Source organism: Notolepis coatsorum (genome assembly GCF_963971535.1).
Source record: "Notolepis coatsorum genome assembly, chromosome: 1".
In the NCBI taxonomy this organism is placed as follows: domain Eukaryota; kingdom Metazoa; phylum Chordata; class Actinopteri; order Aulopiformes; family Paralepididae; genus Notolepis; species Notolepis coatsorum.
In genome coordinates, this window is record NC_140165.1 from 298,313,591 (window position 1) to 298,601,948 (window position 288,358).

General features: G+C 43.0%; 7 protein-coding genes across 10 annotated transcripts; 4 read left to right on the forward strand and 3 right to left on the reverse strand.

Moving 5' to 3' along the window:
• Positions 1-5,529: 5,529 nt before the first annotated feature.
• On the reverse strand, positions 5,530-6,465 carry LOC311225351 (olfactory receptor 52B2-like; the record flags this gene model as incomplete). The annotated part of the gene is made up of 1 exon (XM_084310600.1): positions 5,530-6,465. The coding sequence occupies one exon, from the start codon at positions 6,463-6,465 to the stop codon at positions 5,530-5,532; it is 936 nt and encodes a 311-aa protein (XP_084166726.1).
• Positions 6,466-21,881: 15,416 nt separating this feature from the next.
• On the forward strand, positions 21,882-22,817 carry LOC311225359 (olfactory receptor 5B12-like; the record flags this gene model as incomplete). Its single annotated transcript, XM_084310613.1, has 1 exon — positions 21,882-22,817. One exon carries the CDS (start codon positions 21,882-21,884, stop codon positions 22,815-22,817), a length of 936 nt encoding a protein of 311 aa, XP_084166739.1.
• Positions 22,818-35,997: 13,180 nt separating this feature from the next.
• On the reverse strand, positions 35,998-152,651 carry chrna10a (cholinergic receptor, nicotinic, alpha 10a; the record flags this gene model as incomplete). Its single annotated transcript, XM_084334019.1, has 5 exons — positions 35,998-36,716; positions 37,456-37,988; positions 39,502-39,656; positions 41,574-41,719; positions 152,606-152,651. The coding sequence occupies 5 exons, from the start codon at positions 152,649-152,651 to the stop codon at positions 35,998-36,000; spliced, it is 1,599 nt and encodes a 532-aa protein (XP_084190145.1).
• LOC311239582 (post-GPI attachment to proteins factor 2-like) lies at positions 44,298-57,633 on the forward strand (the record flags this gene model as incomplete). The annotated part of the gene is made up of 5 exons (XM_084327946.1): positions 44,298-44,462; positions 44,561-44,810; positions 46,458-46,564; positions 56,035-56,143; positions 57,503-57,633. The coding sequence occupies 5 exons, from the start codon at positions 44,298-44,300 to the stop codon at positions 57,631-57,633; spliced, it is 762 nt and encodes a 253-aa protein (XP_084184072.1).
• Positions 61,111-63,609, reverse strand: LOC311244500 (rho-related GTP-binding protein RhoG-like). Its single transcript, XM_084334043.1, has 2 exons — positions 63,544-63,609; positions 61,111-62,728 (listed from the first exon to the last, which is right to left on the reverse strand). The coding sequence occupies exon 2, from the start codon at positions 62,702-62,704 to the stop codon at positions 62,129-62,131; it is 576 nt and encodes a 191-aa protein (XP_084190169.1). The 5' UTR covers positions 62,705-62,728; positions 63,544-63,609; the 3' UTR covers positions 61,111-62,128.
• stim1a (stromal interaction molecule 1a) lies at positions 66,586-135,910 on the forward strand. 4 transcript variants are annotated; one of them, XM_084333984.1, is made up of 13 exons: positions 66,586-66,780; positions 68,309-68,444; positions 85,571-85,701; positions 94,007-94,121; positions 95,739-95,850; positions 95,942-96,057; positions 111,119-111,296; positions 120,011-120,188; positions 122,614-122,781; positions 125,014-125,114; positions 129,095-129,330; positions 131,458-131,866; positions 132,584-135,910. In XM_084333984.1, the coding sequence occupies exons 2-13, from the start codon at positions 68,321-68,323 to the stop codon at positions 133,104-133,106; spliced, it is 2,391 nt and encodes a 796-aa protein (XP_084190110.1). In that variant the 5' UTR covers positions 66,586-66,780; positions 68,309-68,320; the 3' UTR covers positions 133,107-135,910. The 4 variants fall into 4 exon arrangements, with proteins under 4 accessions (XP_084190110.1, XP_084190112.1, XP_084190113.1 ...); XM_084333986.1 differs by having other exon boundaries at positions 131,458-131,518; XM_084333985.1 differs by lacking the exon at positions 66,586-66,780 and adding an exon at positions 67,471-67,658.
• Positions 142,523-156,932, forward strand: LOC311244454 (protein sel-1 homolog 3). Its single transcript, XM_084333971.1, has 23 exons — positions 142,523-142,637; positions 142,743-143,223; positions 145,113-145,239; positions 146,992-147,113; positions 147,214-147,329; positions 147,696-147,757; positions 147,944-148,076; positions 148,184-148,319; positions 148,486-148,623; positions 148,984-149,189; positions 149,312-149,491; positions 150,080-150,199; positions 150,804-150,944; positions 151,075-151,137; positions 151,255-151,428; positions 153,534-153,661; positions 153,767-153,850; positions 154,165-154,255; positions 154,419-154,506; positions 154,628-154,740; positions 155,889-156,016; positions 156,539-156,641; positions 156,736-156,932. The coding sequence occupies exons 1-23, from the start codon at positions 142,581-142,583 to the stop codon at positions 156,838-156,840; spliced, it is 3,096 nt and encodes a 1,031-aa protein (XP_084190097.1). The 5' UTR covers positions 142,523-142,580; the 3' UTR covers positions 156,841-156,932.
• The last annotated feature ends 131,426 nt before the right edge of the window (positions 156,933-288,358 follow it).

Below are 288,358 nucleotides of genomic sequence, written 5' to 3' on the forward strand. Positions count from 1 at the left end.
TAACTACGTACCTCAAACTATAGTCTACCCATATAACTCTGTATGTTAGCATGTACAATAATGCTATATATATATATACAATTCATATTTACTATATATTTTTTTAAACCACTTTTTCTCCTTATTTTCTATTTTTCTCCCATCCCAATTTCGTGTTTTCCAATTCTCCCCTCCCCTGTCTTGAACTTTGCTCGACTATGCCCCCCACTGGTCGGTTGTAGGGAGGATAGAAGCCTTGCATCACGTGTCCCCTCCGGTACACGAGGAGGCAGCCTGACACATCTTTTCACCTGCCAGCGCGGACTCTCATTGGCAAGGTGTAACGCATGGGAGGCTCACACTCTGCTGTGCAGGCGTCCCCCAACCGACCTGTAGGAGTCGCTGTCCACAACGTCCAAATTACCACCCATCGATTTCCACCCGCTGGCTCTGCCAATTGAGCCAGTATGACGGCCGGTCCAAGCCGAAGGCAATGCTGACACCCGGATTCGAGACCGGAGTCTCTTGCATTGGTGACGAGCGCAATCTCCGCTGCGCCACCCAGCCGCCCATATTTACTATATATATTATAGTTATAGTTTGTATAGATAAAATATATGTTGTGTACTATGTTTACAAAACTACTATTGTATTGCATTTATCTCAGGACTTTAACATGTCTATTTCATCATGTCTATTTTATGTCTATTTTATTATCTTCTACTTATTTGATTTACTATTGTATTATTGCACAATCAAAGCAGGCATGGCCACCCGCATTTCACTGTATGCCCTGGTATGTATGTGACAAATAGACCTCTTGAATCTTGAATCTTGAATCTATGGTTGAGGAGCCGGGAAAAACAAGCATCTCACGTTTTTCTGAATGTATGTACATTTAAAAAAATATATAAACTGTGGCAATAAAATAATCTGAATCTGAATCTGAAATTGGTCTTCAGTTAAATGCAAACTTTACCTTCTTAATTAAAAGCTAAATACTGTGTGATGTTGTAGGTTGGTTAGCTAGTGTTTTTCCAAAATGGCCACTTGGAGTCTCCAAATGGCCATTTGGAGACCCTATGGGCGGGATCCACAAAGAATGGATTGCACGGTACTAATTGCACCCTTACTTACAATTCATTATGAATTGAAAATGGGGGACCCTGATGTAAACAAGACGAAAGTCTTTCTCTGGTCTGCATCCCCTTAACAATTGTGTGTATTGAGCCGGCGCAGGTGATTGATTGATTGAAAATTGTATTAACAGATTGCAGAATGGGTACAATACAGTACGGCTCAATACAAACAATTGTTAAGGAGATGCAGACCAGAGAAAGACTTTCGTCTTGTTTACATCACGGTCCCCCATTTTCAATTCATAATGAATTGTAAGTAAGGGTACAATTAGCACCGTGCAATCCATTATTTGTGGATCCCGCCCTATGCTATAACTCTTGAACGCTTCAATGTACAGTCAAAATCTTGGGCTCTAATGAAAGGTTACACATAGAGCTATCCTCAGATTCTATAAGATTCACTCTCAATATTACTGAAACAGAGTATGAAGCATTAACGCATCCCATTGACAAACAAAGCACAGGCCCCTCCCCCTTCGAGCCCCAAACTAACGAAATAAATATGAAGAATAATCTCAGAACGAAGCATTTGAAATACATGGCTTTCGAGTCATATATCGCCGTTTGCAGAATTTCATTGGCTACAAAAGTGGCCAATCATTTTCACCGGTCAGACGTGATTGGACCGATTACCAGAAACAGGAGGTGGTCACTTTTTCAGAATGACGCTCGTTGGTTGTTTTGTCTTATTCCAGGAGATTGCGAGCACCTATACATTGAGTAGGGTGTCAATTGAACAGTGACAATCTTAGCTTTCAAGCAATGTATTAGTTCATTGGCATAAAAGCATTGGATCGCCTTAAAAACTAGGCCAAAGTGCTGCGAGTGCGAAACTAGTTGTATAAGACCCGGTGCATGTTAAGAGGTTAAGAGGTTGTCCCACAGTCATCAAAACCTTGAGAACTTCTCAGTGAGGGGGACAGTGAGGAGAAATTAATTAATCCTACCAAATGTAAAATGTTTTCCCCTCTGAGTGGGGATTTAAAGTACAAAAGCTAAAAACCCCTCCAGACCCATGACCCACTAGACACTGTGGTGGTTTTCACTAGCCAGCCACTCAGCATTTTCACCATCCTCTGCCCCACAAAAAGTAATAAATAAAGGCAACTAGAGATTGTAACATGGACATAACATTTTATTTAAGGAAGTAGCCATTATTTAAGGCAATAAATAATACACACACAGGTATGGTTTTGTACTTTGGAATGAACTACCTTTGCCTACCAAGCAAAGTCAAACCAAAAGCATTTTTTAACAAAGGTAAAGGCTCAATTATGGGAAGAGCAAATGGCTCAGTAGCCATAGGGCAGAAAATCTGATTCCAGCGCTAGAGTAGACAGGGGGTACTGAACCTCTAGTTCTTCCTAGTAGGCTTATGTGCTGTGTTTTTATGTTTTTATGCTTTTATGTTTTTATGTCTTCCATCGAGGACCACCTTGGAAATAAGTGTTTTAATTAATGCTTTTAGGTGATATCTTCAGGAATACAAATTGGTCATGATCATAATTTATTTTTATGATGTGTTTGTAATTTCCAAATAAAAATCTGATCAAATCAAAAACTGTGTGTGTGTGTGTGTGTGTGTGTGTGTGTGTGTGTGTGTGTGTGTGTGTGTGTGTGTGTGTGTGTGTGTGTGTGTGTGTGTGTGTGTGTGTGTGTGTGTGTGTGTGTGTGTGTGTGTGTGTGTGTGTGTGTGTGTGTGTGTGTGTGTGTGTGTGTGTGTGTGTGTGTGTGTGTGTGTGTGTGTGTGTGTGTGTGTGTGTGTGTGGGTGTCAGGGAGAGACACAGGCCACAGGGCCTCTGTGGAGAACGGGTTCTGGCAGTGCCACACCTCTTTCCAGGTTGATTTTCTCCGCTGCCTGGGATCAAAGAAAGCCGCTCACGTCCAGTTACAGAGCACCCATGGCGGCTTTGCAACTCACACGTGTCACAGAGATATGGAGAGAAAATGCTGAATCGCGTGCCAAAAATGATAAAGAAAATACCTCCGGGGGTCCAAGCGGAGAGGCAGGGGAGTCGAGTCCTGTATAGGTAGTTTTCGACTGCGAACGCGGCATTGGCGAATTCTACCCGCAGGTGGTGGATGTTAATGTCTGGCCCTGGGTGCACCTACGTGTAGGCTTGTATCTACGTGACAAAACGTCCCTCACAAAACGTCCATATATGAGTGAGTGAGTGACCACAATCTGGCCACGTAATAATAATAATAATAACAACAACAACAATAATAATAATAATAATAATAATAATAATAATAATAATAATAATAATAATAATAATAATAATAATAATAATAATAATAATAATAATAATAATAATAATAATAATAATAATAATAATAATAATAATAATAATAATAATAATAATAATAATAATAATAATAATAATAATAATAATAATAATAATAATAATAATAATAATAATAATAATAATAATAATAATAATAATAATAATAATAATATTAATAATACATTTAATTTGTAGTGCACTTTACATTTGGAACCAAATCTCTAAGTGCTACAGGGAAAATCAAAACAAGAAAAAGCATTCCTCAGTCCAGTGTAATCACACATGAGTGTTTTGAATTATTGGCTGCACATATGAAATACACCACAATATCCACACGAATGTACAACATAGATGCTGTATTCCTCGGACATCATACAATTGGTTTTGTTTACTATATGATTCAGGGTAAGGGATAATCATGCATTATGTAGTGAATGTGTGTACTGTGTGCACACACACCCTGTGTATACATGCATGGGAAGGAGAGAGAGAGAGAGAGGGAGCAAACAAGATGAGCAGAAACAGGTAATTTGAATGATCAGCTCATTAAAGGGGAACTCCACTCAAAGTAAGAATCAAAGTCGATGTCATCAAGTATAAAGTCTGGAGCTGGTCCATTGACAACGAATGCAAGATTGTGTGGACCTTTAGGACATGTTTTCAATTTTTATATCCAAATGAGCTTTATTCTATAGTAGTGATCTCAGTTTTTTTTTTATCCACTTTTTCTCCTTCTTTTTCTGTTTTTCTCCCATCCCAATTTAGTCGTGCCAATTCCCCCCTCCCCTGTCTTGATCGTTGCTCGCATGTGCCCCCCACTGGTCGGTCACAGGGAGTGTTGAAGAATCTATCGCATGTCCCCTCCGATACATGTGGAGTCAGCCAGCCACATCTTTTCACCTGCCAGCGTGGACTCTCATTGGCGAGGTGTAACGTGTGGGAGGCTCACACTACCCTCGCCATCTCCTGTCCTTGCTGTGCAGGCGCCCTGACCGACCTGTAGGAGTCGCTGTTTACAACGACCAGATTACCACCCATCGACTTCCCTCCCGCTGACTCTGCCAATTGGTGACAGCCGGTTTCGATACCGGTGTCTCTCACGTGGGTGACGAGCGCTTAGACCGCTGCGCCACCCAGCCGCCATTAGTGATCTCAGTTCTGAAACAGAAAATGTACCTACAGTATGAACCTTCCCAATGCATTCAGACTTTATACTTGAGTTTTAGTTTTTACATTTTTACAAATATTTATACCATCTTAGACCAGAGGAAAGTGTGAATTCTGAAACATTTAAGCTCAAATTGTAGTTCTTTAGTGATTCATTAATTCATTGCAACAGACAAAAAAAATCTTACAGTGGTTAAGTGAATTAAGCAAGCATTTAAAAATTAAATATGATTGACTTATTGACTGTTTTTTCTGTCAATAAGAATAAGAATAATTCTGTCAGTGTTGTAGTTGAGATCACCTAAAGTGAGACAGAGACAAAAACAGAATTCATCAGGTTTGAGTCAAGAAGACCATGACTGTAGTGTTGTTGGTCTGCCATAAAGATTTGGGCTCAAAATGTACAATTTCTCTGTTAATTGGCTATACAAAAAATGTAACGTAACCCATTTTAGCACAATATAATTAGATTGGCTACAAAGTGTGTGTGTGTGTGTGTGTGTGTGTGTGTGTGTGTGTGTGTGTGTGTGTGTGTGTGTGTGTGTGTGTGTGTGTGTGTGTGTGTGTGTGTGTGTGTGTGTGTGTGTGTGCGTGCGCGTGTGTGTCTGTGTGTGTGTGTGTACACCTACTAACCAACCATTAACCACAAACTAACTAAAATATATCCCATATGTCACAAATTGTATGACAGGGGATCCAATCCTGATGACAGGCAGCAGGGTAATAATGATGTCACCTCATTTGTTTACTCGACTGGTCTTGAGATCAAATTCAGAGCCGAGATTGAGTAACAAAATGTGAAACCAGTCTCAAGTCCAACACGGATCTTGCATTTTATTCTGAGACGATGGCTTACAGCCTACAGTGTGGTGATAGTTCTTTATGGTAAAAGAAGTGGTTCTCCTATAATCAAAACCAAGGATCCATTATTTGATGCGAGTACGACGGCAAACATTTAGAATGACACTTTTGTTTTGAAGACTCTCCAGAGAGTGCTTCGTATTTCACTTGAATTCAGCCCATATACGATCGGATTCAGAAGCGGCGGTAGAAGGAATATCAGCATGCCCATTATCTTCTGTAAGTCAGACGAGACATTTTTGAACCTGTGTGACAGGATTGTGAAAGTCCCCACGATCTGAAATATGAGGAATATGACCAGCTGCGCAACACACGTGTTAATAGCTTTGTTCTTTGCCTCAGACTTCCTCGTGGCCAAGCAGGTGATGAGAATCTTAATGTAGGAGAACGCCTGCACGGACAAACTTAGTATTTGTATGACAGCTGTGTTACATAAGCCTATGATGTTATTCAGCGTGGCGTTGCCACATGTGAGCTTCAGAAGAGACGGATTGTCACAAAAGACATTCATGATGTTAGATCTACACCTGGGAAGCCTCTTCTGCAAAGAGAACAGTGACACAATTAAGACAAAATCGAGGCCCCAAACCAGAGAGATAATGGAGGTGACATTCTTGGGCATCATGACTGAATGGTAACGCAGCGGCATACAGATGGCGACATAACGGTCAAAGGCCATCGCCGCCAGAATGAACAGAACTCCGCCGCCGTACATGTGGAGCAAGAACCCTTGTAAAACACAAAGAGGATAATAAACGTTGCTCGTCTCAGTCAGGATGTCAGAAAGCACTTTCGGGAGCATTGCGGTAATGCCTATTAGGTCGTTCAGAGGGAGGCTAAAGAGGATGAAATACATGGGCTTGTGGAGATTTCTCTGGGAGATGATTAAAGCCAGCAATGTCAGGTTGCAGAATACGACAAAGAAATAAATACAAATTCCAAGCAGAAATATGGGATACTTTCCACCAGGCGGGATGAAGAACGGGTCGAGGCTCAACTCAAAGCTGACAGCGACAGATCGGTTTTCCATATGAGCTTAGCTGTTAAGAGTTGGAGACAGGTTCTGAAAAACAACAGAGAATGGTCAATACAATCATAGTACAATATAGCAGATAAATGCGTGCAGTAGATAAGTCTCAGGCTACATCTTCATGTTAAAATGTGAGACTTGATAGTTACTTGATAGGTGTTGCTTGTTTGAAGTGAACTGCTGCAGCCCATCCTGCTGTCTTTAACATCGCCACCAGAGTGGTTTACATCACCTTCTGCATCCCCTGGGATGGTGAAACTTGTCACATTACATAACTGCTGTCATTCAAAATAAAAATAAATGTAACTCCTCCCATGAACTGTCCTTTTCACTTGAGAACTCCGTCCAAATGAAGCCATAACCGTTTTCCACTGCCCCGTTAACCCTTTCACTACAACACTACAGAAGGTTAACCTTTCACTACCACACTACAGAAGGTTAACCTTTCACTACCACACTACAGAAGGTTAACCATTTTACTACAACACTACAGAAGGTTAGCCTTTCACTATCACACTTCAAGTTTCAAGTTTCTTTAATAGTTGTCATACAGAAGTACAGAATACTTTCATACAAAATGCTTCTTACTGTTACGCTCCAGAGACTGTGCTAGACAAGATAGTATCAAATAACATAGTATAGCATGTAAATTAGTAGTAGAAAGTAGAAAATTAGGTCACAGTGTTCAGTATAGACATATGTACAATGTTCAATGCAGAATAGACGTAACTGAGTTACCATATAATATACAATACTATGCAGTGTACTAATGTACAATACTATATAGTGCAAAGCAGAAATGGGATGAGGTACAATTTAGGTACAATTTACAGTAAGGTGTACGAGTTGTAGTGCAATCCTTCATCAATAAATATAAAGTGTGGGGAGTGGGTGCTACAGTGTGTTTGTTTAAAGTGAGTGTGTGCTATAAAGTGTGGGGAGTGGGTGCTACAGTGTGTTTGTTTAAAGTGAGTGTGTGCGTGTGGATGTGTGTGCTATGTGCGTTTGATGGTTGTTGTTGTGTAGTGTTCATTGTTCGTTGAGCAGCCTGATGGCCTGGGGATAGAAGCTTCTTCTGAGTCTTTCTGTGCTCGCCTTGAGACTCCGGTATCGCTTGCCTGACCGCAGCAGTTCAAAGAGGCAGTTGTTCGGGTGACTGGAGTCTTTAATGATTCTCTTAGCCTTGCCCCTGCACCGCTTGTTGTAAATGTTAAATGTAAAAGGTGGGGAGCCCCCCTCCAATTGTGCGTTTGGCTGAACGTGTCACTCTTTGTAGTCTGCTTCGGTCTTGTGCAGTGCTATTCCCAAACCAGGAGGTGATGTTGCCAGTCAGGATGCTCTCTATTGTACATGAGTAGAAGTTCTTAAGGATCTTCTGACTGACTTGGAACTTCCTTAGGCGACTGAGGAAGTAGAGGCGTTGTCGTGCCTTCTTCACAACACTGTCAATGTGTGTGGTCCATGTCAAGTCCTCGGATATGTAGGCTCCGAGGTACTTAAAGCTGTTGACTCTCTCAACCGGTGCCCCGTCGATGCTGAGGGGGCTGTAGTCCTTGACCCCCGACCTCCTGAAGTCCACAATCATCTCCTTTGTTTTGCTGACGTTCAGGGAGAGGCTGTTTTCCTGGCACTATCCCGCCAGGACCTTGACCTCTTCCAGGTAGGCCCTCTCGTCGTTGGCAGAGATCAGGCCCACCACCACTGTGTCGTCAGCAAATTTGATGATTGTGTTGCTACTCCGCTGAGCCACACAGTCGTGTGTGTACAGGGAGTAGAGGAGGGGACTCAGAACACAGCCCTGGGGGGCCCCTATGTTGAGGGTGATGGATGAGGAGGTGCAGTTGCCTGCTCTCACCACCTGGGGTCTGCCCGTCAGGAAGTCCAAGACCCACTGGCAGAGGTCATAGTTCAAGCCCAGGTCCCTGAGCTTGGCTATGAGTTTGGAGGGGACTATGGTATTGAATGCCGAGCTGTAGTCGATGAATAGCATTCTCACATAGTTCCCCTTCCTCTTGTCCAGGTGTGATGCTGCTGTGTGCAGCACATGGGCTATGGCGTCCTCTGTGGACCTGTTGGGGCGGTATGCAAATTGCAGGGGGTCCATGTTGATGGGGAGGGAGGAGCAGATGTAGCCCTTTACTAGCTTCTCAAAGCACTTCATGGCTATGGAGGTGAGAGCTACAGGGCGGTAGTCGTTGAGGCAAGCAGGCTTGGATTTTTTTGGGTACAGGGATAATAGTGGACTTCTTCAGGCACGCACCCATAGATATGGAGATATACATGGAACAACCTGAAGGTTACGAGAAGAAAGGAGAGAAGCTACAGTAGTGTGTAAGCTAGAGAAATCCATTTACGGCCTGAAACAGTCTGGGCGAAATTGGAACGAGATGCTTCATACATGTCTCATTGACGATAACTTCCTACAGAACCCAGTAGACCCCTGTGTTTACTCAAGGGAGTCAAAAGAGTCAGGAAAAGTGATAATTGTCATTTGGGTGGATGATTTGATCATCGCAGCGGACAACACTAGAAACCTAGAGCAGGTGAAAAGTATGCTCTCCACCAGATTCAAAATGAAAGACCTAGGCAGGTTAAAGCATTTTCTAGGCATAGACTTCGAACAGTCTGCCAGTTGTGTAAAAATATCCCAGAAGAGATATGTGGAAAAGATCCTGAAACGTTTTGACATGCAAGAATGTAGAACAAGGGAAACACCATGTGATCAAAAACTAGACTACCAAGAGGATGCTTAGAAATTGACAGATGTAAAAATGTACAGAGAAGCTGTAGGTGGCCTCATTTACATGTACTCGCCCTGACCTATGTTTTGTAGTGAGTAAATTGTCACAGCATTTTGCTGATCCCACAGAGGAGCACTGGATTACAGCAGTTTTTCATTATCTCAAAGGTACAGCAGATAAACAGCTTTGTTTCAGAAAGAGCAGCGAGGGCTTAGGGCTTAAAGCCTACAGTGATGCAGATTCGGCGGCAGACGCCACAGACAGAAGAAGTACCACAGGGTATTGTGTGAGTTTGAACACAAACAGCTCACTGGTTTCGTGGAAAACAAAGAAACAGCCCACAGTGGCACTGTCAACTTGTGCAGCCGAATACATGGCTCTAGCTATGACAATACAGGAATGTATTTATCTAGAACAACTGCTCGAAGGAATGGATACCTATGTATATAAGAAAACTGTTTATGAAGACAACCAGGGAACCATTGCAATTGCGAGAAACCCTGTGTGCCGACAGAGGTGTAAACATGTGGATATAAAATATCATTTCATCAGATCTGTCATCAGGGAAGAAAGGATGACACTTGGTTATTGTCTGACAGACGACATGGTTGCAGACGCTATGACGAAGCCTGTTTCCAAACTGAAATTGAGAAGATTTGCAGAGGTCATGTTTGGTGTGTAAATATTGCATGTTATGTAGTATTGACTGCCATATCCTTTTTGATGCTCTGAACTGTATTATTTTCTTTGAAGATTGTTTTTGAAAAGTTGTACAGTATACAAGACAGCCGTAAGTGGGAGTGTTAAAGTTATGTGATGTATACGATTGCATGTAACTGTCTAACTGTTTCCACAAGAGGGCGCTATAGGCGGAGCTATTGTCGCTGGCGCCAGGTAAGAGGGTATTTAAGGGAATGTTCCCTCCCTCTCTGTCTCTTCCCATCTACCTCTCACAGAGAGAAGGTCTCATGTACTAATGCTCAATGTGATAATAAACCACGCCGATTAAAGGCTGAAGTGAGAGGACCTTGTCGTCATGACCAAGTTATTGTCGCCCCATAAGTGACTCTGTCAACAAATGTCATCAATCTTCAGCCTCTTTTTGAACAATATTTAGTTATTTTTTTGCAGATATCAAAAAGTTAATTATTCCAAATTATACTGGCTCTATAAAGCACTGTTCTTTTCAGGAAGTTCGTTCTTGGTTTGGCTCTCATAATATCACCATTGTCAGCCTTTCTTGTGTGGTTATGAACAGTATTACAAAAAAACTATTTGATCTAGCAATGTGTTCGCAGTGTATTGCTAAGAAATGTCACTGTGCTTGAGGTTTGGGCAGTTACTTATGGATATCAAACGACCATGGAATCTCTCGTCCATCAGTCAGTACAACAACAACCACCTTGTCGCCAGTATTATGTCTGCTCTTCATTAATAAAAATAACAGAATGTTATCTGTTTACTTAACACAGTCATCATGTTCCACACAGCTTGCTTAGTTACAGACCTTGAACACCTGATAAAAACAACCCCATCCCAGGCAGGCCCCAAGCCAATACAATAGAACCCTTGTACTAAGTCTTTGGGCTAAACTCGTACAAGACCAACCACCTCAAACTGCACCTAAGCAAAACAGAATTGCTTCACCTGGCAGCCATATCCTCCCCACTGACCAACCGTTCCATCACAATGGAGAATGTAGTCACAGTTAGGACAGCCAGCCAATCTTTCCCCATCGACTAAAAACACACTTCTTCAATCAATATCTGAAAATATCTATAAAATCACTAACCTTCTAGTTTCATATATGTAGAATATATATCTTCCTACTATACTAATATGTCTTTACTATTAAGTATGCACTCAGCTGCAATCACTGCAGCACCCAAGTTTCAACACTGTTGAATGAACATTGTTACTCAGCTGAAAGAGTTGTACCCTTCCTGCTGACTTGTCGTACAGAACTTGTAAGTCGCTTTGGATAAAAGCGACCAGCTAAATGACTAAATGTAAATAAAAAAAATAAAAAATAAATAGCAATGGCCACGCAAAGGGTCATGTCACTGGCTGGTCCTTTAGGTCCCTCTGAGTTTGCTTGGAACAGGGTAAATCTGCATTTTGCTATGATGCCCCTTTAGCTCATGGAATGAACTCCAACAGTCCTTAAAGCTTGAGCTTCTCCCCTCTGTTGCAGTGTTTAAAACCTTGATCTCCAACCTTTGTCAATTCTTATTATAGAATGCACATGGTTTTTTATTTTCACTTTACATGGAAGATCACCCTCTCTCCCTGATGCTTCTCCCTGCTGACCACCTGCTCCTCACTCTCTTCCCCACTGACATGTGTGCTGCACTGACCAGGAGTAATGCACGTAAGACTGCTGGTCCTGATTGATTGCATCCCCGGCCGTGTGCTGCACTGAGCAGCTGACTGAGGTGCCGAAACACTGCAGCAAGCCTTAAAGGGGAACTCCAACATTTTGGGAAATTAGCTTATTTAACATCTTCCCTGGAGTTAGACAAGAAGATACATACCTTTTTTGTCTCTGTGCGTGCATTTTAGCTTTGGGAATAGACGCTCCGTTAGCATAGCTTAGCTTCATCACTGGAAGTGAGGCAGGACAGTAGCCTTACAGTGCCTTACAGTGTATTGCAAGGTCTGACATTGACCAAACTTGATATGCATGACCTTGGTGGGCTCTAGGTCAACTCCTGAAAAGGGGGTCAATGTCAGACTTTGCAATCAAAAGTTAGGGGGCTAATAACCCTTGCCATAATTTCAGTGCGCCCCCTAACTTTTGATTGCAAGGTCTGACATTGACCCCCTTTTCAGGAGTTGACCTAGAGCCCACCAAGGTCATGCATATCAAATTTGGTCAATGTCAGACCTTGCAATACACTGTAAGGCACTGTAAGGCTACTGTCCTGCCTCACTTCCAGTGATGAAGCTAAGCTATGCTAACGGAGCGTCTATTCCCAAAGCTAAAATGCACGCACAGAGACAAAAAAGGTATGTATCTTCTTGTCTAACTCCAGGGAAGATGTTAAATAAGCTAATTTCCCAAAATAGTGGAGTTCCCCTTTAACCCTTTCATTACCACACTACAGACGGTTAACCGTCTGTAGTGTGGTAGTGAAAGGGTTAACCTTCTGTAGTGTGGTAGTGAAAGGGTTAACCTTATGTGTAGTGTGGTAGTGAAAGGGTTAACCTTCTGTAGTGTGGTAGTGAAAGGTTAACCTTCTGTAGTGTGGTAGTGAAAGGTTAACCTGTGGTAGTGAAAGGTTAACCTAGTGTGGTAGTGAAAGGTTAACCTTCTGTAGTGTGGTGGTGAAAGGGTTAATGACTTACTTTTTACTCCTTAAAAGATACTTTTTACTCCTTACATTTAGAATGCAGACCTACAAAGTACAAAGTACAAATCTTGCAGGTCCAACCATTTTAATTAGTATATTTGTTTCTCTAGCGTTAACGTTATTAATCCTGCGGACGCATTTTATTTAAAAACAGCCAATCAGATCCTCATCAATGGAAAATTAACCCGCCCATACCCATGCTGATTGGTCCTTGTGCAAGACTAGAAAGCGGGGATCTTTGATTAAACACCTGCTATCAGAAGAATAATTTCATATCAAATGAAAACTTGGCCCACGATGGAATTAGTTTGAGACCCCTGGTCTATCCCTTGCAATAAAAAAAAGTTTTTACTTTCACTTTTTAGTACATTTAAAAGTAGAAACTTTTTTACTTTTACTCAAGTGTGTTTTTAGCCAGATACTCTGACTTTTACTTGAGTACGATTTTGAGACGGTACCCATACTTTCACTTAAGTATAATTTCTGGGTACTTTTTACACCCCTGGGTACAGGTAGTAGAATACATGGTACAGGTCATAGAATTATAGTACAGTGGAGCAGTACAAATTTAAATAGAAAAAAAAAAAAAAAAAAAGGCAGTGTAAACAATATAACAATATAATTAACTCTGGACATGCCATATGGGCAACAAGGTGCAAGATGAGGGTATGTGTTTCCCACAGGATTTTCAGAGACTATGGGGGGTGAACCTCTAGGGGGGTCCGGGCGCATTTGCCCTACAATAAATATAGTTACAATATACATAATCTAATAATCCAATAATCTAAATCGAATCTAATATATAATCTAAAAATGCTAAATGTTAAAATGCTACAGTTTTGCTTGTACAGTGTACAGTGTCCCCCCCACCCCCTACCCAACCACCTCCAATGTACAGTCCCCCCCCCCCCACCCACACACACACCCAACCCCACCCCACCTACCCAACCTCCTCCAATGTACAGTTTCTATGTCAAATGTATATACTCTCTTTTCTGGCCTCTTTTTGTATCACAAACAGTACTGTATTTGCAAATCTGGTATGTCATAAATGTATAGATGTAGCAGTACTGTCTATCTGTATGTCGTGTGTGTCATATATGTTATGATGAATTGAAAATGGGGGACCCTGATGTAAACTAGACAAAAGTATTTCTCTGGTCTGCATCCCCTTAACAATTGTATGTATTGAGCTGTACTGTAGTGTACTGTACCCATTCTGCAATCTGTTAATAAAGTTTTCAATCAATCAATCAATCAATCAATCCATATACATGTTATACTACAATGTATACTACAATGCACTTTACTGCTCCTTTGCATTCTGGTTAGATGCCAACTTCATTTAATTTCATCATTGTACTTGCAATGACAATAATTTGACTAAAATCTCTAATTCCTTCAGAAGGACCCCCCCTGTAAAACTAAATGACAAATAGCCTACACTTATTTGGAAGGTTTGTAGTTTTACATGCTATTTTATTTGTATCATATTATTATTATTATTATTATTATTATTATTATTATTATTATTATTATTATTATTATTATTAATAATATTATTATTATTATTATTATTATTATTATTATTATTATTATTATTACTGTTATTATTGAATAGTTACATCCATTTGGGTTAAGGCTTTAGATGAAGCATGAAAACACCTGACAAAATTAGCTGGGTGGACATTGCCTTCCGGAAGTTGTTTGTATGTGCGTGTTAGCTACAAGACTATCAATGATACTTCATAGGTAAGAGTTACATTTCATCAGATTGCATCAGTCAGAAACAGCTATGTTTTTCTGTGAAGAGAAAAAAAACATGTATTAATGAGCTCCTTTGAGGCATAATTAAATGATGTGTTAATAACTGTCTCACATTCTAATTAATCCCTTGACAGTTTGGAAGGTGGTTGTTGACAGTTAGATTCCTCACTGTTTGCTAATGAAGGATGTTGTTTAATACCACCCATGGGAAGGCCCTAACCTATGACATCACCACACTCTGTTGCCGTACATTTCATAATTATCAACCATAATTATGTTTAAGCATGTCATATTTCTCTGTTCTCACTGTCAACAAGTCAACAACACAACCCGCGTCTTAAAAATATCATCCAGGTGATACAGTTCAACAGTATTATCATGTTTTATTTTTTATTTTCAAGTTTTGTCATATTGCTATTACATTTATATTTACATTTTACATTTATTCATTTGGCTGATGCTTTCATCCAAAGCAATTTACAACAGGTCAGCAGGAAGGGTACAACTCTTTCAGCTAAGTAACAATGTTCATCAAACAGTGTTGAACTTGGGTGCTACAGTCTTGAGTGCATAGTAGTAAAGACATACAGTATTTACATTTTACATTTACATTTTGTTATTTAGCTGACGCTTTTATCCAAAGCGACTTACAAGTTCTGTACGACAAGTCAACAGGAAGGGTACAACTCCTACAACAACTGAGTAACAATGTTCATCAAACAGTGCTGAAACTTGGGTGCTGCAGTGTTGAGTGCATAGTAGTAAAGACATAATAGTATAGTAGGAAGAGTGCATGTAGTAAGGTTATTTATTTTATTTAAAATGTTTATATATATATATACATAATTAAAATATATATATATATATTTTCTTTTTTTCTTTTTTGGATATTGATTGAAGAAGTGTGTTTTTAGCCGATGGCGAAAGATTGATCGGGTTTCGGCTGTCCTAACATGTGGTGGGAAGTTCGTTCCACCATTGTAGAGCGAGGACCGAGAATAGGCGGCTTCTCTTTGATGACCCTCCCGGCAGGGACGTGCACAGGACTTTAGAGGGGCAGGTGCTCAAACGCAGAAAAGGGCACTTGTCCTATGTACGTGCGAAGCGAGACACTTTTATCACTGACTTAAAAGGCCCATACATCTCCATAAATGTTCAGGGGGGAGGGAATAAGTGCTTACCCTACAGACCCCAAGAAGTGCTATATATTCTGTGTTTAATATAAATGCATTTTTTATTCCAATCCCGATTTGTATTAGAGATTTCTTCTTCGTGTCCCTCAGTGAGTGTAATACCAGCATTCAACTGTATGCGCCACAGCGCCACACAGATGTTGGAAGCCGATAGGCCTACTGCACTGGGAAGTGATGAGTGCTTCAAATAGTTTTGACTTCATGAGTTGACTGTATTGGTTATTAGCATAATTGTACAAACCAAACCTATTTGTACATATACCGAATACATTTTTTTGCTTGCAGTGGATCTTCAAGTAAAATAAATATATTTTAAAAAACCTTTTTATGAGGCACAAAATGGCAGGTGCTCGAGCACCCTTTGGGCTCTATGTGTGCACGTGCCAGCCTTCCGGAGCTCGGATAGGAGTGGGTCTGAGGCGGCCAGAGGATATAGAGCGGAGGGGTCTTATTTTTTATTTATCCTTTATTTATCCAGGAATGTCCCATTGAGATACAAGATCTCTTCTTCCAGGGAGTCCTGAAGGGTCCTGAAGTCCTGAAGGGTGTGTAGTTAGAGACCATGAAGCGAAGCCGGGACCTTGAAGCGAATTTGTGCGGCGATGGGGGACATATACATAGTAGGTAGTAAAATAGGCAAGGAAGATTACTTAGTAGCAAAGTGCATGAAAAGACAGTACGAAGGTTGTTTATTTTTCTTCATTTCAGATATTGATTGAAGAAGTGTGTTTATTAGAATAGATGGTGAGAAATAGCTCACATTTAGAATGATATACTGCAGCTACTGTACTTAGTTGTGATGCCCAATCCCTTCCTTCTTGTTAGGATGTCCCCTGACATTGAAAAAGAGGGAATAAAGTCAACAATACTAATTGAAACAGTGGAACTGGGGGCGAAACATGAAGCAGTCACACCTGGGCCTTCTGACCAAAGGGATACATAGCAGTTCAAATGGGCAATAGGGACAAACTAATCATCTCACCCATGAGAGGTGGACACGATGGACCGTGAGTTTGTTTGTCTGTTTGTTTGTTTATTGAATTGTATTCACTCTTTGTGAATAAACTGCTAATCAGCAAGGCCAGGATATTGTTGTTAGATATTGTTATAATGATGCATATAATGTTATAGAATCGAGCCAGAATCAGCAGAAACCACACCATTACAAGGTTTTAGGGAGTTTAATGACAGTTGTTTTTTATTTCTTGCATCAGTTCTCAGTTTAGAACTGAATACTAGAGGCTCACTTCCTTCCCCCTTTAGCTTTACCCCTTCCATCTTAAAAAATCCTGTTAGATTATTGTCAGTATATCTGCTCTGTTGCTGTTCTTAGTTTTCTCCATTTGATATTTTTTCCTCAGTTTTTGCATTGTATTTTTCAAAGGTTTTATTGATTGTAAAGGAAATGAAACTCATTATTTGCAGAGCACATACATATACCAATTGATCCTCTGCATTTAACCCATCCTAACTCTAGGAGCAGTGGGCAGCCGCAGGCCAGCGTCCAGGGACCAACTCCAGTTATACCAGTGCTTTGGTCAAGGCCAATGGCAGGAGTCTGTACCTAGCATGTATTTTTCATGGTGTCGGAGGAAACCCGAGTAAACCCACGTGAAGGTGGGGAGAACATGCAAACTCCACACAGAAATCATGGCGGGATTCAAACTCTGTGCTAACCAACTCTGTGTGTGTGTGTGTGTGTGTGTGTGTGTGTGTGTGTGTGTGTGTGTGTGTGTGTGTGTGTGTGTGTGTGTGTGTGTATGTGTGTGTGTGTGTGTGTGTGTGTGTGTGTGTGTGTGTGTGTGTGTGTGTGTAGGTGTGTGTAGGTGTGTGTGTGTGTGTGTGTGTGTCTGTGTGTGTGTGTGTGTGTGCGTGTGTGTGTGTGTGTGTGTGTGTGTGTGTGTGTGTGTGTGTGTGTGTGTGTGTGTGTGTGTGTGTGTGTGTGTGTGTGTGTGTGTGTGTGTGTGTGTGTGTGTGTGTGTGTGTGTGTATGTGTTTTAAATTATGGCTATGTGTCTAATCTGCCCGTCGCTTATCAAAGACTCATTTTCCAGTCAACATTGTCAAAGCAGATTGTATTTTTATCGCTTCATTTCAGTTTGATAGCATTTTGAAAATCACTCGTTTTTGCGGAAAAAACAACACATTCTATGATATGGTCTTTTACTGGAATATTCCAGAACGTTGTCATTTGTCGGCCTATTTATGAATCATTTTCAAATAAACGCTAGATGATCGATAGTATATGTGTGCACACGCACGCTCGTGCCGCGCGCTGATAATCGCTGCTCTTATTTCCTGATGGCTTTTACAGTCAAAACAGCTATATCACATATAGGAGAAACGCTTATATATCCGTGAAAACGAGTCTGATTATCCTAAGACTGATAACATAGATTCCTTTACCTGAGGTCACATGGTATCCAAATGGTTTATTCCAATTTCCGATCGCCATTCGAAAAAATCGATAATTGTATTGATCCACCGTGTGTACAGTAGAACACATATTCGCCGTGGCACCAAGGCTCCAGAATGAACTCTGGTAGACCCCAGTTACATCAGTGAGAAGTAAAATGTGGAGTCAGAAATCCGTTCTCCCATTCACTTTCATTGAGTCCAATCCAAAAGGGTAATTTACCATCTGGGAGACGATAGGGGCGCTTTTTTCACATCTGAGCGCCGGCGGTGCCTGGATCTCCAACAGTAGGCTCGCTTGATGCAATATGATTTCAGAACGCTAATAATAATAAAAAATAATAAAACCGAGAATACTCGTGACGTGGCATTCAACGGTCGGGGGGTAAACCCGAGAAAAGCCATGAGTGGCATACAAAGTGTTAAGGGCGAAGAGAAGCAGTGCTTTGAACTGACGCTGGTAACAGTATTTAGGGGCGCCCCGACTTTTATTATTTTGGGGAAAGCCGGCTATAGATAGGACTTTTATTTTCAACGTGAGCCCACTGTCATTTTGGTTGAATGTGGTAATAATGTGTGTTCTTTTATAAAAATCCCATTGAACAGCTCCTTTATCCCTCTCCCTCTTCCTCCCCTCTCTCCCCACCTACGGAGAAGCGAATCAGTATATAAACCCTTAAAGGGAAGGGGTTATTACTGTGTCTAGCCCAGTGTGGGAAGAACTTTAGTCCGTACTGTAGAGCGAGAGCACTAGGTGCCCAGTGCGGAAATAACTTTCATTCCTGTGTAAATCTTTGTAACGTGAATCAATCAATCAATCAATCAAATGTATTTGTATAGCACGTTTAAACATGACGCTTGTCAACCAAAGTGCTTCACATAGCTAAGCTAAGTACAAAGAAAAGTATAAAATAAACAGAAAAATTTAATAAAATCAACGGATAGACAAAGGAAAAACAGAACAACACGTCAACAAGTACGGCAAGAGTCAAAGTGAGTCAGGGAAGGCCAGGCGAATCAGACTTTCAGTAAAAGAGAGCTCAATGGGACCACTGTGTGCGTGTCTGTTAATGTGCATTCTATCTAATGCTCATTACAATTTAACCCTTTCCCCACCCCCTGCCTATAGTTCATTGGGAAAGGTCTCTACTCATCATTCAGGAAGGGTACTGCTTTGGGGAGCGAATATATCATCCATCCTTACTGCCATCGGGTGTGGGAGGGCCCAGGAAGTATTGGGGGAAGTGTGGGTGTGTGGGGAGCTACTGCTGATCGCACTGGAGGGCAAGAAGGACCAGCGCACCATCCCTAGGTTAGTGAATCCTAGGCCCCATCCACTCCCGCTGCTCGACCTCCACTTCAACATTCATGGCCTACAGTCGGGGACTCAGCCGGACCCAGCTCTGCTGCGTTCTCACTACCAGGTGGCCGTGTACATCCACTCCCATAAAGCAGGGATAATCCACCCTGCTACAGTAGGATTGTCAGTATTCACATGTTACCTACAGTATTCATTTGAAAATCGTAAAGGGATAGTTCAGATTTTTGGAATCCTAGCCCTATATCTTACTTACCAGTGATGATGTTGATGTTGGTCTTTTCTCAGGACTATCCATGCTGTTCTTCATACTAACTCCGGTTAGTTAGCCAACGCAAAGTCAATGGGGTCAAGCTCCTGTCTGTACAAGCTGACCTTTGCATTGGTTTGTGGATAACTAGCTGGTTTGTGCTGAGAAAGGAATCTACTGATCAACATCATCATCAGAACTATCCCTTTAAAAGTATTCAAATGAACACAGGCAGAACACAGGCACAGGAGAATAGAGCGGTTTAGAATGTTTAATTGAAGTATGGGGGGTGGTCCAAGGGTCATGAGAGGAGCTAGAGACAGGGAACAAGGAGTGGAAGAGTGACAGGCCAATGGTGTGTGTAGGTGAGGTCCATGAGGGTGCAGGCTGGTGAGGATCTGTGGTCGAGGGGTAGGCCGAAGAGGTGAGGTCCTGTACATCGGAAAACAAGGGTTAGTATAGAGCAAAGTCACTGAGCACACAAAACATAATTCTAGGAACGCTAAGGTCTAGAAGAGAGTCCTATACCACAGGAGGTGTAAACAACACTTGGACAAGGAGTGCAGGCCTCTTATCCAGGTTCGGTGATTGGATGATAGCCGGCAGGTGTGTAGTCTGGCACAGGTGAGTAGGTTGATGGTGAGACGGGAACAGGAAGGGAACCATGTATGGGCATGGGGACATGCTGATAGACAGGGGAGAGAAAAGCCCTGGCTGTGGCTGTAACAGTTATGACCTCATTATATCCCCAAACAATATCTAACAAGGGTTTTTATCAATCCTTTCAAATTTGCGGTGCACATTTATGACCCATTTGAGGATGAACCCTATTGATTTTGGTGACCCTTTGACCTTTCCTCTAGCGCCACCATCAGGCCAAACGTTCAATTCTCACATTAGTGTATAACAGCTTTCATCTGAATCCTTTCAAATTTGCTGTGCACATTCATGACCCCAAGAGGAAGAATCCTATTGATGTTGGTGACCCTGTGACCTTTCCTCTAGTGCCACCATCAGGCAAAATTTTCAATACTCAAATTAGTGTATTTCCTGATACGATTTCCACCTAAATGTACAAACATATTTGCCTTACCATAGCAAGGAGGCCTTTGAAGATCTGAGTCATCTGGCCTCATGGTGGCGCTATTCTCCTAAAACTAAAAACATGAACTACTCCTCAACAGCTCAAATTAGGGGCATGGTCACAAAAGGTGGCTTGAGAATTTGGGCCGTTCAGGGATACACCTGCTGTTGGCCACCGACAGTCTAGTTATATTTTGCATGATGATGAAAGGTGTCAAGCATTAGGCTGTATAAAAGGAGTTACGTGTAGGTTTAGTCCTTTAGTCTGCATTACCACCGCCACAGACGAGGTAACACTATCACCGGGAACATACATGCTCTGGTAACTACACTGACTGGTGTCATTATGTTTAGTTTGATGTCTTGCTAATCGTTTTTAGTATTATAGGTCATCGTCATTTTGCTGTGGTATGAGGCTGCAGGTGGATATGAGGCTAGACAACAAGTATGCAGCTTTATGATGTTCATTTATTTTACTTTTTTAAATGACACCTGTCGTGACAGAATATAATTGTGCTCAAATGATTCAAGTGTTACTGGTAGCACTTGGAGAAGGACACAGACATACCGATGTTGTTTATACACTATAGGGTGTAGATCAAGAGAACAAAACACATTAACTTACTCCTTATTTGATACACTTGTTAAAATGGTCATCTACTCCCTATAACACCAGAGCTGCTCAACCATTATCTCGCTAGATGTTAACACTTCCTTCGATCAATTCTCCTTCCAATTTTCTGCTCCCAGCTGTTGGAACAAGATGCAAAAGACTTTGAACAATGGACAAATTGACTCCACTCACCACTTTTAAGGACTCTATTGCAGAGTTGTTTACACACACACCTATGCAACTGTCACCGAGCCTTTTAATTGTAATTTGACTGTTCTGCTTCATGTAGTACGTACCTTTTATTTGGTTGTTTGTTTGATGCATGTTTAATTTCCCTTACCTCCGTGATGTATGTACCATCTGCCTCTTTTCTTTTTCTCTTTTTTTGTCCCCTTTCCCTGTTACCCTTCGAGAGAGACCTTTTGTCCTCTCGCCAGGCTGTCATTGTAAATAAGAATTTGTTCTTAATTGACATGCCTGCTTAAATAAATAAACTTAAAATTAAAGTTGTTCTATTTAACTCTATTTCCTCCCCACTCTGCCGTGTTGTTATAAAGGGGTGGCATGGATAAAACAAATAGCTTTTTTATCAACACTTGCTTTTCCCCCTCTGTTACTCTCTGTCGTTACCTTTTGTCTGACATGTTCTTGTCTATTCCAGGTCACCCTCTCATTCAACCAGAATGGACGGCAACGTTACAACTCCAAGCGATGTCCTACAAATGCAGGGCTTTGACGTCTCTCCAGAATTGATTTATCCACTGTTTTTCTTGCTACTGTTTGTCTATTCCACTCTCCTCGTCTCCAACATCGGAGTGCTCGTGCTCATCGTCACCGAGCGGAGTTTGCACCAGCCGATGTACATGCTTTTCTGTAACCTGTCGGTCAACGATCTGATGGGCAACACCGTCTTACTGCCCCGGCTGATGACGGACATAGTTTCGACGGAGAGGTTCATCACGTACCACCAGTGTGTCGCTCAAGCGTTCTACAGCCACACGTTCGGATCAGCCTCTCATATGATACTCATCATCATGGCCGTTGACAGATATGTAGCCATCTGTCACCCGTTGAGATATGGGTCGATCATGACCACCAGAACGGTGATCGCACTCTCCGTATCGGCGTGGGGGGCTTCACTAATACTGGTCTCTATTCTGATAGGGCTCACTGTCAGGTTATCTCGTTGTAGGTCAGTTGTGCAAAACGCCTACTGTGACAACGCGTCATTGTTCAAGCTCTCTTGTGGCGACGTGTCAGTCAACAATATCTACGGACTCTTCTTCACCGTGCTGCTCTTTTCCTCCTCCATGGGAAGCATAGTGGTCACCTATTTTAGGATAGCCATCATCTGCTGGACCAAGAAAAACAAAGAGTTGAATAGCAGAGCAGTGCAAACCTGTGCCAGTCACCTCGTTCTTTATCTCCTCATGCTCTGGTCTGGGTTCTTAACCATCATACTGCATCGCTTCCCCAATTACCCCAATTTAAGAAAGATTGCATACATCTTATTTCACGTCGTTCCTGCAAATTTGAATCCGGTTATCTACGGGATGCAAACAAAGTCGTTACGTGATAAAATTGTGAAACTAATAAACAGAAAGGTTACTCAGTCCTAGTATTTACTGAACGTTTGCTACTCAACGTCCAGGTCATGAGCAAGCGAAGCAACCTACGACCGCCATACTTCGTGTTGATAATGGGTCATTCGTAAGTGCTCATTTGTCAGGATAATTTTAACCCTGCAGATGCTGAATTGGGCCTGTTTTTGTATTGTTCTATTTAATGCTTTACAACTCCAGATGTAAACATTCCAGAACCATGGATAATGGCTTAAATGAAAGAAGACCCTTGTACCATTACAGGTAATAATTATGCATTACATCACATGCAGGAGTGTGTTATGAGAATTAGAGCATGCCTAGGGGTGGTCGTCAGACCCCCCCTAGGCATGCTCTAATTCTCATAACACACGACTACAAGTGGTGTAATGTCTTTTATACAATTGCCGAATTCATCCAACCTTATTGCTATACAATAAACACACATTAATTGAAGATTTATTCACAAAACCATCCGCAGAAAAAGTAGGGCAAAAAAAAAAGCCTTGTGCTTCGAAGTGGTTATGCTTTGGCCCTCTTTTCGAAGGGGGTTATGCTTAGAGTTTGGAATCAGGGCTGGTGGTCTATCGCCCTGCTCTAAAGATAAACTCTAAGCATAACCCACTTCGAAAGAGGGCCAAAGCATAACCACTTCGAAGCAATAGGTTGCTTCAAAGCATGCCGTCTAACAGTGAAGTGAGCGGTTGTTATTGGTTTGATTGATTGATTGATTGAAAATTGTATTAACAGTGAAATGAGAGTGTCCTTTTGAAGGAGAGGGAGGTTCTATAACGAATGGCATCTAACAACACACTTCGCATGATTTATATTTTGTTTCACAATGAGTCATGACCAACCAATTACATAATCCAACATTGTGTAAGAAACTAACACATTCCACGTGACAGAATCGTTTTTGAATGTATCAATACATTCATTCATAAAGATTATTGTCCGCCATCTTGGTTTCATTCCTAAAACCACAAACGGCCGAGTGATTGTAATTCGGTTGTGGGCGGGTTCTGGGATCACGTGGAGTGTGTTATGAGAAATAACAACGTCTAACTTGACTGTTTCAACCAATCAGAATCAAGAAATGTGCATGCCGGCGGCTGGGTGGCACAGTGGACTAAGTGCTCGTCACCACCGCAAGAGACACTGGTATCGAATCCGGCTGTCAGCGGTGCCTCCGGCTTGGCCGGCCGTCATACTGACACAATTGGCGGTGTCAGGGTAGGGTGACGACGGACAGTCCCGCTGCAACAGAACAATGTCCCGCATTTCAAAGATCATGGTAAAAACAATAATAATAATAATTATTATTATTAAAAAATAATTTTAAATGTTGTTCATTTAATGCCTCGCTCCAATTAAGTGTGTCAGTGTCACTCGAGTCAGAAGAAACACGCACCTCTACCCCTGCGGGGCCAGCCGTGTATAGGTGTAACAGAGTGACAGCCAATGAAATGGGTGCATTTGTCACGCTGTCTAAGGTGCTGAACTGCTCTCTCGTGCAGCTCCGTGTTGACGGCTTGAATCCCGCTCGGGGCAAAAGCCTGCTGCCTGTCCGCCGACCCCTCTGCCGGTGAACACGCACCTCTACCCCCAAATTGCCGTATTTACGCGTTGACTTTAATAAACCGCACGGCTCAAATACTTGACATACCGGAAAGACAGTTTTTATTATCTTTTTCCCCCCTCCTTTTTTCCGATTTTTCTCCCATCCCACTGTTAGTCGTTATGCCAATTCCCAACTCCCATCCTGGTTGTTGCGCACTCCCCCCTACTGTTGGTCCGGGAGGCCGGAGACTGTCACATGCTTTCCTCCAACATGTGCAGCCAGCCGGCAGCCAGCCTGGCAGCGCAGATTCTCACCGGGAGAGTGTAACGAGGTCACACTACCTCCCTCCAGATCCTACCCTCGCTGTGCAGGCGCCCCGACCGAACTGTAGGGGTCGCTGTCCACAACGCCCAGGACCCACCCATCAGCTTTCCCACCCCTAACACTGCCAATTGTGTTAGTGTGAAGTGTGAACGACCAGCCAAGCTGATAGCAACGCCGAGAGCTGGATTCGAACCCAGCGTCTCCAGCGTTGATTGAGAGCGCCTTGCCCACTACACCACCTAGCCGCCCGAGTTGCGCTGTCTTTAAACTGCTAATAATACTCCATGACTCCGGCGAGACGCGGACCTTGCACCGAGGGATGATGATGAGCCGCCAAGGCGCCTCCAGCGAGGGACCGAAGCTGTCCAGAAAACCGTGAGAGAAGCTCGCCACCTCGCCCGCCACTAGCCCTCATCACTCACAGACACCAGGTCCGGTAGAGCCGGTATAGGCTACAGAGTGGAGAGAGAGCCTCGCTGAGCCAGCCAGCCAGGGCACGTTAAATAAATCGCAGTTACAAATCCCGGTGCTAGGTGAAGCATCTACAGTTTAATAAGATTAATAACAAAATGTGCTATATATATATATACCGTCGGCGTCGAATATGAAATAAAGGCATTTAAATAATAAATACATTTCTTTAATTTTAATTAGCAATTAAAAATGTTTAATAAGAAAATCATATTTTTTCCCCCTCACCTACGTGTCCCGCATTGTCCCGCAAAAGCAGTGCTGCTGTCCTGCGACTGAACAATTTTGACCTGGTCACCCTAGTCAGCAGGAGGGAAGCCGGTGAGTGGTAGTCTGGTCGTTGTAAACAGCGACTCCTACAGGTCGGTCAGGGCGCCTGCACAGCGAGGGAGGGAGATGGTGAAGGTAGTGTGACCTCCCACCCACGCGTTACACTTCACCAATGAGAGTCCGCGCTGTCAGGTGAAAAGAGGTTGCTGGCTGTCTCCTATGTATCGGAGGAAGCATGTGATAGACTTCAGGGCTCCCTAGACCGACCAGTGGGGGGCACATGCGCGCAACGACCAGGAAGGGGAGGGGGGAATTGGCATAACGACTAAATTGGGATGGGAGTAAAATTTGAGGTTGATATGTAAAACTACCCAACACTCCTAATACACTCCAAATACAACTCCAAAACGTTCCTGTAAATATGTTGTGACCTGTATTTACCACGTGGAGAAATTAAAAGATTTATTTAGACATTTTCTTTTTCTAAGCAGATATATACCCGGAACAATTTTTTGCTGAACCACTGCTGTCTGGGCGCAGTGATTTCTCCACGTGGTAAATACACAGGTCACAACATGTTTACAGGAAAGTTTTGGAGTTGTATTTGGAGTGTATTTGGAGTGACTGTTGGGAACTAGGCTACACTGGCACAACTATTTCCAGTGAATGACACTAAGCTATAGGCTAACAGTGCGGCTAAGCCTAATGCATGCACAGAGAAGAAAAGGGTATGTATCTGCTTGTCTAACTCCAGGGTAGATGGCAAATAAGTTAATTTCCCAAAAAGTTGGCGTGTTCCTTTAAGGCTCTAATTAGTTTCACAAACATTTATTTAGTTGGACATTTGTTATTGAGAGTTAATGAGTTTAAATATCTCCTCCCATGATGTCATCAGAGGACACTGAATCCTTGTGTTGTGTTAATTACAGCTCAATTAAATGATGTAGATGAAAAAGTAGCAATCACTATTTTGATTATGAATATCATTTCATTGAGCTGTAATTAACATAACACAAGGATTCAATGTCCTCTGATGACAACACAAGGAGATATTTAAACTTGTTAACTGTCAAACTAAATTAATGTGTGCAAAACAGTTTAGAACCGTGAGATTATGTGCAAAATAAATTGCCGTTGTTTTTCAGTGAAGCACCCCTTTAATGGGAATTAATTCCAATAGTAATATGATGATTGTTATTTGCAGAGGGTTCACATGCTGTTTACCTTGGACCTCCAAGAGACCAAGCCTTCTCTTGGGTTAGCTTACAATACAACAACTGAGGAGGAATTTGTCACGTCATGTCATTACACACATTGTCATGTCACATTACCATGTGTGGTTAATAAGTCACAAAAGGCAATGACATACTTTACGAATGATTTGTCATCCTACAGTGGGATGGCACTTGCATACAGTACGCAGTATGACTTTACTGCCCTCTTGTGTCTTGGTGCTGGGATAGATGTTTGTCCAGTGCTCTGTTCCTGCTTTATGTTTGATCATCATACAGTAGTTCAAAACACCCAATAGATATTTCACTAAATTGATTTATTTGTATAGAACTTTCTCAAGTACTCAGAGCACTTTGCAGTAAATTAAAAACGAAGTCGATTTAAAAACGAGATAGCATTAAAACAGGACAATTCAATATATACAGTATATGCGGTCAGAAACACAGTGATGCTCATGCAATAGATTAAAGATCATAAGCCAGTTTGAAAGGCTTAAAAAAGGCCAGATTGTCCACTGCTCTGACGCTAGGAGGGAGCTGGGTCCAGACAGAGGCGTGGGACAGCGGAAGAAAAGGCTCTGTCTCTTATAGAAAGGAGCCTATGGTCTTTGGAATAGCTACAAGTCCTGAGCAGGAGAGTTCAATGAGTTGAAAATATGATGGTGTTATAACAATGACAACAACAATAGAATGAAACATTTTCCTGGAACTGACCACAATTTACTGAAACAGTAAAGTTATGCAAGTAATGTAACTGCTTAAAGTGAGTCATTTTTTATTATGTCTGTAATATGAATTTCCTCACTGGGTACCATGAATGAATGAAATCAATTCAAACAACACACTTTTTACACCTTTTTACAATGTCTATTTTGTGCTACTAGGTTGAATATTATAGATATCGTAACACGTCACAATAATCTTGAAACTTTAGGAAGAATAACGTTGAAAGGCTAATTTGTGATGCAATAGGCATGCATCACGTTTGTTTCATTGATGTACTGTATGTATAAAACATACAAAATATTAACATTTCAACAGAGTATAACATTTGCAGTATTTCAAGCGGTCCTGTCACTTTGCTCACTCACCCTCATGCTAACATTGTCTACTTTTCTCCTTGACTTCTATTATAGAAAAATCATATGTTCACCCTCTTAATGCTTTGCTACCCTTTAAAGAAATACTGTCAATATTTATTGTACTATTCCTTTACAAGAAATCAGCTTACTATGAAACACTCCGACATACAAGATCATGTTTTGTCTTAAACCACTCCTAGCCACAGGCAGGTGCAGGCTTATCAGTCATCATAAGACCGTTTTTTCCTGTATGCAAACCTTGCTTTTCTTACTGTATAAAGCTCAGGGTCACCTTGACTCAGGGCTCACTTCTCAGATTGTCTTGTACTCTCTGTATTGAACTGAGACTTCTGTGTGCACAGAATAAAACTATTTTCTTTGCTATCCCTCGATTCAATCTCAATTTCTTTTAAACTCACCGGACTTGGTAAAACTACATTTCCGCAACACTTCCGTAGTAAATTTGGAAAGTGCACTGAAAAAGGACCTTGTGTATTTTTCCATATTGTGGCAGGAGTTGACTGAAGCAAATTACAGTCATCAATGTTTCTTTTGCTTTTGTTTTTCTCAAGTCATCTAATAAGACATAGACTCTCCTCACATGCGTACCAGCATGTATACGGGGTAGAGGTGATACACTGGACATGCTACTACATCCTCTAACTACAATGAAAACATATCAATTCCATCTACACCCTGCTACTCTGCGAATATCAACAGACTAGGGCACATGCTACTTATACAGTACTTGTGACATTATTGTCAGGCTTGGGGGGGGGGGGGGGTCTAGCACACACAGACACACACAAAAGGGGGTAACCACTGGTATCGCAGAGAGCGATGAGATAGGGCGGGGGGAACACAAGAACACTGAAATAAATACAAATAAAAGCTATAGAAAACACAACACACCAGGATAAAGGAAATGGGGGGGAAATGACCACCACTGCACGTCAGAAAGAGAAAAGCCTAGAAACAATACTTGAGACACTCCTCTACTACTGAGGGAAAACGTGAAAAGAAAAAGCATCTGAAAGCACGAAACCAAGCCTACTTATAGACACCAATCAGGTGGCAATCAAGCCCACACACCTGCCATGCGCATGGCAATTAAATTGTCTGGTGATTGACAGCTCACCAGAGAAAACCTCAAATACATCCATACAGTGGCGGCTCGCCACTAGGGGCGCTCGGGCGCCGCCCCCCTCAGGAACTACCCTGGTTATATGAGAGAACAAGAAAAATAAGTTTTTAGTTTTTTGTTTTATAGCCCTATAAATAATATAAACATGTTTAAAATGAATAATATTTACTCATTTTAAGTATGTTTGTATTTCCAATGCACAATATAACGTTATTATCGCAATTAAAAAACACTCGTTTTCCAGAGCAGGAAGTGACATCACGTTTTTTTTTTTTTTTTTTTTTTTTTTTTCGTATTTCTCTGCCCGGGCTATACGCGATAGCGCTCTGAGTGCGCGTCACAGTTTGATCGCTGTATCCGTCACAGCCAATCAGTGCATACGCGTTGTGCGTTGAAATATGACTATTATGTGGAATCCGGGCGCGATTTGAAGCGGTCAAGCCAGTAGCGTCAAGATTATCTGTAGCCGCATTTCGCGGAGACGCTCTCTGATTGGCCGACGCCAGTATTTTTTTCCGTAGCAGAATTTCACAGAGACGATCTCTGATTGGCCGAATCCAATTTCTAATGTTCCAATTCTAGGTTATTCTAGGTTGGTCGGTGGAGATAGTTGTGTTGTTGTGAGAATGATGCAGCAGCTGTTTGTCTTAGACGAGCGTGCCGTGACTGCAAGTTCTTTAGAACTGTTAAGCTTAGGCACTCTTTCAAAGTTGGTTACGGTTAGAGTTTGTCTTAGAGCATGGCGATAGAACGCCAGGTAGTTTGCAGTCTGTTCGAGCGGAAATGGACAAAGGAATGTACATGTGTTGTGCTAACGAGCTAACACTTGGCTAACAAGCTATATGGCGGATGCAGTCTGGAGACAGACTACAGTGGACAGTGGTCTGGAATACATCATCAGTGGATTATACACGTTTATCAAGCTCTCCTGCCCTGGACGTTTCAACTAAACAGTGAGTGTCTCTCTCTCTCTCTCTCTCTCTCTCTCTCTCTCTCTCTCTCTCCTCTCTCTCTCTCTCTCTCTCTCTCTCTCTCTCTCTCTCTCTCTCTCTCTCTTCTCTCTCTCTCTCTCTCTCTCTCTGTGGTTAACGTTAACGTTTGTAAATAGTTTTTTTAGGAGCAGTACTGTAGGCTTACTGCTGGCCATTCATGAAGCGAGACAATGCTGATTGTTTATTTATTTTATAACACAAGACTATGACTACCCAACTGCCTAGCCAGCGTGTATCCAATCTTGGATGCAATAATAACGTTACACCACACTGACTATGTCGATGGCTCATTGATTTAACTACTGCAGCTCTCTCGGATTGAAAATACGTGATATGGCTTGTTCAATATCGTCTATGTTTGAATGAATGAATGAATGAGAACTTTATTAACAGATTGCAGAATGGTACAATACAGTACGGCTCAATACACACAATTGTTAAGGGGATGCAGACCAGAGAAAGACGTTGTCTTGTTTACATCAGGGTCCCAGATTTTCGATATCATATCGATAGTTTAATAGCTAGCCTTGGCTCGTTTAACAATATGCAAAATATGTGTACAGCCCTGTACTCATACTGAAGTTATTCTTGGTATATAATAGGTCTGATTGTGTAACGAATCGATTCCACGTCGCGCTGTGTGAGAGAGGAGAGAAGGAGAGAGGGAGAGATCTGCCTGTGTTTGGAGACGGGCAAGTTTGTTTCTAACTTTTCTATTTATATATTGTGTTTCAAGTTGTGAATTAGAGTCTAGACTATACTTTATTTGACTGGTTGTGTGTTGTTGTAGTAACAGCTGAGCGACTCGTTCATAAGAGCCGATTCATTGCCGTGAGCGTGAGTCGAATCGCTCACGTCTTGCCATGAGTCTGTTGCGTGGTACTGTACTGTACATGTTTGCAAAATGTTTGGTATAGCGCCCCTAGTGGCGAAGTACCCACCGGCCGCCACTGCATCCATAGCACACCGAAATGAACTAAAAACCAAACCCACGTACAGGCCGTAATCCATCACAATCATGGGATTGAGTCCAACTTCTGATTCTCCTGTATTACCTGTCCTGTCTTTTCATTTTACTGCCCCAATAAAGCAGAAATGCTCTAAACGAATCTAAAATGCATCAGTGTTTTTCACCTTGAAATCAGATTGTTCTTTGCTTCTCTAATGCAGACATGCATGCCGGCTTCTTGACCTTAGGGGCCATGAAATACACTTGTATCATTGTCAGTAAGAAAACGAGAATTATTTTCTTGATTCCTGAAAAGTTGACCTTTTGGAGATAAAGTAGGCTATGCTTTAAACAGAATTTGCTGTGTTTTGGGTCTGTAATATGTTTGTTTACATTGGTAATCTTGGAGTGAAACACACATATTTTTTGAATTATGATGGGATAAGAAAGTTCAAATACAATATTTTCCATCAACAGATCAGACTTTCAGGATGTATGGGAACATGACTTTTCAGAGGCCTGATGCACAAAGAGGTAATCACTCCAGCCTAGGAGGTCATCACTCCAGCCCAGGAAGTCATCACTCCAGCCCAGGAAGTCATCACTCCAGCCCAGAAAGTCATCACTCCAGCCCAGGAGGTCGTCACTCCAGCCCAGGAGGTCATCACTCCAGCCCAGGAGGTCGTCACTCCATTCTCTAAGACAAACTCTAACCTTAACCAACTTCGAAAGAGTGCCTAAGCTTAACCATCGAAAGAACTTGCCGTCACGCTCTAAGACAAACTCTAACCTTAACCAACTTCGAAGAGTGCCTAAACTTAACCAGTGTAGAAACAGGCGTCGGCCAATCAGAGAGCGTCTCCGAGAAATGCGGCTGGGTTTGGTATTCACGCCTCCAGCCCAGGAGCGTTATTTCTAAACCTAGCCGCATTTCTGGCAAGACGCTGTCTTGTTTACATCAGGGTCCCCATCATCAGGGTCTGTTGTTGTGAGGGGGAACTAACTAACTAATTAATTTCGCCGCGGGGGGGGGGGGGGCATAATCACCCGGACAATGAATGGTAACTTGTTTAAAATGACAAGATATACATATGTGATTATTATTGGATGGATCTGAGAGAGAGAGAGAGAGAGAGAGAGAGAGAGAGAGAGAGAGAGAGAGAGAGAGGAGAAACCTAGCTGCATGGACTCTGTGATCATATTGATTGATGGCAATGGTGATAGTTGTACTGTAACTGTACCTACTTAAATATCCGTATGCTTGTGGTTTCTCTGACGCACACAGTAGGCTACTCAGTGTGTGGTTTTGCGATGCGTGCGTGTGTTTGTGTGCAGTGTGACATTGTGCTACCTTGGTACATGTTAATTTTTGGTATCGACCCTCCTGGAGAAAAATTCACCAGCCGCCACTGCTGGGATCCTTATGAAAGCCTGAAAGATCATTCTTTCCAGTTCACTTTCCTCACCTACTGATTTGCACATTACTGTATTCATGCCAGTGTTATGTACATTAACACTTTAACTGCCACACACGAGATATCTCGGGTTTCCGATAGTTATGTTGAAAGCCACTCACGAGATTTCTCTGAATTTTTTATTTATTTTTTAGCGATCTGAAATCATATTGCATCACGCGAGCCTACCCGAGTATACCCGAGCACCGCCGGCGATCATATGTGGAAAAAAGCGCCCCCTATCGTCTCCCAGATGACATAAGGGATTTTGGAATGGACTCAATGAAAATGGATGGGGAAAAAAATCCGGTACTCCACATTTTCCAGTCCACTGATCCAGCCGGGGTTACCACAGTTCATTCTGGAGCCTCTCAGCCCCGCGGAATCATGTGTACTACTGTATCACGTTGGATCCATACACTTATCGATTTTTTCGAATGGTGATCAGGAATTGGAATATACCAGTTGGATACCATCTGATGTCAGGTAAGGAATCTATGTTATCAGTGTTAGGATAATCAGACAAATTTTTATGAAGATATAGGCTGTTTTGTGAAATGGGCTCTTTCGGTTTCACTGTAAAAGTCCAAGAGGAAATCAACGCGGCGATTATCCGTGCGCGGCCCGAATGTGCTTGCGTGCACGTATAATATTGATCATCTAGCGTTTATTTGAAAACGATTCATAAATAGGCAGACGAATATCAACGTTGTGGAATATTCCAGTAAAAGACGATTTTCATAAAATGGTCCAGAATGAACAGTTTTTTATCTCAAAACGGGTGCTTTTCTAAATGCTCTGAAACGGAAATGAAGCGATAAAAAACCAATCTGCCTTGACAGCACTGACTGGAAAAGTAGTCTTTGATAAGCGACAGGCAGATTAGACACATAGCCTTAATTTAAAACATAGATTAGGCGATATTAACGTTAACATTGAAGTGGACCGTGGCATCAAGGGGGTAAAAAGGAAAACCCGGCGTGGCACTCAAAGTGTTAACAAGGACACACAATTATGCAAAGCATTCTTCCATAGATTGAACTGGTTTTACACAAAGTGCCATGCCTTGGAGCCACCAATAGGGGCAGAGTGGTTAACCGTGAGCATTAGTGACATTGTTATAGAGGTGCTTCACACATTTCAACCATTTTAATCTTAATAATAACATTAAATTATTATTCTTTAAACATTTGAATTCATTAAACTTAAAAAAAAATTATATAAATTATATGCATTCAATCAGGTTGGTCAGAACTCATTGTCTGGTGCATGTTATACAGTGGCTTGAGGATGTATACAGGATAACAAATATAAAGCAAAGGAAGTCGTGGTAATCTGAGGGATTTAACAGATAATCCATACTGTACATTGATTATGGTAAGATTTTTGATTCCTCGTCGGACTCATTCTTTCTTTTGACCTACAGTGTAGATCACTCTCGTACTCAAGACCTTGGTGTGACCTTTGTGACGGGATCTTCTCCATTATTGGGGTCAAGCATGGTCTCAAAGACGTCTACACAGACATTACAGCCTATCTATTGGTAGCCCATGATAAACATCATCATATTCACTGCAGTGATGACAAGAGCCAATGCTCCACTCCGCCATGTTACACAGCAATCTTACATGTGATAGCAACCAGTGTTTTCCCCAAATTCATATCAGCATATCACACCCCAAATTCATATCAGCACATCACATAGTTACAGTATGTCATACTCAGGGTGGTTCATCCAGATGTACGGTCTTGTGTATTTGTCTTTTCAAATAATTGGAAATCTTGGCTTATTTGTGTGATGGATTACACAGTATGATCCGTTATGTTGCCATCTGTAATCCTCACAAAAAGCATAATAACCGAAAACACATGTACTACAGCGTGGGCGTCAAGAGTCACTCTACATGCGCTCTGCATGGTAATGTCAAATAAATCCTCTTTTGTGGTAATAAAATTATGTTTGGCTTTAATTTCACTGTCCTGTCAGGACACAACATCCTTGCATGTGTGAGATATTTCTCCTTCCCTTCGTTTGATCAAAGTGCCGTCTCTGAGAGCCATACAAAATACTTTTCTACCTGTTACTCACAGGTAAATGTGTCACATTCACTCACACACTGACGGCGGAGGCAACCATGTAAGGTGCCAACCTGTTCATCGGGAGCAGTTAAGCGTCTTGCTCAAGGAGCTGGAATATAACCGGGAACCTTCTGATTACCAGGTGACCACTGTACCTCCTGAGCCACTGTTGCCCCCTGATCATTTGTTGTCAGTTATCCTCACTTTCTATTTTTCACATTACCATGTCTCTATCAATACCAGAGTTGAATATATTTATCATTGTCATACTATTCATTTACATTGCTGTTTATTGACTCCTTTTGTGAATCCCCTCATGTACTTTCAGAAAATGTCAAACAACAGGTACTGTTGTAAATTCCCCATTATTTTGTTATGCAGGGATTTATTATTTCCAGTCAGTGTTTGTGAAGAATAAACCATTCTCATTCCAATACTTTTCATTCATTTATAACTTTTATAAGGATGGAAAATCACCTGTACTGATGCCAGCCTTAATTTGCAAATTTGCAAAGGACTATTCTCTGTGTCTGTGTCCACTCTACCGGAGTTACCGTTCTGGATAAAGTGGTTCCAGCACAAAACATTACAAACGTTATATTTCCAATAGGTACTGTAGCAGTGTATCAGTTTATTGGTATGGTGGAAAACATGTCAGCGGATGGCTAGTATCACTAACTGAGGCTGTACAAGTTTATTCACGTGTCAAGAGATTTACTGTGCCTTGAGTAGAACTAATCAACCCTAACATAGTCAGATGAGTAGGGAATGGAAGTTGCCACAACCAAACTCAGAAGCAGACGATTACAAGAGATACAATTAGATTCTACTCCACTAACCAATACATAGCAAGTCATTTACCATTGTTATCAAACTTCTGAACCTGTAAAGCAGGTCATACTATGTTCTAGGGAACAATGTCTTGCTCTGTATGTCAACTGTTCTACATGACACATCTGACGAATGTACAATACATTTCTGTGAATGAACTGTTACAATTTTACAATATTCAATATTACACTTACTGTACACTTACTGTAGACTTCTGTATATGTTACTGTATATTTTATATTAGAATGTATAAATATAACATAGGAAATGTATATCCCGGAGCTGGGTATTTTTATTCTTAGGCTTATTTTATTCTTCATTCGTGACTTGTTTTGTCTCCCTAAATGTTTACTGTGAGCGATTTGTTGTGCCAAATTTCCCTCGGGATGAATAAAGTATTTCTATTCCATTCTATTCTATTATTATAGTACATTGTGAAAAAATTTAATGTTTATAGAAATAGAAATCTCTTTACAGTGCTATGTGATGGAATTTTACAAATATTGTCTGTGATGTGCTTCAATAAAATGTGATATCATAATAAACAATATGAGCCTATGTGATACCTCAACCAACACTGTAATTTCACAATAGATAAATACAAATTGTACCATTTACATATGGTACGGTACCAAGTGAATCTTTTCCAGGGCTAGCAGCTTGGAAATAAGAGTAAACCATACTTTACAATGTTACTTTTCACTATTCATCTCAAACCCGGCCCTCCAAGGGAAGTAACAATCGTGTGATTGGAGAGCGGGGTTTGAGATAGTTCAATTGGCGTGACTTCCTTTGAAGAGTTTGTGCAGTCAGATGACTTTGCCCATGATGAGGAGGCTCATGAGAAACACCATGATGAAAAAGATCCACATGAAGAAGCGATCCAAGACCTTGGCCACCTTCTTCCACTCCCCAGTTCTTTTCTGTGTGGCCCTTTGATCTCTATAACAGTTGGCAATGTACTCAATATTCCGTAGGAGCTGCTCCTCCTCCTGGCAGCGGGCGTTGGAGGAGACCTCTCTCCCTTTGCTCTCGCCATCACTCACACCGCCCTTCCTGCACCTGCACCTGCCCGGGGCCGCGCCCACTGCGTCCCCGGCGCCGTCCATGCTCATGAAGACGCCGTTCTTCCAGGCGCTGTAACGGTTGGTCGGGTTCCTCCCCATCGAGCCCGTTGGACTCATCATCTGCTCCAGGTCCTCTCTCGCCTCTGGCACCTTGGAGCCCACGCCCTCTTGTCCTCTCTTCAGTACGCAGTCCTCTCTGCCGGGGCCAGCTTGTCCGTTCATGGTGCAGGAGGTGGTGTTGGTCACGGGGGCGGGCTGTTGTCTCTCTGGCTGTTGTGGCGACAGGCAGTTCTCTCCTACTTCGTAAACGAAGCACATGCTCGCCAGATACTGCAGAATGACTTTCTTGGCCCACTTAGGCACAGGCTTGGCATCTGGACCACAGTGGTGAATGTTCATAATGAAGATTGTTAGGGCAGTGGAGGCTGTTATCATCGTCATGGTAGCAATGTAATACTTCCCTGTGGAGCAAAAAGAAGGAAATCAAAATAGAAATCGAGACATTGCAGAGAAACTTTCTCTATATTCATATTTGGAACAAAACGTTTTTGGTAACACTTTATAATAATCAGCGTTAGTAGTAAATCATTTATAAGACATTGGTTAAAGATAAACAAATCATGAACAAAACAAACACGCTGACTGACAAACACAATGATCGCTCTCCAATTATAGTTATTAGCATTAGCATGCTAACGCTAGACAGTAAGAGCAATTTTGCCTGTGCCTCTTCATCTGGGACTCACTTCCTGTTTCCTGTTCATGCATTAGCATATGCATTAGTAACAAGTAAGAGTAATCTGAAAGTGATAGGTTACACATTTATGTGTGATGAACTGTTAGGGGAATGCAAAAATATGTGTAAATGACTTATAAGTGAATCTGTAATACATTTAGGCCTGCACATAATTTATAACAGATGAGGAGCAGGTCTCATTCAAAGTAACATCAACAAATCATTAGGTAAACATTTAATGATAAGTAATAATTTCTTAATGATTTGTTCATGAATATCTCATAGTTAACTAATCATTTATAGATGACAACCTATTTGTGATACGCTAACATAGTATTAACTAATCATTTACAAAGGTATATTAATGTCTCGTTCATGATTAGCTGATAATTTACTAATCTTTTATAAATGACTTACTAACTATCTTTATTATAAAGCATTATCGACACCGTAATGCCACTTACCGATGAGTGGCACATTCTCAGAGGGAGGCATGATCTCCGCCACCAGCAGCTGAAAGACGGTGAGGGCCAGCATCACGGTGACCCCCAGAGACACCTTCTCCCCGGAGTCAGCGGGCAGGTAGAAGCCCAGCGGGGCCAGGAAGGAGATCAACACGCAGGGGATGAGGAGGTTAAAGACGTAGAAGGTGGCCCTCCTCTGTAGCTTCAGGGTGTAGGTCACGTCGGGGTAGGGGTCGGCGCAGCAGCCGTACTGGATGACGTTCTTCTTAGCGGGCATGCCCTGCACCACCCACTCCACGTTATCCACCAGGTCTGCCAGGTCTGCGCTGTCCATGGCGTTCAGGATGTCCAGCTGGTTTCCATTGTAGGTCCAGGAGCCGTAGGTGAACCGACACTGCTGGGCGTCGAAGGGGAAGAAGGACACGTCCACCTTGCAGGAGCTCTTGGTGATAACCGGGGAATCCCACAGGATCTGCCCGTCGTGCCGGACCACCACGTTGGTGTTCATGGAGCCGGTGAAATGGTCATCTGCGCTGAAATACAGAGAGAACACTTCTAGAGAAAGAGAAGGAGATAAATACACCGGTTAGGGATGCACCAGTATGGATACTGGTGTTGAATTATCAGGTGGATACCGGGCTAAGACGGGCTGTTACCAGGCCAAAACCGGGCTAAAACAGGGTATCAGATATCAAGCCAATACCAGGCTAAAACAGGCTGTTACCAGGCCAAAACCGGGCCAAAACAGGGCATCAGATATCAAGCCAATACCAGGCTAAAACAGGGTATCTGTATTAGAGAATTTCCCAATACTAAAGTCTGATACCATGCGCCTATATAACCTCCACTCTAGTGGAGAAAAAATTACATCCCAATCATTTTTGTTCAGTGACCCCAAACTAATGGTCTAAGTCTATACTGATTCAAAGTAATACATGTACCGTATATTGGATCAGTATTTGGTATCAGCCCGTAGGTAATCAGTATCAGTATCACCAGTGAAAGAATGGTATTGGTGCATCCCTAACAGTAATTTTCCACAACCATCCTGTAACACTGATAGAAATGTTGGATATTGTCTCTTTGTTACTTAGCTGTTACTCAGCTGAGGTCTACTCCCATACAGTAGAATAGATCACATAGGGCACTAATGAAACAAGGCAAAAGCATACTAATCTAATTGGAGTAGGAGGAAAATGATTCAATGTGAAAAGGCATGAGGAAGCGAAGGCACAAGTAAAGCCACTGAGGGAGGAGTTGACTCTTGTTGTTGGAGAGTTTGTCCTCGCATCTCAGTGTTGTGTCTGCGTTTTATAACTTGAATGCAACAGCATCAGCATATCCATACTTTGCACCAGTTACCATCAGCCCCAGATAGCAAACTGACATAGAAACTAGGGATCCAACAATACAGTTAGCCCACAGTTCAATACGTACCTCGGTTTTGGGTTTGATTAGGTTTCGATGCGCATTTTGTGCGTAAGGAGAAAGAAATTCAGCTATTTATTTATTCCCAAATCATTTATTTATTTAGCTTATTAGCAACAAAAAAAAACTTTCCATTCAGACACATTCCTGGTGTATTGTATAATGTAAAATAAATAAATGCGTTTCATATTTATGTCAATATGTACAATATTTGTCTGTGTTATCTGTGGTTACTTGGATCAATGTTGAAGCGTCAATGATGAATACAAAATTAATCAGTTGTCAACATGAATTGATTCAAAATAGAATTTTCAATGTCAACCAAAACGATGATTCAGTTCTTTTCAATTTCAACATTGAATCACTGAGCAACTTTGCTATCTGGGAGGTAATCACCACTACCAAAGTATTACAATATTTTAATATCCATTTCATCATCAATATAATATCACTTTACTTCACCGGCAGGATTACTGACGTATATAAAAAGCAGACAGAGGCCTGGACACTCCCAAGAATAATGGCTTCAAGGAATGTTCAGCTTGTGCCCTCACACCAACTAATCAACAGAGTGAGCAGAGAACTCTCTCTGATGAACCCAATACCAGTCCGACCTACTTGTTATATAGGACTATATCAGGTCTCCATACATAACTACTAGGTATACGGATGGTATCGAGTCCGTCATAATCATCTTTGTCCCACGTGAGGTGTGCATCGATCCACACCTGCCGTATCCACAAATATGCTGTCAGAATCTGGTTACGCTCATCCTGTAAGAGAAGGGCGGTCATGAACAATAGCCACGTGTATCAAGCGAGGTATTGAAATAGAACAGGAATATAATTGTGTTAACCCTTTCACTACCACACTACAGAAGGTTAACCCTTTCACTACCACACTACAGACGGTTAACCCACAGGGGGGGTGTATTTATTCAAGGAAATGGGTCAGGTAAGGAGGATGGAAACACAGGAAGAAAACAACAGAAAACTGCCGAACCCGGCGACGTACATTTGCTGCATGTCTTCCCCCCCCCATATCTTCTCCTGACCTTCCTCTCTCTGCTCTCTGTCGGTCATGTCTGACCTGAAAAAGCTGTAAAAATGCAAATAAAATCTATCTTAAGAAAAAATTAAAATACTGACAGCCACGCTGACTATAGACTTGGAACTTGAAATAACAAGAAGAATGGCAGACTCAAAAACAGACGAGGAACCACTATCATAAGCAGACGAACAACAAGATAATGCAGACACACAGAAAGGAACCTTCTTTGCCTCATGGATTTCTGGCAGACTTGGCACAGCTAGTGCATTGCTGCCATCCACCGGTTGATAAAACTTGTAACTCACAATGAAGGGATGTGGATTACATCAAATCTCCGTTGCTACGGTGTCTGATTTTGCCAAATTTACCAGATGTACGTTTTTACCAAAACATACTACTCTTACTCTACACTACTACACAAACTACTTAACACCCACTACATGAACCCCCACCTCATCATATCATCCCCTCAAATCTGTTGAGCCTATCTACTCCCTGCAGCCTGGGAGTGCTGCATCTATTTCTTCTCCTGTGATTCTGTAGTATCCAGAAACGTCTTTGCTGCCTCAACGACTGCTCGAATCCTACCTGACATGGTCTTGTGGCACACAGTTGATCATCATAACAAAGAAAGCCAAAATCTTAACCATGTCCAAACCTAAGTAAAGCCCCCTCCTGCTCCCTTTCAGTGTCCTTTTTGACAGCTGAAATGTTCTTAACTGCCTTGACTTTAATTACAGCAACTTCTCTTTTCTTAAAGGGACATTGCATCGAGTCTGCTTCATGAGCTCCATCACATGACACTTTGCCTCCTCCTCCTTTAAATACCACTCTGAATTGCACCCATCTTCTCCACATCTACTGCGTCTGAACTTCTGAAGTCCTCTCTACTATCTACAGCTGCAATACGACCGAAAGCATGGGGTTGCTTACATTGCAGTGGCCTTGGTCTGCATGCCCTCACTTGATAACTCACATCATCTAAACACACCGTCGGCAGGTTACCCAAATCAAAGCATACCACAACTGACAAACTCATTTGCCTTTCTCTGCCCTGATAGCAAGAAAGCCTCCAGCTAATCAACAACTGTTTTATGAAAAAGCGAAAAGCATGATGCTTTGTGAACCTAAAGTTTCTTTATTTTTCTTGGAGGAGTATATGATTTTGATCATTCCACTGCTAATAGTGAATTTAACAAGTCGAAGCAAGGGCAGCAGAATGTCCCCACGTTCTTTCTTCACCCACTCTGTCACTTTCAGCCCATCTGAAAGAACACCGTCCTCCATCGGTTTCACTCCAATAAAAAAATGTCCTATTACCTTGTGTCTTCGATTTCCTTGATCAAAATGTTGTTTTACCTAACAGGAGAAACCGCGCCTTTTGCTTCAAACATTTCCACATTCCCGTCTACCAGAAAGGAAACTAAACACACAGGAACCAAAAGAACCAGAGCATGGACATAATGAACAGAAACTAGACAGGGAAAAAATAGGGGAAAACACTGGGGTGCAGCCACAACCTAGACAATAATAGAATATTGAAATAATCATCAATGATCAAAGAAGACAAGTATTTGACAGACGACTTGGACAGGTGAATCCTTCAGTTTACTGTGGTTTATTTGTGAAAAGTGTTTTACCATGTCAATGATTTGAGACAGAGTAACCTGCAGGGTGACATTTAGGATGGTGTCTGTGTCCTCAACAGGCCTCAGTGCACTTGTGTAGTTAGTGAACAAGTCATTCAGGAGCTTCTTGGCGTACTTCCCATGGGCACCAGAGCAGGCTATACAGCAGGACAGACAGAGGAGAGAAACATTTCACATTCAAGCTCTCTGTTGGAACCTCTCAGGGAGATGTACATTCATCACGCATGCACTGCAAAAAAGATAATCTGATTAGGTCACAGTCTAATTTCAACCCAGTGGAATTTGTGAGTTCATTTCAAAAGCATTCTGTCTAATCACATTTTGAACTAAATGTGTGATATGGATGCAGCGGATGGCGGAGTGGGAGAGTATAAGAGAACACATGACAGATGGTGCACAGGGGGCGGTGAGGCAGATACCAGGCTAGATTGCCCTTCTAAAGCTCTAAGGATTATTCCTCTGCCATTATGGACCATCAGAGGCTGTGGCTTCCTCTGCTGACCCACGGTAGGCCATGTGTTGATTGAACTCTTATTAATCCATGGGACATATCAATATCAGAGTGAAAATAACGTAAACAACCTTGAGTGGACCAGAGGCCTTACATCTGGAGATCCAACACTGACAGCAGTGGCATTAGATCCCATATCCCTGTTAAACCGAAGGTCATTTCGTTGAAGTTGTGACGTTTCCTGTCATTTCTCCATTCTTTAGAATCAATTGAAGAAATTACAAAGCATGATAATTGCATATTTTATAAAAGATTCATTTGAAATCCTCTGAATATATATAATTGAGTTCACACTGCCACGGCGTCCATGTGGATTTGGCATTTGGGTGAGCCAGATGTTAACATGGTCGTGGTGCTGTTGCAATAAAGCCTTTGGAGAGAGATGCAAGGAAGGGACACAGGATTATAGTGATGCGCAATCCCTAAACAACTGACGAAAGGTCCCAGGATTCTGGGAAACAGCTGCTGGGGAGAATGATGACAATCTATCTGGATAGAAATATACAGTATAGCCCACAGTGTATATTACTTTAGAATAGTTTATGGAAAATAACAATAATAATATAACATAAAAGAATATAATAATACAATAAATAAATTCAATGAGGATTAATCCAACAAAATATCGATCCAACAAAATAATAGGCTATCTGTAATGTATCTAAATATTTCGTCTGGGTCCCCACTTGCATCATTGCAGACCTATATCATTGCAAGACATAATAGGCCTACACTTCCATTAACAATCTTACACTAAAAACTAAACCAATGCACGCACACGTGTTCTTCATTGCTATGATTCCCCCCCCCCCCCCCTTTAACATTTGTACAGAAGTATACAGATAAGGGTTATTTTAAATAAGTTATGCTATACATTCAGGAGGCTGGATAAGAAAGACAAGCAACAACCTACCTGAAAAAATACTGATGCATAGCACTAAACGAAATGAAGTCTGGATTCTCCATAGTTTCATCTTGCCAAAACAGGTTATCCTGACCATTTGAGCCGGTCTATGCGCCAATGAAGTTTCATCAACTTACTGTAGTAAACTAAAGATAAGGCCTGTATAGTAGCATAATGGGGAGGTCCAGTAGGATCCCAAGCGCGCTGTTTATGTTTGATAGCACGTAACGGGAGGCGGGGCAGTGGATGGACACATAGCCCCCACCCCGGCACGCACGTCAAACACATGGCTGTTGTCTATTTAATACATACATACACTATCTACACAATACTTGGCGGAGAAAACTAAACGAACTAATGTGTGTGTGTGTGTGTGGGGGGGGGGGGGTGATATGGAAGAAAAGTAGACATATTTTTGTCTTGCGTACATTAATTTGACAGTGCCCAGATTCAGTACCAAGGAGAGCTCCCGACATTTTGTGCAGGATCCAGTGACGGCGTTACGCCTATATATAGTCAATTGCTTTGTTTGCTTTTGCTGCAATATCTTATCTGCGTGATCGACTATTATTGTGCTTTAGTGTTGTGCGCGATTTGACTACATTAATCACCCATTCAGAGTGACCAATGCAAGCCGAATCACCTTCTCTTCCGGGTGGGCTAAATCAATGATGGTTTGGATCCTCCTCGTCCGCTCCAAACAAATTCCTATAGTCGTCGTCGACGTCGTTAGTCTCACAATACAGTACAGTACTATTATTATCATCATCGGGTTTTATTCCATTGGACGTTTTCTGGAAACTGAACATTTTGTTTAGCATAATACTGTACGCGGAGTGGATTGTGCCGAATGTTCGATGATTCATAGTAGTTTGTGTGTCCCGTTATAGTAGCCTTTCCATATGCATCTCTTGGTTACTGTACCTACTTACCTGCCATCATGCCATGAGTACTTAAGTGTAAACAGCATAATTATTGACTATAGGCAATTGCGTGTGCGAGCAAGGTGTTTACCCGCTATTTACACTACAGAGGTATGGTTCATGTTAATTTCACATTTATTCCATAACTTCACTTAATATTAAGAATTGATCTGCCCAGAATGATTTGCTATTCATAATCATACAAACTGTACACATAATACTAAAGGCGTTATTGCATGGATTTTTTTTCTAGGGACTAGTTCATTTACATGTAATTATAACTGCTCCTTTCAGTTTTGTAAGTAAAAATGCTCAATGAACACTTAATAATGTTGCAAATGATTTAAATAGAAAATATTTCAATCTTCCACTCTAGGATGCTGCAAGCTCCAAATACGTCGGGGCACGAGACCCTAATCCTGAGATTACCTTTCAGCACCTGCATCTTGGGCACAGTCAGCCTACCTCTGCTTGGTTTAACAACTTGTGTCTTCATATCCTCCGTTTTCCATTTGGAAGACTCCACTGGTACACATTGCCAGGTACTGTAACTTGCTTTTGGAAAATGTTAATTTTGAATAAAATGTATTGGTGGCCCAGCTGTCTCTAATCAATACTATATTATGATTTGAATTTATAGGTCCCTAATTATCTGCCGTCTATTAGTGCTTCGATTAGCCAGAGCCCTGAGTGCTACATCTGGAGGATCTGCATTGGACTGCACTCTGCACCACGATTCGTTGTAGCAATGATCTACTTTAACTTCTACAAGGAGCGCTTCGCCTCAAGGTTCCCAGAGAGGCTGCTCGGCTGCTTGAGTCTGATTTTTTCCATTTTTGAAAACCTGGGTCTCTTGCTCCTTACTTACGTGTCGTCCAACGAGACATACTGTGAGTGATCCAAAAATGTATTGTTTGAATCATTCATTATTATTCTTTTTTTCTTTTTAGGAGATTGGGTTAGATGCAAGTGGGTCTAATGTAGGCCTATAATAACAAATTGTGTGGTTCTTTCACAGTGTATAAAAGTGTATCTAAGACTACATTTGTTAAAATGGAGTAGAATAAATCTTTATCATCCCCAAGTGGCAATTTGTCCAGCAGCCAACAGGAGAGTTATAGGATTCAACACAACATACCATATGAGACACAAGAAACAATATATACTGTATAGTGCAGGGGTCAGCAACCTTAACCGATGGCACGCTAGAAAGTGTGTACGAGAGGAACCTTTTTGGAAATGTTGAAGTGTCCTCTCATCCCCATGCCGAGTTACCTCTTTCACAGCCATTGGCAGTTGCACAGCCTGTTATTCGTGGTAGGTTGACTGATATACCAGGGATATTTCAGGGTCAGAGCTAATCAGAAGGGTCAGTCTGTTGTTGTTTGCTGAACATTGAGTATTAAACGCCACTTTGAGACCAAACGTAAGACAACTTTAAAGGATGATGCATCTCATAAAGACGGCAGCATTCTTGTATAGCGCTCTTATATAATTATGAGAGGAAAATGTTCATTAAAATGATTGCTATATGGATGGAATATAATTACAGATCTGTTGGAGATTTACATTTTTATGTGGTGTCCTAATTAAACGTAATGTTAACCTTAACGTTGATATGGCACACTGGTTAACAAGAACATTTAAAAATGGCCCTTTGTATCAAAAAGGTTGCGGTCCCCTGATATAGTGCATCGTCATTAGTAGGCTATAGTAGTACCTGTAACAACCAACACTATTCTATCCATGATCTACCCATGCAGCAACTTTTCGTCTGACACACTGTTCCAAATGGATACATCATGTATCATGTATCATACATGGGATCACAAGTTAGATTTGTAAATTAAGTTAATCACAGGATTAACTGGATAAAATCAGTTCTTGAACCTATTTGTTTTATATACAGGCATTCTGTATGAGTCTATTGGTTTTATATATAGACATTCTGTATCTGAGTCTATTGGTTTTATATATAGACATTCTGTATCTGAGTCTATTGGTTTTATAGGCATTCTGTATCTGAATCTATTGGTTTTATACATGTCTATAGGCATTCTGTATCTGAATCTATTGGTTTTATACATGTCTATAGGCATTCTGTATCTGAATCTATTGGTTTTATACATGTCTATAGGCATTCTGTATCTGAATCTATTGGTTTTATACATTGTGTATAGGCATTCTGTATCTGAATCTATTGGTTTTATACATGTATATAGGCATTCTGTATGAGTAATAATGAGTCTATTTATTTTATATTCAGATGGAAGCTGTACATTTACTCTTACAGATTCAGATATATACTGTGCTAAATTCAAACGACATCAAACTAAATTATGTAATAATCTGTGGAAATGTTTTTATCAAAGTACCCCACACTCATGTGCGTGCAAACACACACACGCACGCACGCACGCACACACACACACACACACACACCATCATCAGTACATTTCAGCTAAATGCATTTACAAAGTCACATCTCTGTCTAAAGTAATGTTTCTGCTTTCTCTTTATGTCCATTTACCCCTTAGTTGTCCATAAGGAAGGTTTTGTCCTGTTCATTATCAGTTCCATTATTTACATGTCCATTACCTGCCGGCTATGGAATGCCATCAAGAAGTACTCGTTAAATCCTGAGGTAAGAAAGTCCCTCTTTCCCCTTTTCACCATTCAGACTGAAATCTCTTAAATCTCGGAAAGGTCATATTGTAGAACTGCTCCATAGAAGGACCTTGATTTGACCAAAAGTATGTACTGCGTTAAGAGCCTGTATCTTTAGTATTAAAACAATTCCCTTTGCTAAGACCAGTTTTTATTATTCTATTTGATGTTACTGTTACTATTTGATGTTCCTCTGTGTACCAGAGGAAAATCATCCATCATACAAAACCTGCCATTCTTTGCCATTCAGAGCCACCTCAAGGTGGCACTGTTGTGCTAAGTAAGTGCAATATTGAACTGGGATGTGTATTGTATCGAAGGTTATCATATAACCCTAGTTATTATGCATTATTCTTCAATAACAAAATAACTTCAATTAGAGCCAGCATTAGTCCTGATACAAACATGGACACCATCAGCAAACCCTGCGAAAAAGTAACCATAGGAAAATTTGCTTGTATTACATCAACTGAGCTTTACAAAACTGTCATGGAATGTAACTCCTCCACTTCCTGTATTGACCCTATACCCACAGCATTTTTAAGCGAATATTCGAGAGTATTGCAAGTCATGTCCTAAATATTATAAATACATCGCTTCTGACAGGTATTTTCCCAGACGCATTCAAAACAGCTGTCGTAAGACCCTTACTAAAGAAACCCAAACTAGACAGTAATGTATTAACCAACTATAGGCCAATATCCAACCTCCCATTCATCAGCAAGATACTTGAAAAAATTGTCTCAATACAAAAAAACTCCTTTCTCAAAGAAAACAACATCATTGTAAGGTTTGGTTCTTTCCCCACCACGGGCTTCTTGAAGTACTGTGATGATTGGTCCGCTGCTCTCCCACTCGCTCTGTTCCTTTAAGTTTTCTGTTAATCATTGCATTCCCCTATTCACACGCTTCTTCCCATAGACGTCGTTGATTGGTGCTCCCCCAACCACACGCTTGTCAATCACATCCCTCAGCTGTCACTGCTTGTCAATTAAGCATTCCCTGATTATTTATACCCCGTTTCCCCATTCAAGTTTTGTTGGATCGTTTTGATATTTCAGTTGCATTCGCCGTTCCTGCTGCCTGCTGTTGTTTCCCTGTGCTTTGCCTCCAGGATATTCAAGAAGCATTCCTCTTGGACACCCTTTCCCCGAGGCGACGCGCTCGCTCCATTCTGTTCCAACGCTCTTTACGCACAACGCCTGGGTGAGTTTTTATGACTGTCTTTGATCCAATTCCGTTTTTCGTGTGTTTATATAACACTGAAGATTTCCAGCTTTTTATCAGACAGTCACTCACCCAGCGTTTAGCCTTTTTTGGATTGTTTCATTGGGATAATATTTTGGCCTAACATCTCCCACTGTGTGTTTACACACCGAAGATATTATCACATTGGATTTGTATTTTGGGACTTCGCTCACAGTGTTTATTTTGCACCGAAGATATCTATCACTTGGGATTGTGTTTGGAACGTTACTCACAGTGTGTATTTACACCGAAGATTCAGTCACTTGGATAACTCTGTTTTCGGGTACAAGTCACCTCTCCTGTTCACCTGCTCTGTTCCACCTGCACTCTGAGTTAACTCGCTCCCTCTCTCTCTCTCGGTCCCGCAACCACCTCGGAGATTCTGCCGAGAGAAGTCTGCAGAGCGGCTCTGACGTCAGCGTCTGCTTCCCCTGACTACCATCCCGGGAGAAGCTGCAGAGCAGCAACATTCATCCTTGCTTGTATTCCAGTCTTTGTTTGAACTCTTCCAAGTCTGTGCTGTTTATTTAGTCTTAATAAACAAGCCCTTGTTTTTGGCAACTCTGAATCCTACTCTCTTGTGTCGTTGCGTTTGGGGTCGGTGTCAAACCATAACATTACGATCCAACCAATATGACGACCCCAGCCGACACCGAGAGAGTCGTCACCTTGGGCATCGAGGGGGTGGTAAGGCGTGCCCTACGCTTCCATCGCGCTCCAGGCAATGTACCGGTTCATCGTCTCTTTGTCCCCAACTCAGTCCGGTCCCGGGTCCTCCAGTGGGGCCATACCAGCCGGTTCGCCTGCCACCCGGGCGTTCATCGCACGTTCTCCTTCCTGGCTCGTCGATTCTGGTGGCCCACCATGAGGAGCGACGTCAAGGAGTTCGTACTGGCCTGCGCGGTCTGCGCCCGCAAGAGAGTCAGCACAGCAGCGGCAGTCCAGTTAGAGTCAGCCAGGGAACACAGCCTACAGCTAGATGCGGCTGCGGCAGCTGTACTGGAACTCAGGGAGCAGGTCCAGCTTATTCAAGGGTCCCTGGCCGCTCTGGCAGGACAACAATCTGGTATTCTCGTTCAGCTTCACACGCTGTGCGACACCGTTAACGCTTTATTTCCCTCACTTCCTTCAGGAGCATTCCCCGCAGCCCCAGCAGTTCCCACGCTTCCCGATCCCGCACCTCGGGGACCCCGTCTCTCCGTCCCACGGCTGTTCGACGGTAATCCCGAGGAGTGTGCCACATTCATCATGCAATGTGAGTTGGTGTTCCGTCATCAACCAAGTCGATTCACTTCTAGAGGGGCCCAAGTGGCCTATATGACAAACTTGCTTTCAGGCCGGGCTGCCCAGTGGGTCACTTCCTCCTGGGCAATGGATGCAGATTTTGTTTTCTCCTATCCAGACTTCGTGGCTGAGCTCCGCAGGGTGTTCCACCATCCAGCCCGTGGTCTGGACCCTGGAGCCCGGTTGGGTACCTTCCGACAGGGGAGCGGCGGGGTAACAGACTACGTCCTGGAGTTTCGACTGGCGGCGGTGGAGAGTGGTTGGAGCGACCCAGCACTTCGCCTAACCTTCATGAGGGGGCTCAGTGACGCAGTCAAGGACCAGCTCGCGACCCGGGAGGAGCCTAAATCCCTCGAGGACCTGTTCAGCCTCGCCATTCGCATCGACGGACGCCTCCAGGAGAGAAGACGTGAGAGAACCCGACGGGAACCCCCAGACGTACCCCCGGAGGACCACGACCTCGAGGAGGATTTCAGTACCCCAGACGTACCCCCCGAGGACCACGACCTCGAGGAGGTTTTCAGTACCCCAGACGTACCCCCCGAGTACCACGACCTCGAGGGGGTTTTCAGGGAGTCCAGGGCTCAGGTCTTTCCGCCTCGCCGGCCTTACGACTGTGCCATCGACCTCCGCTCAGGGGCTTCCTTTCCCGGCGGCCGCCTCTACAGTGCTGACCGCCCTGCCCCCTCCGTGACTGGTGGGTTTGTTCCCTCCCGAGCCGTGACCGAGGAGGAACCCATGCAGCTGGGACGCAACCGCCTTAGCCCGGCCGAACGGGAGTCCAGGCTCTTCTCCGGCCGTTGCCTCTACTGTGGCCGGGATGGACACCGTGTCTCCAATTGCCGTGCCCGGCCAAGAGGACCAGGCTCGCCGGGACCCCGGGAGATCCTGGTGAGCCGTCTTTCCTGTTCCCCCACCCGTGCACCACCCAACCGTCTGGCGGACGTCACCCTAGCCTGGGCGGACCAGCGGGCGACGGTGGGTGCACTCATGGACTCTGGTGCTGATGGGAGTTTCATGGACGTTGGGTTTGCCACCCGGGCCAACATTCCACTTGAGGACCTCGAGAGGCCCTTGGAGGTCTTTGCAATGGGTCATCGCCGCCTGGCTGACGTCACTCAACGCACCTGTCCAGTCCTTCTCACCGTTGCTGGTGACCACGTTGAGAGGCTCCAGTTTTTCGTCACCAGCTCTCCTCTTGTCCCTGTGGTCCTGGGCAGGCCCTGGCTCGCGCTGCACGAGCCCCACATCGCCTGGTCCTCCGGTACCATCAAGGGGTGGAGCCCCTCCTGTCGTGCCCGGTGTCTTCGGGTGCCGTCCAGCCCCCTCACCGGGTCCCAGTCCCCGTCTCCGGCCTCCCTCGCCGGTCCTCTGTCCCCGTGCCCGGCCTCCGCTGTCGGGCCCCAGTCCCCGTCTCCGGCCTCCCTCGCCGGTTCTCTGTCCCTGTGCCCGCCCTCCGCTGTCGGGCCCCAGTCCCCGTGCCCGGCCTCCGCTGTCGGGTCCCAGTCCCCGTGCCCAGCCTCCGCTGTCGGGTCCCAGTCCCCGTCTCCGGCCTCCCTCGCCGGTCCCCTGTCCACGTCTCCGGTCCCCCTCTCCGAGCCTCTGTCTTTGTCCCCCTCTCCAGTGCCCCTGATCGCCGGCTTCCTTGGGTCCCGTCCGGGCAGGCCGGGGCCGAGTGGGTCGCCGGGTGGCTCCCGTGGAGGGGAGGGTACTGTAAGGTTTGGTTCTTTCCCCACCACGGGCTTCTTGAAGTACTGTGATGATTGGTCCGCTGCTCTCCCACTCGCTCTGTTCCTTTAAGTTTTCTGTTAATCATTGCATTCCCCTATTCACACGCTTCTTCCCATAGACGTCGTTGATTGGTGCTCCCCCAACCACACGCTTGTCAATCACATCCCTCAGCTGTCACTGCTTGTCAATTAAGCATTCCCTGATTATTTATACCCCGTTTCCCCATTCAAGTTTTGTTGGATCGTTTTGATATTTCAGTTGCATTCGCCGTTCCTGCTGCCTGCTGTTGTTTCCCTGTGCTTTGCCTCCAGGATATTCAAGAAGCATTCCTCTTGGACACCCTTTCCCCGAGGCGACGCGCTCGCTCCATTCTGTTCCAACGCTCTTTACGCACAACGCCTGGGTGAGTTTTTATGACTGTCTTTGATCCAATTCCGTTTTTCGTGTGTTTATATAACACTGAAGATTTCCAGCTTTTTATCAGACAGTCACTCACCCAGCGTTTAGCCTTTTTTGGATTGTTTCATTGGGATAATATTTTGGCCTAACATCTCCCACTGTGTGTTTACACACCGAAGATATTATCACATTGGATTTGTATTTTGGGACTTCGCTCACAGTGTTTATTTTGCACCGAAGATATCTATCACTTGGGATTGTGTTTGGAACGTTACTCACAGTGTGTATTTACACCGAAGATTCAGTCACTTGGATAACTCTGTTTTCGGGTACAAGTCACCTCTCCTGTTCCCCTGCTCTGTTCCACCTGCACTCTGAGTTAACTCGCTCCCTCTCTCTCTCTCGGTCCCGCAACCACCTCGGAGATTCTGCCGAGAGAAGTCTGCAGAGCGGCTCTGACGTCAGCGTCTGCTTCCCCTGACTACCATCCCGGGAGAAGCTGCAGAGCAGCAACATTCATCCTTGCTTGTATTCCAGTCTTTGTTTGAACTCTTCCAAGTCTGTGCTGTTTATTTAGTCTTAATAAACAAGCCCTTGTTTTTGGCAACTCTGAATCCTACTCTCTTGTGTCGTTGCGTTTGGGGTCGGTGTCAAACCATAACAATCATGGAGGAATTTCAATCAGGCTTCAGAACGCACCATAGCACTGAAACTGCTCTTGCAAAAATAATTAGTGACCTCAGAATAAACTCTGATGCAAACAAAGTCTCAATTCTCGTCCTATTAGATCTAAGGGCAGCGTTTGACACGATCGACCATGATATCCTAATAAATCGTCTAGAAAAGTTAGTTGGTCTTTCTGACTATGTATTAAACTGGTTCAGAACATATCAAAGGGAGAAAATATTACATCAGGCTTGGAGATCATTCTTCTCAGAAACATGACATATACTACGGAGTTCCACAGGGGAGCTGCCTTGGTCCATTATTATTCTCACTATACATGCTGCCACTCGGAGACATCATTAGAAAACACAATGTATGTTTCCATAGTTATGCAGATGACACACAATTGTACTGTACATCTCTGCTGAACCAAATGATCACACAGCTATAAACTCCATTTCCACCTGTCTCTTAGCAATAAACAAATGGATGACGAACAACTTCCTAAAATTAAATGAGGGCAAAACTGAAATCCTAGTCGGTCCTATAACAAAAAGAGAAATGTTACAGAGCAATATGGGGCAACTTACTCCTTGGATCAAACCCAAAGTTACAAGTCTTTAAAATTAAGCATTACATCACACGCAGGAGTGGTTTGTGACCAATAAACCATGCCTAGGGGTGGTTGTTAGGCCCGAGGCGCAGCCGAGGGTCGTTAGACCCCCCTAGGCATGGTTTATTGGTCACAAATCACGACTGCACGTGGTGTAAAGCTTTTATACAACTGCCAGATTCATCCAACCTTATTTCTATACAATAAACACACATTAATCGAAGATTTATTGAAAAAACCATCCGCCAGAAAAAGTAGTTCCCACAACTCCATGTGGAAGCAGCTTGAAGTGCATCCAACCAAACTAACACATCCAACTGTGTATTATTGGAATGATTGAGAGAAGTTGCCTCATGTGGAAGCAGCTTGAAGTGCATCCAACCAACTAACACATCCAACTGTGTATTATTGGAATGATTGATTGAAAATTGTATTACCAGATGCAGAATATAAAGTAGGTAAAACAAATTAAAACGTTTTCTTTGCCCTATAGGAAAAAAACGTTTTCTTTGCCCTATTTTTTTATTTATTTCTTTTAGCCTAAACTTAACCAGTTGGAAACCAGGGGTACAGTAATAAAATTAGCAATCAACCAATCAATCAATTCAATAGACCATGCTCACTTAAAACAGCGCTGCTTCTCTCTCAGTCTGACTCCCCCGCTGTTGCAGACAGGAGTGTGTGTGTGTGTGTGTGTCACAGTGTGTGTGTGCGTGTGTGTGTGTATGTGTGTGTGTGTGTGTGTGTGTGTGTGTGTGTGTGTGTGTGTGTGTGTATGTGTGTGTGTGTGTTTGTGGGTACGCCAGCGTCGGGAGAACGCTGCAGTCAGTAGAAAGTAGGAAGGAAGAAATTTAAATCAATCAATTAATCTATCAATCAATCCGCGATTTTTCTTTTGTTCTAGATTGAGTCAAGACCCATCAATTACATCATCCAACATTGTTTAAAGGACTAACACATTCCCCTTGACAGAATCGCTTCATATTTAGTCGTTATGGTGCTTTCAACATAACCATTTGTTGTCCGCGATCTTGTTTTCTCCCGGAGTGAGCCGGGGAGGATTATGTGATTCGGTTGTGGGCGGGTCCTGAGCCCAGGACCGTGGATTGTTGCCAATAAAGACGTGTGAATGGCCAATCAGAATCGAGAAATTTGCATGCCGTTGTATAAAACTAATCAAACCATAGGTGGCCTGTTGGGATGTTAGATCCTAATGTGAAAAACTGTGCACTTTATGTGCTCATTTTATGCCTGTCTTTTTTCTGTTGTGAAGCACTTTGAGCTGCAGTTTCTGTATGAAAGGTGCTATACAAATAAAGTTTATTATTATTATTATTATTATTATTATTATTATTATTATTATTATTATTATTATTATTATTATTATTATTATTATTATTATTATTATTATTATTATTACTGGCAAGCGTCTTGCTTCGCCTTCTGAACAGCTCGTTCATACCTAAATGTATACATTGAAAGTATTTCTCATGCACCTTACATCTACCCAGCCACGCCCACTCCTGGCGTCGCTGTGCTCCTCCTCCCGACTCTGAACTTCATTCGAAAGACAGTCAGGGGTCCTCAGGGCGCAAAGCAGGACTCTTGCCAGTACTCATATAACTAGGGTTATAGGATAACCTTTGTTATATTTCGATACTGGCTACGTGTCCTGCTTTGCCTTCTGGACAAGTGGGCCGAGCAAGGCCGATAAGTGTACCCGCTGAGGTCCCCTTTATGACCACCAGAACAACGGGGAGGGTCCTGGCCCTCACACTCGTCCTAGTGAGGAGCGGAGGGATAGAACACCGACTATACAAAAAAAGGGTGCAGTACCCAAAAAACGCACAAGGTGAGTAGGCCGTGTAAAAAAGGCCTGCGTCTACCTCACCACGCATTCCGCCCGTTACCTAGGAGCGGGATGCAGAGGAGGTCCCAGCCCCATGGACCGCACGAGCAACAGGGCTCTCTGTCGGGTCCATGAGCTAGAACCCGACCAAAGGGACCTGGTGAGGACAACGAGGCTGTAGCATACGTGTCCTCCCCAGGTGTTGTTTGCGACACCACCTCCCCTTCGTCAGGACCACCAAGTTCCATGTTCTAACGAATCGTTGACTGGTAGGTGGGGGTTCAGGATGAGTCCTGAGTCTGACGCAGCCGCGCCCTCTATAACTGGTGTACCAGGCGTGGGGGGGGGCTTTAAGAGGATTGCTCCTTTAACCCAGTCTGACAGGTTCCTTAGCGAGAGCATGGCTTGACTGTGCCTGGAGGACCATGAACCACACAGGGGCGCTTAGAGGGGCTGCTAAAAAACAGTACCTCTTGGGGCACCCTCGTGGCGCACCGCATAGTGCCTCGCACACCCACGCGGCCGTCCCGGGGTTCGCCTCCTGCTCCCGGGGGATGATTTGTCGCATGTCTTCCCCACCTCTTCTCCCGTTCACCCTCTCCGGTCTCATGTCTGACCATGAAAAAGCTGGAGAAAAAAAAACTACCTCGATGGCCCACCCGTCGGACTGCGTCTCTCTTTCTCCAGTTGCATCTCGTGGCGTCGGGGTCTGTTAGGCCCGACACGCCGGCGAGGAATTGGATGGCTGAACTCCGCGGGGACACCAGGGCCGGTGGTCCTCCTCACATGAGAGGGGCCCGCTACGGCCTCCGGGCGGCTCAAACTCCCCACGGCACGCAGCGAGGCCTCACCTGCCATGGCAGCTGGTCCAGGGAGCCCCTGCGATGAGCGGTGGAAGCCAAGCGATGGAAGCGCTGGTGGCGTTGCCATCTCCAAACAAAAATCACACTAATAACTATCTCTAACTCTCAGACTGCAATGCGCGTATGAGCAACACTTTCGAATGAAAGAATGAGGGAGGAGGAGCACAGCCACGCCACAGGGTTATATACGTAGCCAGGAGTGGCCGTGGCTGGGTAGATGAGAAATACTTTCAATACATTTAGGTATGAACGAGCTGTTCAGAAGGCGAAGCAGGACGCGTAGCCAGTATCGAAATATAACGACTCTACAGCACTAAGTGACTACAACAATCTTCCTCATCCTGGCCCACTGTTTGTTGTGTATTCTCGGAAAGGTTTTCTTGAGACACATATTGCCAAGTCGTGTCTCTTATAAATAGTGGAAGGATGTGGTCGATTGCAAGGCCTACGTCAGACGGTGTACTTCCTCAGTGTTGCTGCCTCGTCATGTTTTATTTTCCATCGTGTTTCTCAGAAATAACTTTTGTTGATGACCCTCCATATAATGTGAGCTATTACTCACAAATGCAATGCATTTTATAATTGCTGAACGAAATTAAACAATGTCAATGAAAAGGAAATTGCTAAGAAATACTCAAATGTACCACTTATTATGTAGATAAGAATAAAAGAGAGAAAAAAAGATTTCCATCTCATTTTTTATACTAACTTCATCAGATTTGAGTGATGAAATGAATACTAATCCAGTCATAATTGATTACCAATAACACCACCCCCCTCCCTCCCTCTCTCAGGACTTTATGTCTTACCGGTGGAAAGTACGTGTCCTACTCCTCAACATATCCTTCTGCGCTTTGGCTGCATATTTTTTTGTGAAACACAACTTGTACTGTGAACCAGGGAGTGAGTATAACATCACTGTATTTTCAATTGTCAATCTCTTTATTGTTAAACAGGGAATATCACTTAATTTAGGAATTCACGTTATTTGTATGGCTTAAAATACTAATAATAATAATTCATGAACATAACCCAATGACTTGGGAAAGCTAGAGGACCAAGCTTATCGGTGATGCTTTATTGACGTGGAGCAACTCCAGAGACCATGAGTGGAGGATTTACCTTGTGGCCGTAATATAATGCTTGTCTGAACCTCTACAGTGCTAAAAGCTAAAGAGCTTAAAAATAGCCACTAAAAGCTTCTTTATCATAATAGTGCTCTTGGTTTTGAAGCAGGAAATGTACCCGTATCCACTGACATCTTTCAGAGTAATGCCAAAGTCACTTTGTCCATCTTTTTTTAGTATCACACTAATCAACAGGGGTGTAAAGTACTTATGTAATTGTACTTCGTTACAATACTTAAGTACTGTTTTGGGGGATTTGTGCTTTACCCAAGTATTATTAGGTTTGTATACTTGTACTTTTACTCAATTACATTTCAGATAAAAAAAAACATACTTTTTACTCCTTACATTTAAAATGCAGACCTACAAAGTACAAAGTACAAATCTCGCAGGTCCAACCATTTTAATTAGTATATTTGTTTCTCTGGCCAAACTAACGTTAACGTTATTAATCCTGCGGCCGCTCTTTATTTAAAAACAGCCAATCAAATCCCCATCAATGGAAAATTAACCCGCCCATACCCATGCTGATTGGTCCTTGTGCAAGACTAGAAAGCGGGGATCTTTGATGCTATCAGAAGAATAGACAGTCAGAAAAAAAGTTTTTACTTTGACTTTTTAGTACTTAGGTACATTTAAAAGTAGAACCTTTTTTACTTTTACTCAAGTGTGTTTTTAGCCAGATACTTTTACTTGAGTACGATTTTGAAACAGTACCCATACTTTCAATTAAGTATAATTTCTGGGTACTTTTTACACCCCTGCTAATCAACAATGGATGCCTTCGATTACTGATTATGAATAATTATGAAAACAGCATTTTTTATGCGATCGTAAACAGGGTCACTTGCCTGGGACAAAATCCCAGTACATCAATGCTCAGTAGAAACCGTCTCCAGTAGAAACCAGAATTAGTTTGGACCAGTTTGTTTCACATTTACTCTTACTAGCTATGCTGCTGGCCTTTAGTAGTCACACTGTCTTTATTTATTATACTACAACTTTGTGCATACGTCTGATTAGCACTACACTCAGTAGTACTAATAGAAAACCTTTAGAAGACACTCAGTAGAAGACGTAGAAAACCTTTGCTGAGGTACTCATTACACTCTTTTCTCTCATTTACCTTCCACAGGTTATACATTTTTTGCCCTGTTTGAATATTTAGTGGTATTTTCCAACATGGCCTTCCACCTAACAGCATTGTGGGACTTTAAGAGCAGAGAGGTCATGGTAATTTCACCCTCTGAGGATAAAGACTTCTGACTGGAGATAAGAAGGGAACAGGAGACGAAAAGGAGAGCAAAGAGTTTGTTTTCTTTGTACTGTATATTTCCATGATGACACCGGGTCTTTGAAAGCACACTCAGGTGTGTATGTATGACAGTCGACAAAAGTGTGAAACGCATGTTTACTTTGATTTTTGTACGTGCACTTGGTGCAATTTTAATTTGATCAAACGGTTAGTTATTAGTGGGAAAATAAACTACATTTTAAGTGAGATGTTTTTCAGCCAAAAGCAGAAAAAGACAGGACATTTGCGTTTCTACCCCAACGTCAAACTTCAGCTCTGTAAGACTTTCCATCAATCATCTTGTGAAATCTGACCGGCCGCCACAGTCTTGTAGCGATGGTCATCTATTGTACTTAAGAATATAATGGTCTGATTTGCCAGTTTCATGGATGTGCTACCATTACAAACTAGAAAGAAAGAGACTTCTTAGTGTATATGGCATGGCAGATTAAGTTTGAAGATTATGCAGCAATACATAAAACTAAAGATATGGTGTGTGTATATATTACATTATAATTGGCCTGCTATAGTCTTAAGTATTCCTGAATGGGTTCACCGCGACCTTGGGGGGGGGGGGGGGGGGGGGGCAGAACGTTTAGAAGCCTGGGGATGTGCATCCTTTGTATTACTATAGGGGAGCTCACAAGAGACCACGCTCTAGGGCAGTAGAGACCACGCTCTAGGGCAGTAGACAATCCGATACTTAGAAATTCTATCAAGATTTGGCAAGGAAATTATAAAATGTAGTAGACATTAGAAAAAATACATTTTCATATTTAACTCCTCTTATCAACAATAGGGACTTCCCTGCAGGCATTACAAGTGCTATTTTTCATTCTTGGCATGATATATGTATCAGAGTGATGAGAGATTTGTTTGATGATAAAGCTTGGTCCTTGGTCAGAATTACAGTTGAAGTTCCACAGAAAGTTTCTTTGCTCGCCATTTTATTAATACAGATACGACGTTGCCTCAGGACAGATTACCACCCACGACTTCCCTCCCCCTAACTCAGCCAAACGGGTTAGTATGACGACCGGCCCAAGCCGCACGGCAATGCTGACTCCGGGAGTCGAGACCGCAGCCTCTTGCGTTGGTGACGAGCGCAATCTCCGCTACGCCACCCAACCGCCCCTTTACGGCCTATTCTGAGCAATAGTGAGCAGAATATAGATAGAGTGGTGGAAGGATGGGAAGAGGATCTTCAAACTGTTTATGAAAATGATATTTGGGAAGACTGTAGCCAAGCCTCTCACTCCCATTTTTATTTTTAATAGATTTAAGGAAATGCAATATTGGATACTACACAGACACACCTCAAATTCTAAACAAATGTTACCCCAGCAGACCCCCTCCCCTCTGTGTATTAAATGTTGTTCAACTGGAACCTATGTGCATTGTTTTTGGGACTATTCTAAATCTATAGACTATTCTAATCTAAATCATATATAAGGAGTTGAGTGCAATTTTGAAATGTAATATCTGTGAAGATCCTGGGCAGTTTTTTACCGGGGCTGCCTTCCAAACCGGGAGTCTTAGACTCTCGAAGATCTAAATAAACTCTTGCTAAATAAACGTTTTTTTCTAGCAAGAAAATGCATACTGGGGCGGCTAAGTGGCGCAGTGGGCAAGGCGCTCGCCACTAACGCAGGAGATGCTGGTATCGAGCCCAGCTCTCTGCGTTGCTACCGGCTTGGCTGGTCGTTCATACTAATACAATTGGCAGTATTAGAGGGTGGGAAAGCCGGTGGGTGGGGATTGGACGTTGTGGACAGCGACTCCTACAGGTCGGTTGGTGCGCCTGTACATTAGAATCAGGAAGTATCGGGGGCAGGGTGAGCCTCCCACGCGTTACTCCTCGCCACTGTTCAGGTGAAAAGATGCGACAGCTGCCTCCTCGTGTACCGGAGGGGACACGTGCTGCAAGGCTTGGTCCTCACTGCAGCCGACCAGTGGGAGGCATAGTCTAGCAACGTTCAAGACAGGGGAGGGGAGAATTGAAGGGAGAATTGGCAAGGCGAAATTGGGATGGGAGAAAAAATTGAAAATAAGGAGAAAAAGTGGATTAAAAAAAGAAAGAAAATGCATACTATTTAATTGGATCCAAGAAGAAATGTATACCGATACCAAAACCAAACCATAACACAATGATATGAAAACTTCCCACGGAAAGACTGCCAAAATAGAAGGAAATGAGAGCAGCTTCATAAAGGTGTGGCAGCTACTGATAACTCACTGGCCCAGTGATCTAATTCAAAGAGGAAGTGGCACAATGGACTGGAAGGCTCCAGAGGCACTTCTACAATTCACTATGAATGATTTGTATGTAAACATAGTGTGTAAGGAACATGCATGCATGAAATGTATCTTTCTATGATGTGGTGTGGTTATGGTGCATTCAATGCATCATTACAATGGACACTGCACTAATATTTTATTTTCTTCTTCCTTTCTTTTCTTTCAATTAAAGGGGAACTATTTTACTACTGTATTTATTTCACTATTTGGGCACTTTTACACAATTCCTGTGAGTCTATGGAACACCTCTGTAATATTTTTTTTTTACAAAAGAATTCATTGTTTTGTATTTCTAATCAAGTACTCAAAAACAGCATTTTTCTACCTTAATATCTTAAGCCGTTTTGAGGCTGGGCTCCACTGTGTGGCCTGGTGGCAACTGCCACATCAACTGCCACATTATTATGCAGCTGAGAAACCTCTGACATCACAGATATGCAAATTTTCAGATGACTCAGTTCAGTGAGGGTGAATATTGTGAGAGGAGAATTGGAAGAATGCGCCAATATGAGAATTAGAGACATAGATCCTATTAATATAAGTCGACATAGCTAGGAAACAATGCTAAACACTGAAAAAGGCCATTTATAAGATAGTTCCCCTTTAAAACAAATTGTTTTGTTTTGTTACTAATTTACTTACAAAAACTAAAATTATAATGTTATATAATGAATGTGAACAAATAATAACATTATAATAACATTGTGTGTGTGGTCTCATCACTGGGTAGATTGTAGCCCCTTTCGTGACTATGTGATGCACGCCAACAAGGTTTAAAGGAATTTCTTAGGTTTTGCTTCCAATAACATTATTGCTAATCTTGTGGTATAGGCCTACTTCATATAATCAAATTAATTAAGATATAAGATGTGACTATTTTTTCTATTTGTATAATTTATATTTACACTAGCCTTGAAGGCCAGGTGAATTGTCATCCAACTTTTAAAAGTGTCAGTATTGCTTGTACCTGAATCTATAGGTAGGCAACTTATCTATAGCAGAAACATGTAAATGTAACTTACTTGTTTGTAAACATGTTCATTTCACTCAGCAAACTCAAGACAGACAGGCACTGGTGCATTATTACTGAAGTTAGCTAAAGTCCTGCATAGGGCAAAGCGATGTGGCTAGTATACTAGAGAGTTCTGAAAGTTAATTTCCATTTATTACCCCACATCATTGTGAAAGTGATACCATGCAGTAATGTGATAAATGCAAATGCAATGTGGGCCTGTTTTTCAGAACCAGTTGGACGATTTTTTACTTCCAAATCAGTGACAGTGTCACATTTGTAGCTACTTTGCTTTTTATGTCTAGGTCTTTATAATTGAATGAAGTTTAGATTTTTTTTTTTTTTTTTTTTTAATGTTTGTACTTTTTTGTGTAACTCTTGTTTGGGAATAAACCGTGACTTAACTTCGGCCTCATACAAATGTGTACGAAGCGGACACAAGCACAGTGGCAACGCATTTTAGTGGCGACTGATTAGTTGAGTCACTGCCCCCGTGTGAGCTTTTGGGAAGCACTGCTTTAAGACCCTCGGTTGCAAAATTACAACATCACTTTTAGCTTTTAGCTATTTAAAAAAAGTCTGTAAATGTTTATTTTACATTTTTTGAGCACATTTACATAGTCAATGGGTCCTGTTGTTCAGACTCACAATGCTATTGGATAGTAAATGTGTTTATAGGTCCCACATTCTGGCCTCTGAAGTTGATCATGTAAATTTAATTTGGGCCTTCGCAACTAAAGAAAGGAAACTTCAAATATTAAGGAAAGCATGAACTTTCAGTGGGACGTCCACAGCAAGCTAACCAAGTCAGTTAGACTGACTCGACTGGCAGCTGCACTTCCCCTTCTGAGTGGAGCACTCAGCACATTAAAGCAGGGCATGGTGCACATCAGTGACGCACTATACCTTAAAAAAAGAAAAGCTCATTTTGATGAGCCCAATTCCTACACTGAAAGGAACATTACACAACAATCTGATTCACTTCTAATAGCATTGTTTTTATGTGACAAATGTTCTATATATATATATATATATATATATATATATTAAGATCATTATATCAGTTAATTGCATAACATATTGTGGAAAAGATTTGTTACAGTCTTAAAGGCACGATCCACTTGACATTATCCATTATTTTGCAGTGTCTGTCACTTTTACAAAAGTACACATGGTCTTTTGGGAGCGGGTGGTGGAGGGTTGAGAATGGCTTGCACAGCCTCATCAAATACCTCGTTTATTCCTTCTTGATTGAGAGCAGAGCATTCAATGTACTTGATGGCCTTTATGTCCCTGGCCAGGGCTGCGCCCTGCTGTTGGCTTATGGTCGTTTGATTCTGCTGCTTCAGTTTGTTCAGGATCGTCGGATCATTGCGCAGGTCTCTCTTGGTTCCCACAAGTAGAATAGGCACATTGGGGCAATGGTGGATGACCTCTGGGTGCCACTTGTGCTTGATGTTATTATAGGACGGCGGGCTGGCGATGGAGAAGCAGACGATGAAGATGTTGGTCTGGGGGTAGGAGAGGGTGCGCAGGCGGTCATACTCCTCCTGACCGGCTGTGTCCCACAGGTTCAGGCTAATAGTCCTGCTGTTTACCTTGACCTGGGCACTGTAGTTGTCGAACACAGTGGGGATATACTCCTTAGGGAAGGAATGTGTGGTGTAGGAAATGAGGAGACAGGTCTTTCCTACTGCGCCATCGCCAATGACCACACACTTGATGATTTGCATTATAATGCCTTATGCCTCAGACACCTGGAACACAATGATAAAGATATGTTTACATTCACTGTTTCGAGATGAAGGGGATCCTATATTCTTGCATTCTCATACGGTATCTATAAAAGACTTTAAAGACTGTATTCATTAATATTACAAATGTTCATACACTTGCAGGAACTATTCCAATGTGGAATCTGATAGAAGTCCCTGTGGTTTTGATTGCATAACTCGTTTCTATTGGTATTCTATTTTTAACCTGTTTTCTCAAACATCCCCAGACGTGACGTTGGCACGGTGCCACTGATCACTTCCTTTCATTCAGCTTCAAATAGTCTGAATAAAAGCATACTTCCAACACACACAAAAGCAAGGAAACTATAGATGACAATAAATACGTCTACAAGGTTAGCCACTTTTTCTTAGTAGCTTTACCTGTTTTGGTTGAAGACAAAGGAAATCACAAAGCACCAAGTGGTGATCTTATGTCAGAGTTTGAGTGTTCATGGAGTCGTGTTGAAGTAAGCATATGGTTTAAAAAGATATTGAACCAAAGTAATATATAGCTTTATGGATTCAGTTTGGTAACAATCACTGTCTACACATATAGTACTTGTAATGCTGCTCTTTCCAGATAGACTCTAACATCCACAAGTATAGCCTGTGGACACATATAATGCTAAAGTGTGGATCAAATGCCTGCCTGCTTACAGTACATCATCATGATGTATTTGATTACACTGCCGACTCTAGTTTCCAAAGAGATTGTCAACTTTTTGGGAGATAATCATATAAGATGCCTAACGACAATTAACCTTAACAGAAAATAAAGACAAAGGAGATCTACTCACCGACAGCCTTCTTGTATTTAGTGGTGACCTGTCATGTAACTGAGAAACTATTAGGCTCCAAAAGAGAAGTGTGGAAGAGGAAGTGGCGTATGTGCGCAAGTAGGAAGCATTTATTCAAAACAGCTACACCTACTATATGGCCAATGTTACAGCTAAATGCATTCATATGGCTTTGTGTCAAATGCCTTCCATGACAACTTCTCAATCTGAAAACACATTCTAGTTGAGGGGGACATACAGCAAATACAGAATGTATGCCTCTATGTATTTGCTGTAAGGTTATGTTGAGATCAGAGGTTCTGTGTAGGATTGTTAGTAACTGTCTAACTGTACATATGGCTGTTTACACTAGTAACTGTTTACCTGCATAATATAACTGTCCCAATCACGTGTTGCTTTTTAACAGCGGAGGAGTGCAAGAATGTGACAATGTGACCATGTGACCGCGGCAGCGCGAGAGAGTGGCAGTGCGGAAATAGGCTGTCTATTGCCATTCTCTAAGACAAACGCTAACCTTAACCAGCTCCTTAACAGCGCCTAAACTTAACCTTTCTAACCTTAACCAACTCCGAAACAATGCCTAACCTTAACCTTAACCATGCCTAACCTTAACCTTAACCATAGAAAGAATATTGCCATTCTCTAAGACAAACTCTAACCTTAACCAGCTCCTTAACAGCGCCTAAACTTAACCTTTCTAACCTTAACCAACTCCGAAACAATGCCTAACCTTAACCTTAACCTTAACCATGCCTAACCTTAACCGGCGAAAGAATACACGTTAAAAAAAAAAAAAAAAATTTATGGGATTCAAACTTGAAACCAACGGACTGCAGGACCGCCGCGCTGCCAGGTGAGCTATAAGCTTCGAATGAGAATCATGGCGGTTTATGGCTAAATAATGCCGCAAGCTCTGCCGCTCCGCTCTGCGGTTGCCGCGCCTGCCGCGGGGCGTGTCGCAGCCAATCAGGGAAAACGCGGAAGCATTCGGCGCACTCCTCCGCTGTTAATAAGCAATAGGCGTCCCAACCAGTGACTGTCTAGTTGCATATATATCTGTTCCCACTAGAGGGCGCTCTAGGCGGAACCACCCAGGTACACCACCTCGGGGCAAGTATAAAAGTGAATGTATCCACCCACTTCCTTCTCTCCCCCATGTCTCTCAGAGAGAGAAGAACTGTAGAACTGCTGCTGAACATGTGAATAAATAAACCACGCCAGTTTGGGCTCAAGATAGAAGAAACATCTTGACCACATTATTGGCACCCTATAGCCGAATTCTGTTAACAGGTTATTATGAGATGACCTGTTATTATGAGATTCCTGTAAAGGAATGTGAATCACTACCCACTTTCAAAAACACTCTCAAAAAACACCTAAGGGAGACTGCAACTCGAAACTGGCCCCTGTAAATGTCCGAACACAACCCCCTCCAATGTACAGTAAATTACCAAGTATGGTCTTGTCAATAATCCAATGTACAGTGTTGTTTGTACAGTTGTACAGTGTCCCCCACCCACCCCTCCTACCCACCCCCCCCCCCCCCCCACCCACCCAACCACCTCCAATGTACAGTCCCCACCCACCCCTCCTACCCAACCCCCCCCCCCCCCCCCCCCCCACTCCTACCCCCCCCCCCCCCCCCCCCCCCAACCACCTCCAATGTACAGTCCCACCCCCACCTACCCAATCCAATGTACAGTTTCTACGCCTAATGTATATACTCTTTTCTTTCTGGACTCTTTTTGTATCACAAATACAGTACTGTAATTGCAAATCTGGTATGTCATAAATGTATAGATGTAGCAGTACTGTCTATCTGTATGTCATGTATGTCATATATGTTACGATGAATTGGAAATGGGGGACCCTGGTGTAAACAAGACGAAAGTCTTTCTCTGGTCTGCATCCCCTTAACAATTGTATGTATTGAGCTGTACTGCACTGTACCCATTCTGCAATCTGTTAATAAAGTTTTCATTCATTCATTCACACCCAGAGTTGCTCCATTGATAAAGCATTGGGTTGATTTTTATCGAAGACCTGTACACCCATATGGCCTTTATTTGATCCCTGAAGTCTCTTGACTGACTCTTGACTTGAAGTCACCTTGTCACAGTGTCTTCAAAGTTGATTAGTATGCAAATATTTAAAGCAGTGAGTTAGGCTATTGGTGATACAAAGCACTAGCAGTGAGTTAGTAGTAGCATACCATTGATTGATTGATTGAAAACTTTATTAACAGATTGCAGAATGGGTACAGTACAGTACAGCTCAATCCAATTGTTAAGGGGATGCAGACCAGAGAAAGACTTTCGTCTTGTTTACATCAGGGTCCCCCATTTTCAATTCATCATAACATATATGACATACATGACATACAGATAGACAGTACTGCTACATCTATACATTTAAGACATACCAGATTTGCAAATACAGTACTGTTTGTGATACGAAAAGAGTCCAGAAAAGAGAGTATATACATTTGACGTAGAAACTGTACATTGGAGGAGGTTGGGTAGGTGGGGGACTCTAAACTTTATTAACAGATTGCAGAATGGGTACAGTACAGCTCAATACATACAATTGTTAAGGGGATGCAGACCAGAGAAAGACTTTCGTCTTGTTTACATCAGGGTCCCCCAAGAAGATGTGTGGCTATTATGATAAGATTTTTTTTTTATCATTATCATGGGGGACCCTGATGTAAACAAGACGAAAGTCTTTCTCTGGTCTGCATCCCCTTAACAATTGTGTGTATTGAGCTGTACTGTATTGTACCCATTCTGCAATCTGTTAATAAAGTTTTCAATCAATCAATCAATCAATCAATCAATGGTGCATTTTCGGTTTGAGGTGGAATCCTCAAGATGGCATACTTAAGCTTTTTTTAAACCGACATTAATGTCTGAACTGGTGACAGTAGTACGCCATCCACGCATTTAGGAGGCAGCACCGGCTCTGACTATAATACCAGAGAAACGCCGCATTCTAGAAGAAGCCATCTCCACATTCTGCGGTTTTATATGGTTCTATGGGCTTTGCACCTTTGCACAGGCAGGAGAGAGAGAGAGCGAGCGAGAGAGGGGGGTAGAGAGAGAGAGATAGAGATACGCTCCACATAATAAGAGGTGGAGTTCGCTGTGCTTTGACTGCGGGGGACCAGATATTATATGCTGCAATGTTAAAACAGAGCTGAAAAGACTGGATCTGTTGGCTCGGTCGGATATATGACAGGTAGTTTGACTTGCTTTTTTTTCTCTATTTGAATTCGTGTCCATTAATACGATATGATGAACACTGGCATCGCTACAGTCATTGCTCAAGAAGCTGCTCAGAGCTCATAATAATAAATGTCACAGCTGTCTGATGTTGTGGCATCCCGTGAGAGATTTGTCTCAAGCTAAAAAAAAAAGAGTAAATTGTTTCTACTTCATAGTTGATCGCTGCACTGTTATTTTACTGTGAATGTTAGTCGACACAATAATATCATGCGAATATTATATTACAACGCCTACGAGTGACACAGTTGTCTCTTCTTCTGATGTTGGCCAACGTCACCCCTCTAGCTAACAACACTTACAACATTATACCAGAGAGCTAACGTTAGCTCACTACTAGCTAACACGCACCTACTGTCTGTATACCAGAGAGCTAGCTAACGTTAGCTCGCTACTAGCTAACACTAGCTACCCAACCCAATAGGGTCCAGCTGCAGCGCACCTCCGAGCTGCTTCTATAGAAAGTAGGTTCGTGGCTGCCACAGGCTTGCCCAGTGAGAGGATTCTCGGCGCTGCAGCTGGACCCTACTCAACACGCACCTACTGTATACCAGAGCGCTGACGTTAGCTCGCTAGCTACTAGCTAACACTAGCTAGCCAACGCGGGTAGTCCGTCTGTCATCATCAGCAGGCACCACAGTGGCCAGGCAGCTGTCACTTTTCCTAATCTTGTTATTTGCGAGCGATCTAGCTACTAGCCTACCTAAGTGTACCGTTAACAGGATTGTAGCTTGCATGTTGCCGACACGATGTGACGTTAAAGAAGCAAGATAACCACCGAAGTCGATAACTAGCTAACCAACCAGATAACGTCTGGTGTTAAAACGCACCCGAGTGAGTGACCTGACTTGACGTCGTTACATATAACAATGTAAATATCTCCCACGTTTCTGTACTTGCTAAGGTTAGCTAGTCTACGTCAAATTATACTCTCTTTTCTAGACTATTTGTATCACAAACAGTACTGTATTTGTAAATCTGGTATGTCATAAATGTATAGATGTACAGTAGCAGTACTGTATCTGCATGTCGTGTGTGTCATATATGTTATGATGAATTGAAAATGGGGGACCCTGATGTAAACAAGACGAAAGTCTTTCTCTGGTCTGCATCCCCGTAACAATTGTATCTATTGAGCTGTACTGTACTGTACCCATTCTGCAATCTGTTAATAAAGTTTTCAATCAATCAGCTGACGTATAGCGACGTATAGGCAAAAGAGCCCCACTTGGCATTGCACTTTTATATTTTTTGTTTTGGTCTGATGTGTTGGAGTGAAGGTTTAGAGACCTGTCTTGGCAGAGAGCCTGAGGTGTGGCCGGCTATAGCATTCCCCAATAATCAGATCAAAACAAAAAATGTGATAAAGTGCAATACCAAGCAGGGCTCTTTTGCCTAGAGGTCGGTGTTTGATGGCATTTACAGATTCTAGTGTTACCTTACCTGATACAAAAAAATGACCTAATTCTGCCTCTTTTCCCCAGCAAACATACGTGATGGAGTTCAGCAAATTGGTGACCTTATGGATTTTATTCTTGTGTCTCCTTGGGGAAAGTCGGACAGAAAAACCAAGTCCAGCACCCACATCGGATTATCAGCATGTTGATAATGGGGTGTCGGGTGAGTCTTCCAGCTTGCTCTTTGGGATGTGTATTTAAGCATGACATCACACGCAGGAGTGTGTTATAGGAATTAGATCATGCCTAGGGGGAGTCGTTAGACCCCCCTAGGCATGATCTAATTCCTATAACACACGACTACAAGTGGTGTAATGTCTTTTATACAATGGCAGAATTCACCCAACCTTATTGCTATAGAATAAACACACAGTAATTGAAGCATAATGGAGATTTATTTACACAACCATCCACAGAGAAAGTAGATCCAATAGTAGATCCACTAGTAGACACCAGAGGGAGCTCCACAAACCATGTTAAACCCAGATAGACATTACTGCTACATTTATGACATACCAGATTTACAAATACAGTACTGTTTTTGTAGGTTGATTATGGTTTATTTACATTGAGGTTCTGGGGTCACGTGGAGTGTCTTATACGAAATACCCCCCTCCCCTCCACCCCACCTACCAATCTCCTACCTACCAACCTCCTCCAATGTACAGTTTCTTTGTCAAATGTATATACTCTCTTCTTTAGACTCTTCTTGTATCACAAACGGTACTGTATTTGTAAATCTGGTATGTCATAAATGTATAGATGTAGCAGTACTGTCTATCTGTATGTCATGTTATGATGCATTGAAAATGGGGCACCCTGATGTAAACAAGACGAAAGTCTTTCTATGGTCTGCATACCCTTAACAATTGTGTGTATTGAGCTGTACTGTATTGTACCCATTCTGCAATCTGGTAATAACATGTTCAATCATAACATGTTCAATCAATCAATCAAATCTGACAAAAAATAAATAAAAAACTTCTGCTATTTTTTTTTTATCTCCGCAATTTTTCTTTTGTTTCACAATGAGTCATGACAAATTAATTACATAATCCATGTGTATGTAACGAACTAACATATTCCAGTTGAGTATCTTTTTTGGAGGATTCGTTCAAAAGCTATTCATACTTCCATTTTTCTATCTATGGCAGATTGATTCAGACAGAAAAAATAAAGTAATTCGGTTGTGGGAGGGATCTGGGGTCACGTGGAGTGTGTTATACTAAATAACAACCGGCAACTTCACTGTTTCAGCCAATCAGAATCAAGACATTTGCATGCCATTGTATAATTTTCATCATTAACCGCTAACACCACCACCGATGTTGTGCTGTATCTAAATGTAGCCATGCTGAGAATAGGCTAGTTGGGGTATGCATCTCCATGAAGCCATGTCCTCTTACTCGCTAGAATAGATCATAGCAGCCAGAATTAAGAAGAATAAGTAGGACTGATTAATCTTGGTTGCTCAGATACTTTATTTATTTTCCAAGCCTAGACGAAATCATGATGAATTGAAAATGGGGGACCCTGATGTAAACAAGACTAAAGTCTTTCTCTGGTCTGCATCCCCTTAACAATTTACTGTGTATTGAGCCGTACTGTATTGTACCCATTCTGCAATCTGTTTATAAAGTTTTCAATCAATCAATAGCATTTTCTGCACTTGAAAACCCATGCCCAGATTTTTGTACCAAACGCAGCCTACAATTAGAAACATTGCTTTTATATACTGTCTGCAAGTTTCCATCATCCCTACTCTATAGATTTGTCTAATCGAGAGCTTGTCAAGTCTGTTTGTGTGAACTTTGTGTTTTTAATGTATACTAGGTTGTAAATGTCAAAAGTTAAACACGTTTTACAGTATGTAATGACTGATACAGCAATTCTTTGATTTACCATACCCATGATGTTAGGCTATTTTGTCATTTCTCTATTGCTGCCAAGAGGCCTGTGGGTAATGAAACCTGAACCTATTGCTGAAATGTACTATGGCAGGGCTCCCCCAGTGTGTGTGTGTGTGTGTGTTTTGGTGGTAACAAAATGTTTTGTGTGTGTGAAACATTTTGTTACCACCAGGCACCAAAACACATCTCGTTTGTGCCAAAAGAAACTGAAAACTCATTCTGAAATCCTGCGAGGCATGAGTTGTTGCTGGAAGTTGGAGACTGTGGAGCATGGATAGTACACTGGACATTACCGTAAAAAGTTTTAGTTTAGCCTTATATAAAAGATACAAACAGCGGCTTGTTTTTGTGCTTTTCCAAATTGTGCCAACAACATGTCGCCCACTTTGCATAGCGTTCATAGACTAGTTTTGACACGGACACAGCTTTCCATGAGCGGAGAGACCTGATGCAGACAGTGGAGGTAATGTAACTATTACAAATGGTAACTGACAATACATATTAAGCATTGGGTATATATTGCTGTGCATTTCTATGTCCGCGGACTCGGAGTGATAATAATAATTCGTAGTGTGTTTTCTTGTCCCATGCACTTTAACATCCGTTCCCTAGATTTCCCTAAATAATTACTCAAACACTAAAGTAATTCATGCAAGTACTCGATCTGAGAAAACATTGTGCCCATCCCTTATATATATATATATATATTGAAGTCGGTGACGGGGAGTCAAAATTACACGCATTACAACTTAGGTCTTTCACCAGGAGGAATCTCAGATGAGTCTGTCTGGTCTCCAAACTGCTTTGTCACAAACACATGCGAGAAGTGACAAGGTTTTTGTCATGGAGTTATTTTGTTTTGGTAGAAACAAGTTGTTTTGGTCAGAGGAATGCATTGGAGAAAGCACAAGGCAATGTCTTAATGGTTTCTGTTTTTCTCTTGAGAATGAGCTGTCCGGGTCTAATTTTCCCCATGCCTGGTCTCCGATATCATTCTCTCTCTCCACTCGTTATTTTCCTTCATATTCTCATTGTGGATATTCAGAATATGAAACTGTTGTCACTAAATTCAGGTGATGAATACAGTGTTGAAGAACAAAGCCAACTTGTCAACTGCACTCTGGTGTGGGCTGTATAGTAGGCTATTTTTAAAATGTCCCCAAAATCATGAATTAATGGATGACAGCTAATAGAGACACTCTAATAAGATGGCTGGGTCACTCTAATAAGATGGCTTGGTCCTCGAACATTGCAATAGGCTGAACAGTTTAATCGCAACAATTCACACATGGCAAACGAGTGCCGCCGTGCACAAGCCGTGTGAACACCGATTTGCCTCTGGTCTGGGGCTTTTTGTCGGCAATCTCCAAAAACTGTCGACAAGTGGAAAATGAAAATCGGGGCTATAATCATGTAGTCTGAACTTGGCTTAACCTAGCTAACGTCAGTCAGCTGTTTTATATAGAAGGCCACATAACCAGCATTTTACTTCGACTCACCCTCGTCCTTAAGTGCCTTACTTGCACAAGACGGGAATAGAAACAAAATGTGAGAGATTAGCTGTTGTTGAGGAGAAATCGGGTAATGTCTGTTACAAGCCTACTGTAGCTAACCAGAGGGTACTGTGGATTCTTTCTCATTTTCCTCTTCTTTAACACGTGTGTGGTGGTTAAACTATGCTGCATTTATCTTAAATTTTTTGGACCTTATGGTATTCTTGTTGTCTTCTTGACTTATTGTTATGTTTTCTTCTTGACTTGTTTAAAGAAGACCTGTACGGCCCATGGGGACATTAACGTGTGTTGCCGGGCCTTATAAATAAATTTGATTTGATTTGCTCTGTCCCTCAGTCTCTTTCTGTCTCGCTCAGGCAATAGCACAAAGTGAAGGGAATGTCGTCCGTCCCCATCAGCTTTGCTATTGGGATGTTTCTTCTTGACTTGTTTAACTCATTGGACGCCACTCACGAATAAAGTCGGTTAACTCGCCGACGCTTGAGTTGAGCGCCAAACCCGAGAAAAGTCGGGGTTTCTATCGTTATTTATTTTATTCGATATTCCCATTCATAATTCATCAAGGGAGCCTGTGTTATCATTGGGAATGAGTCTGAGATCGCAAACATCCAATACCGCCGCCTGCTGCCTTGCGGCGAGTGTTGCACATCCTTTGAAACTCTCTGGCTTGGGCTGTGCGTCGATCTAAAAAGTCCGGGCCGGGTTTTCCTTGTCGAGCAGGACAAGCGTTTATAACGCATGGATGGATCGAGGAGAATCAAGCACTCTCGGTTCATGTTCTTTGGTGGATTATGTTGGCAACATGATCGACATCAATACTTGGAATGGCGATCAGATAATTGGAATATTCTTTTTGGAGTACATCCTAGTCAAGGTAATGGCTATATCTTGCGTTGATCCAAGAATCCATTCACTGCGATCCGAGCGTATGTGTGTGTGTGTGTCAGCGTTTCCGTTAGAACATATTCGTGCCGGTCTGGGTGTCCTGCAAGATTTCTATCACCGGACAAATGAGATTAATTCCGGTCATAGTTTATTGAGCTTTAAAACAATTGATAGGCAGGCTATATAAAGAATGTCATCCTCAAGGCATGTAGATTTATAATATTATTACTTAAAACTAGGCTACTTTTGCGTATACAGTCATTAATATATTCCAAATAAAATAAGTCCCTCGATACTCCGTGCTGCTGCTGACTTGAAATAAAATAGACCGCGTATGTGGGCAGTCGGTCCGACACTAAACAGCAGTCTGTTATAATCACATTTTTATGAGCTAACGAATTCCGTTATATTGGACATTTGTATTAATTATATCAAGGGAAGAACTGAGAAAGCAGAGAGACGGCAACATTATCGTGGTTTGCGTGACGACTCTCTCCACCTCGCAACGACTTATTTGCAAAGAGTATGGCGCTGCAGAGCAGCTGATTCAGTGTTATTGGCTCTTTTCTGGGAACCGCACAACAGCGCCCCCCACCCAACATTGGCTGAAAATGGCTGAATTGGAGTACTGCTGGAATACTGCATTGTGCTGATAGTGCTCTGGCTCTGCAGCTTCACAAAAGTTCGCACACCCAGCACTAAGCTCTCGCTGACAACGTCGTTGTCATTATTAGAAGCAACGAGGAAACAAATGTAATGATCGTTTCGTTCATCGCATAGGCTATTTAATTTTAGCCTATTTTAATACAATTCAAATAATCAAATTGTGCTTAGACTCAGGGAATTATTTTCACCGGACATTAAGACCGGAGAGATGAAATATGTCGGACTTCAACAGATTTTGCCGGTCAAATACCGGTAATTACCGGCTAACGGAAACGCTGGTGTGTGTGTGTAACGTATTCCGTTGGTGACGATCAAAACATAGAAAAACGACCCCCCCACCCTTTCATGCATTCATGATGAAACATAATACCGATAATATAGCGTTGATTTCAGATTGATTGTTGATGCAGGCGAGAAACGCCAAGTTTTTTGTGAAATGCACTAAACTCTGCATAGCATCGTTTTCTGGGATTAGACAGGATTACTCTAAAACTATACTCATATTCACCACGGTATAAAATGGGAATGTATGGATTAAAAAGATTATTTATTTTTCACGAATTGAATGAAATAGTATTATATCCATAGCTATGATATGTAATATAGTTTGAGCCCTGCAAACACCCCCATGTATCCCCATGCTTTAAAGCGGTGGCCTTCTTACCACACGGTACACAGCGCCATCTGGCGCTGATTGAGTTAAAGAAGACGTGTCCGGCCCATGGGGACATTAACGTGTGTTGTCGGGCCTTACAAATAAATTTGATTTGATTTGAGAGAAAGGTTTGACGTTAAATGTCCCTCTCCCACCTGCTCGCGCATACCTTCCTTATTATGGCTACATTTTTAAACCTCTCATATTAGTGTTTTGACAGCTACTAGTCGCACAGTCTCTCTCTCTTTCCTCTCTCCTCTCTTCTCTCCCTCCACAGACCTTACGGTTATGATTGTTAGTTTGAATAAAGCCTTGCTTCTTCTGTATCCCCCGTCCCCCACAACCACACATTCAAACTTGCAATTTCAAAACTATTTGAATGAAATTAAGCTTCCACAACATGAAAGATGAAACACTGTTTCACCTACTCTCTCTTATGCTTTGACATGATGAATGGCACTGGGCCCTCATCTGGCCTTCCGTCAAAGGACACTTGCCACCGGGCAACAATTTATCTGGGGGTAACCCTGCTATGGCTAAGTAATGAACGTCTTACTAACAGAAATACGCCTACTAAAGATGTCCTTGAGTGTTTTACAGTGAGTAGTGTACAATTACATTTGGCTCAAATATACTGTACATTGTGAAAGGTTTGACATGATACAGGATAACAATTGTGTAAATGAAGTGATCAAGGACCTAGAGTAGACCTAGCATTATAGCCTACAGACACAATCGTAATGGTGAGGCCTATAGCTGTGTAAGTTCCACAGGGTATTGTGATAAAACATGGAACCATGTTGAGACTTTGTATACAGTTTGTGCAAAATAGGAACTGGTAACTGCTCCGGCTATGAAGTGGAATGATTTACGCTGGGTGCAAATAATTGGAACGCTCAACTCATCATAATGGATGCAGATTCTTACACGTGCAAACAACATCAAAGAAGAAACGCTGACGAAGGCCAGAGGGCCAGAGGGCTTGTAACTTTTTTCAGTGTATATCCTAGTTTCAACAAGACTGTGCCGTTGTGTTTACAGAAGAAGCTATTCATTTTATATTTTTTTTATCCACTTTTTCTCCCCATTTTTCTATTTTTCTCCCATCCCAATTTCGTATTATCCAATTATTCCCTCCCCTGTCTTGAACGTTGCTAGACTATTCCTCCCACTGGTCGGTTGTAGTGAGGACAAGCCTTGCATCACATGTCCCCTCCGGTACACAAGGAGGCAGCCTGTCGCATCTTTTCACCGCAGCAGCTCGAACTCTCAGTGGCGAGGAGTAACGCGTGGGAGGCTCACGCTGCCCCCGCTACTTCCTGCTTCCGCCGCACCGGCGTCACCAAACCGACCTGTAGGAGTCGCTGTCCACAACGTCCAATCCCCACCCACCGGCTTTCCCACCCTCTTAACACTTGCCAATTGTGTTAGTATGAACGACCGGCCAGCCGGTAGCAACGCAGAGAGCTGGTCTCGAACCCAGCGTCTCCTGCGTTAGTGGCGAGCGCCTTGCCCACTGCGCCAATCAGCCGCCCAGAAAAAGCTATTCATGAAGTTTGATTATGTTTGCCAATTGAAATTGAACTGGGCCCATTACACTGCAAAGTGTATATTTGGTATTCCGACTGCACATATTGCACCATCTAAAGTGTGGCTGTGTGCAGCCTAGTAGGCAATCATGATGATTACTTTCAGACTGCAGGCAAAAGTGGCCCAAATCTTGCGTTTCTTGCTCATAATGTGACTCCGATCTGTCCATTTCATTACAGTGTGAACGGCACAAATAGCATGGAATATGATCTTTTCGATTCTGTTTTGGGCCACTTACATAATGTGTGGTCCTAAATCAGATACAGGTCTGATTTAAAAAAAAAATATATATATATATATTTGCAATACAACCTCAAGTCTGAATGACAATTCTGCGCTGGCGGGAGTCGCTGTGAATACAAACATGGAATACGGATGTGAAGGAGGTGGTCAGTGGAGGTCCTTACTCCTTATAGGTGTTTGGGGTGATAGTGATACTTCTGTACAAGCAAAACGTGTTAAGCATATTGAAAGAAGAAATGTCTCGTTCACCTCCTCCTCGCCCCCATTTATCATCTGCTTACAAATTAGCTTATAACGTCAATTTATAAATTAAACCATGAACTGTGCCTTCATCAGTGTCCTCCATGTTTACTTCCATCTTCGCTTTTGTTCATTTGCGCATGCGGGTCAGTTCAGGAACGTGACCAGTTCACACTGGAATCTGATATTGGCCACATTTATATATTATAAATAAATAAAAATTGAGCATGAAGGCTTGCAGTGTGAATGTAGCCTTTCACATCTTTGACACTTTGTCCTTGTATACAATCACTTGTGTTCTTGCTACTCTGGAATACCTGGACATAGTGGCTGTAGAGGAGGTCTTTAACGACACAGAAGCCCACTATTACATTATTATGCACTCTTCTGATGTTTGACTTGGAGCAGATATGTTGAACTCTCTGCCAAATTTGCATACAGTCAGAAATCCTGAAAATCTGATTTGTAGCCTTCAAGCCAAGGGGGGTAAGGTGCATTATGTTGATCATTCATTTTGGTCCATTAATGTATAAAGTTGATGTGCCACATTCTATTTCAGTTTATTGACCTAGCTTAATGGGAAATTAACTAATACAATAAAGTCTACTCTAGGCCTAGTCATAATGTGGGATGCCAGTAGGCAGGCATCTCTTAAATTGTTCATGCCTGTGGAATCTTTAAGGATATATCCATTGGGGTTCAATTCATTACATACCCACTTGATTCTCATTGTAAAATCTGATTGTTTTGAGGAACACGCATGCTTACACACACTCGTACATGCACGCACATGCAAATCTCTCTAGCTTCGTATCTTTCTCACTCTCACTCTCGGTTCCTGTTCTGCCAAACAAGTTAATGAATAGCCTACACAGTGTTTAGGCCTACAGAGGCCTTGCACGGAATGCCCATTATTCCTCCATGTTGGAAGAGACAACGGTTGATATGTGCAACACTATATCAATGTGTTGAACTTGATAATATAAGAGAAATAATATCAACAAAAATGTAATGCATCAGTGTTTTATTACTGGATCTTGTAAACATGTTGCAGTAATACCATGTTTTTCCAATGTTTTACTCTACCACTGCACATAAATTGGGCAGTTTCTGTCTAAAAGAGATTACCATTGGTTACGGGCAGCCATGTTGGAAGGAAGAGAACTACACAAACACTGACTCTGCAAAGCCCTCATCAGTAGGCACGAGTACTAGCTTTATTACCACTTACACAAATTACTGAATCCATCATCAGAATTTGCATATTGCTTTTCTTTTGTCTTGAGACTAAACGGGAAACATTATTGCACACTAAGGTTAGAGAAATATCTCGCCTCAACCTTGCAGAAAACAATTTGGGCTTCATGTGGCTGCACACCCTTGCTATGCTGTATCTTTTTAGTTGAAAACGTCAAGAGTATATTGGGCTGTATTTAGGGATGGGTACCTTCACATTTGAACCGATACGGTACCTGTGAATCGATACCGGTACCCAACGGTACCTTTTTTCGGTACTTTAGTCTCAAGAAATTTAATTTACCTACCTCAGTCGTGGAAAAAAATATCCAAACTTCAAATAACTACAATTTCGACAGTTTTCGGCTTGCCATTGCTCCGACTGCTTTGTTGTTGAATCAAGTCAAATCCTAGGTAAGCATATATTGTGTGTGTGAACGTTGACATGAAAAGAAATCGATACTCTGTAGTACCGACGTGTTTCGGTTCGGTTCCTCAAAAGTACCGAATTCGGTACCCATCCCTAGCTGTATTATGGTGTAGTTAGTATCTCCTTATGGTCTGTGTTTGATCTGTTAGGGTACTAGACTACTGAATGACTTGAAATGCCCATCCCTACTCATAGTGTTGGTGTAGGCTAACCCTAACCGTACTCATTGTGTTAGGCTAACCCTACTCTTAGTGTTGGTGTAGGCTAACCCTACTCATAGTGTTGGTGTAGGCTCACCCTACTCATAGTGTTGGTGTAGGCTAACCCTACTCATAGTGTTGGTGTAGGCTAACCCTACTCTTAGTGTTGGTGTAGGCTAACCCTACTCATAGTGTTGGTGTAGGCTAACCCTACTCATAGTGTTGGTGTAGGCTGTAGGCTAACCCTACTCATAGTGTTGGTGTAGGCTAACCCTACTCATAGTGTTGGTGTAGGCTAACCCTACTCATAGTGTTGGTGTAGGCTAACCCGTCCCTAACCCTACTCACTGTGTTGGTGGCAGGCAGGCAGACAAAGTGCATTCTATCATTGGGGGCAGTTGAGTTGGGGGAAATACGTTTATAGATGTCTCTTACTTTATCTCTTTTTGAAGAAAATGAAATAATATAACGGGCATTCCTGAGCTACTTTACCATAGTTTACGGCGCTAATGAAATCACTGTTTTGGTTTGTTATCCCTCTGAACTCCTGAGTCAACTGCACAGATGATGATAAGCTTCACAGTTCATAAGGTTCTGTTTGCTTTGGCTTGTTTAGGCTGCAATTCCATTGTTATTTGTTACTCCTGGATCTTGTGAAGGATGAGTTAACTTTTTTTAAACAGTCTGACTCTGGCATGAAGTCGACTAGGACAGGCCATCGTTTGCTTTTAGTATTGAGAAACTTAGCACTGTGCTACGTCCTTTTTCACCAGGCTCTAATCCAATGGTGCAAGCCTAATCGGATGTGTATTCATATGCTCTACTGAGGAAATACTTGCAAACCCTACATCATATCCAAGTTGCATGTTAATAGGTCGAACCTCTCATGGTCCAATATGTGGTAACTTGACACCTTTTTTTTTAGCTTCAGCTACACGGATGAGTAGAAGCTGAGTAGGTTTTGACATGTCTTGAAAGAATACAAGCTGATGACTTGGAACTCCTGGTAAATATCAATGGGGTCTTGTTGCCAATTTGGATATTCATAGATCTTTGCATTCTCAATGAAGGTAAAGGTGTAGAGATTTTCTTTGAATATAATTTGGTGGAAAAAATGTACAGTATACAAATTGTTATGCAATAAACAGTTTTAAGCATATACAATACATGTGGAGTAGCACCATAATCTAGTAATTGTTTTCTGTATGTTTTTTTCGGATCCTATTATAGCTATGAACTACTTTCAAATCTGTCACTAATGTTGTTTACAGTTGGCAGCCAATGAATATGGTCTTCTATCACTTTTCACAATGTCAAACATGGGTGTTTTGACAAGGTGTATCGCAAAAAGAAATCCCAACATCCATCAGAATCAAGTAGGCAATACAACAGAAGCATCAAATAATTATGAATGCTCCGTTCCAGTTTCTGCTGCAGTGCAGTGGCTAATCCTTCATATTCGATTGGGGAATGATTTGTAATTCAGACTAGAACGATTAGGGCTACTGCTTGTGGGTGGGGAAAAAATCTATTCACATAAGAATCACGATTTTCTCTTCTACCAATCTAATCTAATCTAGACCTATTAAACTAGCCGTCTACCACAGTCAATGGGGATAGTAACTCAAAACGGCAATCTAGAATCAAATCTATGCATGTTTTGAATCGATTATGAATCGAATCGTGATTCCAAGAATCTAAATCGAATCAAAATTGAGATCCCTAAGTTACTACTGCTACAGCTTGCTGTCCTTGTCTGTGTTATGTTCTCTTTTTCAAAGGTGGTGCTGGTCTGCATCCCACTTAGTGTCTGGTACTGTAGATGAAGGCAAGCAGACGGACAGACAGACAGACAGACAGACAGACAGACAGACCAATTGACACAGACAACAGGTCTGGAATCTGTAGGGAGGGACTGAACCTATTTGCTAGGTGTACATTTTGTGAGACCTCATTCCTTCCCTTCTCGTAGTTTTGTAGCTCGTGTCTGTGTTTGTCATTTCATTCTATAATACAGCAGGCCTTATTTTAGTGTTACTTCTCTTGATTCTAGAGTTAAGATGATTGTATTCATTGTGTCTTCAGTTTGACAAATCTACTACTAGGGGGAAAATAAAGGGCAACAATAAACTTCATTGTTGTTTTGTGGTAGTCTGTTCCACTCTGGCACACACTCCAGAGTGTCTGTCTGCAGTGCAGGCCAAACGAGGTTTCCTCTCCGAGGGAGTGGCAGCCTTATCTCTGATCTGTGGCAGAGGCTTTCTAATCCCTCAGGAGAGAGGGTGGAAGACTTGAGAGCCAGATAGACCTCGCATATCCCGCCGTTTCATAACCGCAACTGGACCAGCTATTCTGTCTGACTTGTGACAATAAGTTATGTTACTTGTAAAAGAAAAAGGTCAACCTCCTGTCCATAAAAAATCTTTATGATAGCACATGAGTTGTCCTGTGCCTTACTGCCTTTTGGGACTAACGCTAGCCTGTTTTTTTTTAGGATTGGCACATATAATGGCTACTTGGCCCTGACAAATAGCCTAAGTAAAATGTAGCCTATAGCCTCAGTGAACCCAAACAAACAAACAATGACCAAACAAAAGATGGTAAAATGAGAGAGACTTACCGGTAGCTAAAACGAAAACGAGACATCTGAAAACAAGCTGAAATAAAACTTTATTTTAAAAATGAAAATCTTAAACTTAATATAAATTAATTTTAAAAGTGCCAAACTATTAAAGGTTGTGCCTCTTTTAAAGTAGCCAAGGTTAGATCTGTAGCCTTGACCTCACCATGGATAAAACAACCCCACTCTCCGTCATCTGGATTCTCAGTGAAGAACTCTCACTGATGTAGGTCAGTTAATTTCTTTTGGATGTGTGCAGGATGATCATACAGGACTTTGTATAGGCTACTTCATTCTTCCCAGAATACCGGAATACAACACAAAAGGTTAACCACATAGGCCCTTGTTGTGACCACATCACCGATTTGCTCTTGTTAACCTGGCCTATTAAGTTAGTCTTTTGACCTACTGTACTATTGACAAATAACAGTACTTTCCTCTCTGAAAGGAAACAATTTCCTGGCCTTCTTAGCTCAAATGGTGTTTACTATACCATATGGTACCAGTATTTTCAGAACATGGCCATTTAAACTTTTTCTTTTATATTTTCATGTGAATTACTGTAGCTCATTTCATTGGCAGGAACATAGCCTGTGTATGGCTGTCCTTGACTTAAGGAAATTCATAGCTGATCAATAGGATTTAGTCGATATTGTCGCCTCATCTGTAAAATCACGCTTCCCACATTATTAGCCTCCAACAAATCAATTGAGTCACGCCGAATAGAGGGCTACTCATTTGTCTGGAACTTATTGAGCATTAAAGATATAAAACAAACACTACATACTAATGACCCTTTAGTCGACAAGACGATGACCCTAACTAACCAACACATTAATCAACTACCTGACTAACAGCCCCTGTTCACAGGACCTCCATAACATGCAGCATGCTACTTGTTTTTGAGCTGTTGTATCCAAATTATCCTTATTTTGTTATACAATAAGATATTCCTTTATTGATCCCCTTGGGGAAATTCAGGCAGCTGAGCATGGGGGAGGGAAGGTACTGCTATGGGCATGGTAATAGTAGAAGACGGAAGATAAATACAGGCAATACAATTATAGTAGACAATAGGCAGTGTATGAATATATGCATATGAGCAAGTAGGCAGTGTAATCAAAGGTGTCTGTATGCCCTATCAGTTATATTATACTTATTACAATACATATGGTCAATAACACTTAGCATCTGAATTAGGGATGTTTGATAAATCAAATCAAATCAAATTTATTTATAAGGCCCAACAACACATGTTAATGTCCCCATGGGCCGTACAGGTCGTCTTTAAAGTCAAGAAGAAAACATAACAATAAGTCAAGAACAGAACAAGGACACCATAAGGTCCAACAAATTTAAAATAAATGCAAATAAATGAATGAATGCAAGCACTCCCAGACATACCCCACGCGAAGGTAAGGAAAAACTCACTAAAACCTAACAATAGGTAAAAATGCTCCACAGGCAGTGTGGAGGAGAGAAACCTTAGAAGGGCCATTCAAGGGGGGATCTCCCTTCTTAGATGTCGGTAGGGATGGGTACCGAATTCGGTACTTTTGAGGCACCGAACCGAAACACGTCGGTACTACAGAGTATCGAATCAAGTGAGAAACCGATTTTTTTTTTTTTTTTTTTTTTTACTTTTTTCTTTTCATGTCAACGTTCACACGCACAATATATGCTTACCTAGGATTTGACTTGATTCAACAACAAAGCAGTCGGAGCAATGACGAGCCGAAAACTGTCGAAATTGTAGTTATTTGAAGTTTGGATTTTTTTTTTACGACTGAGGTAGGTAAATTACATTTCTTGAGACTAAAGTACCGAAAAAAGGTACCGTATCGGTTCAAATGTGAAAGGTACCCATCCCTAGATGTCGGTGATATTGGCTTTTTTACCGATATCCGATATACCGATATTGTCCAACTCTTAATTTCCGATACCGATACCGATATATGCAGAGTAATTTCAGGTAATTAACATTACTTATTACATGGCGTTTTTTAACATTCGCCGAAATGCTTGATTGTGATTGGTCAATAGCGCTTGGCAGAGGTCCGTTATTACTCGATAACGGACCTCTGCCGAGCAATTTGCAGTTTGCAGCTGTCAATTTGCTGTTTGCAGCTGCAGCAATCAAGCCCACTGACACACACTGCATCAGTGCAATCAGACACACCTGCCGGCTGCCGGCGATAATAATAATGACAGCGGAGCCACACAACAACTGCGTCTGCATTTGATCTCGTCTTGTCGATGGTGTAAAATGAATTAGGTATATTGTTAGTAAGTTAGCCATGTAATAAGTGGGATAATGTATAGCCTATACTCGGTCATTGTCGCAAAATAATTGACCTTCACTACGTTTAGAACACCTCGGCGAGGCGCCTCTGTATTCTAAATTCCGTGTCGGTCAATTATTTTGCGACAATGACCTCGTAGCTATACATTATCCCTTACATATCTCTTGTCGTGGAATTAACACAACATTATGCATACTTTTGACAATAAATAAAATAAGAATTTGTTCTTACTTGCTTGCCTGGGTAAATAAAGGTTAAATAAATGTAAAAAAAAGAAATTAACCAACGCCGATCATTTCCGATATTACCGGTACATTTTAATGCCAATATCGGTAGGCCGATAATATCGGACATCCCTAATCTGAATATATACTATGAGTAAGTAAAGTATACACGGGTGCAGTATACATACATTGTTGTGCTGCTCATAATGAAAGTATCCAGGAGGCTCTCGACCTAGCATACCGTGCGGCAAAGGGAACCGCTCCCGCCTACCTCCGGTAAATGGTCTCTAACTACACACTCTCAAGACCCCTACGCTCTGCATCTTCTGGCCGCCTCAGACCTACTCCTATCCAAGCCCCGGGAGGGTCGTCATCAAAGAGATGCCGCCTATTCTCAGTCCTTGCCCCACAATGGTGGAATGAACTACCCACCCCAGTTAGGACAGCCGAAACCAGTCCAATCTTCCGCCATTGACTTAAGACGCACTTCTTCAACCATTATCATATTCATATTGGGAACCTACTGAGAAAACTTAGACCTAAACTGGGCTTTTTCTTCCGGTTAAAGAAATGTTTCCCGCCTGAAGCCAGGAAGAGAATTGTGCAGAATTCCTTTCTGCCTGTATTAGACTATGGCGATGTGATCTATATGCATGATCCTTCCTCCCTGCTTAAAAAGCTGGATTCTGCGTACCATACTGCCATACGTTTTGTAACGGGTGCAGGCTCTCGCACCCACCACTGTACTTTGTATCAGTCCTTAGGATGGTCCTCTCTGTACCAAAGAAGACAATCACACATGTTGATTTGTATCTTTAAGTCATTGCTATGTAAGCTGCCCTTATATATCTCCAGACTTCTGTCCTTGTATACTTGCTTTTTTAATACCAGACGAGCAGCAAATGGGATGCTTTTAAATGTTCCTTTGATGCAGTCAGAGCTTGGTAAAGCTGCATTCTCCCACTATGCTCCCTTTTTATGGAATATGCTGCAAGTACCGGTAAAACTTTGTCTAGAGGCACTTCCTACTGTGAATGCTTTTAAAGGTATGCTATGATTAGCCCTTTATGAAACATGTAACTGTTTTACCTGATGCTATTGCTGATCTGATTATGCTCCTTTCCACTGCACAAATCGCCTTCTGTATTTATATTTGAATTGTATGTTTTTTTGTTTAATGCCCTGTTTTATGTTGAAACTTGTTGTGTGCCGTGTTGGTCAGGACTCCCTGGAAGAAGAGATCTTGTATCTCAATGGGACATTCCTGGATAAATAAAGGATAAATCAAATAAAAATGATCTGGAAAAAAAAAAAAACTCTAACCCTAACTAACCTTACTGTCATGCACTTAATAAACTTAATAAACTAACAAGCAACACTTTGATGAACATTGTTACTCAGCTGATAGAGTTCTACCCTTCCTGATGACTTGTCGTACAGAACTTCTAAGTCTCTTTGGATAAAAGCGTCAGCTAAATGACTAAATGTAAATGTACTTTCACTATGGCTACAATCACTTTCTCATTCACTGCCAGTTGGCCATTTTGCTATTATGTCATGCTCAGGTTGGGATTCCTTATGGTCAATGGAGCGGCTCCAGCATTTGCTTCTTGCTCAAGAGAGTCTTACTTTGCTTGTTTCTAGCTTTCAGCAAGGCTTGTTCATGTTCATCTCAAGATCATAGTATTGTGGATTCTTTTTAAAGTTGTGATTTACAGTTCAATGTAATGGAGATGTTATGTGTTAAGCTAAGCCATATGAAAATAGAACTATAAGACTACACTTTCACATAGAAACAAAATAGCTAATGCTGCTGACCGGTGCTCTGTTGCAGTATAGAACATCATCCAAAGAAATGCGTTGTTTTTCCAACACTGTCTTGATATTTTATTTTATATTATTTATGCATCTATTTTATTTTATTATTCTATTCTATTGTACTTAGGGATGCACCGATCCGACTTTTTCAGTCCTGATACCGATACCTGGGTTTGGGTATCGGCCAATACTGATACCGATCCGATACCCATTGTCTAATATTTTTTTCCAAAAAAGGAAAAAAAATAAATAAAATTAATCCACGTTTTTATATATTTTTTTATATTAAAATATATTTTGTTTTTAAGAATTGTAAAGGATCACAAGTGTGTTTTTGATTTGTTGTAAACAAAGACAGAAAATAAACTTCATTCAATTAATAAACATATTGCCATATTCTTTTGTGCAAGGCAACATCAGGCTTGACTTAAAACATTACTTTCCTAACTTAGTGAAACTAAATGTAACGAATAGATATAAATGTACTGATGGTTATTTTTATTTATTATAAAAAAAATGTAATCGATACCCGATCCAGCTATTTTACTGATATCGGCGGCCGATATCGGATCGGTGCATCCCTAATTGTACTTTTTTTAATGTAGTTTATATTCCATTTTATTCTACCTTTAATTGTCTGTCCATTAATGTCACACCAAACGACCAAATCAAATGCCTAGTTGTATGTGTAAACTATATATATATTGGCAATAAAGACCTTTCTGATTCTGATAAGAGTTGTGTTTCTCCACCAGAACTCTGTCGCATCGACGAGCCACTATGCCAGGATGACAATGCCGTTCTCAGCTTCGAGGCCATCCGCAGTATCCATAAGCAGATGGACGATGACGCCAACGGCAATGTAGACGTGTCGGAGACTGACGGGGTAAGTACCGACCTGGCATGACGCGTTCTGTGTTTGACACAGAACTGGCATTTTCTTTGCATGCAGTACTAATAGGATATTTTGCCTTGTATAATAACATTTGTTAAAATATCTTGCATCCAGTACATATTTGTCACTATTTGATCAAATCATATTGATATCAGAAATTCTTTACTCCCAAATATCGGCATTTGCCCCCTAAAGCCGGTATCGGTCAGACTCTATTTATATATATATGTTCTGTCATTTATGTTTCTCATGAAGTTCTGCTGCGAGGGTCGCCTCTCCCAGCAGAAATGCCTCTCGCAGCAGCACCAAGTCACCTGGGCGAACGCTACTACAGGCTTTAGCCTACTATATCACTGCTAACCCGAGGCCTTAATAAAAATGAAGAATGTCAGACTGAACGTATTGCTGGCAATATATTTCAAGACGCCTATCCTCCAGTCACTTTCCCCGCAGTAATCTGTTTTTATATAAAAAACAACATGTCCATCTGCCGTCATTGTTATATAATAACTCCATGTTACGTAAAGCACCCAACTCAAATGCTTCTATATAATAATGTTAAATCATAGAACTCTGAAAAGCTTATGAGGCATGAGGCTTAAATTGTAAGGCAAGGTGAACATGAAAGTGAAAGCCTTTCTTTCATAAATTACACTCTGCTGCACAATTAGTAGCACTTTTCAAGTTGAGATCGACAGATAGTTTTGATTTGTTAAGCAACGTGCAAACGTTAATATACGGTAAAAAGGGTTTGTCGATTATTTGTGAACATCCCTAATTTGAACATATCCTTACAGTTTGAATAGTTAACACTTGACCAGGTTAAAATCTTACGTGTGTTAAAGTGACAGCCTTAGTGACACAGCCCTAGTTACTACAGTACAATTTCCATTAATTATGGCAAAGTATCAAAATAAGAGCAACAGGTACTGCAGCAGATGTTGGTATTGAAACCAAGTCAGTGTAAACCCCGGTCTCGCAACCAAAAGTACCGCCTGTCCCCAACTGCTCCAAGACATCGTAGGGGAAACGATACAGTAGATGTTAGGAATTTCCTTTAGGTCCCGAGGTTAAGATGAGAAGAAATGTGTTTAATGTGTTTTGTCTCGGAACACACAATACTGCGTTACAAAAAAGAAGAACATGGGACAACCATGGTCCATGTTACATCATATACAGACGAGACATCAGAGAAACAACCCCTTCCGTCCCTCCCGATTTGATTTGGCACAGTCTCATACGTCCAAGGTCAAGTCCCGTGCAACATTATTCTAGTAGTTGGGTTTGCAGCAGACGGCCAGCAGTGAAGTACAGGTACAGCTTCAGTTCCACATCACATGGCCTTGTACAGGTCTCCCCTGGAGCATCATGCCTCATATGATGAGTAAGGCATTTGTTTTCAGGCCAGACAAAAAAAGCCTCTTCACTGCAGCTCTCTGGGGGTTTTGTACAACAAGGCACCTGGCCTGCAACGATCCCCCGAAGCTGAGAATGAAGTGCAATGCAGGAGTGCGCTGAGCGAGTTGTCCGTAGTGGCTATGAGCCAAGACACACAGCTGAAAACCGAAGAGCCCGTCTAGAAAATGGTCCTGATTCCTACCGCGTTTCAGTGATTGCATGAATAATTAGAACGGAGGATTGCGGTACGACCTGAGGTTAGCTGCATCTGTACCTGGGTCTTATAAGATGAGCTTAGCGTAGGCTATATTTATCAGCTTCTAAGCCAAGTGTCCGGCTGACATGTTTACATGATATTTCCCCCCCTGCAGTGCATTCCTCAGCCCTGTAGTAAAAAACCCACCCACACAAATCTATTCAGAGGGAAAGGCAGCAGCATCATCATCGAGGCCTGTGACTGTTTCACCGCTGCGTGAAGAATGTGTTGTCCGTTGTGGGGGGTGCGTGTCGTACAGAACCCAAGCTCGCCTCCGATGGTCATGAAAAACTGTGGCTGAGCTGGCCTACAAAATGATGAGTAGTGTCAGTCTAGTCATTGGCAGGTTTTTCAACAAACTAACTCTGAAGACATTATTCTTGGACTGTGCGTCCAAGCCTATAGGCTCCAATCTCAGGGTTCGCACAAGGTCCTTGAAGTGCTTAAAGTGCTTGATTCTTTACCCAAAAAAGTCAAGCCCTGGAATTCCTTGAAAAAAAAACGTTTTAACAGGGTGCTTGAAATTCAAATCAATAATTACTATTTTTGTTCATCCATGATAAAATAGTTTGGAATCAATCAATTACATTTTTAAATCTTTTTTTAACTAATTGTCAGAAATTGGTTTTAACACTTTGAGTGCCGTTCACGAGAATTCTCCTTTCTGTGGCCCAACGGTTCAGTGCCAGAAAACGAAGATTCTCGTTTCTGGGTCGTTATTTCTTTTATTCGCTATTGCCATTCATAATCCATCGAGGCAGGCTGTCCTGAATGGGTCTGAGATCGCAAACGTCCAATCCTTGGAATCTCTCTGGCTCCGCCTGTACGTCAATCTTAAAAAGTCCGGTCCTGGTTTTCTTGGTCGGGGAGGAGTTTATAACACAGAAGAACCAAGAAGAACCAAGCACCGCAGATTCATGTGCTTTGGTGGATCATGTTGGCAACACGATCGACATCAATACTTGGAATGGCGATCAGATCAGTGGAATATTCTTTTTGCAGTACATCCTAGTCAAGGTAAGGGCTATATGTTATCAATCTTGCGTTGATCCGTGTCCTGTAACGTTACTCCACAACGTATGCCGTTGGTGATGATTGAAGCATAGAACCCCCCCCCCCTTTCATAATACCGATAATATAGCGTTGATTTCAGATTGATTGTTGATCCAAGCGAGGAATGGCACGATTCCTAGTGAAATGTAGTAAACGCTGCTTAGCGGCGTTTCCTGGAATTACACAGAATTACTATAAAACTACTCATATTCACCACGGTATAAAACGGAAATGTATGGATGAGAAAATTCAGTTTTTTGCATCTTGACCGGAAGAAACTCAATGACAATCGACTATATTATTAGGTCCATAGCTATAATATTTAATATAGTTTTAGCACTGCAAACACCGACATGTATCCCCATTCATTAAAGCGCTGGCACACATGGCCCACAGCGACCTCTCGTGAACGGCACTGGATGTGTTAAGCCATAAATATTGGATCAGATTTTTTTTTCCAATAAAAATAACTGCATTTAAAAGTGAATTGTATCCTTTTAAATGCCCTTTTAAAATTTTAAATAGTGCTTGGGAAAGTACTTAAGTCCTTGAATTTCATTTTGCAATGTTTGTGGGAACCCTGCAATCTTGACTTTCACACACTTTGATATTGTGACTTGTATTTGTCTTCTCAGTGATCAACAGTAGGGTAGTCTGACTGACAGGATGTAGACTGTGGGTGTAAGCATGCCATTGGCAGACTATTTCAGTCCGAATTCTCCTCCCCTTCCCCTATCTGCGACACCATTTTGCAAGGGCACCGTCGCTGCATCCCGGGCTTAGCGCCGCCCAGGATGATTGTGATTGGTTTAAAGAAATACAAGCCAGAGCGTTTCTTCCCCTATAGCGGAATGATAATGGGTTCAGTTCAGCCAGACCTCTCCAGTGCGTGTCTATACTTTCCGTAGCCGCATTTCTGCCAGACGCTCTCTGATTGGCCACTGTTGCCCAATCGCGTGACGAGCTGTGTCTTTGCCCATTTCCGTGTCGAACAGCCTGCAAACTACCTGGCGTTCTATCGCCATGCTCTTAAGACAAACTCTAACCTTAACCAACTTCGAAAGAGTGCCTAAGCTTAACCGTCGAAAGAACTTGCCGTCACGCTCTAAGACAAACTCTAACCTTAACCAACTTCGAAAGAGTGCCTAAGCTTAACCAGTGTAGAAACAAGGCGTTGGCCAATCAGAGAGCGTCTTGCCAGAAATGCGGCTACGGAAAGTATAGACGCCTCCAGTGCAGGCACAGCGCTAATATCATGTAATGTAGTGTGGAGAGAGGTATGGCTACATGAGACTAACAGTAGGGTTGCTGTGGTGATGTGGAATATTTCATGGTTAATAAACTCATGACATTACCGGTGACACCAGACATTTTACAAAATGACGCTCAATATCTGTGGATCGCTTACTTTGATTTTTATCCATTTTTATGTGGCTATGTTGATCCGCTGTGTCTTTTCATTAATTTTCCATTTGTTGGACAGACCTAGTTGATTTGATACTAATTGAAATATAAACCAACAGACAGTAATACCGTCGCATAAATTATCTTTTTATAATATAAAAAGACCAGACACGTTTCAAGTTTCAAGTTTCTTTAATAGTTGTCATACAGAAGTACAGAATACTTTTATACAAAATGCTTCTTACTGTTGCGCTCCAGAGACTGTGCAACACACTGGTCTGATTTCATTGTATACCTGTATGCCGTGACAATTAAAACTCTTGACTTGACTTGATTGATTGATTGAAAACTTTATTAACAGATTGCAGAATGGGTACAATACAGTACAGCTCAATACACACAATTGTTAAGGGGATGCAGACCAGAGAAAGACTTTCGTCTTGTTTACATCAGGGTCCCCCATTTTCAATTTTCAATTCATCAGGACATATATGACATACATGACATACAGATAGTCAGTACTGCTACATCTATACATTTATGACATACCAGATTTGCAAATACAGTACTGTTTGTGATACAGAAGGAGTCAGGAAAAGGGAGTATATACATTTGACGTAGAAACTGTACATTGACTTGACTTGATCTACCCGTTCATTGGCGGATCAATGTAGCTGCAGCCTTCTTTAGTGCACGGCACAAACATACTGTTGCTAGTAGGGCTGTACCGAATGTCATTTTTTAACATTCGAAGCTTCTATTGAAGTATTCGAACGAAGGTTCGAATGTCTATAAAAAAATTTATATTTAAAAGAAAAGAAAAAAATCTTAAACTAAATCCTCAATTTGAATAAAGTGATTAATCTGATTAATTGAGTCTTTTTCTTTTATTAAATCAACTTTCTTTAATGAATATAACTCATCAGTTTCTAGGGCTGTCTTAAATACTTCGAAGCTTCATTCGATGGGCATGGGATTCGAATATGAAAAAAAAAAAACGATTATTAAAATAAAATAAAAATATGATAGATATATATATATTTTTTTAAATCAACTCTGCCTCTCTTTGTTAATTACAACAAGCAATGCTGTTTGTTATTTAAGATGAGGTCGGACTCTGCACTGACAGATTTGTGTTCATTGTGCTGCTTTTATAAAGCCTCAAATGACGGCTTACAATATTTCATGAAAGCAAAGTGTTTTGTTTGTCTAAGATTTTAAAAGGTTTAAACTTTACAGCACTGACAAAGTTGAACAAAGTGCTGTACAAGTCCCACAACATAAAAAAATAAATATTGAAAAAAATATTGTAATTTTTTTTTAATTTGTATTTTTTTATTTTATTTTATTCCGAAGCTTCGAATTAAAATTGAATCTCGGCCCCGAAGCTTCGAATTCCAATTTTTTTTCCGAAGGTCAGCCCTATCAGTTTCGTCAACATAAATAATCCAATAAGGGCACGGTTGGTATGAAAGTGATGGTGATGTCTTATGCAGTGGTTCCCAAACTGTGGTGCGCGAGCGCCCTCTAGGTGGTGCGAGACATGAAAAGGCTAATGGTGGTAAATATTTACAATAAAATTTCATAAAAATCTTAGTCAAACCTTTAGTATTATGGATATTAAACATGCTGGCAGAGTACATGCATCCATGTTGTCATGAACATTTTAATTAAATAAAGAAATTCCCTATCCATAGTCGCCGTGGGAAGAGATCAAATAAAATAAATTCCCTACCTACTCATGGCCTTAACTGACAAACAACAGGAACCAAACAATATTTTTCTTTTTTATGCCGAATAAATATAACTAATATACATTCTTTCAAATGGGGATTTTCACTGTGTAAATCATGAAATTCAAGAAACGTTTTAATAAAAAACGTACGTTTTAATAATAATAATAAACAATAATGTCTCTGGCGTGTCTGACACAGGTGTGCTTCATCTGTGCACGGAGACCAGCAACAATTTTTTCTAACAGAAACCCATTGGGCTAGCTAGGTCGGGCTAGGTCAGCTAGGTCGGGAGGTGACAGGGGGTGCATGGCCAAAAAAGTTTGGGAACCACTGTCTTATAGTATAATATAATATTAGTGTAGCCTAATCTTTATCTGCAACTGTGAAGAAAACCCCCATTGGTTTACTTTAAACCGATTGAATAGACACATAAACAAATATTACATTTAAAAATAAAAAAATTGTTTTATTAAAAATGTAAGTTTCAAATGTTGATTTAGAATTCGAATTTCAACATTATGATCGAACTTCGAAGCATTCGGTACAGCCCTAGTTGCTAGTTGGACTGGTTCTCTGAGCTTCTCTCCATTTGAGCTTTCGCTGCTGCAGGGTTTAAATCTGAAAGATTGCCAAATCCTCCGCCATCGTTGTGTAACCTGTCGTGTGGTCTCTAGAGTCTTCTTTCTCTCCTTCACGTGAAGTTAAAACTAAAGTGAAAGCTACTCTGTACTCCGCTGCAGAGACTTAAAAATAGCTCTGCTGTAGTGTCCACGCAGACCGATGCAGACACTTTCAGTTTATAATGTTGTCTTAAGTATTGATGCCACATGGCATACACCGGTGGGCAAATAATGTGGATGCCTGAAGTCCTGAACACTGAGTATCACTGACTACCGCAGCAAGCCTTATCAGTGTCGATGTGGCCGAACTGATGTTAACATGAGTGTACAGTAGTGGTTAGCAATATGTGTGCGCTGTTCCAGCCCAGTGTATAATACAGATCTTTCTAACTCCCCTTTCATGGTGTGGTACAGGGGTGGGAATCACCAGAGGCCCCATGATGCCATATTATCATGATACTAGAGACTCTCAATACTATAATATCGTGATGTTGCGAGGTATTGTAATTTATTACCTTTTTTCCAACTGCAAAAGTGTATCTAAAACAAAGTCAACATCTGCAATAGAAATATATACAACATCTGTTTTATCTAATAAGTTAACATCTGTTCACCTCACTCCAATAATTTGTATTGCACCAAAATAAAAGAGGTTTATTCATCACATACTGTTACATACACAAGTATATAAATATAGTGAAATGAAGGAAGTGTATCGATAATATCGGCACACAAAAAATCACGATACTATGCTGTATGGATTTATTTTCTACCCTCCCTAGTGTGTGATACAAATGGAGTGAGTCACCAGATGGGCAAAGTGTGTTTGCCCCACCATTAGCCTGCACAGCCTTTCTATACCAGTTCCCTCCCAGACCTCGATGATAAGGCTGAATACACCCATGAAATGCAAGCCAGATAACTAGAGCTCGCTTACAAAATGTATTAAAAGGCATTATGCTCCTGGGTTATCAGCTATTCATATCAGTCAGGTATTCTCCTTTTTGTGATCATTCCACAAAGCAGTGCACTCTTTTCATTACAACGTTGCCCAGTGTAATATATCACAATGTAATTTCACAAAGGTTCACTGTTGTGTGGGTCCCGCCCAACACTTAATTGTGTCAAATGGTAGCTGAAATTCCAACTTCATCTTAGGTTTAGTCACACAAAAGCTATGCCATATAGACCTGTTCGCTGTATACGACAGACTCTGTGTGCGCACGCATCACCGGGACAGAAAGGAACACAATCCTGGTCAGAACAATGGGGCAGACTACAATATATTTGCATTTGATAGCCATGCTAGTAGGGCTGTACCGAATGCTTCGAAGCTTCGATCATAATGTTGACATTCGAATTCTAAATCAACATTCGAATTTTTTATTTTTAATAACTTTTTTGTAAATTCTTTTTCTTATAGACATTCGAAGCTTCGTTCGAATGTTAAAAAATGACATTCGGTACAGCCCTACATGCTAGCGATCTAAACAATCAATCCATGCCAAAGCTAGATATGTAAAAGGTGAAAGACTCACACTCGCAGCCATGCTGATTTGGCAAAATGATATCCAGCCGTTTTCGTTCTAAACAACTTTTTTACGTCAGGAGAGTGCCATGGTTTCTCCATAGAGCCCCCTTGTATTCTTTTAGCACAGCAGCTTGCGCCGGTCCGGGGCAACTTAGTCACGTGACTCAGTTGGTATTGCTGATGGGCTCGAACATGGTATGTTTATACAGTGAACAGGTCTATATGTACATTATATACAATCTAACCAATAACCATAAAAGTACCTTCCCCTCTAATGAGCTCCCCTGTCACGTCACAGTTCCTGAGGGAGGATCTGAACTACCACGATCCCAAGGCCAAGCACAACAGCTTCCACGGGGACGACCAGTTCATCAGCGTGGAGGACCTGTGGAATGCATGGAAGGGCTCTGAAGGTACGGTCTAATGGAGCCTGTTTCTCTGCTCGGGGCCAGATGCAGCTCTGACAATTGAGCCCCCCCGCCAGGCATATTTTGCACTTTGCATATTTTTTTGCATAAATGACTCTCCGTTTCAGACCGAGTCTCACTTTGCACACCATGTTCCACTTTGATATGCGCTTGCCAGCCCTGAACGCCTTTCGTTTGATGTCTCGCCACCACTCATTGTCATCATGTTTCTTTCCTTTCGTGATTTCAGTAGAGCGCTATGTTTTTACAATCCTTAGTTGTGCCTTTCGACTGTCAATTCTGAAAGTGCCGCATTGTTTCCTGTTGCCAAGAATTACAGTACAGCTTTACCTCTCACAAATAAAAGGCAAGGGGGTGGGTCTGATGCCTCTGTAGCCTTCTTACTCACCCGCCAGTGGTACAAGGCTGGCCGTTGGCTGGTATGTCAGAGTTGTTAAGCGACGTGCACGCCACTTAGCAGTTCAAGACTCGTGGCAAAGGAGCATCTGTGAATCTGTCAACACGGCATTCACATACATGCACACGTACACACACCTCCTTTTCCATATCTTTGGCCTTCTGGCCTGCTATCTACAGTATCTACTTTGTAAGAGCAGTTGTCATGGCTCAGCTGTGTCCTAGCACTCTGCAGCGTTTCACACCTTCACACTGTGCAGCCCCAACGTCCCTCTCTGCTTGTGGTCTGTGGTCTGATGATGTACCCCGCATTGCAGCTTCTTGTCGGTGCTTCCTGAGGAGATTATGAGCCAGGAAACTGGGTCTCTGCTCAGGCCGGCACCATGCGGTACATTTTCACAGGCAACCCACACTGTTTGTCTCTCTGCCAAGGGGCTGTTGGGAGCGGGTTTCCCTTACCCTGTTTTCATTGAGGGCCAGCCAGTGTATGTTTAGGTACAGCATGCGCTGACAAGAGGATGCCTCCGTACTGATTTAGGACACGTGCACCATGGCCGGGGCGATATGCTTAAAAATGTCAAATCATATTTTTCTTGAGTTTTGATGGTATTTGACCGACGGTATAGTTTTCCAGTATAAATTACAATGTGAATATGGCATCTTTTTGGGGTCTATTTTTTTTTCTTCTTGTAATACAGTCGTGATGCATTCAAAATGGTATTTTTATTATTTAATTTTACTTTTTAGTATTGCTCCAACACATTTTCTTTTGATGATGATGATGATGAATATAAACAGTATGTAATGTATATATTTTTATTTTACGGCATAGTAGAAATCCATACCTTTGCATGGATCCATGGCGGTATGCCTTCATATTCGGCACACCATTCAGCCCTAATGCACGCTCATTAAAATAGTGAGTAGAATCACATATGTCACTGCTCGTGTGTTGGACCGTCGCCCTTCTCATGTTGCACAAGCTTGTGATGGAGATGACACGGCCCTAGTATAGGTGTCGGAGAGGAATGAGGACCAATAAATAGCTTAGGTGTCTGTTCGTTTATTTATTCTTATAAGTCTATGTATTTATTTATGTACTTTTTTTTTTTTTCTTTTTTTTACATTACCGGTATGTATTTATTATGTATTTTTACATGTCTATGTATTTTGTTTATTTATTTATGTATTTTGCTATTCATTTAGTGTACAACTGGACAGTGGACGAGGTGGTGGAGTGGCTCATCACGTGTGTGGAGCTGCCGCAGTACGTGGACGCCTTCCGCAAGATGCATCTTAACGGCAGCGCCATGCCCAGGTGAGACCGGCCTTCCAGGAGATGCTCCGCTCCCGTTCCTCCTCCCTGCCGTTCCTCGCGAAATCATGGCGTCTCGATGTCTCTTTTCCAGGCTAGCCGTGAAGAACGCCACTCTGACGCTGTCTGTCCTGAAGATGCTGGATCGCAGCCACGTCCAGAAGTTGCAGCTTAAATCCCTGGACACCGTTCTGTTCGGGGCTCCTCTGAGTAAGTCGCGCTCTTCTTTTTCCACCACTAACCCTTATCTACTCTGCGCACCTCCCAAATAAAGTCCCTCAAACTTCTGAGGAGAAGGTAATGGCAAAATGGGGAGTCACAGGGGTGTTGGCCTCTTCGCGCTATTGTAGAGGACCAGTGGCAAGAAGGTGAATGGTAAACGGTGCATTTATATAGCGCTTGTATCCAAATCGCTTTACAATTTTGTTCCTCACATTCACCCATTCACTCACACATTCACACAACGACGGAGGAGGCAACCATGCAAGGTGCCAACCTGCTCATCGGGAGCAATTAGAGGTTAAGTGTCTTGCTCAAGGACACTTCGGCGCGCTGCCCGGGAGGAGCGGGAATCGAACTGGGAACCTTCCGATTACCAGCTGACCGTTCTACCTCCTGAGCCACTGTCGCTCCATTCAAGGTTTCCCCTGAATTTCCCCAAGGGGATTAATAAAGGAATACTTGACTTTTAGCCTATACGACCTATACTATAGCCTATAGGACATTTTAAGATGGTCATGTTGATCTTATTTTACCGGATGGATCAGCATTATGATCCCTGTCCAACAAACGTGTAGCCGTAGCTGAGCCGCCACCTAATGCCAGAGAGCCAAACCACCATGTATTCTAGTTTACCATGTGACTGCAAAACAGGAATACTACTTCTAAGTGCCCCCCTCTGTAGACATGAAGTGCCCAGTACAACTGACCATGACCAGCTCTACCAGCATGAGGGATTGAGGAAGTGAGTAGAGGTGAGAGCGAGCCACTCTGTATTCTAGTCACACCTCTCTGCGTACTGAGACAAGTAAACACCCCTCTCCTCCTCCTCCTCCTCCTCCTCCTCTGAACATCATACCAGACTGCAGCTGTAGAATGCGAGCCGTCAGGTTTTGCTTTCCTGTGTGTGTGTGTGTGTGCGCGTGTGTGTGTGTGTGTCTGTCCCTCTGCACCCTTTTCATGGGAATCTTGTCTCCATGTCGTTACTCTACATCAGCACATCTCAACACTCTGACCGGGGTGTGTCCGAGCAGGCATGCATGCATTCATAGCAGAAAAACTATAGAAACTGGTTTGCCTTTTTGAACTTGCTTCAACAGGCTTATCGCACCGTATTGCCCTCGTTAGAACTCCTGGTTAGCAATAGCGGTGTTTCTCGCTTGATGCATGGTTAATGCACCACAGAACCAGCAGTGAGAAGTTGAAAGACCTTAGTTGTGTCTCTTAAAGGCTAATTCCTGTTATCTTCAACCTGGATCCTATCGTCTGACCTCATACGGATACGATTCTGACCAAAAACCCATCAATTGAACCATGTAAGACACCATAACTCCTCCCGTAACACCTCTGATTAAGATCTCTAGACATCGAAATACATTTTCTAATGCATGGAAAACATCAATTGTCACTCCTATTTTAAAGCTGGAGAGCAGCTGCAAGTCAGTAATTATAGTTATTACTATATAAATAATAGACCTGAGTCATTATAGACCCATCTGCATTCTGCCAGTAATCTCCAAGGTGGCTGAAAAAGTTGTTGTTGAAAACAGCAATTTTCCTTTACACCACATGCAGTTTGGCTTCAGCGCAAATCATTCTACTGAAATGACCTCCTGCGACCTCCTAGAGCTAATCACATCTAAGCTTGATAAAGGTGGGGTGTCAGTCCTGTGTTCTTAGATCTACGTAAAGCATTTGACACCGTTAATCACAATATTGAAATTAAGTAAAAATTTTCCTCTGGTGCACTGAAATGGATAAGCTCATATTTATCAAACCGGACCCAGCGTGTGAAAATCATTAATGTGCTCTCACAATCTGGTAAATGTATAATGGGAGTGCCACAAGGATCAGTCCTGGGTAGAGATGTTCCGATACCATTTTTTCCTTCCCGATCCGATTCCGATACCTAAGCTTTGGGTATCGGCCGATACCGATACTGATCCGATACCAGTGCATACATTAAAAAAAATAAGTAAATTTTTTTTTATACAGCTACTGTTTTATATATATACTGTTTTTTAGTAATAACTATAAAGTAATGGTATTTATTCAACAACAGGTGATTGTATAGATTAGTATTAGTATCAGTAATTGAAAACTATCTCAATGAGTTCACCCACGGAAAGGTTGTTGGCACATTGTTTCCACACGGACATTATACGTTGTTGCGCACTTCCTCCTATCCAGTCGGCTCTGTTTAGGTTAGCTACTGTAGTAGCGGAGGCTCTGCTGTGATTTTTGCACAATAAATATTCAACATTCTCTTTTGAGACTCCGCCTCAGACTCTTATCATTTGGCACTAAAAGCTAAACATTGTCAGCGGTCAGGTGGCGTAGCGGAGATTGTGCTCGTCACCAATGCAAGAGGCTGCGGTCTCGACTCCCGGAGAGTCAGCATTGCCTTGGCTTGGGCTGATCGCTATACTAACTCGTTTGGCTGAGTTAGGGGGAGGGAAGCCATGGGTGGGTCCTGGGCGTTGTGGACAGCGACCCCTACAGTTCGTCGGGGCGCCTGCACAGCGAGGGTAGGATCTGGAGAGAGGTAGTGCGACCTTCCACACGTTACACTCTCCCAATGAGAATCTGCGCTGCCAGGCTGGCTGCCGGCTGGCTGCACATGCGTCGGAGGAAAGCATGCGACAGTCTCCGGCCTCTCGGACCAACAGTAGGGGGGGGTGCGCAACAACCAGGAAGGGGGTTGGGAATTGGCATAACGACTAACAGTGGGATGGGAGAAAAATCGGAAAAAAGGAGGGGGGAAAAGATGATAATAATAAAAAAAAAAATAGCTAAACATTGTCACCGATATGGCTGTCTGCAACATGTCATTAATTGTGTGCGAGAGGTCGATCAGTGACAACGTTAACGTGAGCTAGGTTAGCTAGCATGAGCTACCGGTAGATGGAAAGAATGTGACGTTACTGGTGAAAAAGTGATTTACCTTGGAATACTCCTGTGCCAACTTGCTCTACTTTGCTTGCAGGTTTGTAGCCATTATTGCTGGATTATGAATAGCCCCAACTTTAGCCAAGGTAACGTTAAAGCTAAAACTTTAACGTTAGTTAACGCTAGCTTTCGGTTAGCTGTTCAGCTAATGCTAATAACATCAGAGCTCCCTGTCAACAGCGCTCTGTCGGGACGATGGCGAAAGTATCTGCTGTTAAAATTACAAATGGCATTGACACTTTAATTCACGGTCGATTTAAAAACACGTTTGTTTTATAATGCTCACTCAGCAGACCGCAGTGTTGTTGATAAATTACGTCATATGGTATCGGAGCGCAGAATTAGAGGGTACTCGCCGATACCGATACCAGCATTTTAGGCAGTATTGGCGGCATTTCCGATACTGGTATCGGTATCGGAACAACTCTAGTCCTGGGCCCATTATTATTTAGCATATACATAAATGACCTTGGCTCAGGTATCACAGTGGCTTGATCATTAATGCCTCAGCATGAATGTCGGCAAAACTGGGTAAAATGCCAGTTTCTACTGACATTTTCATTCAAGAGGAAAAGATCAACATAGTAGTTACCGAATTCAAATATGTTGGACTCCAGCCTCCGTTTTAAAAAGCACATAAAACATACAACTTGTCAAACTTGAGCTTAATATGAAACTGTCTTTGCACTGATGCTGCAAAAATCTATATGCATGCTGTGGTTTTATCTCGTATGTCATACTGTCTCAATAGCATCACTGTAATATACTTGAGTAGAGTGTCTGTCTTGTTTACACAGTCTAAACCCTTCCACCTCTATCTGAATTCATTACACCACACAGAACCTGCACTGCCAGATCCAGGACTTCCTCTAGAGGAGGTTGCATAATCCCATTGCGTTGCCATTTGGTCAGTCTGCCTCCTCTCTTAAGGCCACTTACAGTTGTTTTATGTATTCAAGTGTATTGATTGTAACCCGTCAATGGGACGGCAGATGAAATTTAGCTGACGCTAAATCTGGTACGATGCATCAAATGGCAACATTTATTTGTAATGGCATACACGGTCCCGTCCAAATAAATAAATTCTAAGAGTGAGTCGTGTTTTTCTAAACGCTCAAGTTGGCTGCAGCTATGCTGGCTGCAATTCCATTCAACGGGGGAACAATGCATGTACTGAAAAGCAAGTGGACAAATTGTTGTTGTTTTTAACTCCAAAATAACATTCTGTCCCTGTTACACAGTTGCCCTGTTGAATTGAACTGCAGCTAGGTGCGCTGCATCCAACTCTTAATGCCTAAAAAAAATCCACAACTTGCTCATTGGTGGTCCAACTGACAGGATCTCGGTTAGAATAGATTTGTATGATGCCCGATGATAGATACTAAATCGGCACAATTGATCTCAAACCCTGCCCTCTTTTCTTGATCTTCCCAAGATCTCTATAGCCTATATAGTCTATACCGTGTCTTTCACTATTGGCAGAGGACAGAATCGCAGATGAGGTATTATAACATAACGTACAAAATGATTCTTGTCGCTCTGTGAATCTCTGGGCTTTCTCTGGCCTTGATGAAGCTTTTTAAAGAAAGTGAGTCGTTTCAAAGGAAGGCGTCCTGCAGAGTGGAGTCGTGTGTCCCGGCCTGTATGTGGCATGTGTCATTGTGCGTGTGTTTGCTGAAAAGAGTCCCAGCCGGGGGAGGACATCGGTCTGTGACAGCCTCTCGACTCCAGGGAGGTCCTACTAATGGGCCCATAGATCAGCCGGGTAAAGTGGCATCATTTTAAGACATGTCTCACAATGGATTGATCCGAGGCTTCCCCAGAAGTGGTACACTTGTTTAATGGTTAACGCACTTAGAAACGACATGAGCCAATTCCACTGCTTTTGTTTGTGACACATTTTTACATAAAACGGGGATGTTCACCGCAAGCATAACAGAAGATGTATGTCATTCCCGGTGTAATGGTTCATTATAAGCATGTCACTTTGGACTCTGTTAGTGACATTCCTAAAAGGCACTGATGCTGTTTTATCAAGGGGTGACAAATGGAGTGCAGCCTGCTCTTTGAACACCTACACGAGTAATTAGTTTAGCAGCATTGGGGATATTCTAGCATCAGTAAGTGACGTGTTTTGTATGAGCTCAGGGATGCAGATAGTCCTCTGCCTTGTCTGTGTTGGATCCTAATGCAGACCCACAGCAAATCGCTTATGCAGAGTCAAGAGAGTCAGATTTTATTTGCCATGTATAGACGAATCCACATTAGAATACAGGTACAGAGCAATACTGTGTGTCTACAACTAAACCAATACAGGAGCAGAGCAGAAGCTGTATAAAAAAAAAAAAAAAAATTGGACAGTAAGAAAAAACAGACGGTATAAAACGACAAATGCTAAGGTTAAGATCAACATCCCCTAAAGTGCATCTCATACTAAAGTGCATAATGCATAGAGGTACAATTTACAGTAAAAGTGCATATAATCAAAGTGCGTTATGCACAGACAATACAGAAACAGCACTTCCACAACCTGACTAGTAACGCACCAAATTAAAAATAAGATAATATAAAAATCTAGCCTTGGAGTTATTCAGGCTGCGCACGCCGCACAGCACTGGGGAAGAAACTCTTAGTAAACCGAGAGGTAGAGCATGTGATAGAGCGATAGTGTCTGCCCGAGGGGAGGGGGACAAAGAGGCCTGCGGCTGGGTGAACAGAGGGGTCGTTGATAATGCCAGAGGCACGGGAAAGCAGCCTGGCACCATAGATCTCTTCTGGAGCTGGCAGACTAACCCTGATTGTCTTGCGTGCGAGATGCACAATTCTGTTGCATGCATTGAAATATACGGTAGCCATTCTATTATGTACATGTTTACACCTGCTTGTTAATGCAAATATCGTGTTGGGTCGTTTCGTGTGGTAACAACCCGATGCATAAAAGCATGCAGCCGTGGTCGAGACGTTCAGAACAAACATCAGAACGGGGGAAGAAATATGATCTAAAGTGACTTTGACCCTGGAATGATTGTTTTCTGGGGTGGTTTGAGTATTTCAGAAACTGCTGATCTCTTGAGATTCTCACACACGACAGTCTCTAGAGATTACAGAGAACGGTGTGGAAAAACAAGATAACATCTAGTGGAGAGCAGCCAGACTGGTTCAACCTGACAGGAAGGTTAATGAGGGGTCAGAGGGTTAGGGTTAGCAGACAAGGAATGCAACGCAGTGTTTCCCATTAATTACCTAGACTGTGGCGGCCCGCCCCAGTTGTATAATGAACCAAAACTAATTTTAATTAAAGAAAAATTATATATATATATATTTTTTTTAACAATTTTTTTAAATATAAAGTTTGCCAATAGGGGTGTATCAGTAGTAGTAGTAGTCGTAATAGTAATCCACTATATTTTATTTTTTTTCTAAAAAATAAACCAGTTCAACACAGGTAACCACTTTTGCTTCATTTCTTTGATGGCTCTAGTCCAGTGGTTCCCAAACCTCTCCTCGAGACACCCCAGCCGTTCCATGTATTTGTTAAATTCCACCACCAGCACACCTGATTCAACTAATAAAGGGCTAGTTAAGTTGAATCAGGTGTGCTGGTGGTGGAATTTAACAAATACATTGAATGGCTGGGGTGCTTCGAGGAGGATTGATTGGGAAGCTCTAGTCGATTTTGTGTTTTGAGCATCATAGATCTAGCCTCTTTATTTTTCTCTCAAAGTGCACCAGATTGATGCATTTAACTTTAAAATGTACACACAAAAAAAGTTCCGGGGGGGCATGCCCCCCGACCCCCCTAGAGGGTCGGAGGTTCACCCCCCATAGTGTCTGAAAATCCTGTGGGAAACACTGCAACGGGTAACTCGAATAACCTCGTGTTACAACAGCGGTATGCAGAAGATCTCTGAACGCACGACAAGTGGAACCTTGAAGTGGACAGACGGCTCCAGCAGCAGGAGACCAGACCGGGTTCCACTCCCTACCTAATGAAGCGGCCACTGAGGGCTAGATCCACCAAGAATGGATTCATTATGAATTGAAAATGGGGGACCCTGATGTAAACATGACGTCTTTCTCTGGTCTGCATCCCCTTAACAATTGTGTGTATTGAGCCGTACTGTATTGTACCCATTCTGCAATCTGTTAATAAATTTTTTGTTTAATCAATAAAAAGTAAGGGTGCAATTAGCACTGTGCAATCCATTCTTTGTGGATCTAGCCCTGAGTGTATAATGTCTTGACAGCATTTGGTAGTTGTGTCCCTTTTGGTTGGGAAGGGATGGTGATTGCTCTCTGATGTATATTAGAAAATATTGCTTAAAGGGGCACTACGCCCAAGTCAAGAATTCATGCATGTTGTTCCTGTGGTCTAAGACGGTTAAAAAAATATTTGTGAATTGATTGATTGATTGAAAACTTTATTAACAGATTGCAGAATGGGTACAATACATTACGGCTCAATACAAACAATTGTTAAGAGGATGCAGACCAGAGAAATACTTTTGTCTTGTTTACATCAGGGTCCCCCATTTTAAATTCATCAAGACATTTATGACATACAAGACATATACACAATATACAGTACATGAATACAAACATCTCTCCCAAAAACCAGAGTGCTAAAAATCTTTATGTAATCAGGTATACATCAGGTATACAATGTAAATGTAGGTCTGAGGCTGCTCCATAGACGATGCATGGTATGGTAAAGGGGAACCCAGGGGGATGTTCTTAGTATCGACTGTTTCAAAGTGACATTCTAAAAGGACCCACGTTCCTGTTGTAATGGTTGACGGGAAATTTATTTGGGTCCAAACTGTTCCCGAGCAACAGAATTTCAGTGAAACTCTATATGGGTACATTTTATGTTTCACAACTTGGAACACTAATATAGAATAAAGTATACATGTTCTCCCTTTCATTGTCTATGGAGCAGCTCCAGATTTTATTTACTGTTACATCGACACTTTATATATCTTTTCTACATCTATTACTGTACATTTACTGTATATTGCTGTATACTTTAGAATGTATATTCCAGACTGTGTTTTTATTCTTTTTGATTTTGACTACCTACATGTTTATTGTGAGTGATCTCTAGTGCTGAATTTCCCTCGGGATCAATAAAGTACTTCTATTCTATTTATACCTGATGACATCACAGGTTTGAGTGTTACATTTTCAGATTTCTGGCTTTCTGGGAGAGTATCTTGTGCTCATACATATTGATTGAACTTTCCTAGACCATTACCAGTGTGGAGTGGACTGCTGATTCTGTAGTCGAGCGAGAGAGAAGTAGGTCCCTGAGCTCCAGCTTTACAGCGACCTGCAGCTTCTATGGCACGACTATATACTGTAGCTCCTAATGGTCAGTTTCAATGGAACTGACTCTTGTGTTTGCTCTCAGAATTGTGGAGGGTATGTGATGGCCTTGCCTCACACACAGCCGTCTTTGCTAGGTATGTCAATGGTTAACAGACTTAACTGTTAGGACAGGCTATGATGAATTGAAAATGGGGGACCCTGGTGGAAACAAGACGAAAGTCTTTCTCTGGTCTGCATCCCCTTAACAATTGTATGTATTGAGATGTACTGTACTGTACCCATTCTGCAATCTGTTAATAAACTTTTCAATCAATCAATCAATCAAACATCCTATCGGTTAACCCTAGAGACCCACTGTAGGCCCATTTTTGTCTTCTCTAGGGGGACACGGGAAGTCGACAATGGATGTCCTATATAGAAGTGGGTTATACATCATCTGAAAGCTCGGAACCGTACGATCAATTTGAGATTCGAGTGAGAATCTTCCTATTCATGAATCCGTAATAAACATTTGTGTTTTGGTTGGGAGTCATGTTGTCTTGATGTGTTTAACCCTTTCACTACCACACCACAGAAGGTTAACCTTTCACTACCACACTACAGACGGTTAACTGTCTGTAGTGTGGCAGTGAAAGGGTTAACCTTCTGTAGTGTGGTTGTGAAGGGGTTAACCCTTTGTCGTGTGGCAGTGAAAGGGTATTGTGATTGTCACAGTGAAAGGGTTAACTCTTTGGTAGTGTGGCAGTGAAAGGGTTAAGGGCTTCGAAAATCATCATGATGGAAGTGTATGATGGCCATTCCCATGTTCTCGATTACGGTAGGTCTCAGGTTGTGCAATAGACTCATGATATGACGTGAGGGGTTATGCAACATATTTCTTGCTGTTCTTATCACTGGTTGTGCAATATGTGTAATATGTACACTATTTGAAATGTGTATAATGTGTGTCATTCCTTTTGTGAAGAAAAAATAGGGAGTGCTTCACTGGATCAAAGAAATGTGGTGTTAAAGTAGCTTACTGTACTTGTTATAATGTAATTCCACTCACAGTGGAGTCTTCATCTGGGAGTGTAATTTGTGGATGTGAAATTGCTCACAACTCTCCTCTCTCCCCGCTTTTTATTTTCAATGAACCTAGGAAAGCCATACATCCTCTGAACGCCCTACAGTAGGTCTCTAGTCTGTGGTTGCAAAGTTTGACAAGGCTGTGATTATTCTGGTGGTCACAATAGGTCATTCTATGTAGTGAATTGTCAAAAAGAATCGTCTCCCTGCAATGAAATGGCTACTATCATCACACATGAATGAATACAATTGGGCTCATTGGAGTCTCAGCTTCCCAGTCATAACTGATGTATGCGATCCCACACCCCAGCATGCAGACATATTGAAATACGCCATTTTAAGAATGGGTGTAAATAATACGGCATACAAAAACGGCATGGGTTATTTTTGCCCATAACTACATGGGAATAGCATAAAGTCGGTACCCGTTAGTGTTGTCACGATACTGGAATTTCGACTTCGATACGATACCTTGAAAAGTATAGATATTTTCGATGCCAAAAAAAATATATATATATATTTTTTTTTTACAAATTTTGCTTTTGTTGCTGGTTGATTCTCCTCAGCTTCTCTCTGGTACTATAAGAGAAGATAAATATAACACTTTTAAAACCCATTTTTATTGCAGAACATGGTATTTTCTCAAGCAGACAGATGTAAACACTGTAATCTGTGTTGCATGTACCTGACAAACTGAACTGTTATTAGTCATATTCCGACTTAACTGAATGCACGTGTGTGTGTGTGGACTACTGTACTATTACAGGTATTGAAATGAACAATGCAACTTCCTTAACACTTTAACTGCCGGAGGTTAAATTCATGATATACCATCCGTTGCCAGCTCTATTTAACATGGAGAAGTTCCCCTTCTTTGCAGGGCTATAACTTTTTAAATTCTATTGCTAGATTGCCATTATTAGGGCCCATTCAATCTCCTATATGTATTGTTCATTGTGTAGCAACGTTAAACTTTTTCATTCACATATTCATACTAAAATATGGTCTAAAGTATAAGTATGTTTTCATCTCTTTCTGCAGCTTTCTCCAGAACGTGATTTATAGCCCCAAATGCATTATATTGATGATGAAATACAGTTTGATAGCAATCGGCGCGATATAAAAAATTCCAACTGGACGTACTTCTGGAAGTTACTACACGTCATCTACACGTTGACCGGATGGGCGAGGGGGCGTTTATAATTCCGTGGGCAGCGTTATACCATTCATCTAATGTGGGTCATATTAGGGGTGGACGGTATGGTCTAAAATTTATATCACGGTATAATTTGAAGCATAGACGGTAACGGTATATATCACGGTATCAGTGTTTCTGTTAGAATAATTTTTTTTGCCTGATAGGCAGGCTATATAAAGAATGACATCCTCAAGGCATGTAGATTTATAATATTTTAACTTAAAACTAGGCTACTTTTGCGTATAAAGTCATTATATTCCAAATAAAATAAGTCCCGAGTCGAGACTCCTGCTCCCATTGCAAACAGCGGGCTGGATTTTGCTAGAAGCATATGTAGCTGCAGAGCCGCAGAGCGAATTGAATTGAATAAGAATTGAGACAAGGGTGCCACTCATCCTCAGCTTTAAGAATTGACAATTGTGTCAACAAATTGACACACAAAATGCTTAGAGACGATGGGGGTCAGAACGGCGCAAGGGTGGGGGGGCGCTGTTTGATGGGCCTGTGACCAGACCTGAAAGAGCCCCTGGCTCTGCGGCTCTGCAGCTGCATGCTATTCGCAAATCCACTGCTGCAGCCGTCCTCCCGGCTCCCGCTGCTACCGTCGTTATCATAACACTACACACATATCGTAATGTTTACAGCAAACTGTAGTTGATCACCAGGTATGTTTTATTAACGTAGAATAATTCATATAAGAAAAACGATAGGGAAATATCTTACCTTTCTCCACTGGTTAAAAATGCCAGGAACTGAAATTGAAACTTGCTGTGCGCCGCGGTGATATGTGTTTATTATGAAATGACAATTGCGTGTTGACACGCCCACTGCGCGAAGCCTCCTAAATAACTTTTTCCAGTTTGCACATATCTATTATCTATAACTAATTCTATCTATTTTTAGGGGCAAATGCGATTGAAATAGTCGTGCTGTGGTTACATGACGTCATTGCTATTTTAGAGCTGCCCTACCGGTTACACGGTATAGTCAAAATCCATACCGTAGAGCAAATTAATACCGTTTATACCGTATACCGTTTATACCATCCACCCCTAGGTCATATGTTCATCATAGCAGTTAGTATCGAACACGGTAATACTACACGCTAAAACTCACCCCAGTCTCCTCGGGCCGCTTTTCAGTGGGTCTCAGGCCTGCGGATGGGAAATATGATTCCGATCACAGATTTTTGAAATATTGATATCAAAGACGAGTTACGGCGTCCTCTGCAACTTGAGCATGGCTAGGAAAGACGCCGAAACACGTTTCCGGCACTTAAAGTGTGTTTTTTTTTTTTTTTATGAATAATTAAATATCGATATTTCGGGAAATGAGTATCGAAACTGTTTTAAATATTCAGAATCGATATGTATCGATTTTTCGATATTTTTGACAACACTAGTACCCGTAGAATCAATTTCCATTATGCAAACAAGATTAAACTAGAATTAAAATGTCAGTGTTCCGCTTGTAATACTCATGTGTTCCGCTTAAATATAAAGCGCGCTTGTAATAAATATAAAGCGTTAAACTGTTGTGGTTGAATAATAAGATATCTTGGCATGCAAATGTAAAGGTTTAAAAAGTGGCATAATCAACCAGACATACTAGCCGCCCTCCAGTCATTTAAACTATTTTACTGTGACTACCACCTCCATGTTGGGAAGAAACTTGAGGATTTAAAGGGAACACCAAATTAAAGGGAAAATGCTTATGGATAACATATTGTATCATACCTAGCCTATTATCAGGGTTTGCACAAGGTCCTTGAAGTGTTTAAAGTGCTTGATTTTACAAAAAAAAGTCTAGGCCTGGAATTCCTTGAAAACAGCATATTTTCTTTAACAAGATGCTTATTAAAAGGTAATTGAAATTCAAATCAACCATTCATTGAACGTTTTGTTCATCCATGATAAAATTGTTCTGAATCAAGAAATTAAATGTTTTAATCTAAAGTGTAACTAATTGTCGGAAATTGGTTTTAAGCCATAGATATTGGATCAGATTTTTTCAATAGAAAAACTGCAGTGAATTGTATCCTTTTTAAATGCCTTTTTTAAGTGCTTACGAAAGTACTTTGTCTGTGAGAACCCTGTATTATAGAATTGGTTTTTGTAAGTTAAAATATTAGTTTAAATGTCAGCAATGTCAACCGAATAGCCTCTATTTTTAGGACAATGGACTGAATGAGGTAGGAGGTTGAAAAGAAAAACTAGTATATATATATATATTTTATATAAATAAATGTGCCCTTGCCAAAGGTATATTTGAGATGCCATCGTCATATTTTGCTGGACCCAGAGGGCTTTTTGTCCACACAGAAAATCTACCAGGAATCAATAATAATAATAATAATAATAATAATAATAATGAACTTTATTTGTATAGCACCTTTCATATAAGAATTGCAGCTGAAAGTGCTTCACAGCAGTAAAAATAGACGTACAATATACCGTACATAAAATGCAGTGTGTGGATGTAATGAGTAAGTGACGGAATGTATTAAAAAGCTAAAGTGAAGAGGTATAGCAGATTTTAAGCTTACAGGTTAATGAGGGTCAGTGACTGGTTAGAAATCCTGTTTGACAAAAATGTCATCCCTACTCTTGGCTGTTGACTGAGGACAACTATTAGAGGCCCAGACATGTGCCCAGTACCCTACACTAAGCAAATGGAAAAGGCAGTTGTATGCCATGGGGGGAGATGTAGGTTTATGCAGCAAAAGCAATTGATGGAGGACTTTGTTCCTTGTAAATAACAGCTGGTGGCACAGAAATCATTCTGCAAAGCCTATTTGTAAGTTGGCATGCTCTGTGATACTATCTAAACAGACCCCAGTCCCAGGCTAACGTTTTTTTTTTACTTCCTTTTTGACTCACTGCAGGAAACGAGTGCTGCTTGTTAAGAGATTATTTACTTCTTTACTGTTGTGTCACTCTCGCAGAAACAAGTGCCGCTTGTTAAGAGATTATTTGCTTCTTTACTGTTGTGTCACTCTAATAGAAACAAGTGCCGCTTGTTAAGGGATTATTTACTTCTTTACTGTTGTCACTCTTGTGAAAACTTCTTTACTGTTGTGTCACTCCCACGGAAACAAGTGCTGCTTGTTAAGAGATTATTTACTTTACTGTTGTGTCACTCACGGAAAATTCTTTACTGTTGTGTCACTCTCGAGGAAACAAGTGCTGCTTGTTAAGAGATTATTTACTTTACTGTTGTGTCACTCTCGCGGAAACAAGTGCTACTTGTTAAGAGATTATTTACTTTACTGTTGTGTCACTCTCACGGAAACTTCTTTACTGTTGTGTCACTCTCATGGAAACAAGTGCTGCTTGTTAAGAGATTATTTACTTTACTGTTGTGTCACTCACGGAAACGTCTTTACTGTTGTGTCACTCTCACGGAAACTTCTTTACTGTTGTGTCACTCTCACGGAAACTTCTTTACTGTTGCGTCACTCTCGCGGAAACAAGTGCTGCGTGTTAAGAGGTTATTTACTTTACTGTTGTGTCACTCTCACAGAAACTTCTTTACTGTTGTGTCACTCTCACAGAAACTTCTTTACTGTTGTGTCACTCTCACGGAAACTTCTTTACTGTTTTGTCACTCTCACGGAAACGTCTTTACTGTTTTGTCACACTCACGGAAACTTCTTTACTGTTTTGTCACTCTCACAGAAACTTCTTTACTGTTGTGTCACTCTCACGGAAACTTCTTTACTGTTTTGTCACTCTCACGGAAACTTCTTTACTGTTGTGTCACTCTCACGGAAACTTCTTTACTGTTGTGTCACTCTCGCGGAAACAAGTGCTGCATGTTAAGAGGTTATTTCCTCGAACCCTGCAGGTTAGCAGGTTGAAAGGAATAATCCATCCAAATAGTAAATAGGATTTGTTTGTGTTCCAGATGATTAAAAGTAGGCTATTTAGCAACACTGAGGAAATGGATCTCATTTCTCGTTGGCCTGTAATTTATTCTTGTTTGTTTTGGTTTTGTGACAATTCTCCAGTAGATTTTGGGTTGATTCCAGATTGAGCATTTGCGTCTAATTTTAAATGGTGGGTGTGCTAGCTGGCCCGGCTGTGGTCATAAGAAACTGGACACAGACATGAATCCCTTTAGTGGGATGAGGACATTCAAAGGACAAGAAGGGAGAGTGCCCGCGTTTGATTCGTCACCTCTAAAATGTCAGTTCTTTTTTATTTTTATTTTATTGGTGTTCGTTACCAGACTGAAATAGATTGTGTTAATCTGACTTTATCTTTTGGCTCGGCGCTGTCTCACCCGACCCTTCATTCGTACCACTAATGCCCATCTATTTCTGTTACTTCACAATAGTTACAGTGTGACTAGGCTCTCGCACAAAACTGCTGCTAGGTCACAGTAGTGCACATGTAACCCCTGCTGCTAAGGTTGATTAATTTTAGACGTGCACTCTTTATTATAGAATTGCCTCAATATACCGCATTGCCATTCTAAAATGCTCTCTGTCTCCCCCCCCCCCCCCCCCAGTGAATCGTCATAACCACTTGAAGGACTTCATGCTGGTGGTGTCGATAGTCATCGGTATGGGCGGCTGCTGGTTTGCCTACATTCAGAACCGCTACTCAAAGGACCACATGAAGAGGATGATGAAGGACCTGGATGGCCTGCAGAGGGCTGAGCAGAGTCTGCATGACCTACAGCAGAAGTAAGGCTTCTTTCCACCGCCCACAGTGCAAGTCAGTGTTTCAAGCCAGTGGTCTCCACACACAGAAAACACGTTCTGTGTTTCTAATTGGACTCATCGCAAAAACCAAACGTACACATGAGCGATGGCGGCATTTGTAAGATGCTGTAAGAAGACATTCATAACTTCTTAGTGTCTTTGAAGTAGAATAGAGTAGGTGTGTAGTCTGGATTCATCTCCCTACCCTACCCCCCTGCCACCAACTTCTGTAGAACTCGCTTGTACAGAGTGTCATTCATAAGGAACAGGAAGTGTAGCTAGCTGTCACTGGATCATGAGAGCCTGTGAGCACTGAAGTGATTCATCATCTGGTTTCTTGACAGATGACACCACCACTGACTGCATTCTAGAGATGGTTTCCTTTTTCATTGGGGCTTAATTCCGGGGGGGAAATAGATTTCACATTCCCAGTCATAGCCAAATCTGCCGCGTGAGCGGTCGTCATCATAATCACCCTAATTGCGTTTTTTGTCTTTTTATTAAAAAAAAAATTCTACATCCCTGTAGATGTACATGTCACATACTCATTTCAGCAGAGAAGTGCACGCTCAGCCTATCATCACAAATGCATACAATCATTAGTTCCCATATTACATTACACGTATAATCCTCCAGTCACATGGCATCTCTAACCAATGGGTCACAGTTTCATTATTTTGCACTGCTTTTGCATGTGTGGTGGAACCGGAGAGGTTAATGATGCGAGTGGTCAAATCTTCTTGGTTCAATTTAGGTTAGAAGGAGTTCAGTAGAGGGCTTGACTTTCCCTCGCCAGGAGAATGTGTCAAGCACCCCCCCCCCCCCTCCCCCCTCAATCTGTGGGATCATCTTTTTAAGCTATCTGGGAGGAAAGGGGGTGGGGGAGGGACGGCCAAGGATGAAATGAGGGGGGAGGGAGGGCGGTACAGGGGGGAACAAAAAGCATTGAAAGGAAATTCCACAGTTGCAACAACGGCCTCTTTTCAGATGGCTGCATACCGGAAACTGCTCTATGACATTATACGATGGCAAGCCTGTGTGAGTTCACAGTATGTAGACTGATGACACAAGCCTTAGGTTTCAAACTGCCCCCCACACCCACTTCCCCTCTCTATCTGCCTCTGACCTCAGCCCTGTCTGCATAGCGCTACATCTATCTTACACAATCTGCGGCGCTTGCTTGGTGTGGCGCTACGGTGGCGTACTTGTAGTGTGTGTGTGTGCCTCGTATGTCTCATAGTATAGCATACACTGCCTGTTGAATACAGACCAAATGGCCCATAGACTAATCACGCGTTCACATCATTATGACATTATGACATCCGCCTATGGCGGGAATTAACTTCCTTTTCCGTTTACCAGTAATTTTGTCCTTGATGCTGCATGTGGGGTTAATGGGGAAATTGCGTTCCACTAAAGGATTTTTGGTTTTGTCAACGTTCCAATTTTGAAAAGACAAATTGCAAAAAAATATATATATAATTACCGGATGTTGCAGAGAACACACCGACACTGGTGACGTCAAGTGACCTGATCTGCAATGTTAAGCTTGTTTTGGCTAGTGGTTTTTTCCTTTCCTTTTTTAAATCAAAATCCCCTGCCTCATCAGAGAGAGATGTACATTAGAAGGGGTTGTTCACAGGACCGCAGCTGCATGAACCACAGACGAAGCTAGTAGGAGCGATCTATTAATAGTCCCATTCATTTTCCTATAGCTGCAGGAGATTCTGGAGACTCGGGAGCAGCCAGCAAATACGTCACCCGTGAGAGGTGTATTCACCACTCCATGGGAACAAGTCGGGGGTGGGGGTGTTGTAAAACCAGCCTGACCTCTAGAAGACTTGTACCGCAATTAACACTGAACACACACGCATGCGGGTACATGCTTCCTGATGTCGGCTTGCAAGTGGAATTGTTTCCTCCTCTTTTACTCGGCTACGCCTCACATTCCACTCACTGGCGAAGAGTAGGCTAGCCAGCCTTTGGTCAGCCTTTAGAGATGGTGTTCGGTGTATCCTTTCTCTCCGACAGTCATTAGAACTTGTTCAGAAATTGTACAGGAAATTATTTCAATGTTATACTTCTTCAGAAATTAGATTAGTGTGTACATATTAGCATATCTCAAGCATGTGAATGATGTCTTTTCGACATTCAGAAAGATATTTGACAAGCGCATGAAACACAAGTGTATAGGAAAGTGTCCATTGAGTCTAGATTGTTGTCTCTTGTTTACAAAGCAAACTTGCACAGTACAATAATGCGTTTTGCATTGCAGTTTCTACAAGGACGAGAAATGGCCCCTTTTATTTGTTTTTACACCCACACATGAAGTGGGTGGTTTGTCCATCACAACAATAGCTTGTGCATTTGTTATTATTTCTTGGATCAATAGGTTGACAGTCGGCTAAATAATTAAATAATAATTAATAATCAACCTGTAGCATGGGTGGTGCATCTCTGAGAGAGGCCTTTCACACTGGCAGGGCTCTGTGCCAATTCTGGCTCCCAAATCTAACCTTTGAACCGGCTGGTGCGTTCGGGCCAAAAATGTACTGGTTCAGAACCTGAAAAGTTGGTTCTCAGCTGGAACCATTATTATTTTCTTTTTTTGCAAACCGTGACACAGGGAACGAAATTAACTTTTTGACTTACCAGCCATTTGGCTGGTAGATTTAAAAAACTACCAGCCAGGCAGATTTTTTACCAGCCAAAAATTAAAAATAGCTTTTTAGTATATCGCCATGTGTTATTATTACTATATAATACTCTCATATACTATTTTCAATTAATATCATAAACAACATAAGGAATATTAGCATAATTTTGAGTGGACTGAAGGAATGAGTCAGCGTTAATAGTTTTAAATGCAAATAATTTATTGAAACATAGAAGTGGGGTCGGGGACACACACACTGTTTCAACTCACCACCCCCGCATCATATTGTAGTCTAGTCTGTCTTCAAACTTCCACTCCTCTCGAAACCTTTTTATATTTGAATATCAACATTATCTGTGCATCCTCAGTAATCCTCAGTTTACTACAATATACTCCTCTCCTGAGTCCCGACTAGTGACTTCATCGTCTTTCCAAACACACGCACACACAGAGAAAGGGAGAGTGCCCCCCCCCACCCCCCCACCCCCCCATTTCCCTTTCCCCAGTCCACACTGTCTGCTGTTCTCTATGGCTCTGCCGCTGATCAGGATTAGCTTGTTAGCTTACGCTAACATAACGTTCATTTCGGGCGATGTGGGCATAAAGGAATGGCGACGATGCAATGCATGTTAGATGCATTTGACCCGTTGTGAGAAGAAGAAAAAACCACAGACTTATTTCGGCTCGCAAAATAGGCGCACTGCTGTGTAGCTCTGCTCTCAGGGAACAAACTTAACTTTTTGACTTACCAGCCATTTGGCTGGTAGATTTTAAAAACTACCAGCCAGGCAGATTTTTTACCAGCCATTGGCGGTTGGCTGGTACTTATTTTGTTCCCTGCCGTGACATAATCAGTGGGCATGTCATATTCTAGGCTGTGAAGACGAGAGGAAGAAGGAGGGAGACGAAGGCAGGGAGTGACAACAATGTGCAAGAATTTGCAGTGGTTTGCGAGTTACAATTAGATTGTATGAACCAAGTGTGTGAAATGTTAGCTGGTCAAGTATTTAAAGAACGCTATCGTCTATTACTAGCTGCTGCAGAGTAGATACAATACCATACAAGCCCCTCAACCTGAAATACACGTTATAAGCTGATCAATCTTGTGATCTATGCACAAAAGCCAAAGCCAAAAGATGCTAGATTAATAGCTTTATCCGTCTGATTCAGATGATGCTTTCGGCCATTTTGAGCCTCTCATGGTCCGTATATGGGCATAATGTGTGTGCCACGACATGAGCGCTTTCCCAATCTAGAGGCTAGACTGTGTAGAGAGCATCCACGTGGTGCGTTGAGTATTGAGCAAGGCCCTCTGTTGGTGAAACTTTGGTTCCGCTTAAACTGGTGTGAGCCTGGGCTGGTTCGCCAGAAAGCACAGAGACTCGAACAGAGCCAGAACCAGAACGTGTCTGTCTGAAAGAGCCATGAGTGCTAGTTTAGTTATAGGATTCTCCAATCACAACGATTGCTTTGTCTGAGGGAAGCAACAGTTGTGATTGGAGGATCAAGAAGAGAGGGCAGGGTTTGAGATGGGTGAATTCACAACATTATAGACCCTTTCATTGCTTATAAACTATGATGAGGTTTTGGTTCTGGAAGTTTCTAGATGAAACCACGCCACGTCCAACAACCTGTCCGTGCATTCGGTTAAATTCGACCTAGTCGAGTGCTTTCATCAATGATTTCCCTGGAGTTTTCCCTGCGGTGTGCAGTAATTGTGTTAATGAGGTATGCAGGACACTGAACACCAACATCCTGCCCCAGCTCTAATGCTCACTGCAGCAGTGAGTGAGCCGCGGCGACAATACTACATTTCATGTTTCGAGAGCTAATGATTTAAACTCAAAAGATGCAGACGCATCACTTATCTACAACATTTGGACGGAAAAAGGGTCATAGAGGCTAATTAGGCGTCACACATACTTACTCCACTCAAACTATGCAGTTTACGTGTCTAATTATTGTCTCAGTCAGTTACTGGTAGTACACAGCGGTAGTAACGGCAACAACCAAAATGTTTGGTTAACCTACTTTGTAATGTGGGAACTGTCCACCAATCGGAGAGATCTCAAGTAATTGAATATGTTCTATACCAGTGGTTCTCAACGTGGGGTCCAGATGTCCGTGAGGGTTGGAGCACATAAGCATATCTTAAACAAAAATCTTCTCCGATGGGGTTCCCTGAGACAACATCTTATCCATAGCCTAAAGTCTATACATTTTGGGGTCCTTGACATAAACGGTTGAGAACCTCTGTTCTATACTGTATGGCATACTAACATTTGACAAACAAATGTATCTGCTAATGCTAAATTATGTGAATAATATGTGAAGGAAGCTTTTAGAATTAGCGCAGAATTACACAAGCAAATAGGAACAGATTGATTAATTATTTTAAATGGGCAGCCTATAGCTTGCCTTGGCACTTAGGTTAGGTGTACCATTTAAGCCCACCAAAATCTATAGAATTTTTTTAATATATAATACCCAAAGTAATTAAACAACGTATAGATAAAGTGAAATTTGAAAATGTAAGTAAGCGGGACATACCGGTTAGCCTAGGCATTGTCCAACTAACACCTCTCCCGAAGGCTAACCAGTCATGTCCGCTTCCATTCATTGTGCTAAGCTAGGCTAACGTGCAGCCAGATAGCTTTCTACTGAATGCACAGAGGAAACTGGTATCTATCTTCTTCTCTCTCTCTGGAGAAGACAGTGAGCTAATTCCCCAAATGTTGGTGTGTTCCTTTGAGGTGTGTGTGTGGCCTTGTGGACAGCCTAGCTAGGGGGAACTACGACAGCATTGTAAAGGATACAGTAGATGACTCTGCCCAGCGGAGCCTAGAAAAGGCTGGCATCTCTCCCCGCAGCTAGGGGGCATGTCCTCTGTGTCTGGGCCGTGCCTTTCTTCCTGATCCCTGCTGCCAGCTGCTCTTCTCTTTCCAAAGCGTCAAACAGATCCTGTTGCTGTATCAAGTGGCCTGGCCCGACCGCACTCCCCTTTTAACTGCTGGGCGACGGTGGGAGGAGGCTGTCTGAGGCCTGGCCTCACGCTGTGTTTCCTGGGTGCCTTTTTATTATTATTATTATTATTTTTTTTTTTACAACACCAGCTGGTGTTAAGCGTCGGCCCCCGGTCTTAATTCACCCTTGTGGAGAGCAAGGTGTGAGGACCGGCCACTCCCGGGTTGCATTGGTTGATATGCATTCGTCGTCTAGCTAAGCTGTACATAATGATAATTATGGAAAAAAAAATAAAAGATGATTTTTTTGGTATTTTTTTTTATTGGACAGGCCTGGCAGAGAGGAAGGATGGGAGAAGATATGGGGGGAGGACATGCGGCAAAGGTCGCCGGGTCCGGGAGTCTAACCCGGGATGGCCGCATTGCACTGCAGTGCGTTACGTGGTGCGCCACCCTTACGTCCCGATAATTATGAAATGTATATGAAATTACATCAGTTACATGACAATAAAGCCATATTAATTGGCCACAAAAAAAAAGCTTTTTGATTTTCTTTCCTTTGTTGAACCCTGCAATGCAGTATGACAGACAACAATGTGGCCCTTTTCCTTGCAGACCTAGACAATGCAGCCCTGTCGGTGCTGTTCTTGGCTGGAGAATGCCAGAGGTCAGGGTCGAAGGCATTAGTGGCAAGTGTCCACCACCCACATTTCCCACCTCAATACCCCCCTGGATCACCTTTCACTGGGCCTCTGCTCTCTTCTTGTCCCCTCTATTGTGGTTTTCAGACTGACATGGAAAGTATACTGCCCCCTGGTGACTGAAAAACAACACTATGCCTTTTTTTCTTTTTTTTTGTCTGTTTTGTGTTTTTACCAAAGGGAGAATCATTATCTCATTATGTCATCCGTCTTTTTGTGTTATGAGGGCGGTGGACACAAATTACATGGTTTTAACCAGATTTTAAGACTGGCAACAAATTCCATGTATGACTTTTTTTTGTAATATATTGTTGTCATCGCTGACACAAAAAAGGGGAGTAGGGACCACACTCGAGGAAAGTCATTGTCATCGCTGACACGTCATCGGGACACTTTAGGAAGATTTACTGAATTCTGATGTGAATTGCGCTAACTTGACAATGAAATGCATTACAACTTGATGACATCATAAGGAAACGCATGTTTAATCTCACTGAAATGGTAATCCACTGACAACTGTTGGAATGCCTTGTTTCTTATTTAACATGTTTGAAAATGGTACAATGTCTTGCTAATTTCCATAAGATTGTAATATTTATGTATCTGAACACAGTTCATTTGTATCTGCGACCCAGCAGCTACGGTTGTTGTCCATCTGTCGGCTCCGTCCATCCGTCTGTCCCATAAACGGGAAGTGACTTGTTACTTTGAACAGTGTCCTATTTGCACCAATGACGCCTATATTTTCTCCATCGTAACGAAGAAGTGTGCAGAGTTCATCGTGTTCATCATTGTGCCATTATGGTGGCACTATTCAGAAATCACACGATCGATATTGGTGTACAAACCAACCAAAGTTCAGATCACATGTATGTACAACTTTGACAAGACATAACTTGTATGTCCCATTGACACTACACACCTTGTACTCACATGGGTTAGAAGTAGGGATGTCCGATATTATCGGCCGATATCGGCATTAAAATGTGATATCGGAAAATATCGGTATCGGTTTTCAAAAAAAAAAGAATCATTTTTTTTTACATTTCTATTACCTTTATTTATCCAGGCAAGCAAGTAAGAACAAATTCTGATTAAATTTATTGTCAAGTATGCATAATGTTGTGTTAATTCCACAACAAGAGATATTTAATGTTAATTACCTGAAATGATTCCATTTTTTGGGGGGGGGAAACCCTGCATATATCGGTATTGGTTGATATCCGTATCGTATAAAAGAAGCAGTGAAGCCAGACCAGCACTCTCAGGTTCAAAATTTAATGGCAGCCTGAAACAAACATGTTTCGGAAATATGTATTCCTTCTTCAGTGTTATAGCTTGCTATATCGGTATCGGAAATTAAGAGTTGGACAATATCGGGGTATCGGTAAAAAAGCCAATATCGAGCATCCCTAGTTAGAAGGCTTCAAGGCAGCAAGTACCAGTAACAATGGGGGGGGGGGTTCCTATAGCAGCTTATCACAAATGACGTGCTTGTTCAGTGCATAGTGCATAGTTCAGTGAGATTTTCTCTTTTTTGTGATGACACGTTATTATTACACATCCAACATTGTCTTTTGAGTTGGTCTTGCGATATGCGCTTACATGTCATTGTGCTTGTCATATGACAACCTTGTGGAGCTGAACTTTATTATTATTATTATAATTTTCTGTATCTTTAGGCCAGTCTAATAATGTCTCTCGGCGCACGTCACTGCATACCTGTTCACATGACTGCATGTTTACATTACTGCATGCGGCACAGGAGACAGAACCACTCCCACTATTTACACGGCTGCATCACTGTGCCATAATTTACGGCCCCCGCCGCCCACCTCTGTTGTCGTCGGTCTAATGCAAGCTCCCTGGCAGCTGGCCGAGGACCTCTGCCCCTCGCCACACGTAAGCCATTGTTTCCGGTGATGCACTGTCGATGCAGGTGCGTCATTCCTCGCAGCGCAACACTCGGTCTGGTGTCAACACCGAGCCAATGAAAAGACACTGGGTGGGGTGTGTGTGTGTGGGGGGGGGGGGGAATACTTCCCTTAACGTGTTTATTGGTACATTGTTCAAGCCTGGTGCGGAACGTTCGTAAGCTGAAAATGTGATGGGAGTCAACGGCGGTGGCATGGATTCCGCTCCAGCCGCGGATGCTTTGCTTTTCTCGTTGTAGTGGGTTTTACAGCCTGCGGCGATGACGTGACAGCTGGTGCGCCGGGATGTTACAGTCGTGCCCAATCACTGGCACCTATTTAAAAGAGAGGGGGGGGGGGGAAACACAAGCGGTCGTATGATCGTTTGGACTCTCTGTGCTTTTGTATGTTTTCCCCTTCCCTCGTCTGTGCCCCCCGTGACTCCTCCCGTGTTGCCCCGCAGACTGCAGATCGCCCAGGAGGAGCACCGCTCGGTGGAGGTGGAGAAGGTGAACCTGGAGCAGAAGCTGAGTGATGAGATCAACTCGGCCAAGCAGGAGGCCCAGCGGCTGAAGGAGCTGCGCGAGGGCACCGAGAACGAGCTGAGCCGGCAGAACTACGCGGAGGAGGAGCTGCATCAGGTAAACGCTGCAGGACCCACGGTGATGACCGGCACGTGGACCATGCGGACATTTATTCTAATGAAGAATATCTTCAAAACGTACGTTTATGTCGCTGATGGACAACCGATGTGGTTTAATTTGTTACCAAATTGAGGCAGTGTGCGCCCATGGCTCTTGTTTGTTTGTATATTTTTAGTTAGTTGTAATTTCTGTGGAGACACGTGCAAGGACGTCCACACTTGTTGCATTATAAATGGGGCTGGAAGGTATACTAGATTATATATATTTATTACATGGCGTTTTAACATTCGCCGAAATGCTTGATTGTGATTGGTCAATAGCCCTGACAGCGGTGAATTATTTTTCGATAACTGACCGCTGCCATGGGCAACGCGCAATAATCACAGTGATTATTGTTTTTCGCAGCTGGAGCAATCAAGCCCACCGACACACACTGCATCAGTGCAATCAGACTCACCTGCCGGCTGCTGGCGATAATAATAATAACTTTATTTGGGCTGACAGAGCCACAGAACAACTGCGTCTGCATTTGATCTCGTCTTGTCGATGGTGTAAAATGAATTAGGTATATTGTTAGTAAGTTAGCCATGTAATAAGCGGGATAATGTATAGCTATACTCGGTCATTGTTGCAAAATAATTGACCTTCACTACATTTAAAACACCTCTGCGATTTATTTTGCGACAATGACCTCGTAGCTATACATTATCCCTTACATATATATATACTGTATATTTGTAAGTTAATAATAAAAAGATTATCTTTGCAGCAGTAATAAAAAGTAAGAAAATAGCCACTTTTTTTATGAAATAGGGCCATGACGACTGTATTACAAGATCAAGACATACAAAACATGTCATATCACATTGTAATTTGTACTGGAAAACTATACAGTTATACTGTCAAGACTCTAAAAGAATATTGTGATATGATATGTTGGGCACTTTGCCCAGCCCTACTTATAAATGCAATGCCTGCTAATCAAAATGAATTGAGGATTGCTATGGTTTACTCGCTTGTCAACATGAATTAGTGATTACAGTGGCTGTGTAATGCATGCAAAGACGAGGCTTATGTGAAGTGTGTCAGTGGATTTCACAGTTACTTAGCATTGTGAATTTACACAATTTGTATACTCGTCGGGCCTGAGGACATTCTCAAATGAAGCCCGTTTGTACGTAACCACAGTGCGTTCCCCGGTTGGCGCTGACCAGTGGTTGATGAGCTAATGTGTGGGGAGGAGGGACTATTGTGTTCTTCAGCTCTGCCATCCGAATGATGACATGTAGTGACTTAAAGCACGAAACATGTAGATTACAAAAGGGATTGTCGCAGGAAAAAGAGGAGATCGCTTCATGGATTAGATTAAAATGTATTGTCATCGTACAAAGACTACCTCAACAATCTAATGCAAATACCTAATTGTGGGAAGTTAACAAACTTGATTTCAATTCAGAAGAGATGAATAAAGAAACGTATGACGTTATTTAAAGCTAATGTTCCTTTCTTCCTCTCACGTTGTGTGATTTGTACCTCATCATGCAAGCAAGGCTGTTAAATTCACACCAGCTATAGGACATTGTGCGATTTGTAGCTTAACATGCAAGCAAGGCTGTTAAATTCACACCAGCTATAGGACACGGTCCGTCCTTCATTCGAGGAGCCGTTACATTACCCAAACCATGACCTGCTTCTCTGAAGGTTTTATAGCACTTGTTGCCTTTCCAGATGGCTTCGACAGAAGTATTTCTTATTTAAATGTCAGAATAGGAGTCTAATATTAGAGAATTGGAACATGGGGGATGTGTAGCACTATTTGGCACTTGCCTCAGGATGCCATGCCGATGTTCCATTTAAGACTCAGAAACCCACTGAACACTTACCCTAAATAAAATTAATTAATTAAAAAAAAAAAATTATTTGAACCGAAGAAGCATTTGTTTTTAAATGTTTTGGACAGCCCGTGTATTTGCAGTTGTATAATCGATCCAAATCACTTGGAATGTTGATAAATCACCAGACACTACTCAGCCTCTACTGTCTTGAACTATGAATGAACACAGCACTCTTAACATACCATCTTTAGATAATGTTTGAAAACATTGTTCCTCTGAAAACGTGAAACAGTTCTTCGTCTGAGGTACTCATTTATATACCGGTATACAACTTTGTACACGTTATAAGTACAAGTTATATATTCAGTACAACTAAAGACAAAGTAAGGCATTTGGGGTTTGCTGTCGGATGAGATTACTGTACCTCATCCCAGTCCCTCCTTTTGCACTACAAATTCAACACTGAGAGGAGTGCATATAATTGCTCCCTGACGAGTCTTCACACAATAACGTTTTTTTTTTTTTTTTTTTTTTTTGTGGTCTCTTTGTTCTCCACCCACCTCTCTGAACACTCGCACACAACACAGGTGCGCATGGCTCTGAAGAAGGCAGAGAAAGAGCTGGAGTCACGGAGTAGGTGGTGTCCCCCCGACTCGCTCCAGAAGTGGCTGCAGCTCACCCACGAGGTGGAGGTGCAGTACTACAACATCAAGAAGCAGAACGCAGAGAAGCAGCTGCTGGTGGCCAAAGAAGGGGTGAGTCCAGACTCCATTAGGGCCCGCCCCCAACCTCAGCCCACCAGGTCAATTGGTCAATCGATCCGTCCGTTTTTGTCTTGCGTCGAACCGACACTTTTTGAGTTGATTAGTCGTTTCCCTTGGGGGAAATTCAGGTGACTATAGCAGCATGGGGGGGGGGGGGCATGGTAATAGTAGAAGACATACATATAGGCAATACAGTACATGTAAAAACAAGCAGTGTAAACAATATAATTAACTCTGAATATAAGCACATGAGAGGTTGGCTCAGGATCGGGATGCTTGGAGAACCCTTGTTGACGGCCTGTGCCCCAAACGGGGTAAAAGGCGTAAGTAAAGTAAGTATAAGCACATGATCAGTGTAATCAAAGCGGTTCAAAGTGCAGATGAGGGTCTGTATGCCCCATCAGTTATATTATACGTTACAATAAATATGGTGAATAGCGCTTGGCTTTTCCATGCTGAAGGAGTTATTTCCTGAAGAACGATAAGCACATCCATAATCTCAACGGACGGCACTAGATTTAAAGGAACACGCCAATATTTTGGGAAATTAGCTTACCATCTTCTCCAGAGAGAGACACGAAGATAGATATCAGTTTCCTCTCTGTGCGTTCAGTAGAAAGCCATCTGGCTGCACGTTAGCCTAGCTTAGCACAATAAATGGAAGCGGACATGACCGGTTAGCCTTCGGGAGAGGTGTTAGTTGTACAATGCCTAGGCTAACCGGCACTGTCCGCTTCCATTCATTGTGCTAAGCTAGGCTAACATGCAGCCAGATAGCTTTCTACTGAACGTACAGAGAGGAAACTGATATAACCGTCACGGTGACCAATCGCAGCCACTCTTATTGTCTGTGACCAAATACGGCCACGCCCCATTCCCAGTAAAAAGTGGGAATCTCTAGAATGGGTTTCGGGCGACGGTGTATACGGAAGTGACTCTAAGGTCGCTTTCACACAGGGGCTGTTTGGTCCGGACTTTCGGACCAGAATTCGATAGTCCGGTTTTTCAGGTCTGTGTGAATGCGCGTCGAACTCGGTTCGCGGACCAAACAGTCGAACTCTGGTCCGCCTGAAAACGTAGGTCTCGGTTCGGCTTCATCGAACCAAACGCGAACCAAATATAGGAAGTGATTATTATTACCACTGCTCGCAGCACTCACTGCAAAACAAGCACACTGCATCTAATCTCTCTATCTATCTATCTATCTATATATCTGTGCATCTTGGGAAGAAGGAAGAAAAAACGCGGCTTATTATTATTACCGAGGCGCGCGGCTTATTATATTATTAATAAAACAGCTACTTGTGGGCACTCATAAAAACACTGTGGTCTACAAGTTGTTTAGCGAGAGGATGATGGTAATGTGCTTTAATAGAACAATGGATCAATGCCATGTCAAAACTCGGCTCCGCTGATCTGGAGGACTCGCAGTCCACACAGACACACACACACACGCGCGCGCACACACGGGATCGCAGCCACACACATTTCCACTGTCCAATAGACAAGCGCCCTTTTCGACCGCGTGACATTGTTCAGAAGGTCTCGGTCCGCCTGACAGATATCTGTGTGAAAGCAGGCGAACCAAATGAAGAATGCAACAATGTTGCAACTTCAGAACCGCACCGAGTCCACCAAAACTATATGTGAAAGCGACCTAAAGGTGACGATAGACAACACTTTCTGTTGTCAGTAGATGGCAGCATTGGTTTAAAATTAAAATGTGAAAATGTTGAAAACTACAACAATACACTTCCCAAGATCCTTAGCACAGGTCACTGGGATGTGTCTATTCTTCGACGTGATCTGAACAGCGGTAAACTATTACTCAGTATAGCGACCGCGAATGGTAAACTAATTATCTTAACAAAAGTGCGCTGGTAGCGTTACATATGTTGTCTAAAGGGGGACATATGGTACAATTTAAGATTTTAATGATAATCGGCATATAAAGGACAACATAAAGCATCGTTAATTTGTAAGAAACCTCAATGAAAACTGTAATATTCGCTATTGTTATGAAAATGTGATAGAATCCTATAAAATGTGGACGCATTTGGTCTACGTTCCGTTAAGTTATATATCTTCGTGTCTCTCTCTGGAGAAGACGAACATTTTGGCGTGTTCCTTTAAAGATGTCTTTCTGCATTATTACACGTGAGGGTGAAAAAAGGCATTTTGTGGACTGAGCAGGGAGTTAACGGCTCACCTCTGTCCCCACAGGCGGAGAAGATAAAGAGGAAGAGGAACACCATCTTCGGAACGTTCCACGTAGCTCACAGCTCCTCCCTGGATGACGTGGACCACAAAATCCTGTCAGCAAAGTAGGTATTAGAGTAGGGGTGTCCACCTGCTATATACTGTCCACAGAATGCTAGAAAGGCTTCGGCTGAGTGAGACTTCCCATCATGAAGGTTCATTCGAGATTCACTGCCCTCATCACAAGATTCACTACCCTCATCACAAGATTCACTGCCCTCATCACAAGATTCACTGCCCTCATCACAAGATTCACTACCCTCATCACAAGATTCACTACCCTCATCACAAGATTCACTACCCTCATCACAAGATTCACTGCCCTCATCACAAGATTCTCATCCCATCTCGTTGTTAGGAATTCGCCTTAGTTTGCTCATCACAGAATAACCATGACAACAGGGGACATCAAGCACAACTTCTCCAAAAACATATATGTTTTTAAATGTGCTATACAAATAAAGTTGGATTGGAGTGTGGTAGTGAAAGGGTTAAAGCAATTATATTTCAGGTGGTCTTCTTTAGGGTTGGGTACTGTTCACATTTGAACTGGTACCAGTTCCTCGAATTCGGAATCGGTACCTTTTTTCGGTACTTAACTCTCTCTGTAATAACTAAATGTAATTTCAGTTGTAAAAAAGATAAGTCCAAACTTAAAAATTTCAACATTGTTATTTATTTATTTAAATATTATCAAACACCTCTGACCTTGTCTGGTCTTTCCAAAAAGACCCAAGAGACGAGACAGTAATATACATATATTTGTGGAAAAGTCTCCCTCTTGTCTAGTATATTACACTCTTATTGTAACTGAGGGGTACAATTCCCTGACTGTATTAATCAAGTATGGTATCATTAAACCACTACCGTCTTATGTACATTATACTGGCCATACCGTACACAAGTATATGATGATGAACACTTACCCACAATGAATCGGTTCTACACAAAGTTGTCTTTAAGTATTTATTAGCAGCAAGAATACATAATATACTTTAATCGAATGCACTTGTAAGGCAAAGGAATGTGCGTAGGCAAATCAATAATGAATGTCCATTCTCTGGTTACGCATGAAATAAGAATACAACCTGAATATTAGGAATTATATCTAGGGGATACTGGTAGGGGGTTCCACCGGTTGTAAGCCAGCAGGGGGAGGCAATGCTCTAATGCAAAGTCTGGGTCAGCGGGGACTCAATAGGCTCCTGGAGGCGGTATATTACTCCCTGCTCAGCAGACGAAAGGCAGCGACTGTAATCCCAGTATGCGTGCAGCACAGGTGGAAGCCGGTCAGCCTCTTCAATAGAGACGGGCTCGAATGATGCTCCTCACGGGCAGGTCCCACAGCAGTGGGTGTAGACGATTCTTCTCCGCTCTAACAGCCTGGTCCAAAGCAATAAGAATAATAATCCAGCCGGAAAGGGGCTCCGCATTCACCGGTGCAGATCCTCCGGTGCGCGGTGCTCCACACCAACCAAGTTGAACTTGACGTTACTCAACCAAGCTCTGATACTCCACTATCCTATTCGCACGCGGCTATAAGTGCTCTATTTAGACACACAATTGCTCACTTCACTTGGTCTTTGACTCGTGATGAAGGCTTTTACTAGTAAGGAGCGAACGATACGTTGAACAAACGTATTAGGATAAACAAGACTCTATCTTGGGGCAATACGAGCCCTACTTCACCGCACGTTGCATAGTGGGTGAGGCTTCACTTGTTACTAAGACTGAACTGAACGGACTGCGGACTGAACTACTTCTGTATTCACCTGCGCCATATTTATATGTACGGGAAATAAACTAGTACCAGCCTTATTCCTGTCTCGTAGTCCTGGGCAGAACCGGGCATGTTGAGACAAGCCTTGACGGTAGCTTTGAACTCGACTCTGGGGGTAAGACACTGGCGCTGGTGGCACGCCATCCAATAATAGAACGAAATATTATGGTCTGTAGTAGGTTAAAGGGATATTCCGTGTATATGTACAAAGAATACACAAGGGATATCAAACGATATACAAATATTATGCAATATATATCAATCAATAAATACATATATTCGGTTTAATCTGACCCTTTGTAACACTTATACTAAACATGGAAAGGTACCCAAATTTGCTACCGATTGATCTAGCATGAATCGGTACTCTGTAGTGCCGATATAATTCGGGCGGTACCATTAACACTTTCCGTGCCGGAGCTCGGTGCCCCGGAACCTCCTTGAATGCCGTGACCCACTTCAATGTTAGCATTAAAAACGCCTAATCTATGTTTTAAATGATGGCTATGTGTCTAATCTGCCCGTCGCTTATCAATGACTCGTTTTCCAGTCAACATTGTCGAAGCGGATTGTTTTTTTATCGGTTCATTTTCGTTTTATAGCATTTTGAAAAGCCCTTGTTTTCAAGGAAAATATAAAGATTCCATGATAAAAGACATTTACTGGAATATTCTAGAATACACAAAAACGTTGTAATTTTTCGGCCTATTTATGAATAGTTTTCAAATAAACGCTAGATTATCGATAGTATATGTGTACGTATGCACGCTATAGAGGCGATCTGAAAAATCGATTCTCTTATTTCCTCATCAGCGATCGCGCACATACAGACACATCACACATAGGGCAAACGCTGAGATCTCAGCGAATACAACTCTGATTATCCCAAGACTGGTAAAATAGATTCCTTACCTCAGATCAGATGTTCTCCAAAAAGATCATTCCAATTGCTGATCGCCATTCCAAATATCGATCACGCTTATTGATTGAGTATTGGCTGCTGTAAATATATATTCCAGGCTGATTCCCGTCCCGCGATGACTTCCATGTTGATCAGACTTATTGCCAGCACAAGGAACCAGCTGGCTCCGCCCCTACATATCTACAGATCCCAGGTCAGTCTAAGCAACTGACCTGCAGTTACACAGGGATAGACGATAGGGGGCGCTTTTTTCCATTCTGAGCTCCTGTAGGGGCTGCTGTACCAACGGGAGACTCGGTTGATGAAATATGATCAGATCGCTAATAAAACGATATTTGTCGTCATCGGCACTCAGTGGGGGGGGGGGGGGGGGGGGCTAATAAAACGAGATATGTCGTCCGTGGCACTGAAAGTGTTAAAAGAACCGAGTTTGGTACCCAACCCTAGTCTTCCTGTGTGTCAAGCAGCCAAATCATCTGTCTGAAATGTCAATCATCTGAAATGCTGTTTGTGCAGCTCATCAACTTCCCTCAACGTCACCTCTGCTCACCCCAGATCCCACTACATACTGTAGAATGTATTCTACATGGAATGTATATGTATATACATATTTTAGAATGTGTATCTCTAGGGGCGGTTAGGTGGCGTAGCGGATATTGCGTTCGTCACCAACCCCAGAGCTGTGAGCTGGATTCGCCTGTTCGAATCCAGCTCACAGCTCCGGGGTTGTCACCAGCTTGGCTGGCCGTTCACACTAATACAATTGGCTGTATTAGAGGGTGGGAGAAGCTGGCGGGGTGGGTCCGGGTCGTTGTAAACAGCGACTCCTACAGTTCGGTCGGGGCGCCTGCTAAGCGCGGATAGGACTTGAGTGGGATAGTGTGATCCTTCCACACGCTACGCCCTCTCGATGAGAATCCGCGCTGCCAGGTGAAAAGAAGCAGTTGATTGGCTGGACGTGTGTCGGAGGAAGCACGTGGTAGCCTCCACTCTCCCAGATGATCTGACTGTGGGGGGTAAGTGCGCAGCGACCAGGAAGGGGATTGGGAATTGGCATACGCCTAACATTGGGATGGGAGAAAATCGGAGGAAAATGGAGGGGGAAAAAGATCAATAAAAAAAAAAGAAAAAGGAATGTATCTCTGACTGTACTCTTATTTGAGATTTGAGATTTGTCACTACCTGAATGTTCATTGTGAGTGATCTGCGGTGCTGAATTGCCCTCGGGATCAATAAAGTACTTATATAATATTCTACAACATGTGACTTTGCTTCTTACCTTAATTTTCCTTTCATTTCTCCCCACTCTTCCCTGTCTCTCTCTCTCTCTCTGACCCCTGCAGACAGGCCCTGGGCGAGGTCACCGCTGCTCTGAGGGAGAGGCTGCACCGCTGGCAGCAGATCGAGATCCTCACGGGTTTCACCATCGTCAACAACCCGGGGCTGCCGTCGCTGGCCTCGTCCCTGAACCTCGACCCCGTCTTCGGGGGTGGCCGGGCCACGCCCCAACACTTCGCCATGTCCGACGACATGGACGACATGGACGAGGACATGAGCTCGCCCGGAACTCTGCTGCAATGTAAGGGTTCGTCCGAATCTGTCAGCCACACGTGGGCTTGTAGCAAACGAACCCCTAGACACGGCATGGGCTTACTGGGGAAATCCAAAAATCAGAACACATGAGAAATTAGGATCCACTTTTCTACAAATACCTGGGTTTATCCCTACGGGCCTCCCTGTTGATGAAGGGATACGGGGTCATGTGTCTGTGATCGAATGAGAACGAGTGTTGTGTTTTACAAATGTTGTGATATATGAACTGTAATTGCACAAGATTGTGGTGGTGTTTTTTTTGTGTTTTTTTGTTAGTTTCTTTTTTGTACACGTCTCCAGTTGATTGAATGTTTTCGTTTTAATGTTGTTCCATTTTGTACATTTGTGTTTGCCTGACTCTTAATACCCCTTTTTACACTGATGCGATTTCCTGGGAATAATGGCACGTTCGCCGTCGACCAGCGGTTTTGTCTGGGGTCACAGCCCGGGTCCTACCCGGGTCGGCTGTGTGTAAAATGGGTGGAAGGATTGCACTCCCTTCGCTTTAATTACTGTGTATTAGTGTTTCAGTGTGGCATAATGTGCAATAAAAGGTCTGTATTCATATTTAAGTTGTATGCTGTAAGTATTTGCGCATGGCTTTCATTTCGAGAGTAAATACAATAAACTGGACATAATGAAATGACGTCGTGCGCCACGCGTCCACTTTTGATAAACTCGCAGACCTGGGGCCAGTGTAAATGGTGACAACCAGGGATCTACCTGTGTTAGTGGCTTGGTGTAAATTGCTTGTTTAACCAGGGATGTCTTGTGTGAAAGGGGTATTATTGGTCATGGATGGAGATGGTGGAATCCTGTGCACAGCGATGATGTCCCATGTTCTGGAAAATGGAACTTTGAAGAAAAATATACTTCTTAATTACACTAAATCTTTGTGCTGACGTCTTCTTAGTGGTTGTATCCTAATGTGTGCCCTATGACCCTTTGGAATTTGATATTAGCCAAATAGATGGAATGTAGAATGTGGAAACTGGCAGGTACGACATATACCTATGTTTTGCCAAATGGTTATTTCAAGTTATTAAGATTTGTAATTTTTCCTTCTAGAATTATAGGCAAATGTCTTACAAGAAGATCATGCATTGATTATTGGGTTGTGATTATAGCAGACCGAAGGGTTGACTAACTGCAGAGGAACTTGTGACTGCAGTCTCCAGTAAGTCTTCTAATCCACTCCCTGTCTTACTCCCTCCTCTTCACACCACCACCTCTCTGGCTGTCGGGCTCCCACTCGCTGTGTCACCGTCCCACTCCCCCAAGACGCCGCCTGGCGGTCGGAAAGCAGAGCCAGCGACCTGTGTGGTCCGTGGGTTCGGACCGCCGCCCCCCCACGCGGAAATATTCCGGTTGGCCGTTTTTATTCATGTCCCTGATCCCGACGTCCTTAACTCTCACCTCGGGTTGTTAAAGCCACGCTGTACACCTAATGCTGCTGTCTTAACGCGACAGGGACCTGTAGACGCACGGGATGAAAAGCTAACCGGTCCGGTGCTCCTCTAGCCTCGTCTTCAGCCTCTTGCTTTCCAGAGTGATCCCCTCTTCTTCCCACCATCCAGTGCACTCTTTCTCCCAAGTGATTTTATTTTCTTCTTCTTTTTTGGCCTTCAATGAAAGGAATATTCCCGTTGTCTTAGACAAGTATGTAGGCGTTTTTCTGAATCCCTCCCTGCAAGTTAGCTTGACGGAACCGAGCAAAGCTTTTCCCATGATATTTTTTGTTTACAGGCAGTGTCATCACTGTTGTCTTCTCCTTTTTGTTTAATTTGGTAATTATTTGATTCTGTATGTTGTTACTTTATGTTATGCCATACAGAAGATAAGGCGCAGGTGTTTGGATTTTGACTTGGCATCTTGTGGTATGTTATTCCTCTGAACCAATTGTGCGCCCGACGAGCACTAATGTCTGGCTGGCTTGGGCCTCCTTGGAGCTTCTAGAGCGCTGAGTTTAATTTGCCTTAAATATAATTATCATTACAGAAGGTCACCCAAACACCTGAGTCTCCAACCAGTCGTTCACAATCCCTTCACAAACCATTAGATTACACATTAGCTGCGAGTGGTCGTTGCTAACGCTGTCGTTCTGTGCCCACAGCTCCCAGTATGATGTCTCTGCGTCAACGCCACATTGACCAGCTGGCCCTGGGCTCCCAGAGGTTGGTAGAGAGTTCCATGTCCCTGGGGCAGCAGCAGGGAGAGGGCACCCCGTTCCCATGCAGGTCTAGGGCCATGCTGGGACAGTACCGCAGCCAGTCGTTCGAGGCGCTTTCTCCCCTCTCCTCCGCCGTCTCCCACCCCACCCTCATCTGCTCCTCCAACCTGACTCCTCACTCCCGCGCCGCCCTCTCCGCCTCCTCGTCCTGCCTGCCCAGCGCTCTGGCCGGCGCCTCGACCCCTCATTCCTCCCACCACCACATCTTTCACTCGTCTCACTTCCAGCCCATGGACACCATCCCTGACTCCCCCACCGCCACAGACGTCCCGCGCCACCACGGCAGCTTCGGGTACCTCGGTTCTCCGCACGTCGCATGCCGCGAGGGTGTTCTTGCCTGTCCTGTCTCCACCGTCCTTCTAAACGCATTCGTCTGACGTTGTTTTGATATCGATATCGTTCGGTCGTTTGCAGTGTTTTTTTTTTTTTACACAACAATACACTACTTGTTCCGTTCATTTTCTAATTGATGTCCTTGTTTTCCACTCTTGCCTTTTCTTTAATATTACATCTCATGACGCCATCTCCCATCTTTTCATATACAGTGTATATATATATATATAAAATATATTTAACAACCTCATGTTTTCCTGATATTAGCCCTCGACTGCATGACTAACGTGTGGAGTTCCAGTGTCCAGCTGCACCACTTTGCAGTCGTAGTGTACTATAGCTAAACCTGCATGCAGTGCTTAAGCCCTGACCTTCTAGTTAGTGTCTCTCACCCCCCCTCTCTCTTTCTCACCCCCCCTCTTTCTTTATCTATCTCCTCTCTTTCTCTCCCCTCCCCCCTCTTTCTCTCCCCTCTCCCCTCTTTCTCTCTCCCCTCTATCTCTCTCCCCTCTATCTCTCTCCCCCCTCTCTTTCTCTCTTCCCCTCTTCCTCTCGATCTCTCTTTCTCCCTCCCCCCTCGTTTTCTCTCTCCTGCTCTTTTTCTCTCTCCCTCTACCCCTCTCTCTCTATCTCTCTCATATTATCTTGTCTAACCTTAAATATTGTCCCCCCACAGGGACCTGAATCGCTCGGACTCGGATTCCTCGCTCTCCCTGTCCCAAGTGGGTGACCGGCTGTCCGCCTACAGCTCCAAAGGCCACCTGGTCAAGCCTGCCTCTCTCATGCACGGCCTGTCCTCCCGTGTGGACGAACCCGGCCCCCTGCACGGCCACACCCCCAACGGGGGGAACCGCATTCACGAGGGAGGAGTCCCGGCTGAGCCGACCCCCGACAGCCCGATACTCATGAAGAAGGTGCACGGCATCGAGAAGTCGGCCAGCCTGGGGGAGATCCACAGCATCGTGTCCATGTCCGAGTCGTCCCGCTCCCTCAGCCCCAACTCCACCGAACCCGACACACCGTCCCCTACAGGGGGGCAGCCGGGGGCGCCGGGAGCCAAGGTCAACAGCCGCATCCCGCAGCTCTCGTCCAAGAAGAGCCCCTTGGAGGAGGACAGTGGTTCAACAGGAGAAGACACGGACTCCGCTGCCAGCCGCAAGAAACACACCTTTAAGATCTTCAAGAAGCAGAAGAAATAATGAGGGCTATGAAGTATAAGCTGTCGAAGCTGTTTGACTGTATTCAGTTTTTGGGGGGGGGGGGCGGGCAAGCCTCTTTTTTTTTTTTTTAAACTAAGGGTCAGGCGAGGGCACACATTGCTGCCACTACATCATTTTGTTGGTACTTCCTCTTGAGGAACTGTGGGAGCACCCAGGCATTCAGTTCTATCTCCTTATTTGGTCTCCATTGAATACGTGGGTAATGGGTTAGGGTTGTACTATATCGGAATGTAAAGCACTATTTAATCAGCAGGAAGAAGGTGCCAGTCTCTCAAAGGGGAGCGTCTCCCGCGCTCTTTATCTTGTTCTTCAATCTATATCAGTTTGCATGTCTTGACCTTTGTTAGACTGATATGTGAATGCTCTTTAGGTGTTTGCTTGGTTCTTGTCCTTAAGCTGCTTGGACAACACTTGTATAACATTTGCGTTTCTTTTAATTGGTCCCCTACTACTCTAGCCCCGCCTCTTTTCTTGATCCTCCAATCACAACTTAGTTGCCGCCAAACGAAGTTCCAATCTCCCGACACCGACGTTTGTCGGAGGGAGGCAATGTGATTTGTGATTGGAGGATCAAGAGAAGAGGGCGGGGTTTGATTTGGGTTGATTTGATTCCACAGTACACCCCATTTCACTTGACTGACTCAGCGTGGTGTTTTCTGTTATTGTTGTTTTATGACTATCTCTTCCTCCGTCAGGTACTTACTGGTACCTTTTCTTCCTCCCTGGAGGAGAAGTGGCATATTTGAGTGAACTGATACCATTTAGACTTTACCTGAGTGGATGAACAGATCATGAACGGAATATATGTTCAGATTATGAACAGTGAAGTGGTAAACCATATTTCAATGTTTGTACGAAATATCAACCGTAATATACTACTAGCCTGCTAGTATCCCTCAAATGTAATCAAATCACATGCATCGGGAAAGGATGGAATAAAATAAAAAGTTAAATTTGCTATCTTGAATCTCATTAGGTCAGAACTTTCCAAGCTATTGTATATGCAAGTTGGTCATGGGATGATTGACAGGTCATTTGCCATTAGGCCCTCTGTTAAATACTTGGTTATGATTAGCTGGAAGCCACTGCCTTTTTTTTTTTTTTTTTTTTATTTAATGCTAAGTATAATCAGTGTTCTATGTTGGCTCCTGCACTGATCTCCAGACTTTGCGTTGCTTCTCATGTCGTCTACCTTTTCCTCTTTTAACTCCACAGGGTTGCGAGGCATCTAGGATGTTAACTTTTCACGTTTGTTCGCTTCAACACACGTTTCTCACACTTGTAGGCAGATTTCTAGGTGACCGTTTTCACCATTATCTTCGTTGTCGTTTAGTTAGACTAGTCGTTCCCGTCGCGGTCGAATGATTCAGTGATCTGTATTAGTCAGTGGGGATGGGGGGCCTGCAAGGGCTGAACAATTATGACCCCCCCGCCCCCCCTTGAGTGAGTTGTATTATGAAACCTGGCAAATTTGCAGAACTCTTTACATCTTTACATTACCTTCACCACAGGCGCCACACTACTTGCTCACATGGGCTCAAAAATAAACGTACACAAATAATGCACAACCTCAATGTCCCGAGGCAGTACACTTTATACATTTTTTTTGATGTATACAAATACAATACAGCATGTCGACGAGATCAATTCCAAGTGAGAACTACTGTAAATTAAAAGATATTGCACCTGATTAGCCCCTAGAGGTCATTACCGAGTTCTAGACTTTCGAGACCATGTCTATCAAATAAAAGTGCCAAACCAATAGCAATATTCGAGGCCTTTCCAGTAATAATGTTTTGTTGTGTGCTTGGGTTCTTATCATACGTCCATGGCTTGCTTGGGGTGTCGCTTGAGCCCCCTTTCTGATGAAACTCAAAGGGGCTGTATCTTCTTGTTCCAGACAAAAGTATTGTAAATTAAAAAGAGAAAAAAAGTGGGCGTTGGGTTATCTCTCAGTTTTGTAACTGGTGATTTCTGATTGGTGTTTTAGTTTTTAAGACCTACTAGGTCTATTTTGTGGGGCTGGTGTTTGTCCTACTGTTCTCCACCTATACAGTATGTTTACATACATCGCAGAATCAGCCAACGCTACGCACACATCTCTATATTCCAGATGTAATACCATCTCCGGATTACCACAGAGATGAGCGTGCAATTTCTTCTTGATGGTAGGACACCATGCAAGCGCAGAACTATGCATCAGAGTAGGGACTTCCAGTGTACCTAGCGTGCTCCTGACTGTAATCGAGCAACCAAAAACAGCTGCAAATGACACCATCAGCCCCCCCCCCCCCCCCCCCCGTATTAATGCCTCATAGTGTAACGGATGGTATGGATGTACAGTATATGACATGTCTAAATGTTTAGTTTTATCAGCCAGCAGAAAACATAATCTTCCTACTGGTACTTTTTGTTTAATTATTATAATTATTTTTATGTCATTTGTACCTCTTTTGCACGACGATGGGCTTAAGTGGGGAAAAAAGAAAACCGCTGTTGGTGAGCGTGTGTGGGCGTCTGTCGCTCCTCGCACTGCACTGTACTGTTGATGCATGTCAACTGCTTTAAAATAAGAACCTATATTGGGTTAACAGGGGAGTGGATCAGCTCGAGCGTTTGACTCTCCGCCCTGTCTTTCCTGTCGTTGTCTCCTTTTGAGCTTCTATTTATGACTACATACATACTGGTATATTTGTACAGAGAAAATAATTTTGCATCTCCTTGTGATGTTCTACTTTTATGGCACTCTTGCATGACGATAGCAATAAACTATTTTGAATGAAGGACTAGATTTGGTTTGTTTTAAGGGAGACTAACACGCATGTCACATGCTACATGTAACGGGTCACGATTGCTTTAGAATCTAACGTACCTCAGCCAAAACTTTTCTTTTCCCCCATCAATATGACTTTGATGATGGTTATAAGGTTGCACCATTGAAAGTGTTCTGAATTGGTTTCGGTTATTTGAAGTAATCAGAATTGATAGGTTACTAGCTATAGAATATGAAATTATTTGTGTATACAATGAGCTCCACAAGTTTTTTGACAGGACCAGTCATTACTTAATATAAAATCAAATTAATAATAAAGTACAGTACAACAAAAAGAAGTTTGACATCCAACCAGAGTGCAAATGTCTATTGTTGTGTATTGGTGGTTAAACTGGCTACAAAATATACAAACTATATCAGAGTACTACTGACTGTACTGCTAATCAGATGTATGTACAGAGTTGTAGTATAATACCAATAACATACAAACAACAAAGATCACACTCTTTTTTTAGAGTACATTTTCAGCCATTGAACGGTTGTATAGATAACGGTTAAACAACCTCTTATACATTCTTACACCATATCAGGATGCCAAAAGTACTCTGGCAGAGTAATGTACAGTATCGCCTGTAGTCAAATATCCTGTGTGCGTAACGGTTTCTAAAAGTACAGTAAGCAATACATTAACATCTCCAGGCTCTTCATATCTCGTCAGGTTCTTTTGCCTTTTGTTATTTCAGTTGATGTTTGGCTCCGAATTACTCGGAAGGAGTAAAGTCCATGGTTGAGATCGATGAAAACAAGGTTTGGGTTATCGATCCAAATGTCGTCTTTACTGTAACTGAAAGTAGAGTAGGGGAAAAACTGTTGAAGTCAGCTGTGCAAATCTTAAAGCTGAAGCTTAACCCTTTCACTACCACACTACAGAAGGTTGACCCTTTCACTACCACACTACATAAGGTTAACAGAAGGTTAAAATGGGGGACCCTGATGTAAACAAGATGAAAGTATTTCTCTGGTCTGCATCCCCTTAACAATTGTGTGTATTGAGCCGTACTGTATTGTACCCATTCTGCAATCTGTTAATAAAATGTTCAATCAATCAATCAACAGTCTGTAGTGTAGTGAAAGGGTTAACATTCTGTATTGTCACAGTGAAGGGGAACAGCTGGTCTGATCATTTAATTCCGAGTAAAGTCAGCTGAATAAGGAGCTTGATGATGTTCATGGGTTGCAGACTTCTACAGTAGAAGTCAAGGTACATGCAGCTTTTTGCAGATGCGTAGGGCTACTGTAAGCTTTAACCGCATAGTCATTGCTTAATGTCTAGGGCTGCCCTTGGCTAAAACAATTATTTGTCAACTTAAATAGGACTTTGCTAAATGATCAGTTAGTTGATTTAATAAACAAATCTGTTAAGTGTTTCCCCATATCCAATTGTGCAGAAGGGCCTCTTTTAAACTCAGTGGCAAAGATGTGTTTATAATGGACAGTCTTGGTCGACTGAGATCAAACTGACCGATGAATGGACTAAAATGGGTCTGATCTAGTCATTTCAGTTCATCCAAAGTAATAGAGTATCTAGCCAGAACATCAAACAAATGCAGTGGTGGACTAAAATAAAAAAGGTGCACCTACTGTACGACATGACATCAGTGTTCCAAAAGCTATGATGGGTCATGTACAGTGAAATAGTCTTCATCATTGATTAACATTAACATTATGTGGGCCAGGAGATCCAGATTAAAAGTAGACAGTAACCACACCTCTATGATCCTTTCAATCTCACCATTGTTACACTCTATCGCCCTCCAGGTCCCCTCGATCACTTCACAGATGAGCTGGACATGCTTCTAAGCTCCTTACCGGAAGATGGTGCCCCTCTCCTATTAGGCGACTTCAACCTGCCTGACTCATCTCAGTCGGTCCCAGTGGTCTCCCTTCTACAACAATTTGACCTGACTCCCACTGCCATGCCTCCCACCCACAAAGCAGGCAACTCCTTGGATCTCATATTTTCCCGTAACTCCAGCATCATTAACACCACGGTAACTCCCCTACATGTATCTGACCATTCCTTCATATCCTTCTCACTAACTCTCATGCTTAACCGAAAGGTCTTCACCCCAACTCAAACCGTCTCACTCAGACGCAACCTGCCCTCCCTATCCCCCTCCACCCTCTCTTCTGACATACTATCCGCTCTACCTTTGAGTGACACCTTCTCTGCTCTCCCCACAGAGATGGCAACCTCCACCCTCCTCGTCCCCTCGTTGAGAAACCTGCCTGCCGTTCCCCACCCAGTCCATGGCTGACAGATGCAGTGAGAGAACAAAGACAGGTCCTGAGAGCGGCTGAGAGGAAGTATAGAAAGTCACGCCTCACTGCTCACATCGACACATATCACAAGTTCACAACCTCTTGTTAACATTCTCCAAAACCATTACTAATGCCAAAGCTTCTTTATTTCACCATAGGATCGAGGCCTCTGCCAAGAATCTTCGCAAACTGCATGCTACTATGTCCTCCCTCCTCACCCCCCCCCCCCCACCCCCTCCCTCATCTTTCTCTGCCGAAGACTTTGCGATCTTCTTTGAGGAAAAAGTGGAGAACATCCGCAGCTCCTTCTCCCAACCCCCACCCATTCCAAACACTGAATCGAGAACCTCATCCTTCACTCTGTCATCTTTCTCCCACATTACAGAAGCCGAGACCCTGACACTGGTAACGTCGAACCGTCCGACTACATGCCAGCTGGACCAGCTACCCTCCCCACTCCTCCAGACCATAGCACCGGACATCTTCCCATTCCTAACTGCAACCATCAACTCCTCACTCAACTCGGGGGTGGTCCCCACCTCCCTAAAACAAGCCAGAGTCACGCCCCTCATAAAAAAACCAACCCTGAACCCCACCGTCATAGGCAACTATCGTCCTGTCTCTCTTCTCTCCTTCCTTTCTAAAACACTTGAACGTGCTGTATCCAACCAACTTACTGCTTATCTCTTACAGAATGATCTCCTAGACCCTAATCAGTCTGGCTTCCGGACTGGCCACTCCACAGAAACGGCCCTCATTGCGGTCACAGAGGCACTTCACTTAGCAAAAGCGAAAGGCCTCTCCTCTGTCCTGATTCTCCTAGATCTATCTGCAGCCTTCGACACAGTCAACCATCAGATCCTCCTCGTGGCCCTCGCAGGAATGGGAGTGGCTAGATCTGCGCTGACATGGCTGACATCATACCTCAATGACCGCTCCTACCAAGTGTCATGGAGAGGGACCCTGTCGGCCACCCGCCCCCTGCGGACGGGTGTCCTCCAGGGCTCGGTCCTAGGACCCCTTCTCTTCTCCCTCTACACTAAATCACTGGGTAACATTATCACGTCTCATGGCTTCTCATATCATTGTTATGCCGATGATACTCAACTCTTCCTCTCCTTCCCTCCCTCAGATATCCACGTCTCTGAGCAGATCTCGGCCTGTCTGTCCGACATCTCCGCATGGATGATGACCACCAACCACCTCAAACTGAACCTAAGCAAAACAGAATTGCTCCACCTGCCGGCTAAATCCTCCCCCCTGACCGACCTTTCCATCACAGTCGAGAATGCAGCTGTGACCGCGTCCCCGACCGCCAAGAACCTTGGTGTTGTCCTCGACGACCAGTTGAACTTCTCTGCTCACATCGCAGCAACAACCAGAACCTGCAGATTCCTCCTGAGCAACGTCAGAAGGATCCGCCCCTTCCTGACAAAAGAAGCCACCCAACTCCTCGTCCAATCAACAGTCATCTCCCGCATCGACTACTGCAACGCACTGCTCGCTGGCCTCCCGGCCACTGCCACCAAGCCTCTTCAACTCATTCAAAACGCAGCGGCCCGCCTGATCTCAAACCTACCGAAGTCGGCCCATGTCACCCCACTTCTTAGGGACCTGCACTGGCTCCCCATTGCTGCACGTATCCGCTTCAAGGCCCTCGACCTAGCATACCGTGCGGCAAAGGGAACCGCTCCTGCCTACCTCCGGTCAATGGTCTCTAACTACACACCCTCAAGACCCCTACGCTCGGCATCTTCTGGCCGCCTCAGACCTACTCCTATCCAAGCTCCGGGAGGGTCATCAAAGAGAAGCCGCCTATTCTCAGTCCTTGCCCCACAATGGTGGAATGAACTACCCACCCCAGTTAGGACAGCCGAATCCCGTCTAATATTTTGCCGTCGACTAAAGACGCACTTCTTCAACCATTATCTGAAATAATGAAAAAAAAAATTTAAGAATCGAACCCCAACTAACCTTACTGTCATGCACTTGTCCTAATAAACTAACCTACACTGTAACACGCAACACTTTGATGAACATTGTTACTCGGCTGATAGAGTTGTACCCTTCCTGATGACTTGTCGTACAGAACTTGTAAGTCGCTTTGGATAAAAGCGTCAGCTAAATGACTAAATGTAAATGTAAGAACACACGGAACAATACACCTTTCAAATGGAGCAAATAACAATATTTGTAGTATAATAGTTTAAAGGGGAACTATTTTGTCCTTTCGTTCACTATTTGGGCAAGTTTACACAATTCCTGTGAGTCTATGGAACACATCTGTAAGGTTTTTTTCAATAAAATTCATTGTTTTGTATTTCTAATCAAGTACTGTAGAGCACCACTTTCTGCCCTTCCAGATTCCAAGCTGTTTTTGGCTGGGCTCCGCCCATACTCACAATGCGCTTTGAGTGACAGTCAACCACCTGCACTGGCAGATACAGAGTGAGAGCGAGGAAGTGTCTGACAGGGAAAACGCTTCCGCATTATTTCCACTTGCTCCGTTGTTGAGCGAATTGTTGAGTGTGGGTGGTGGCTGGGTGGGGTGGTGGTGGGTGGTGGTGCAGATGAGGATTCTTACATGTCACAGATACGTGTAAATTTGAATGGCTTGTTTTAGTGGGGGAGGATATTGTCTCAACTGAACTGGAGGAATGCGCCTGAATGAGAATTTCACACCTAGTCAGTGTTGGTACAGCCCCACATTGCTAGAAAACAATGCAAACCGCTGGAAAAGGCCATTTATAAGATAGGGGACCTGTATAATATACGTACTGTAGCGTTATAATTGTATTATAATATGTCAATATATTGAATGAATGAAAACTTTATTTAACAGATTGCAGAATGGGTACAATACAGTACGGCTCAATACACACAATTGCTAAGGGGATGCAGACCTGAGAAAGACGTTTGTCTTGTTTCCATCAGGGTCCCCCATTTTCAATTCATATAGACATTTATGACATACACAACATACATGACATTTATGGCATAGGGACATATAGGTATTTAGTACTGATACATTTGTGACATAAACGGTATTCAAATATACAGTACTGTTACCCCTAGATCCTGACAGAGTATATACATATGATGGGGAGGGGACTGTACATTAGGAGGGGGTGGGTGGGTGCGAGAGAAATATACATACGGCGGGGAGGGAATATATACATGCGGTGGGGAGGAGACTGTCTATTAGGAGGTGGTGGGGGTTTTGGGCATTTACGGTGGCCAGTTTCCAATTGCAGCCTCCCGTAGGTGCTCTTTAAGAGCGGTTTTGAATGTGGGTAGGGATTCACATTCCTTTACAGCTTTGGGTAGGGCGTTCCACATTGATGTGGCATAATTGCGAAACGTGTTTAGTCCCTTGTTTGAGCCGAATCTGGGTTTAACATGATTTGTTGAGCTTCCTCTGGTGTAGTGGTTGTGGTATTCACTGACCTTTGGGAAGTATTTTGACATGTACATGGCTACCATGTCGTATAGTGTATCTTGTAGACCAGGCCCATTGCAAGTTGCTGTACTCTGTCGTCTACTCTAAGCCATCCTAGTTTGTCAAAGTGGGCAGGGGTGAGGTGGGTTCTGGGGGTAAGGTCAAGTAGTAGTCTGAACAGTTTGTTTTGTGATGTTTGTAATTTTGTTTTAAGCGCGTTTGAGGTGCTTTGGTACCATGAGGTGCACGCATAGTCGTAGTACCCTTGAATGAGTGCTCCTGCCAGAGTCTTCAGGGTATTCTTGTTTACCAGAGAGGAGATCCGGTACAAGAATCTAGTTCGTTGGTTGACTTTTCTTTTTTGATATTGATATTGATATTGATATTGATATGTCATACAGCACTATCACTAGCCCGCTTGCCTTGATTGGAATAAAATGCATCACATTTTATCCACTAACAGAGTACTCATTAACTTATTGAATTGACTTGCTATGATTTCCCATGTGAAGGGCAGCCAATAGGGCACGTCCTCTAATTTTCACCACTCAAGGCACGTCCCCGTCCCCCCCCCCCCCTTCATGTCTGCCAGTGAACAAAATAGTTTATGAAGTTCACTGTACTGTATGTCTGGTGTTGAATCAACCATGTCGCTCCACCTAATCACACACACACCGTTAAGGTGGAGCCGTGTGTTCTTCCAATATTTACCTAAGCACTAGCTTCAGAGCAGGATACGGTCCGGGACTCGAGTCTCGTGTATTTGATGCCTCTTTTTTTGTGGTAAAATGCACTCCTACTCACTGCTACTTTGCCTCTCAGTAACTTTGCACTTTATATTTAGTTGATCAACTCCTTGGATTTTGTGCTGAGATGCACACCTTTTGTTGGACATATTCATAAAGAAACTTGGTGAACAATGGATCATTGTAGAAGACCGTACACATTTCTCTTCCAGCTGCTCATCAGTTTACAGGTAGGAACAACCATTCCCTTCTGATCTGTATACTATAGCCACTTGTATTGGTGTCTAGAGGACGATGACTACCAACGTATATGCTTATTCCTCTGTCACACACAGATTGTTTGGGGCTTAGACGAGGTGATACTCCTGAATCCCCCTGCAGAGCCTGTATCGGGCTACGTCTTGAAAGTGCTTTACTCTTGCAATCGCCCCTCTGTTGTGCACTTGCACTGTGTTGTGTCCTTTGACACCGGCGCCAGTTCCACAATTCCCCTGAGACACTGGAGCTGTGTTCCCGGCGGCAACCCCAAAGTAAAGAGACTGACACTGGCCCTACCGGATTGGCTTGTGTACCAAGCCGACGGGATCGTTCCAGACTCTGGGTGGGTGCTGAGCATTATGCTTCGAGCATCACTCTGGGGCCACGGATCGGATGACAGCGACAGGTCTGCCGCCCCGGTTCGGGATGTGGTATCTTTGCGGCCTACACCCCCTCTCCGCCGTCCTCTGAAGCGCCATCAACTCTGCCACGCCTGGAGTACGCTAATGCTGTGGCTGACCCACAGAGCCTCCAGGACTCGGTGCCCATGGGAGCAAGGTGATACGGAGGCTTTAGGCCCATATTATCAAGGGGGTGGTGGCCTGAGGGTTAGAGGTTAGAGGTCAAATTCAGGGAATTACTTTAAAAGTGCAGTTGAGTGAAGTATTTAACCACCAAATGCCAATAGCTATAGCTGCTCAGTCAGTGGCCAAACAGTAAAAAAAAAATGTGGTGTGTTGAAATTGCCTCACAGGTATGTGTGTGGGGGGGGGGGGGATTACTGTAAATATGAATGGGTACCTATTACTGTTTTTTCAGACAATGTACATTTGTTAACCCTCGGTAGTGTGGTAGTGAAATGTTAACCTTCTGTAGTGTGGTAGTGAAAAGTTAACCTTCTGTAGTGTGGTAGTGAAAAGTTAACCTTCTGTGGTGTGGGAGTGAAAGGTTAACCTTCTGTAGTGTGGTAGTGAAAGCGTTAACCTTCTGTAGTGTGGTAGTGAAAGGTTAACCTTCTGTAGTGTGGTAGTGAAAGGTTAACCTTCTGTGGTGTAGTGGTGAAAGGATAACCTTCTGTAGTGTGGTAGTGAAAGTGTTAACCTTCTGTAGTGTGGTAGTGAAAGGTTAACCTTCTGTAGTGTGGTAGTGAAAGCGTTAACCTTCTGTAGTGTGGTAATGAAAGGTTAACCTTCTGTAGTGATAGTGAAAGGTTAACCTGTAGTGTGGTAGTGAAAGCGTTAACCTTCTGTAGTGTGGTAATGAAAGGTTAACCTTCTGTAGTGGTAGTGAAAGGTTAACCTGTAGTGTGGTAGTGAAAGCGTTAACCCTCTGTAGTATGGTAGTGAAAGGGTTAACCTTATGTAGTATGGTAGTGAAAGGGTTAACCTTCTGTAGTGTGGTAGTGAAAGGTTAACCTTCTGTAGTGTGGTAGTGAAAGGGTTAACCCTCTGTAGTGTGGTAGTGAACGGTCAAAACAACAGGCGATTTGTACAAAACTCTGCCAGATGAGTGGAAATAGTGTCTCTCCAAAGATAATATAGAGATGCAAGACTTTTGGCTCAGGTTCTCATTTTGCTTTTTTTTTGCTACCTCAGGCTAACCTGAAGATGTGAACCTGAGCCAAAGGTTTTGCATCTCTTGCATTCTTTGGAGTGCAGCTATTTCTACTCGTCTGGTGTTTTTCTTCTTTCTACAAAGCACTGACTGTAGTCTGAACCACAGCCAAGGAGGCAATTAGAGGAGGCGCACCAGCTCTGCATCTAAACAACAGGTGACTGTTGTACAACTAAAGAGGGAACGCACAAATCTCCACCGGGCGGCACGCCAGACACCAGTGTTGTAGTACTCTAGTCCTGGACTGATTTTCGGGACTCGTGACTCGACCTGAGCATTGATGACTCGGACTTGGACTTGTGCATTGACTGCATTTGGACTCGAAAGGTGCAAACGAGGACTCAGACTTGTTCATTGATAAATAGTTATTTCTTTTAAAAAAAATCTAACCATTTGGCATAAGATATTGATAGCTATAGTGCATTTGTTTGGCTATTGTGTCACAAAGTAAATAAACTCCCTTTGAAATGGTGACAGCTGTGTCATTTATGTTTAATGTAGATTTTTTTTTTTTTGTATGTCAGCTATTTGACTGCCAGAGTGGAGTGGACTCAACCTTATGATGACTTGGACTCGGAGTCGGGTAATGGGGACTTGACCCAGGGTCTTCTTTGCTCTCCTTATAGTGGTTAGCATTATCACAAGCATGCTAATGCTAACAAAACAAAACGCATCATCCCTCCCAGGCTACCGTTTGGTGGAGTCGAGATAATAACAGGTGGTTATCATATAAGTGACAACCGTGACCATCAGACCAATGAGCTCAGCTGTGGCATGGCACAAATTTGCACCATTTCAGGCTATTAATTAAGACTGTTTTTTCTGTTCTCCAGAGACCGTGTACTTGCTGTCCTCAGTGTATGCTTCAACGGGAGAGAACTTTGGCATCACAAAGACACTGCACGCCTACAGCAGTGACGTCCTGGATCATTTGCGTCTCAAGGCCGTCACCTTTCCATGGTAAGGACTGGAGGACAAAAACATCATGTTGAAACTGGGCATTGTGGCGGTGACTCTTAAATATGACTTTAGTTTGAAACCATACACGAAGAGGAGAGAGGCATGTTGTTTGAGGGTGTTCATTTAGTAAGGCATAGCAGTTCACATGATACACATACATGAGGTTATAAAGCCAAAAGGCTCCGAGTGAGGCTAGAGCCAAAGCCCCAGGCCTCCTCCCCCCATCCAGTCGTAGTTTATAGGCAACAGGACAGATGACCCATATATTATCGCATACCTTTCTTTATTAAAACTGGTTTACCTCAGTCACAACGTTCTTGCGACATCCCATTGCAGTACTTTTATTAGTCATGTTCACATTCTAGAACATTATCTGACCATCTTCTGTTACCAGACAATATAATTAAAATACTGCGGCTTTATTTTGAATTGCCCCATGACCGCTATTTTAATAACTGCCGTGGTCACGACGACGCCGTTGAAAACCACCACACCATCCTTTGGGATCAGTTTGCAAAAACAGGGTTTTCCTTTGTACACTTTTAAGAAATTAAACCCCTGTTTGGCTAACTGATCCTAAAGGATGGTGATAGGTATTTTCAGTTTATTACTGTCTAATATTTTACATCTAGCTCCTCTGGGTGCATAGGTCTCTGGAATGTGCCAGTGGGTCGAGTGACCACGCCAAGTCAGGCACCCAGAAATACTCTAACCTGATGACCTGTGTGACCTGAATGAATGAATGAATGAAAACTTTATTTAACAGATTGCAGAATGGGTACAATACAGTACGGCTCAATACACACAATTGTTAAGGGGATGCAGACCAGAGAAAGACATTTGTTTTGTTTACATCAGGGTCCCCCATTTTCAATTCATATAGACATTTATGACATACACAACATACATGACATTTATGGCATAGGGACATACAGGTATTTAGTACTGATACATTTGTGACATAAACGGTATTCAAATATACAGTACTGTTACCCATAGATCCTGACAGAGTATATACATATGATGGGGAGGGGACTGTACATTAGGAGGGGGTGGGTGGGTGGGAGAGAAATATACATACGGCGGGGAGAGAATATATACATGCGGTGGGAGGAGACTGTCTATTAGGAGGTGGTGGGGGGTTTGGGCATTTACGGTGGCCAGTTTCGAATTGCAGCCTCCCGTAGGTGCTCTTTAAGAGCGGTTTTGAATGTGAGTAGGGATTCACATTCCTTTACAGCTTTGGGTAGGGCGTTCCACATTGATGTGGCATAATTGCATGACTATATCGGCCCTCCGGCCACAGGCCAGTGAGAGGAGCAAACCAGATTCATCTTTAGACTACCATATACGACCAAGCCTGTCTGATCATCCATTATAACCAGTGGCTCGCTAAATTTGGAACTACCACATAGTATTTAAGCCATGGTTGTGTCATCATTCTTGAGCCTTGCAGCCCCCGTGGAGGGCTGTGGTCTCCAGGACTGTTCCTCGTTCTCCGTGTGTTCCTGTCAATAAATACCATCGATTGACTTCACATTTGTTTCCTGAATCTCTGTCCAGCTGGCTCATACATATCAATCCAAAGAACTCAGTTTTTATACTATCAATGGTGTGGTGGTTTTTTCCTTTCTTACATTACAGGTGTGTTTCCCGCGTGGCTATTTAATAATAACAGGGGTTTCCTTTCTTACAGGTGCGTGTTTTCCGCGTGGCTACAGTATTTAATAATAGGGGTTTCCTTTCTTACAGGTGCGTGTTTTCCGCGTGGCTATTCCTACTCAAACACTGCCAGCAAAACATGTGTGGCGTGTTTTACCATATAGACTTGAGCGATAACTACGTCACGCCGGCGGTGTTGCTCACTCGTTCAGGTAAACAACATTTCATTTAATCGGGTTCGTCTTTCTACCGTGGCTATATTTAACCACTAGTGTCACTTGAGTCCCACGGCCTTTCTCTCTGTATTTAAAGGCCAGCTCCATGTCCAGATGAACGGAGAGCCTGGAGAATCCTCCGCATTCCTCTGTCCGTTCACAGTGCCTCTGAGGCAGTGGTGTCGCCTGGCCGTGGCGCTGCGTGGCAGGACGGTCAGTCAAGTTCAAGTTCAAGTTTGATTTGTCACACTCACATAACAAGGTACATGATGTACATTCCAGTGACATGCTTGGTTCCCTTCAGTATGATGAGCCCACTGAGATTGTGCTTCATACAGTAAAAGGCCAAACACTATAGGAATATACAATATACAACCTAAAGTACAAAATGCAAACAATGAAGTACAGAATGCAGCATTATTATTTTTTATGCAAATGCAGTCATCTCTGACAATAGACATCCACCTGTTATACTGTATGTATGACATAACTGCAATAAAGCTTAGAAAAAGGTTAAGGGTCAAAACGGTCAAAACGGGTTGAAGGATCATGTCGATCATCACAACTATTTGATCTCAGGTTGCTCTCTCCATGGTGTGCGTCGACGGCGAAAGGCGTACAGCGCATGCTGCAGAATACACGTAAGGCTACTGCTGACACAACAGTGTAGTGATGACACTGTAAAAATCCAAAAAGTACACCCACTGAATTATTTACTTGATCTGCGTATTTATTGTGAACATTTCAGACTATATTGTTTGGCAGAACCGAGGCACCTGTCTGCACTAGTGATTAGGCTATATATAAATGGAAATGGTCTATTACAGGTTCAGACACACCATAGTGTTGGATGACACTGACGGTTACTTTGGGATTGGTGGAGGGACATTTGTGAGAGGAGTGGAAGGTTATTATGGGCCTTTGGAGTATCACCGCAACACAATACCACCATACAGCACGGTAAGACAGGTCAACGCCACCGTCCATCGCACTGTATATTCTGCATTTGAACACACTCTTGTACACATGTACAACTCTTAAACACATGTAATTTCCGTCCTGTCTAGTCCGAAGTGGTTGTTCCAGAACTTATAAAGAATGTGAACCTGACAGGGTGGATACAGACTTGCGATGATTTTCGCCTCGAGCTGTTTGCCAAGATCAGAGGATATTCACTCAAGGCCCGGCAGAAGGCGGAGTCTGGTAATAAACATCTATTCCGTACTGTATTGTACCCATTCTGCAATCTGTTAAATAAAGTTTTCATTCATTCATTCTCCACTAGATGGTGCTAAAGTCATTCATGATATCCATCATGCTAGAAACAAGGCAAGATGAAACTTTGATTCACAGGTTGTGTCTTTTCCAGAGAGGTGTGCCGATGCTTATCATAGGTGGCTGTTGAACGAGACGCAACAATTACATCCCCAGTGTGAACCGTGGGAAGCAACTCTGCCACAGAGACGACACGCTGCACAACTGGCCAAGACACTGGCTCTCAAACATGGTGAGGGGTACATGTCGAGCAAAATAGGTGGTCTGACAGTTAGTGGACCATCTTTTTGTTTTTGTTTTTGTTTTTCAAGAATCAAGAGGTTTAGTCACATACATACCAGGGCATACAGTGAAATGCGGGTGGTCATGCCCGCATTGATTGTGCAAAATTCAATAATAAAAATAGGCATAGAAAAAAATAAACATAGAAAAAAATAAAATAGGTAAGACACAAGATATGGTAAAAATATACAATTTACAATTTTAACTCTTGTATCTATTTAATGTATCTAAACTATACTATTAGTACCTCCTTCCTTTTCACGTTATATAGAGCATAGCATAAGCCCATTCTCTCTGCCTTCACACACAGGTGGCAGGGAGGCCAACCTGACGTCAGTGGGCAGAGCCTTGTACTCCTTATCACTGCGTAAGCTGGGCAAAGTGAGCGGCACTGGGGCAGTCGGGAGAACGATGGCCCTACTGCTCCAGGCTGGCTGTTTAGGGGACAACCGCGCTCTGCACTTGTCCTCCGTGCTCTATAGCAGTGGACTGGGAACCAAGAGGCAGCCCGATAAGGTGTGTGAGCGACTGAGCGGCAAGCGTGTCCTTAGTAGTGAGTCCGGTTGTTCATGACTATTCGATCACCGTACTTAAGGCTTAGCGTGTGTCCTCCTCACGTGCCCCTTGTTACCCGCTAGGCGTGGCTGCTGGCTCTGCTGGCAGCCCAGGAGGACTGGAGGCTGGCTCTCCTGCGTCTGGGTCACCTGCACCACCGGGGAGAGCGTGGTATTCCTTCAGACACGGACCTGGCCTTTGCCTACTATGCCAACGTTGCCAAGCAAACAGCCGAGGACCGTCAGAACCCCTCACCTCAGCAGGTGATGCACACAATCATACCTCTAAGCCTTCACTTCACTTGACGTACACTCAATTGTTTTGGTATTTATACCTGTATCACTGTACATTCTATTACAACTCTGTACATACATCTGACTAGCACTACACTCAGTAGTACTAATATATATATATATATATATATATATATATATATATATATATATATATATATATATATATATATATATATATATATATATATATATATATATATATATATATATTATACCCAGTTTAATCACCTGCACATTGTATATTGCTGTTGCACTATACTGTTACATTTGCACTCTGGTTGGATGCCACATTTATTTTTGTTGTACTGTAGTTGTGCTGTATGATGACTATACATTTGAATGTAATCTAATCGAATCTGTTTAATAAGGCAACTGACAGCCTTTGTACCCCTTTAATATAGCCCCCAAATCAATTTGAGTAGCAAATTATCCATGAATAGTGGCTATTCGTTTACTTACTTTACTGTTTACTTATTACACCATAGTATCAGTATCATTTGAAATATGATGTTCATATGCGAGAGGTGTGAACTGTATATATTGTACATTTTGTAGACGTTTGTCGAATCTATTTACCTGAACGATGAGGAGATGCTGAATCTCCAGACCACTGAGAACGATGCTCTCTTCCACTGGCTGAGGCATCAGGCCGGCAGAGGAGCAGCCGATGCTGAGGTACACTTCTGGCTTCTCTCTGGCTCAAACATTCTTTTATCATGCAAGAGTTTGTGTTTTTGTGTACGCATATTAGGACTGTCCCTGACTAAAGAAATGACACGTTAATAATCATTTCGTGATTTCAATTTCACTGACCAATCAAAATAGTCCATTTACAACCGTTGACTAAGAAAATGAATGATTCCTTCTTTCACTACTTAAAGGAACACGCCAACATTTTGGGAAATTAACTTACCGTCTTCTCCAGAGAGAGACAAGACGATAGATACCAGTTTCCTCTCTGTGCGTTCTTTAGAAAACTATCTGGCTGCATGTTAGCCTAGCTCAGCACAATGAATGGAAGCGGACATGACCGGTTAGCCTTCGGGAGGGGTGTTAGTTGGACAATGCCTAGGCTAACCGGTCATGTCCGCTTCCATTCATTGCGCTAAGCTAGGCTAACATGCAGCCAGATAGCTTTCTACTGAACGCACAGAGGAAACTGGTATCTATCGTCTTGTCTCTCTCTGGAGAAGACGGTAAGCAAAATGTCCCAAAATGTTGGTGTGTTCCTTCAATTGTCCTCCTTAATCTAGTTGATAATTCAGCTGGTATTTCATAGCAAACGGTTGCCAGGATGCTGTACTGGGGTCAGCAGGGAGTGACTCGGGACATTGAGAAAGCGGCGAGACACTACGAGAGGGGAGCCGTGCGACTGGAAGACCCGGTATCCATGTACAACTACGCCATAGTCCTGCTCCAGGTCACACTTCACAATCACAGCCGTTCAGAGTTTTAAAAAACACGACAAATAATTTCTTCTCGGAGGTCGCTGGAAGTCAAAGTGAAGGTTTTAACCCATCCCGAATATTCATTCCTTGATTTCTCTGTAGGGACATGGGGTCAAGAAGGATATCCCAAAAGCTGTCACTTTCCTGGAGAGAGCAGCGAAACAGGTGTTGTTGTTGTTGTTCAAAGTTTGCCACATTTAAATCATTATGAGCAGCACAGTCGCAGCTGTAAAAGCCCAAATCCTCCCACTTTATATATCCTCATAATGTCCTGTTCCACAGGGATGGGCACCTGCAATGAATGCCCTTGGCTGGTACTACGAGCGGTTCGAGAGGGACTATGAGCGTGCAGTGCAGCTGTGGGAACAGGCTGATCTCCACGGGAGTCCAGATGCTGCCATGAATCTGGGTGTGATGTACTCTCAGGGCCTGTACCCTGGAAAGGCTGCAGACCAGGTTAGGTCAGGGAAATTAAGTTGATTTGCTTTATACTTTTTATGGCGTTTTTTTTTTTTTACATTTTGGGTTTGGTGGATAGTATCAAGTCTTTCAAATCATAAGGTTCTCAAGTCCAAGTGAAGTCACAAAGTCATTGGTGTTAAAGTCAAAGTCGAGTTGCAAGTCTTTTATGATTTTGTCGAGTCTGAACAAGTATTAAAGGAACACACCAACATTATGGGAAATGCACTTACCATCTCTGTATGTATCATTTCCTCTCTGTATGTTCAGTAGAAAGCTGTATAAGCTGTAATAAAGTTCAGTAGAAGTGGGTACGGACCACTAGCCTAGCTACAGACCAGATACGGACCACTAGCCTAGCGTATTAAAAATCCGGGAGAGGTGTTCTTGGCCAACAGCTACTGTAGGCTAGTGGTCCATATCCGCTTCCATTCATTTGCGCTAAGCTAGGCTAGCTTGCAGCCGGATAGCTTTCTACTGAACGCACAGAGAGGAAATTGGTATCTATCTTCTTGTCTCTCTCTGGAGAAGATGGTAATCGCATTTCCCATAATGTTGCCATGCTCCTGTAACAGATACAGTATCTACAGATATAACTTGTGGCCAACAATAGGATGATCACTCACTCGCCTTTAGGGCTGTCCCCGACTAAGGATTTGGATAGTCGACTATGATTGGCCAAAATTTGCCGTTAGTCGACTATTAGTCGACAAAAAAAATATAAATAGTATAATATTATTATTTTAAAAATTTTTTTATTCCAAGTGCTTAAAACACTTTCAGTGCCGGCCTCCGTTTCCTATTTACCCTGTTGAATGCCACCACCCACTTCAATGATAGCGTTAAAAACGCATAATCTATGTTTTAAATTATGGCTATGTGTCTAATCTGCCCGTCGCTTATCAATGACTTGTTTGCAGTCAACATTGTCGAAACGGATTGTTTTTTAATCGGTTCATATCCTTTTTATAGCATTTCGAAAAGCTATCGTTTTCTCGAAAATGTCAGGAAAACAGAAAGATTCCGTCATAAACAGCATTTATTGGAAACATTTTCATTATTTATGAATCGTTTTCAAATAAACGCTAGATTATCGATAGTATAGGTGTACTTATGCACGCTATAGAAGCGAGCTGAGAAATCTATTCTCTTATTTCCTCAACAGCACACACACACACACACACACACACACACACACACACACACACACATATACACATACGGGACACGCTGAGATATAGGTCAAAACAGCTCCGATTACCCCAAGACTGGTAACATAGATTCCTTACCTTAGATCAGATGTTCTCCAAAAAGATTATTCCAATTCCTGATCGCCATTCCAAATATCGATCGCGTTTATTGATTAATTATTGGCTGCTGTAAATATATATTCCAGGCTGCTTTCCATCTCGCGATCACTTCCCTCTTCATCAGACGGCTCGCCAGCATAGTGGAGCCAGTAGGCTCCCCCCCCACACATCCACCACACATCCACCAGTGTAATCGAATGGCCTGCAGTTACACAGGGATAGACGATAGGGGGCGGTATTTTCTTATCGGAGCTCCTAGAGGGGCTGCTGTACCAACGGGAGACTCGGTTGATGAAATATGAATTCAGATCGCTAATAACAAAAAAAAACGACAATTAGCGTCGTCGGCATGAAATAACGACATAACACGTCTGTGGCACTCAAAGGGTTAATGGCTGAAGGAGTCGACTGAAGGCTTCTTGTCCTCTGCAAAAGCATGCAATTGGTCCACTGATGGATACATCTTGATATTTGTCTAGTCTAGTGTGTTCATTAGATGGGTGAAATCCTCTTTCAGTGCCTCTGTGCCTGTTTTCGTAGGCAGTTAGCCTCTGGTATGCGTGCCATTAGCGTTAGCCACGCTTCTAGGCCTCTTTTCTTTTGGAAAGAATGATACAAAAAATTTAATAAAAAATATTTGAATATATTTATTTTTTGTATTCGACTAAGAGGTTGGCAGTCGACTACGGCTCCTTTCGACCGATTAGTCGACTAATCGACTAATAGGGGTCAACCCTACTAGCCTTTAATCGGTTTGTATTTGATAACATCGGTGGTTTGTCCTCCCTTCAGTTCGTGGCCTATACCTACTACCTGAAGTCTGCAGAGAGAGGACACGTCACTGGGGCCATTCACGTGGCTGAGATCTGGACGACCGGGATGCCTGGCCGCGTCGAGAGGCGTCCCTCCGATGCCGTATTGTTAGCCACTTTATTATTATTAGTGTGTCCGTTCAGATAATCACAATTCCACCACGTTGTATGTCGTCACCGCGTTGCTAACATCTCTGTGCTGAACAACAACAGATGGATGAAGTGGGCAGCGGAACACAACGGGTACCTGGGTGACGTCTTACGCAAAGCCTTGGACTCCTATTTCAAGAGTGACATGTAAATCCTTTCGTTTTATTGACATTGTGCTGGGATCCTGATCAGGGGCCCTTGATTAGAATTGCATCCAACTAATTGCATCCCACTAAGCCTAGGAATCTACTTTGCCTATATTATTACCTATGTACTATGCTAATATGCACTCAATTCTGTGGCACTCAAGTTCAACACTGTTTGACGAACAATGGTAATTACCCTTAGCTGCCAGAGTTGTACCCTTCCTGCTGACTTGTTGTACAGAACTTGTAAGTCGCTTTGGATAAAAGCGTCAGCTAAATGACTAAATGTAAATGGATGTTCTTGGTTTTCAACAGGTGGATGTCACTGTTATATTACATGATGGCTGCAGAGGCAGGGTATGAGGCAGCTCAGTTCAATGTGGCCTATCTGTGTGAACAGAATACAGTGAGTTGTTGTATGTATGTAGAGAAATGTACAATATTTATATATACTCAACAGGATGTGCTGTTACACACTGTTAGATTCACCTGATGTTGCATGTTCTTATGACATTAAACATTAGCATCCGTTTTACAAATATACAAGTTGTTGTTCTTTGGGCCAATAGGGACATTTTCTGGACCCTGTGTTTGCTGCACATTGCATGAGGAGATACTATAACCTTTCGGCCCAGAGTCCAAACCCCGCTTCCTACGGTGAATACAAAAAACCATTGGATCTTTGTTATTTGTAGTCTTTTGTATTCATATAAATCCTTTTGGTCCTTTTGTGTTTGACATCTAACATGTTGACCTCTGACCTCTGTTGTCTCCCCAGCCCTAATTAGAATGGGTGACCTGCTGTACGAGGAGGGACTCGAGGGAAGGCACGCTGACGCCACGGCTGCAGCGAGGATGTACACACTGGCAGCACTAAGGAGCGAGCCGCAGGTATCCTGATGCTCCTATAGCGGTAGTCCTAGTCATTATTATGCTGCATTCGATTACAACTCGGAAAATTCCTAGTAGGAAAAATCTGGAGCTCAGGAGTTCCTAGTCGCAAACTCGGGTATGATTTCTCAACCCCCAGTTCAAGCCTCAGTGTCATTTGACATAATTTCAACATGGCCACTCGCATCGTATAGACGTTAATGTTGTTATTAGCCATGTTAAGTGTACGTTTGTAAGTATATTACCTATATGTCATTGTAAATGGTGCATTTATATAGCGCTTTTATCCGAATCGCTTTACAATTTTGTTCCTCACATTCACCCACACACCGACGGCGGAGGCGACTATGCAAGGTGCCAACCTGCTCATTGGAAGCAATTAGGGGTTAAGTGTCTTGCTGAAGGACACTTCGACATGCTGCCCGGGAGGAGCGGGAATCGGACCGGGAACCTTCTGTGTTACGTCTCGGGGTATTGAACCCAATATGCAGATACGGAGCAATGATAGACTCAGGTCTTGTTCAAACCCAGTTTGGGTATATTTAATAATAATTTAATGGTCAGGTATTCAGGCAGGGGTCGATACATGGGGGGAGCACTCGTACAGTACAGTACTCTGAGTGAGAGAGAGAGAGAGACTTATTTTTTTTTATTATTATTTTTTAGCATTTTTACAGCTTTATTGGTCATGCAGGAACGACAGAGGAGAGGGCGAACGGGAGGAGAGGTGGGGAGGACATGCGACAAATAACGACGGGAGCTGGGATCGAACCCGGGTCGGCCGTGTAGGTGCGCGAGGCACTATGGTATGCGCCACGAGGGCGCCCCGAGAGAGAGACTTCTGATTACCAGACAACCACTCTACTGCCTGAACCACTATCGCCCCTAAACTGTCTTTGTGAGTTGCTCATGCAAGGCAAATTGTAAGAATCATCCATGTTTTTGTAGCTTGAGCACACGGAGATGACGTGTTCCCCACTTCCAGCTTCCCATAAACGAATGCAGCGCTAAGGCAATTACACGGAGATGCACTCACTCTCCTGTGTGTGTTTGTGTTTGTGTACTGTGTGTATGTGTGATTGTATGCATGTACTGTGTGTATTTGTGATTGTATGCATGTACTGTATGCTGTGCTTCTTTTGCCACAGGGGTGGTACAACCTGGGACTTCTTGTTCAAGACGGATACAAGCTGCCAATATCAGTTTTGATTGAACTGGGTTTACAGGAGTTGTACCTGGCAGACAACATCACACTTTTAACTACATTATATGGCAGGTGTGTACTGATTAATGTATGAGTATCCTGAGCATTTTTAACTCTGCCCTATTTGAGGTCATCAATCAATACATGGAAAATAATAATAATAATAATAATAAACGTTATTTGTATAGCACCTTTCAAACAAGAATTGCAGCTCAAAGTTCTTCACAGCAGTAAAAAAAGACAGGCATGATCAATGCATAAAGTGCAGACAGAGAATTAGGCATAAAATGTGCATAAAATAGATGGCAGCAAGATAGACAAAGTCAAAATAAGGCATAGACCATTAAATCACATAATCTTTCATATTAGGATCTAACATCTTGATTGTCACTGATACACATACAATCATGGAATTGGCAGATGCATATAAAATAGGCATATGTGCGTCAGCACAGCAGTATTTTTAGAAATTTAGTACTGTCAGAGCCATAGGCCTTTCTCATATACTCTGCAAATGATTGTAAACTAATTGAATTTTAACAGCATTTATGTTATTGTTTTTTTATTTTTTATTTTTTTTGTATCTTTCAACAGATGCAGAGATTCAAACGGTACGGAGTCCTACTTGCCTTGCAGCCTTGCCCTCTTTAATGCATATCTACAAGCGTTCCAGAAGGACTACAGTGCTACTATTAAGGTTTGTATGATGTATATATACGTAGTAGTTGAAACTTACAGTAACGCCGTGTAATGCCTTCATGTTGCCACTCTGACCATCCTCTTCCTCACAGCTCTCCAGTACTGTTGTCATGGTGCTCGCGGCTCCATCAGGACTCTTCATCATTCTGGGAGTTGTTCTCAGGAGGTGTGGCCTGTCTCGTCACTGGGCCCAATGATCTAATCGGGCTAATTAGCCCAATGAACTAGAAGACTGAACAGTATCAGAACCACCACCTGCACCTAATAGATCAGCCCTGGGACAACATGGGGATCGTTAACATTATCTTACAAAATAATAATAATAATAATAATGATGACTCTTATATAATAAAGCAATAAAGTGAATTTCAGTGTTTTGAATACGACTAAAATGCTTTCATTTTTCAATACGTTTATATTTATTTTAAGAGGACAACAATGTCTTACTTGACTGAACAAAATAATGATTAAGGGTACTGAAGGGGTAGAATATAAGAATGCCTACTCAATCATCATAAAGTCACAAGTACTGTGGAATACATCGTACTGCAGGGGCTTTCACACACGGAATACGGAACAGATTTTATTTGTGAAATTGAGAATCTGGTACATTTTTTATTTTACTGACCTGTCTACAAGGATGTAAGGGATTAACTTTTTTAGTAAAATGTCCTCCAATTAACGGTATGTTGATTTCTTGAGTGGGATGAATATGAAAAACCTGAGTTGTGCTTCAGGAATGGAACTTTTTTCTAGCAGATTGTATTTGCCATGCAAGCTTGGGAGAGAAGGCAGAATACTTTGTTTAAGACCAAGCTGTAATCTGTATTTATTCAATGAAATGTAATTTAATGTAATACTGGGAACACTGCAACAGTATTGCTGGTGTCTTATGAACCTATGAGGGTTGGGTACTTGACACAAATAAAATAATCAATCAAATCCACATCTGCTAGCAGGGCATGCTTGGCCTGAAGTCGAACTTGGCCCCCTATCATGTGGATGACCTTGTTGCCTTCATGATCCAGCAGCTGGACGTTTCCAGAAACAGTTTGGATGAATCCATAATAATAATAATAATAATAACAACTGGACTTTGGAGAAGTCTTTATTTGGCATGCAGGCAGACACACACATGCGATGGGCGGCACACACACAGGAACACACACATGCAATTAGGTGGGTCACCGATGTGATTGAGTCTGCACTTGACCCATCCCGTCTTCCTTCCCCCCCAAGGGCAGCCAGGAGCAGATAGGGGCATCCGCGAGGGGCCGCGCCCGGGGGACCAATCCAAGTGCTCCTGTCCGTCTTCGTCAGGGACACGACAGTGTTAGTGATCTGTTGTGCATGTTTTTCCATTGGGTTCCTCTTATCGGGGGGGAAACCCTTGCGAGCACGGTTAGAACATGCAAACAAACTCCACACAGAAAGGCCTGGGAGACACCCCACCTGAGTACCTGGCAACGCGGAAACCTGGTCCCCAAGCGGAAATCGAACCCTGGACCTTCTAGCTGCGAGGCGACAGTGTTAACCACTACACCACCGTGCCGCATGCATCCACGAGTAACCATGAGTAAAAGTCTATCCTGGTAGCCTACAGTATGCAAGGACATTAAACGCCAACGATCCTGACCCAGCTCTACTACTGTTGCAGACAATGAGAGGTGTGGAGACTATTTCACATTTTGAGAATGTTGTCAATATCTCAACCCAAAAGACAAACGTGCATGTTTGGAAAGGGAAGCAGAGTTATGCCTTAAAAATTACAGTGATGTGATGCACCCAAATATGTGTTCACATTTTGTGTTTAAAATAACGTATTTTTGTGTGGATATGATGATTGTATTGTAGTGTTGAAGATTTTTTGCAGAAAAGTGTACTTTCTAGTTTCCGCCACAAGAGAGCGCTATGGCCCGTGAGAGGGCGCTAGTTGTAGTGTGGTATAGACAGGTGCGCGAGCTCCTTCCTCTTCAGTCAGAAAATAACTTGCTGGAAGAAAACGAATCGAATGCCTTCATATCTCTTCATTTTTGCTGTTTTAAGCAGGTTTGTAACGTGCATAACCACAAGTATACACTAGAAATATTTAGGCGACATAATAACTCTTGAATGTTATGTCAAATTGGTTTGTAGTTTTAATGTTAGCAGCTCGAGTTAAAAACATGTAAGAATGTCCTGTTTGTGATGGAAGCACAAGCCGTTATAATACGAAATGCATTGGTTTTAAAATGGCGGCTAGCTAAATTCATTTTGGTTATGTAAACTTTAGGCTCTTAGATTTTATTTTGTTATTGAAAGGCTCAGATCAAGATTCTAACATACTATGTACATACAGTAGGATAAAATAGTGCCTTGGGTTACAGTATGCAATTAATAGTAGTAATTGGTATTTTCACTTAGCCCTGGTAAGGAAGTGGGCCGTTACTGTATGCATTGCTACTACTGTATTGTACCCATTCTGCAATCTGTTAAATAAAGTTTTCATTCATTCATTCATTCACACTATGCGAATTGAAACTAGCAGGTTCACTAACTAGCTTAGTGTTTTATGTTTGATGGTATTTAAGAACATCTATTTAAAGGAGACATTGGAAAATGGGTTTTGCCTAGTCTTTGTATGGATTTGGCAGTCGGAAATATTATTAAGGTGCTTTGGGACATTAACAAGTCTAAACAAGCTGTTAATGATTGCAGTTTGTTATGTCATAGGATGAAATCGCTTTAGTTAATCAGTTAGATGTGCCTTTTGGAGCCAGGAACACTGCCTTTCTAATCTGCTGCCCAGTTTGTGAAAGTCTTTTACTCTTGGCTGTGGGGTAGACAACGACAATGTTCAGTGTAAGGGAAATATTAAAATTAGATTTAGACTAGTTTCTTTACGAGTTGTATAGAATTGTCAAAAAGATGCATAATATGTCCTCTTGCACTTGGTTGGAAACCAAGGCGACTTCATATTGTAACTAACAATAGTAAATAGATTACTTAAATACTTACCTCAGTGAAAACTAACCTGTAGATATTGGATCTAATGTTAACTAGAGAGTAAAGAGATTGATTTACATGTAAACTTAATTGAACACTATCAGAAGGGAATTACTTATAGAGAACTCTTGAGAAAAACATACAGATGTTATTACAAATACTGTGATGGTGATGTGATACAGATGCTAATTGGTATTTAAAGCTACCAACTATTTCCAGTTAACTGAACTGAAGAGAATAACTGTGTGTGTGTGTGTGTAAATGAAACAGACTTAACACAGAAATAGTTAATTTTTAAATGACTTCAGGCAAAAGAGAACATTTTACACATAAGTCCTAATGCTGAAAGCTTTGCTGTTGCATTTGTAGTCAGACAGGCATGCCTCTACTATACCTAGATTGTCCCTGGGGATTTCCATCTGATTTCCAATTAACCACACTGAATTAACCAATTATAGACGATAGAGGCAATTATAGATTATAGAGGAGTAGTCCAGTTATTGCACACATCTTTAATTAGTTTGCATCTCAGTTCCACAGACGGATTTTTTTGCGAGCGGAGGGGTAGAATAAGGATGTTGGATTGGGGTGTGTGGTGGTGGTGGTAGTGGTAGCCGTTAGGCAAGGCTATGGCAGCCCGTAGAACCGATCTTTATGAAACGTGGCACAATAATTGAGCATGTCTTCTATCCACACAGCATATGACCTACATCACCATCAGGTCAAACTTCCAGTTTTCAAATAGTCTTCTCCTGGTTCATTCCATACAGTCACCAAGCCTGTGTCCAAGGATGTGTCTCCTTGGACCACACATTTGCATCGAGACCTCTGCCATATTGGATTTTCCACCATAACATTTTGGGGGAATTGCTTTTCCCCCCTCATCTTCCTGGGCTGTTCACCAATTTCTCACAAAACTTGCTGTGTCGCATCTAGGGACCCAACATCTTTACATGTATCATACAGAAGGTTTATAGCCATATGACCTCCAGACCCAATCGGATTTAGGGAAGAGCATTATAAACAGGAAGTGGACATGACTATCACAGAATAACAGAATAATGAGTGAAAAGTTTTTCACAAATTCTTGAGGGAAAAGTAACAAAAGACAATATGGCAAATGTGTTTCGCCAGCAGCTGCATCTCTGGGTGTCATTTTCATGACTGTAAAGTGTAATGGATCAGGGTATGTGTTAATTTTACATTTAGAAGTTTGACCTGATGGTGGCGCTAAAGGAAAGGTCACAATCAATAGGGTCCTTCCTAGGGATGCACTGATCCGACTTTTTCAGTCCCGATACCTGGCTTTGGATATCGGCCGATACCGAGTACCGATCCGATAGCCATTGTTCAATTAATAAACTATGCCTCACTGTGTGGAAGAGACTGGGATCATTCTTTTGTGCAAGGCAACATCAGGCTTGACTTAAAACATTACTTTCCTAACTTAGTGAAACTAAATTTAACAAATTAACACAGATATAAATGTACTGAATTGTTATTTCTTATCTTATTTCTTATTATATTATATAAAAAAAATCCTATACTGTATATATATATATTTTTTTACCGATACCCGATCGAGCTACAGTATTTTAGTGATATCGGGACATCCCTAGGACTCCTTCCTCTACTGGGCATTAATATTGACAGCAAATTTGAAAAGATTCTGCGGCTGTGGTGGTCGGGGTTATATTATACAGTATGTATCCCCAGGGATATGCTGTAAATCATGGACTTAGTGAGTGTAGCTGAAGCAGGGGATCTCCACTTTAACACATTCTCTGCCACCACTTGGATCATCCTAAACCATTCTCTGCCAGTACTGTAAGTCTATGGAGATGTTCACCTTCTTTGCAGGGCTATAACTTTTTAAATTGTATTGTTAAATTGACATTACTATGGCCCATTCAACATCGATTAGCTATCGTTCAGGATGTAGGAACGTTTTACTTTTTCATTCACACATTCATACGAAAATACCGTCTAGAGTATAAATATGTTTTTATCGTCTTCTGCAGTATTTCCTAGAACGTGAGATATAGACATAAATGCATACCATATTAGATTATCAAATGCCGCTTGATACCGATCAACGTTATATTAAAAATGTCAACTGTACATGGTCCTAAGCGTTATGACTGATCATCCGCGGGTGAACAGAGGGGGGGGGGGGGGGGGGGGGTCGTTTATAATTCCGTGACCGACGTTAAATGATTTATGTAGTATGGGTGATATATAGATCAGAGCAGTTTGTATCGAAAATGATAAAGAAAAACGCTGAAACTCACGGCAGCTTCCTCGTAGCGTTGAGCGATGAGAGTGGAGCAAACAGATCCCAGTTATGTGATGTGGATCGATACGATCCAGTTCTGGTTTGTATAATACTAATAGACGCACAAATCATGTGGATTATTGAGTTTGGCAAAGATTCATATCCACGGTGTGTGTCTTGAGTCCAGGGACGATAAACGAGTGGCTGGACGGAATAGGGAGACGCACCGGTATCACAAGAGATCCACTTCCGGTTGCAACTCGCCGATCAGCCACCCGGTGGCAGTATTGAAGCGTTGCAGAGTTGTGATGGCTCCCGCAGCATATGACAAGGCTCCGTGAGTGAAATATGAATACCATGACGAAAATATGAACTTGAAACACGTCGTACGCCGTCATTGGCAGAATTCGCATGAACTTGAAACCCGTCGTATGACGTGAATGGCGCAGGATGTGTTAAAGGATATACTGTAAATCATGGACTTAGTGAGTGTAGCTGAAGCAGGGGATCTCCACTTTAAAGGATCAACAGGTGGCTGCTGATTTTTGGCAACTTTTTAGAAATTTCTTATATCTCGTAATCGATGGTACTTCAAAAATACGTTGTTCTGGTAATGGACATGAGCTAAAACAACGGCATCCAATCAAATGAATTACTAAGTAAAATAATTGGAATAAGCGAGCTGTCTTATCAAACCCTCTAGTGACATGCACGATTGTTGCACATACGTACACAAATGCCTGCTGCTAACAGGCCTAGCTACCTAGTGGGGTGTGGCTTCTGAGGTTCTGATTGGGAAGGGAATGACTGCATACATTTTTCAGTTTTGGTTTGCCTACACAGGATCACTGAAAAACTATTGTAATGAGGTAACGTATCAAAACAAATATTCTGGCCCTCTTGATTGGATTACAGTAGATTTTGACACTTTCAATGTGACACATGATATAACCTGTCGAAAACTAGATTCATGATTTTGTACCAAGTGGCTCTCAATTTTAATTCACCTTTTCAATCATCATTTTCAGAAAAGGCTTCAGAATCAACGGTAGCTTATCTACCTGTTGAGTGGGAAAGGGCATGCATTATTTCACCTATAATGACCTTTTAGGTCAAACCTAAAACTATTGGAGAAAAACTTTCATTCTATAACTTACTGTTTGCAATAAATTAAATAGTCATCAATTCAAACATTTTAGGCTAATTTTAAGAAGTACACCCAGTGTCTTGGTGTATTAATTACACTGATGGACTCTTGTGGACTTGAGTGCTGCTCGCCAGTGCACTTTGCAATTCAAATGAGACAATATATCAGCCTGTAGCACAGGTAGCCTACATTCCATTCCCGAATCCTGGTATAAATCTGCTGATAATACAATAATAGAATGAACATGGCTATTTTAGCTAAATAAATCATTGATGTAATGGATGTAAATTTACAGTGCAAATGTAAGCAACAATGGTAATCAAATTATAGCAGACAGAAAATAGATTAGACAGCTCTATGTTTTAAAGTACTGGAATAAGAGCCCCACGTTCACATAAGGCTGTGCAACCCCCTTAGAAATCCCTGTATGACACAAAACACATACACAGGACAGGTGGATGAAATTTCAATGAATCACAATCACTTTATTCGCCAATGTAGGGATATACACCAGAATCTGACTAGGTTATCTGTGCATGGAACAGAACAATCCACGTTCTACCAGGACAACACACAGGGTACATGACACAGGACATCTCACATAATGCAAAGACAGCACACAGATGGACATCACTCACAGACATACCTCAGACCTCATATATTCTAAGAACTTAATAGTGGCGCTCAAATTATATGCATATAAATGCCTCAAAGCTCAGTCTTTGTGAATCCGTGGATCATTGTTCACATGTTCAATCAGGAGCCTTTGTTGAGTAGACAGATGGCCTCGGGGAAGAAGCTGTCATGGTGGCGTGAGGTTCTGGTGTACATAGCCTTCCATCACGTGCCAGAGGAGAGGTTTCGGTGTACACAGCCTTCCATGACCTGTCAGAGGAGAGGTTCTCATGTACAAGGCCTTCCATGACCTGTCAGAGGAGAGGTTCTCATGTACAAGGCCTTCCATGGCCTGTCAGAGGATAGGTTCTGCTGTACAAGGCCTTCCATCACCTGTCAGAGGAGAGGTTCTCATGTACAAGGCCTTCCATGACCTGTCAGAGGAGAGGTTCTGCTGTACAAGGCCTTCCATGACCTGTCAGAGGATAGGTTCTGCTGTACAAGGCCTTCCATCACCTGTCAGAGGAGAGGTTCTGCTGTACAATACCTTATATCACCTGTCAGAGGAGAGGTTCTGCTGTACAAGACCTTCTATCACCTGTCAGAAGAGAGGTTCTGCTGTACAAGACCTTCTATCACCTGTCAGAAGAGAGGTTCTGCTGTACAAGGCCTTTCATCACCTGCCAGAGGAGAGGTTCTGCTGTACAAGACCTTCCATCACCTACCAGAGGAGAGGTTCTGCTGTACAAGGCCTTCCATCACCTACCAGAGGAGAGGTTCTGCTGTACAAGACCTTCTATCACCTGCCAGAGGAGAGGTTCTGCTGTACAAGACCTTCCATCACCTACCAGAGGAGAGGTTCTGCTGTACAAGACCTTCCATCACCTACCAGAGGAGAGGTTCTGCTGTACAAGACCTTCCATCACCTACCAGAGGAGAGGTTCTGCTGTACAAGACCTTCCATCACCTACCAGAGGAGAGGTTCTGCTGTACAAGGCCTTCCATCACCTACCAGAGGAGAGGTTCTGCTGTACAAGACCTTATATCACCTGCCAGAGGAGAGGTTCTGCTGTATAAGGCCTTCCATCACCTGCCAGAGGAGAGGTTCTGCTGTACAAGACCTTCTATCACCTGTCAGAAGAGAGGTTCTGCTGTACAAGACCTTCCATCACCTACCTGAGGAGAGGTTCTGCTGTACAAGGCCTTATATCACCTACCAGAGGAGAGGTTCTGCTGTACAAGGCCTTCCATCACCTGCCAGAGGAGAGGTTCTCATGTACAAGACCTTCTATCACCTGTCAGAGGAGAGGTTCTGCTGTACAAGACCTATCACCTGTCAGAAGAGAGGTTCTGCTGTACAAGGCCTTCCATCACCTACCAGAGGAGAGGTTCTGCTGTACAAGACCTTCCATCACCTACCAGAGGAGAGGTTCTGCTGTACAAGACCTTCCATCACCTGCCAGAGGAGAGGTTTCCGGTGTATGAGTTTTCTGAAGAGATGGTGACCAGGGTGGGTTGGGTCAGAGGTGATCTTAGTGCTTTTCCCAGCCCTGCTCCTGACTCTCAGGGTGTAAAGTTCCTCTATAGATGGTAAATGGCTCCATCTGTAACAGCAGGCTAGAGTATTAAATCCACTGTGATCACTTCTTTGACAGCATTTTTTTTTATCTACTTTTTCTCCCCCTTTTTGTGTATTTTTCTCCCATCCCAATTTAGTCGTTATGCCAATTCCCTTCCCTCCCTTCCTGGTCGTTGCGCGCATTTTCCCCCCACTTGCCGGTCTAGGGAGGGTTGATGGATACTATCACATGTCCCCTCCGATACATGTGGAGTCAGCCAGCCGCTTCTTTTCACCTGACAGCGAGGACTCTCACTGGGGGAGCGTAACGCGTGGGAGGCTCACACTACTTCCCCCAGTTCCCTTCCTCGTTGAGCAGGTGTAACGGATATGTACCGCGATAGTGTGACCAGAGATGTGGCTGGCTCGGTAGCGGTACATTGAAGTGAAACTCACTCCCCAGAGGCATATAAACCGAGCGCTAAGGGAGGAGTTCCTCTCTTGGCGCAGCGGTTTGTGTTGCTTCCCCCCGTGCAGACGCTCGGGGTTCGACTCCCACTCGAGGCACGGTCGAATTTCGTGGCAGGTGCTAGGTGGCACCTGCTACACAGGCGCCCTGGCCGACCTGTAGGAGTCGCTGTTTACAACGACCAGGATACACACCCCACCGGCTTCCCACCCGCTAACACTGCCAATCGTGTTAGTATGGACGACCGACCAAGCCGGAGGTACCGCCGACAGCTGGATTCGATACCAGTGTATCTGCGGTGGTAGGCAGGCGCTTAGTCCGCTGCGCTACCCAGCCGCCCTCTTCTTTGAAAACCTCCACTCTCTTAGTGGTCCCACAAGTTGGCACAACGTGACTAGAGTGAGCAGTTCCTTTAACACTTCAGAGGAGCTCTTATCGGCTCTGGCATCCGGACGAGTGAGTGACAAGACATCTGCATCGTCTGCGCCCTCGTCCAAAGCTAAAGGAAAGGAGTCGTGTTTTTCAGCATTCCCTCGGTGTGATTATGGATCGCAGAAATCTTGAAAGTCACAGTTGGACAAAAGAGATGGTTTCACTTCTGTTGGTTATTTGATTTTATTTTATTTTATTAGGGATCCCCATTAGCTGGTGCGATAGCAACCAGCTAGTCTTCCTGGGGTCCACACACAAAAAAACACAAAAACAATCACCATTGCAAAAAAACAAAATTATTAAAAGTCAGTACACACAATGCATAATGAACCTACTGTAACAATTAATATAGCTAAAATTACATTAGTGTAAAACAAAAACAAAAAACCACTTTACAGTGTTAAAAACAATTTAAAAACAATTTAAGATTCTTTTTAAAAGTGAATCTACTGTAAATGCAGCAGAGGTTCCGAGGCAGGCCATTCCACAGAGTTAATGCTCTAAAAATAAAAGATCTCCCCAGAGCGCTGGTTCTAGGACCTGGCAATTCAAGCTGCCCACTACTGGAACCTCTAGTGTAATGCTCGTGCACAGTATTACTAAAAACAATCTGATTATGTATAAAAACAGGAGTCTTACTGCTCATGACCAACTTGAACAGCACAAGTATATTAAAAGACAATCTATTTTCAACGTTAAGCCAAGAGAGGCAGGCATGCATACGGTTATGACTTCTTCACCCAAGTCCCTGGCCATTTCAACGGTGCATCACGTCGCCTTCCTGCATCGTACAGGGGCTTCGTTGCTTTGCTGAAGCAAGACCACGTACAACGTTTTGTGACTGGGTTCTTGCGTTGCTTTCTTGAAAATACACTTCCACTGTTGATTCTAGTCTTCAAATCGTGATGTCTGGCGTATTTATTTTTGTGGTTGGGTTACAGTATATTGTAATGGTGCCTCAAACTGTTCTTTTATGACCAAACAAACTAGACACACCTGCTGTAACACTGGTTCATCTGTGTGGCATTCTGATCTAATCGATAGATGTTGTTTTCCACATCAGTGTTTCTTCTTCCCCCTCATCCTCTGCACTGCTGTAGGCTAATAATACGTAGAGCTCTGAGGCCTGTTTGTTTTGACTACAGCTGTTTTCATTGCTCTAGACCAGGGGTGGGCAACTTTGTATATGGTGAGGGCCACAAAATGTCCACAATCAATCTGGGGGGCCGCATTGTTTATCGGCAGTCCCGCCAGTAGTACCCCATCACTCAAATAGCCCATAATAGTCACAGATGTGATAAATAAGGTATATAAACAATTATAATTTGTTGTAACTTTGTTTTTATTCCATTTCAAATGCATTTAGTAATGCAATTTCAACTTTATGAATTTATAAACAGCTGAATTTAAAAGTATTGCTGTAACCCCAAATATATACAAAAATGATCAATTATAATTAAGGCTTATAATAAAATAAATGTATGAACTTAAAGCCCACTGCTCAACAAACACAAAGCAGCATTCCTGCTGCATTTCACTACAACAGTAAATCAAAAGTGCAATAATAAATGATTTTGTTAAATGTATAAACTTTTATCCTGCTACTAAACAAAACATAACACTGAAATGCATGTTATGGATATGAAGCACTCAGGAATGTTTTGTTTAGTAGCAGGATACAAGTTTATACATTTAACAAAATCATTTATTATTGCACTTTTGATTTACTGTTGTAGTGAAATTCAGCAGGAATGCTGCTTTGTGTTTGTGTTATTAGTGTTATCTGAACACTACAAAAGTAAACAAGTAAAGTGCAAGTAAAGTAAAGTGCAATACTACATGCCTCCCATTGACCCTTAATCAAACTGGCATGACATTCACCCTCGCCCCACAGTGGGTCAATAATGGTTATAATAATAATAATAATAATGGTCCCCTCTCTACACCTCTCCATCATCCCCCCCCCCTCTCTACACCTCTTCATCATCTCTCCCCCCCCTCTCTACACCTCTTCATCATCTCCTTCCCCCCCTCTACACCTCTTCATCATCTCCTCCCCCCCCTGTCTTTAATGAGACACTTGTGGTCTCTCCATTTGGCGCACAATAGCAGGAATGTCAACTTCAATGTTTGTGCATGCAATCTGTATCAGATGAAATAATGTTTCATCCGACAGCCTGTTTCTCTCCTTTGACTTGATGTGCTTCATGTTTGAGAAATTGCTCTCACGTATGTATGTGCTCCCAAACATACTGGCCATAGAGAGGGCAAAGTCCCTGAGGAGTGGGAAGCGGGGCTCAGGTAGCAGTTTCCAAAAGAAATTCCCCTCTCATTTCTCTTTGCTTGAAAAAAAGGATCTGACTGTAGCTCGCACAGTTCAAGCTGCAACGGTGGGGGCTGCTCTGACACCGTAGCGGTGAGGGGGCCGGCAAACAGCGCTATCCGTGACTGCATGCCGTTGAAATCTTCAAACCGATCATTGAATTGCATTTGCAGTGTTTCAATGTCGCTCCTGTACTTTCCGACGGCTCAGCCATCGGATTTCTGTGTGTAGCTGCAAGTCGCCATAATCAGTGTCCATCTCTTCCAAAAAGGAGACAAACTTTCTATGGTTTAGTGACCTGTTGCCTCCACGAATTAGATTGGTAACCTTGGTAACCAAATCCATAACATGGCTGTATTCAAGCTTCTTGGCACAGAGAGCCTCCTATATCAGATAAAAAAAAAGAAAAACGATTTAACGACTCTCGCATATAATTTGACTACACTCGACTCGCATGGTCATTATAGTGACGCACAATAGATGGAAATTATGTTAGCGAACTTACCTGATGTATAATGCAGTGCAGCATTGGACACTCAACGCCACTCTGCCTTAGAAGCCCGGCGAATCCATCGGTAACAACAGCCGACAGTTTATCAAAACCCCCATATTGCTGCACGGCACTTTCAACAGCGTTGAATATGTGCACACTAGGGCTGACCCCTATTAGTCAAATAGTCGACTAATCGATCGAAAGGAGTCATAGTTGACTGCCAACTCTTCTTAGTCGAATACAATAAAAAAAATATATATTATAATTATTATTTTTTTTTTTAATATTGGCCTGGGGCCGCATGGAACGTCGGTAAGGGCCGCATGCGGCCCGCGGGCCGCCAGTTGCCCCTCCCTGCTCTAGACTAGAGGTTATAGGTGAGAAATCAGTTTGGAGGACAGATTGAACACGGGTTACAGCAGGGCTGCTCGATTATGGCAAAAATCACAACCATGATTACTTTGATATTGAAATCAAGATTATTAAACACGATTACTCGTCGATTTGAGAACATCGTATGCCGATGATGTGATGGAAGGGTGCGCTGCATTTACAACACAAGACAAAATGAGAGCAACACGGCACGTGGCACAATAATCGTTTTATATCTTGAATTATCTTGTTTTCATGACCGTGAGAACTAAGCCAAAATCGTAATTGAAGTTGAAACTGTATTAATAGCCCAGCCCTAGGTTACAGTAGTTTAGAACGTGATCTGTTGGCTGCATGTTGCCAAATCCAGCTGTATAGGGTATAGATTCCAGTGTCACTTGAGTCTGGTGCGTCGTCATCCAGATCCCGTTATTAATGTTACCTGGGGTTTTAACTTACATTAACTGCATATCAGTCAGGCCGATTAGTGATGGGGACCTGGGGAGCCAAATGTGATTAAAAGAATGGGTAGGAAGCAAAGCAGTTGCAACATAGCGATTGTAGAATCAAATTAGTTTAAGTCTGCGCAGACGTCAGACTTATGCTCCTCTTGTATTGGCTTACCAGGAATACATCCCCCTCTATGACAATGTGCATTATCAATGTAATCGCTCTCTCCCCCTCTCTTTCCCTTTCTACTTCTTTTCCTCTCCCTCTCTTTCCACCTCTCCTCTCTTTCCACCTCTCCTCTCATCCGCCCTCCCTCTCTCCCTCGGCAGGCAGGCTGTACTTGGTGCGTGTGTGGGAACAAGCGTGGTGCTGGTTGTGAGTTTGCAGCAGAGGCAAAGAGGGGGAACTGCTCGCTCGTTTGGACAGGAGGAGAAGCTCCGCTCTCTACTGTGGACCACACCGAGACGACACAGGCGCGGTGGAGCCTTCAGATACAGGTACAGCACAGGTGTGTGTTCCATTATAGGGGGATTTGATTGGACTGATGAGTGGGGGTGGGTGAGTGTGGGAAATACAGGATTGTGGGAAATGCGATAGAGTTGTTAGTTCTAGTAATACAGTTTCCTCTTTCTCTAATAGGCATTTTGTAAAAAAATCTGATTTCAGAGGGACATGACTACTTTGGCAATGATACCAATGACAATGCATCTGTTTGAGTTACTGAAGACTCAGGCTGTGATCTGATTGGACGCGAGGCGCAGCGGTGTACATAGAGAATCGAAAGTGCACAGATGGTGCACAGGGTGCATAGGTTACATCAATTTCTACCATTAGCATTGATAGCCAGCTAACGCTAGCTAACGTTGGCTACTATTGATACGTAACGTTTTCAACATTGATAATCCAAGGGGTTCAGAGTAAGGAGTGAGTAGGTGGTCCAAATAGTACTGAAATCCCCTAGTTCAATATGTGGTCGAATTGTTCATGTTTGACTGTGAAATAATTAGCTTTAAAATTATGTTTGCGAACAAAACTCGAACATACGTAAAACTTACCAAGGAATTCCTGATGGTAATTAACCTGTCTATTAACCTGTATTGCATTCATTGGCACCTGGTGTGTATAGTTAGGTTGGCTTTATATGCTCTTCCTGGTTACTATTGAAACTGTCAGTCCATCACTGAACCTACCTGTGAGTGACCGTTGTGAGTAAAACGCTTATCGCTCCTGCCATGGAGGATAAGTTAGTTCATCGTTTATAGTATTTACCGCGCCTTGCATTATCGTTTGTATAACCTTTTCATGTGCTTATGTAGCACCGTTGCCCGACGTGTTTTGTTTTGGTGCTATGTTTTGGAGACAGTGTTTTCTCCCCTTTACTTTCCCCATTTTGCTATACAGTTCAATTTATGTCATTGTGCAATAACGTGTTTTCTACCCTTTACTTTCCCTCTTTTGGAGACAACAGTATTTTCCCACTTTGTTTGTGCGCCGTTGTCGGCATGTATGCCTTTTGATATTTGAAATATAAATAAGTAACCTTTTGTTCGAGAATCAACACCTGCCTCTCGTCTATCCGTTCTGCACTGCACCTGGATCCAACACACCTACCCAAATCGTAACAACTGTCTCCATGTATTGGTGTGCACCTTAGTTTGGAAGAGCCTTCTTTGGGACAAGTCATTGGGGATTGCCGATACTAGGGCTGTCTTAAATACTTCGAAGCTTCGAAGCTTCGTTCGATGGCACAAGCTTCGAACATAAAAAAAAAGTTAAAAAATGTATCTGTGTTGAAAACAACAAGGACATGTGCAGCAGACATGTCGACGAAGAAGTCATCAGACGTGTGGTTACACTTTAAAATATGCAAAGACAATGCCCAAAAAGCAGAGTGCCAGATATGCCAGAAGAAAATGGATACAATCCTACCTGGAGGGGAGGGAACAGATGGTGGAAGTAAACGGTACCCTATCCCCCCCCCTCACAGTGAGCTGTGGTGTTCCACAAGGAAGCATACTAGGACCGCTACTATTCCTAATTTATGCAAATGACATGTCGTCAGCTTGTGACTGCAACTTGTTCCTGTTTGCGGACGACTCAGCCCTGCTGGTCTCTGACAAGAACAAGTTACAGGTTGAAAAAGCCCTCAGCTCGGAACTAGGCAAAATCTGCATATGGCTCGCCGACAACAAACTATCATTACACATGGGCAAAACAGAGTCCATTCTCTTCGGTTCAAATAACAAACTCAGCAAGACCGACGGCTTCTCGGTTACAGTGGGTGACAATATTATCACAAGGAAAGATGAAATTACCTACCTGGGTTCCATCCTAGAGGCTAATCTTTCCTGTGACAAAATGGCATCCAATGTAATAAAAAAAGTCAACCAACGAACGCGATTCTTGTACCGGATCTCCTCTCTGGTAAACAAGAATACCCTGAAGACTCTAGCACAGGGGTCAGGAACCTTTTTGACTGGGAGAGCCATAAAAGCCAAATATTTCTAAATATATTTCATTGAGAGCCATATAGTATTTTTAACGTATAATGAATTAAATATGTCTTACTTTTAATGCGACTTCTGGTGCTGCATGGTTTTGCTGATGGCATTGTAATCTGGTTCATACGTGGTGAGGTTGAGCTTCATGCAGGCGTTGAGGCTTCCATCAGTTAAACGTGAGCGTAGGTTGGTCTTAATGTTCCTCATATGCAAGAATGACTGCCCACATGCATATGTAGAGCCAAACATGGTCAATATACGGCAATACTCACGCTGCATTGTGTGGTATGTCACAGGAAGCTCGTTCCAAGTTTTAAGAATCAGCTGGTCTTCAGGTTGAAGATTTTTAATTTCTGTCCACTTGTGTTCCCTCGCCAGCTCTGCTCGCTATATCTTCAGCTACAGATACTATTAGCTGTATCTTCAAAACTAATTTCTGTTTACTTTTAAATGACACAGTATTATTAAGAAATATCACAAGTATTAAAAAAAAAAAAAAAAATTTACTCAAAGAATTCTGGGAGCCATATGCTGTCACCAGAAGAGCCATATATGGCTCGCGAGCCATAGGTTCCCGACCCCTGCTCTAGCAGGAGCACTCATTCAAGGGTACTACGACTATGCTTGCACCTCATGGTACCAAAGCACCTCAAAGGCACTAAAAAACAAATTACAAACATCTCAAAACAAGCTAGTCAGACTACTACTTGACCTGACTCCTAGAACCCACCTCACCCCTGCCCACTTTGACAACCTAGGATGGCTTAGAGTAGACGACAGAGTACAGCAACTTGCAATGGGCCTGGTCTACAAGATACACTACGCGACCAAGGTACCCATGTACATGTCAAAATACTTCCCAAAGGTCAGTGAATACCACGATCACAACACCAGAGGGAGCTCCACAAATCATGTAAAACCCAGATTCGGCTCAAACAAGGGACTAAACACGTTTCGCAATTATGCCACATCAATGTGGAACGCCCTACCTAAAGCTGTAAAGGAATGTGAATCACTACCCACCTTCAAAAACACTCTCAAAAAACACATACGTGAGACTGCAATTCGAAACTGGCCCCTACAAATGTCCTAACCTAGTTGTACAGTAAATGACCAAGTAAGGCTTTGTCAATATTCCAATGTACAGTGTAAAATGTGTGGGTGTCCCCTTCCCAAACCCCCCCCCCCCCCCCCCCACCTCCAATGTACAGCCCTCACCCAACCCACCCAACCCCACCCCACCCAACCAACCTCCTCCAATGTACAGTTTCTATGCCAAATGTATATACACTCCTTTTCTGGACACTTTTGTATCACAAGCAGTACTGTATTTGCAAATCTGATATGTCATAAATGTATAGATGTAGCAGTACTGTCTATCTGTATGTCATGTATGTCATATATGTTATGATGAATTGAAAATGGGGGACCCTGATGTAAACAAGACGAAAGTCTTTCTCTGGTCTGCATCCCCTTAACAATTGTATGTATTGAGCTGTACTGTACTGTACCCATTCTGCAATCTGTTAATAAACTTTTCAATCAATCAATCAATCAATATCACAACTCTACAACAACTTTGTCAAATCACCTAAAAAACGTAAGTATCGTTGTACACGACGGCGACGCCACACAAAATATTAATTAGGCTATGCCTATGCTGCTATGACTAATGTGTTACCAAGTTGGCTAATTTAATTGTAATCATCTGCTTTTGTAGGTGCATTGTCTGATATAATTATAAATTATAAATTTTAAATTAAATATAATATAATTGTTTGCTTGATAGACGAAGGTTGCAACATAATTATGTAATGTCATGTCGTTGGCTGTGAGAGCAGCCCCACTGCACCCAGGCAGCGCAGCCGAGTGAAACCTTGTTGGCTGCGTCACAGTCACGAAAGGGGCTACTTAATTAATTAATCCAATCCACTTTATTTATAGAGCACATTTAAAAACAACAAAGTTGACCAAAGTGCTGTACAAGTCCCACAACATAAGATACAAAAATAAATAAAAATAAAATATATATATTATAATACATTTTTTTTTCTTACTTTTTTTTTCTTCTAAGCTTCGAATTAAAATCGAAGCTCGGCCCGAAGTTTTGATTGCCAAAAAAAGCTTTGAAGGTCAGCCCTAGCCGATACTACAGACATCCGTGGAATTAAATAATTATAATTATAATGAATAATTACGTTTTGCATTTATAGTCCTGACTCAATGAGGCATCGTGAGCATTACACACACACTGCAAACGAAATAAATAAGATCTCAAACCTGCCGAAGTCAGCCCATGTCACTTCAAGGCCCTCGACCTGGCATACCGTGCGGCAAAGGGAACCGCTCCCGCCTACCTCCAGTCAATGGTCTCTACACACCCTCAAGACCCCTACGCTCTGCATCTTCTGGTCGTCTCAGACCCACTCCTATCCGAGCTCCGGGGGGGTCATCAAGGAGAAGCCGCATTTTCTCAGTCCTTGCCCCACAATGGTGGAATGAACTACCGACCCCGGATAGGACAGCCGAAACCCGTCCAATCTTTCGCCGTCGACTAAAGACGCACTTCTTCAACCATTATCTGAAATGAAAAAAGAAATTATTTTAATCTAACCCTAACTAACCTTACTGTCATGCACTTGTCCTAATAAACTAACCTACACTGTAGCACTCAACACTTTGATGAACATTGTTACTCAGCTGATAGTACCCTTCCTGATGACTTGTCGTACAGAACTTGTAAGTCGGGATAAAAGCGTCAGCTAAATGACTAAATGTAAATGTAAACCGATCGCCACGGATATAGCTACTGTATAGTGGAATATACTGTATTAATATTCCATATACCGTCTTGTATTATTATATTGTAGTGGCTACTGAGTCATAATTCACGGCGTTCTAGCCTACATGGAAGGACTGTTGTGTTTACTACATCTCCCGTGACTCTTAGCGGGGGATGACATAGCTTAACCTCTTCCACTCGTGCGGTCCATCGGGCGGACCGCAAATGACAGTCACAAATCAATCTCTCCAGACTGTTTGACAAAAGTATCGTTTTTATTGTCAAACGTATTCAAGTATAAACATCATAACCATGTCACAACAGCAGTTATAATGTATATTATCATCAATACGTTAGTTTACCAATAGGTTAAAGTGTTATTAGATAGATTTTCCTTTTCATTTTGGTCTTGTTTACTTCGCGAGAGGTGACCATTTTGGATAATTTTAACCATGGGAATTGTAGTTTGCGGCCATTTTGTCGAGGACACTGCTAGCTCTCAAACAGCATTGGAATTTTTCAGAACGACACTTCCCAAAAGCCTCTATGGGGTTTCAAGCTTCATACTTCTGTATGCATTTTTTTAACATCTCTTATTATTGGGGATAATAAACCACACAACTTAACGTTATTGACATATATTGAAGCACAGTTAGTTTCTCTTCCCTATTTTTAGCATGTAGCAACACTTAGATTTGAAATTAGTTTAAAAATGGTGCCACCCTGATCAAAATAAAAAAGCTACTGTACATACAGTAGATTTCATTATCTGTTCTTATGCACGCCTGGTGATACTAAATCCAAATTGAACTCGGGCATTTGAAAGATAATATATGTATATATATAAATGTGCGAATTGGCTATAATAAGGTAATGTATAAGCCTGCTATTCTATATTCTATAATAATATTTCAAATAGCATTGGTCCGGAAGGGAGAATTCAGTACTGTATCTACAAAACCTTCTGTTTAATCATCTTCCCTTTATTAATTTCCTTAGATCTTTTGTACACATGATCTCAAGAAGGTACTGCACAAGATCATCATGGCAGTTTTTCATGTCTGGTAATTTTTTGCATGGTGTTATTCACTGTCAAAGATGCAAAGAAAAATCATAATTCATATTCTCCTTTGTTTCATCACAATGTAAGCAAGTCTAGTAATAGACACAATATTTCTGACACTGGGAATACATTCACTGAGGTCCATAGATGTCTCTAGATACCAAGAATATGCAAATGGACCTTGTAGAAGTGGAGCAATATTCCATTTACTTAAGTATGTATTTTAGGCAGATTTTCTGAAAATAGGGCTCCGGGCTTAAGAGGTTAATAAAACGTGCTTAATTAAGTCGAATTCTGCCTTTGTCTCTATTAACTACATATAAATATTTATATAATTGTTTTCTTTATAGACTAAGGTTGCAACATAATTATGTAATGTAATGTCGTTGGCTGTGTAATGGAGAGCAGCCGCCCAGGCAGCGCAGCTCCCGACTCATTATTAATTTAATTAATTAATCCAATCCAATCCACTTTATTTATAGAGCACATTTAAAAACAACAACGTTGACCAAGGTGTTGTACAAGTCCCACAACATAAGATAAAAAAAAATAAAGAAAAATTATAATAAATTCTTTTTTTAATTTAAATTAAATTTAAAATCGAATCTCGGCTCCGAAGCTTCGAAGGCCAAAAAAAGCTTCAGAGGTCAGCCCTAGTCCTCACTGAGAACTCAACACACACCATTCAAAATGAATAGGAGGTGATGTCATCACTGAGAACTCAACACACGTCATTCACGTCATATGACTTGCTGTCCTGGAGTGTTGACCGGAGTGTTGGACGTCCCGTGACGAAGGCCGGGAGATTGCGACCCCCTCTGCGTGCCCCCCTGTCTTCGGAGGTCTCGTAGTGGTGACCGGAGTGCCGGATGTCCCGCGATGATGTCGGGGAGTTCGCGACCCTCTCTGCGCCACCCCCCTTCCCCCTGTCTCCGGCTGTCCCTGAGCAACGACCGGAGTGTTGAATGTCCCGTGACTAAGACGGGGAGGACGTGACCCTCTTGCGCCGCCCCTGTGCCTCAAATAGATCCGCTATCAACTCTATCTTTAATCTTTCAAAATGTTCAGTTGCTATCGCTATTAGCTCTATCTTTAATTTTTCAAAATGTACAGTTGCTATTGCATGCACTCATCTGTGTTTCACCACACACATGAGTGCATGCTTACCAACTGTCCGTCTGCAACACTACTATCACCGACATCTAAGAAGGGAGATCCCCCCTTGAACGGCCCTTCTAAGGTTTCTCTCCTCCACATTGCCTGTGGAGCTTTTTTTCCCTATTGTTAGGTTTTAGTGAGTTTTTCCTTACCTTCGCGTGGGGTATGTCTGGGAGTGCTTGCATTCTTTCATTTATTTGCATTCATCTAAAAAATGTTTGGACCCTATGGTGTTCTTGTTCTGTTCTTGACTTATTGTTATGTTGTCTTCTTGACTTGTTTAAAGAAGACCTGTACGGCCCATGGGGACATTAACGTGTGTTGTCGGGCCCTATAAATAAATTTGATTTGATTTGATTTGATTAGAGAAACTGACTTGTGCTGAATAGCTGCTTCAGCTGTTTAAATATCAGGAATGTCAATTTCAATATTGTAAATAAAATATTTTCTCAATTTGATGTAAAAATGTAATTGCCAACTGTTGTATATCTCTGACCCAGTCACTCTGTTACATCTCACATCAACATTAGAAACATTTGGTAGATATTCAAGTTATAAATTAAATCTTAAAAAAAGTTACCTTTTCCTTATTAACTCATCTGCGTCTCAAATTCCTCAGACACTTTCCCTTTAAATGGTCAAATACAGGATTTATCTACCTTGGTATTTTCATAACTAAACCATGTTCTCTGTTCTCAAGAAATATTTCACCTTTATTGGATCAATGTAAAGAAGACCTGAATCAGTGGGCCACCTTGCCTTTATCGTTAATTGGTCGTATTCGTTCAGTTAAAATGGTCACCCTCCCGAGATTTCTTTATATCTTTCAAAATGTACCTATTTTTAGACCTTCCTCAACAATATGTGCTAAGCATGCACTCACTCAATTAAAGATTTTACATTGCACACACTACACAAATCCTTGATTGATTGATTGATTGATTGATTGATTGAAAACTTTATTAACAGATTGCAGAATGGGTACAATACAGTACAGCTCAATACACACAATTGTTAAGGGGATGCAGACCAGAGAAAGACTTTCATCTTGTTTACATCAGGGTCCCCCATTTTCAATTCATCATAACATATATGACATACACGACATACAGATAGACAGTAGGCCTACTGCTACATTTATGACATACCAGATTTACAAATACAGTACTGTTTGTGATACAAAAAGAGTCTAAAAAAGGCGGGGGGGGAAACTGTACAACTGTACAAGCAAAACTGTACATTGGAATATCGACGAAACCATACTTGGTTCCAAGAAGAGGGTCTGACCGGCTCCCTGTTTCTCTCCCCGCCTCCCCTCTCCGGGCCTCTGTCCCCGTCCCCACCCCCCTTCGTCGGGCCTCTGTTCCCGGGTCCAGCCCCCCGCTCCGGGTCTCTGCACCCATCCCCACCCCCCCCTCGTCGGGCCTCTATTCCTAGGTCCAGCCCTCCTCTCCGGGCCTTTGCACCCGTCCCCACCCCCCCGCTCCGGGCCTCTGCACCCATCCCCACCCCCCCTCGCCGGGCCTCTGTTCCCAGGTTCAGCCCCCCTCTCCGGGCCTCTGCTCCCGTTTTCAGCCCCCCTGGCTGCTATGCCCCTCCTGTGTTGTTTTCTCGGGCTCCCGGCCCCAGTTTTCCGGGCCCCCCCCCCCCCCGGCCCCCCCCCCCCCCCTCAGCCTTTTTCGGGGTCTCGGGCGCTCGTTCGGGGGGACGTACTGTAACGGTTCCAGGGAGGACAATGTAAACAGTGGCCACAATGTAAATATTGGTCACAATGGGAACAGTGGTCTCCTACCTGGTCTCCTACCTCCCTCTAGTGGCCACCATCAGATGGTTCAGATGGTGCAGGCAATCATCACACCGGTATTGACTATTATGATGAATATAATTAATGTGATTTCATGGTGTGTGTTATTGAATGTCCCTTCCTTTGTGTGATGTGGTTCCCCTGTCTGCTTGTGGTTTTGTAATTAGCTTTTGTGTTTAGTTGGTTGTTGTTGTGTTTTAGCCTGGCCTGGCCAGGTGTGGCCAATTGTAATTAGTCGGTGTATATATGTGTGTTCGGTCTTCTCCTCTGTGTGGTGACATACCTCCGGTTTACCTTGTTCCTGTCGACGCCTCCTTACCCTGTAGTGTTGTTGTCTAAGTAAGTGTTCGATAAGTATTTTGTTTTGTTGCCTTTTCTTTACGTGTTCACAGTTTCGTTGTTCCTCAGTGCCAGCTAGGCTGCGCCTGTGTTGTTGTTTTGTAACGTGCCCTTGTTTACCGGCTTGCTCTTCAAATACAAATCATTATTTTCTACTCCCTCGTCTCTGCCTCCTCTCTCATCATCATTGTCCTGCAACATTGGGTTCTACTCTCCTTCCCTCACTACCCCCATTCCTAACACCCTACGCTCTGCATCCTCTGGCCGCGTGAATGCCACCTACAACAGAACTGTACAGAACTGCGTTTCCGCGTTGCTCTGATTGGCCACTGACCCCACGTGACCCTACCCTATTACACGCCCCCTTATCGATGCGCGTTATGCAACGCTCTACAGCTCTTTCGCTCGCTTCCTCGCAGAACAGCTGTTACACGCCCCCTTCGCAGAACAGCTGTTAATGCCACACATTAATATATTGATGAATGAATGTATCATTTAAAAATCATTCCGGATCCTAAATGAATGTTGTTGTTTACATGTTGTGTGCATGTATCCCTTCCCTACTTCCCATTTCCCCACGTGGAACACACCTAATAGGATAAATTACATGCTGGTGCTCTAGTGCAACATTGAGTGGCTGAATGTTATCTATAGCACATTTAAGTCCAAACCTAAGAAAACTCTCCCTTTCAGTGTCTCTTTTGACATGATTCTTGTACCGGATCTCCTCTCTGGTAAACAAGAATACCCTGAAGACTCTGGCAGGAGCACTCATTCAAGGGTACTATGACTATGCTTGCACCTCATGGTACCAAAGCACCTCAAAGGCGCTAAAAACAAAATACTCCTATACTTCCTGAGTAACTTGCCCAACACTGCTTAATGGTTGTTTAAATATTTTACATGGGGCAGGTATAATCAGGATTTCTTTTGTTACATAGACTTAATTTCCTGCATTCTGTATCAGACAAAGTCTGCCACCGCGCCCTCTACAACAAACAGCCATCAGTCGTTAATTGACTTTACAATTTTTAGACAGTAGAGGTTGAGTACTTTATTATCTAAAGATGGTAAGTTAGAGTTTTGTGTTTGTTCATAGTTAAAGACAGTAGAGGTTGAGTACTTTATTAGCTAAAGATGTTAAGTTAGAGTGTTGTGTTCATTCATAGTTAGACATTAGTAGAATAGACACAACGTGAGGTAATCACCATCCATTTTAAACCGGTTATTACCTAATGCTAACGTTAGCAGATAGACGCGAGACTGAGGTGCTGTCGGCATTTAATACAGAGGTGCTTCACAGCGCTCACAGTGCGGCGTTTCCAATATTATAAATACGTTAGCAGATAGACGCGAGACTATTACAGCTTGGCGTTATCGTTAATGTTGTTATTGATTATTTGACGAGTCGGCATTTAATACAGAGGTGCTGTCGGCATTTAATACAGAGGTGCTTCACAGCGCTCACAGCGCGGCGTTTCCAATATTATAAATACGGAAACAGCTGTTCTGCCAGCGAAAGAGCTGTAGAGCGTTGCATAATGCACGTCGATAAGGGGCGTGTAATAGGGTAGGGTCATGTGGGGTCAGTGGCCAATCAGAGCAACTGCGGAAACGCAGTTCTGTACAGTTCTGTTGTAGGTGGCATTCACGCCCTCTGGCCGCCTCAGACCTACTCCTATCCAAGCTCCGGGAGGGTCATCAAAGAGAAGTCGCCTATTCTCGGTCCTTGCCCCACAATGGTGGAACGAACTTCCCACCACAGTTACGACAGCTGAAACCCGTCCAATCTTTCGCCGTCGACTAAAGACGCACTTCTTCAATCATTATCTGAAATTAAATTATAATATTTTTTTAATCTAACCCTAACTAACCTTACTGTCATGCACTTGTCCTAATATACTAACCAACACTATAGCACTCAACACTTTGATGAACATTGTTACTCAGCTGATAGAGTTGTACCCTTCCTGTACAAAACTTGTAAGTCGCTTTGGATAAAATGACAAATGACAAAATGTAAATGTGACTAGCTCTGATACAAAACATACCCTAAAGTAGGGTGACCATATTTTGATTTCCAAAAAAGAGGACATAGTGTGAAATAAACTCGCCGAAACGGTAAAGTGTGCCACGGGCACGCCGTGATTCCGATCCACGTGAAAATATTCACGGCCATAGAGGAGACCGTGAGACACCTTTTTGCAACCGAATATGTGTCTCGAATTTGCTCCCACGCGGCGCGCAAAATCGCGCAAGTCTTGTTTACATCAGGGTCCCCCATTTTCAATTCATCATAAATTTACAGTTCCCTCCCCCTTGTATATATTTACTGTATGTCACAAATGTAACAGTACTGCTTTGAGGTCTTTCTCTGATCTGCATCCCCTTAACAATTGTGTGTATTGAGCTGTACTGTACCCATTCTGCAATCTGTTAATAAAGTTTTCAATCAATCAATCAATCAATCAATCCCGCAGTGCAATACTCCAATTCAGCCATTGGGTGGGACGGTCATGTGACCCAAATCAGCCAATGGAAGCGAGGGTCCTTAAAGTGTGGGTCCTTAAAGTGTTGCGGTCACTCCTGAGAGTGTTGGTGCTCTCGTCCTGCAGCTGGATACTATTGCCTCACAGCGCGGCCGTCAGCGCGCGCCGCTGGCTCTGCGGCTCTGCAGCTGCATGCTTCTCCGGGAGTCCGGTTGGATAATGCCATGTAAAAAGTCGCATGCCTGACATATCGGCATGTAACTCGAGAACCGAGGCACGGATTTTGGCGATCCAGATGGCATTCGAACGGCAACGAATATCGCTTTAATTCAGTCATTTATATGTTCAGCGAAAAATGCAGCCCCGAGCCTTCAGATGCTCGCAAAGGGCCGTGAAACTGAAACTGAAACTGAAAAACAGTGAAACCCCGGACATTTCGATGAATTAATAAACCCCCCCCGGACGCCCCGGACAGGGCGTGAAAAGAGGACATGTCCGGGCAAAAGAGGACGTTTGGTCAGCCTACCTAAAGAGCCACAGCTCTATTTCCCAAGACAGAGAGCTCTACCATCAAAAACACAGAGAGAGGGGGGGAACTGCAGACAGACTGAGACATATAAAGGGTGAGAAATTGAGACACAGGAGGGAGACAAAAGACAACAACCAAAACCTGCCTACATACATAACACACATAACATAAACAACTCCCCATATATATATAATAAGACAGCGTCCGTAACAGTGGCCAATAAGCTATGACATTGCACCATATTGTATGGCAAAGCACATCATTGTGAGAATACTACGAATGTACATGTAGCCTACCTATAAAGGCTGCTACCTGTACATTCCTAGGACAGGTATATAGTATAATTATCTTAAATCATCTGCAATCTTTACAATGTAAGGAATTGTTGGCGATAATGTGGGAGCAGGATTCATTGTTGAATGCAGTAGGCACATGTATGGTAGAAGGAGACCTGTGGCTCATCTGTAAAGCCCAACAGGACACATTTTGTATCTCTCCATCATAATCTTCTTGATGTAGCTTTAAAAAATATTGTTTCCTAACTAGACATGTGCTGGCTGTGGCCGACAGCAGAGTATTTTGAATCCCGAATCCTCATGGATGCTTTTCCATCATGGCCACCTAATCTGGTCAAACAGCCAACACTGCAGCAGTCATGATGAATCCATAATATCCCAGACACTGTTATTTCGGGGATATGATAACAAGAGGGAGCCTACTGAGTGGAGGCCAATATCAGTTTCACCGGCAACATTCTATTGAATTAATTTCCGTCAAGCGTCGCCATAAAACAAATGGCAACGATGCAAATTGGAGAAAGGAAATAGGGTATTTCATATCCAATATCAAACGAAAGCCATGCTCTGTGCCACAAGAGGATTCTGTCAATATATCGACATCCAGTGTTGCATCATCTGACTCAGATGTTGTGTGGACTATATTTGTTCTTCATAGGCTAAATTCACTTTTTTAATAAGCTGCTGATGGGAAGTGAAAGTATATCTGCTGGCTTGTGAAAGAACGGACCACTTTACAGCACAGCCACCAGTGGCATACAGTAGTGTGCAGTTACTCGATGTGAGTTCTTTCTATTAGAAAAAACAAACCTTGAAGGTGCTGTTACTGATATCTGCCTTTTTTGCTAACTTCCTGTCAATCTAGGCGTTGCAGATCAAATATGAATTAAGCTATTCATATCCTATTTCTCACCTAAAATTATGTCAGGAACATATTTTAGTGAACCGTAATTATTTTCCTGCTCACCATGCCCCACTTTGTGGAGTTCTCTCTCCTGATTTGATAAAGTGGGAATGGGATACCAGAGAATGTATTGTCTGTTTCGTGCAGAGTAGAGGGACTGGGATACCCATGTTACTGACCAAACACTCTATATCAGAGATGGCTGTTGGAATGTAGAATTATTTAACACTTATTTAGCACTTACAGTACCTTTAAAGGAACACCAACATTATGATAAATTGCCTAACTATCCAGATTCAGACAAGAAGATTGATACCAATTTCCTCTATGTGCATTCAGTAGAAAAGTATCCGGCTGCAAGCTAGCCTAGCTTAGCACAAATTAATGGAAGCGGATACGGACCAGCTAGTCTAGCTGTTGGCAAAAAACACCTCTCCCAGAGTTTTAAGCTAGGCTAGTGGTCTGTATCCACTCAGTACATAGAACCAAGACAAGAGGAACACAATACTATAATAACTAAGACTAAAACAGACATAACTAGAGAGAGAGAAAGAGAGCAGAAGGGGAGAGAGAGGAGAGAGAGGAGAGAGAGAGGAGAGCAAGAGACAGAACACAGAAAGCAGAGAGCAGGGGAGCAAATGTTCATGACAAGGGAAGTGGCAAGCAGGGGAGAGCGGAAGAGGCAGTCCATGGCCTGACAAGAAGGTACCTTGAAAAGGAAACCAAATAAAATGTTTAATATATTTAGGCTGTGCCATGGTAAAGTGTGCCATTCTCGTACACTTTCAGGTCAATCATAATGCTAGTTTGAATGAAGAAAAGCCCCAGCAAACGTAACCTAATAGCCCCAACTGGTGTTGGTGGTGGGGTTTCTGATTTGATAAAGAAAAATAACTACTTTTAATGAATTATTTTAATGAATCAACAGGGTTCTCCCTGGTGGGGCCATGAACATGCACACCAAATTCCATACCAATCCGGCCACTACTTTCCGAGATCTACCGCAAAAACACACACACACACACACACACACACACACACACACACACACACACACACACACACACACACACACACACACACACACACACACACACACACACACACACACACACACACACACACACACACACACACACACGCGCACACACACGCACACACACACACACACACACACACACACACACACACGTCATAACGACTCATTCAAAAAAGATACAGTCACCTGGAATATGTTAGTTGTTTACACAATGTTGGATTATGTAATTGGTTTATCATGACCCATTGTAAAACAAAATATAAATCGCGGGGGGGGGGGGGGGGGGGGGGACCGTGTGTGTTAAATTGTATCTGAATCGGGAGATGATCTTCTCTCGTCACAATTTAAATTGTATTTCTCCGTCGTGCAAAAGCTGGCTGGCAGTCTCATTGAGGAGAAGCCGGAGAAGGAAAAAAGACATGCTGACATTGACGAGAAAGAAATTATCATTGTACATTTTGATCTATGTATGATGTTACCCCGAATATGTAAAGCCACAGGCACCGACACGATTTACACCAATCATTGTTTAAGAAGCACAGTGAAGTTACCGGTTGTTATTTTGTATAACACACTCCATGTGACCCCAGAACCTCAATGTAAATAAACTATAATCACCCTACAAAAACAGAACTGTATTTGTAAATCTGGTATGTCATAAATGTATAGATGTAGCATGTAGAGTGTGGCTCTATAGCAGAGTAATTTTATATGACGTTTTTTGTTAGATGGCATGCTTTGTAGCAACCTCCCTCTGCTTCAAAAGGACACTGTCGCATGAAGCGATTTCACTGGATGTCCCGGACGCGTGTAGTCTTTTACCAACGGAGTTGCAGTTCCGCGTTCGGGTTCCGCGATCTGATTGGCCACTGACGTTTCTCTCTGCGCCAATCACGTTACGCCTAGTTCTGCCTCTACTATCCTTGAGTTAACGTAATTTATACAAATGGAAGTATTTATTTCGCCGTAACGAATCATTAAAAAAATATACCGTTAACTGGAATGTTAGTTTCTTACACATATGTTGGATTATGTAATTGGTTTGTCATGACAAACCAATAAAAAATCGCGAATTAACCGGTGGTTATCCTATAGCCCTAGTATGTACAACAATAGCGTTGATGCTATTCAATGCTATCATACCCAACTAACGTTAATGCCATTCAGAATTTATTAACATAGCTACAACAACACAGTAACGTTAATATAATTACATGCATCATTGTTTACAATGAACGGTGGGGCTAATCGAAAGGACTGGACACGGACAAGTTAAACAGCAATCAATTAACCAGACACACAAGCAGAAGGCGAAGCATCATTTTTACTTCCGATCGGGGGGTTTCTAAATAAAAGAGCGACGTCTAAAGCACCGAAATACGTTTATTTTGTACATTATCTAACGTTAACACGAACCTAAACTAACTTTTCCCCCCGACCGGAAGTAAAAATGATGCTTCGCCTTCTGCGTGTGTGTCCGGTTAATTGATTGCTGTTTAACTTGTCCGTGTCCAGTCCTTTATAATCAGAAAAATCGCAATTCGATTATTTCCCAAAAATCGTGCAGCCCTGCCGTTAACCCTATCCTTGCTTTTATAAAATAATTTAATTACATTAGCTATATGGTATTGTGTGTTGTGAGCCAATCTCCATGATTGCTGTGGTCTTCATTATGAGAACAGAGCAATTTGGCTATATTGTGCAGTATGCAAATGATTTACCTTCCAAATGATGGATCTCTCTCATGGGTGTCTAGACGAGAATATAAATGGGTGTGTTTTAAGTATAGGCCCATTGATTTCTCTTCCGTCTTCGGAGGCTTGTTGTGAACCGTCACTGTGAGCGATGGCGCTTGGTGAACTCTGCCGCGCGGGCGGACGTTGCTTATCGGTCCGACTGAACGGAGCTTCACTCTCAATCTGAGGAACATTCCAGTAGTTCCTTTTCAGTTTTTAGACGGGAGTAGTTGAATTAGAGATAGCACTTTATTTTAAATGCATATCGTGTTAACCCTTTCACTACTACACTACAGAGGGTTAACGCTTTCACTACCACACTACAAAGGGTTAACCTTTCACTACCACACTACAGAAGGTTAACCTTTCACTACCACACTACAGAAGGTTAACCATTCACTGCCACACTACATATGGTTAACCTTTCACTACCACACCAGGCAGTGTTAACCCTTTCACTACCACACTACAAAGGGTTAACCTTTCACTACCACACTACATATGGTTAACCTTTCACTACCACACTACAGAAGGTTAACCATTCACTACCACACTACATGGTTAACAGTTCACTACCACACCAGGCAGGGTTAACCCTTTCACTACCACACTACAAAGGGTTAACCTTTCACTACCACACTACAGATGGTTAACCTTTCACTACAGAAGGTTAACCTTCACTACCACACTACAAAGGGTTAACCTTTCACTACCACACTACATAAGGTTAAGTCTTGTGCACCACTGCTAAATGGTGCACAAGCCTGGTTCACTCGCTACAGGCACAGAAACAGCCCGTTGCGAACAGGACTGAGACAGAGAGGTACAACAACAACAGTGGACGACCGATATGGGTTTTTCAATGGCTGATGCAGATAGTCAGAAAGCAGGATGGCTGATGGCCGATATATAATGTTTTGTAATATACAGTATATTTTTTTTGATGAATTTAATGAATTTGAATGAATTCTAATTAAATAGAAAAATACATTGGGTTATGCTGTAGATTTCAGAACGTGACTAGTCTTTAACTCTTTCTGCGCCAAACCAGAGATTTCTCGTGTTTCTAATCCAACCGTTGAGCGCCAAACCCGGGTTTTGATCCTTTTTTCTTTTTTTTCAATTTTCCCATTCTAAACACTCGCACGGACCTGCCTGTGTCTCCCTGGCACCGCTGCCTACGTTAAAATTGCAATGGCGATCGAATCCCGATAGGTGGCAGGATCGCCTACCTGGGTCTCTAAGGTGTCTCTCAGTGCCTCTGTGCCTCTGGCTGCAGGAATCCCCTCCCCCTCAAAGTGAAGCAGTACACAGCCATCTGTCGCAGATTTGCTTGCCTGAAACCCCCCCCCCCCCCCCCCCCCCATGATGATTTTGTGAAGAAACATCTATATTGGTATATACCTTTGATTTGGAAATAATATAGGTTTCAGGCGAGCAACCCGAACGATTTGCGCATATGCATATAACACGTCATATCTCACTATCTAAAAAACAAGACTGGATTATTTTGAAACATTGTCCATGTTGGACTATAAATAGTGCCTGTCAAATGAGCCATACTATTGTCTCCATAGCTATAATATAGAATATATGATGGGTCTGCAAACATTGTGAAAATGGTCAATAACGCTGGCGCCAGGGAGTAAAGATGGGAAAACAGCGTGGCAGTCAATGAGTTAAGGGAGAGTGGGGTACAGAAGCAAGTATGTCAGAAGCATTATAAGACAATATATATTTAACGCGGTATTTAGCGGTTTACGATTAGATTTGCTGTCATTTAAAATGGGAGTATAGTGTCAACATTTAGAAAAGACAATGGTGACTGAGGACATTTAGGTAAACGTTTATAGCGGGGTGCATGAGAGTTATAGTACAGGGCTTGAAAAAAGAATTTTCACCACCTTCCCAAAACTGTCCCAAAGCGTATTTTTGTACGTTATGTTTGTTGACAGACTCTGTTACAAGCCAAATAGTCAATCTAACCGATCACATTAAAAAATAATAACTTTTTAACACTCATCACACAGCCTTCTCATATCATCTGCCAAGTGACTAACATTAGCGGTGACAGCAATGTGATAGAGCGGAGAAAGTGCAGAATTGTTATTGATAGTTAGAAGCCCATAAACATTTGTTCCCCAAAATGTTTGTTGGCAAGATGACACACACACAATCAATACACGCAGAGGGAGAGAGACATGCACACACAAGTGCAGAAACGTTATGTTAGCTAGAAGCACATACTGTAACATTCATTTCCCAAAACGTTGTTGGCAAGTCCTCCTGTTAACGTAAGCCCACTTGTTGAATCGAGGCTATCCCTAATCCATTAGCAAATGCAATCGACTGTAACTAACGTTGGGTATCAAATAAATCTCTTACTATAGCATATTGTTGACTTGAGACAAGAGGAGAGGTTTATTGCTACTACTGCTGGCAAGCTTTTCACTGGCTGGTCACAAAGCTGTATGAGCATTTAGGATTCAGCAGCTAACCTGCTAAACAACCTTTACCACGGCGCAGGCTGACACCAGGGACCGAAAGAAGTGTCACAGTCCCACACTCTAACGGTCCCACACTCGAACCTGTCGCCCGCCAAGAGTAACAGTAACAAGTAGGGGTGTAACGATGCATCGATTAATCGAAATGCATCGATTCTAATGTGTTAGAAACAATGCATCGATTTGAATATGTTAGAATCGATTATAATCTAAATTAATCGAAATAAAAGAATAAAATAAAAGTTGTATTTTAAATTTTTCTAAAAAAAATGTGTTTGTGTATTGTTTTTATTGACCTATAGTCCATTCATGCTGAGTGAATCAGTTCCCCCAGCCACATTTGTGTTTCAAAATTTTGGGGGGAATTAACTGAAATTAATCGAATCTAATCGAATCGTGGTCAAATTAAGAGATTTCATGATGCATTGAATCTTTGCCTGAATAATTGTAATCGAATCTAATCGTTGTGAGGTCGCATCGTTACACCCCTAGTAACAAGTAATACAAATATTATAAAAATATAAAAGCAAACCTTCCGAATTCTGAGCTTTGAATGAATGAATGAATGAATGAATGAATGAATGAATTAAAACTTTATTTAACAGATTGCAGAATGGGTACAATACAGTACGGCTCAATACACACAATTGTTAAGGGGATGCAGACCAGAGAAAGACGCTTTGAATACCTACATAATGAAAGAATACTTGAATATCTGGATATGTTCAGGCCAGCCTTAGAAATGGGAATGAAAGTGGATTTTTATTTCTATTTTATTTATTTTGGTTGTTAATCTGTATACAATGGTGTCTTATTTCTCATTAACACTTTAGTTGCCAAAGGACGAGTTTAGGCGTCCTTCCCCGCCATGCTCAAGTTGCCGAAGACGCCGTAACTCGTCTTTGATATCAATATTTCAAAAATCTGTGATCGGAATCATATTTCCTTTCCGGGGCCCTGAGACACAAGTGTGATCTCCTCTCAATCCTCTAGCGGTTCAAGACCGCCATCTGGTGGCCTATCGGCAGATCGAAAAAACGGATGTTACCTTTAACCCGGCAGGACTCACTCCATATGTGGTCCGGGCACTCGCTAATGTTAGAGAGACTCAGTCTTCACACAGTGAACATCGATCGCTGCAAATAACTCGAAAAAACAACATGATTTGGACGTATATATTATTATACAACCTGGAAATGGACCGGGTATTTCAACATCCCATAATGGAAAACTGTCTACCCCACGCTGATCGCCCAACGGCCCGCGGAGACTGGGGTGAGTTTTAGCGTGTAATATTACCGTGTTCGACACTAACTGCTATGATGAACATTTGACCCACATTAGATGAATGGTAAAACGTTGCCCACGGAATTATAAACGATCCCCCGCCCATCCGGTCAATATCAGATGATACGTAGAAACTTCTAGAAGTACGTCCAATTGAAATTTTTGATCTCGCACAGATTCCTACCAAACTGTATTTCATCATCAATATAATATATATTATATATATAATATTTGGGGCTATAAATCACGTTCTGGAGAAAGCTGCAGAAAGAGATGAAAACATACTTATACTTTAGATCATATTTTAGTATGAATATGTGAATGAAAAAGTTTAATGTTGCTACACCATGAACAATACATATAGGACCTTGAATGGGCCCTAATAATGGCAATCTAGCAATAGAATTAAAAAAGTTATAGCCCTGCAAAGAAGGGGAACTTCTCCATGTTAAATAGAGCTGGCAACGGATGGTATATCATGAATTTAACCTTAGGCAATCAAAGTGTTAACACAGTACTGAAGGCTGAAGGTGCTACATATGTCTGCAAAGGCTCAGTTACTAATACATTGAACTTAATTTCTGATCACGGTAGTGAGCTGTCTACCCTGCCAAGATGCTTAGTTTCCTACAGTTTATCTTCAATATTTTGACTATAGTTACAAAGGTTTTCTCAGCACTATTGTAAATAAAGACTATGCTGAATTGGTTTCCGATGTATAGGTTTGAATGAATGTATTGTTGAGATTGATAAATTGTTGGCTCATAAAAGCCTAGTGTTTTAATGGTTGGTTCATTTGGGCTGGATAATCATATTTAATGCGGCTACATTCCGTGGATTAAATGCTTACCCACATAATTTATATTTTCTGTCCAGCATCGATAAATGTATTAAAAGACGAATGTACAATATTATGCAAAAATATCTTGTACTCATATTTACATAATCTTGGCTCAACAGCCCTGTTCATGTCATAATTCTAGTTACATTAGGCTACATCTGACGTATTAATGCCATAAAATATATTAGTAGCTTGTATTTGCATCTTTCTAGCAACAAGACAATGGAGGTGTAATATTTCATCAGTGTTTCCCATTAATTACCTAGACTGTGGCGGGCCGCTAATTGGTCCCGCCACAGTTTTATAATGAACCAACGTTTTTTTTATTAATTAAAAGTTTATATTTTTTATTTTTATTTTTAATCTTTTTTTAAATATAAAGTTTGCCAATAGGGATGTATCAGTAGTATTGGCAGTGGTAATAGTCGTAATAGTAATCCAGTATATTTTTTTTATTTTCTAAAAAATAAACCAGTTCAACACAGGTAACCACTTTTGCTTCATTTCTTTGATGGCTCAAATGTATGTTCTAGTCGATTTTGTGTTTTGAGCACAAAGTTCATCATGGATCTGGCTTCTTTATTTTGCTCTCAAAGTGCACCAGATTGATGCATTTAAGTTTAAAACTAAAACAAAAAGTTCCAGGGGGGCATGCCCCCGGACCCCCCTAGAGGAGCAGAGGTTCACCCACCACAGTCTCACAAAATCCTGTGGGAAACACTGTTCATCATACCAGCGCTTGTATTCCTGTGCTTTATTGTTCTTATTTCTATTATTATTTTAACTTTAGTATTTAAGACAAATTATACATACCAAATCTTTGTTTGTTCTATTATCCATCCTTCTATCATCCATAGCAACACCATATATCACCAACACCCTGATAGGGGATCCCCTTTGAATTGCCCATCTGAGGTTTATTCCTTTCCCCCCCTATTGCTAGGTTTCAGGGAGTTGTTCCATATCTTCATTGGGGAAAGTCTGGGGGTGTTGGAAAATTGTGGATTTTATGTTTTAATTTTATTTATTGTGGATCTATTGTGATGTTACTTGTTAATCTGTGAAGCCCGTCGAGGCAACTTGTTGTGATTTTGGGCTATACAAATAAATTTGACTTGACTTGACTCGACTCGACTAATAGTTTAGTTTAGTTTATTTATTTATTTTTTACCCAGCGACAGTGCACATTAACATCTTCAGTTTCCACATCAATGTAAACATGTGCTAATGTCGAGCTTGTTTTCATCTGTAGTCCCTGCCTAACATGCATGTCTTTATGGTAGTCAAACTCTCATCCATGTTCTCCCCATGCAGCATCCAATGGTGCAATGGCCACAAGGCACCAGGGAGTCGTGGGACGTAAAGCTGTCGCAGTGGGTGTGCCTCTCCCCGTCCTCCATCTGCTCCTCGTCCTCTCTGGGCACACGCTGCACGCTCAGGGTCAAGGTAGGACTCCCAATGTTTTCATGGCAGTTTAAATGTAAGAACACACTGCGGTCCAAGGCGAATGTTGCCATTTTCCGTCATGTGTCTCGGTGCAATTTTCCCATGAAGCTCTGGGTGCTGTGGCGCCGGAGCCTCGCTGTTCCATGTAGTCGTGTAGTCGTCCTGGGAACGTGATCGTGCCTTTCACTGTCAGAGCTTTGTTCATTCGTCACTCAGCTGCTTTAGCATGCACCGTAATTGTATGTTTTCTACCTAGATGTCACTTGGCGGGGGGGGGAGGGGGGGGGGGGGGGGCTTGGTTGCCGGTTTTGAAGTCCAGATTGAATCCCGCTCTCCCAGGGAGACAAGGCCAACGTGCCCTCTGCTGTCAGAACCTCCCGTCCACCGCCTTCCACCTCACCCACCGGCCCATTTATTTATAGCGTGGCGGGAACTGTCACACTAACAAGTGACAAGAGCTCAAATCACACGCACACACACACACGAGCACACTCATCAAGCACATAGACATGAACTTGTGCACGAACACACACACACACGCGCGCGTGTACACTTGCACACTTTCCGTTTGATTGCCAAGTTTAAGGGGTGGCAGGGGGTACCTACAAGGTTAACGCACAGGAGTGGGGAGTTGTGAGATTTTATTTTACATTATTCAACCAGCTCTGATTAATGTGTCTCCACTGTGGCGCCAGCAGAAAGTACTGTGGGAGGACAGATGCGGACATTTAACAGAGATGCACACGAAAACGACTCAGAAATTTGGAATCAGACGAATACTAATTTCTTTTGTCTTTTGTAATATTGCGTAAGAGATACTCAGTCATCCCTACTTTTTCATCACTTTCTGGATGGACTGTTTTGTGCAAAAGTCTGTATGGATACAGTATGAACTTTGAAATATGAACTTTGAAAATACATTTGATATACAGAGAGTGAAGGAACCCTGAGGCGGCCCTAACTTTCAAGAGCGAAAGGTCCTCGGAGAGGAGATTACTTCCCTTTATTTGGCCCTGCTACGTTGAGATGTAAAGATTGATTGCGCCTAGGGGCAGGAGTCTGGGAGACACAGAGACAAGGCCATAAAATGTGAATGAATCGCCTCTGAACTTTGGCAAGTGTTGTAAATTGCAGTGAAAAATGCCGGAATTCGCAGGGACACAGCCACAATATACATAAGTAATTAAAGAGACACACCGACATTATGGGAAATGAGTTAACTGCCCTGTGTTTAAAACATGGCGGATAAGAGGACATGGCAATAAAAAAAGCCATTTCTTAAAGTGATAATGTGTAATTGTGGTGCCTGCTGGTCGTGAGTGGTACTTCCTCTGTGTTTTCTATACATTTCCTATGAGTAGGGCTGGGTTAAAAAAATCGATTTCCCAATTCGGAATCGATCTTCATTTGAATGAGCGATTATCGATTCATAATCCCAATTGACAAAAAAAAATATATATATATATAATATATATATATATTTTTCATCCCTCAATTTTGTTGTTATGCCAATTCCCTTCCTGGTCGTTGCGCGCATTGCCTCACAGTCGGTCTGGGGAGGGTGTAGACCAGGGGTCTGCAATTAAGTTTGGCCTCGGGATAGGAATTTTCCATTGGTTCTCCCAGCCCACATGACCATTTCTAGCATTTACCCCCAGGGCTGTACGTTAACTTTTTTTGCACATAGCACTGGTGCTACAGAGGTTGATAGTTTTGTAGCACAGGCCAAAATCTTGTAGCACAAGTATTGTCAGGATCTGCCCTTTGGCCTCATGAACTCCCAGAACATAGGCAATCCTCTGACGCCCCCTGGCGGAATTCTGGGGTTAATGACTTTCTTGCACCTGTACCTGGTATTTGCTACCACTAATGCACTGCCTATGTTCTTGCTCCCTGTGTGTATTCATATTCATGTTCCTGTTTAGTCCTAGTCTTCCCTGTGTTGTTATGTTACATGTTTATTCCTGCCTGTTGGTTCAGTGTCTAGTCTCCTTCCCTTGTATTCATGTGTCAGCCCCCAGCTGTTCCTTGTTGTCTAATTAGTACCTGTATATATTCTCCCCGCCCCTGTCTTCCAGTGTCGCGTCATTGTTTGTAATTAGGTTACCCCGTCAGTACTTTCCCGTGCTGTTCGTCCTCTCTTGTCTATTCCTATCTTATCATATTCATCGTTGTTATTATTATCAACGTTGTGGTTGTGATTCCACACAGCACCCTTCCGTTCTGTGCTCTCCACGTTTGTTATTGTGTAAACTGCCAGCTTATGCTGAAGTACTATTCTTGTTTTTGTTTGTAGTTAAAGCCTTGTGATCAACAAGTAAAGCCTTTTGTCAACTACATCCCGGTTTGTCCTGCCTGTCTCTCTTCCTCGTCCTGCGATTGAATCCTACACTCTCCTGAACTCCGAATCCCCACAAGTATAAAACGTGTTATATTTGTAACAGTCACACATGTGCCTATTGTATTTGTGTTATTTAGTTGCAGTGCCATGTTTGGCTGTCATTTTCATGCTGACAAGTTCACGTCACACAGCCAGACACGTTACGTGTAAGGAATTATAGGATTTGGTGTTGGATGTATGGACTCTACTAGGGGTGGGAACAGGGGCGTAATTATGGGGGGGGATACGGGGGACATGTCCCCTGCATGTTTTCAGAAGGCAGTTATTGTCCCCTGCACCTTTTTATCGTCCAAAACAATGTTACACGATAATAAACGGTGACGCAACGAGGCACTATAGGACCACACGGAAAACGGCTGCTTGTTCCATCTCTGAGCTCAGGTCTCTGACGACCTGAGCCATTGTCATGCAAAGACAAGTAGCCAGGTGAGCACCCGGCGACGGACGAGTACCGACCACAGCTGTCTTTGCATAACAACAGCCATGTCGTCAGGTTTGCTCAAATACATAGCACCCCTCCCCTCAAAGTTTGGTGTGAAACTGTGAACGATGGTCTCTGTGATTGCCATGAAATGCAACAGCATTGCTTGGTGTCTGTGAAATATCTTGGCAAATGTATATACTCTCTTTTTTAAACTCTTTTTGTACAGTACTGTATTTGTAAATCTGGTATGTCATAAATGTATAGATGTAGAAGTACTGTCTATCTGCATGTCATGTATGTCATATATGTTATGATGAAAAAGACGAAAGTCTTTCTCTGGTCTGCATCCCCTTAACAATTGTGTGTATTGAGCTGTACTGTATTGTACCAATTCTGCAATCTGTTGATACAATTTTCAATCAATCAATCAATCTGTCTATGACCTCGTTGTATTTAAAAGCCTCTAGGCTGTTGTTTTATACATTGTAGATAATAAATAGCTCTCTCTCTCTCTCTCTCTCTCTCTCTCTCTCTCTCTCTCTCTCTCTCTCTCTCTCTCTCTCACACGTTCCGAGACTCGCACGGCATTATGACTTGTCATAAGTGAATTGTATATAGAAACAACTCACCAAAATGTACTTGCACAACTGATTTTTTTTAATCTACGACGGGGGGGATTGAAGGTAGTCGGTAGGATAGGACCACCGACGTACCAGGTATTTTAATGTAGCACCTTGTTTTAGCATGTAATGTTGTCTAATAATTATGTGTGTTATTGTTTTAATAATAAAGTGTTTTTAATAGTGTTTGTTTGTTTCCCGGCAGAGCACCAGTGGTCCAGCTGCTCTTGCCGTGTAACACGTTTTGGTTGATTGTTTGGTAGTTATATTTATGTCTAATCCGCCCGGGCCAGTGGGCCGGTAGACGGGCAAAAATAATTGGGTATTGCCCTTTGGGCGGATTCGTTTTCTTTATCGTTACGTTTGTTTGTTTATTTGTGTGTCCGTTTCCCCCCCCACCATAACGCCAACCCATGTACAAGGTACCTCTCTCAGACATGGATACGGGCAGGCCTAGTGTGCCATATTATATGGATGCCGTGGTTATGCACACGTGTGCCAATGTTTGATAAAGTTGAATCACTGAGTGGTATGATATCCGTTTACTTCATTGTGAGAAGTTTGATATCTCTTTTTCTTCAGTTTGTGAAGTGGTATTTATTTATGTTTGATATCGTTTTCCTTCATTGTGTGAAGTGGTATTTATTTACATTTGATATCATTCTCCTTCATTGTGTGAAGTATCACCAGGTTGCCGTGAATCAAACCCTGCCCGGTCAACTCTGATTGGCGTTATTAACATGAGGTCGAGGTGGGCTTACAGTATTTTTGTCCACCAGTTTTATATAATAAATACTATTGTTAATTTAACCAGTGTCTTTCTTAAAGCTAGGGTGTAACATACAGAGAGAAGTTTATTTTCTCAAGAAGGATGGGGTCTTGTCGTCACGATGGACAATACGTCATATTATGTGGAATGCACATATAAAATGTGTTTCTCCCTCTGGAATCTATATAATAATGCAGGACCTCTTTAGAGGCCCTTTATAACATTCATATTCTTTCTACAGAGAGAAGTTTATTTTCTCAAGAAGGATGGGGTCTTGTCGTCACGATGGACAATACGTCATATTATGTGGAATGCACATATAAAATGTGTTTCTCCGTTTGGAATCTAATATTCTCCCTTTCAGTTTGTGCAGCCTGGTACAGTCCAAAGCTTTTAGAGATGAAACCTTCCCTTCAAACATACATCACTCTGCTACTGAACTGTGATAAAAAGCTCTGCTCTTGTCTGGGAATAGTGGATCACTTGCACTGAAACAGCAACTTTCTCACTCACTACATTTCATTACATTGATTCCAGTGTCTGTTTGGAGATAGGTGGCCATTTTACAGTTGAGGAAGACACTGAATGGAATTATGTGCAGCTCCTCTGGCATCTATGAGTTGGGACTTCACAGAACTGTACTGCACAGTACTGCAGCCTGCCTCTTGATTATCTGATTCTGCTCTGTATCTGGAGAAGGTACAGTAGATACATAGAAGCAGTAGCTCAGCAGTAAAACATTCGTTTTAGTAGTATTTTGTATGTATCTCAAATGCAGGTAGTATTGTCAAAGGTGACTATGTCTTTTTAACTACATTATTTATAAGGCATAGTTTTAAATCATTAAAGGTCCCCTGTCTTATAAATAGCCTTTCCAGTGTTTAGCATTGTTTTCTAGCAATGGGGGTTTGTATCAATGGGGTCTGTGTCTCTAAATCTCATTTTGGCGGATTGCTCCAATTCAGTTGAGACAATATCCTCCCCCAGTGAACTAAGCCATTCTGATTTGACTCGCTATCCTACGGATGGAGCTGATCTGCATAACTAACGCCCCCTCTATGGTTGTAGCGCACTCAACAACAGAGCGAGTGGAAATACTGACACTTCCTCAAACGGGTTGACGTGCCGACAGAGAGAATCAACAATTTGCTCAACAACGGAGCAGTGGGAATAATGCGGAAGCGGTCTCCCTGTCCCTGACTCTCCCTCTCTCTCCCTCTCTCTCTCCACGGTCCACCTGCAGCATTTTACACACAATCGCAGTCGAGCCGCTCACACAGACACGCACATGCGCGCACAGAGCGATGTATCCTCTCTCTCTCTCTCCACGGTCCACCTGCAGCATTTTACACACAATCGCAGTCGAGCCGCTCACACAGACATGCACACGCGAGCTTGTGGTGATGTATCCTCTCTCTCTCTCTCTCTCTCTCCTTCTCTCTTTCGCTTGCTCGCTCTCTCTCGTATACATGTATCACGCTGTGTGGGTGACTGTCACTCAAAGCGCTTACAGCTTGAAATCTTGAAGTGGAAAAATGCTGCTTTAGGGCCCGTGTCGACCAGGGACGTTTTATGAGTTGTCAGCTCCTTTCTGTCATTAATTTCTATGCTACAGACGCGACAGGCGCGCTCCTTTTCCCAGCGCCGCGCCTCGCGGCTGCCGTTTTTGGGGGCGGAGCGCTCCCAGCGCCTAAAGTTGAAAGTAATTCAACTTTTGGAGAGGAGCGCCGCTCATCAAGGTAACTTTTTTTTACCGATCAATCAACATCGAGCAAGTGGCGGAGCCGCGGCAGTCGCGAGACTCTGGAAAACGCTCTGAGCTTATTTTTTTTGCTTTTCAAAGTGGTCCGTCTTGAAAAAAACTTCCCCGGTGGACACAAAGCCTTAGAGTACTTGATTAGAAATACAAAACAATGAATAAAAAAAATAAAAAATACTTTACAGATGTGTTCCATAGACTCACAGGAATTGTGTAAAGTTGCCCAAATAGTGAAAGGAATAGCAAGACACGGGACCTTTAACAAACATTTAACAAGTAATTAATAACTCCCTAGCTCACAATTTGTGAATGATCTATTAGCTATGTATAAGGAATAGTTATTCTACCAAATCACCAGACAATGCAGACATTTTGAGGGGCAGGTCCACATGAGCAAAAGGGTGCAACCATTTCACTCACATTTGCCCCTAAAAATAGATTTGTAAAGTATTTAGAAGCGCAGTGTGTGAGTAATAGCTTTGCGTAGTGGGTGTGTCAACGCGCAATTGTCATTTCATAATAGACACAGAGCAGCCTGGACCTTCAATTTTAGAAGCTATGACATCTAGCTATTCAGCCCTGCATTCGACTTGCGCTGTTTCTATGTGTACTGAAAACTCCACGAGCAACGGGTCCAAGCTTTGTATCCTCGCCATTCCTGCATACCCACGTCACGCTAAAAACCTTAACTAATGTTAGCTGCTAACGCTAACTAAGCTAACCTGCTAACGCTAACTAAGCTATCCCTGGGAACAGGGAAGGAAACTAACTTTTTGGCTTACCAGCCAACTGGCGAGTATCTGATTTTTTTTACCAGCCAAACAGATTTTTTACCAGACAAAAAAAATCGCTAATTGTGATAATTACTTCTTTGTACGTCTTCGTCTAAATTGATTTTCAATCATAGTAAATTAATCACACTGTCTCTACTCTTCAAAATATTACATCATTAAATCACATATTAACATGAAAGAGGGAACTATTCTGGACTGGGTTGGGCTGAACTGGGCAGTGAAAGATGCTGGGTTGGGCTGGTCTAGGTTATACTGAATGATGAATTGAAAATGAATTGAAAATGGGGGACCCTGATGTAAACAAGACGAAAGTCTTTCTCTGGTCTGCATCCCCTTAACAATTGCATGTATTGAGCCGTACTGTACTGTACCCATTCTGCAATCTGTTAAATAAAGTTTTCATTCATTCATTCATCACAGCTCAACTACTAGGAATGTGTGTCTGACTCTTAAGTGCAGGAAATATTCATCAGAAAGGGGGGACATGATGGAGGGAATGGAAAGAGCAGGTTTGACAGGAGCAGGGTTGAAGGGCATATTGGAGTGTGGAGGAAGTGGACAAGGCATTAAGCAAACAGGACTGAAATGGGGGACCCTGATGTAAACAAGACGAAAGTCCTTCTCTGGTCTGCATCCCCTTAACAATTGTGTGTATTGAGCTGTACTGTATTGTACCCATTCTGCAATCTGTTAATAAAGTTTTCAATCAATCAATCAATACTGGGTTGGGCTGGTTTAGGTTGGACTGAGTTGGGCAGTGAAAGAACCAAGCATTTCACTGTAATGTAATAGCTAAATAAAACAACTTGAACTTGACTTGTTACATTTGCACTCTGGTTGTATGCCAAATGTATTCTGGTTGTACTGTACTTGTGCTGTAAGATGACAATACATTGGAACCGAATCGACAACGCTAGGGGTTCAGCAGGTGTATTCTGAATGCCAAGTATGACAACATCACCGTTGTGAAGGGCATATGGGCGAGTGGTGATATGGGGGGAAACCCGGTAATAATAAAATGTCACTCGGCTGCATTTAAGCAAAGCCGCTCAGTATAGTCGTCCACTATGTTGAATGCGCGTTATGGTAGCTTGTTACATGCTAGGTAGCTAGCCGGCTAATGCTGGTTGACTTGTCATTCTCATCAAGTCAAGTCAAGTCAAGTCAAGAGTTTTATTTGTCACGGCATACGGATATACAATGAAATGCGGGTGGTCTTGCCCACAACGATGTGCAATTGGTACAACATAAACATATAATAGAATCCAATACAAAAAATGTGTGCAATAAAATTGTGCAATAACAGGTAGCAGGTAACAATAAATTTGTGCAATGACGGGTAACAGTTGGCAGTTAACAGTAGTAGTAATAGTAGTGCAATACACTGTTACTGTTGCTAATACTAATTTAAAGTGGCCTTTCCTTTTGGCAATAAGTGAGGGTGCGTGCGGCCTGAGTGTGTGCCCGCTCATGCTAAAGTGTTAAGTGGCTGCTCGTGTGTGAGCGTGCACAGTGTGCGTGTCGTGTGTGTGTTCATGTGTGCTTGTGTGTGGACAGTTCAATGTTCTGAGCACTCAATGTACATTGTTCATGGCTCTGATGGCCTGGGGGAAGAAGCTGAGCCTAAACCGCTCTGTCCTAGTAGCTGAGATTTGCAGGCGTCTGCCTGACCTCAGCAGCTGAAACAGGCTGTTATTGGGGTGGTGAGGGTCTTTCATTATCCTGCAGGCTCTGGATTTGCACCTCTTGTTGTATAGAACCTGCAGGGGGGGTAGTGCAATACCCGTGGTACGCTCGGCTGAGCGCACCACTTTCTGTAGGGCCTTCTTGTCCTGTGCCGTGCTGTTTCCATACCAGGCAGTGATGTTTCCGGTCAGGATGCTCTCTACAGCTCCTGAGTAGAAGGACTGGAGTATCTTCCCCGATACTCTGAACTTCCTTAACTGTCTCAGGTGGTAGAGACGCTGTTTCGCCTTATTTACTACTGTGCTTATGTGTGTTGACCATGTCAGGTCCTCTGAGATGTGGACCCCCAGGTACTTGAAGCTGCTCACCCTGTCCACGGTAGCCCCGTTTATCATCAGTGGTGTGTGTGTCCCCTGCTGTCCTCTCCTATAATCCACGATCAGTTCCTTGGTTTTGCCAATGTTCAGGAGCAGGCTGTTGTCCTGGCACCAGCGTTCCAGTACCTCCACCTCCTCCCGGTAGGCCTTCTCGTTGTTGTCCGAGATCAGCCCCACCACCACCGTGTCATCTGCGAACTTCACTATGGAGTTGGAGCTGAACTTGGCCACACAGTCGTGTGTGTAGAGTGAGTACAGCAGGGGGCTCAGAACACAGCCCTGGGGGGACCCGATGCTCAGGGTGATGGTGTTGGAGGTCTGACCCCCCACCCTGACCGCCTGGGGTCTTTCGCTCAGAAAGTCCAGTACCCAGGCGCTCAGGGCGGAGCTCAGACCTAGCTCGATCAGCTTGTCCACCAGTCTGGTGGGGACTATGGTGTTGAACGCTGAGCTGTAGTCAATGAACAACAGTCTCACATAGCCCCCCTTCTGACGGTCGAAGGAGACGCGTCGCATGCTGTTGTTCGCCCCCATGTCAGACCGCACTGATATCCGAAAGCGACGACTCTACATGCAATTATTTTCATCCACTGATGTGTTTTTGTCTAAGTTTGTCTACGTTGTCAAGCCGGCTGCCGGTGGCAGGAGTCTGTAGGTCCGCGCGCAGTGATCTGTCCACTTCCCCTAGATGGGCGGCATCTTCTAGAAAATGAGTGTTCATTGGAGGAGCTTAGAGCGCATCTGTACGATGATGTTCATTGGTTATGGTCGGATTATTATGAGGCGCAAATGGGAGGAATCAAGGGGGGAGTCAGAGTTCGGCTTGTGCCAGTGAGCGAATCAACAGATTGCAGAATGATTTTTTTGTTTTGTTTTGTAATAACTAGTACTCGCCAGACTGGCGAGTGCTCTTCATGAATTACTCGCCAAACGTAAAAAATACTCGCAATTGGCGAGTAAAGTGGCCTAATTTCCTCCCCTGCCTGGGAACGCTCAGAGGCATCCAATACTGAGGGAAGGGAGGGCTGAGTCTCTCTCTCTCTCTCTCTCTCTCTCTCTCTCTCTCTCTCTCTCTCTCTCTCTCTCTCTCTCTCTCTCTCTCACTCTCTTTTTTATAATTTTTTATTTAAAAAACATTGTTTACGTTTCAACAGTCAAAATATTAATTTAAATTATAATTAATTAAACAATTGTATAAAGAACTTTCCATGTTCTGTCATCTAATAATATATTCCATTACCTTTCCTATCGGTATCGAGGTCAAAATGTTGGTGGTATGTGCTATTGCACAGATGTTTGTCCCTTAGTATGCACACGCACATGCAGGCACAGTATAATATGCATGTAATAAATAGTTTGTTAATAAACTCTTGTTACTGTGCTCCTAAATTTCTTTGTGTGCTCCTTGGGAAAAAAGTTAGCGTAGAGCCCTGCCCTTGCAGGTATCTTTGCAGAGGATCAGCTGTCGTTTACACTGGGCTCATCTTCATTCATGGCTCTCATGACCTCTTTTAAATGAATAGTGTTAACAAAAACTATTTATACGTAAAGCACATCATAATGCTATCTACTTGTGAGTGTTAGGGTGTAGCGGCAGGGGCTTTAGCTAACTTTGGACCGTATCTCACTCTGCACAGGCTTTGAGAAAAGGTCTGTGTGTTTGTAAAGGTGGTGGATGATTGATTGCTGAATGTGAATGTTACAAATCAGAATCAGTACCTTGTGCCTCAGTTTCCTGTAGACCTGGGTACAAATATAGCCGATAAGAGAATAATGGTTTCATGTGTGCCAGGACTTGAGTTGGGCTTGATTGGTTTGACTTGTCTTGTCATTGATTTGTCTTCAACTTCAAAGGTGGACAAATCACTTCTAGGATACCAGTCATGTTGTCATCTTACCCCCCCCCCCCGCCCCCAACAGGCTATTCACTAGAGAACTACTTACTGTACAATACATGGATTTGTTCCCATACTTCTGTGGCTGTTAATGTGTAGTTAAATAATGTTATGTCTTGTCAGAACCACCAGAGGTCAGCAATTAATTTTTCTCTGTATACAGTCTGTCCATCCACATCAGCTCTTATGAAATTCTCTCTTTTAAATGCATCCATTCATCCATCCATTCATTCATTCATCCATGCACATGTTTATTTTTAGAAGCAGTTACTGCATTTGGTCCAATAGTGACAATAGTGAGTGAACTTTTGCCAGGTCAGGTGAGAATAAGGTTAAGAGTCACATTTGTGGCAGAACGTATTTGTGTTTATATATCAGTCTTCGTTGTTTTCACTCAGATCCTGTGGTAGCTCTTGTGTATGGTCTTGTTGGTCGGTGGTACAAAATGTCTGTCCCTACTGTAACTCATCTCCTGAATTTCAAGTATTCATCATAGAAATGGCACAGGATTGGCCATTAAGTGCACCGCTCTCCTGTCCTCTTGAAAGGAATTGATGATGGCTGATTGGTATTAGAGAGCGTGGAACTGCTGAGCAATGACATTTCAGGACAAACACAAGTGCAAATGCAAGAGCAACAACATCCAATAGATGACATGGGTCAATTTGTAAAGAGTCGCGCTCCTGAGAAATTAATGTCAGAGAGACATTTTTCAAATGGTTTGTCCCAGCTGGCTCTCTGAATTCAGTTTCTCTTTTTTGAAAGGATTAAAACCATTGAAAACCATTTATAATAAGGAATGGCACAATTATTCATCCCCCCTTCCTTGCGCCAGAGAAACACAGGATGCAGAAGTGCCGTGAAAGTGCAAGATTTTCTGCTTCTCTGCTTCTCTCAGAGAAAATAGACCAGACAGCAAAGCTATCACTAAAGATCACGGCCGGTTTGAATGGTACAATCGGTTAACATGGGCACTGAAAGGAATTGGCTGCTTTTCCTGACGCTTTGCTGTCCGATGTCTCCCCGGCTTGGACCTCTTTTTGCGCCATAGGTCTAAAGAAAAAATGAAAGGTGCTATAGATAACATTTCTATGTAGAGGAATCTTAAAAAAATTTAAATAAAAAAGGAATACATCCACATTCATCGATTTGATTTAAATTATATATATATTTTTTTTAACACATTCAGAGCCACGCCCTTATGACCATATTAGGGCTAGTATATTATAGTAAACTGAGGATTACTGAGGATGGACAGATAATGTTGATATTCAAATATAAAAAAGTTTCGAGAGGAGTGGAAGTTTGAAGACAGACTAGACTACAATATGATGCGGGGGTGGTGAGTTGAAACAGTGTGTGTGTGTGTGTGTGTCCCAACCCCACTTCTATGTTTCAATAAATTATTTGCATTTAAAACTATTAACGCTGACTCATTCCTTCAGTCCACTCAAAATGATGCTAATATTCCTTATGTTGTTTATGATATTAATTGAAAATAGCATATGAGAGTATTATAGTAATAATAACACATGGCGATATACTAAAAAGCTATTTATAATTTTTGGCTGGTAAAAAATCTGCCTGGCTGGTAGTTTTTAAAATCTACCAGCCAATTGGCTGGTAAGTCAAAAAGTTTATTTTGTTCCCTGCACACACACACACTTCAGAAACAAACATAGTATCAATGAGAGCATCAATAATACACCTGAGTGAAGTCTAGTAAAAAAAAAATATATATATATATATATATATATATATAATTATATTCTTTGTTAATCGTGAGTTTAAAAAAATAGTGGCGTTAATACCGCGTTAACTTTGACAGCCTTAATATATATTTGCACTTCAATCCCAATAGGGAAATTCATCTTGGTTTGATCATTTTTGTGTCAAGCTTATTTGAATGATTTCCTTGGCGTTTCTAGTTTGAGAAAAAAATAGATTAAAATCGTAAATCGGATGTGGTGTGAACAAATCTGAGATTGAATTTTTAGGCCATATCGCCCAGCCCTACATCCACATACTGTAGCTTTTAGAAAGGTACGGAATAAAAGTATTGCTTTTCCCAAAATTAATGCATGCATGTGTCCCCTCCCTACTTCCCATTTCTCCATGTGGAACGTAGGTTATCCTATAACCCTAGTTCTATGATTACTGGCAAAGCATCTTGCTTTTCGGCCCCCCTGGTTGTTTTCGCGTCTTGCTTCGCCTATTGGACTAAGCCCAGATAAATGTACCCCCTCACGACCACCAAAGCGGGGAGGGTCCTAGCCCCACACTCATCCTAATGAGGAGTGGTTGGATAGAACTCTGACACTATGCGTAATAGGGCGTAGCTACCCTAAAAACCTGTGCATAAAAACCCACCATCTACATCACCACACATCCCGCTAACACACTAGCAACGGGATGCAGAAGAGGTCCCAGCCCTGAGGACCGCACGAGAGACAGAGCTCTCAGTCATGTCCACGAGATAGAACCCGACAAAAGGACCCAGGGAGGACCACGGTGTAGAGGAATGAGCTCTGAGCCATAGACTTGACCTGCGTCAACTTACAAGAGCGAACACTGGTATTGTGTCCATGCTGTACCATTTACTATGTTGAAATAGGCATAGTCCAATAGGCGAAGCAAGACGCGGAGCCAGTATGAAATATAACGCACCTGATTGGAAAAAATTACATGCTGGTGCTCTGGTGCGACATCTAGCACCTTTAAATTGTATTTATTTTATTATTAACTTTTTTGTCATTTCATTCACCTAAATTTTACATTATCCATAGGCTATTTCCTATTTCACTGCTTTATTGTTATGATTAGTGTAAGAAGACACTGAAAAGTAATTTTCCCATGTTGTCATCCCACCTACAAAATTACATTGTACTGACTGTCTTTTAAAGCCCAGAAAGAAAGAATAAAAAAAAAATCTTTTTTATCAAATCTTTTTTATTTTCCTTTTTTTTTTAACTCGAAACAAGACAACACAATACAGTAACAATACTAATAAACAAGACATCACAGGACAATAACAGTAATAATAATAATAATAATAATAATAATAATAATAATAATAATAATAATAATAATAATAATAATAATAATAATAATAATAATGACAATGACAAGACCATCAGTTAACTCAGAATAATGAAAATAAAATAGTAATGTATAAATTAAATATATACATGAAAAAGAATATATATATATACCTATATATATGTCCCATGAGGCGAGATTACCTGAGCACCCATCATCTCCATTATCGACAACCAAGGTCCCCACCCCGTGAGGACCCCGAATCCGGCACCCCAGCGAATCAGAGCATCATGCCTCTTTAACACTCCGCCTCACGGAGACCTCGAATCTGGGGCCCCCAGCAGTCCGAGACCGCGACCACCAAAACCACCTCAAGGGGCCCAAACTGCCCCCCCATGGACATAAATTAGAAATAAAAGTAATAAAAATAAGATTATACTACTAAAGACATTTACAAACCCCCCCACCGCCCGCCCCCCAGAAGTATCCCCCCCCCCCAAAAAAAATATATATACGTGGACACTTGACATTCGCTCGCTCCCCCCCCCCCACCCATCCCAGAACCTTAACAAGAGTCACATACATAATATAGTATTCAGTAATCAGCTATATACGCTCTTTTAGCTTCACAACAGCAGCCATCCAGATAGCAATATTAGACTTATTGGCCCCTATAACACATGCCGTAGATATCTCCAAGTAGATCACATCGAGATAAGTGAGAATCCATACCTTCGGGCAGAGTTTGTCTGGGTGTATCCAACGTGAGGCGATAAATTTTTTGGCGGCTGTGAGGCCAGCTAGAATCAGTCTTTTCACATGTGTAGAGGTCGGTAATTGAGAAACGGCATTCAGTAGCAATACAGAAGGAGAAACAGGTATGGTCAGAGAGAAAATATCTGAGAGCTGAGAGGTAACATTTTCCCAAAAGAGCTCAACAGGAGGGCATTCCCAGTACATATGCATAAATGTTCTGGTGGCACCGTTTGGACATAAGGTACATCGAGAGTCAGGTCTGAGACCCATTAGATTAAATCGTCTAGGGGTCAGGTAAGTCCTGTGAACAACATTTTTATGAATCTGTTGGTGATCTGGGTTGCATGAGGATAGCCAGGCATTTTCCCAGACTGTATCCCAATCAAAATCTACATCCAACTCCGGCACATCCTTTCTCCAAATCGTATCCAGGGAGAGGTCTTTATATGAGGACATAAGTAAATGGCGATAAAACTCAGAAACGAAACCTCTCGAGGGTCTCTTTGCCATAAAATAATTTGTGAAATTGGTGATGTTCTAGTGGAACGTCCCATGGAACCCCATGAGCCTTCAGAGCTGCCCTTATTTGTAAATAAAAGAAAAAGGAAGTTCCAGGGAGATCATATCCGTTGGATAGATCCTGGAAAAAGCGGAGACCAGAGTTATCGAAGATATCCCCCAATGTGTGGATGCCTTTCTTTTCCCATCTAGGGTACCTAATAGGCTGTTGTCCAATAAGGAGTAGATTGTTATTAAATAGAGGGGAACGCATATGCAATTTTTCGGTTAGAGTATTCAATTTTAGAAATAGTAATTCGACCATCCGCATCAGACCACACATCTAACAGTTTAATATTCAAATTTCACTTCGCTATTATGGCTACCCCTCGGGACCCCCTCGGTGCTAAAAGAAGAAGAACTTATGTTATGGTCAAATCTGTTTGCCAGTCTTGCATTATCAGCCATTAAAGGGTGAGTTTCACTCAGTAAAGCAAGGTCCACTTCCTTCCTTTTTAACAAAGTTAATACACTTGTGCGTTTATGCGGTGCATTAAGACCCCCTGTATTCCAGATCAAGATATTTAAATTAGCCATAGTCTAAAAGGGCTGCAGTATGATTGAATGTAATTCGTTTGGAGTAGAGCATAGATATCACATATCCACTCGTTAAGGTCCTATTGAGTTCTGAGCATGAGCGTAAAAACTAAAATAAAATAGAGCGAGTCGAATGAAAAGAAAAACAAAAAACAACCCCCCCCCCCCCCCCCCCCCCTGATATCGATAAAACATCAGTTGGCCACTATGACCGAGCATAGCAACCGCAACAACATTATGTAACTTAACCATACCAAAAACTTGTAAGGTATATTCTATATTGTAACAATTAGAAAAAAGAACTTACTTCGCTCAACAGAGAGAAGAAGTATATGCGCAGTTCAATGCAAAGTTTAAAGTGAAGGCGACAAAAAGCAGAGATGTTAAAACACAGGTTGTCTGAGTTATACTTGAAAATAGTCAATATGCATACCCGTTGCTGAGATAATACAGCGGAGATAAACCTTGAGCCTTAGCGTTCTGTTGGTCCGAAAAGCTGCGGTAGGCGAGTGGTAACAATAGTGTTAGCTTGGAGAGCCGGAAAATAAGCATGCTTCGTACTTAGCACACTCAGGCTCCGGGGCCTGTTATTCCCTGATGCCCGTAGTCAGCTCCGCCAAGGCTGGCTCGGCCGGGGACTCCACCATGCCGCGCCGTAGGAAGCTCTCCGCCTCGGCCGGCGAGGTGAACAGGCAGTTGCAAGTAACAACTCCGTGGCCCATCTTGACTTTCAAGGTTGCTGGGTAGAGTAGGAAAACTTCTATGCTCTTTTCACGAGGGTAGCCCATAGCCTGAGAGAAGGCTCTGCGACGTTTGGCGGTGTAATCACTGAAGTCCGCTGCGAATCTGAGGGGGTGGTTACCCACGGTTGGAGGGTGCTTCCTGGCCTCTCGAAGAAGAGCCTGGCGTGCAGTGAAACGCAGGCAGAAGAATATGAAAGCGCGGGGATGTTCACGCTTCTCCGGGGGACCGTTTCTGAAGATTCTGTGGGCACGCTCAAGCTCCGGAGGGTCGATGGATGGGAACCACTTGGGAATCATCCGTTCCAGGTATTGAATCGGTGCATCATCCTCGACTCTTTCGGGTAAGCCGTAGACTCGGATATTGCATCTTCTATTTCGGTCCTCTAGGTTGGCCACCTTCTGTTCAAAAATAAGCATCTTGTCTTTTATAGCTGAGACATCGGTGGAGTTGGACTCAAAGTTAGACTTAATTGTGGTTATCTCCTCTTCCATTCCCGAGAGCCACGTGGTCACGCTTGCTAGCTCTGCTTGGAATGAGTCCAGTCTGTTAGCTAGCTTCAGCGTGCTAGCTTCAAGTTCCACATGGAATAAAGTTCTGATAAAATCTCTGTCTTCCATTTTAACGTTCCAGTCGGGTTCGGTATTTGTTTGGACATCCTTACGATGTGTGCTATGAGCGTATTGCGTGAAATTAACGTTGTTATAATGATTCATGTGAAGTGGTCGCGGAGCTCGAAAAAATCACGCAGCCATCCGATCTGAGAGGAAACCGGAAACTCGCAAGAAAACTTTTTTTTATTCCACCAGCCTCTGTGTGGAGTAGCCTGCAGGGAGAGTTGAAACTTCACTGTACAATACAATATCTCTCACTCACTTCAAAGCCTTAGTGAGGACTGGAGTGAGGAGAGAGAGTGTATGAGGACTTGGACCTCTCTTTTTCCAGGTGGTTTAAATTATTATAATTTATTATAATATTCAAATAATATGGTAAAAACAAATTTTAAGGATGGCTTTGCAATTTTTTTTTTAAAGCTATACAAATAAAACAGTGAAATCCTGCCACATCAGCATGGAATGTAATCAATCCGGTTAATCCTAAAAGGATTAGGCCAACGTTTTCTTGTTTATTTTGTTCTTGACGACACTGTGCATATCACGAGGGTAATTGGTGGTTGTATTTATGATACCGATGTTCCGATACCATTTTTTCCTTCCCGATCCGATACCGATACTGATCCGATACCAGTGCATACATTAAAAAATTTAAAAAAAAAAGTTTAATATAAATTATAAAACTTTAAATTTTTTTATACAGCTACTGTTTTATATATACTGTTTTTTAGTAATAACTATAAAGTAATGGTATTTATTCAACAACAGGTGATTGTATAGATTAGTATTAGTATCAGTAATTGAAAACTATCTCAATGAGTTCACCCACGGAAAGGTTGTTGGCACATTGTTTCCACACGGACATTATACATTGTTGCGCACTTCCTCCTATCCAGTCGGCTCTGTTTAGGTTAGCTACTGTAGTAGCGGAGGCTCTGTTGTGATTTTTGCACAATAAATATTCAACATTCTCTTTTGAGACTCCGCCTCAGACTCTTATCATTTGGCACTAAAAGCTAAACATTGTCACCGATATGGCTGTCCGCAACATGTCATTAATTGTGTGCGAGAGGTCGATCAGTGACGACGTTAACGTGAGCTAGGTTAGCTAGCATGAGCTACCGGTAGATGGAAAGAATGTGACGTTATTGGTGAAAAAGTTATTTACCTTGGAATACTCCTGTGCCAACTTGCTGTACTATGCTTGCTGGTCTGCAGCCATTATTGCTGGATTATGAATAGCCCCAACTTTAGCCAAGGTAACGTTAAAGCTAAAACTTTAACGTTAGTTAACACTAGCTTTCGGTTAGCTGTTCAGCTAATGCTAATAACATCAGAGCTCCCCGTCAACAGCGCTCTGTCAGGACGATGGCGAAAGTATCTGCTGTTAAAATGACAAATGGCATTGACACTTTAATTCACGGTCGATTAAAAACACGTTTGTTTTATAATGCTCACTCAGCAGACCGCAGTGTTGTTGATAAATTACGTCATATAGTATCGGAGCGCAGAATTAGAGGGTACTCGCCGATACTGATACCAGCATTTTAGGCAGTATCGGTGGCATTTCCGATACTGGTATCGGTATCGGAACAACTCTAGTTGTTGTGAAGGGCCAGATTAACACTGAGAATCTACGTTTTATTTGTTTTATATACCTTGTATATTATTTATATATATAAGCTATATCCCTTTAAGCCTGCGTTTGAATCCTAGTAATATTCACTTTCCTCATTGGATAATGCCCTTGACGTTCTCGGCGCCAGGCAACGCGCCCCTGAAGTCAGGTTCAAAGGCGAGTCTGGGCATGTTGGAACATGCCTGGTGCCGGCGCATTGATTCGAGACGAGAGCTGAGGCTTGGCACTAGAAAGCCACTTAAGTATATATATCGTGGAAGGCGCAGCAGCAGTAGTGTGATTCTAATGTAGTGTGAAGCAGTTCGTCTAAACAGAGTGTTGTGAACCTAGCGTGAATAAGTAAAAGTGTCAGAGCTAATGCAGTAACGTCAAGTTCGACTTAGCTTAATGTGAAGTAAAGAGTCGTCATTTAGTGTGAATCGTGTTATAGCAGTTCGTTCGGTGTGCAGCATTACCAAGTAGTTCGTTCGTTTAGTAACTAGTGTAAAACCTTAGCAAGTGTGCGTGGACTTAGTAATTAGTGCCAGTACACGAGGAGGGCCTAGTCGTGGAACTACTGGACATGTGCATATTGGAACCTACGGCGGCGATTGCAGAACCAGTATTGGTTGTATAATAGTGATTGTGGAACGTACTACCATGGAGAAGAGCCTCGTTAATACCCACTGTCGTTTGGATTTAACCACCTTGAAGATCTTACCTCGGGCTAGCTTCGAGGACCGAAGCTAGCTGGCTATCATCATTGCTATCGAGCAATTGGATTACAGCTATTGCTTTGCTGCTGAGCATTTGGATTATAAGGACTGGATCTATACGAGAACCCCTTTTCTTCAAGTGAACAGACTGAGTATCCGAACATTCTTCCTTCCTCCAGAGCTTACATCTCTGGGAGGATACCCCCTGTCTCCAGCGGTACCATCCTTTGCCCCTATAGTGCCATCCCACGCCAGGCGGCGTTTAGTCTAGTATCCCAGCTTAGGAATTATTCATTCCAACTGACTTTGCTACTCACTGACTTTATTCATATTCTTCGCCATACAAGCGCAACCATTAATTCCCATTCTGTACAATTACTGCATAATAATAAATACTATAAATGATATTTCTTTGTCACCGTGCCGTCTTATTCTGAGTGTCTGCCATATTAGAACTGTACTTTCTGGCAAGTAATAATAATAATAATTAGCAGTGGTTTAATCTATCACAATCTTTAATACAGTCAGGGTTTTGTAACCCCTCAGTTACACTAGTTGTATTGCTACGGTTGGGAGTAGTTGTCCTGTGGTTTGGAAATATGCTAAGGCTTCTCAATAACCAGATATACGGTGATCCCTTTCAGGCATTTAGAGATTCTAAAACGGCATAGCCTATTAGACTGCGTGTCCACTGGCATCATAAAGATACCGGTAGATTCGATTAAATTTTATTAAAACAGTATGGTAGTAGTCATACTGGCCAGCAGCGTAACTGGTAAGAGTAGGATATGTACTACTACAGATATAGATATAGTATCTACTAGGGCTGGGCGATTCTTGCTAAAATGTGAATCATGATTTTTCTCTCTAAGAATTGAGATCACGATTCTCTCACACGATTCTTATTTTTTCAATAAAATCATTTATTGCACTCTTTCTTAAACAGACAACATAACATATCAAAGTGCTTGACTTAAACATAAACATAACATATATGAAAGTGCTTGACTTAAACTTAAAAGTCTCTTGTAACATACAAAATAACTCAAGTCAGAATCATCATCATTTAAAAAAGTTAAGTAAAACGTAAATTTTTTCTTAATTAAATGATTTTTTTTTTTTTTAACGAAATCGTCATAATTTAGAAATGAGATTGCATAGGTCTATTCATCGAGATCGCGATTTTATTTTGATTAATCTCCCAGCCCTAGTATCTACAGATATGTAAAATGTAGGTAAATACAGACAGGTGTGGATATACAGTATATTAGTGGTGGGGGAAAATATCGATACAGTATTGTATCGCGATACTTTGTGTGGCGATACTGTATCGATACAAGGACGCCAAGTATCGATATTCTATTATTATAATTATTTTTTTGTATTTTATGAAATTTTTGTATTTTTTTTTTTTGTACCTGTAATAGTACAGTAGTCCACACAGGCAGGCAGGCACACACACACACACACACACACACACACACACACACACACACACACACACACACACACACACACACACACACACACACACACACACACACACACACACACACACACGTGTGCATTCAGTTAAGTTGGAATATGACTGTAATACAAACAGTTCAGTTTGTCAGGTGCATGCAACACAGATTACAGTGTTGACATCTGTCTGCTTGAGAAAATCCCATTTGCTGCAATAAAAATGATTGAAGTGAGATGAAGAGACTGAAAACGTAATTTTATTAGATAAAAATGTTTGACAAAGTTTTACTTTGCAGTTGAAAAAAGGTAATAAATCGCAATATATATCGCAATATTAATATCGCAATACTCAGCATTTCACAATCTATTTTGAATCGCAATACTATCGTATCGTGACTTAAGTATCGTGATAATATTGTATCGTGAGGCCTCTGGTGATTCCCACCCCTAATATATATATATATGGTATTCGTATCTGATTACAATGAACATTATAAAATACTTGCAGTATTCAGTGTTACTGATTTCTCTCATAACTGTCAATTCCCATCTACAGCACGGAAGGCACATCCAGCTTGTAGGAGAGTGCCAGAGCTTAGCTTTGCCTTATCAGCAGTCATGGAAGCCTGCCAACTACCATGCAGATTGATTTTTTTATTACCAAGAATAAATGGATATTGAATCAGTGAGTAACGGTGCAACCTGGCAATGAAGACACTAATGTAAGTCCAGCGTGGGAAAGTGCAGTTTGACGGCCAAGCTGATTCTATTAGGTGTAGTGTTTTACATTTACTCAATGAAAAAATGCCCAAACCCACTAGTAAGGACACAGAGAGACTTGTTACATTGGCAATGGATATACTTCTTCAGACCCTTTTGGAAGTACTGAAGTGTATGACTTGTTAGACTTGTGTGCTTTTTCATAAAAAAAAGTATATATATATTATATATATATATAGCCAACTGATTATTATTATTATAGTAGTAGTATTTTATTGTTTACAGAGGAATAATATTTTTGAACTCCATTTATGTGTGAATTTGCCCTTGATGGTTTAGTATGAGAGACCTACTGTAGCCTGTTGAATGGTAGGTTTACCGTAAATGCCTAACATTACCCTACATTCATATTTGACCACAAGTGACTTGTAGTTCAAATAAAGACATTTCTCTTATATATTTTGACACTGTCCTCTCTTACGTTTACACTTACGGTCCTCCTACATATTGAAATGTCCTCATGACGTCTTTTGAGATATATAATATACCAGACCTTTGTACTGGGGCAATATGACCATGCAAAATACCTCTTTCTTGTGAATGGGGCCGGTGATATTGTGACGGTGAAGAACAGTACACTAGATGGCACTATTGCTTTGTACACATGAAGGAATGCACCCTCCTTTGTCAAGAGAAGGAACACAGTGTCTTTAGATTATCAGAAGAAGACGTTTGATGAATGAATTGAAAATGACTGAAAGCATACATTATTACCGTATTGGTGTAGCACTTCTTATTCTACCATGTGTTCACATTAGTTCAACCCAGAGCCAGAGATGATACAGATTATGTATTGTAAATATATAACTGCTGCAGCCATTTGCCTTTGGTGTAGATAAGCAGCATGCTTTATGTATTCTGCACATTTGTCTTTCATATCCATTTTAAAAATAGAACTCCTTAAATATGTATGTCCATTAGATGTAGCAACAGTAGGAGGCTAGCTGTTTACACTTGGTAGCTTTTTGTGCGATGCCAGTCCTCCGGGGCTGCCGTCTTTCCTCTCTCTAATGTTGGAGTAGAGCAGAGTAGTCATCTAAGATTCATTAGCAGCACAAACACGGCGGTTGTAGTCAATCGAAAGAAAAAAGGCCACACAACACAGCAGGGCGCAGCTCCATTCCAACACAAATGACTTCATCAAGCCGTTTTTATGAGAAACACCATTTAGGCAGTTCATTTAGGATGCCTCTCTCTCATTTAGACGGCCTCATTGTCTTTGAGCCAAAAGAAACCATGCAACTCCAAGAAGACTTTTGTAGTGTATTTAGTATGTGGTATGTTTGTTCCAGAGAAGCGTGGTTGTCTCTGCTCTGCTGTGCTTTTTGTGCCTCGCTGGCTGATCTGCCCATACATAGGGTCATGAAGTATTATTGAAGGCCATAAAGACCACGACACTTATATGGCCCAGTGCAGAAGAGGGGGAGCGATGTCCCTGTGGACGACGCTGCATCCCTATATGCTCCCAACATACTGCAAGGCCCATTAACTCTAACCCATGCAGTTCCACGCTTCCTACTTCCAACACCTCTTTTTTTAATTGCAAATAGCAGCCATAATAATCTTTACTTCAATTCAAATGAGGAAAGTGGTCGAGGGATGTGGAATGCACATGTGTATAATATGAGGTTGTGTCCTTTGAGATGCTTTCCTCGAGAACTGGAGAGAATAAAAACTGTTAGACATGGACATGTGATTTTTCACAAGTCATTGTGTAGCGTTGGAAATATTAATAGGTTGCTTAATTGCATGCACAAGACAGTCTTCTATTATAGAGGTCATTATTTTGTTTAAAGCACCAGTACTAACTGTCAAGCCACAGTATGAATCCATGCTCTCCATCTAAATATGAACAGTACTACAGTTTCTCCTGAAAAAGGTTTCTTACCATAGCAATTGCTGGTGTCCTACTGTAATTTAAATGACAAATAGACACACAGAACTATGTTCAAGTTCAAGTTTGTTTTTATTTGTCAGAACAAAATACAGAATACTTTATAATGAAATGCTTGTTTCTTATGAGCCCCTGAGAGTGTGCTACATACAGTAAAGAGAAAGTAAGTGGTAAAACAAAAAATTAAGAAGTAAAAAGTAGGTAAAGTCAATATACATACAGTACAATATACAATACAGAGTAAAATGAGTAACAGTGAGGTAGAATGCAGAGGTACAACACTTTGGGTAGGGTGCAAATGAGGTATGCACGTGGTGCAAATGATGGAATGATGGAACATGTTGTTGTGATTTGACCTGCCTTGAAGGGAAATGTTGCAGTTACATGAGAGAAGCTCCAGTGTGACCTTTCACCCTACAGCATGACCTCTGCTTTATTTACCTTGGTGTGTTTTCCCATCTTACTAAAGAAGAGCTCTTACAAGCATGTCGTCTTGTGAGCTTTGTTGATACATTTCTCCTTCGGAATGGTGATAGATATGTATCTTTAGATAAGTGAGTTAGCGCAGAGCTTAAAAACTAGCACTATGGGTAATCCCGAAAGGCCATTGGCTGCTGAACACTAGTCTACCAACCAGCCAGCCAATCATTCATTTAGTGGCGCAGAAATATTTCCATAATACCATGCCCCCAAGGGTACATAATGCCACATAAAACCCACCTTCACTTCGTTCAGCAAACACAGATAGATAGCAGACTTCAGCTTTGAACATTTGAACATTTTCTTTTTGGCTTGGTGGGTGGTAGATAAAAAAAAAAGTACCAACCAGAAAGATTTTTTTACCCGCCAAAAATTATAAATAGCTACAGTAGCTAATAGTATATCTCCATGTGTTATTATGTGTTATTTCTCCACTCCACGCTATGTTAGTGCTTGTGCCAGCACAGGAGATACGATATAAAAAAAGACGATATACAGTATGTACATAATTATGTAAATCAATATATTATTTTTGAATAAAATAGGCTCAGAAATCAGGATTGTTAACCACTTAACCCTTTCTGCGCCAAACCCGACATTTCCCAGGTTTCGAATCAAACCGTTGAGCACCAGTACCCGAGATTTCTCGGGTTTTGATCTTTTTCTTTTATTTATTTTTTTGATTTCCCCATTCTAAACACTCACATGGACCTGCCTGTGTCTCCATGGCACCGCTGCCTACGTAAAAAATTCAATGACAATCGAATCCCGACAGGTGGCAGTATCGCCTACCTTTTGAACTGGGTCTCTAAGGTGTCTCTCAATCTCTCTCTGTGCCTCTGGCTGCAGGAATCCCCTCCCCCTCAAATTGAATCAGAACACAGCCATCTGTCGGAGATTTGCTCGCCTGAAACCTATTGTTTCCCGTATTATAGCCATGACCAATGCACATGAGTAATTGCGATCGCGATGGAACTACTGGGATTATTCATTTTGGAGTACCTTCTGACTAAGGTAAGGTCTATTCTAGGTCTATTTTACCGAACTTAAAACATGCTTTTGTATTGATCACAGCGTCGTATTTTACTGAACCTAAAACATGCTTTTGGTAACTATCGCAGCTTCGTAAAACGACGTTGTTTTCTTAAAACAAGATTAAATTGACCAAAATCTGAAAAAAATCTAAATTATCTGCCAGTGGGATAAGATAATTCTACTCAATATAGACTTATTGTACCAAATACAAGATATGTTCACTTGATAAGCTACTTTTTTTTTGCAGTGTAGTTGTAATCAAAGTAAATGTCAAGATTAATGACATGCCTCAACACTTGTACACTATTTGTATTGAACATAGATATAGATGATTTAATAGATAATATAAATACTAACATACTAACTGTCTAACATACACAAATCATAACACTAGAACAGCACTTTACACCTAAGAAGTCTCAGTGGCATAGGCTACATTCTGCCTTAGAGCATTTCATTTTCATGGGCTTTTGAAAGAAAAGCTCCAGGGCCCTCATTCATCAACATGTCTTACGCACAGATATGTGCTTAACCTGTGCGTACAACCATTTCTAAGCAAAGAGTGGGATTCATCAATTTCAACTTGAACTTGACTTCGCGCTTATGTGTACGCACAGCTCGGAGCACACTTAGCTGACGCCCAGTGGTAGAATATATTATTACAACAAGGAAATGAGCTTCTGTGCATTAGTTTCAACACTGGCATGTTCTGTATGAACCGTAATTCATTATAGTTCATTGTAAAATAGCAACAGTAGTGTAATTATGGTCAAAACCCTATAAATAGCATTTGGAATAATAGATCTTTCTCTCAGAATGAATGCAGCATGGTTTATATAGCGTTATCGGAATATACGGGGTGTACTGACTGACTGCGCTCCGCGTAGCTCAACTCGTTATTATTTTGCGCACAGACCGCAGAAACACGGGAACGTTTTGATTATATTTAAAAGGCTTTACGTTAAACGAAACAAGTGGAGTTTCGAAGCTGTAAGCAGAATACAAGTCATATGAACACCCACGATATAGTGTTCTTCCCCCTTTTTACTGTATAAGAAAGAATAAAAAACGCATTGCAATGACACCAGATAGTGGACAGACTATGTAAATATGATGATGGGATTCAAGTTCGCGTTTTTGTTGATCATAGGCATGCTGTCAGAGTATGATATCTTAATCAAACATTCTAGAACATTTGTCGTCACAGATCATGTCATAATAGAACATAGGCTATGGCATGGTCCATCGTGATATTGTGTAGACTGTTATTACTGTACCGGTACCACCCATTGTGACAACAGCCTTGTGAGTCCCGCACACAAACATGATGGAATTCAAGTTCATGTATTGAAAGGCAGGCTACATCATACATGCAGTGAGATTCATTGTTCTTGTATATGCTCTCGTATTATTGTTTATATAGGCTACCCAATACTGACATCAAAATAGATTGTAGTATGCCTCTAGAAATCATATGCAGCAGGTAGAAAATTGACGGGAAATCCATCGCGATTTGGAATAAAGTTGAGGAGAACTTTAATCCCTGGGTATTAATCAAACAACACGGGAAAAGGCAGTCATATTCCAGCACGGTCTTTATTAGTGTTTGCGCTGCCCAGGCAGCAATGGTTAATAGATATCATATCCGACATCACCGTACGTGTACACGTCTGTCAGCCTGTCTCATAACACGCTTCCCTCGGCTTAGTCCATTTTTCCACATTTCATGGGGGTATTCCATTACCGTATATGGTTAATCGGGGCGGTTCTGGTATGCAAATACTTAAAACAGTGCACGAGCTCAAACGTAGGATCAAAGTCATATTTATCATGACAGGTGTGTAAATTATGTGCTTACGTGTGGAAATAGAACATTTTCTACGCCACGTTGATGAATGAGGGCCCAGGGCTCTTTGGTAGGGGACTTCACTGGTAGGGGGCCCATTGATGCTGAGACGCATACAAGCGGCCAGATGGTCTCCCTGCAGCCTTTTCCTCAGGTCAGTCTTGTGATGTACCTGGGCTGTATGCTGGATGACAGTCTGGGGAAGGAATGGCCTTGCAGGTGCTCGTAAAGTAAATGCTCGTACCAAGTTTTTGGCTAAAAAGGCCAATCAGCTTGACAGGGAAAGCCTCTTAGACTACTATCCAACAGCCTAGTGCAGTGTCATTTTGATTATGCTAGTGTTAGAGAATCACACAGAACCAGAACCAGATCTAGCCTAGCAAACCTGCCTCCTCCAAGGTGTAGAACAAAGATGGCACAATGCTCATTTGGTCACACAGGAGCACAGCAGGGCTCTACAGTGCGACCATTTCACTCACATTTGGCCCTAAAAATTTATTTGTGCGAACCCATTAAAATTATTTAGGAGCACAGTGTGCGAGTAATAACTTTGCATAGTGGGCGTGTCAACGCGCAATTGTCATTTCATAATAGACACAGAGCAGCGTGGACCTTTAATTTTAGAAGCTATGACATCTAGCTATTCAGCCGTGCGTTCAACAGATCTATGACAACTTCTCTGGCGAGTCGTGCTGTTTCTATAATATATTCCAATACCTTTCCTATCAGTATCAAAATCAAAATGTTGGTATCGGTAGTAGGCATGGGCCAATGTGTGATTTTGGCGGTATGTGCACAGAGGTTTGTCCCTTAGTATGCACATGCACGCGCGCGCACACACACACACACACACACACACACACACACACACACACACACACACACACACACACACACACACACACACACACACACACACACACACACACACAAACACACACACGCGCACACACACACACACACACACACACACACACACACCTACACACACACACACACCTACACACACACACACACACACACACACACACACACACACACACACACACACACACACACACACACACACACAAAATGTGTGACAAAATGGCATCCAATGTAATAAAAAAAAGTCAACCAACGAACTAGATTCTTGTACCGGATCTCCTCTCTGGTAAACAAGAATACCCTGAAGACTCTGGCAGGAGCACTCATTCAAGGGTACTATGACTATGCCTGCACCTCATGGTACCAAAGCACCTCAAAGGCGCTTAAAACAAAATTACAAACATCACAAAACAAACTGGTCAGACTACTACTTGACCTGAACCCCAGAACCCACCTCACCCCTGCCCACTTTGCCAACCTAGGATGGCTTAGAGTAGACGACAGAGTACAGCAACTTGCAATGGGCCTGGTCTACAAGATACACTATACGACCGGGGTGCCCATGTACATGTCAAAATACTTCCCAAAGGTCAGTGAATACCACAACCACTACACCAGAGGAAGCTCAACAAATCATGTTAAACCCAGATTCGGCTCAAACAAGGGACTAAACACGTTTCGCAATTATGCCACAACAATGTGGAATGCCCTACCCAAAGCTGTAAAGGAATGTGAATCCCTGCCCACATTCAAAACCGCTCTTAAAGAGCACCTACGGGAGGCTGCAATTCGAAACTGGCCACCGTAAATGCCCAAAACCCCCACCACCTCCTAATAGACAGTCTCCTCCCCACCGCATGTATATATTCCCTCCCCGCCGTATGTATATTTCTCTCCCACCCACCCACCCCCTCCTAATGTACAGTCCCCTCCCCATCATATGTATATACTCTGTCAGGATCTAGGGGTAACAGTACTGTATATTTGAATACCGTTTATGTCACAAATGTATCAGTACTAAATACCTATATGTCCCTATGCCATAAATGTCATGTATGTTGTGTATGTCATAAATGTCTATATGAATTGAAAATGGGGGACCCTGATGGAAACAAGACAAACGTCTTTCTCAGGTCTGCATCCCCTTAACAATTGTATGTATTGAGCCGTACTGTATTGTACCCATTCTGCAATCTGTTAAATAAAGTTTTCATTCATTCATTCATTCACACACACGGCCTGAACCTGTATAGAAAATGCCCCAGAGTAACTCAGGAGACTGATAGTGGAGGGAGGCATCTTGCTTTAGTCATTTTACTTTTTTACCTTTAGCAATATACTGTAGGCTGATGATAATAATTCATTCAAAAATTAGGATGCATGACTTGTTGTAATGTGTATTTTAATAATTGTCAAATTAACTAAACTAAACTGAAATCCTCCATAATTTACAGACCAAAGAGGACATCTACGCTTGGTGGCTGTTAATTTTGTTCCCTGGCTTTGAAGCTCTGCAGTAACTCATACTGTATAACAAGAGATACATTTGTATCCATCATTCATTAGCAACCTCACTTCAAAGCTAGCATTATGGGTAAATAGTGCAGTTGAAGCAAAATAAACTCCTGAAAGAGTATCCTCTGCTGAACCTATTCATATACCAAAAGCACAAGTTCAAACAGGGCAGCTGGCTGACTGGGCAAGACTCTTCGTTCTGCTCTTAACCACGAGCAGTTCTGTGAGGATCCCTCTAAACCACATCCACATTCATTCAGGAAGGGTGTCCAGACTATAACTACTTTTCCAGGGACCTTTTTTTACACAGAAATCCCGCAATAATGCTGCAAAGAAGAACCATCATTCTGGCGGCGGCTTTGCTTGTTTACACTGAACCAAGCAAAGATGGCTCAATGCCCCACCATGTGGGCGGATAGAAGCAGCGTGTCAGGCTGTGGTTGTGAAATAGGTTTGGCATGCAGGTATTTTGTTCTTCCCCCTCTAATTTCTCCAAAGAGCTATGCTCATAACTCATGATGATGGGAAAACAAGCTTTCTCTAGGCTTTTGAAAATGTAGAAGATACCTTGCTGGTCACGGAGCAGCCTAGATAGGAGAGAAAGTCTTTTTTTTCTCTTGACGCACAACCAAAAATGACTATTTCTACAATTTCCTGGGGTCCAAATGAAGAGACAGGGCAGTCCATGTCCCAAAAATGGCTTAGTGTTGCTGTTTTGCCTCGAGACTGGTGTCCAGGGCAGCCAATTGATGTACCGTGAACTTTTTACCAAAACTCATTATGGTCAAAGTTGCATCTTTTTACATTGCATAATTATTCTTTTAATTAGACATAAATCATGTAGCCTATTATTATTACTATGATTATTATATCATGTCGTCAGCCTTTGTTCTATCCCATCTTCCACGCAAACTGATAGCTGGACCCATGGGATGGTGGATAGTGGCATAGTGCAGCACTCCACTGCACTGAAAATAGTTGTGGCTATGATATTACCTACAAGCTACAAGCTACCTACAATATGTGCAATAATCAAACTGCTAATAGGCATGATGGAAAAGAAGTAGCCTGTGCAGCCTATGCCAAGAAATAAAATATATCAAATAAAAAAACATGTATCTGTTGACTAGTAGGCTAATCCACTAAATAGATTAGCTTATAGTCGAACAAAATAGCCTGTTTATAGGCCTAATCAAAGTGAATTGGCTAATTGGCTGCTAATTGGCTGCTCATGAAAAGAAAAAAGATTTCCTTGTCAGTGTTTAGACCTTTACATGAAATCTGAAATAATTAACGGAATTGCTTCTGTTGCCTTAGGATTCACATGAACAAAAATAAAGTGTAAGTCATTTGAGGCTTAAGCACAATAAATACGCATGAAAAAAGCAATAGATAAAATCATGCCTCCACTTTAAGTGTGCATTGATCAAAATCTATTTAACCATATCCAATCAAAGTGAAAACATGAATGACACCTAACGAAAATAGCTTCTGTGGTCTAACATACCGAACCCTCTTTAGGTCATGTGACAGAAAGACCAACGTGTCCACATTCTTTGGCAACACATAATTTAATGTTTTGCTTACAATAAAGGCGCACCGGCTCAGTGGCCTTGTGGGTATAGTGTCCGCCCTGAGTTCGGGAGGCTGGGAGTTCAAGCCCCGGCCGAATCATACCAAAGACTATTTAAAAATGGTACCCATAGCCTCCCTGCTTGACACTCAGCATCAAGGGTTGGTTTGGGGGGAAGTCCTTGCGACATACTAGCGTCATGTCCAAGGGGTGTACTTGTACATCAAGCTGCCTCACGCTACGGAAACAGGAGATAGGCTCCTGCCCCATGTGCCGTTACGGCTCGAGAACCATTGGTTCTCAAAGGCAACTTCTTACAATAAAGGCAGCTTTAGAAAAAACTCTTATCTGAAGGGGTTGAAGTGGCAAGGATGCAAATAAAGCAAGTGCATACTGTCCACAAGAGGACCGGAATCCATTTTTTACCTGTCTTTTGAAAAGTCCTTCAGTTCCTTCTGTTATTGCAGGTGCATCAACTGAAAACTGATGTTTTATCCACAATTACGGCCCACGGGCCACTTCCGGCCCTTTGGGCGTCCGTGTCCGGCCCGCGGTAAATTTTTACAATGGGAGATAATGAATATTGAGCAGAATTAAGTTCAAGTTATCATTGGTTCGGCCCTCCAACACAGTTGAGGTTTCTCATGTGGCCCCTTGTAAAAGTTAATTGCCCACCCCTGATCCACATCAACTACCAGTGTCTCACAAAAACACTTGACTCTATGATGATAAAGAACCATTACAGATAACAGAAAGTGAGTCATACTGTAACTGATGCTGTAGTCTCATTTACTGCTCAAGACATGAGGCCTGTCAATATCGTGGAAGGGGAAGGATTTAAACAGTTAATGAAAACACTGGAGCCAGGGTACACGCTGCCTAAGCAGATAGCCTGTCACCCGTGCAGTGAGGCACAATGACATACGGGACATAATTGTAGCCTCATCAAGAAGTGTAAAGTTTCATGGGTAGACGAGAGCTAAATAAGTAGATCGATGTTCTGAAAGATCGAAATATCCTGACTGAGCGACGACGTATCCTAACTGATCAATGGTGATTCATAATGAATAATGCTTTTTATTAAATCTTTTATTTTTATTCCCTGTAGCCTACTATTTACAAAATAGTCCTTGGGCTGATTCTTATTTTTGGAGGGGTCAAAAAAAAAGAAGAAAGTATGCAATTACTTATTTTGGCATTGATTACCATGGCAACAATTGCAGCTTCAAAGCATTCGGGTCAGCCCTACAGACCAGCATCTGTTTTATCTTGCATATGCTCTGAGTGCATCTCATGTAGCATGACATAGCACGGACTGGACACAGAGAATACATCCTTCTGTCCTTATTATGAGGACGGGGTAAGCAAGCTTCCAGGGTAATAACCCTCAACCTTTAAGAACTATTGATGTTCTTAGGTACAAAGGCCAGTTTGTGTTTCAGCACCGCGCTGCTCAAGTCATCCCTGATTACAATACAATCAGTGGATAATGATAGGGCGCATAAGTCACAAAGTCACCTGTTGTTTGTTTGATTGGGGCTGATAAAACATGAGAAAGCAATATATTGTGCACCGTGCATCAGTCACTCTCTTAGTCTCTTGGCAGAAGTCGCCACTAGGAGGAGTGATGTCTTCAAGGATAGAATCCTCAGTGGCACCTCCTGAATATTGCTTTCAGCACAATGGACAGATCCCACGATGACCGGTTTCCTCCTCCCTGCACCCTGAAGAATCTTCTTAACCAAAGGGTGGTTGAAGACGGAGACGATGAGGAGGCTTCAATGCTGTCCCCACTAGCTTTGAGGATGCTTTGGGGACCACACGGATTTCTGGTGAATCCTTACGTCTGGCCCTGAAAAGAAAAACACAAGAGATTGTGAGAGCCACCACAATATGGAAGTATGACGACATGCAGATCCAAAATTGGTCTGTTCATGTCTTGCTTTGGGACTATGAAATAATGAGAGTTAAAAAAAAAACTGTTTCTTAGTTTGCAATGAGCGATGACCTCTTTCTTGAGAAGCTCTTTGAGCTCCGCCGAGAGTGCTGCCTCTCCTTGCTGGGATGCCGGCGTCGGGGCACAGAGCATCACATATGGAGGAGGGAACAGGTACAATCTGTAAAACATTTAGTTATTTATTTTACTCAAAATAAATTGCATGATCATGTATTTTGTTTTAAAATGTTTTAAATATCAACATTATCCGGCCATCCTCAGTAAATATTATCAAACTCCTCTGACCTCACCTGGTCTTTCCAAAGACCCAAGAGACGGGACAGTAATATATATTATATTTGTGTAAAAGGCTCCTTCGTGTCTAGTATACACATTATACTAAACATGTAAAGGTACCGATTGATCTAGCGTGAATTGGTACTAGTGTTGATTGTAATTCGGTCGAGTTCGGTACCCAACCCTAGACGCGATAGAGTGCTGCTGTTTGGCTTGCTGCTCCCTATCTGCAGCCAGGACACAGGGGGCTCTGCTGCTCCCGTCCCACTGCTTGCTGTGTTGTTTCAACTCTGCCCTCTTAAGCTGGAGGCGATGTGGTGCCAGACGTTTCCTGTCTTCCTCTGCTTTGGCCATCTTCTCTATCATCTTGCGCCATGCTTACCTCAACCAGTGAGTTCTTGCATGTCAGAGGGATTGGATGGTGGTAGACACACTTCCAATTGTGGCTTACTTCTGAAATTATAGGTGGCGGTTGGGGTCAAAAGGGGTAACATGTTTAACTCATTGACCACCAGGGATTAGAGCGGCACGGTGGTGTAGTGGTTAACACTGTCCAGGGTTCGATTCCCGCTTGGGGACCAGGTTTCCATGATGCCAGTTACCCAGGTGGGGTATCTCCCAGGCCTTTCTGTGTGGAGTTTGCATGTTCTCCCCGTGCTCGCAAGGGTTTCCCCCCCCGATAAGATAAACCCAATGGAAAAACATGCACAACAATAGATCGCTAACGCTGTGGCGTCCTTGACGAAGACGGACAGGAGCACTTGGATTGGTCCCCTGGCGTGGCTCACGTTGACGCCTGTCTGCTCCCGGCTGCCCTTGGGGGGGAAGGACAACGGGATGGGTTAATCGCAGATACGAATTGCATGCATGCATCGCATGTGTGCCGTTCGATGACCTCTGAGCAGGTCCTAAATTATTATATATTATTATTATTAGCCTTATCCTGTGGTAGTATTGCCACGCTGTAAACAATGGGAGTTAGTCACCTTGTTTGTAGAGCTACATCTATATTCTATAGTATAGCCATGGATACAATACTATAGTCATTTGACATTGAGTTTCTTCCGGTCAAGATGCAAGAAAGAGAAGAATTTTCCATCCATATGTTCCTGTGTTATACCGTGGTGAATATAAGTATGGTTTTAGAGCGGTCTAGGGTAATTCATGAAATGCTTAGTTATGGCAGTATACGTCAATTCCAATTGTAGACGTTGCCGTTTCTTGCCTGAACCCGCTATTGTTCCGGAATCAAATCTACATCATAGGTATTATGTTCCATCATGAATGCATGAAAGGGGGGGGGGGGGGGGGGGGGGGGGTCATTTCTGATTATTTGATTGTCGGTAACGGCATTCGTATTCAACACTAAAAACGCTTATCAGCCTGATCGGTACAAAAGCCTTGCAGGATCAAGCAAAAATGTACGTAAAATCGTCCTTACCTGTGACCGGGAGTATTCCAAAAACAATATTCCAATTTCTTGATCGCCATCTGGTACATCCAATGTCCATTTGCTCGAAGGCATAATCCACCATAACATATGGATCGGGCATATTTGACGGGCTTCAATGTAACCGGCAGAACCGCTCGCCTTGCCCGACAAGGAAAAATGTAACCCGAAACCTTTGGCCATCCCACAGCCCAGGATACAATGTTAGAAAGGGTGCTCGATACGCCATCTAGCGTGATGCGGCCGGTATTGCACCTAGGCTTTCTCAATGCGATTCCCAATGTTAACCCCGCATCAGTGAGCCTGTAATGAATAGAAATATCGAAATAAAAGAAACAACGATCAAATAACGATTGGCGGCCAATAACGAGTATAATCGTTGTTGGCAGTGAATGAGTTAAAGGTCCCCTATCTTATAAATGGCCTTTTCCAGTGGTTTGCATTGTTTTCTAGCAATGTGGGGTTGTACCAACACTGACTAGGTGTGAAATTCTCATTCAGGCGCATTCCTCCAGTTCAGCTGAAACAAGATCCTCCCCCAGTAAACCAAGCCATTCTGAATTTACGTCAATCTGTGACGTGTAAGAATAGTGATCTGCGTAACCTCAGCTCCTTCTGTGGTTGTAGTCACCGCCCACAATCAACAATTCGAGGAAGTTAGTGTAACATTGAATGACCAAAACGGAGCGAGTGGAAATAATGCGGAAGCGGTTTCCCTGTCAGACACTTGCACTTCCCCAAAAGAGCGAAAAGGAGAGAGGGAGAGAGAGAGAGGGAGATACAGAGAGAAAGAGAGAGAGAGGCTCATACGCTGCAAGTCTCGGAGCGATCTCGCCTCTGTCTCTCCCCCTGCTTTTGACACACACTCGCGACTCGAGCCACTCACACACGTGCGCACATGCGCTCTCGGAGCGATCTCTCCTCTCTCTCCCTCCCTATCTCTCTCTCCCTCCCTATCTCTCTCTCCCTCTCTCTATCTGTCTCTCCCTCTCTCTCTCTCTCTCTCTCTCTCTCTCTCTCTCTATCTCTCTCTCTCTCTCTCTCTCTCTCTCTCTCTCTCTCTCTTTCTCTATCTCTCTCTCTCCCCCATCTCTGGCAGTGCAGGTGGGTGACTGTCACTCAAAGCGCATTGCGAGTATGGGCGGCGCCCAGCTAAAAACAGCTTGGAATCTGGCAGGGCAGAAAGTGGTGCACCAAAGTACTTGATTAAAAATACAAAACAATGAATTTTATTGAAAAAAAACGTACAGATGTGTTCCATAGACTCACAGGAATAGTGTAAAATTGCCCAAATAGTGAAAGAAATAGCAAAATAGTTCCCCTTTAAGGTTTTTACCGCAACGTGGGCATACAGGAATGGCGAGGATGTAAAGCATGTTAGACCCATTGGACCCATTGCTTGCAGAGTTTTCATTGCACATAGAAACAGCGCGACTCGCGAGAGGAGTTGTCACAGGGCTGTCGAATGCAGGGCTGAAGAGCTGTCATAGTTTCTAAAATAAAACATGTCCACCACAAAAGGCACATACAACAATACGATGCGTAGATCATGACACAATACGAATATGCAAATCAATCAACTAGAGAATAAGGACATGTCTCCATTGATATTTATTATTATATTTATTCTGGTTACATTTGGATCATTAATTGGGCCTTTAACTCATTCAGCACCAGCCATTATCCCCATCCTTGTAGTCAATGGGCCACGCTTTAAAAGATAGGCATTTTCACTGTGCGTCACAATGTTTGCAGAGCTATATCTATATTCTATATTATAGCTATGGAGACAATACTATGGCTCATTTGACAGTCACTATCTCTCGTCCAACATGTAATTTTTTTTAACTTTTTTCATGTATACGTTTGCGTGTTATCCCGTGGTGAATATTGTATAGTTTCAGAGTGATCCGGGCTAATTCCTGGAAGCTGAGTTATGTGCATTTTGCTAAAGTCGTTTGCATTGCTCGCCTGGACACGATATTATTTCCAAATCAAAGGTATATAATAGGTATTATGTTTCATCATTAAGTCATAAAAGGGGGGGGGGTCGTTTTGTGATGCTCTGATCATCAGCAACGGCATATGTTTTGAATACTACATACGTTGATTGTTGCGATCGATGTGAAATCATTGTAGGATAAAAGTAGGGTACCATTTCTCCGCCCGGACCATAATTATATAATGTAACACACAGTGTGAAATAAGGTTTCAAAGGGTAGGCGATACTGCCACCTAGCAGGATTCGGCCGGCATTGCAATCTCGGCATCTCAGAATGAGTCCCAATGATACACCGAGGTCCGTGAGACTATATAGAATAAAAAAAATTGAATAAAAGAAAAAACGATGAAAACTATCGAAAACCCGACTATACTTGGCTTTTGGCGCTCAACGCATGGCGAGATAACCCGACTATAGTTGGGATTGGCTGTGAATGAGTTAAGGTTTTCAAATTAATCGCCAAAATGCACACATTCACATTGACAGCTCTACTGAAAATGTATTGTGAAATACCACATAAACCTATTTAACTGAATAAGTGCTGACTTATTGAATTCTTCTTCTTGAGACAAAGTAGAGCAAATAAATACAATTTAGGGGTGCATTTGTAACGCGAGCGAGCAAAGCCCTACCCATCTGGTTAACATCAGCTATATACACCTGCTATGAACATTTTAGGGTTATATTTCATTCCTGCCATGGAGCAGGATACCTCAGTGGAATTTACCTCAACTTTGAAACTGCTGTCTGACAGCTGTGTGCACTGCTCACTCACTCATGGAAACACTGGAACATCTATGTTTATTAACCTCTTGAATGAATACTGTATTTACAGTAGATTTCATTCACGGTTCTTGCTGCACGCCTGGTGATACTAAATCCAAATTGAACTCTGCCATTTGAAAGAGGATATTTGGCCCGGTCCATAGATGTGCGAGTTGGCTATAATATGGTAATTTATAGGCCTGATATTCTATATTCTATAATAATATTTCAAATTGCATGTGTCCGGATGGCAGAATCCAGTACTGTATCTACAAAACATTCTGTTTATCATCTTCCCTTTATTCATTTGCTTAGATTTTTTGTACATGTGATCTCAAGAAGGTGCTGAATGAGGTCAGTGGCAGTTTTTTATGTCTGGTCATTTTTAGCATGGTGTTATTCACTGTCAAAGATGCAAAGAAAAATCATAATTTATATTCTCCTTTGTTTCATCACAATTTACTCAAGCCTAGTAACAGACATAAGAACATGCAAATGGACCTTGTAGAAGTGGAGCAATATTCCATTTACTTAGGTATGTATTTTTAGGCAGATTTTCTGAAAATAGGGCTAGGGCTTAACAGGTTAACCACAATAGCACACTTGATAATGCACCGCATCCAATTCTCCTTCTACAGTTGTGAATGGTCTCTTACAATCTGTATTGTATTTGTATTTCACTTGTAAAGAAAGTTTAAGAAAAAAGAATAAATTAAAATATCTCCTGGTTTGGATTCTCCCCTTCTCCAGAGAAGTTCTGCCCCTACAACGTCAGGAGAGCAGTAATAGAGGCAAAACGGCGTTACAGGGATAAAGTTGAACTTCAGTTTGAACAGGCTGACTCTAGAGGCATGTGGCAGGGCCTCAGAACAATGACAGACTACAAAGGAACCCCCCTCAAACTGAACAGTGACATCTCCTTAGCAAATGATCTCAACTCCTTCTATGCGAGGTTTGAGGCTGTGAATAACAACACCAGCCTACAAACCACGGCAATGGGGGGGGGGGGGTCTGCTGATGGAGACTCAGTGTTCAGGGTAACAGAGCATGAGGTGAGACGGATCTTTAAAAAAGTGGATATCAGGAAGGCAGCAGGACCGGACGGCATCCCCGGCCGCGTCCTAAAAGTCTGTGCCGACCAACTGGCCCCGGTATTCACTGACATCTTCAACCTGTCCTTGGAACAGGCCGTCATCCCCACCTGTCTGAAGAAGTCCACCATCATCCCTGTACCCAAAAAATCTACGCCCGCTTGCCTCAACGACTACCGCCCTGTAGCCCTCACCTCCATAGCCATGAAGTGCTTTGAGAAGCTAGTGAAGGGCTACATCTGTTCCTCCCTCCCCATCAACCTGGACCCTCTGCAATTTGCATATCGCCCCAACAGGTCCACGGAGGACGCCATAGCCCATGTGCTGCACACAGCAGCATCACATCTGGACAAGAGGAAGGGGAACTATGTGAGAATGCTGTTCATCGACTACAGCTCAGCATTCAATACCATAGTCCCCTCCAAACTCATAGCCAAGCTCAGGGACCTGGGCTTGAACTATGACCTGTGCCAGTGGGTCCTGGACTTCCTGACGGGCAGACCCCAGGTGGTAAGAGCCGGCAACTGCACCTCCTCATCCATCACGCTCAACATAGGGGCCCCCCAGGGCTGTGTTCTGAGCCCCCTCCTCTACTCCCTGTACACACATGACTGCGTAGCACAGCGGAACAACAACACCATCATCAAATTTGCTGATGACACAGTAGTGGTGGGCCTGATTTCTGCCAACGACGAAAGGGCCTACCTGGAAGAGGTAGAGAACCTGTCACAGTGGTGTCAGGAGAACTGCCTCTCCCTGAACGTCAGCAAAACAAAAGAGATGATTGTGGACTTCAGGAGGTCGGGGGTCAAGGACTACAGCCCCCTCAGCATCGACGGGGCACCAGTTGAGAGAGTGAACAGTTTCAAGTACCTCGGAGCCCACATATCCGAGGACTTGACATGGACCACACACATTGACAGTGTTGTGAAGAAGGCACGACAACGCCTCTACTTCCTCAGGCGCCTAAGGAAGTTCCAAGTCAGTCAGAAGATCCTTAGGAACTTCTACTCATGTACAATAGAGAGCATCCTGACCGGCAACATCACCTCCTGGTTTGGGAATAGCACTGCACAAGACCGTAGCAGACTACAAAGAGTGACACGTTCAGCCGAACGCACAATTAGAGGGGGGCTTCCCACCCTCCAGAACATTTACAACAAGCGGTGCAAGGGGAAGGCTAAGAGAATTATTAAGGACTCGAGCCACCCGAACAACTGCCTCTTTGAACTGCTGCCGTCAGGCAAGCGATACCGGAGTCTTATGGCGAGCACAGAAAGACTCAGAAGGAGCTTCTATCCCCAGGCCATCAGGCTGCTAAACGAACAATAATCGCTAAACGAACAATAATCACTATGCAACAACCATCAAATGCACACAGCACACACACCCACACGCACACACACACTCACTCAAACAAACAACACACTGCAGCACCCACTCTCCACACTTTAGATCACACAAACACACTTACACTTTATATTTATTGATAAAGGATTTGCACTACAACTCGTACACCTACTGTGAATTGTACCTAAACTGCACCTTGTCCATTTATGCCTTGCACTATATAGTATTGTATATTAGTACACTGCACAGTATTGTATATTGTATGGTAACTACGTCTACGAACATTGTACATATGTCTAAACTGAACACTGTGACCTCTTTTCTTTCTTCTAATTTTTACTATGTTTTTATTTCATACTTATCTTGTCATGCACAGTCTCTGGAGCGCAACAGTAAGAAGCATTTTGTACAAAAGTATTCTGTACTTCTGTATGACAACTATTAAAGAAACTTGAAACTTGAAACTACTTTAGACCAGCTATCTCATAATGCTTGTTGTATGCTCTTCCATGCTTTGACATGTTGCCTTACCTAAAGCTATGACCTGCTGCTACGAGGTAATGGATTTAAATACTATCATCACACCACTGCTCTGTGAACAACACCCTTCAGCTTCCACGGCCATCAACCATGTCCGAGCAAATTACATCAAACTCTTTCAATCCGAACAGCTGAAGGATAACTTTAAGACATTTATTAACATTCTACTGGATTCTGGCAAAAGATGCATACTCTCAGGTCCCTTTCTCCCCCCCTGCTCCTGGGACGTAATGTTCAGTAGCATCCGCAGCCGTCACATCTGGCTGAAAGGTTACTGCTGTTCCTTGGGCATACCATTTGTCAACAATTTTACGGCATTCTGGGACAACAGAGATGACCTTTTCTCAACGGACAGTCTACATCCAAACGGAGCAGGTTCTTGTATCCTCAGTCTCGAGGAACATGGACCTTGATCTGAAGTCCTGCAATGCACCGTTTTAATGACTGTGATTCTCTTCTCTCTCGATATACTTTTGAACAATAGGCCTTTAGACTACAACCTTGAAGTGGTTACCAGGGGTCCTCTACCTAATCTAGTAACGGTTCCGACAACGTACTACTTTGTCATCCATTCCTACTAGAGTCACTGCAAGATATAGATCGATCCAGCTTTCCTGTGATTAGTAGAAAGAGGATTGTTGAGGCTGTTTTATTATCAATCTTGGACTATGGTGATGTGATTTATAGGCATGCTGCGGCTTCAACTCTTAAACCTCTGGACTCGGTCTATCAATCGGCCCTCAGATTTATTACTGATGACTAGGGGTGTAACGGTACACAAAAACCACAGTACGGTACGTACCTCGGTTTTTAAGTCAAGGTTCGGTACGGGTTTTCGGTACAGTGGGGGAAAGTTTGGCTTTACATGTTCCACTCAGGGGTGATGTAGTGTGCAGTAACTAATTGTACTTGTAGGGCTGTCAACGAATATTCTATATTGAAATTAATAATCGACTTGTTTTATTAGGAGATCAATACTGCGCTGCCTATAGTAGTACAGTACGTACAGTATACAGTCGGGGGTGAGCGGACCATGTACAGTTTTCCTACATTTCTCATGGCAGTTTACTACATTTAATGCAGGTCGATGTCAACCAACACGCCGAGCAGTGTGACACCGGTGTGCAACGACTCTGTGGAGTCTTGCCCACTCTGTGGAGATGTCACGCTAAGATGTATACTGTACGTACTGTACTATAGGGCAGTGCAGTATCTGTGATCTAATAAAACAAGTAATTCTAATAATATAAGCCTACTGCGTTCATTCATTACGCACGTAGACTATACAGTAGGTGCGCGCATGTGTGTGTGTGCGCGCACTGCGGCAGGTGGTATACATATGGAATATTAATACAGTCTATTCCACTATAGGGAGGTGTAGTCTGACGTCACTGGTTGTTCCACCCGTATAGGGATTCATCATTGGGAAAATGGATTATCGGCTATTGTAACAATTATGCCGCATGGAAATTGAAAAGATTTCCATTTTTGCACAAAATGTGTTCCCTTCTATCACTAACATTATTGTTTAAGCATTCTTGGTTGAAATACAATTTGGCGATTTTTTTTTATGATTAATTGAGAATATTTTCATGTTGAGCTATAGATTGTAGATGAATACGCACAGAAAGGTACACCATGCAAATGTTAATGCTTTATTTGTTTTAAACAAGACGATTTAGAAATGGGCAATGGGGAAATACATTGTGTTGGACAGAGGGTGGAACACGAAAAACGGCAATGACGTAACCACTACACCTCCCTATAGGTATATAGTGTGCTGTATGATGATAATAGATTGGAGTCTATCTAATCTAATTTTGATCGGTCGCAAATCGCTTCCGATACCTGTTGAATAGGGGGCAATTCCAAACCTCTATTTCCACACGGCCCTCGCATTATAATGAGCTGGACAGGTGTGTCTGTATGCAAATTAAGTAAACGGGAACACGCGTTCAAGTTTGTCAATGAGTGACGTATCTCATTCTGGGCATCGCAGCTGCGATCAATTTGGCGAGTTAAGAGCCTCTCCACCCGTTGGTGAATCCGGGTGTAATTGTCGTAGAGTTTCTCTTATCAAATCAAATCAAATTTATTTGTAAGGCCCGACAACACGCGTTAATGTCCCCATGGGCTGGACACGTCTTCTTTAAACAAGTCAAGAAGAAACATCACAATAAGTCAAGAACAAAACAAGAACACCATAAAGTAAATAATTCTTTTTATAAATGCAAAATAAAATGCAACACTCCCAGACATACCCCACACGAAGGTAAGGAAAAACTCACTAAAGCCTAGCAATAGGAAAAAATGCACCACAGGCAATGTGGAGGAGAGAAACCTTAGAAGGGCCATTCAAGGGGGGATCTCCCTTCTTAGATGTCGGTGATAGTAGTGTTGCAGTAAAACAGGCGAACAGTTGGTAGGCATGCACTCATATGCGTAGTGAAACGCAGATAAGTGCATGTGATAGCAACTGAACATTTTGAAAGATTAAAGATAGAGCTGATAGCGATAGCAACTGAACATTTTGAAAGATTAAAGATAGAGCTGATAGCGGATCTATTTGAGGCAAACGGGCGGTGCAGAGAGGGTCGCATCCTCCCGGTCTTCATCACGGGACGTCCAACACTCCGGTCATCAGGGTCGCATCCTCCCGGTCTTCATCACGGGACGTCCAACACTCCAGTCTTCACTCCGAGACAGCCACTCACAGGGAGACGGGACAGGCGTTAGACAGCTTGCGTGATTGTGATGGGCGGACATAGCAATAGATACAAGTGGTAAGCATATGTGAATAGAATATATTTAAGCATTACATCATGCGCAGGAGTGGTTTGTGAACGACCACCCCTAGGCATGGTTTATTGTTCACAAATCACGACTGCAAGTGGTGTAAAGCTTTTATACAACTGCCACATTCATCCAACCTTATTTCTATACAATAAACACACATTAATCGAAGATTTATTGAAAAAACCATCCGCCAGAAAAAGTAGTTCCCACAACTACAAAAAAGACAATTTGCCTCCATGTGGAAGCAGATCGGAAGTGCATCCAACCAACTAACACATCCAACTGTGTATTATTGGAATGATTGAGAGAAGTTGCCTCATGTGGAAGCAGCTTGAAGTGCATCCAACCAACTAACACATCCAACTGTGTATTATTGGAATGATTGATTGAAAATTTTATTACCAGATGCAGAATGGGTACAATACAGTACGGCTCAATACACACAATTGTTAAGGGAATGCAGACCTAATTTCCATAGAACTTCATTCTTAGATGCTTCTATAGAAAGTAGGTAAAACAAATTAAAAAGTCAGAGAGAAGGAAAAAGAAATTTAAAAAAAAAATGCAAATTAATCAATCAATCAAATCGCTATTTTTCTTTTGTTCTAGAATGACTCAAGACCCATCAATTACATCATCCAACATTGTTTAAAGGACTAACACATTCGCAGTGACAGAATCGCTTCATATTTAGTCGTTATGGCGCTATCAACATATCCATTTGTTGTTTTCTCCCGGAGTGAGCCGGCGGAGTGATATGTGATTCGGTTGTGGGTGGGTCCTGAGCCCAGGACCGTGGATTGTTGCCAATAAAGACGTGTAAATGGACTGTTTCAGCCAATCAGAATCGAGAAATTTGCATGCCGTTGTATAAATATGTAGTAAGCATATTATGTGAATAGAATAGAAGTACTTAACCCACCAATGAAACCACGTTGACAGACCACGGACAGAAGACGGTAAGAAGCTGATCCATGGCCTCGGTGGTGCACGTAGAACAGTCACTGCAATCTTGGCCAAGACCCCGATGAATGAATATACTGCACTAGCACCCGTGCGATACACGTTCGGTTCATATCGATACTCTTATTTTGAAAATCCTGCGGCAAGTCTCATTTCCACGCAAGCGCAGCTCCCGGAGCTCTGGCAGCCCAACAACAACAGCGTGTGTAGATGTTACAGGCAGCATAGCCATAGCTCCAGAGTGTGCATTTTGTGACCAGGAAATAATAATAAGTCCCTGCCTTTTCCCCCCCGCAACGCGTCCAATGCATCTAACATGCTTTGCATCCTCGCCAAAACTAATGTTAGCTGTTAACCTGACTCAGAGGCAGAGAAAACAGTTCCAGCCTCACTCTGTCCTTCTCTCTACATTCAATGATTTTAAGTAGGTGAGGTCAGAGGAGTTTGATAGTATTGAGGATTGAGGATGGCCAGACAATGTTGATATTTAAACATAAAAAATATAATACATAATAAATGTATACATGATCATTTTATATTTATGTTACACGAAAAATATATATCAGCATGTGATATATATCAGAATAGCACAGCACTATGTTGTGTTTACTTTACAATCATTCGACAACATATTGATGTCTTGTATACAGTTGTTATGTCCCTGCAATTTACCATTATGGGCAAATAAAGAGAAAATGTTTGTCTGAATTTCTTGTTAAGGTTTGGATTTTGTGTGCCCTGTATTAGGGATATATTTTAGAAATGTTTAACTTAATTTTGTTCATTCACGTATATGTTTAAGGAAACCAACAAACAGTTATAATCTTACACATACAAGATACAAGGTTACTCGATACCGCCGTCTAGCTGGATGCGGCCGGTATTGCACTTTGGCGACCTCAGACTCATTCCCTATGGCAGGGGTCGGCAATTAGGTTTGGCCGCGGGCCAATTTTTCCCCAAGGTATGGCGGGCCAGGACCAAAAACAATGGCTAATTTAATATAATGATAGTGAAAAATGTTTAACTCTGTCAAAATAAACTAGCTGCATAGGTGGCATAATAAACTGTAAACGACATACATGTTTGCACTGAACATTATACCTTTGTCTTTTTTCTATTATAAAGTGCCTCTCGGGTGCATAACACATGAACAGATCAGTAGGATGGGCATTTGATTTTCATGCAGCACCGCGGCGGGTGCTGAATGAATGAATGAATGAAAACTTTATTTAACAGATTGCAGAATGGTATGCTAGTGCATTATAAATCGAATGTATTATTATTATTATTATTATTATTATTATTATTATTATTATTATTATTATTATTATTATTATTATTATTATTATTATTATTATTATTATTATTATTATTATTATTATTATTATTATTATTATTATTATTATAACACATGAACAGAATAGAATGCATGAAAAACACAACTCACCATAATGCAGCCCTGTCCTGGGCTTATTGTTTCTGTTTCCTCCAAAATCCCTGCTAATGTTTGAAACATGTCAAATGTCCACTTGCGTTGAATGCAGCTACTTTATCTTCTGCCAACTTGAACACAGTTGTCATTCTTCATTGCCTCGTTTGCTAGCGTGTCGCCACATATTATGCAGAGAGGACGTCAACACGTGAGAGTCACCTGTTGCGATAAACCCCTATTTTAAGTATGACTCCTGGTTTTGTTTATGTGTCTTGGAGGTCGTATTTTCCTCTTCTGGCTCCTCAGTTGGTATTTCCCCTTTGGTTTCCATTGGTTAACTTATCCATCGCGACTCAGAGACATGAGGCTCTGACTCTCTGAGCTCTGATGACAGCAGCTGGCGCAAAACAGAAAGTGAAACCAGTGCAATTTCCATTGAGTCCACGTGAGCATTTCTAATATTTCAATTGGCTATAGTGACAGACATAGATAGACAATGACTTACTGAACTGGTGTTTCCCATTTCAGCACCACGCGCTGTCCACTTCACTTTGAGCAAGCCTATATACATTGCACCTCACTGCCTATACCTGTTATTCACTCTCAACATGGATAAAACATTAAGTATGCATATAATGAAAATAATATGATGAAAATAAAATAAATATCATATTCTCAAAATAAACTGACAGGCCAGAAATTATTGCTGGCGGGCCAATTTCGGCCCGCGGGCCGCCCTATTGGCGACCCCTGCCCTATGGCAACACCAAGGTCCCTGGATGAATAATGAATACAAATATCGAATAAAGGAATAAATGACCAAAACCAGAGAAATCTCGGGTCTGGCGCCCAACGCATGGCGAGTTAACCCGACTTATCTCGGGTTTGGCCTCCATTGAGTTAATGGGAGTATCAATAACTAGACAGATTTGTTTTATGTAGGCTATATTAAGCAGCACATATAAATGACAAACCAACTTTAATAATTAATTGTTAGTTAATTAATAACTAACATAAATAGCATGGTAATAATACGTAGGTTATTGATCAATGAATGTATTGATAAATACATTTATATTACAAATGATACACCAGTAGAAGTCATATTATTTCCTCATTGTGTGTGATTGTCCCTCGAAAATCTCCTGCTGTGTGGGTTCTCTCATTCATAATAATGGAAGCAATAACAGCAATAACAAGAATAATAAGAGCTTAATTCTCTCTCCCTCATTTCGGGTTTATTTTTCCCCCTTCCTGATATCTGCCAACAGCGCTGGCAGGGGCAGACTGCTCCGTGAGCAAACTGCGCTGGAGCAAATCAGGAGCAAATTGCACACCTATGGGCGTGCCGTGTTTGCGCTAGTATCTCATCCGTGCAATGTCCTTAGTGAATGACTCGCAAAGACGGACCAGATACCGCGCGCAAATCGCGCACAGTTAAGGGTGCTATTAGCACCGCGCAATCCATTCTTTGTGAATTCGCCCCTCAGTGTGTGAGTTTGTTTATGCTCATGATGATGATAATTATGAATCTGGCTGCCGGAGTGGGAGAGCTCCAAATGTCCCTGTCCTTTAAGTGTTTTGGTAAGGGGTGTGTCCGGGTGTCTGGGCTCCTTCAGGATGACACGAGGGAGGAACCTTTCCCTAAATGCATCACAGTCTCGTCAAGTGTTGCAGTGGACTTAGATTAATGGGGCTGAGAGCTGATTATGCAGGGCTGTATATCACGTATATTCTACTCTGCATTGTATATTGTATAGTGTCTACGTACTATATTGAACACTTTTGTCTATGTACTTGACTTCTATTATATTATTATATACTTATTATACTTATTATACTTATTTTATACTTATCTATTTTTATCTAGCACAATCTCTGGAGCAAAACAGAAAGAAGCATTTTATATAAAAGTATTCTGTACTTTTGTATGACAACTAATAAAGAACTAAAATAAAGAAACGTCTGTCTGGCTGCCTGCTGCTCTCCCTGTCTGTCAATGTTCCTTCCTCACATGTCCCAGCCCTCTGTCTGTCAATGTTCCTTCCTCATATGTCCCAGCCCTCTGTCTGTCAATGTTCCTTCCTCACATGTCCCAGCCCTCTGTCTGTCAATGTTCCTTCCTCATATGTCCCAGCCCTCTCCTCTGTCTGTCAATGTTCCTTCCTCACATGTCCCAGCCCTCTCCTCTGTCTGTCAATGTTCCTTCCTCATATGTCCCAGCTCTCTGTCAGTCAATGTTCCTTCCTCATATGTCCAGCCCTCTGTCTGTCAATGTTCCTTCCTCATATGTCCAGCCCTCTATCTGTCAATGTTCCTTCCTCATATGTCCAGCCCTCGATCTGTCAATGTTCCTTCCTCATACTGTATGTCCCAGCCCTTTGGAAATAATCAAAAACTGTCCCCTTCAGCAAAATATGAAATAAGAAAAATCCATGTGTACCTCCACTGTTGTAATAATATGCAATAGGACTTGGTTGAACAGATAACAGCCCAACATGTTCTGGATGAAGTGAGATTTTGAGGCGAAACAGCAGACATCCTGAATATGCACAGAAATATTTTTTTACCTACACATGCACTTGTGCATGAAGACACACACACACACACACACACGCATGCACGCACGCACACACACACACACACACCCACAACCACCATTACCACCACCACCAACAACTAAATCCTTTACTAATGCATAGTGCACAACTAGAAGATTTGTATTTTCTCTCCCTCTGATTTGGTTTGTGAACACATCTGTGGAATGTCCCTGAGCAAACACCACTCTAGACTAGATAACACAGCGAAAGTCACAGTGGCACCCTCGTGGTTTGAATTTACAACAGTGTCAGAATGGAAAGTTTAAAGTGTAATTAAATGGGTTGGAACTGCTAATACACAGGTGTTTTACAGTTCTGAAGGCCTTAAATAACTGCTGAGTTGGACTACCTGCTTGTGTAAATTACCTCTGTCCCTGCGCCCTGCGAGCCCAGCCCTGTGTGGGGGACGGATTAATCTTCCCAGCACATTATTGAATGTGTTCCCTTGCTTGGGAGCAGCCAATAAATTGTGCTTGTCACATTGGCCCTGCACCTGCTCTCCATAGCCTTGGCATCTCTAACAAAGCGTCACATTCCTGCACACAGCACTCAGGGCCATAACAAAAATAGAGTCACAACAGGGGCGAGAGAGAGAGAGAGAGAGAGAGAGAGAGAGATATCAATGCTTGTTAATTGTGTGCCACTGTACCCAATCCCCCCCCCCCCCCCCCCCCCCACCATGTAAAAAAAAATATAAACACCCACCCTGAATATTATTTGTGACATTGTAACATTAAGATTAGGCGTCTTGTCAGTGAGCACTGGATTACTAGGTTGCCGTGTGTTAATGTTAAATTAATCCGTGAAACTTAACTTGTTCTCGCAGCTGCTCATACAGGCTCCATGTTTTAACTGCCATGGTGGCCGCTCTGGTTTTCGCCCATGGCAGTGAGATCAACGGTCAACAAACAAAAACACTCCACTGAAGAGAATTAGCCAGCTGGCGCTCAGTTTGATGCGCTTAAACAAGCATCCGCTATGAATATTTCACGTTTGGCAACAAACGTGACAAAATCAATGGGCTCTCTTTAGATTCGTGGCCTTGAAACAGATCCTGCAACTAGATTTATTCATCCAGTCACCCAGTAGCTATACCATGCAATTATTTGTTGTCATCCAAATCGATATTTTGTTCACTTCATTAAACCCACTGAAGACTATTGAGTTTATGAAAAACACTGGGAATTCCCCCCCCCCCCCCTTCTCTTTGTCCTTTAGTTAAGTTATTAAATGGTAAATGGTGCATTTATACAGTGCTTTTATCCAAAGTGCTTTACAATTTCACTCACACATTTACACACAGACAGAGGAGGCAACCATGCAAGGTGCCAACCTGCTCATCGGGAGCAGTTAGGGGTTAAGTGTCTTGCTCAAGGACACTTCGACACGCTGCCCGGGTGGAGCGGGAATCAAATCGGGAACCTCCGGATTACCAGACGACTGCTCTACCTCCCGAGCCACTGTTAGTGATCCCAGTTTGCCCTCCTTCCCTCTGGGAGGTGCTATAGGAATCTCCATTCCATGTCAAGCAGGCTCAGGAACAACTTCATCTCCTCAGCTGTTATCTCTCTGAACTCTGTACCACGGTGACACCCCCACCTCCATACCATATACACTCTGAACTCTATTGACTATACTCTAGGTTCTGTTGCCCATACTGTACAAATGCTATACTCTCTGTTGCCTATACTCAGTTTATACACACTATATCTACTGCCTTCACTGCCTACAACTACCATACACTGTAATCATAACTGCCTACCTCAAACTATACCGGCATGCAGAAAGCTAACTACAGTAACTATGCAAACAGTGAATATATATATACCGTATATCTTACTTACTTACTTACTTAGGCCCATCGCTCCCAATGGAGCATAGGCCATCTACGACTTTTCTCCATCCAACACGGCTTTGGGCTGTCCTTTCTGCCTCCCCCCAGCTAGTTCCTTGTCTCTTGAGCTCCGCCTCAGTGTCCCGCCTCCAGGTGTTCTTAGGCCGCCCTCTCTTCCGCTTCCCCTGGGGATTCCAAGTCAGGGCCTGTCGTGTAGTACTGGTAGCCGGTGTAGTATATTTTTGATTGGTTATTAATGGTTATTAGACATTATTATAGCATAATCAGAATGGCCAGTTTGATAGCAGACAATAATGTGGATTTAGCCATCTGTCCCAACGGCTGGAATCAAAGCTCACTCAAAAAATACAGGTTCCTCAGAGAGAGAGAGCCCCCACTTGGAGGCCAAAACCAGTTGAGTAGGGTGTGACTGAATGACCCTTTGTTACTAGACTGAGGAACAAACACATACACACACACACACACACACACACACACACACACACACACACACACACACACACACACACACACACACACACACACACACACACGCACACACACACACACACACACCGTCTGTCTCACATTGACCCCCCCCAGGAACCACTGATTAAGTTGGCACACACACAGTATTGCAGGTGACAGAGATTACGGCTCACACACTGACCAAACCAGTTTACCTAGGTAGGAATGGCGAATCACATCACAGCATTTAGATTCGGTTTGAACACATATAAACCACTCATCTTGACATTAGACACACACTCGACAGGGAACCGGACTGTGTGTGTCAGGGAGACTTTGATAAACCTGTGTACTGCTTTGGAGAATTGCATTGCTGCTGTTTGCCAACAAAACAAACTTTCACTCCCAGACCATTGCTCCACAAACCACTTGTTTCCAGACCTCTTCTTCTCCTCCGAACGGACCCAGGAACAAGCGTGCCAAATTAAGTCACGTTACCGGTTTCCTCAAAGTGTGGCCTATCCATCCCCACTTTCGTCTCAGGATCTGCTTCTCCACTGGTTCCTGTCTTCCTTTCAGCCATATATATTCAGCCGTATATACCGTATATAATATATATATTTATCTCTATCTGCATATATTACTGCATATATTCCTGTCGATATATATATATTCCTGTTTATATACATGGCTGCTTTTTTTTTTTTTTATATAGCGCTTTTATCCAAAGCGCTTTACAATTTGTTACTCACATTTTTACCCATTCACTCACACATTCACACACCAACGGCGGAGGCAACCATGCAAGGTGCCAACCTGCTCATCGGGAGCAATTAGGGGTTAAGTGTCTTGCTCAAGGACACATCAACACGCTGCCCGGGAGGAGCGGGAATCGAACCGGGAACCTCCGGATTGCCAGACGACTGCTCTACCAGACGGATTGCCAGACGACTGCTCTACCTCCCGAGCCACTGTCGACATATTGTATACTATATATATATATATATATATCCCTTACCTACTCTTATTAGTGTACATACTAAATAGCATATTACTCAGTAGCTTCATCATACTGTATATCCTATTTCACTTGTTATAGATGCCACACTTATTTCCGTTGTACTGTACTTGTGCTGTATGATGACAATACATTTGATTCTAATCTAATATATTCTAATCTAATCTTTAGTTAAGTGGGACATAATGCCTCTTTAGTGAATGGGTACTTGAGGCGTATAGCTTTGTCTGCCTTGGATATGCAGTGAGGACATGTTGAAGAAGATGTTTCAGTTGCACCAATAGGGGGAGCTTGCACACTTGCCATAACTTTCCTCCTCTCTCTCTCTCTCTCTCTCTCTCTCTCTCTCTCTCTCTCTCTCTCTCTCTCTCTCTCTCTCTCTCTCTCTCTCCCGGGTTCACAGTCCCTTTATAGCCTCTGTCTTCATATTCTGTCTTCGAGGTTAATCTGTAGACAATTTTCATTGTTTTTGTTTATTTCGCCACATTAATTGTTATAAATGCTTCGTACCGCAGCTCGCGCACCGGTACGTGCTTTGCTTCATTTCGGAGTCACAGATAATGTTGTTTTCCCTGAACAAGACCATTATAACGCCGCTGAAATGAATCTCAACCACATCACCCACTCCATCTTCTGTCTCCTCACTCTGTCTCTCTGTTTTCACTCACTCACTTCTCACTCTGCCTATGCTCCCTACACCCCCCCCCCCCCTCCACACACACATCCCCTGCCCCTCCCCTCCCCGCACCTCCCTGCTCCACACATGCAGTTTCATCCCAGAGGTGAAGAGGCAGACTCCTATAATTACCCAAGTGTCTGTGAAATGAATCATTGGGCGGCTGATTGAGCTGCATGATGGGAAACATCCATCCCGAGTGGTACAGCTGAGCGTTCTCTGCGCCCACCCCCCCCCTCAATCCCCCCTCACCTCTCTCCATGAAAGCCTGAGCGCTGGCATGCACACTTCCTCCCTGCCACCGCCGAGGGGGAGACAGGTGTGGTCACCGACTGTTACAGCGGCAAGCCATGACAGCCGAGTGCGAGATGTACCGCGGTGGCGACCGTGGCCACCGTTGCATAAGGAATGTTAATGACGGCTGGGGTTTGATCAACCTGTGGTCGTGCTCCAGGCTGTACACAAGTACAAGGTCATGCATAGATTAGCACTAATAGCTCCGAGCCTGTACAATGGATCACATTCCGCTCTTTGAAATCTTAAATCCTTGCGTCTTTCCTCCTTACGAGGTATTAATTTTCATAGCCATACTTTTAGATGCTTTTTTTTTTTAGCACTCGCTTGTATTTAAATATATTTTAGTTAAGTATTGTGTGAGTTTGTGTGAAGGACCGTACAGGTCTTCTTTAAACCAGTCAAGAAGAAAACATAACAATAAGTCAAGAACAGAACAAGAACACCATAAGGTCCAAACATTTTTAGATGAATGCAAAAAATTAAAATAAAAAATTAAAGAATGCAAGCACTCCCAGACATACCCCACGCGAAGGTAAGGAAAAACTCACTAAAACCTAACAATAGGGAAAAAAGCTCCACAGGCAGTGTGGAGGAGAGAAACCTTAGAAGGGCCATTCAAGGGGGGATCTCCCTTCTTAGATGTTGGTGATAGTAGTGTTGCAGACGGACAGTTGGTAAGCATGCACTCATGTGTGTAGTGAAACACAGATGAGTGCATGCAATAGCAACTGAACATTTTGAAACATAAAGCAAATAGCGATAGCAACTGAACATTTTGAAAGATTAAAAATAGAGCTGATAGCGGATCTATTTGAGGCACAGGGGCGGCGCAGAGAGGGTCACGTCCTCCCCGTCTTAGTCACGGGACATTCAACACTCCGGTCATTGCTCAGGGACAGCCGGAGACAGGGAGATAGGGGGCGGCGCAGAGAGGGTCGCGAACTCCCCGACATCATCGCGGGACGTCCGGCACTCCGGTCACCACTACGAGACCTCCGGAGACAGGGGGGCACGCAGAGGGGGTCGCAACCTCCCGGCCTTCATCACGGGATGTCCGACACTCCGGTCAGCACTCCAGGACAGCAAGTCATAGGGGGACAGGGAGACGGGACAGGCGTTTGACAGCTCATGTGATTGTAGTGGGCGGACATAGCAATAGATACAAGTGGTAAGCATATATGTGAATGGAGTAGATATATGAAGTAAGCATATTATGTGAATAGAATAGAAGTACTTAACCCAGCAATGAAACCGCGTTGACTGTTAATCTGTTAACAGTCTGTTAATGCTGTTAATCAGTTGACAGAACCACGGACAGACGACGGTAAATAACTGATCCAAGGCCTCGGAGGTGCATGTAGAGCAGTCACTACAATCTTGGCCAAGACCCCGAGGCATCCATCACCTTAGTCAGCGCCAGGAGACGGGCACTCAGAGAGATGGGGGAGGGAGGGGGGGAGGGAAGGGAAGGGGGGAGGGAAGGGGGGAGGGGGGGGGAGGGGGGAAGAGTTAGAGAGTTCCCATGTTTGTGGTGCTGCAAAAGAGCAGACATGTAGTACCCTGTAGTGCCATGTAGTACCCCGTAGTGCCATGTAATACCCTGTAGTGCGATGTAGTACCCCGTAGTGCCCTGTAGTACCATGTAGTACCATGAAGTACCCCGTAGTGCCATGTAGTGCCACGCAGTACCACGTAGAGCCATGTAGAGCCATGTAGTACCCCGTAGTGCCATGTAGTACCATGCAGTACCCTGTAGTACCATGCAGCACCCATTCATAGTATTAAAAGCCTTATTGTACTGGTATATAGGTCTCAGGAGATTCCCTATTGTGTGCTCTACCCCCCTCTATACTCCCTGTGCAACCGCGCTTTGGGCGGCTGATTGAGCTGCATGATGGGAAACATCCATCCCGAGTGGTACAGCTGAGCGTTCTCTGCGCCCACCCCCCCCTCAATCCCCCCTCACCTCTCTCCATGAAAGCCTGAGCGCTGGCATGCACACTTCCTCCCTGCCACCGCCGAGGGGGAGACAGGGTGTGGTCACCGACTGTTACAGCGGCAAGCCATGACAGCCGAGTGCGAGATGTACCGCGGTGGCGACCGTGGCCACCGTTGCATAAGGAATGTTAATGACGGCTGGGGTTTGATCAACCTGTGGTCGTGCTCCAGGCTGTACACAAGTACAAGGTCATGCATAGATTAGCACTAATAGCTCCGAGCCTGTACAATGGATCACATTCCGCTCTTTGAAATCTTAAATCCTTGCGTCTTTCCTCCTTACGAGGTATTAATTTTCATAGCCATACTTTTAGATGCTTTTTTTTTTTAGCACTCGCTTGTATTTAAATATATTTTAGTTAAGTATTGTGTGAGTTTGTGTGAAGGACCGTACAGGTCTTCTTTAAACCAGTCAAGAAGAAAACATAACAATAAGTCAAGAACAGAACAAGAACACCATAAGGTCCAAACATTTTTAGATGAATGCAAAAAATTAAAATAAAAAATTAAAGAATGCAAGCACTCCCAGACATACCCCACGCGAAGGTAAGGAAAAACTCACTAAAACCTAACAATAGGGAAAAAAGCTCCACAGGCAGTGTGGAGGAGAGAAACCTTAGAAGGGCCATTCAAGGGGGGATCTCCCTTCTTAGATGTTGGTGATAGTAGTGTTGCAGACGGACAGTTGGTAAGCATGCACTCATGTGTGTAGTGAAACACAGATGAGTGCATGCAATAGCAACTGAACATTTTGAAACATAAAGCAAATAGCGATAGCAACTGAACATTTTGAAAGATTAAAAATAGAGCTGATAGCGGATCTATTTGAGGCACAGGGGCGGCGCAGAGAGGGTCACGTCCTCCCCGTCTTAGTCACGGGACATTCAACACTCCGGTCATTGCTCAGGGACAGCCGGAGACAGGGAGATAGGGGGCGGCGCAGAGAGGGTCGCGAACTCCCCGACATCATCGCGGGACGTCCGGCACTCCGGTCACCACTACGAGACCTCCGGAGACAGGGGGGCACGCAGAGGGGGTCGCAACCTCCCGGCCTTCATCACGGGATGTCCGACACTCCGGTCAGCACTCCAGGACAGCAAGTCATAGGGGGACAGGGAGACGGGACAGGCGTTTGACAGCTCATGTGATTGTAGTGGGCGGACATAGCAATAGATACAAGTGGTAAGCATATATGTGAATGGAGTAGATATATGAAGTAAGCATATTATGTGAATAGAATAGAAGTACTTAACCCAGCAATGAAACCGCGTTGACTGTTAATCTGTTAACAGTCTGTTAATGCTGTTAATCAGTTGACAGAACCACGGACAGACGACGGTAAATAACTGATCCAAGGCCTCGGAGGTGCATGTAGAGCAGTCACTACAATCTTGGCCAAGACCCCGAGGCATCCATCACCTTAGTCAGCGCCAGGAGACGGGCACTCAGAGAGATGGGGGAGGGAGGGGGGGAGGGAAGGGAAGGGGGGAGGGAAGGGGGGAGGGGGGGGGGAGGGGGGAAGAGTTAGAGAGTTCCCATGTTTGTGGTGCTGCAAAAGAGCAGACATGTAGTACCCTGTAGTGCCATGTAGTACCCCGTAGTGCCATGTAATACCCTGTAGTGCCATGTAGTACCCCGTAGTGCCCTGTAGTACCATGTAGTACCATGAAGTACCCCGTAGTGCCATGTAGTGCCACGCAGTACCACGTAGAGCCATGTAGAGCCATGTAGTACCCCGTAGTGCCATGTAGTACCATGCAGTACCCTGTAGTACCATGCAGCACCCATTCATAGTATTAAAAGCCTTATTGTACTGGTATATAGGTCTCAGGAGATTCCCTATTGTGTGCTCTACCCCCCTCTATACTCCCTGTGCAACCGCGCTTTGCTCTTTCAGTGACCCCAACAGGACGCTGCCCTCGAGGACCTTTCCACTAACAACGACGAGTCCGTCTACTGGAGAGGTTGCCCATCTGGTGATGCACGCACCGTAGGGCGCTGACAGCAACTTGAAGCTCAACATGCTCTAAAAGAGTGCATGTCTGAGTGACCACACATGTGAACATGGCGGAGTTGTTCAACCACCAAAAACAACCCCAACACTCTCACATGGCAGGAAAACACCAACAGAGGATGTTCTCCCTCCAGCAACTGAGAAGAGTACCACATGTAATTTCAGCAGCTTCCTTTTGAGGTCTCTTTGTTCAATCAGCCCTTTGAATGACCCCCCAACCACTGCTCTCTATCCCCTAACAGGGTCAATCATCTAAACTCCCCATCCTTGGTCATCAACTGAGCCCTCACACCACTTGTACAAGAGGCAACTACAAGGCCTGACTCTGTGAACCTGAATGCCAATATTTACATTTCCCACATGACCTGACATTCTGTCACCTCACAGAATGTTGCACAGCTACAGTCACGTTACAGCCTAAAAAAATTATACGTCTGCTCTGTAATAATAATAAACACAATTACTCATTGATTTGAGAACATCTATGATGTTTTACCTTTCTTCGCAACCAAAGGCTGCCTTTCTGTCATCGTCTGCAAGTCACCAAGGATGTTTCAAAATAACTGGAGAAACACGCCGTGGCTCCCTCCTCCCTCTCAACACAAGCTGGAACTACTGAACTACTGAACTAGGGGGGGGGGGGGGGGGGGGGGCGGAGTGCACCGCTGTGAAGGAAGGGTGCGCTGCATTTACAACACAAGACAAAATGAGAGCAATGCGGCATGCGGCACCATAATCATTTTATCTCGATTGCCTTGCTTTCATGAATTGTGATAATTGAAATTGAAAACTCAATTAATTGCCCATTTCTTTTTTTTTATCTACTTTTTTTTCTCCCATTTTCTATTTTTTTCCCATCCCAATTTCGTATCGCCCAATTCTACCCTCCCCTGTCTCGAACGCTGTTAGGCCATGCCTCCCACAAGCCAGCTGCAATGTGGACGAAGCCTTATATCACGTGTCCCCTCCGGTACTCGAGGAAGCAGCCATCGCATCTTTTCACCTGCACCGCGCGATCTCTCAGCGGCGGGCGTCTGCGTGGGAGGGACACGCCGCCCCCGTCGCTTCCTGATTCTGCTGCGCAGGCGCACCAACCGACCTGTAGGAGTTGCTGTCCACAACGTCCGATCCCCACCCATCAGCTTTCCCACCCCTAACACTGCCAATGGACCTGTCTCAAAACCCTGCCCTCTTTTCTTGATCCTCCAATCACAGTTGTCGCTTACCTCTGACTTCCTCGTACAAACAAAGTTTGTACGCGGAAGTCAGAGGTAAGCGACAGCTGTGATTGGAGGATCAAGAAAAGGGGCAGGGTTTGAGACAGGTCTATTGTATTAGTATGAACGACCAGCCAAGCTGATAGCAATGCGGAGAGCTGGGCTCGAACCCAGCGTCTCCTGCATTGGTGGCGAGCACCTTGCCCACTACACCACCTAGCCACCTTAATTGCCCATTTCTAATACAATCGACTACTGCACTCCTTGGACACGTCAACTGCCATGTTCTGTCCATTGAGCTCCAGGACCAGTGAGCTACAGTAGTATTCTCACAAAGTGTCATGCCTTTCCTACCTATAATGGCGCAATGTCATTAACACTGCTATTCGATTACAATCACCAATTGTTTGCCTACCAAGATCAAACAATTAACCATCCTACAGAAAAGAGCTGTGCGCATCATTCACAAGGTTGGATATCTGGAACATACTCATTCACTTTTCTTACAGTCAAAATTATAAACATTTACTGATATTGTAATGTATCAAGCCGCACAAATAATGTACAAAGCAAAAAAGAATATTTATATTATATAAAAAATTTAATTTTTTTAAATTTTTATTATTTAAAAAAAATATGTGGGACTTGTACAGCACTTTGTTCAACTTTGTCAGTGCTGTAAAGTTTAAACCTTTTTAAATCTTAGACAAACGAAACACTTTGCTTTCATGAAATATTGTAAGCCGTCATTTGAGGCTTTATAAAAGCAGCACAATGAACACAAATCTGTCGGTGCCGAGTCCGACCTCATCTTAAATAACAAACAGCATTGCTTGTTGTAATTAACAAAGAGAGGCAGAGTTGATTTTGCAAAAAGAAAAAGACATTTTTTTTTTTTTTTCTTATATATTCGAATTTTATATTCATATTCGAATCCCATGCCCATCGAACGAAGCTTCGAAGTATTTAAGACAGCCCTAATGTATATATACATGTATATATGTGCATATGTAGGTGTATAATTGTATGTATACAAAATGGCTAGAGGAACTATACAGGGTAACGTACAGTTTTGGCAAATATTAATAAGGTATTATTAAAAATGTTCAATCAATCAATCAATCTCATCATAATGTGATGGTGATGTACATAATGGGACACTATGGATAAGGATTGATTGATTGATTGAATTGATTGAAAACTTTATTAACAGATTGAAGAATGGGTACAATACAGTACGGCTCAATACACACAATTAGGGCTGCAACTAATGACTATTTTGGTAGTCGACTAATCTATCGATTATTTTTTCTATTAGTCGACTAATCGAAAAACAATTATATTAAAAAAATAAAAAAAATATAATTTTTTTTTGCACTACCTATCTTTGTGAAAGTGCTTCTCAGCTCTGGTCCAGCTGAAGACAGAGCAGAGGAACAGATTGGACATTGAGCATGACCTCAGAGTTGCTTTGAGACTCTTGTCAGGACCAAACAACATCCCCAGTTATCCCATTAGTTCACCCAAACTTATTGTCGGTCTGTTATGTTAAGCTAAGAAGTCTTCAGCTGGCTGGACCAGAGCTGATAAGCCACTTTCACAAAGATAGGTAGTGCAAAAAAAGAAAAAAAAGAAAAAAAAATATAATAATTTTTTTTATGACTAATCGACGCAACATTTCCTCGTCGACGATTTTTTATAATCGACGTCGTCGATTATGTCGACTAATCGTTGCAGCCCTACACACAATTGTTAAGGGGATGCAGACCAGAGAAAGACTTCCGTCTTGTTTCAGGGTCCCCCAAACACTGATATTGAATGCCTTGCTGTATGCCTTGTCTCTTGCGCTAGCTATGAGGTCCTGTATGTCCTTGTACCATCCCTGCTGTCAGTAAGTGCTGTATCTCTGCCACTCTGATGCTGTGACGTGTATCTCTGCCACTCTGATGCTGTGACATGTATCTCTGCCACCCTGATGCTGTGACATGTATCTCTGCCACCCTGATGCTGTAACATGTATCTCTGCCACCCTGATGCTGTGACATGTATCTCTGATGCTGTGACGTGTATCTCTGCCACCCTGATGCTGTGACATGTATCTCTGCCACCCTGATGCTGTGACATGTATCTCTGCCACTCTGATACTGTGACGTGTATTTCTGCCACTCTGATGCTGTGACATGTATCTCTGCCACCCTGATGCTGTGACATGTATCTCTGCCACTCTGATGCTGTGACGTGTATCTCTGCCACCCTGATGCTGTGACGTGTATCTCTGCCACTCTGATGCTGTGACGTGTATCTCTGATGCTGTGATGCGTATCTCTGCCACCCTGCTGCTGTGACATGTATCTCTGATGCTGTGATGCGTATCTCTGCCACCCTGATGATGTGACGTGTATCTCTGCCACCCTGATGCTGTGACGTGTATCTCTGCCACCCTGATGCTGTGACATGTATCTCTGCCACTCTGATGCTGTGACGCGTATCTCGCCATCGGCTACACTAAGTTAAACTCCTTGTTGGTGAATAAGAGTTAATTCATAGTCTGATGCTCTTAGAGACACAGTATCATGTTATGACTTGTTGTCTCAGAGTTGGTTTTCACAGCAACACGCTGCACCATATTTACACTCTGCATGAGCCCCGACTCAGACCTTTGGTTTAGATCTCCATGGCTGGTGCTGCTTTGATGTTGACTCTCTAGTCTCACAGAGAAGGGGGGGGAGAGAGCGAGAGAGAGAGAAAGAGAGAGAGAGAGGGAGAGAGAGATAGGAGGACAAATTATGTGAGACAAAGGCCCTTCTCCCTGGCTAGCATCACACAAGGGACTTTCTACTGGGGAGAGGATGAGCTCTGTGACAAAGTCAATAGGACAGAGGAGGATTGGGACTCTGTGGGCGTGATTGTTTAATTAGCCTTTACTGCGTGGTATGCCAAGGCAAATGAAAAACAAAATAAAGAGAGATAGCTAAATGTTGCCTCTTGCCTGACATCCTCGGCCAGAGTTCAGTGTCACATATAGCGATGGGCTCATGAGATACCGGCGAGTTGCTCAGAGTGTTATCATTGGAGAGATTCCTACAGTATGCTGCTCAAAGCCCAGACTCTTGCGGACAATTAACATGGTTTTAATTCGTTTCTTTTATCTTTTGTCTGAGTTTAACATTATCATTCTCCAATGGCGCCTTTCATACTATATGCCCCCTCAGAACTGTGATCTGTTGGTTTCGTCTCCAGCAGATCACTGAGCTACCAGTAGGTCAGAACTGATCTGTAGGTTTCATCTGCAGCAGATCACATGCAGAGCTACCAGTAGGTCAGAACTGATCTGTAGGTTTCATCTGGAGCCCGATCTTGCATCTTGCATTGATGTATTTACAAACATTTATAAAAAATAAGTACATATATTACATATTCAAAAATGTTTTACATTTTCTGAAAACATTTGAGTTCCCCTATTGGACTTGCACTTGCATGGGAAGCGCCTTTATCTCAAGACTACAGAGACACACTTTTCCGATAACCTCGCCCCAACCCTAACCCTAACCTTAACCACACTGTTACTTGTGTGTTATTAAACTAACCATAACTGTCGAACACTAACCGTAACCATAACCTTATATCTTAACCATAACACATTAAAACAAACCATAATCATAGTATTGCTGTGTTTGTATCAGCGTGGGTGTGTGTCTTAGTCTAGTGGTGAGAGCACTCCCCTGCAAACACAATCATTGTTGGTTCGACTCCCGGGTTGCAGTGTTTCTTTTGGCCGATACGAAACGTAAATATACTGTATTACATTTACATTTACATTTAGTCATTTAGCTGACGCTTTTATCCAAAGCGACTTACATGTTCTGTACGACAAGCCACCAGGAAGGGCACAACTCTATCAGCTGAGCAACAATGTTTATTACTTATACAAGATGTAAATATATTACTTATGACTTTAACATAACATACATTATTACTGGCAGAGCTCAGGTCAGTTTGAGCTTAAAGTCAGGATTTTATATGGGGCCCTCTCTGTATAACTGACTGCTGATAATGTTAATGCTGTAGCCACTTGATATAGTGTCATCATGGCCTCTCGTTGGGGCCTCATAACACCATGGTCCAAGTCACACCCCCTGCATCCCCTGTATTTCTGCCTCTGCAGTAAATGACCACATATCTTTGATCTCAGAGCTGTAGGCTACTATCCCCCCAGTATAAGACTGACAGGCCTCAGAGCTCCACATGGATGGCTAGAGCTCTGGCTGTGTTCTGCCTGCTGGCGGGTATGTGGGGGTCTGATAGAGACCTGGCTCAGTATTATCCCTCTGACCGATGAGGCCCAGGGCCTGACTGAGAGCTGTGACTAACTGGGCAGTAGCTCCGCTCTGAGTCAGAGGATTGGACCACGGCTGGGAGGAAGACTCCCTTACCTCCTCTGAAACCCACACAGGCGGACAGACATGAAATCAGATCAGGCTACGTGGTTCTTAGAGTTGAAATTGATGGATGGGATCAATTAAAACATGTGAAGAGTGAAATCACTATTGCCACATCTGCTCAGGGTATTTAATGATAACATGACTTTCAGCCCTCCAGTGAGCGTGACAGTACAAAAAGACAGAGGAATCTTCCCCTATAGACTCACCATAATTGATCGATCCCAAGCGGTGCCTTATTTCCGCGACCCTCCAATTGTACCTTAACAACCATTGCTAAGCGCCTTAGCTTGACCGCGGTCACGTTCAGCTCCGCCAAAGCGTTTTCAGATCGAACATGCTCCTGCATTCACTACGATCGTTAACATACTTCAGAAGGCCGATGGTGACAGAGCATTTTTGCTCCACAATAACATTCTGTGAAACCGATGCAAAGGCTAACGTGGTAGCGTCAACCTCCTAATGCTATTTTTACCACTGGGGTAGTAGCATGCTGGTCCCGGCTGGCTAACGTTACATAGAGCTATCACTACTAACTAGTGTTAATGCTACATAACACAGCCAGGGACTAGCAAGGGTTAGTGGTAAAGCAAGTAGTAGAAAATTGTTCAATAGCATTATGAGGTTAACGCTACCGTTAGCCTTTGCTGAGCATCGGTTTTAGAGGGATAGCAAACATGATCTGCCATGCACACGTAATTTTAGCAGTCATTAGCCCAAGTAGCTAACTAATCATACTATGATTGTTATTGTCACATTGCCTACCATTATAGTCTAACCAGAGACCATTTATTTAGCAACTATTAGTGCTACAGTAAATTTCACCTTTTGAGACATAACGTTTTGTTTGTTTTCATCTGATGTTGAGGTCTTCACACACTAGATTGATCTTCCACATAAATCCAATGCCGACATTGTAAAGGATAAAAACCGCACCCTCTCCCTCGCTTTTGCATGTGTCCACTATACAGGTACAGCTCATCCAAACGTGACCGAATGGTATGCAGGACAAGCTAAAGTGTTGCTAAGGTAGGCAAGTCAACCCCTGATTTACTATAGATTGGAGAGCAATTCCCTCCCGTCTGGAGAAATTGACAGCGTTGGTGTTCTCTGACATCGTTTGTCGTGGCAGGAACTCTGGGTAATCCTGTGCATTTGTGTGGAGCGACACCCTGACAACTCCAGTAGCTCCCCAGCAGTCAGAGAGGGATTACGGCTTTGCAGCTGATATATCTGACTATTGTAGAGCTGGCACCTCCAACCCATGCATGCACACGCACGCACGCATGCACGCACACACACACACACGCACGCACGCAAGCACACACGCACACACACGCACGCACGCACACACACACACACACACACACACACACACACACACACACACACACACACACACACACACACACACACACACACACACACACACACACACACACACACACACAGCCTTCACAGGTAGAAATAGAAAAATAATTGAATTCTCAAAGAAAAGAAAAAAATAAATACCATTGTCTCTCACCTTTCCAAAGTGTTATCTATCGTCTCTAGGGATGGGTACCGAATTCGGTACTTTTAAAGGTACCTACCGAAACACGTCGGTACTACCGAGTATCGATTCACGTGAGATCCGCCGGTGCCAACTTTCGGTACAATGCGCACAAAAAAAAAGTCAGATGACGTCACGTTTTGTTGACCGCAAAAATGAAACCGCACGTTAAGGCACAATACATGTTTTCAAACTCTCTTTGGGTGTTTGCAATTCATGGGGACTGGGGAGTATATGTCTCTGATATCTATCTTGGTAGTGGGCAGGTTGTTAGAAAGTGTAGCTCAGTTTCCACATCTGCTCTGTCTGACATGGCTGTTAGCCTAGCGACAGAGCATCTTTAGAGGAGAGGAGATTGAGGGCGGCTATGTGGTGCAGTGGTCAAGGCGCTCACCACAAATACTGGAGACGCTGGGTTCGCCTGTTCGAGCCCAGCGCTCCACATTGCTTTCAGTTTAGCTGGTCGTCCGTACTAATACACATTGGCAGTATTAGGGGGTGGGAAACTGATGGGTGGGGATCGGGCGTTGTGGACAGCGACTCCTACAGGTCAGTTGGTGCGCCTGCGCAGTAGAATCAGGTGAAAAGATGCGACTGCTGTTACCACGAGTATCGGAGGGGACTCGTGCTATGTATGACTTAGTCCACATTGCAGCCGGCTTGTGGGAGGCAAGAAACAGCGTTCGAGACAGGGTAGGGTTGAATTGGATGATACAAAAATTGGGATGGGAGAAAAATAGAAAATGGGAGAAAAAGTGGATAAAAAAAAGAGGAGAGGAGATTGAATCCGGGACACAATGGGAAACTGGCTCTGTTCATGGTCACGAATGGATTCCAGCTTAATTTATTTACTACAGATGACAAACGGGTTGTTTCTGTTTTTCTTTTTTACATACTTGCCCCACACGGAACAACTGGTCACTACAGCCCAGCATCATATTACTGCAGCCAGTCTCTTGAAACACTACTGTCTCCAAACTTCCACTCCTCTCGAAACGTTCTTTTGCTATGTGCTCTCGCTGCCGCGGTGGGTTTTATTTTTAGCGGTCGGCTTACTCCTTCCATAGTTTCACATATTTGTAACCCGTTTAACGTTCTTAAGCTGACGTTAGCTAAGCTAACCGTCTGACATAACGTTAGCTCCTAGGGCTACAGTGCAAGCCGGCACAACTCAGGACAGAAGAGTAGAGGATGTGACGTCGGTAAACAAGCCACACACACACCGCAGAGCGGGTCTTCTCCAAGCAGGGGTGGAGCAAAAAGAACTGCTAGAATACTCAATCAGCAGCAGCGTAGTTCATTGCTGCTAGATTGTTTGTTTGTTTAATCAGTTGTAAAATACTTTACATCAGTAAGATGTAAATAATAATAAAGTAATAATAATACATTATTTATTTATTAAATATTAAGTTTGGATTTTTTTTTTTACAACTGAGGTAGGTAGATACTTTTTTTGTGTGACTAAAGTACAGAAAAAAGGTACCGTTGGGTACCGGTATCGATTCACAGGTACCGGTATCGGTTCAAATGTGAAAGGTACTCATCCCTAATCGTCTCCAATCTCTTGATTGTTTCATTGTTTCCCACGGTTTCTATGGAGCGCGCCAACATAAATTAAATGAAGATGTCTGCTTTAATCCTTAATCCTATTGGTCTGTTGTGACACAGGGAAAGAAGACAGACACGGTTTTTATTTAACCAGGCAGGTCAGTTAGTTAAGAACTAATTCTATTTACAATGATGTCCTGGTGAGAGGGAAAAAGGGACACAAGAAAAAGAAATAGCGGGTCATCTTCAAAATAAGGACGAACACATGGCTCAGCTGTATCAGCACCCTGAGAGAGGAGAGCAGAGGAGATAGTGTCTGCAGTTCGCTGGAGCTCTCCTCTCCTCTCAGAGCTCTCCTCTCCTCCTCTCTCCACTGAGAGCTCTTCTCTCCTCTCCTCTGATAGCTCTTCTCTCCTATCAGAGCTCTTCTCTCCTCCTCTCTCCACTGAGAGCTCTTCTCTCCTCTCCTCTGATCAGGGAACAAACTTAACTTTTTGACTTACCAGCCATTTGGCTGGTAGATTTTAAAAACGACCAGCCAGGCAGATTTTTTACCAGCCAAAAATTATAAATAGCTTTTTAGTATATCGCCATGTGTTATTATTACTATATAATACTTTCATATGCTATTTTCAATTAATATCATAAACAACATAAGGAATATTAGCATAATTTTGAGTGGACTGAAGGAATGAGTCAGCGTTAATAGTTTTAAATGCAAATAATTTATTGAAACATAGAAGTGGGTCGGGACACACACACACACACACACTGTTTCAACTCACCACCCCTGCATCATATTGTAGTCTGTCTTCAAGTTCAAGTTCTTTAATAGTTGTCATACAGAAGTACAGAATACTTTCATACAAAATGCTTCTTACTGTTACGCTCCAGAGACTGTGCTAGACAAGATAGTATCAAATAACATAATAACATAATATAGCATGAATTTAGAAGAAGAATGAGGTCACAGTTGTTCGGTATAGACATATGTACAATGTTCTGAGTTACCATATAATATACAATACACAATACTATGCAGTGTACTAATGTACAGTACTATCTAGTGCAAAGCAGAAATGGGATGAGGTACAATTTTAGGTACAATTTACAGTAAGGTGTACGAGTTGTAGTGCAATCCTTCATCCATAAATATAAAGTGTGGGGAGTGGGTGCTACAGTGTGTTTGTTTAAAGTGGGTGTGTGCTATAAAGTGTGTGTAGTGGGTGCTACAGTGTGTTTGTTTAAAGTGAGTGTGTGCGTGTGGATGTGTGTGCTATGTGTGTTTGGTGGTTGTTGTTGTGTAGTGTTCATTCATTGTTCGTTTAGCAGCCTGATGGCCTGGGGATAGAAGCTACTTCTGAGTCTTTCTGTGCTCGCCTTGAGACTCCTGTGTCGCTTGCCTGACGGCAGCAGTTCAAAGAGGCAGTTGTTCGGGTGGCTCGAGTCCTTAATAATTCTCTTAGCCTTCCCCTTGCAACGCTTGTTGTAAATGTTCTGGAGGGTGGGGAGCCCCCCTCCAATTGTGCGTTCGGCTGAACGTGTCACTCTTTGTAGTCTGCTTTGGTCTTTTGCAGTGCTATTCCCAAACCAGGAGGTGATGTTGCCGGTCAAGATGCTCTCTATTGTACATGAGTAGAAGTTCTTAAGGATCTTCTGGCTGACTTGGAACTTCCTTAGGCGCCTGAGGAAGTAGAGGCGTTGTCGTGCCTTCTTCACCACACTGTTAATGTGTATGGTCCATTTCAAGTCCTCGGATATGTGGGCTCCGAGGTACTTGAAGCTGTTGACTCTCTCAACCGGTGCCCCGTCGATGCTGAGGGGGCTGTAGTCCTTGACCCCCGACCTCCTGAAGTCCACAATCATCTCCTTTGTTTTGCTGACGTTCAGGGAGAGGCTGTTTTCCTGGCACCATCCCGCCAGGACCTTGACCTCTTCCAGGTAGGCCCTCTCGTCGTTGGCAGAGATCAGGCCCACCACCACTGTGTCGTCAGCAAATTTGACGATTGTATTGCTACTCCGCTGAGCCACACAGTCGTGTGTGTACAGGGAGTAGAGGAGGGGACTCAGAACACAGCCCTGGGGGGCCCCTATGTTGAGGGTGATGGATGAGGAGGTGCAGTTGCCTGCTCTCACCACCTGGGGTCTGCCAGTCAGGAAGTCCAAGACCCACTGGCAGAGGTCATAGCCCAAGCCCAGGTCCCTGAGCTTGGCTATGAGTATGGAGGGGACTATGGTATTGAATGCCGAGCTGTAGTCGATGAATAGCATTCTCACATAGTTCCCCTGCCTCTTGTCCAGGTGTGATGCTGCTGTGTGCAGCACATGGGATATGGCGTCCTCCGTGGACCTGTTGGGGCGGTATGCAAATTGCAGGGGGTCCATGTTGATGGGGAGGGAGGAGCAGATGTAGCCCTTTACTAGCTTCTCAAAGCACTTCATGGCTATGGAGGTGAGAGCTACAGGGCGGTAGTCGTTGAGGCAAGCAGGCTTGGATTTTTTGGGTACAGGGATAATAGTGGACTTCTTCAGGCAGGTGGGGATGACAGCCTGTTCTAAGGACAGGTTAAATATGTCAGTGAATACTGGGGCCAGTTGGTCGGCACAGACTTTTAGGACTTCAAACTTCCACTCCTCTCGAAACTTTTTTATATTTGAATATCAACATTATCTGTCCATCCTCAATAATCCTCAGTTTACTATAATATACTCCTGTCCTGAGTCCTGACTAGTGACTTCGTCGTCTTTCCAAACGCACGCACACACACACACAGGGAAGGGGAGAGTGCCCCCCCCCCCCCCCCCATTTCCCTTTCCTCAGTCCACACTGTCTGCTGTTCACTATGGCTCTGCCTCGTCTGATCAGGATTAGCTTGTTAGCTTACGTTAACGTTGTAGTGATTGGTACATAAACGTTAATTTCGGGCGATGTGGGCATAAAGGAATGGCGACGGTGCAAAGCATGTAGATGCATTTGAATCGTTGTGAGAAGAAAAAAAACACCACAGACTTATTTTGAGTCTGTAGGCGCACTGCTGTGTTAACGCTGCTGTGTTTAACGCTGCTCTGTTTTCAAGAAACAACACGGAGTGGGTGGATATCATATGACTCGCGGAGTTGCTACAGGGTTTTTCAAAATAAGAGTAACATTATGAACCTGAACGTTGCTAGCTGCCGGAGCCCAGATATTATGACTGGAGCTGCGCTTGGGGCGGAAATGAGACCCGCACAGGATTTTCAAAATAAGAGTATCGATATTGTAACTGAGGGGTACAATTCCCTGACTGTATTACTAGATATGATACTTACTACCACTACCTTTGTACTTAATATTCGGCCACCCAGTACACGGCATAAATATATTATCATAAACACTCTCACGTAGATGAAACGGATCCAACACAAATGTACGAAGTCGAAGTATGCGTTTATTACTACACAGCAATGGTGTGTAGAGCAAGCACTTAATCACTTAATTACATTCATGAATTGAAATAGTATGCACTTTTATGGCAAAGAGTATTTGTCGGTATATCAATAGAGAATGTCCAATCTCTGATGGCGCAGGTGGTAAATATACGACCTGGAATAGTTAAGGAATAACAGCAATGATACTTTAATGATTATATGACTGGATACACTAAGGGGGGGTTAATCCGGTCGCTTGTAAGCCGACAGGAGTAGGAGGGGGGGGGGGTAGAATCCGGCTGCCTCGTCCGGCCAAGGGTATCCCAGGTGAACCCACTGTAGTGCCGTTCAATGCGCCGGCGATCCTTGGACCACAGATGAAAGCAGGTGGACTCTTTGTGGGCCGGCTCTCTCCGGTCCACGGGGGAGAGACGTGAAGCGACCTCGTCTTGCAGAGCGTCTCCTCACCTTGCGTCCTCTCCAGGGGGGGGGGTTCCAACACACGGCAGTGTCGGGGGTCTTTATCCATGGAATAATCAAAGTATACAAAGCATAATCCGTGCCTGGGAAGGCGGGCTGTCGTCGGTAGAATAATCCGGTATACAGGTCCACTCGCTCGTCGGCTCTGGGGCTCCTCGGGTGCAGCTTCACATGGGGTCAACCACCCTGGGTAAGCAGCCAGTTCTCTGCCCGAAACGATGGGGTACTGACTACGGTAGTATTCTCACCGCACGAAGCACTATATATTAACAGACTATTATTAGCTTAATAGACTACGTCCAACTCGACGATATAGTGCCAAATATGACTATTCAAATATTAATATACACGATGTCTCAATACCGATGGTAGGCGAACTTGGCCTTACTCCCACACGTGGCGTCGCGGGGAGGCTTTACGTCTGTGACTCTATTGGAGGGTAAGAAACTGGACTGAAAAGGAAGTCCTACTTTAGTAGCGCAGTATATATACGCACTATGAACAAATAGTCCCATTAGTGGTGCGGTAGCCAGATTCCTACGCGGAACTAGGACTTGTTCGTACATGTGGAGCGGTACGTTTGAACTGGGTCTGAGGGGTATGGCAGCCTGGCACCAAGGTCTCGACCAATAGTAGAATGGAGACTATTATGGGATGTTCAGTAGGCTAGAATGGATATTCAATGCATATTGTACAAGGAATATACAAGGGATATCAGGGAATATTAGAGAATATACAAATACAATTAAATATATATATATAAATAAATATATATATTCGGTTTAATCTGGCCCTTCACAACAGCCACCCCCTGAATAGGTCCCAGACCTAATCAGTTAAACAGAGACAGATTAATCGCGTTGTCTATTTACACATAAGGGTTTGCTGTAGGGGTCAGTCAACTTCACAAAGTCATAGGGTTGTAGGGTCATGGTCATCATCGATTGTGTCTGGGAGTCGAGGCAGTTCTATGAGCCTCGCCACGGGACGGGTGTAAGTGCGACCCTGGACGAGCACTTCAGCTGCTCGGACCTTGCCGTCGGCACCGGTGATCACTTTGCTTACGCGGCCGGCCGGCCACATAGCTCTGGGCAGTGATTGATCAATAATCATGACGACTGTTCCTTCTGTCAAATTGTCTCTCTCCTTTACCCACTTCTGGCGGGTCTGTAGAGACGGTAGGTAGTGTTTAATGTCATCCGGTAGATTGGGGGCTCTGCGTAGGCGACCACCCACTCTGATGAGGGTATGAGCGTCGCTCTCGGGGGCCAGATGAATTAATCTGCTGTCGGATGGGACGGGCTTTCCTCCCTGTAGACAGGCCAATTCATCGGGGAACGAGTCTCTCTGGGCTCGCTGTAGTAGAAGCAATTCTGCTTCCTCGTAGTTAGCTGCTGACATATCAGCGGGGGACTTGCACTCCGGGTGGTACCGCAGGAATGTTCTTTGTTGTGCACTCTCTATGGACGCGCAATCGTCTATGTTAGGGTCGGTGGAGGCTACGGTGCTCAATCCACAGAACACAGACTTCTTATTTTCCACCTCCTCTGGACTTGCTTCCCTCGGGATAGGCATGGGCCACTGTCCTTCCGGGAGTCTTAGGAATGCGGGGCCGTCACTGTAGACATTGCGACGGGTGAGGTCATCCAGGGGCATCCCCCGGGTGATGACGTCAGCTGGGTTCTGTTTTGTATCAACGTAGCGCCACTCTGTTTCTCCGGTTAACTCTTCGGTTAAGTCTTGAATCTCGGTGACTCTGACTCCCACGAAGACTTTGTACTTGCATGAGTCCGATTTGATCCAGGCGAGTACCGTCGTGGAATCTGACCACAGGATTGTTCTAGACACCGGTATGGTGAGCTCACGTTGGATGAGCGTGGCTAGGTGCGCTCCGGCTAGGGCTGCGCAGAGCTCTAGGCGTGGGATAGATTGTTGCTTGCGTGGGGCTATTCTCGAGCGGGCGAGGACAAATGCTGTGTAGATCTCTCCCCCCTGGTCTTGGGCCCGCAAGTAGGCTACTGATCCGTATGCGACCTCTGAGGCGTCACTGAAGACGTGTAAGTCCATTTTACATGTCTCTGGCCTCACCGTGGGTGGGAAGTAGCTTCGGCGCATATTAACGCCTGGGAGTGAGTGGAGCTCCATCTCCCACTCTCTCCAGGTGGATGCAAGGTGTGCGGGGATGGGGTCGTCCCAGCCCTGGTCCTTGTCCCACAATGCTCGTACAATCATTTTTGCCCTGGTGGTGTACGGTAGAATACATCCTAGCGGGTCATATTGTCGGGCGAGTGTTGTGTACACACTCCGTCTGGTGGTCGGCGCCGCCGCCGGCCTTCCCTGCTCCGTAGTCAGGGGCTTGTGTCTGTAGTGAAGCGAATCTGTTTTGAATCGCCACACCAATCCCAGGGTCATCTCCTGGGCTTCTCCCGGGATTGTAGCCATCCAGGTCTCGCTGCTGGCTGCCTTGTCCTCGGAGGAGAGGCTGCGCAGTACTTGCGGATCGCTGCTGGCCCACTGCCTGAGATCAAAGCCGCCTTTGATCACTGAGGCGCGGAGTTTAATCAGGAGAGCCTCGGCTTCTTCTTGGGTTGAAAGGCTTTGTAGACAGTTGTCTACGTAGAAGCTGTTCTTTACGCTGTGTCGGACCTCTTCGTCCGCTGCTGGGTCCTCTGCTACATGTTTCTGTAGTGCAAATGTAGCACAGCAGGGGCTGCACGTCGTTCCGAAGGGGAGGACTTCCCATTGGTAGATGGCTGGGTGCTCATCTCCTGGCTTCTCTCTCCATAGGAACCGTAACAGGGGCTTGTCCGCCTCTACTAATCTCACCTGCAGGAACATTCCTTTAATGTCCCCGCTGATGGCCACCTTTTCCTGGCGGAAGCGGAGTAGAACGCCGAGTAGGGAGGGGCCGAGTGTGGGACCGGGCAGTAACTCTTTATTTAGATTTTGGGATCCGATCTGGTAGCTGCAGTTAAATACTATGCGGTCTTTACCGTTGTGATGGACCTTGTGGTGGGGCACGTACCACGATTCAGTGGTCTGGTCAGCCTCTTTAATGTCCATCTTTGTGACGTGTCCCGCTGTGATGAGCTTCTCAATCTCAGCGCGGTATACACTCTCTTGGGCGGGGTTCTTGGCTAAGCGCCGCTCCGTGTTCAGCAGGTACCGTTCTGTGGCGTCTGTCTTGGCGTGGAAAGTAGGCATTCCTTCTCGCCGCAGGAGTGGCGTGGCGTATCTCAACACGCCGTTGACCGGGACTCTCTTGGTCCCTGTCTCGAGGAGGTAAATGGCGTAAATGTCATCTTTAGAGCGAATGTCTTTCTTTCCGTTCTTAAAGGGCATTTGTTCCAAGGTCCATAGCCGCTCTACGTGTTGCAGGAGTGCGGTTTCTCCCTCTGTGACTCGGGAGTGGAGACATCTAGTGGCTGTACTTCGGTTGAGAGATTTGGCGAGCGGGCCTTGGAGAGTCCATCCCAAACGGGTCTCGACTGCTGCAGGACAGCCTCGGGGTCCGGTATGAACCCGGTCTATCGGGACAATGAGGTCTGCATGGTCGGAGCCTATCAACAGGGTCGGCATAGCATTGTCTATGAGCGGGATCGGTAACTTGCGCAGATGTGCATATTTCTCCATCAGCTTGGCGACGGGGTATGTGTACCGCGACAGCCCTATTTCTTGGCTGGTGAAAGCGTCTGTAATCTGGTACCGTCGCTCAGGCTGGCCGCTTGCTGCGATAGAGAATGAGACATTCTCGCCCTTTATCGTCTTCAAATCTCGTCTTATTGTCCGAATTGTCATTTGGGTTTCGCTTCCCCGCAGCCCTAGCTGGGCCGCAGCGGAGGCGAGCAGCAGGGTCTTCTCTGACCCGTCATCGAGGACGGCGTAAGTGTCCAGGACTTTATTCTGGTAGCTTAGTGTCACACGCACTACTTTTAGGAGTACTCGGGCTCCACTGCTGCTGGCGGGATCGATGTACATGACGCTCGCTTTGCGGCTGGATGGTGCAGGTGAAGGGCGCCGTCTGTTACTGTCGTGAAGTATGTCCAGATGGGCTCCATCGCACTTGGTGCACCTTTTCTTTAAGCGGCATTCGGCTGCCATGTGTGAGCGCGCACAGCGAAAACAGCGCTTGTTGGACTTTATCCATTGACCTGCTTCCTCCGCGTTCAGCTTGGGGAAGGAGTCACATTGCGCTAGCCAGTGTTCTTTCTCACAGTAGGGGCACACTATCTTCCACTTCTCCGTTCTGGAGGGGGTACTGTGGCTCCTGCTGCTCGGTACTGACTCCGATTGGTGCATCACAGTCACCGATCTTCTTCCATCATTTAGTCGTCTGGTTCCTTCTCTGGAGCCAGGGGTGCTCCGTCCGAATGTATCTAGCCGTAGGCTGCTGACTTCTCTCGCCAGGAAGTCTGCTAGATCGAGGAGGTTCGGTTCGGGGCCATTCGGGTCTCTGTGGTCCCTCTGCCGCCTAAAGCGCTCCTGACGAGCGGGCGGCAGCTTCTCCAGAATCCTTTCCACATTTGAGTTGGCGTAAAGTTCATGCCTCCCCTTCTCTCTTTGCGCTCCCAACATCCCTACCAGGGACTGCACTCTGATGGACAGGTCGTCCAGTGCTCGATTGTCTATTGCTGGGGGTAAGCGGTCGATGTGTCGGATCTCCTGGATCACGTAATCCCATATGCGCCCATACCTCTGGTCCAGTGCTACCAGCGCTGCTGTGTATGGGGTGGTGGAAGTCGCGTAGGCGAGCGTTATATTATGTGCGCGGGGCACCTTTAAGTGCTTCAGTAGGATGGCGTATTTGTGGCGTTCATCCAATACATCCACCAACATGGTCTCCAGACACATGCGGAGTTCTGTATACTGGGCCCGGTTCTCTTGGGTGAAGTCGGGTACCATAGGCGTGCCAATGTATGACGCTGACTGTGGATACATCGGCGAGCGTTGGGGGAGAGGCCTCCTAGGCGAGTCTCCTCCTGCTCCTTGGTATGGGCTGGTACCGGCAGTGTACCATGGCCCGCTTGTCCAGGTGCTGTTCCTCGGTGCGGGTCGTGCGTCGTGCTCACCCGTGTATAGAGTCGGGGGTCTGTAGCGCAGCTCCGCGGGAGTATAGCCTGGGCTGTACCGGACCTCCTGGTCCGGTAGAGTACTGTGCTGTCTTCGGGCGTGGTTCTCCTCCTCTTCCTCTTCGTCTTCAGTTAGGTCATCCAGTGCTTGTAGTCTCTGGTTTAGCCTCTCCACAGGATATGCTGCTCCTTCCCGGTTGCTAGGTCTCGCTTGGACCGGTGGGGGGAGGTGGTCTGTGGGGGGTATAGACCTCGTCTGTTGGTCAAGTTCAGGGTTGTTTACTCGGCTAGGGGATGCCGCGCTGGAGGTGTGTCTAGACGAGTTCCTGGAGCCTCTGGCGGAGGGAGAGGGTGTTGTCCGTCTGATCAGCTGTTCTATTAGTTGCGACTGCTGTCTGTCGCGCGCTGCGTCCCGTTGAGCACCGGCTCGTTCTCGGGCCACATTCTCTTCCATCTGAATGCGTCTTATTTCTAGACGTGTCTGCTCGTGTTCGCTTCGCTGCTGGATCTGCAGTCGGTCGCGTTCAGCAGCGGCGTTCAGGCTGATGAGGAAGGCCTGCTGTAGGGTCCTCTCTGCCTCGCTGGGAGAAGGCGGTTGTATAGGGGAGCCTTCCCTCGGGGTACTCCTTGCGGAGCCTTGGAGCTCTATCTCCACGGTGCTCTCCCCGTCTTCTTCCGTGCCGAGTTCTCTCTCGGTAGCGTTGTATTCCTCCCGGGACTCATCGGGGACTACTTCTTCAGTACTGGCGGGGTGTGAAGTCATGTCTGGTTCCCACTGGTCCCCACCGTGAACTTGGTCAGTTACATTAGAGCCCGTAGGGGCCTCTATGGTCGGGGTAGTCTGGGCGTTGGGGTTAGACATACTTTTACTTTCTAGTTTTACCGCGTTTACTGTTAGTAGAAGACTAGGTTGTTGACTGACAGCGTAAGCCTCTAAGTACTGAGGGAGCCGTCGTTCGCGCTGCGGGCGTTGGTTAGGAGGATCGTTTCGTGGAGTGTTCATCATAGGCCATTTCAATATTAATAACACTATATTAATATTACACTAATTACCATCCGGCTCGAAGGACCAATTGTAACTGAGGGGTACAATTCCCTGACTGTATTACTAGATATGATACTTACTACCACTACCTTTGTACTTAATATTCGGCCACCCAGTACACGGCATAAATATATTATCATAAACACTCTCACGTAGATGAAACGGATCCAACACAAATGTACGAAGTCGAAGTATGCGTTTATTACTACACAGCAATGGTGTGTAGAGCAAGCACTTAATCACTTAATTACATTTATGAATTGAAATAGTATGCACTTTTATGGCAAAGAGTATTCGTCGGTATATCAATAGAGAATGTCCAATCTCTGATGGCGCAGGTGGTAAATATACGACCTGGAATAGTTAAGGAATAACAGCAATGATACTTTAATGATTATATGACTGGATACACTAAGGGGGGGTTAATCCGGTCGCTTGTAAGCCGACAGGAGTAGGAGGGGGGGGGGGGTAGAATCCGGCTGCCTCGTCCGGCCAAGGGTATCCCAGGTGAACCCACTGTAGTGCCGTTCAATGCGCCGGCGATCCTTGGACCACAGATGAAAGCAGGTGGACTCTTTGTGGGCCGGCTCTCTCCGGTCCACGGGGGAGAGACGTGAAGCGACCTCGTCTTGCAGAGCGTCTCCTCACCTTGCGTCCTCTCCAGGGGGGGGGGTTCCAACACACGGCAGTGTCGGGGGTCTTTATCCATGGAATAATCAAAGTATACAAAGCATAATCCGTGCCTGGGAAGGCGGGCTGTCGTCGGTAGAATAATCCGGTATACAGGTCCACTCGCTCGTCGGCTCTGGGGCTCCTCGGGTGCAGCTTCACATGGGGTCAACCACCCTGGGTAAGCAGCCAGTTCTCTGCCCGAAACGATGGGGTACTGACTACGGTAGTATTCTCACCGCACGAAGCACTATATATTAACAGACTATTATTAGCTTAATAGACTACGTCCAACTCGACGATATAGTGCCAAATATGACTATTCAAATATTAATATACACGATGTCTCAATACCGATGGTAGGCGAACTTGGCCTTACTCCCACACGTGGCGTCGCGGGGAGGCTTTACGTCTGTGACTCTATTGGAGGGTAAGAAACTGGACTGAAAAGGAAGTCCTACTTTAGTAGCGCAGTATATATATGCACTATGAACAAATAGTCCCATTAGTGGTGCGGTAGCCAGATTCCTACGCGGAACTAGGACTTGTTCGTACATGTGGAGCGGTACGTTTGAACTGGGTCTGAGGGGTATGGCAGCCTGGCACCAAGGTCTCGACCAATAGTAGAATGGAGACTATTATGGGATGTTCAGTAGGCTAGAATGGATATTCAATGCATATTGTACAAGGAATATACAAGGGATATCAGGGAATATTAGAGAATATACAAATACAATTAAATATATATATATAAATAAATATATATATTCGGTTTAATCTGGCCCTTCACAACAGATATGAACTACACGCCAGATGGCGGGCAGACCTATTATTTTTAGTCGCCAGACGTTAAATCTACAGGCCATTGGCGAATGGCGTGTGGTTATTTTGTTCCCTGCCTCTGATAGCTCTTCTCTCCTCTCAGAGCTCTCCTCTCCTCTCCTCTCAGAGCTCTTCTCCTCTCAGAGCTATCCTCTCCTCTCCTCTCAGAGCTCTTCTCCTCTAGGGGTGCACCGATATATCGGTCGGGTATCGGTATCGGCCGATAAGTGCCTTGTTGACTGCTATCGGCCTATCGGCCGATAAGCTCAAATGTGCCGATGGCAGTCGCCGATAACTAACCATCCATTTGTGTAGCGTCAAAAGGCAAAAAAAAAAAGGTTCACTCGCGACCTACCTGCACAACGCCCGCCGTCCCCCGTCCCCCCACACACACAAGCTAGCTACTGCATCAAAGTTACTATTTATGATTAACAAGGCATTCGTTTTGTGGCATTAACGTTATATAGTTAGTGTTACACGGACAATAACATCAGCATATTATTATTACCCATAGCAGCAAGGCATTACTCCGAGTCCGTTCATAGCCGGGAGGCAGAAGACTAACGTTACTGGTGAAAATGTGATTTACGTTGGAATACTCCTTTGCCAACTTGCTGTACTTTGCTTGCAGGTCTGCAGCCATTATTACTGGATTAAGAATAGCCCCAACTTTAGCCAACGTAACGTTATGGCTAAACCTTTAACATTAGTTAACCCTAGCTTTCGGTTAGCTGTTCAATGCTAATAACACAACCAAGCGAATCCATCAGAGCTCCCCATCAACACCGCTCTGTCGGGAGGATGGCATTTAAGAAAGTATCTGCTGTTAAAATGACACAAACATTCGTTTTGTGGCATTAACGTTATTATAGTTAGTTACACGTTCAATTACATCAGCATAGTATTTACCCGAAGATAGCAAGCAAGCCGTGCATAGCTCGGTTACATTCCGTTGCTCATTCCGTACCCAACTACACATTCTGCAATCTGTTAATAAAGTTTTCAACCAGACAAATGTACAGAAAGGCTTTGTTTTATTATAACATTTGTTGCAGTAAAATCATTGTGTCTCGTTTGGCCATCCTGTGGAGCGCGCTGGTCGGCGGGCACTGCCGGGCAGCGGGCACTGCCGGGCAGCTAACGTATTAGCTTGTTGTGGTTCTGAGTTTGACTCGCATTCTCGCAAGCAGATCAATGGCGGCATGCCCCGAAGTAGAAAAATGAATAAACGCTTGGTGGTAAGCAGGAGGTGGGTGCTAGCGGTGTGGCGTAATTGGCCGAATCGACTGTCAATCAAAATGGTTCCATTGCATTGGTTGAAAGCTCTGGTTGAGAGAATAGTATCCCGCTGCAGGCCGCCAGAATGGTTCCATTGCATTGGTTCAAAGCTCTGGTTGAGAAAATAGTATCCCTCTGCAGGCCGCCAGACGATACTGGGAGAGGGATCAGTGATACCATAAACATATTTCTTGATGTTTCCTTTTTTAAGTAAGTAAAGAGGCCTACAAATACAAACACACATACAAATATACAGTAGTTTCATTAAAAAAATTAAAAAAAATTAAAAAAAAAATATTAAAAAAAATATTAAAAAAAATTAAAAAATACTTATTTTTTGCCACAAGTATCGGTATCGGTATCGGTATCGGCCGATTGTGTTAGTTGAACAATCGGTATCGGTATCGGTGGCCAATTTTCATATCGGTGCACCCTAATCTCCTCTCAGAGCTCTCCTCTCCTCTTCTCTCCTCTCAGAGCTCTTCTCCTCTCAGAGCTCTCCTCTCCTCTTCTCTCCTCTCAGAGCTCTCCTCTCCTCTTCTCTCCTCTCAGAGCTCTCGCGACACAGAACACGTTGGTGTGTTACATGTCTGATTATCCCATGTCCTCCGCACATCAGGACGACAGGGTTAAGGTTGAAATTCGGCGAAGTGCCCCTTTAATGACAAAAGATTGATTGAAAACACTCCCGTCCACCTTCATCCTAATGTGTTCGTCCTTATTTTGAAGATGACCCGCTATGTACTACTCCACCCTCATCTGCAAGAAATATATTAAATTTTTCACATGTACGCTGTTTTGAAACAAACAGAAGAGATTGTCTTGTCTTTTCTCCCCATGTATAATGCATGGTTGTTTGAATGGAAGTCTTTATGAGGCCAGATAAGGCCTGTGGCGTGTGACTGTGAGTGTAATATCTGCACTGTGGCTGTCCGCGGCCTGGGCAGTGTCTGAGAGGGGGACCAAACGCCTTCTAGGGGAGGCCGCGTGCGGCAATTTGACTGTGGAAGTGCGACAGGATTGGTATACAGATTTTATTGGATTTACAATAGGGAAAAAACTAATATAAAACCACAGGTTATTTTTCTATAGGGCAGCCTTTATTAAAGGCACTCGCAATAAGCGCTGAGTGGCCCAGGTTTGGTGTGTGTGTGTGTGTGTGTGTGTGTGTGTGTGTGTGTGTGTGTGTGTGTGTCTCTGGAGGCTACAGTTATGAAACCCCTGCTTAGTGAGGGGCCGTCACGCTGCATCCAGAACGACTTACTCGTAGGGCTGGGCGATACGGCCTCTAAAGGATATCGAGAGAGAGAGAGAGAGAGAGAGAGAGAGAGAGAGAGAGAGAGAGAGAGAGAGAGAGAGAGAGAGAGAGCGAGAGAGAGAGAGAGAGAGAGAGAGAGAGAGAGAGAGAGAGAGAGAGAGAGAGAGAGAGAGAGACGTAGTTGATCACACCAGGATGACATTTTGTCAACACAGTTGGAACCTGGAGGAAGCTGCATAAACTGATATAAAGAAACGAATCGCCAATAAATGTGAAGTTATCTTTGAACCTCTGTTGTCAAGCCTCGTCAATATACCCCCCCCCCCCCCCTTTCCTCACTAATGGAACTGGTGTCGCGGAGTCACGTTAGTTTAGCGTTAGCTGAGCGGCTAACAGCGGCTAACGTTAGCCAGTTGGTAGCGTCAATTCAATTGCATGTCATTGAAGGTCCAAGCTGGTCTGTGTCTATAATGAAATGAGAGGAAAAAGTCAATGAAGTCGCTCTGGCGAGCGCCGTGCACGTGGTGTATTAGAAATGTGCGTGTGTGTGTCTGTGTACTGTATGTGTGCATAGTAGGGATGGGCATTTTTAAGAAAAATCCAGATCGATTGTTCGCATGCTATACTCGAGTGATTTCTTAATTTTTTTATTAAAACTTCATTTTGTTCATTCACGTATATGTTTAATGAAACCAACAAACAGTTATAATCTTACACATACATGTGAATCAAATATGTAAACAAAATTTAAATAAATAAAAAAGAATAATAATATATATTTTTTTTCATAAAAATTTGTAATAATTTAAGATAGAGTTCTCATAGCTGCGAGTAATAGATTAATCGATTACTCACGCCCATCCCTAGTGCATAGGAGGGATAGAGAGTGTGCGTATGTTTGTGTATGAGCATGTATACTTGCATGTGAGTTCCCTTCAACAGTGAAAAGTCAGACTACCAATGTGGGTTTGTGTGTGTGTGCATGCGAGTGCTAGTAAGACACAGTGTGTATGTGTGTGTGTTTGTGCTTTGCATGTGTACATGCACATTCGTGTGCGTGTGTACATGAATGCGAGTGAGAGATGGTGTGTGTGTGTGTGTGTGTGTGTGTGTGTGTGTGTGTGTGTGTGTGTGTGTGTGTGTGTGTGAGAGAGTGTGTTTATGCTTGCACGTGCATGTGTGTACATGCATGCGAGTGCCAGTGAGAGAGAGAGTGTGTATGTGTGTGAGAGTGTGTGTGTCTACCTGAGGGCCTCTGTGTGTTTTGCACTAGGCTACGCCTACATTAGAATAAAGGATGTATCATGACACAAAACTCTATGAAATTCATATGTAGTTCGGCTCCACCGGCCCAGAATCCCTCAATGTTCATTTAAATTGTTGTCTTCTTCTTCAAGACGGTTATAATGAATGAACCAGACCTTTTCACAAGAACAAGGCATTCAACTAGGCTGTAATGGACCCTCCCTCATTCTCACTCTCTCTCTCTCTCTCTCTCTCTCTCTCTCTCTCTCTCTCTCTCTCTCTCGCTCTCTCTCTCTCTTTCGACAATGACAACTCTAATCATCAGGAATTGATATTTAAAATGCCACGTCCGGGGGCTTCATTAGAGTGGTGTCAGGGGCAATAATAAATATCCTTAAAGGAGGGGGGGGGGGGGGCTGTTAAATAATGACTTTAATCTAATTCATATGATCACGCTCTCCTCTGAAGGCCATAGCGCTCCCGTGATTGGCACACACCTCTTTGTCTGGAGGGCGAAACGAGCAGCGGGCCCGTATTTTTCTTAACGCGCGGCGCGGAAGCATCAATTTCCGCCGGCAAACCTGACAGAATGGAGCTCTGAGGGGCAAGTTAATACAAAATGATCACATTTTCACTCATAATCAATATCGGTCGGTGACAGCGGACTGCTATTTTTCATCCCACCGGTCGCTTGGAGAGAATGATATGTGCCCCCCCCCCCCCCCCCCCCCCTCTGCCTGTGCCGGGCCCTCTCAGCGACTCCGAGATGGAAATAGCATTCTTAACAAGTGGCCTAGGAAGCTATTGATTATGGTGCCATTCTTGGGGCTGTAGTCCGTAAGCCACCGGGAGCTCCCCGGCTATCCAGGCCTGCTGGCCCACAACACCGCGAGGGAATGTGGAAGATCTGTCAACCCCCCCCCCCGCTACAGCTAGGGATGGGTACCGAATTCGGTACTTTTGAGGTACCGAACCAAAACACGTCGGTACTACCGAGTATCGAATCAAGTGAGAAACCAAAAGAAAATAAAAAAATGTATTACATTTTTATTTAATTTTTTTATGTCAACGTTCACACGCACAATATATGCTTACCTAGGATTTGACTTGATTCAACAACAAAGCAGTCGGAGCAATGACAAGCCGAAATCTGTCGAAATTGTAGTTATTTGAAGTTTGGATTTTTTATTTTTACGACTGAGGTAGGTAAATAAAATTTCTTGAGACTAAAGTACAGAAAAAGGTACCGTTGGGTACCGGTATCGATTCACAGGTACCGGGACCGGTATCGTTCAAATGTGAAAGGTACCCATCCCTAGCTACAGCACTTTTGTAACCCTTTACATCTTTTTTCCCCATATGTTAAAAGCCACAAATATTGCCTTCCGGTCCGTCTCTGTGTTTGTCTCTCTATCGGTGACAACATGACAGGCTTTGTCCGGTTTCTACAACTCGGAAAATGAAGGCTTTTCAGAGGAACAGCAACGGCGCTCCGACGCGGTACCATGCGCTAGATGTATAAATAGAACACACACTCCGTGTATGAAACCGACGCACGCGCAAGTTGAAAGAGAAACTATTTGAGGAAGCAGGTTTGGGCTTGTGGCGGTAACCATTTTGTGGATAAATGAGGGAGTAGACGGATCGTGCACTGAAATTAAAAAACTATTTAGCCTACATAGGTTCCATGATGGGATTAACATGAGGTTTATACACACACATTAAGTAAATCTGGGATAAATCAAGTTGATCCAAATACCCCCCCTCCCTCCAATGTAGGCTAATCGTCATCATCATCAGGTGGCTTCGTTCCGAAGGTTGCCTATCACTCTCCAACCCATTCTGTCCCACTTCTTCTTCACTCTGCTCCAATCACACACGTCGTCTACCCAGCCACTTCTTGGTCTTCCACTTACTCTCTTTCCATCCACCTTCCCCATCACCACATTCTTGAACATCTCCCCGCTGGATCTTCTCAGCATGTTCCCGCACAACTCCATCTTTCTCGTTTTCAACCTCCAGCAGCTGTCCTCCTTGCATACCCGCTCTTCTCAGTACCTCCTCATTCTTGATCTTATCAAGTAATAGCCATGGTCAACAACAGAATAAAATTCCTAGCTAGAAACTCAAAATACCTGGACAGGAAAGCTCTTAGAGCACTTGCAGGGCACTGGTTCAGTGTCATTTTGACTATGCTTGCTTGTATGACAGTGCCCCCAGCAACTTGAGAAATAGACTTCAAACTGCCCAGAACAAGCTAGTTAGGATAGTCCTGCAGCTCCCCACTCGTACTCACTTAGACCAGCCCCACTTCAACAGCCTGGGGTGGCTCAGGGTGGACAAAAGAGTATCAATGATAAAGCTATGCCTATATTTATAAAGGGGAGGTGCCAACTACCTTCAAAATTACTTTCAATATGAAAAAACAACCATAGCCATGAAATCAGAGGTAGAGACACAAACATAGTTCCATTTAGATTTAAACTAGGGATGTCCGATATTATCGGCCTACCGATATTATCAGCCGATATTGGCATTAAAATGTGATATCGGAAAATATCGGTATCGGTATAAAAATATATATATATATTTTTTTTCTTTTACATTTCTATAATCTTTATTTACCCAGGCAAGTAAGTAAGAACAAAAAAAACAAGAGATAAGTAATGTTAATTACCTGAAATTATTCCGTTTTTTGGGGGGGGGGGGGGGGGGGGGGGGGGGGAAACCCTGCATATATCGGTATCGGTTGATATCGGTATCGGAAATTAAGAGTTGGACAATATCGGTATATCGGTATCGGTAAAAAAGCCAACATCGAGCATCCCTAAACTCATTTCGTACGGCCAGCAGACCTTCCTTTACTCTGTGGAACAGCCTGCCCAGCAGCATTAAACAGGCCCCCGGTTAACTGGCTTCAAAAAGCATGTACGATCATGGCTATTGGCATAGGAGAGAGAGGGTAGCATATTTATTTATTATTCTTTTATCTTCAACTGTATATGCATATTGTATCTTAATGTTTTATGATGTTGTTTTATGTTGATGTATGTCCTGTTTTTTAATACCGGGGACCATGATGGAAATAAGTGCTTGCATTTTATCATGTTTTTATCCCTTGGATGATGTCTCTAATCCACAATAAAATCAATCAATCAATTCCATGTTATCTTCAGCATCTTCCTCAGCGTCCACATTTCAAAAGAGTCTATCATCCTCTTTGCCTCTTCATTCAGCGTCCATGCCTCTGCTCCGTATGAAAATATGGAAAATGGTCACATCCACACAATTTGACAGTGTTTATGTTTGTAAATCTAAATCTCAAATCTCTGAATCCATGCTTCTGCCTCTGAGCAACGGAATCTAAGCAGTTTAAATCCTTCTACTGTGTATAGCCTGAATGAACAAGGCTATGATTGAAGATGTATTCAGGTGATATCAAATATTACCGGTGCTACCCGTACAACTATTTACGATACAAAGCTGTGAAACATGATGCATCATCGTCCTCGTCGGTTTTGGGGGCCGTGCCGGTGATGGAATCAATATTTTGACATTTTCTTACACTTCCTCACATCACAGGTCCAAAGCCAACAGTGATGTGCATGTGTAGCCCCTGGCTTGGCATGAGGAATGACTCTGAGCGGCTCATGCATCACGCACCAGCAGCCGCGTTCCCCTCCTACATGTCACACAGGGGCCAAGGGTCTGAAACACGTTCACTGTAGGTTATTCGGATCCTCTGTCACTCTTGAATGACAGTGTTACAGTACATCTGCCCGCTGACAGGGATGGTGATACTTTCCCCTGGTTCTGAGACAGAGGCGGAGGAGGTGGTTGTTAGGGCCGCCGGGCCGGTTCATCGAGTTTCAATTTCAATTACGACCGTGGCCTCCCACGATCACGAAAACAAGATAATCGAGATAAAACTATTATTGGCGTGTTGCTCTCATTTTGGTATTTTCGCGTTGAGGGGGAGGAGGGAGCCACAAGGCGTTTCTCCAGTTGTTTTGAAATGTCTTTGGTAACTTGTAGAAGATGACTTCTTTTCACTTGCCAATGAGGAGTTTTACTGAGAGCATAATGCTTGCTGAGGTTCTCACCATTTCCCTTATATCTGCTTCCTGCTGAACAGGCCCCCCACAACCAGTATGAGTCGCTGTTGCAACGACCAGGACTCATACCCTCAATGGCTCCCCACTCGCGAACACTGGCAATTATGTTCTTTGGAACATCTGACCACGCCGGAAGTACCGCTACCGGGAATTGAACCCGGGTCTGTGCGGTGGTAGACGAGTGCTTTTACCTCTACGCTGTACCTGGAGATTTCACATTTCACACAATTGTCATAGTATCACATGTGAAACTTTGCTTCCACATAATTATCACATTCATTAGACTTAGTTTGTCTCAATAGATCATTGAGGGCAAGCCCTCGTTTACAATGATGTTACACATATATAATAATACACAAAAACCAAAGAAATCTATCAATTAAACAATTAAAAGCAACTGCAGGCTGGGGTGAAATGGTTTGTTATTCATTTAGAATAGAATAGAATAGAATATCCCGTGGGAAATTAGACACTGCAAATCGCTCACATTTAAACATTTAGACAGGACAGGTCACAATTTAGAATGATAACACAAATCAAATCAAGTTGCCTAGGATAAGAGTAGAGTAAAATAAAATAGGATCAAATGAAATGAAATAAAATATACAGAAATAAATACAGTAAGAATATACTGAGCATACTGAGCATGGGGTAAACAATTTGGTCAATATAATTATAATTTAAATCTAACTAAATGAAATATGAAATATATATTCCAGTATTCACAGTGTCACAAGGTGCAGTATGCTTTAGGTAGTGTATTGTCCTCCTTGGGTTCCAATAAGACCTAGATCTATGTCTGGCAGCCGTCGCTGCCCTCTGTTGTGGAGCCTGGAGGCCGCTAGTCGCGTCCTCCTGCCACTAATGAGCTGCCGCTCTGTGCTCAGTGATGCAGTGAGGCACAGTGATGCATTATATAGTCTGATGGCTGTTGGAATGAAGGACTTCCTGTGCCGTTCAGTGCTGCATTTGGGTAGTGTGAGCCTAGCACTGAACATGCTCCTCCTGTCAGCCAAGTCTGTGTATAGTGGGTGGGTGGGGTTTTCCCTGATGGCCTGGAGCTTAGCGAGGCTCCTCCTCTCCGCCACCCTCGCTAGAGAGTCCAGCTCCACCCCAACCACGCTGCTGGCCTTCCTGACCAGCTTATCCAGCCTGGTTGTTTAAACTGGTTGTTTAAACTGACCATTGGATACTAATATATTGAGTTTAAAAATTCATTGTAGGATGTTCCACATGTCGGGGGCAGATAATCTAGAAGCAGATTCCCTAAATTCAGTGCAAACTCTGGGGGTTTGAAGCGTAAGCCAATCATTGGAGCGAGTATGATAAGGTCCAGAGGTCCAGCCCAATAATGAAGTGATAAGGGGGAAAATATCCCAACAGTGGCTATATATAGAAACCGATGCCAGTGCAAATCACGTCTCTCTGCCAGAGAAGACCACCCAACCTTGTTGTACAGGATACAGTGGTGAGTACTATAACTATCACTGGCGATAAATCTGAGGGCGGAGTGATATACAGAATCTAAGGGCTTAAAGGAACACGCCAACTTTTTGGGAAATTAGCTTATTTGCCATCTACCCTGGAGTTAGACAAGCAGATACATACCCTTTTCTTCTCTGCCCAGGCAGCAGTGGTCCGACAAAACATATAATATAATAGTATAATATCTGCTTAGAAAACGAAAATGTCTATTTTTTTCTTCACATGGTAAATACACAGGTCACAACATGTTTACAGGAACGTTTTGGAGTTGTATTTGGAGTGTATTTCGTGACTGCTACACTGGCACACCTACTTCCAGAGAATTACGCTAAGCTATGCTAACAGTGCGGCTGTTCCCTAAGCCTAATGCATGCACAGAGAAGAAAAGGGTATGTATCTGTATCTGCTTGTCTAACTCCAGGGTAGATGACAAATAAGCTAATTTCCCAAAAAGTTGGCGTGTTCCTTTAACACAGTGTTTCCCAAACTCTGGGTCGCAGACCCGTTTTTATTGGGTCGCCAATTAAAAAAAATTTAAGCTGTAGATGTGTTGATTCAGTTTGGCACCACATACTTATGTGAATCTGGGTTTTCTACTCTGGCATACCTGAAAAACAAATACAGAAACAGACTAAATGCTCAGCATGACCTTAATAGCACTTTCAAAAACCAAGCCCAGAATAGATCTGCTGGTTGAAAACATCAACCAGCCACATACCTCTCATTAGATTTCATTGTGCCATAGATTAAATATTATACCCCTTCTAGCATGTCAGGTCAGTAGAATTTTTAAATAAGTCAGTACAAATTAATCAGAATGTTGCTCAATGTTGGGGTTTAAGGTTGAGGGACAGAGGGAGGGGGTAAGAAATGGAGAGTTGAAAAAGGGGTGAGAAATAGAAAGGAGAGTAGAACATGTTTGTTTTTAAAAGTGTTACAAAATTGTATGTACATATGTTATGAGGTGGTGAGCAACATAACATTACAATTGATTATTGCTGTGATGTACTTTTATAATTAAATAAATACATTTCATATACATTTGAAATGCATGGTTTGTTGTGTTCTTTATCAGTAGTTTATAAATGTATGTTTTTTTCTTCTTCTTTGAATTATCTTTTCCCCCCTTCTTTTTCCGTTTTTTCTCCCATCCCAATGTTAGTTGTCATGCCAATTCCCAATCCCCTTCCTGGTCGTTGCGCACTCTACCCCCTACCGTCGGTCCGGGAGGGCGGAGACTATCACATGCTTCCTCCGACACATGTGTACCCAGCCCACCGCTTCCTTTCACCTGGCAGCGCGGACTCTCACTGGGAGAGTGTAACGTGTGGAAGGTCACACTACCTCTCCTAGATCCTTCCCTTGCTGTGCAGGCGCCCCGACCGAACTGTAGGAGTCACTGTTTACAACGACCAGGACCCACCCTCGCCGGGTTTCCCACCCGCTAACACTGCCAATTATGTTAGTATGGATCCCGCCCTGAGTGTTTCATCTATGTAGCCTGTCTGGGTGTATGACACAAGTACAGTTAGCAGTCGGGCTGCAGAGTTTTGGATTAGCTGAAGCCTCTCTGTGGTTTTCTTAGGGAGACCTGTAAAAAGTGCATTACAGTAGTCCAGTGATGCCACAGATTACTTGTAAAAGTAATCTGATTACTGATTACTCCTTTAAAAAGTAATCTAAGTTACTTTACTGATTACTTGATTATCAGAGTAACTTAGTTACTTTGAAAGTAACTAGGTTACGAAGTCGTCGTCGTTCCCCCAACAGTTTTTTTAAACGCTTTATTGAAAGTGCATAAATTGTTTTTAACTTGTTTCTCTGCACATAACGTAAATTGTTAAACTAGTGCTTCAGCTTCTGTACCATCAAGTATGGTAAAGCAACAGTCTATGATGCTCACAGCATTAGAGCAGCCAGCCAGTGGTTTTACAAAACCAGTGTATCACATCTAACAAATGCAGGCTGAACTATTCAATTATATCAACTGTAACTATTAAATTGTTTTTATAAATGTCTCTCTATAAACATACAATCAGTCTCTCTTTAACATGTAAATTAACTGTAAATCTGGCAAATAAGAGCTTTTGCTCTGCCACCATCAACCCTCCTGTACCTAGTCGAAGCGTCGGCTAGTGTTGTGATTCCAGATGCTTTCAATGCAATTGGATGTGCTGTTTTTAGCGGTAGACAGTATTTTGTTTCCTCCGCCGTGAAGTAGTGACTGAGGCTACGTTTAGACGAGCGTTTTGGGGTGGAATTCTGGACAGAAACCGCAAAAGTCATCTTGCGGTTTCACTTTTAATTTTGCCAAGCGTTTTGGGGTGGAATTCTCCGACGACGGAGCCCTGCTGTCACACGATTGGCGCATATGTCACATGACGTGCTGTGAAGACCCGCCCTACTCTGCCTCTGATTCGCAGACTGTGGATGGGGAATGTGATTGGACCAAAGCAGAGTCACTCACAGACAGAGGGACCAGTCACGCCGCGGGACACATTCTTGTATTTAACCCTTTCACTGCCACACCACGTCACTCCCAAATAAGAAAAACAGCTCAAAATGTATTTTTGACTGTCGAAAACGAAATAAAATACTGCATTCCGCCTGCATTATGAATTTGTGATGAGATAGTAACGAAATAGTAATGCACAGCCACTTGGACAAGTAACTGCAATCAGATTACTGGCTTTTAAAGATTAACGCGTTAGGGGACTATGTGAGAATGCTATTCATCGACTACAGCTCGGCATTCAATACCATAGTCCCCTCCATACTCATAGCCAAGCTCAGGGACCTGGGCTTGGGCTATGACCTCTGCCAGTGGGTCTTGGACTTCCTGACTGGCAGACCCCAGGTGGTGAGAGCAGGCAACTGCACCTCCTCATCCATCACCCTCAACATAGGGGCCCCCCAGGGCTGTGTTCTGAGTCCCCTCCTCTACTCCCTGTACACACACGACTGTGTGGCTCAGCGGAGTAGCAATACAATCGTCAAATTTGCTGACGACACAGTGGTGGTGGGCCTGATCTCTGCCAACGACGAGAGGGCCTACCTGGAAGAGGTCAAGGTCCTGGCGGGATGGTGCCAGGAAAACAGCCTCTCCCTGAACGTCAGCAAAACAAAGGAGATGATTGTGGACTTCAGGAGGTCGGGGGTCAAGGACTACAGCCCCCTCAGCATCGACGGGGCACCGGTTGAGAGAGTCAACAGCTTCAAGTACCTCGGAGCCTACATATCCGAGGACTTGACATGGACCACACACATTAACAGTGTGGTGAAGAAGGCACGACAACGCCTCTACTTCCTCAGGCGCCTAAGGAAGTTCCAAGTCAGCCAGAAGATCCTTAAGAACTTCTACTCATGTACAATAGAGAGCATCTTGACCGGCAACATCACCTCCTGGTTTGGGAATAGCACTGCAAAAGACCAAAGCAGACTACAAAGAGTGACACGTTCAGCCGAACGCACAATTGGAGGGGGGCTCCCCACCCTCCAGAACATTTACTACAAGCGTTGCAAGGGGAAGGCTAAGAGAATTATTAAGGACTCGAGCCACCCGAACAACTGCCTCTTTGAACTGCTGCCGTCAGGCAAGCGATACAGGAGTCTCAAGGCGAGCACAGAAAGACTCAGAAGTAGCTTCTATCCCCAGGCCATCAGGCTGCTAAACGAACAATGAATGAACACTACACAACAACAACCACCAAACACACATAGCACACACATCCACACGCACACACTCACTTTAAACAAACACACTGTAGCACCCACTCCACACACTTTATAGCACACACCCACTTTAAACAAACACACTGTAGCACCCACTCCCCACACTTTATATTTATGGATGAAGGATTGCACTACAACTCGTACACCTTACTGTAAATTGTACCTAAAATTGTACCTCATCCCATTTCTGCTTTGCACTAGATAGTACTGTACATTAGTACACTGCATAGTATTGTGTATTGTATATTATATGGTAACTCAGAACATTGTACATATGTCTATACCGAACACTGTGACCTCATTTTCTTCTTCTAAATTCATGCTATATTATGTTATTATGTTATTTGATACTATCTTGTCTAGCACAGTCTCTGGAGCGTAACAGTAAGAAGCATTTTGTATGAAAGTATTCTGTACTTCTGTATGACAACTATTAAAGAACTTGAACTTGAACTTGAACTTGAGATTACTATTTTCGGGGGAAAGTAATCAGATTACAATAACGCGTTACTTAGTAACGCGTTACTGGCATCACTGCAGTAGTCTAACAGGCTAGATATGAATGCATGAATTAGCTTCTCAGCATCGTTTTGATAAAAAAAAAAAAATTGCCATATTTCTGAGATGGAAGAACAATGTTTTGGTCACTTTGTTAATATGAGAATTGAAGTTCAGTTCTGAATCTATGATAACCCCCGAGACTTGTGACCTCAGATTTGATCCAAGGGGTTACATTTACATTTACATTTAGTCATTTAGCTGACGCTTTTATCCAAAGCGACTTACAAGTTCTGTACGACAAGTCATCAGGAAGGGTACAACATCAGCTGAGTAACAATGTTCATCAAAGTGTTGCGTGCTACAGTGTAGGTTAGTTTATTAGGACAAGTGCATGACAGTAAGGTTAGTTAGTCCTCCCAGGTTCTTTATTAATGTTTATTTTGTTTGTTTTGGGGCCGATAATTAGAATTTCAGTTTTGTTCTCGTTTAGTTTCAGGAAGTTCTTACTCATCCATTTATTGGATGGAGTTAATAGCTGTATCATTTGGTTCAGCAGATATGTACAGTTGTGTATCATCCGCATAGCTATGGGAACCTACATTATGTTCTCTGATGATATCACCCAGCGGTAACATGTAAAGGGAAAAGAGTAAAGGACGTAAGCAACTCCCTTGTGCAACTCCATAGTTGTTGTCATATATCTCAGACATGTGGCCTCCTAGTTTAACATAGAATTGCCTCCTTCTGATGTATGTTTTAAACCAGTTTAGCACATTTTCAAGGTTTTCAAGGCGATTGATTAGAATATTGTGATCGATTGTATCGAATGCTGCACTGAGATCTAGCAGGATAAGGATGGAGACCTTATTCTCATCAGAGTTTAGTCTGAGGTCACTGATTATTTTGGTGAGGGCAGTTTCAGTCCTATGATATTTTCTGAATCCCGATTGAAATTCTTCTAAGATGTTGTTTTCTTCGAGAAAGGAATTAATTTGACCTAGTATGACACAAGTACAGGGCTCGCTTTGTTGAAACCGTTTCCTTTCTTCCACGACAGCAGCTACAAATCAGCAGCCGTGGATTCAAATGATTAACTGCATTGTACAGAACATAGGGGCAGGTCGTATAAGATACTGGATGTCTGTGACTTGGGGGTGAGGCACCACTATTTTAACACAGTAATAATCTTTCAGCGCCTTTCCCCTCAATGCCTTTCCCTTATCTCTGCCAAGCCCACCGTCATCTCTACTAGGGCTGCAGCTATCGATTATTTTAGTAATCGAGTATTCTACCTGTTATCCCATTGATGAATCGAGTAATCGATTGAGCAACATAGATAACTTGGATATCTTAACATAATAACTAGCCACCATATTGAATTACGTTCTTAACCAGCCATAATGTCAACTAGCAATCATAACATTATAGATTTACGTTAAATGCTAAACTGATTTGATGATCGATGATTTGTTTGCTTTACTCAAGGAATCGTTTCAGCTCTAATCTCTACTAGCTCACCTGAGACAAAGATCAGATCTAATCTCTACTCGCTCACCAGAGAGACAAAGATCAGCTCTAATCTCTACTAGCTCACCAGAGAGTCAAAGATCAGCTCTAATCTCTACTATCTCACCAGAGAGAGAGACAAAGATCAGCTCTAATCTCTACTCGCTCACCAGAGAGACAAAGATCAGCTCTAATCTCTACTAGCTCACCAGAGAGTCAAAGATCAGCTCTAATCTCTACTATCTCACCAGAGAGAGAGACAAAGATCAGCTCTAATCTCTACTAGCTCACCAGAGAGAGAGAGAGAGAGAGACAAAGATCAGCTCTAATCTCTACTAGCTCACCAGAGAGAGAGACAAAGATCAGCTCTAATCTCTACTAGCTCACCAGAGAGAGAGAGAGAGAGACAAAGATCAGCTCTAATCTCTACTAGCTCACCAGAGAGAGAGACAAAGATCAGCTCTAATCTCTACTAGCTCACCAGAGAGAGAGAGACAAAGATCAGCTCTAATCTCTACTAGCTCACCAGAGAGAGAGACAAAGATCAGCTCTAATCTCTACTAGCTCACCAGAGAGAGAGACAAAGATCAGCTCTAATCTCTACTCGTTCACCAGAGAGAGAGACAAAGATCAGCTCTAATCTCTACTCGCTCACCAGAGAGAGAGAGAGACAAAGATCAGCTCTAATCTCTACTAGCTCACCAGAGAGAGAGACAAAGATCAGCTCTAATCTCTACTCGCTCACCGGAGAGAGACAAAGATCAGCTCTAATCTCTACTAGCTCACCAGAGAGAGAGACAAAGATCAGCTCTAATCTCTACTAGCTCACCAGAGAGAGACAAAGATCAGCTCTAATCTCTACTTGCTCACCAGAGAGAGAGACAAAGATCAGCTCTAATCTCTACTCGCTCACCAGAGAGAGAGACAAAGATCAGCTCTAATCTCTACTAGCTCACCAGAGAGAGAGAGACAAAGATCAGCTCTAATCTCTACTAGCTCACCAGAGAGAGACAAAGATCAGCTCTAATCTCTACTCGCTCACCAGAGAGAGAGACAAAGATCAGCTCTAATCTCTACTCGCTCACCAGAGAGAGAGTGACAAAGATCAGCTCTAATCTCTACTAGCTCACCAGAGAGAGAGAGACAAAGATCAGCTCTAATCTCTACTCGCTCACCAGAGAGAGAGAGACAAAGATCAGCTCTAATCTCTACTAGCTCACCAGAGAGAGAGAGACAAAGATCAGCTCTAATCTCTACTAGCTCACCAGAGAGAGACAAAGATCAGCTCTAATCTCTACTAGCTCACCAGAGAGAGAGACAAAGATCAGCTCTAATCTCTACTAGCTCACCAGAGAGAGAGAGACAAAGATCAGCTCTAATCTCTACTAGCTCACCAGAGAGAGAGAGACAAAGATGAGCTCTAATCTCTACTCGCTCACCAGAGAGAGAGAGAGACAAAGATCAGCTCTAATCTCTACTAGCTCACCAGAGAGAGAGACAAAGATCAGCTCTAATCTCTACTAGCTCACCAGAGAGAGAGAGACAAAGATCAGCTCTAATCTCTACTAGCTCACCAGAGAGAGAGAGAGAGACAAAGATCAGCTCTAATCTCTACTAGCTCACCAGAGAGAGAGAGACAAAGATCAGCTCTAATCTCTACTAGCTCACCAGAGAGAGAGACAAAGATCAGCTCTAATCTCTACTAGCTCACCAGAGAGAGAGAGACAAAGATCAGCTCTAATCTCTACTAGCTCACCAGAGAGAGAGACAAAGATCAGCTCTAATCTCTACTATCTCACCAGAGAGAGAGAGAGACAAAGATCAGCTCTAATCTCTACTAGCTCACCAGAGAGAGAGACAAAGATCAGCTCTAATCTCTACTAGCTCACCAGAGAGAGAGAGAGAGAGAGAAAGATCAGCTCTAATCTCTACTAGCTCACCAGAGAGAGAGAGAGACAAAGATCAGCTCTAATCTCTACTAGCTCACCAGAGAGAGGGACAAAGATCAGCTCTAATCTCTACTCGCTCACCAGATAGAGAGACAAAGATCAGCTCTAATCTCTACTAGCTCACCAGAGAGAGAGACAAAGATCAGCTCTAATCTCTACTCGCTCACCAGAGAGAGAGAGAGACAAAGATCAGCTCTAATCTCTACTAGCTCACCAGAGAGAGAGAGAGACAAAGATCAGCTCTAATCTCTACTAGCTCACCAGAGAGAGAGACAAAGATCAGCTCTAATCTCTACTAGCTCACCAGAGAGAGAGAGACAAATATCAGCTCTAATCTCTACTAGCTCACCAGAGAGAGAGACAAAGATCAGCTCTAATCTCTACTAGCTCACCAGAGAGAGACAAAGATCAGCTCTAATCTCTACTAGCTCACCAGAGAGAGAGACAAAGATCAGCTCTAATCTCTACTCGCTCACCAGAGAGAGAGAGAGAGACAAAGATCAGCTCTAATCTCTACTAGCTCACCAGAGAGAGAGAGAGAGACAAAGATCAGCTCTAATCTCTACTAGCTCACCAGAGAGAGAGAGAGAGAGACAAAGATCAGCTCTAATCTCTACTAGCTCACCAGAGAGACAAAGATCAGCTCTAATCTCTACTAGCTCACCAGAGAGAGAGAGACAAAGATCAGCTCTAATCTCTACTAACTCACCAGAGAGACAAAGATCAGCTCTAATCTCTACTAGCTCACCAGAGAGAGAGAGAGACATAGATCAGCCAGCCCAGCGACACGGCATGTCAGGAGGTTGTCACAATGACGTGCATCTGTATGTCAAGAGCCAAGCTGACAAAGGGGTAGGCCTAGAGGAGACCCTTTAAGCAAATACTACAATGGAATTATTATGAATGACTTTCCAATGTTGAAGGAGAAGAGGAATGGGGAAGACTGAGAGAGCAGAGAGAGGAACCTGTGGAATGAAGACAAGATGGCGACAATATGAGGACGACGGGGAGATGTTACCTGAAGGCAGTGTTGTAGTCGAGTCACTAAATCTCGAACCTGAGTCGAGTCTCGTGTTCGAGTCTGAGTCCAAGTCTGAGTCACCAAAGAAGAGCCTGAGTCGAGTCCCCATTACCCTAGTCCGAGTCAAAGTCATCAAGGTTTGAGTCCATTCCACTCTGGCAGTCAAAGAGCTGACATACAAATAAAAAAAGGTCTACATTAAACATAAATAACACAGCTGTCACCATTTCAACAGGAGTTTATTTACTTTGTGACACAATAGCCAAACAAATGCACTAGCCATCAATATCTTATGCCAAATGATTAGGGCCTATTACAAAAGAAATTACTGTATTTATCAATTAACAAATCCTTGTCTGCATCCTCCGAGTCCGAATGCAGTCAATGCTCGAGTCCAAGTCCGAGTCATCAGTGCTCAAGTCCAAGTCGAGTCACGAGTCCTGAAAATCAGTCCAGGACTGCCTGAACAGCCGTTGTTTAGCCTAGCACCTAGGGCTGGGCGATATGACGATATTATATAAATATCGGGTACAGTTCATTAACGATACACTTTTTAAACGTATCGTGGATATCGTGATGTTTTGCCCAAGAGGCTTGTGTCGCGTCAATCTGGTCCACACGTTGACACTTTTGAACAGCGCCGCCCCACACACACACTACTGCATCAAAAGTGACTACTTATGATAACAAAGGCATTCGTTTTGTGGCATTAACGTTATAATAATAATAATGCAGGACCTGTTCAGAGGTCTCTATATAGTTACACTTTCAATAACATCAGCGTATTTACATAGTGCCGACCGAGGTCGACCTAGATATAGCAAGCTCGTTCATATCTCAGCCCGTGCTGACTCAGTTGTGCCCATTCTGCGGTCTGTTAATAACGTTTTCAATCAGACAGATGTATGGAAAGGCTTTTATTATAACATCCGTTGAAGTAAAATCATTATGCCTCCAGTCGTTTAGTCCTTCTGCGGAGCTAAAAGCTAAACGTCGGCCGCGGCGAGCTGCCATTGTTATTGTCATTGAGCTCTCCAATGGCGGAAGTAAAAAATAAATACGCGCTTTCCGATTGGTGCTAAGAACAGCAGGGCGGGTGCAAGCGATGTGACGTAATTGGCAGACGCGACTGTCAATCAAAATGATTATGTTTGCCGACTGAATGAATGAGAACGTTATTAAAAGATTGCAGCATGGGTACAAATAATACAGTACAGCTCAATACAACAACAGTCAACAGCGGACTGGAGG

Excerpts from the sequence above, each read along its gene's own strand:
- stim1a (XM_084333984.1), top strand. The coding sequence starts at position 68,321 with ATGGAGTTCAGCAAATTGGTGACCTTATGGATTTTATTCTTGTGTCTC. Across the intron at positions 96,058-111,118 it reads TCTGTTCGGGGCTCCTCTGA|TGAATCGTCATAACCACTTG; the intron begins GTAAGTCGCGCT and ends CCCCCCCCCCAG. Across the intron at positions 122,782-125,013 it reads TGCTGGTGGCCAAAGAAGGG|GCGGAGAAGATAAAGAGGAA; the intron begins GTGAGTCCAGAC and ends CTGTCCCCACAG.
- LOC311244454 (XM_084333971.1), top strand. The coding sequence starts at position 142,581 with ATGGATCATTGTAGAAGACCGTACACATTTCTCTTCCAGCTGCTCATC. Across the intron at positions 148,320-148,485 it reads CCGGCAGAAGGCGGAGTCTG|AGAGGTGTGCCGATGCTTAT; the intron begins GTAATAAACATC and ends TGTCTTTTCCAG. Across the intron at positions 156,642-156,735 it reads ACTACAGTGCTACTATTAAG|CTCTCCAGTACTGTTGTCAT; the intron begins GTTTGTATGATG and ends TCTTCCTCACAG.
- LOC311244500 (XM_084334043.1), bottom strand. The coding sequence starts at position 62,704 with ATGCAAATCATCAAGTGTGTGGTCATTGGCGATGGCGCAGTAGGAAAG.